Source organism: Tachyglossus aculeatus, chromosome 13 (assembly GCF_015852505.1).
Source record: "Tachyglossus aculeatus isolate mTacAcu1 chromosome 13, mTacAcu1.pri, whole genome shotgun sequence".
Lineage (NCBI taxonomy): Eukaryota > Metazoa > Chordata > Mammalia > Monotremata > Tachyglossidae > Tachyglossus > Tachyglossus aculeatus.
This window is the reverse complement of record NC_052078.1, coordinates 8029203-8268265: the sequence shown is the minus strand read 5'-3', so window position 1 is coordinate 8268265 and position 239063 is coordinate 8029203. Positions and strand designations below refer to the sequence as shown.

The 239063-nt window shown below is 42.5% G+C and overlaps 2 protein-coding genes and 1 non-coding gene across 3 annotated transcripts; 1 reads left to right on the top strand and 2 right to left on the bottom strand.

Moving 5' to 3' along the window:
• Positions 1–19951: 19951 nt before the first annotated feature.
• On the bottom strand, positions 19952–137145 carry UBE3C (ubiquitin protein ligase E3C). The gene is made up of 23 exons (XM_038755613.1): positions 136727–137145; positions 124955–125008; positions 116677–116751; positions 115935–116081; positions 113469–113584; positions 111249–111406; positions 109826–109979; positions 109152–109372; positions 107276–107430; positions 106159–106346; positions 94991–95077; positions 90619–90776; positions 90238–90470; positions 83637–83741; positions 82223–82310; positions 74707–74804; positions 73127–73259; positions 66386–66633; positions 50983–51195; positions 39779–39967; positions 39626–39692; positions 32917–33047; positions 19952–21684 (listed from the first exon to the last, which is right to left on the bottom strand). Exons 1-23 carry the CDS (start codon positions 136790–136792, stop codon positions 21514–21516), a joined length of 3255 nt encoding a protein of 1084 aa, XP_038611541.1. The 5' UTR covers positions 136793–137145; the 3' UTR covers positions 19952–21513.
• Positions 137146–156199: 19054 nt separating this feature from the next.
• Positions 156200–156337, bottom strand: LOC119936434. The gene has a single exon (XR_005453761.1). It is a non-coding gene; the product is annotated as a small nucleolar RNA SNORA7 (small nucleolar RNA).
• A 61599-nt stretch (positions 156338–217936) lies between these two features.
• Positions 217937–228611, top strand: MNX1 (motor neuron and pancreas homeobox 1). The gene is made up of 3 exons (XM_038755974.1): positions 217937–218570; positions 226029–226189; positions 228225–228611. Exons 1-3 carry the CDS (start codon positions 217937–217939, stop codon positions 228609–228611), a joined length of 1182 nt encoding a protein of 393 aa, XP_038611902.1.
• Positions 228612–239063: the final 10452 nt, after the last annotated feature.

Below are 239063 nucleotides of genomic sequence, written 5' to 3'. Positions count from 1 at the left end.
GGCTGTTGGAGCAGCCTCGAGGCTGGTAGAATAATAACAATAATGATAGCATTTATTAAGCGCTTACTATGTGCAAAGCACTGTTCTAAGTGCTGGGGAAGTTAACAAGGTGATCAGGTTGTCCCACGGGGGGCTAACAGTTTTCATCCCCGTTTTACAGATGAGGTAACTGAGGCCCAGAGAAGTTAAGTTACTTGCCCAAAGTCACACAGCTGACAAGTGGTGGAGCTGGGATTTGAACCCACGACCTCTGACTCCAAAGCCCGGGCTCTTTCCACTGAGCCAAGTGTAGGCCGTGAAATGGTGGTCAAAATTCAGCTCACAGTGCCCAGACCAGACCCTAGGAAGCCACTCTAGGGTCTGCAACATGGTACTGCCCTTGAGCTACAGGATCCAAGAAAGGACCCAAACATTTTACTACATTTTGCATCCCAGAGTATTTGTAAAGTGCTTACTATATGTCAAGGCCCCCCTCCTTCCTCTCTTCATCCCTCCAACCATACCTCCTTTCCTTCCCCACAGCAGCTGTATATATGTATATATGTCTGTACGTATTTATTACTCTACCTATTTATTTATTTTACTTGTACATATTTATTCTACTTATTTTATTTTGTTAATATGTTTTGTTTTGTTCTCTGTCTCCCCCTTCTAGACTGTGAGCCCACTGTTGGGTAGGGACCGTCTCTATATGTTGCCAACTTATACTTCCCAAGCGCTTGGTACAGTGCTCTGCACACAGTAAGCGCTCAATAAATACGATTGAATGAATGAATGAATGAAGCACTGTTCTAGGCGCTGGGGTAGATACAAGTTAATCAGATTGGATAGAGTCCCTGTTCCACATGGAGTTCCCAATCTAAATAGGAGGGAGAACAGGCACTGAATCTCTATTTTACAGATGAGGAAACTGAGGCACAGGGAAGTTAGGGGACTTGCCCAAGGTCCCACAGAGAGCAACTGACAGAGACAGGATTCGAACCCAGGTCCTCTGACTCCCAGGTCCTTGCCCTTTAATAATAATTATGATGGTATTTATTAAGCGCTTACTATGTGCAAAGCCCTGTTCTAAGCACTGGGGAGGTTACAAGGTGATCAGGTTGTCCCACGGGGGGCTCTCAGTCTTAATCCTCATTTTACAGATGAGGTAACTGAGGCCCAGAGAAGTTAAGTGACTTGCCCAAAGTCACACAGCTGACAAATGGCGCAGCCGGGATTTGAACCCAAGACCTCTGACTCCAAAGCCTGTGCTCTTTCCACTGAGCCACGCTGCTACAGGTCAATTTATTGCCTTGTTCCACAGCCTCAACTTAGTGTTGAATTTACACAAGGAGTGAGTCCTGACAACTCAACATTTTAATGATTTCCAACTGTTTTACTCTATGTATTTATTTTACTTGTACATATCTATTCTATTTATTTTATTTTGTTAGTATGTTTGGTTTTGTTCTCTGTCTCCCCCCTTTTAGACTGTGAGCCCACTGTTGGGTAGGGACTGTCTCTATATGTTGCCAACTTGTACTTCCCAAGCGCTTAGTACAGTGCTCTGCACACAGTAAGCGCTCAATAAATACGACTGATTGATTGATTGTATGATAGGGTTCTCTTCGCTCAAGTAGAATCCGAAGATTCAAAAACTAGAAGGGACTTTAAGTGATCATCTGGTCCAGTCCCCTGCCTCCTGACAGCTGAACAATGAAATCAGCCAAGCCAGACTGGTGGTGACTATTACAAAGTTAACAGTGAATGTGTGAACCCATTCAATTCAGGCCTCTCTGGTGAAATGATAGTGTAATAAATTCTGTTCCATACCTGCAAAAAACATAATTGCCACAAATTGGCAGCATAAAAACCTGATACTTCTTAAGACAGAGTTGGAAAAAAAATCACCTGATTATAGTAAGCAGGCCAGCTAATAGGAACTAATGTCTGAATTCTTCCTGGCCCTTGCAAAGTACTGTGGTTCAAAATTGGCATTTCTATATATTCAGTTGCCAATTTTCCTGATCTAATTGTTTTTGATAAGCTATTCACAAAGTTCATTTATAATGCTTAGATTTAATTAAAAGGTCCTTTCCAGAACTGCCTTACGGGTGGTGCTGTATTTAATCTAACTGATGAACTAATCTAACTTCAAGGCCCTGCTCTCCCTTCAAGGCCCTGCTGAGAGCTTACCTCCTCCAGGAGGCCTTCCCAGACTGAGCCCCTTCCTTCCTCTCCCCCTTGTCCCCCTCTCCATCCCCCCATCTTACCTCCTTCCCTTCCCCGCAGCACCTGTATATATGTATATATGTTTGTACATATTTATTACTCTACTTATTTTACTTCTACATACCTATTCTATTTATTTTATTTTGTTAGTATGTTTGGTTTTGTTCTCTGTCTCCCCCTTTTACACTGTGAGCCCACTGTTGGGTAGGGACTGTCTCTATATGTTGCCAATTTGTACTTCCCAAGTGCTTAGTACAGTGCTCTGCACATAGTAAGCGCTCAATAAATACGATTGATGAAAGAGCAATCCTTAATGGGTACTTTTCAAATATGCTGCTAATTCCAAAAATAACTAAACTGCCCAAAATACCAAGTTTGTATACATTAAGCAAATAAAGTGAGCAAAAATGGGGCCCAGTCAAATTTCCAGCCAAGATCATATATGATATATATCATATATGTTTAGTTCCAGTACAAGGGAGTCTGAGTACTTGGATAATCATGAGCAGATGTAGGGACTGTGCTAAAGCAAGGGAGAAAACTTGCAGGATTACCCGGCTCGCAGGTCAAAATTAAGCAGGTCGAAATGGCAGCAGGCCCTCGGAAGCTTCAAACACAAGGTCTTTGGTTAACAAGGCCAGTTCTCTAACACCACAACGGGGTTTCCCGAACAACTTCATCAGAATCTACATAACATCGAGAGGAAAAAGAGAAGTGCCAATTTCAAGGTCCTGAAACACAGTCTACTCCTGCGGTGCCCTTTCGGTTCACAGGTGAGGAAACTCAGTCTGCCATAGCAATGCCCTCACCATTCATGGGTGGGAAACTTGGTGCCTCTTCCCAGCAAAGCATTACGGTCACTGCATGTTTTTATAAAACAATAAATAGCCTATTTATAGGAATAACCTAATTACAAATCTGTCTCAAATCTGACTCTCAAGCCCCTTAGTGTCCCACCAACTAGTCCAGATTTTTAACACCCTCCTGAAAACCCCAGTGTTTTCACCTCTACCTTCTCTCACTCTGGAGGCATCTAATTTGGGGTGCTATCTAATTTTCAGCTGCCCTGACTTCCATCCAGCACCAATATGGCACAAGATGCCTTATTCTGGCATTGTTATTTTAAATGCTCACCTCCCCCAGCTTCTGTTCCTGCTGCCAAGACTGGTGACTCAGAAGGATCATCCGTGATTACAGGGACCTGGTAAAAGACTGAGATTCCTCTGGAGCAGGGCAGGGGTTAGTACTTTCCCCTACTCAGCGACATGTTCTAGGTTCTGCGTCTTTCCACAAGAAGTTCAGTTTGGCAGCATGGTTATGTTGTTACAACCTTCGAAACACACTTAACGTAACCTACGTCTGTTACTTGCAAGTTCGTAATGTGTCTGATAGCCACAAGTGGCCAAATCCTACTTCTGGGCACCCATCTTATTTCTGAATGGTTTCTAGGTCATCTGCATAAACCTAACTTTATCTTCACTTAGCAGGTTAATCATCTCAGTAGTTATATTTCGAAAATCTTATTTCATCCTAGTGTCTGCTGCCTGTTCAGAGTAAGCTGCAAAAGAATCTTTACATAGAGCCCGGTTTTCATTAGAACTACAGTCGACAAATCTGGTTATGGCACAATCATACGCTTCCCCAGACATCCAGTTTTTTATCCTTTGAGAACTTGATGTCAGTGAGCCAATCCATGGGCAGATAGAGCATGAGGCAGGAATACTTTGTGTTATAAAAGCCTTCCCTCAAGTCTCCCGGGTAAGATTGACTTCTAATACAAATTAACATCTTTTCCCAAAAGCCAAATCTGCAGCACTCTCTTCATTTTCCATAATCTTCCCCTCCATCAATCAGCCATATTTATTGAGTGCTTACTGTGGGCAGAGCACTCTATTAAGCCCTTGGGAGCGTAAAATATATCAGAATTGGTAGATACAATCCCTGTCTACAATGAGATAACCATGACTATAGGCAGCTGGTTTCCCAAACTTCTCAAGCACAGGTGAAGAACCCCAATTCTCCATCTCCCTAAAATTTATACAGTAATTCTTAAGTTTGGGGTAACTAACTCTGGACGGTTTCTGCTTACCTCTGTGTGAAGGCCTAGGACTCAGAAGACCTGGGCTTTAATCCCAGTTCTGCTATCTACCTGCTTTGCAGCCTTGGGTTAGTCACTGCTCTGTGCCTCAGTTTCCTCATCTGTAAAAATGGGGATGAAATACCTGTTCTTCCACCCCTTAAGACTGTGAGCCCCAGGTGGGACAGGGACTGAATCCAATTTACTTACATTGTTTCTACTTTTTTAAAAAATGGTATTTGTCAAGCTCTATGTATCAAGCACTGTTTTAAGCATGGGGGTAGCTACAAGTTTAACCAGGTGGGATGCAGTCCTGCCCTACATGGAGCTCATTGTAAAACAGGAGAAAGAAAATCCCCATTTTACAGATGAGAAAACTGAGGCACAGAGAAGTTAGATGACTTTCCCAAGGTCACACAGCAGGACAGTGATGGAATCGAGATTAGAACCCAAGTCCTCTGGCTCCCAGGCTCATGCTTCATCCAGTAGGCCATGCTGCTTTCCAGCTCTTAGTATAGTTGTTGGCACGGAGTAAGAGTTTAGCAGATGCCACAATTATCATTACCTTTCTTGAACTGCAGTATCCAGAGGAAATGTTGCTGTCAAGACCCCGGATCTTTCAGGAGACAATTTAAGAAATTCAACATTCCATGTTGGAGAGGTGGGTAGTTCATGTGATTCTGGGCTGAAAAGTCTAGAAAAGAGTTTGATAAATCCACCTTGCAATTAAATCCCATAACAGTGAGTCATTCTCCAACCTTTCCGTCTGCACCATCACAGTCTTGCGCTTGGTGGCATTGTTAGATTTGCAGTTGAGAGCTTAGAAATCATAACTAGCTCGGCTCTCGCCTTCAGACATGCTTAAGTCTCCTCAAAGCTACAGATTTCTCCTCTAGCAGTCTTCAGATGATCAACAAATCTTACAATTAATGGGAGCTGCTCCTTATTACTCGCGTCCAGAGCTTCATCAGCAATTATGCTGAGCGTTCCACTTTCATTAACTTGATCTATGATTGGCTTGTTAAAAAAAAATTCTTTTCCATAAACCCAGGCACCATATTACTTAATTCCATACAGCCTGTGATCGATAGGTAGCACTACATGATACATTTGTAAAATGTCTTTGCCGCACTCTGCCTTCCAAATCGATCCCGAGTTTCAACATTTACCCGACATTCCGGGGATCCCTCCAGGGGAAGGAGGTCGTCATCTCTTCCAGAACAACCCCCAACTATTTTTTGGTTCCCCTCAGAACAGGATTATTTAAATTTAGTGCCTTGCTCTGCTTTCAGCTATTTAAGTCACAGCAAATGAACTTCAGTTGACAAGGACCAGGACATCAGTGATGAGCCATTAGTGCCAAAGGAGGCAGCATGGCACTGGGATGCAGGTCTCAGCTCTGCCTCTGACCTGCTGGGGCAAGTCACTTACTCTCCCTGGACCTCTGTTTCCTTATCTGTAAAATGGGGATAAGATACCTGCTCACCTTCCCACTTTGAATGTGTGTTGCTTATGGAACAAGGGCTCTGTGTATTCTGATTATTTTCTATCTGCTTCAGCACTTGACACACAGGCCTCCTCCAGGAGGCCTTCCCAGACTGAGCCCCTTCTTTCCTCTCCCCCTCGTCCCCCTCTCCATCCCCCCGTCTTACCTCCTTCCCTTCCCCACAGCACCTGTATATATGTATATATGGTTGTACATATTTATTACTCTATTTATTTATTTATTTATTTTACTTGTACATTTCTATCCTACTTATTTTATTTTGTTGGTATGTTTGGTTCTGTTCTCTGTCTCCCCCTTTTAGACTGTGAGCCCACTGTTGGGTAGGGACTGTCTCTATGTGATGCCAATTTGTACTTCCCAAGCGCTTAGTACAGTGCTCTGCACATAGTAAGTGCTCAATAAATATGATTGATTGATTGATTGATTGATTGATTTACCTGCAGTGTGACCTTGGGTAAGCCACCTAATTTCTTTATGTCTCAGTTTCCTTATCTGTAAAATAGGGATTCAATACCTATTCTCCCTCCCTTCTAGACTGTGAGCCCTGTGTGAGTTAGGGATTGTGAATGATCTGATTGTACTGAATCTACCATAGCGCTTAATACAGTGTTTGGCACATAGTTAGAATTTAAATCCCACTACTATCATTACTAGAGGTACAATCAAGGGAGACTGCTTTTCCTCTTTCCTTGAAGGGGGTGATCCACAGAGAAGCTTTACCTTCCTTCCTCCCCAACTCTCCATCCCGAAAATCCCTCAACAACAGCAGTAATAATAATAATAATTGCGGTATTTTTTAAGTGCTTACGATATGCCCAATACGAAACCCTGGGGTAGATACAAGATAATCAGGTCCCACTTGGGGCTCACAGTCTAAGTAGAGAGAGAGCAGGTATTGAATCCTCATTCTGCAGATGAGGGAACTGAGGGACAGAGAAGTTAAGTGACTTGTCCAAGGTCACACGGCAGGTTAGTGATGGAGCCGGGATTAGAATACAGGGCTTCTGACTTCCAGGCTGGTGTTCTGAATGCTAGGCAAAGCCACTTTCTAGTATTCTCCACAGAACTTGCTTAGACACATCATCTCTGGAGTTTGCTTTGGCTGCTTCCTGCCTTCTACTGCAAGCTCGTGGGCAGGAAACGTGTCTACCAGCTATGTTATACTGTACTCCTCCCCACCCCCAAGTACTTAGTACAGTGCTCTGCACATGGTAAAAGCTCAATAAATACGATTGACTGTTAAAACTCCTCAGTCCCTGTTGTCCTGCCCATCTCACACCCCCGAAACCTTGGTGTTACCTTCAACTCGTCTCTGTCGTTCAATCCACACATTCAATCTGTCACCAAATCCTGTCAGTTCAACCCTCACAATACCACTAAAATGATGATGATGACGACTGGGAAGGAAAGGAAAGGGGAGTTTCTAGTGGAACTTGTTACACTGCTCCTTCTTGATTCTTCCCCCAGAGCTGGTTGAGGGGCTATTTTCAGAGCACCGACCAACTAGTGTTTAAGTCCAACAGGTGTTGAGGCAATTGGGATGAGGATGGAACTCCATTTTTCAAGTTGGCTTTTTGGAGGATTTCATTTTGCAAAAGAAGAGAAAAAAAATTACTTTCCCTCCTTCCTGGTAATTTGCTTTTGCAGCTGATTTGGTTTGCTTTAAATTCTTAAATTTTTAGGCCGTAGGGGTCTGCAGCATCGCTGCAAGGTGCGAAACACTTTAAAAACTACTGAAAAACCAAAACAAGGGCCAACCTCTCCTCCACCTCTAAGTCCCCACCAAACTTTCCCTCATACCACTTTAACCTCTGAACTTCCCAAATCTCCCATCTCGGGATTCTCCTATTTCCCAAGTTAGAGGTTATTTGATCCCATTTCCGGTTTGCTGGCAGGTCAAAAGCTAAACCTGCCAGGATTGATGGCTTTCCAGCTTTACAGATAATGAGTCATACAAAAGAGGAAACAACTGGTGAGGGTCTACTCTCATTTGGGTTGGCAATGACATAAATGGTTTGTGGCAGCGGCCATGAAACAGGGCTTGGCAACCATCCAGCCTCGCCTGGCAAGTCTGCATCCCAGAAGAACACTTGGCCCTGTAAATAAGTTCTCTTCCTTTGTGATCCATTAAAACCCAAAAGACTCCTCAAGGTATGTCACTGCTTCCCCTCTACCTGCAGGTGTGGGCAACTAACAACGCATCTGTTTCAGGCCCAAATGAAACAATCTCCCTCCACCTGAACAAATACAGCCAATGACCAATATTTCAGATAACATCAGAGAACTCCTCAGTTTGTTAATGATGGAAAGAAAGTTAAAGGCCCTTTCCTAAGAGCTTCCGCTCTCTCTGAAGCTCCGAGCTTCACCTGGTGAACGCTTTATAGTTTCCAAGCTTCCACCTCCTTACTGCTACCGCTGAGACCAAGGTGCTCTCCCCTCGACAAAAAAAAAAAAAAAAAGACACCAATACTGGGACCTAAAAGGAGAAGCCACTTCTGATTTTATAGGAGAAAAATCTGGTGAGAAATAGGAAGGAAAAAAACTTTTCCCACCAGCATCTGTGACTTTGAAATTTTAGCTGCTCTGTGTCATCAAGGCTGTACTGGGCTTTGCTTCTTCTTGGGGCGAGATAGACCAACGGGCTCTCCCTCCTACTTACACTGTAAGCCCCATGTGGAACCTGATTAACTTGTATCTACCCCAGTAAGTGCTTAAACACCATTATTATTATTATTACAAATACAGGCAGAATGTCTTCTTTCCCACAACCTGGGGAAACCCTAAGCCAAGCCAGAACCCCACCCCACACAGGATTTTCATCATATTTCACTGCAGATCAGAAATTTTTCTGCATGAATCCATACTTTCCCAGGGCAGAAAGTAGGTTTACCTGAAGGTATGTACAGACACACCCACCATCCTAGCTAGAATTCTGATTCAGAAGCCTTGACTGTAAGGGGAGAGGCCAGCAGTAACCCATGGGTTGTGAATTCCCCCCTTATGCAAGTCACTGAGGGGAATTTACCTTCCTCAGGCAGGCAAGTGAAATATTTCCTCATCCTTTGAGTGAAATTCATCCTCCTGCCAGGAAGGCACTTTTGAGCACAGAGATCCCAGAGAAATGCACAGAAGGGAGAGAGACAGGTAGAGAAAGCCAGTTTGATTCCTGCCACCATAATTCTAGCTCATTTCTTCCCTTAAGTCAGGAAGCCATGGAGTTGTAGTGTTTACGAGGAGGGGGGGGGCCGGGGGGAAGGATATTGAGCAGGCCCTGAACCAAGGTAAACACAGCTGTTCTCTTCCAAAACCACATGACAAGGATTGCGGCTCTCCAGCCCAGCCTAACTAAGCCTTCAGGGAAAGTCAGTCAAGGTCCTGGGGATCTGCTGCCAGAGGACATAAAATGCTACGTTCAGGACGACACTACCCAGCACTGAGGAGGGGAAGATTGTGTTCACTCGCAACAACTGCAAGGGTAAATGGAGGCCAGCAGAACAGGAGCGTCTCCTCCTCCTCCTTACACCACCTTTACGGCCTTAGCTTCCGTGGGATCCTGGTGTCTGAGATGCAGTAACATCAAATTGCCCAATTCCAACCATTTCCTGTAGCACCCGAGCTGCATTCCTAGGCACAAGGACAATCCCACGCTAGCTCAGGAGGTGATGACCATTCCCTGCCTCACCCCCTGCCTCCTAAACACCCGCTGGACCAGCAGTCCTCACCACCCCTAGGAAGCTGTAGTTCCAGGTATTCTGGCCACAGAGCTCCATTCATTCATTCAATCAATCGTATTTATTGAGTGCTTACTGTGTGCAAAGCACTGTACTAAGCGCTTGGGAAGTCCAAGTTGGCAACATATAGAGACGGTCCCTACCCAACAGCGGGCTCACAGTCTAGAAGGGGGAGACAGACAACAAAACAAAACATATTAATAAAATAAATAGAATACGTACAAGTAAAATAGGTAATAAATATGTACAAACATATATACATATATACAGGTGCTGTGGGGAGGGGAAGGAGGTAAGGTGGGGGGATGGGGAGGGGGAGAGGAAGGAGGGGGCTCAGTCTGGGAAGGCCTCCTGGAGGAGGTGAGCTCTCAGTAGGGCTTTGAAGGGAGGAAGAGAGCTAGCTTGGCGGATGTGCGGCCAGAATGGCATAGACAGTCTCCCACAGCTGCTTAAAACCCCCATGCCTGGAACCTCTTGGGGAAAGATACCTCCCAGTCCCCTCTTTCTCTGTTGTTCACCTTGGGGCCTGGCAAGCTGTAAACATAAATCAGTAATAATAATAGTATTTGTTAAGTGCTTACTATGTACCAAGTAATGTTCTAAGCACTGGGGTAGATACAAGGTAATCAGGTTGGACACACTCCTTTAACCCATATGGGGCTCACAGTCTTAATCCCCATTTTACACAAGAGGTAACCAAGGCCCAAAGAAGTTTAAGTAACTTGCCCAAGGTCACATAGCAGACAAGTGGGGGAGCTGGGATTAGAACCCATGTCCTCTGCCTCCCAAGCCTGTGCTCCTGCCACTAGGCCATGCTGCTTTTCATGCTGAATAGTATTTGAAAACCTACTGCCTACAGGGTATGGTACTAAGCACTTGGGACAGTACAACAGAGTTGACCGACATGATCCCAGTCCTGGAGGAGTTTACAATCTATATAAATGGACAATCTAAAATAAATGACAGGCAAGTGGCAGCATGGCCTAAGGAAAAGAGCATTGGCCTGGAAGCAGAGGATCTGGATTCTAATCCTGGCTCTGCCCGGTGCCTGCTATGAGATCTTGGACAAGTCACTTAACTTCTCTGTGCCTCACCTGTAATATGGAGATTGAATGCCAACCATCCCTACCCAAGACTATGAACCCCCCTTCTAGACTATGAGCCCGCTGTTGGGTAGGGACCGTCTCTATATGTTGCCAACTTATACTTCCCAAGCGCTTAGTACAGTGCTCTGCACACAGTAAGCACTCAATAAATACGATTGAATGAATGAACCCCTGTTGGGACAGGGGCTGTTTTGATCCAACTATCTTGTCTCCACTCCAGTGATTAGCACTATACTTGGAACATAGTATGCACTTAATAAATACTGTAATTAACTAAATATCATAATGACCATGCCCTGCTTGCTTCAGCTGCTGCAGTGTTTTCTCTCAGGCAGTTCCTAAGGGTCCTACTGCCCTGCATATGCTTCTTCACGTGACTCAGTGCATTGATCTGGGAGAGTGACGGATCAAAGCGTCCGCTGGTTATGGTGGTTCGCAGTAGCAGGAAGAAGTTGGGAATCGTCCCTATTGGGGAGCTCTGAACTTCGCCTCATGGGAGGTGGCTTCCAGACGACTATCACCACGTGGGTACCTTTACAAGGGCGGAAAAAAAAGCCTTTTCAAAAACCACGAGCACCAGGGGTGAATGAACTTACCGGCTGTGACTTTCAGATGCATTTTGACTTTGCTCCTGGCCAGGGTTCTCACCCTTCTGACCCACTGTTAAATTAGGAACTCTGCATTAGAGCAGTGCTAAAGGCAGGCACCGAAGGAAGCATCATATTTCTCCCATGATTGAGGATTATTGATTATTCATTGTAACCTGAAAGCAATTTATACAGTCTGAGTAAATCAATTCAGGCAAATCCCCTACATCCAGGCCATCTGGAGAACAGCCACCCTTCTGTGGGGATTTATTTCATATGGTAATTTTAGTAATGTTATTATGCAGGAGGGCATATTTATGGGGTATCTTTCCTGAATCTTTCTCTAGCCTAATTACATAGGGACCCAATTCTCAGCTAGTTTGAGCCTCTAAACTCCCATTCAATTTTTGAAAGCAAAATAGCGATAATGGTGATGACAGCACAGGCCTGGAAATCGGAGGACCTTGGTTCTAATCCTGGTTCTACCAATTGCCTGCTGTGTGACCTTGAGTAATAATAATAATGGCATTTATTAAGCGCTTACTACGTGCAAAGCACTGTTCTAAGCGCTGACTAAATTAGTTAACTATCTGTGCCTCAGTTTCCTTTATCGATAATACGGAGATTCTCTCCTACTTAGATCTCACCTGATTATCTTGTACTTTCCCCAGTAATAATAATAATAATAGTAATGATGGTATCTGTTAAGTGCTTACTATGTGCCAAGCACTGTACTAAGCGCTGGGGTCGATACAAGCAAATGGGGTTGGATACAGTCCCTGTCCCACGTGGGGCTCAATCTCAATCCCCATTTTACAGATGAGGTAACAGGCACAGAGAAGTGAAGTGACTTCCCCAAGGTCACACAGCAGAAAAGTGGTAGAGCTGGGATTAGAACCCCGGTCCTTTTGATTCCCGGGCCCGTGCTCTACCCATCAGACCCCGCTGCTTCTCAGTACTTAGCACGGTGCTTGGCAAAGAGTAAGTGCTTAACAAATCTCTTGATTATTAGTACTACAAATCTGGAAATGATATAGCACTCTGCTCCCAAAGAGTTCAAAGCTCTTTCTTATGTACTCATTTACGTACCATCACAGGTTCCCGTTGAGAGGTAGGTCCTATATTTCCATTTGTAGCCTGAGAAATTGAGGCAGAAGTCTCCACAGGAAGTCAGTGGCAGTCGACAGGGCCAGATTTAGAAACCAGATTTCCTGTACTCCTGAACCAACTGTCTTTCTTTCAGAAGATACCACCTCCTAAATGCTTGTTGACATGAAAATAAAACGACAGTTTTCCAATATCAGAAAATGTCTAAAATGCACACAAATGCTGAAGAGGCTTCTGGGTATAAGTCCTTGCACATACAGTGATGTGTACAGTCTGAGCAGCAATGAAAATTCAAAGTCCCTTGAGCAACAAGGAAGCCACACTACTTGATTTTGGCCATCAAGGGAGGCTGGTTTGAAAAAAATTCACATGCTCAACAGAGCTGTTTTTCAGGCTGCTAAGGGGACAGTGAGCTGTACTAGTGAGTGGGTCAATGGGGCTGAGAAGACCCATGCGTGACAGGCAATCCCTTCCATGGGTTAAAACGCATTTATTTGTTACCAGTGTTAACTCTCTCAAATGATTCTCCACCATTGTGGGTCAGAGGGCATTTGGGAATGTGCTCCCACTTTTTTTCTTAATAGTATTTGTTAAACGCCTACTATGGCTATACTAAGCACCGGGGGAGATAGAAGATAATCAGGTTGGAGACGGTCCACATGGGGCTCAGTGTCTTAATCCCCATTATACAGATGATCTAAGTGAAGCACAGAGAAGTGAAGTGACTGGGGCAAGGTCACAAAGCAGACAAGTGGCAGAGCTGGAATTAGAACCCAGGTCCTTCTGACTCCCAGGGCCATGCTCGATCCACTAGGTCACACTGCTTCTCCTCACTTTGGCAGGGTAAAGAGCACAGTGGTAGCTTCCAAACAAGCTTCACTTTCACCCTTGGTCCCACCTGCAGCGTCAATAATCCCTGGAAGCCCTAGCCCCAGAGCACCCTCATCAGTTTTGCGGATCAACCATTCTTCGCAATCTCCCCTTTCATCCCAGCCCATCTGGGTTTTCCGTACGTCCTCTCACAAGCAGCCGTTCAGCATGTGAACTGGGGGCTTGGAAAGAAGAGAGAAACTCCCTCAGCTCCCTAGGTTCCTGTTGGGTAGCCTGCTTTTGCCATAAAACTGCCAGGTAGAGAGCTTCAGGAATCTTCCCCAGAGGGGAGAAATCAACGTTCGAAATGCAGCTGCGGTTCAGAGATGTTTGTGCCAAATGTTGGTGGGGAGGGAGAGGGGGATGATTTTGGTGACTCAGGTTTGTGTGGGTGAGGGATTATTTCATCTCCCTCCTGGCAAGGGACTCTGTGTCCTGTCCACCATTTACAGACCCAACTCTCCAGCTCCGCAATTCTCCTTTACCTGGAATTTTTTTTGTCCAAGTGGGGTAGCACGATACTCAAAGGGGCGGTGGGTTTTCTAACGGTGGTGCTGTACAGCAGTGTGGAAATCCAACAATTCTGCAAACCCAGAAGGAACCTGGGGGTGGTAGTAGAGAAGAATAAATAATAATAATAATAATAATAATAGGCATTTGTTAAGCACTTACTATGTGCAAAGCACTGTTCTAAGCGCTGGGGAGGATACAGGGTGATCAGATTGTCCCATGTGGGGCTCACAGTCTTAATCCCCATTTTACAGATGAGGTAACTGAGGCCCAGAGAAGTTAAGTGACTGGCCCAAAGTCACACAGCTGACAAGTGGCAGAGCTGGGATTCGAACCCATGACCTCTGACTCCAAAGCCCGTGCTCTTTCCACTGAGCCACGCTGCTCCACATTGACTCTCTTTCAATCAATCAATCAATCAATCGTATTTATTGAGCGCTTACTATGTGCAGAGCACTGTACTAAGCACTTGGGAAGTACAAATTGGCAACACATAGGGACAGTCCCTACCCAACAGTGGGCTCACAGTCTAAAAGGGGGAGACAGAGAACAGAACCAAACATACCAACAAAATAAAATAGGATAGAAATGTACAAGTAAAATAAATAAATAGAGTAATAAATATGTACAACCATATATATATATATATATATATATATATATATATATATATATATACACACATATCTTTCCAGAGAAGCACTGTGGCCTAGTGGAAAGAACACAAGTCTGGGAGTCGTAAGACTTGGGTTCTAATCTCACCTCCACCACTTGTCTGCTGTGTGATCTTGGGCAAGCCAGTTAACTTCTTTGTGCCTCAGTTACCTCACCTGTAAAATGGGGATTAAGGCTGTGAGCCCTATATGGAACAAGACTGTACCCAACCTGATTATCTTGCATCTACCCCAATGCTTAGTTCAGTGTCTGGCCAATAGTAATCTCTCAGCAAATACCATTTAAAAAAAAGCAGCAAGAAAGGAGCTGTTAGCTTAGGAAAAAATGATGAGGAGCACTTATTAAGCATTCACTATATGCTAAACTCTGGGATCTATACGAGACAATCAGATCAAGCCGACACTGTCCCACATAGGATTCGCAGTCTAAAGCAGGGGAATGGATATTTTATCCCGACTTCACAGATGAAAAAATTGAGGCACAGGGAGGTTAAGTGATTTGCCCAAGTTGACACAGCAGGCAAGTAGCAGAACCTCAAATAAAACCCCAGTCCCTTGATTCCCAGTAAGAAATGGTCTGGAAGGAAGGGAAGCAGAGAAGCAGTGTGGCTCCGTGGAAAGAGCACAGGCTTTGGAGTCAGAGGTCATGGGTTCAAATCCCGGCTCCACCAATTGCCAGCTGTGTGACTTTGGGCAAGTCACTTAACTTCTCTGGGCCTCGGTTACCTCATCTGTAAAACGGGGATTAAAACTGCCGTGGGACAACCTGATCACCTTGTAACCTCCCCAGCGCTTAGAACCGTGCTTTGCACATAGTAAGTGCTTAATAAATGCCATTATCAAGGGGAAAGGGTGGGAAATCACACAGTGGCTCCTGATCTCACATGGGGAAAAACAGAAGCCAGGAGTGACTGCCCCTCCCCAACCACAGGGTTTGGGGCAGTTACCCCAAGTCACCTTCAGTTCACAGTGTGGGCCCCTAAAAAAAAGACCTGTGATTGGGAGCTCCCCAACTGAAAAGAGAATGGAGAACTTCAAGTCGATCCGGGCACAAAAAATCTAAAATAAAGGGTTAGAAAGCAAGACTGTGTAGGTCCCAAGAGTGAAGGCTGACAGAACCGAGCTTATTAGTCTATAGACGAGAGGGACTGAAAGTTGATTCAATAATGGTCTTTGCTTCCCCAGAGAGCTTTATAAATGTTTTACCCATCCACTGAAATGGCTCAGGTAAAGCTGTGTGGATTTATTTGAGATTTATTCAGGAGGCTTTCCAAAATTCTGGAGGCTTTCCACCGTTCTGGAGGCTCTCCAGCCCTATAAGTCAATGGTTCTGGACACACTAACTGCCCAGAAGGATAGGGTGAAGGCAAGTAATGACGTCTGGAAAACACTTTTGAGCTCTTTAGTTGACAGTTCCTGCATATACACAACACATCACTATTTTAATCACCATTTTAAAATGATATAGCCTAGGACTCACTAGACTATGAATGATGTTTATTCACTTCTTTTTTTTCACCCTCCAACAGTCAAGGGTCCCAAAGGGGAGAACGGAGCTCATATAAATTTCCTTCTTGTGCCAGTGGCTAATCAATTATTATATGAACCTTCAACGCATTTAAAATGTATCACTTAAAATGATTATGCGATTCGGCAGCCCACACAGTTAGTTGAAGGGTTTCCAGATTACCACATTGTCAGGCCAATTTACAGTCAATCTCTGACACCAAACCTTGGGGAAGTGGTTGAGATCAGAGAAACAATGAATTCCCCAAGGAAGCTTATTTACAGATGGCGTTTCAACGAATCCACCTATCAGGTCTCAGTCTGCCAGCCCTGCTTGGGCCAGGGGATGCGTTGGCCAAAGTGGCAAAGATATTTCCGCTCCAATGGGGTAGCAATGGCGAGCCAGGCAGGGTAGAAATTCGATAATAATAATAATGATGGCATTTGTTAAGCGCTTACTATGTGCAAAGCACTGTTCTAAGCGCTGGGGGGGATACAAACTGATCAGGTTGTCCCACATGGGGCTCACGGTTTTAATCTCCAGTTAACAGATGAGGTAACTGAGGCCCAGAGAAGTGAAGTGACTTGCCCAAAGTCACACAGGAGGCATGTGGCAGAGTCGGGATTAGAACCCATGACCTCTGGTGCCCAAGCCCGGGCTCTTTCCACTGAGCCACGCTGCTTCTCTGGTATTCAATATCATCATCATCCTCATCAATCGTATTTATTGAGCGCTTACTGTGTGCAGAGCACTGTACTAAGCGCTTGGGAAGTACAAGTTGGAAACATATAGAGACAGTCCCTACCCAACAGTGGGCTCACAGTCTAAAAGGGGGAGACAGAGAACAAAATCAAACATACTAACAAAATAAAATAAATAGAATAGATATCATCATCATCATCAATCGTATTTATTGAGCGCTTACTATGTGCAGAGCACTGTACTAAGCGCTTGGGAAGTACAAGTTGGAAACATATAGAGACAGTCCCTACCCAAGACTGGGCTCACAGTCTAAAAGGGGGAGACAGAGAACAAAATCAAACATACTAACAAAATAAAATAAATAGAATAGATATGTACAAGTACAATAAATAGAGTAACAAATATGTACAAACATATATACATATATACAGGTGCTGTGGGGAAGGGAAGGAGGTAAGACGGGGGGATGGAGAGGGGGACGAGGGGGAGAGGAAGGAAGGGGCTCAGTCTGGGAAGGCCTCCTGGAGGAGGTAATATGATACCAGCGTGACAACTAGTCCCCAGGGGTCACATCAGTCAATGGTATTTACTGAGCACTTAGTGCAGAGCACCATACTAAGCGCTTGGGAGAGTACAATAGAGTTAACAGACACGATCCTTGCTCTGAAAGAGCTTATGTTCTAGCAGGGGTGATTAAATTACAGGTAGGGGAAGCAACAGATTTATGTGCGTTAAGTGCTGTGCATTTATGGGGTGAGTACCTAAATGCATAGAAGGTGAGGACTGACTGCACAGGTGATGCTCTGCACACAGTAAGCGCTCAATAAATACGATTGATGATGCAGTAAGGAGGGAAATAGGGTGGGGGTGGATGGCATTAGTTAACTAAACATTCAGTCAGCTTCTTGTAGTCAAGAAACCTGGGCTCTACTTCTGTTGTACTTTCCCAAACGCACACTACAGTGCTTTGCATTCAGCAGGCAGTCAATAATCGACTGATTTACTTGGATGGAGAGACCTCAAGGAAAGAGCAGTAGAGGGAAACAGGAAAGACTCGAGTCCTAAAGACGCGACAGACATTTGAGGGAAGTCTAAAAAGGCTTGGCTAGAAAGGGAGAAGTTTCAGGTAGAGGCAACCAAAACATAAAGGCTGTTTGGGGGGGTCGGAGTGGTGTGGAGAGAATAGATGATGTTCTCGGGGGCCCTGGGTAAAGGGTAGGATTTGATGAATGTCCCAGTGAGCAGACATCAAAAAATCCAGTTGGCTGATCTGCTTGGCAACTATATGCCATGAAATGTACAGTGAGAAGAGAGACCCGCCACCTTTTCCAAGAGACAGCCCCCCATGGTATATCAGGCAAAGAAGCCTTCTCCTTAGAGTCAGGGATGGAAAGAGAAAAGGAAACTAAACGGCCGACATTACTGAACGAGCAGCTTTCTGGGAGAGGCAGAATTTTTTTTTCTCAAGATTGAGATCAGCTTTATGCATTCCCAGCCCAGTTGAGGCTTTCTTGCCCAAGGCAACCTACACTTCCACACCTCAATGATGGGACTAGGAGAGGAAGGCCTTAGAAAAGTAACTTGGTGAAGCAGTTCTCATTTTTGTTTTGGTAAGACAGGAGGGAAATACAGAACTGGAGGACATGGAGGAAAATACAGACATGGAGGAAAATACAGAACTGTTGCCCACTATTGAAGCTAGGTCCAGCCCCAATCTCCCCGCCATCAAGGAAAGATAAAGGAAAATACAAAGGGACATTTCTACACTCCTCAAAAACCTCCAATGCGGACCATTCCCCTAGAATCAAGCAGAAACTCTTTCCTGTTGGCTTCAACAGGAGTTGGGAGGAGCGATGAGAGTGAGCTGGGGAACATTTGGTGAAGAAAACATTGCACATCAGTTTTCTTCACCAGATGTTTCCCAGCTCACTCTCTTCATTCCTCCCAAACTCCCAACTCTCTGACCTTTGCCTAGCACTGCCTTTCCTTCCAGATGCACCAGTCCACACGCTTCCATATTCAAAGTCCTCTCAAAAGCTCACCTCCTCCAAGAAGCCTTCCTTGACACCGGTCGTGTTAACCCACTAAACACATAAAGTTCTATATTTATTCCCATCTTCAGAACCGAAGTATGTATGTCTACTCAACTATACATTCAATTATTTAATTCAGTTATTCCATCCTTGACCAATGAAACCAATGAAAACTACTACTTACAAATGAAAACTACTACTTATAAATGAAAACTACTTACAAATCCCAGGGTTAGGAGGGACAAGATGTTATATTGGTTTTCCCCCCATTAGACTTGAATCCTCTTGAAGGCACGGCCCCAGATCTATTGCTTCTAGTGTACTTTCCCACACACTCACTGCAATGCTTTGCACAGAGTAGAAGCTCAATAACATACCATTGACTGATGAAATCTGATTTTGCTCCAACTGTATTTATCACTCTAGTAAAATGTGGGGAGGCAGATGAAACTATTAGCTAATATGAAGTTTGGATTTTTCAAAACATCTCAGTCCTTCATAGTCTCCTTGCCCCTCATTTGCATGGAAAATTAAGCATTAACTAATTGAACTGCGACTCAAGCTGAATAGCAGGAGACAAGTTCTACCATTGAATTTGAGACCAATTTCCCAAGGGAGGTACAGGAAGCCACATGTCTGCGACATTCTCCAGGCAGAAATCCTGTAGCAAAAAGGATAAAGAGTAAAATGGCTCATTAGATATTCTTCAAATTGATTATACATTATTATTCAAACTTCACGGTGGCAACGGGAGGAATATGGTGCAGCCTCCATTTCACAAGGAGGAAACAAGTGAATGAGAAGAAGGGTCTGGAATTAAGCCCCGTTCCCTGTGGGCAGGCATGCAAGGAGGGTGAAATGACGATAGTTAAGTCTTGGTCAGAGCCAGGACTAACATCAAGGAATTCTTGGGCCTAGAACTGTGGCCCAAATACAGTCATTCCTAACCTTGGTTTGGTTGCTCAGACTTCAAAGTCTCTGAGACATCAGAGGTTACTGGAGACAAAGCCTTGAACCATGGATTGGAAGCTGCCATGCCCGGCAGGTTGAAAGAAAGAGTTCATGAGCCACTGGCCACATAAAACAGGGCCCTGGAATTAGAGCAAATGAATGCAATTTCAAAGTCATTTACAGGTATACAAAAATAAAGTTATAAAAGAAATAGGAGCGGCATAAAAGAAAAAAAGACAACAGCAACCATCAATCCCTCATCAATTCTAACTACTCATCACCTAAGCTTGAAAGCAAAATATTATTCCCCTGACACTATCATCAAGGAGTATGTGAAGCACATAACATTCAACATAAATAAAGCAGCCTAAAGCAAAATCAAAAAGAAAATCCATTATTTTATTTCTGTATATCAAGACTACAAATAGCATTTGAACACTTCATTTATTACCCAAAGAAATTATACATTTTTATCATGATACTAGTAAATATCTTAAAAGTATCAGAGTCTTCTCGCGTTTAAAAGCATATTGCTGGTTACTGTCAATTAAAAATGATGTCCCACAGAGCCTCCAATGACAGTAAAATACCTTCAGCATAAGAGATGAATAGAGACTGGACTGTAAATTCTGGTGATCTTTTCTGTCTGTAACATTAAAGAGGGTGTGCTTTCTTTTCACATCTGATGTTTTGAGTTGTTTACTGTTTTTAATCAGTTAAATTAAATGTGAACACAAATCCTGACCCAATAAAGTGCCTATTATTAGAGACCGTTTCCTCTCGCCAAGGTACTCGAGTTTTCTTCCCTGGCCGTCGAACTACATTCGGCAACCTGCTTCCACCGTCTTTCCTAAGCAAAACCACGCAAGGCAGCAGATGGCCACAGAAGCTGCTTGGCCCCCAAAATAACCAATTCGATTGGTTTCTACAGCACAGATGTGGTGAGGGAGGAGAGCGAAGCCATAACAAGGCTATGAATCCAGCAGGCTTCAGAGCGAAAAGAAAAAGCCTGATACTTTGGTTCAGATGGTTTTTAATAGATGTTACAATATACTTTCTTCCAAAGTCATTACTACTGTACGGACTGTGTATGCCATGGGGAATTGATACATACGAGAGGAAAATCTGTAAAGGTACAGGAGGAGACCGACGGAAACTGAACAGAGAAGCAGGTATATTTTACATCTGGTTAAGGTGATGTCCACCTCATCATGATGCAGCCCAATGCAGCACTTTAAAATAAGCATGCGAATCCAATCTCTTGAAATTCCCTTAGAAAGCACAAATAAAATATGATAAATGCTACTTTTCTTAAGCCTATTATTTCGGGAGCAGGTGGCAGCCTGAAACAAATGTGATTTTGTTTTAGTTGCCGTGGCTAAGGTTTGTAAACAATTTTACCACAGGAGGATCGATGTGGCGTTTCGATAGTACACATCTTGTCCCCCACTCCCTATCCCCAAGCCCTTCCCCACCTTCCAGGACGTCTGCAAACATCCCTTTCTCACTTAGAAGATTTACAACAGGACAGTCACCCTGTCGTATCCCACTGAGCAACGCGCTGCATTTTACACAACTTTATTGCCAGCTCGTGAAGTTATTTATATTCAAACAGCAAAAAGCCAAAGCTTCATCTTTGGTTAATTTCACTGAGTTGCCACTGTTCTGAAAATGTGCTCTTCTCGGCATAAACACTAATCCAGCCACACCACGCCCAGCATTCGTTATTTCTGAGTCGGAATAAAGCAGGGTCGACGTGAGATGAGTGACGGTTACGGAACAAGTCGTAAGTTAACCAAGAAAACGAGAGAAAAATGAAGTCTAAGGGGGGCATTTGAGAAGGCAGGAGAGCTGCGGAAACCTAGCCCGATGCCCTGGGTTGGTGGGTCGGGGCTGTTTAGGGGGTAGGCACTGGTTCGTTCCTCGGCAGAGGGTTCGGCTCAGCTCAGCTCAAACCCAGCGGCGCACTCAATGGCGTACAGGAGCTTGCTCCGAAGCAGGTTTTCATCATAAAACTCGGGAAGCTTCAGTAAGTTCATGCAGGTACTGGCAGTGGGGAGCCTGTCCAGATCCGACCCTCCATTGTGAATGCAGAACGCCGGATACAGTTCCTGTGAGAGAGCACAGGACAAACAACGTGGCTTTCTGAGCGTGGGCACGCGCCCGCACACACACGCACACACAAAGAGTTCCCAAAAAGTCTTCACCATCGACCCCGATAAGTCCCCAGAGAATGAGCAACTCACGTGGGTCAAAACGTTGGGCTCCTACTCGCTCTCCTCTTCTTGCTATGCATTCATTCAATCGTTATTTCCTGAGCACTTACTGTGTGCAGAGCACTGTACTAAGCGCTTGGGAAAGTACAATACAACAATAAACAGGGACATTCACTGCCCCAACGAGCTTATAGTCCGGTGGGGGTGGGGAATGGGACAGACAACAGAGGATCTTTTCCCGTGTACAGCCAGAAGATGGGGAACAAACTACACTTTGGGGTCAGAGCCCCAGGGTGTGGGGCTAAAATCCACCCTTTCCCGTCCATCCAAACTGCTACCACATTAATACAGTCACTCAACCTATCCTGCCTGGATTGCTGCATCAATCTCAGAAATCCTCAGAAATCTCCAGTGGCTACCAATCAATCTGCGCATCAAGCAGAAACTCCTCACCCTGGGCTTCAAGGCTGTCCATCACCTCGCCCCCTCCTACCTCACCTCCCTTCTCTCCTTCTACAGCCCACCCCGCACCCTCCGCTCCTCTGCCGCTAATCTCCTCACCGTACCTTGTTCTTGCCTGTCCTGCCATCGACCGCCAGTCCACGTACTCCCCTGGGCCTGGAATGCCCTCCCTCTGCCCATCCGCCAAGCTAGCTCTCTTCCTCCCTTCAAGGCCCTACTGAGAGCTCACCTCCTCCAGGAGGCCTTCCCAGACTGAACCCCTTCCTTCCTCTCCCCCTTATCCCCCTCTCCATCCCCCCATCTTACCTCCTTCCCTTCCCCACAGCACCTGTATAAATGTACATCTGTTTGTACATATTTATTACTCTATTTATTTAATTTATTTGTCCATATCTATTCTATTTATTTTATTTTGTTAGTATGCTTGGTTTTATTCTCTGTCTCCCCCTTTTAGACTGTTGAGCCCACCGTTGGGTAGGGACTGTCTCTATATGTTGCCAACTTGTACTTCCCAAGCGCTTAGTACAGTGCTCTGCACACAGTAAGTGCTCAATAAATATGATTGATGATGATGATCAGCCTCCTTGCTGACCTCCCAGCCTCCTGTCTCTTCTCACTCCAGCCCATACTTCACTGTCCCCTGGATCATTTTTTTTTTTACAAAAATGGTCAGGACATGTCACCCCACTCCTCAAAAAACTCCAATCGTTGCCCATCCACCTCCACATCAAATAAAAACTCACTACTGGCTTTAAAGGACTCCATCACCTTGCCCCCCTCCTACCTCACCTCGCTACTCTTCTTCTACAGCCCAGTGCACACACTTCGCTCCTCTACTGCTAATCTTCTCACTGTGCCTCAAACTCCCTTATCTTACTACCGACTTCTTGTCCACATCCTGCATCTGGCCTGGAATGCCCTCCCTCCTCAAATCCGACAGGCAGTTACTCTTCCGGCCTTTTAAGTCTTATTGAAGGCACATCTCCTCCAGGAGGCCTTCCCTGACTAAGACCACCCCATTCTCTTCTCCCACTCCCTTCTGCATCATTTTGACTTGCTCCCTCTAATTCTTCCCCTTTTCCAGCCTCAGAGCACTCATATACATATCAGTAATTTTTTTTATATTAATGTCTGTCTCCCCCATCTAGAGTGCAAGCTCATTCTAGGCAGGGAATGTGTCTGTTTATTCTTGTATTGCACTATCCCAAGAACTTAGTACAGTGCTCTGTACACAATAAGTGCTCAATAAATATGACAATGAATGAATGAATGATTGGAAGGCTGAGCCTCGTGGGGTAGGGGTAGGGTCTCAGCTGTCAGGAATTCTACAGCCTAAAAAGTTCCCACTGCATTCGGCATCTAAAGTGAAGTTGGGTTTACTCGGTCTTGGGAGGGAGAATTTGCAAGCGTGAATATGACTCAGAAACAGATAATTCCTCCCAAATCCCCGAGAATATGATCATGAAACCCGTACTGTCTCTGGGAAACTCCTGCTTTCTGTTGCTGGGCTTGGAGCATGTCTGAGCTGTGCCCCACAAGGGCTAGGGTTTTGACCCTGAAATGGCAGCAATGGACAGAATCAGAGATACCTTCTGAGAGAGAAATATTTTGGGATTTCCCACTTGCCCACAGCCAAAATCCCCCTCTTGCTCCCTCCCCTCCAAATCCCTCTCTCCATAACAGCAGTCAGAGAAACACTGGCAGCAGGACCTGAGTAGGCCCTGCAGGGCAAGCCCAAGTCGTTCTGTGGAAACGGCCTGGATGGCGTTTTCCGGCCTCTGGAATGGGATTCGGTCGGTCTAGCTGTGATGCTGATATGCAGCAGAAGTGGCAGACCCGAGGGCACAGCCCATCGGTGTGTGTATAATGTATAAAAATGTATAAATGTATATACATGTATATATAAACATATATATAAATATATATATATGCATATATAAATGTATAAATGTATAATGTATAAAAATGTATAAGAATGTATAAAAGTGCACAAGGTTCCTTTTCTTGAGTCATGGAGAATGACTGTGGATTTTCTCTGCAACCCTAAGCCATGCCAGATACTATGCCCCTGTCCTCCCAAATGGTTGTCCAGTGATGGTTAGGCCCTGTTCTTTAACAGCCAGCCAACAGAGTCCCCGCTGGCATCAAGCACTGCAGAGAACCTGAGAAGAGCTTCAAAGGGACAACAATACATGGGCCTTGCCTCCAAGCAGCTAGAAGTCGAATGACTGCAAAGATCTATCATCTTCATTTCCTCCCTATCCTGGTGGGAATGAGGAGAAGCTGATGCATTCCAAACAAACACTTGTAAGTGACGGGAAGGTTGTAAATGTTGTGACCACTGGATTCTGCATGGATCTGCTGCAGTGACAGAAAGCGCCTTCCTCATCTGTAAATTTATATAAGCTCATTGTTCTTACTGTTGTCCTAGTATCCTTATGTTATTTGCTTGTTTCAATCTTTCACTGTGTGTCCCTCACCCACTTTTTATACTGTGGGGACCAGGGACCATGTCTAATTTTCCTCCATCACAATCTTCCTTAACGCTTAGCACAGTGCTCTGCACACGGGAGGTACCAAATAAATGAACGAAGATCACTGCCAGGAGAAGTATTTTCCCAGGTAAGACAAGCAGTATCATATTTATCATATTTTTATCATATTTATATTATCATATTTATATTAAAAGCTAAGAAATCACTCTTTTCCTTCCCCAAGTCTTGAAACACGCAACTTGCTCCTCGGACAGTCTTGTCTTGGCTGAAGGAGAAAGCTTACTCAGTCTATCATTCCCCAGTCAAGGAAGAACTGCTGTGCTCTCAAATATTCCTAGCTGGAGCGTGACTTAATCCAGTTTGCCGAGTTCCTGGAATGGAGACTACAAATCCCTGGGGAGACGATTCCAGTCAGAAAGATGGGACTGTGGATGTTTAGCTTAACATTTTTAGAATGCTTGTTCACCCATTCGTTCCACAGCATTTATCTCATCCCATTTCCCCGCACCCCTGAGCCTGGTCTGGCCTTGTACATATCTATTCTATTTATTTTACTTTGTTAGTATGTTTGGTTTTGTTCTCTGTCTCCCCATTTTTGACTGTGAGCCCACTGTTGGGTAGGGACTGTCTCTATATGTTGCCAATTTGTACTTCCCAAGCGCTTAGTACAGTGCTCTGCACCCAGTAAGCGCTCAATAAATACGATTGATGATGATGATGATGGTCATTTATTTCAAAGTCTCCAACTGTGGAAGCGGCCTGTGCAGCTCAGGTCAGATCCTGGGGGACAGAAGCTCAAACAAGTCCCCGAAGCAGACAAAAAGTCCACATTTCTGCCGAGGTGATCCCTGGATAGATATCTCCTTGCCCTCTGGGCCCACCTGCCTTTCACTTATCTCAGCCTGTTTCCTCTTTCTTGGTAAGTTCCTCCCCCTGTGAAGCGGGAAGAGGTGACATGAAGTCCAACCTGGTTATCTTCTATCTACACTCCAGTACTTAAAGTGCTTGGCACATAGTAAGCACTTAAACACAACTATTATTATTATCATTGCTACTTCGTGGCATTAAGCAGAATAAAACCTAAGGACTCTCAGTGGCCTCCCTTCTGCCTTTACAAAGTACAAGCTGATAACTGCAAGAGGAGAGGAGGGTGTGCATCTGTTCTGCTCACCCTGGATCCAAGCCCTACAAGAAATAGGGATTTTTTAAAGGGCCAAAAAGACACAGGCAGGTAGCAAATGGAGAGCAATTCTTTGCTTTAACGATACTGGATAGTCAGGTTAGGAAACTGCCATAAATTCCTTCTGCTCTTCTCCCCACCATCTGAAGAAAACTGGCACTCTTTCTCCTCTCCCTTTACCCCTCCATCTGTTTATCTTCTGCCATGCTCTTTGGCTGCTTCAGTCCAGACTCTATTTCATCAGCATTATGCTGCTAGGGACTGTTAAATGCATCCTTAATGCACACGATATGTGAAAAGGTTGATACTACGATGGCTTCGAATAACCAGGGACTATAAATATCTTCATATATCAAAATCAATAGGGTTTTGCATATTATACGCATGATATACAGAATGTGATTTATAAGTGGATGTCTCCACTCCAACCCGTAAACAGGGATCTTCCTTAACCCCGAAGCATTCTTAATCTGCTAATGGCTCTATCTTGCTCTGTTTTCAGCACTCTGAAGGGTTGTAAGGAGCAGGGGGCTGTGTCGTTAAATATGCAGCTGGTGATATTTACCTAGGGCTTCCCTCCTTCTGCAGGGTAGGGGGGAGGTCAGTTTGACCAGCTATACTGATCACTCACTCAGTCAAAATGCAAGGCCCCAAGTGTATTGGTGGATTGTAGTGTGGAAATGTTATCCTTTGTTAGGGCTTCAACCCAGAATATCCCGCTAAGACCCAAAGAGAGCCATTGACCTTTTTCCTATCCACAACCAGCCTTTGGGAACCCCAGCATCGCAGGCTGGGCTGCAATGACGGTAGCCCCCAAGACCGAATCCCTCTACTAAATTTAGGGAAAGCTGCTGTTCCTGGTTGATTCCTCTTGGATCAAAACTGAAGAGTAGAGTGTCAAGGTGAGTCAAAATCAGCTGGTCAGTTACCAGTTGGCATGGAGAACCCATTGTTAGGTGTTGTGACCTCTCAAAAAACCAAAAAAAAATCAAACATGTTTCCCCTGCCTTCCTGCCAGATTTAGAGGTGCCCTTGGGGAGTTTACAATTTATTCAGCTGACAGGCAAGAAATAATTCTATAAACAGAGAAGGATGCATAAAATATGAGAAGCAGCATGGTCTAGCGGTTAGAGCACAGGCCTGGATTCTAATTCCAGCTCTACCACTTGTCTCCTGGATGACCTTGGGCAAGTCACTTCACTTCTCTGTGCCTCAGTTATCTCCTCTATAAAATAGGGACTCTGCCCAACCTAATTACATTATATCTACCCCAGTGCTTAGAACAGTGTCTGGCAAATAGTAAACACTTAAATACCATCAAAAAAGGGGGATGTAACAAATATTAAGCCTCAAGTGGAGAACCAACCCTTCACCAAGCCCCAGTGGTTTTCCCTGTGCCTCTCCCTAGGCCTGGGTGCATGCCTGCTAGCGTGTCTACCTCTTTGGCCTGTATGTGTCTGTGCCTTGAAAGAGCTTGGACCCAAAAAGAAAAAAGTCAGCATTCTTGCACCTAAGGCTGGGTAACTGAGCTGGATAACTGACCAGCTATCTGTAGACTCTGTAATCGTTTTTTATGAGCTGTTCTAATTTCCTCAGGAACCCTCAGCTGAAACAGGCCCCAAAGGGGCATAAAAAGAACATTGATTTAATTCAGCTACATTTGGCTGAACTAAAACAAGCATATTTGATTTTTTAAATGGCATAAACCCCTTAGAGTCAGGAGGTCAATGAGATTTGGTTAAGTAATTGTGTAAGTGGAAAGTTTAAAATGTATTTCACAGCTAAATGCTGCATTTTTTTACTGTTCCTTTCACAATGCTAATTGAATTTTCCTACTCTGAGCTTTAAAAGTATAAAAAATGAAGTTCTACACTGCAATGCCAAGCCAAGGGCCCCATTTCTTGCATAATCTCTTGCATAATTCAGTAGAGTACAATGGGAATCTGCAATAGTTCAAAAGAGAGAATCACCATCAATTTATTATGTGACCTGATGGTAACTTAACAATTTTCTCCTGTACTGTAATGATTTTTTTTGTCTGTAACAATCACATTTATTAAACTTATTAAACTTTAATTAGCTTTAGCAAATGTTATTTTTCTCCGCTAATCTGGCACTAAGAGTTCTCATAATTTTTAAATGGTACAGCCCTGGCTGTGCTATCTCTGCCCTATGAATCGTAAAACATTTAGACAGTCTCTTCTCTTAAACAAATACTTACTAATTTTAGCAAAGGGAAGGTCCTTCAGTCAAGTGGACCCGGCTCAAACTTGGAAAGTTTAGATTTTAAGACAGGGCTTCAAAATGGAAATGTCCAACTTTATTCGATTACTGAGTGACAACTGATTTAAGCGACTGATATTGATTTCTCTCTTTAACATACTGCAAACCACTTTGAAACCAGTACTTTGCAATTTGTGTTTTTGAACATAAAATCAACTCCCACTGGCGAAATTACCCAGTTTTATTCACAGTTCCAGAGCCAGGGTGAGCACTGGGGTCGTTTTTCCCATCCTATTACTCACCCACTCTCCTCAAGCCCCACCTCTCCTCCACACTCATCCCCCTCTACACATTTATCCTTTACTTAGCCATCCTTCCTTCACCCGGCCACAGTGTTACACAGATACTCAACAGAGTTGACCTGTTTTGCAGCACCAGTGGTGGGTAGAGAGAGAGAGAAGTGGCATGGTTTAGTGGAAAGAGCCCAGGGCTTGCGGGTCATAGGACCTGGGTTCTAGTCTCGGCTGTGCCGCTTGTCTGCTATGTGACCTTGGACAAGTCACTTAACTGCTCTATGCCTCAGTTTCCTCATCTGTAAAATGGGGACTAAGTCCTTCGCCTTCCGACAGACCGTTAGCGCCATGTGGGGCTGGGACTGTGTCCAACCTGATTATCGCGAATCCATCCCAGTGCTTAAAATACAGTGCCTAGTGGAGAGTAAGCACCTAACAAATACAATAAAGAAAGAAGGCGGCTTGGGTCATCGGACTTCCCTCCCCAAGGAGTGAGATTCACTGTGGTGGTGGCAGGACAGACAGGCCTGGTCACTGACACTGCTTATCCAGGGAAAAAGGCAGCCATACCAATGATGAGATTCGGGGGGGTGGGGGAGAAAGGGAGAGGAGAAAAGGGTCAATGAGGCCTTTTGAAGCCTGCTCTCCAGACAGCAGTGGCTGGACAGGAAGACAAAGAATGACTGAACTCCAGGCTGGTCCCCTGGGAGCCGGCTGGAGAGGAGGATTAGGCCTGCCAGGAGGTCAATCTCTGGGAAATAGCTTTCCCCGGGGGAAGGCAGAAACACTGTTCCTTGCCAAATCCGCCACAGTGAAGGTGTGGCACAACTGTTGCAACCCCCTCCGTTCTTCAAAACACAGATACTACCAAATTGTACCCAGACTGATGAGTTATTTTCAGAAATCTAAAAGACAGAAGTGTGCATTGGTTTTTTTGCCTTTGTCCTCATTCGCCAATATCACTGCCGCTGCCTTTTGCTCAACTGCATTTCCTTTGACTCCTCAGATCATTTGGCTAAGGGAATCCATACATTTTCTTGAACCAAACACATTTACTATTCCTTCACAATCAGAATCCCATGGAAATGAACCAAAGATGAACAGAATGGCAGCAGGGTAAATTAAACTACTTTTAGGCTTGTGTCCCAATTTCCATTATACCCATCCTGATTCCTTTCAGGCCCTGGGTATGTATGCCAGTCTTATTATCACACTGATTTATTCTCTACCTTCTTTGGGGGATTATTCTTTTATGATTTGGGGTTTATGGGGGGAATAGCTTTTTCACACAGGAAGGCATTCCTCAAGCACACATGTGATTTTAAAGAAGCAGTGTCATAAAATACACCCGGTTCTATAATGTGGGGGTTGTATTTTCACAGAACCTCTATTAGGGAAAATTGTGTCAAGCAGTATCCAACACGTGCACAACTGTTTCTACTAAAACTAATCTGCACTGCATCCAGATAGGCTGCATTATCAGATGAGCATTCCCTAATTTCACTGTCGCATTCTACCCAAAACCTGCAGAAAAAACATGCGTTCTGGCAGAACTGACTGTATAATAGACGCTTTAACAACTTACTCTTTTGACTCATTTTCACCTTATTAGACAACAAATTCAGAGTGATATTTGTCGATTCATTTTAGTTTGGTTATAAATCTGTAATATTGAGGAGATGGGATCTGTGAGTTCTAATCTGTGGTGGGATTATTTCCAAGTGCATGGAAGGAAGAGGTAATCTGAACTGGCAGTGAGAAGTCTATTTGAAATATCTGTCCTTTCTGACACAAGGCCACAAAAGCTTTACTCAGTGACATCGCACTAGACTGCTTCACTGTACCATGCCTAGGGTAACCTCAAAAAAGCATTAATAAGAATGAGAATATAATGATAAACTAGTTATGGATTACTTACATGGCTACAAAATGATGCTCAAAACTATATTTAAAACTAGGCACTAAGATTACATTAATAAACATCTGTTTCTCTGAAGTTCAAAGTTCACTGCCATGTGACTTCACTGAAGAAATGATCTGGGCCTGTAAACCCATTTTGATATTAAAGCAGAAAATCAACACAATCAATCAATCAAATTTACTGAGCGCTTACTCTGTGCAGAGCACTGTACTAAGCACTTGGGAAGTACAAGTTGGCAACATATAGAGACAGTCCCTACCCAACAGTGGGAACACAACAAAGGACTCATCCTCTTCTTGATTTTTCTCCCAGTACTACAGCTCAAATCACAAACTTGGGTCCCTAAAAAAATTAGTAGTCCACACGTCCTTCTGCTCCATCTCATCCCTCTTTTCCCATTAGTAAAAGGCCTTTGATGTTGGAAAGCTGGGGATACTGTTCAAAAAGGTTTTCAGGGGAAACATTAGGCAAAAATGCCAGTTTCAACTGCCAGGCAATGGGATGCCAGGCTAAGGGATGCTTTGACCAGCTCTGTAGGTCCTGTGGGAGGTGTTCTAGGGTATCCTGGAGGGAAAAGGAGTCTCCTTTGGAAATGGACTAAACCACCATTGTCCCCTGGACCAAAAGGCCAGAACTCAGATACCCAGAAGGCTTCAAGTCCAGAGTGGCCACAGGATATGAGTTGGAGGTGGGCTGTTTGATGGCTTTCTATTGCAACTAGTTACAGGTAGGCAGGAGGTCTTTCTGGCATTTCAGAAGAAGCATGGCATAGTGAAGAGTGTCAGAGGACCTGGGTTCTAATCCCGGCTCCGCCACTTGCCTGCTGTGTGTCCATGGACAGGTCCCTTAACGTCTCAGTGCCTCAGTTTCCTCATTTGTAAGATGGGGATTCATTACCCAACCCACCTCCTACTTAGTCTGGAAGCCCCAATCTTAGTATGGTCCTTGGCACAAAGTAAGGGCTTAATAAATACTACAATTATTACTGGTAGTTCATGCCACATGTGGACTCTAAAAATGGAAGGAACACATTTTTCCACCTACACCTCCTCCTATTCAGGGCTTTAAACAGTTTTAACAGGTAATAAAAGAATCCACAGCAACCAAGATGACCCAAACCCACCCCAAGGTAACTGCAACAACAGAGAATAGCTGTGGAGATTAGGCAGCAGCCATGGATGGAAGAATGGTTCTGGTGGGACAAAGGGGTAACTCTGTTATTTGATTTGTGGCAGTTCATTTTTTTAAAAACTAAAGGGGCTGCTCTTAGTGGTATTCCCTTCTAGATATCTTACCCCATCATCGAGCTTTCTCCCATCTGCCCAACTCAAAAAAAATCAATAGGACTTAGTGAGCACCTACTATGAACCTAGTAGTCTAATAAGAGCTTGTTACAGAACAATTCATTTTCAATGAAAAAGAGAAAAACCTATGAGCTGAAACTAAACATCAGCATTTTTATAAGATATTTCATAATAAATGAGTTAGAAGTGATTCAAATATTTATTCTGATAGTAATTACTCTTGTAAAATCAGGGAAGAATTGGGAATTCTCTAGAATTCAGAATTATGACATTTTCCAACTTCTGCATTCATATGTTTGGTTTTGTTCTCTGTCTCCTCCTTTTAGACTGTGAGCCCATTGTTGGGTAGGGACTGTCTCTATATGTTGCCAATCTGTACTTCCCAAGCACTTAGTACAGTGCTCTGCACATAGTAAGCGCTCAATAAATATGATTGATGATGATGATGATGATGATATTATCAATCGCCAAGCTTCCATTATGTTGACTTTTTGCATTAATTTCTTGTAAAATGTGAAGACATGTCTGAAGGATTGAAATGTAATGGAAAAAACTCAACATCCCCCCAAGTAATTTAGGAAAAAAATCTCCACTTTCTGCCCTCAAATAACTGAAAAGTAATTTGGAGTCCAATACTAAAAAAGAAACTCTTCCCAAACCAGTGGTCTCAACCTGTCCTAGATGCCTTTGCTTCACACTGGCCTATATTTATCCAGGAGAATAAGCAAACTGCTTACCACCTCTCTGCTAGCTTTACAATCTCAAATTGCCTTATTGTGTGAAAGGTCAAGAACTGCAAAGGTTAAGAATAACTTCCTTCAGCAATACCCAGGAGATAAAAAAAGTTCACAAAAGTCATTCATCAAAGGTTATCTGAAAGTGAATGGTTGTGTACATGCTACCCATAAGTACAGGTTGGTTTTCAGTGGGTTACTGGATTATAGTGACATTTGTTACTAGTGGAGAGGCCCAGGTTAAGAAGGAGCAGCATGTAAGAAATAGTCCTAGCATAATTTAAATAATGGTTCAGAAAATGCACCAAGGAAATTAATTTCTTTAAAATTAACATTTTCTGTTCCTTGCAATGGATAAACTGCCATGAATTTTCCTGTATGATAGCATTATCTTGGGATACTCGAAAGCTTCATGAAACTGGTGCCTTACATTAAAACAATAAACAAACCACTACCTCACAAATACTGTTTTCTCAGTTATAAACCATTTCATTTAATTTCTTCACAGTTCATACCTTAAAGCCCAAAAGTGGAGGCCGGGAACAACTCGTTACAAACTTCAGCAGTTTGCGTTTTTCTTCATCAGTGAAGCTTTCGACAACTCTCCAAAATATTTTAATTACAGGGTGATCGGCTGCATAGCCACCTACAAATAAAATCAATGGTTTTAGTCGCAAAGTAAAAACAGGATCACATGATGACAGTGCCATTTTAAAGTGAAAAACTGACACCTGACTTGTTCAAGAATTGCACAGCACTAAAAAAGAAACTTATAGCCAACAAATAGGAAAAATCAGCAGTCTGAGAATCATTGTGATCTAGTGGAAAAAGCATGGGCCCGGGAATCACAGAACCCGGGTTCTAATCCCAGTTCCGCTACTTGCCTGCTGCCTGACCTTAGACAAGTCACTTCATTTCTCTGGGTCTCAGTTTCCTCAGCTGTACAATGGCATTATATGTTTGTACATATTTATTACTCTATTTATTTATTTTACTTGTACATATCTATTCTATTTATTTTATTTTGTTAGTATGTTTGGTTTTGTTCTCTGTCTCCCCCTTTTAGACTGTGAGCCCACTGTTGGGTAGGGACTGTCTCTGTATGTTGCCAACTTGGACTTCCCAAGCGCTTAGTACAGTGTTCTGCACACAGTAAGCGCTCAATAAATACGATTGATTGATTGATTAAATATTTGTTCTCCCACCATTTTAGACAGTGAGCCCTCAGTGGAATAGGGGCTGTTTCTGATCTGCTTATACTGTATCCACCACATAGAACAATGCTGGTCACACAGTCTGCTCTTAACCAATGCTACTACTACTACTATTGTTATACCTCCCATTTCTGACTCCAAATGATGCTGGCCAGAAGTTGGAAAAACAGATTGTAAAATACGAAGTTACCACAAGAGGGACTAAGAAGCTGAAGAGGGATAAAGTGTAGCAAGAGGTGAAGTCGAAACTACAAATGTCAATTTTGTTGAATTTTATCAAAATGCTGAATTTTTGCAAGGAAGACAGCACTCTAGAAATGATGAGGTGAATGCTTACAGAAGCTGCCTTGGGACAAAACCTTATCAAAATGCTGAATTTTTGCAAGGAAGACAGCACCCTAGAAATGATGAGGTGAATGCTTACAGAAGCTGCCCTGGGATAAAACCTCACTTTATCCAGAAATATGCCACCAATGATGGGCCAAGTCTCTCAGGGTCTTGAACATGGAATTAATATTTACTGAAACTTATGATTTCACGTTAAAAACTGTTAGGCTTTTAATGGGAATTCAGTGTCACTGCCACAGAGCAGATGATCTTAGTTTCTCTTTTTAAAATGTCAATGATTGTAGGCTCGATCACTAATTCATCGGGTCGTCACCAGTGTTAGTTTTATTGGCAAACAGCACGGTGGCTTCTGATGATGTGAACTAAACAGGTTGGTGAGCAGACCCCAATCCAAAATAATTTATAGTTTTTAATGCACCTAAGTACTTACTAAGACTAAAATAATTGTTCAACATTGTTCCCACCATAGTTAATGCACCCTGGAACAACACCAATAAAGAGAAGACTAAAGTGCACTAATTGGCACCTCAATGAAAGTGATAATACTAAAACCTATTTACTGGAATTGGGAGGCTAGTCAAAGGTGTAAGCTTTTAATCTAGAGAGGGTAATGCAAACAGCTGAGGACAATTTCTTGGCAGAGGAGAGATAAGACTGATTGTATTTTGTCACTTCTGGCTTGATAGTAGAGAGAATTGCTGTGCAAGATCAGGTGCTGTTTGCCTTTTCACAAAGCCCGCAGGTTTGGTGGCCCAAAGTTCATCTGAGAAGCTGTGCAAATCCCTGCAAGCCCGTGGGAATTAACCATAGGGCAGATCCTATGTAGAGAAGCAGCGTGGCTTAGTGGAAAGAAAATGGTCTTGGGAGTCAGAGGTCGGGGGTTCTAATCCCGGCTCCGCCACTTGTCAGCTGTATGACTTTGGGCAAGTCACTTAACTCCTCTGTGCCCTCAGTTACCTCATCTGTAAAATGGGGATGAAGACTGTGAGCCCCACATGGGACAAACTGATAACCTTGTGTCTACCCCAGCACTTAAAACAGTGCTTGGCACATAGTAATCACTTAACAAATACCGTAATTTTTCGTTATTATCATCCTGCCCGTGACCATCACGTAAGATGGTGGTGCTGAACTAATTTCAGGACTTGGGAGACTTTAGTACAGGGAGGTTACAGGAGCAGTTGAGGGGCTGAAGGCAGGCCCCAAGCTTTTCTCTACTCAAACTCCACACGAGCTCCCTGACTACACACTGGAGGTCAAAGGGGGAAATGATATGGGCATCTTTATTTCAAACTTCCCTTAGATGTAATTAGTTCAGGCCAATAACCTCTCAAGGCTAGGAAAACTTGGGATCCAACATGGTGGAATTACAAAATCTGGTTATTTGGTTCCTGTGGAATTTTGAGCCAGGCTTTTAACAGGTCAACGTGGCCCACTATTAGCATGACCTGTGGCCTAAGAGAGACCAGACAGCTGTGGCAGGAAGTGGGAGAGCAGGAGAGAGCCTGGTGGGGTGGGATCATCATCATCATCAATCGTATTTATTGAGCACTTACTGTGTGCAGAGCACTGTACTAAGCGCTTGGGAAGTACAAATTGGCAACATATAGAGACAGTCCCTACCCATCAGTGGGCTCACAGTCTAAAAGGGGGAGACAGAGAACAAAACCAAACATACTAACAAAATAAAATAAATAGAATAGATATGTACAAGTAAAATAAATAAATAAATAAATAGAGTAATAAATATGTACAAACATATATACATATCTACAGGTGCTGTGGGGAAGGGAAGGAGGTAAGATGGGGGGATGGAGAGGGGGACGAGGGGGAGAGGAAGGAAGGGGCTCAGTCTGGGAAGGCCTCCTGGAGGAGGTGAGCTCTCAGAAGGGCCTTGAAGGGAGGAAGGAATGGGGTGGGGTGGGTCTCTACACCCATCCTGCTGGCAACCCAGATCTTTGCTCCCTGCCTCTGCTCCAGGCTGAGGTGGGGCTGCGCTAGAGTGCTGTGGCATTTTCTGGTATCCACCCCAGCACATAGTAAGCACTTAACAAATACCACGGTTATTATTATTATTCAGCCCAGAACAATGACCTAGGCAGAAGGGATAGGGCAGGTTTGACCGTGTTCTCTGCCACTGCTGTCCTCGGTGGGCAATATCATCTGCTTGAGCCTGTGTATATATGTGTGAGGGAGGAGGTGTGTGAGAGAGGTATCTATCTCTCTGTCCCCTTCTCTCATTATCTGTCTCTTCCCTTTACCCTAAACTTTGAAGCACTCTCCCTGCCTGCCTCCAGAAGAATCCCATCCATGAACACTTTAATCTGCAAGAAATGACTATGGAGAGTTCTATGCTTCGCCTTCATTTCCTCTTGTTCTCTTTGATGTAACAGACTGCTGATAATTTTAGAAATGATTATATTAGGATGCAGCTTTTAAAAACTGCAGCCCACATCAGAATGTATGACGCAAGTGGCCCACCCACAAGAAAGAGTCTGACATGCCAGCTCGACAGACACCCGCTGAGTTGGGTTTTCGGAGAAAAATTATCATCTTAGGAGAACCTGCTGTTTCTCTTCCTTCGGAATGAGTCGACATGCAGTTCACAATGGGGAGAAAAATGATTTCTGATAGACCAGCTGTGCCAAGACTCTTCATGTAGATCTCTTACAACAAGCATTCTAATCTGTTATTCCTCTACGTGATGAAAGAATGCACTTACTGTCAGGGGCAACAGGAATATAAACCCTAGCAATAAAACACTTAAAACATACAATTCATTTTAATGTATAAAGATACCCTTTTATGTCCTCTAGTCATGTTTTGCTTATCTAAACATAAATAGTCCTCTGTGTTACAGTTAAGAAATACTACTGCCCTGGATTTTGGCAGCTTCTCTTTTTCAGACATCCAAGAATTCTCTCGATACTAATTCAGGCTCACAACATCCTAATGCTATAGGAAATGTCAGGTTCAACCCCCCAATTATACATGTGCAGGGACTGAGGCCCAGAGAGGGAGAACTTGTAAGGCAGTGAAGTCACCGGTGAAGCAATGTGCTCTAATGGAGCCTGGCATGACATGACTTGGAGTTTCAGTTAAAAATCTTTTCCAAAACCCTCCTTTCCTTAGGCCATCAAGGGGACCTGGCACTTGTAAAGTAGCTTTTGAAATCAGGCAATCAAGTTTTGCATTTACAGCTTTAACTACCCCTCCGTAAATCTCCGTCTTTCCATCTCTGTCCCTTTCTTTCCAGTTTGTGATTTCCAATTTTAATTTTGGCCATTATTCTGTTTGGGGAATCTGGTTCAGCTATGATTACTATGGCATTTGCAGTGATAACAATTGATTACAGACAACATCTATGTAAACTTTTTTCCTCTGTAATCAACTAATCAATGGTATTTACTGAGGACTTACTGTGAGCAAAGCACTCTACTACTTGGGAGAACACAGTAAAATAATTATGTATAACTGATCCCTGCGCATAAGGACCTTACAGAATAGAAGGAAGATAATCCATTTGGACAAGAGTGGAGTAAAGTTTAGGGGAGAGAGAGAATAGACATTGAATCCTTATTTTTTAGATAAGGAAACTGAGGCACAGAGAAGTTAAATGACAAAGTAGGCAAGTGGAAGAACTGGGATTAGAGTCCAGGTCTCCTGACTCCCATCCCTGTGCTCTTTCCACTTTGCCATGCTGCTTCTCTGTATTATTCTGAATACAGGATGGTCATTTTTCTTCCTGGATTCGAGTTTTTCAGCTGAGCAGTTGTATCAATTTCTTAAAGCAAAAATTTCAGAATAGGGTAAGCATTTCGAGCTCCCAAAACCGAAACTTTCAAATACTGAAGGATTTTTGTGATTATATGAATACAAATCATTTTCTAGGAATCAATGGTATTACAGTGCTTACTGTGTGCACAGAACTGTACTACGTGCTTGGGAGAGTACAATACAGAATAGTTAGTAGATAGACTCCCTGTCCACAAAGAGCTTACAGCCTAGCAGAGGAGACAGACATTAATATAAATAAATATATATAAATGCTGTGGGGGCGAATATCAAGTGCTTCAAGGGTACAGATCTAAATGCACAGGCAACACGGAAGGGAGGAATAGGGGAAAGGGGAACATTCAGCGAGGCCTCTTTGTGAATATTATTAAGTATCTGAAGGTGGGGAGGATGGTGGTCTGTTGTATATGGATGGGAAGGGAGTTCCAGATTACAGGGAGAATGTGGGAAAGGGGTTGGTGGTGAGATAGGCAAGATCGAGGCATAGTGATCAATAATAATAATGATGATGATGATGGCATTTGTTAAGCGCTTACTATGTGCAGAGCACTGTTCTAAGCACTGGGGGGGATTCAAGGTGATCAAGCTGTCCCACATGGGGTTCACAGTCTTAATCACCATTTTACAGATAAGGTAACTGAGGCTCAGAGAAGTTAAATGACTTACCCAAAGTCACAGCAGCTGGTGCTACAGGAGCAGCATGGCCTAGTGGACAAGGTACGGATCTGGGAGTGAGAAGGACCTGGGTTCTAATCCCACTGCCCAATGTCTGCTGTGTGACCTTAGGCAAGTCACTTCACTTCTCTGGGCCTCAGTTACCTCATCCGAAAATGAGGATTAAGACTGTGAGCCCCATGTTAGACAGGGACTTTGCCCAACCTGATTAACTTGTATCTACCCCAGCACTCAGAACAGTGCTTGGCACATAATAAGCGCTTAACAAGTACCATAATTATTAATTAATTATCATTATTAGAGGAGCAAAGTGTGGAGGGCTGGGCTTGCAGGAAATCAGCGAGGTAAGGTAGGAGGGGGCAAGCTGCTGGAAGTCAAAAAAGATGAAATACCTTTAGTTTGTTTTTTTTGGGGGGGGGTGGAGAATGTGTTTTGTGATTCATGCTATTTATTCAATCATTGTGTCTACTCCTATGCAGAAGACTTGAAAACAGAATATTACAAGCCTAAACACTGTCCTCCTGAACATGAGAAACCTGCATCGATAACATGAGGAGAACATGGGCTACCCCAGAGTCCTAAGCAGAATCAATCAATCAGTATTTATTGACCTATTCTTCTCTAAATGCAATTTGATAAAGGGTCTAGCCAACCACCTCCAACCCAAAGACTTTGCATTTCTATGGTGAAGCCGCCCCAGCCTGAAATCATCTACCAATCAATCAATCAATCAATCGTATTTATTGAGCGCTTACTATGTGCAGAGCACTGTACTAAGCGCTTGGGAAGTACAAATTGGCATCACATAGAGACAGTCCCTACCCAACAGTGGGCTCACAGTCTAAAAGGGGGAGACAGAGAACTGAACCAAACATACCAACAAAATAAAATAAGTAGGATAGAAATGTACAAGCAAAATAAATAAATAAATAAATAAATAGAGTAATAAATATGTACAACCATATATACATATATACAGGTGCTGTGGGGAAGGGAAGGAGGTAAGACGGGGGGATGGAGAGGGGGACGAGGGGGAGAGGAAAGAAGGGGCTCAGTCTGGGAAGGCCTCCTGGAGGAGGTGAGCTCTCAGCAGGGCCTTGAAGGGAGGAATGCCAATGCCTTGGAATCCGAGGGACAGAAATTGTTACCCAGGAATCAATGCTGAGCCAAGTAAAAGCGGGAAAGTACATACCAGAGTAGTTCGTGAAGGATTTCAGGTCATCGAGGCTGATGGGAACTTGAGCACCGGAAATTAAAACCTGAAAAGAGAAATTTGAATCCTGAAGACTGGAAGGATTATTTCCACCCCAGAAAAACAACTGGTTTGGAACAGTGAACACTCTACCTGGATTTCCTGCTGGTCAAACATTCTGAGCCATTCGAGATTCACAACATTGGCCAGGCCCTGCCTGAAGGCCAGGCAGTGCTGACGGATCTGCTTGTTTAGTCTATAGTCTGCTACAAGGTGGATGTATGCAATTCGGTTAGCGCTGGTGACGGGAATATCTTTTCCACCCGGCTTCAGTTCAACAACCTGTCGGTACAAAAATGAGTATTTTCTTAAGCGTGAAGGTACAGGAAAAGACTGTGAGTGGAGTGGCTCAAGAAAACAAGTACACCATAAAAATCTCAAAAACATGCACGTTAAAATTAAATACTACCATGAATTTGTAGAGCAGTTATTACTTTATTTTACCAAAACCATGTCATATCAATTACCTTATTTTGTCCTCACAACATCCCCATGAGGGAGGAGAAAAAAATATCATCCCCATTTTAAAGATGAAGGAACTGAGACACAGTGAGGACTACTTGCCCAAAGTCACATAGCGAGAGAGGGGAGAATTAGGGCTGGAATTTAGGACTTCTGACTCCTAGAAGCCTGCTTTTTTTTTAAACCACCCTATTCTAAAACCTCTCCTTCTAAGGCTAACAGATGGATGATTGAAAACAAACAAAAGAGTGAACAGCAGCATGCAGAACAGTCGATTCTTCTATAATGTGGGTGCTCTAGGTACGTGCTTTGGAAAGATTGTTATTGAGAAAGTAGAAAAGGTTCTCCAGCAAAGTGCTTCTGTTTGGACGCAATCTGGTGTTGGTCAAGGCTTTCTTAAGCGCGCATTTCGCCCCCAAGTTACCTAAGAACTGACTGTATCCATTTTTAGGTACTACCTTTTTAAGTCCTGAAAGATCTGGAATTAAATTTTTGCCTTTCAAAAACAATACTTTTTTTCCAGCCGCCTGCTACATAATACAACTTATTTTTGTCCTGACCTAAGGAAGAAGCTCCTAATGTGAATTCAATCTATGTATCAATCAATCGTATTTATTGAGTGCTTACTGTGTGCAAAGCACTGTACTAAGCGCTTAGTATGTATGGCGGGATGGCTCAAAACTTTGTGGCGCCAATCAACCACAAGATGTGTTGAAGCCTGATCCTTCCTTGGAACAAAGCTGAGCAAAGGGTCTTGGCAAAAAATCAGCACCAGAGCCAAAGGCCTGAGAAATCCCAGAAAGCATCAAAGGTCATAGAGAAAACTGCTGACACTGCCTCCTCAGGAAGCATAACACTTAGATAGGATCAAGTATATCACATTAGGTGGAAGGATCAAGAAAGTGACAAAACAAAAAGTGTGGGAATTTTTTGTCTGCAAGGGGAATCAAGGAAGATACCCCAAGCATGGGGGGAAAATACTGGACAACCTTCTGAAACCTAGCAGAGGCCCCTCTTGAGGAATATAGCAATAACTGACAACCACAATTTATATAAAATAACAATCACCGAAACAAATGACACCAGAACACAATTTATCTAAAATGCCATCATCATATACGGCTAGACCATTTTTGCCTGTGATTGGCAGTAAGGACCAAGAGTCTGATCTAGACATCTTTTAGGGAATAAAAATAAGAAGGACCATGACTAGACCAACTTGGGAGAATGATTGCAAAATATTCAGGGGGAGATACAGGAGAGAAAATAATGGTCTTAATGCTATCATATAAGCCAAAGCTATCAGACCAGGCTAATAACATGGTATGCCCATATTGTAAGTAAAAAAGAATTTGTGTGACCAACTGTTTTACTGTGGAGCAAAATAACATCTAGATATCTAGGTTAAATAACGTATACATTACATATCTCCTAAAAGGCTTTACTCTGCTTCCTCTTGCTGTACCCATAAATATGGGACAGGAAGCAGCATGGACTAGTGGAAAGAGCGCGGGCCTGGGAATCAAAGGACTTGGGTTCTAACCCCAACTCCACCACCTGTCTGCTTTGTGACCTTGGGCAACTCACTTGACTTTTCTGTGCCTTCATTTCTTCATTTGAAAAATGTGTGATTGAGACTGTGAGCCCTTGGTGGAATGTGGACCGAATCCAACCTGATTATCTTTTCTCTACCCCGGTGATGAATACAGTGCCTGGCACATAGTATTTATATATTGTATGCATTTATTTTATTCTTTCATTATCATTATTTTTGTCCACTTCTAGATCATATTCCTTTTTTGTTATTAAAAGTACCCCAGCACTTCATACAGTGCTTGGCACACAGTAAATGCCTAAATACCACAATTAATATCATTACTATTTCACAAATAAACCCGAGTACACCCCAGGCTACATCCACCCTGCGTACACACACACCAGAGAGAAGGCTTGTACTGTTAGAGAACTTATTCCAGGATACAAACATGCCATGATATTCACAGCCCAGAATACAGTCTGTACCATTTCATACTTTATTCCATGCCAAGGCCCAACTCCCCTGACATTCCAGCCGAGCATTCCCAGGCTCCACCCCTCCTGGTTAGAGATTACACCACCCGCAATGAATGGCTCTTGGGAGAAGCTCGGCCCACAGTTTATGTCTGACTTTTCAAGGCGAGGAAGTGACCCCTGTGCAAATAACCAAAGAAGGCATTGAACTGAACTAAATTTCTAAATTTAAGTTAGAAATGGATGGGGGAGGTGCCGATGAGTGGGTTCCATTTCATTCACAGGAATCACTGTCCAATGATTTTTCCCTCCTTCGCTCAAGAGAAGCTGCTGCTCGACGGGCAGTGTAGTTCACTCAATTGATCAGTGGTATTTATTGAGTGCCTACTTTGTGCACAGTACTGTGTTAAGTGCCTGGGAGAGTACAGTACACTTGGCAGACATGATCTATATGCCCTGTTAGGACCTACAGGTCCTCCTCTGCCTCATGGATTGCTCTAATTATAATAATAATGATGGCACTTATTAAGCGCTTACTATGTGCAAAGCACTGTTCTAAGCACTGGGGTAGATACAAGGTAATCAAGTTGTCCCACGTGGGGCTCACAGACTTAATCCCCATTTTACAGATGAGGTAACAGGCACAGAGAAGTTAAGTGACTTGCCCAAAGTCACACAGCTGACGTGGCAGAGCCGAGATTTGAACCCATGACCTCTGACTCCAAGGTCCGGACACTTTCCACTGAGCCACGCTGCTTCTCTAATGCCTTCAATTCAAAATGCCCTCCAAGACTGCCCATCAACTCCTGCCGTTTCCCACCCTCAACTCCTGTCGTTTCCCAGCTTTCTTCACCATGGATCATTTGAAACTGAGCTTTAATGGGTCCTGGGAGCTGTTTTTGGTTGCTTTTAAGTGACTTCATGGGAAAGTACCTTTTTCCATGATCTATCACCATGCCCAAGAAAAACACCATCGTACAGACTTTCGGATTATTCCTTGTTGGTCCATCTCCTTTTTGGACCCATCAGGGCTCAGATACTTCAAATCCATTTTCTTGATTCATTCTGCTTAAAGATGGTGTTCATTATCTTAATTCCTCTACTCGTTCTGCATTGACACTCCATCTATTAACTAAGCCTCTTGAGGCTAGCTACTATATTACGATGTATAAAAGATCGCACATGCTATGATACCCAGGCAAAATGGTGTGGATTCAGCACATCAAGCCGACTACTTGTTTTGTTTGTTTCCATGGATTTCGACAGGCAATAGACGATGACGTACTTTTGGATTTAGAATCAATCAATCAATCAATCGTATTTATTGAGCGCTTACTATGTGCAGAGCACTGTACTAACCGCTTGGGAAGTACAAATTGGCATCACATAGAGACAGTCCCTACCCGATAGTGGGCTCACAGTCTAAAAGGGGGAGACAGAGAACAGAACCAAACATACCAACAAAATAAAATAAGTAGGATAGAAATGTACAAGTAAAATAAATAAATAAATAAATAAACAGAGTAATAAATATGTACAACCATATATACATATATACAGGTGCTGTGGGGAGGGGAAGGCGGTAAGGCGGGGGGATGGAGAGGGGGACGAGGGGGAGAGGAAAGAAGGGGCTCAGTCTGGGAAGGCCTCCTGGAGGAGGTGAGCTCTCAGCAGGGCCTTGAAGGAAGGAAGAGAGCTAGCTTGGCGGATGGGCAGAGGGAGGGCATTCCAGGCCCGGGGGATGACGTGGGCCGGGGGTCGATGGCGGGACAGGCGAGAGCGAGGTACAGTGAGGAGATTAGTGGTGGAGGAGCGGAGGGTGCGGGCTTGAGAGTGATTGCTCTTTAAAGGAAAGAAGTACTGAAAAAACACACCATCTTCCCAAAAGAGGTCAATTACTTATATTTCTAACACCTTGAAAGTGGTCACTACCTACTAAACTATTAAGTTGATTTAATTTTTAGCCAAAGCAACTTATATTAAGCACTAGTATGTGTTATTTCAATTTAATTCACACCACTAGATATCTCTAGCACTAATGTATTTGATCTCCAACACATATTTATTCAATTGCACATTAAATTATTTTGATTATTCCATAAATATTTTTATGTCTGTCCCCCCATTAGAATGTAGTAAGTGCCTTGTGTGCGTAGGGAAGTGTCACTTGGCTGTTTTGAGTTTGCCAGTCCCTTAGAGGAGTGCACTGCACCCAGTAAATGCTCAATAGATGCTTTTGCTACTAAGGCAAGATAGATAAGACAAAAACATTTGTTTAGGATTTCAAAGTGGTGCACTTGCAAGTTTATTACAACAGTCTAGGCAATACAATTATCAATATATTGTAGATCTGACAGTGTATAACCTACCCTAGCATATCTGAAAAGTCAAGTATTTTCCTTAAGAAAAATCATGACGATATGCAGCTGCATTTTTGAGGCTTCCTAATTTCCAATATTAAAAGAATAATAACTCTAAAAATAAAATATTCTCGTATTTTTTGTACTCTTGTGCAGGATGAAAACTAAATAATATAGATTACATTTGAGGGAAGCATAAAACAAAAGTACTCATTTTTTAAGAAGGGAACCCTAACATCACAACATTTGATGAAAAAATTAAGAATTATTTCATTTGGCATTTATAAAAGAGATGGGCATATACTGAACACTAAAGAAATGAAGTAAATGTGTTTACTTTCAGAAAGCACAAATAGTTCCCATGACAAAGTGATGAGAGCTTTAATGATGAATTTCTTCAGAGTGATTCTGTTTAATTAATTAGAAGCTTTAATATAATTATCATGCTGCATTATCATCATTACCTTTTTATTCATACAGTGATTTCTAAGAGTAATTAGAACAGCGGAACTTCACAATTTCCCTTTTAAATGATTCCAATATTTTCCATTCAGCTTTAATGGAACTACTGCATAACTGACATTCAGCTATTACCATCTATTCCAAATGGAAGAATATGAAACACTCCCATTAGCCACGGCCTTGGACAGCTCATTATAAAATTGGCTACTTTACGGACTTATCTTTGTTGAAATAGTCCACCCCAGATGGTGAAAAGCCACACTGCTAGTAGCTTTGGACACAGGAAACCCCCAAATCTAGTGCTCTCTCATTCCTTCTATTTTGAACACTCCTTCAGATCAACCAAATTCCAACGACTTACTTAACAAACGGACTTCTGGACTGACGTTTCGGTGGTTTATGGCACAGTTTATCATCCCATCTCCAAAATATATTGCAACAGAGTACCTTATTTTGATCACTCTTTGGTATAAGAGATGATGGGGGAATCTGTTTTAAGTCTGTTTTAAGTTAGAGAAGCAGCCTGGCTCAGTGGAAAGAGCATGGGCTTGGGAGTCTAATCCCAGCTCCACCACATGTCTGAGGTGTGACCGTGGGCAAGTCCCTTAACTTCTCTGAGCCTCAGTTACCTCATCTGTAAAATGGGGATTAAGAGTGTGAGCCTGACGTGGGACAACCTGATCACCTCGTATCCCCACCAGTGCTTAAAACAGTGCTTTGCACATAGTAAGCGCTTAACAAATGCTATCATTATTAAGTCTTAGATCCTGAAAAAACATAAATATGCCTTAATTTTTGAGGATAGATCTTAGCATTTAAGATGCCATAAAAAGGACCATCATCAAAAAAAGACTAAATTCACTAATTTACTTTTTTTAAAGAGTCCAATGATGATGATGACGACATTTATTAAGTGCTTACTATGTGCAAAGCACTGTTCTAAGTGCTGGGGAGGCTATAAGGTGATCAGGTTGTCCCATGGGGGGCTCACAGTCTTCATCTCCATTTTACAGATGAGGTAACTGAGGCACAGAGAAAGTAGTGTGGCTTAATGGAAGGGGCAAAGGACTGGGAGTCAGGAGAACTGGGTTCTTGTCCCAGGTCTGCCACTTGCTTGCAGTGCAACCTTGGGAAAATCACAACTTTTCTGTGCCTCAGTTTCATCAACTGTAAAAGAGGAATAAAATACCTATTCTCCCTCAAACTGTGATCCCCATATAGGACAGGAACTTGATCTGATCTTGGCAAAAAGTGATTGCTTAGTAATAATAACAATAATAATAGTATTCGTTAAGCACTTACTGCGTGCCAGGCACCGTACTAATTGTTGGGGTGGGTATAAGCAAATCAGCTTGGACAGTCCCTGTCCCACATGGGGCTCAAAGTCTCAATCCTCATTTTACAGATGAGTAAACTGAGGCACAGAGAAGTGACTTGCCCAAGGTCACACAGCAGACAAGTGGCAGAGCCAGGATTAGAACCCATGACCATCTGACTCCCAAGCCCGTGCTCTATCCATTAGGCCATGCTGCCTTTTGTGTTACTAAATTAGGAAAATGGGATAAAGAAACAGTAGGAAGTTGAAAAGGTGCCATTGATACTTCACACATAGGATCTGTAATCTGCCCACAGGACATAATTACAATCAAAGTGATTAAAGAAAGAATTTCTATTACGTTGGATCTATAATTCTAATGGATTTTCTGATGGCTACAATGTATTTAGTACTTATATTTAGGATTTCTTTGCTGGGTGGCTGCATTTGCTATTTGTGGTGCCTGCCACTGTTTTTGATACCCACTGGACAATGCTGGTGGGACGAATGGTAAATGCAATCCAGAATAGCATAAGAAATTAGGAGATAAGAAAAAGAGACATGGGTCTAACACAGGCATTCAATTAGAAAAGTTCATAAAATAAACACATTAAAAATAAGACATATGTTGCTCCATTTCCCACTCCTTTCTCCTAATATAGTGGTGAGGTCAGCTCTGAGCACTTTCAAGGGATTAATGACAAGTAGAGAGGAGCTGATGGCCTAAAAGCACCATCATTTATCACCAGAATTTGCCCCACACCTTGGTAGTTGCTGCTTAATTAGCAAATGGACATGTGGACTAAGGTTTGGGTGATTTCTGAGGCATGACCTATTACTGACAGTGATTTGGGTGGCTTTGAAGGCTCAATTTGGGACTATGGATTTAAGAGCCCAACCTAGGTCTACCCGACTGTTCACACTGCTGTCTCGGGCTCTGTTTACTCCATTTCTCCCCTGTAAATCGGGGAGCATTCTACTGATGTTCCAGGAAGGTTGGCAAAAATACTAGCTAATAGAATTTGATTGCAAAAATATGCTAAGAAAATTTCATGTGTTAATACACTGATAAAATATAAATAAAAAATAACACCCTTTCAATATCTACAAAGTCAATACGGGGTCAAGACCAGTGCTTACTTCAAGACTGTAAATGACCATCTATATTTAAGGGTGATTCTAGAAAATTTATTTTGAACATGGAAAAATATTATATAGGGATAGGATCATCAACACTCCAGTTAAAAAACCTTGGAATGAACGGGATACTGAGTAACAACTGGTAAGACACTTTAAAGAACCAGTGACAGTCTCTTTCGAGGGCTCCTCCACTGTCTCCCATCCCCTCACTCTGGGTGTCCCTCAGTTCTGGGTCTCCTGTTCTCCATCAACATCCCACTCCTTTGAGAACTCATTCACTCCCATAGTTTCAACTATCATCTCTATGCGGATAATTCCCAAATCTACATCTCCAGTGCCGATCTCTCTCCCTAACTGCAGTCTCATATTTCCTCCTGCCTTCAAGACATTTCTACTTGGATGCCTTGCCATTACTTCAAACTGACCATGTCCATAACAGAATTCCTTATCTTCTCACTGAAACCCTGTGTTTTCCCTGACTTTCCCATCACTGTAGATAGCACCACCATCCTTCCTGTCACAAGCCCATAACCTTGGTGTTATCCCTGACTCCTCTCTCACTCAACCCACACATTCAATCACCAAATCCTGTCAGTTCAACCTTCACGTCACTAAAGTTGCCCTTTCCTCTCCATCCAAACTGCATCAGTCTCCTTGCTGACCTTCCTGCCTCCTGTCTTTCCCCACTCAAGTTCATATTTCACTCTGCTGCCCAAATCATTTTTCTACAGAAACATTCAGTCCACGTTTCCCCAGTCCTCAAGAACTTCCAATGGTTGCCCATCCACCTCCACATCTAACAGAAACTCCTTACCACTGGCTTTAAAGCACTCTACCATCTTGCCCTTTCCAAACTCACCTCATGGCTCTCCAACTACAACCCAAACTGCTTGCTGAACCTCTATCTCACCTATCTTGCTGCTGACCTCTCACCCATGTCCTGCCTCTGGCCTGAAACACCCTTCCTCTTCACACTCAACAGACAATTACTCTCTCCACCTTCAGAGCCTTACTGAAGGCACATCTCCTCCAAGAGGCCTTCCCTCACTAAGCCCTCATATCCATTTTTCCCCACTCCCTTCTGCACCACCCTGATTTGCTCCTTTTACTCACTCGCCCCCTCAGCCCCACAGCACTTAAGTACATATCTGTTGTTTATTTACTTATTAAAGCCTGTCTTCCCCTCTAGACTGTAACATCATTGTGCACAGAGAATGTGTCTGTTATACTGTAGTCTCCCAAGTGCTCAGTATCGTGCTCTGCACACAGTAAGCTCAATAAATATGATTGATTCATTGACTGAACCCATACTGCCAGATAAACTCAACCTCTACCGCAAAAACAGACCCGACAATGAGAGGAGCTAATGTAATCTACCCTGAATTTAACAAAGCTTTTTTTCCCTCTGGTTCTAAGAGCCATTATAATCATGATTTTCAAATGTATCAAAGGTTCTTAAAAGAGGATGGTACCAGCTGAAAGAGTGGAAATGGGTTTTATGACCATTTTAGTGTCTATCTCCCCAACTAGATTATAAATTACTTGAGGGCAGGTACAGAAGGTACAGAAGAGTTACCTTCCCAGGGGCTCTGCACACAGAGGCAATCAAATACTTCTAAGGGAAAATAATGTATTGGCAGTGACAGTTGTTAAATATTGGACTGGGTAATTAAGAGAAGTTGGGAACTTGCTTCTAGGGGGCAGAGGGGAGTCTCTCAAATAAGGATGTGTCTGATGGCTAAATGTGATCATTCACAAAGGCAAGGAGTAGACTAGATGCATTTTTAATGGTTTTCTAAATCCAAGATTCTATTCTTATTTAGAGGCTGGAATCAGCATTTAAAACTATGCAAAATAAAAAGTAGGTCACCTTAGGAGGGAGGATTATATCATGGATAGATTACATCCTCAGATAACCCCCAAGATCCAACAAAATTTTTACAGAGCTACTGAGAGAGAAGCAAATTGACTGACTTGGGTTTCACCTTCTCTCAACCATTCTCTGGTAGAGGTGTTACTGAGGAGAAAAACTTAAGCCAAAAGGTAACTATATGAGGGAGGGAAGGAGGAAGGAAGAGAGGAAGACAGACGGAGGAAGGAGGGAGAGAAAAAGGCAGGGGGAGAAAGGAGGGAAAAGGAGGGATGGAGGTTAAGCAGCCTTTAAAGTGGATGACCAGCCCCATGAATTGATTGTATAAGACATTTTCCCCCCTAAGGCTAGCAATATCATTAGCAAGAATAAATGTACATTTAGAGGAAGTGACTAAGAATAAAGAATACATGCTTCTTAATCATGGATTGCGTGCCTTTTAGGGTAATAAAACACCCTGGAACTGGATTCTAAGTCACAAAAATTGTTTTACACATAAATCCAGAATTGCCAGTACAAACTGATCATAATGACGTGATTATTCTCTAATAAACAGTCGCATGACATTTTTCGATAGGTTGGTAGCAAAATTGAAAGCAACACTATTCAACCTTAAATCAGTAGCAGATACTTTGAAAAACTAGACTGAGTACTCCCCCTCTGGACTGTAAACTCGTTCAGGGAATCTGCCTGATAATTTTGTTGTATTATACTCTCCCAAGCACTGCACACAGTAAGTGCTCAATAAAAACCACTGACTGATCTTTTGTGAGTACTGCATATGAAGCATGAAAATATCATCCTTGGTATTTCTTCTAGAGATAAGAATCTTTATTTTAGAGAAATCCATTTTGAGTAGTCCATTCTAGGTTACTAGGGTGAAAGTTAGGGGTATTAGAGGTGCATCCGTAACCATTAGGATGGAAGTCACAGAGGGCAACCAGCCCAAAGTTCCTTGTAAGCATCCTGTTGCCATTGATGGAGACAGAATACTAAGATGGAAGGATTATTGATTGATCTGACCTAGTAAAGACAGTTCTTATATTAAGAGCAGAAAAACTCTTAGCAAGCCGCACTAGTGGCACAAGTAATTTAATATTGTAACCTAAATACTTAAAGGATTTCAAAAATAGACTTTCCTGACCCTGTAACTGTAAGAAGTTTTTACAAATTCATAAATATTTGGAGAAAGCCCACGGGGACAAAAAAAAAAAATCAGACTCAAAAAGATGAGAAAAAAAGCTACCATATCCTTACTGTTTATAGCCCACTTTAGTACCTAAACATTTTATGTTTTTATGCTATGTTATAGTGAACTCCCACAGTTGATATTTTTTGAGTGCACTATAATTTACTTGCCTTTGCAATTACAATAGCAAGATTATTTCTTAATATGCAAAGGGGAGGTAATGTGTTGGCCACTAAACATAAAAAACCCCCAAATCAGTGCTCCCAGAAAGGGAAGTGTTTCTTTGCTTAAATTTACAACTATAGTATCAATTACCATTTATTGCAAATACAAAGAAGTCAGTAAAGAGGCGGCAAGTTTGGAGTCACACAACCATTTGTTATCCTGTATCTTATCACTTTTACTGCCTAATAGGGATGTAGGATGCAAAGTAATGATTAACTTTTCAGTTTAGAGAAAGAAAAGACCCTAAAAAAAATCGACTCTTACCTGTGCCTCTCCCAGGTCGTTATTCACCACCGTAAAGTTTAATCCGAGTTCCTCCACATCATCTTCGTAGCTCTTCAGGAAAAGCAAATTCTTGTACATTTCTGGATCTAATGAAGCCAGATGATGAATGTCAACATCAGCACTCGTCCCAAGCAACTTTGAAAGGAAAAAGCTAGCGAAAGGCAACTCCACCAGCATATTTTCATACAGAGCCTGTAAACAGGAAAAATGACATTCATTAAAAATTTACATTATGAACCCCCTACAGAATTCCCACCCCTCCCTAGAGTTCTATTAGGGATGTTGAAGCATGGTGACATTGTATTTATTTCTCTCCCAATGTCTGCAGTCTCAGGTGATTACAACAGTTCCGATGTCATTTATAAAAAGGTAAATCCACAATTAAGAGTTAAGTATAATAATAATAATAAAAATAATAACAGCGGTATTTGTTAAGTGCCTACTATGTGCTAAGCATTGAGGTAGATAATATTTACGGTATTTGTTAAGTGCTTTCTGTCCCAAAAACTGTTCTAAGCACTGAAGTAGATACAAATTAATCAGGTTAGAAACAGTCTCTGTCCCACTTGGGGCTCACGAACTAAGTAGAAGGGAGAATGGGCATTTAATGCCCCATTTTACAGACAAGGAAACTAAGATACAGAGAAGTTAAGTGACTTGCCATGGTCACAGTGCAGCAACTGGAGGAGGCAGGATTAGAAACCATACTCTCTGCCGCCCAGGCCGATGCTCTTTCCATTAGGCCACGCTGCTTCCTACTTGTAAATCCACAATCCTAATGCAACAGCATAATGAAGTGGATGAGCTTTCTAACCAACAGCTGAATGTCAAAATCCAACTTGTACTATATTGGCAGACATACTCGTTCCTGAGTTGGGTACAGAGAATATTCCTTCTCCCTTTCCCCTACGATCAAATCCAGTTAATTTATATCTTGAATAAAGAATCATCATTTTATCAACTAAGATAGATAAGAGGAAAGTTTAAGGAGCTACACAAACTGCTTCCTAGTTCCTATATCTTCCCCCTGCTGTTCTGTTTAATTGAAATGCTGCAACTATAGTAAAAATGTCCTTGCTATCCAATACTGAGGACTGAAATACCAACTTAATAACAGTTCTTGAATTCCCGCAAAGATAACAAACCACAAGAGGGGAGGGGTATAGGAGAAGGATAGTCTGGATAAAGTGTGCCAATACTGGACTGACCACCACTTAGGGAATGAATAATTCACCCCAACATTAAAAACAAAAAAGACCCCTTTAAAATATCAATAAAGATCAATGTAACAACAGACAAGCTTCCAGTAAGAATGTGATTTCTCTGGAATAATGCCAAACAGTGGTAGAAAAGTTTGCTATGGAATTTGTACAACACAGAGATAACGTTAACAACGTTCTTGTAGAGTCAAAGTCCTTAAACAGTTTAAGGGGAACAATGGTTTTTGATGGAAATGGGAATGCAGAAAGTATGACTAAATTACATAACCATTCTATAAGAACAGTCAATCAATCAGTGGCATTTATTAAGGGCAGTGTGCAGAGCACTGTAAAATACATATCCATTCTATAAAGGCATCAATCAATGATATTTTTGAGTGCTTACTGTGTGCAGAGCACTGTACTAAGTGCTTGGGAGAGTACAACGCCACTTGCATCTTTGTCTCACTATCCCTTTTAAATCTCTGCTTGAAAAAGGGCTGCTCCTTTGACTGAAATAATAATAATAATAATTACTGTATTTATTAAGCCCTTCCTGTGTGCCAGGCACTGTTCTACGGGCTGGAATATATACAAGGTAGTTGGATTGGACACAGTCTCTGTCCCACACAGGGCTCACAGTTTTTTAATCCCCATTTTACAGCTAGGGGAACTGAGGCCCAGAGAAGTGAAGTGACTTGCCCGAAGTCACACAGCAGACAAGTGTCGAGGAACCAGGATTAGAACCCATGACCTTCTGATCCCCAGACCCACTATCCTATGGTTTGACTTCCTATTTTCAGTTGAGATGTAACATTATGTGAGACTTTTAACTGCATCCTTAATACATTTCTCCTGTTCCATTTCAACTCACCATACAGCAGCTGTTTAGGTATCCTACTATTATCCGTTCTCCTCACATGTACCATCCAGCTATGTTGAGATGAGCAAAGGAGACTGACTTCATTCTAAGACCTTGTTGTTTGTTATCCTCTCATCATCTAAATTTGAGTATAGTCGGATAAATGACACTAATGGAACTGCTCAAGGAGTCCAGGAGTGAGAGCCTGAGAGAAGTCTGCAGGCTAATACCATACTGCCACCACACTGTCTGACAATCTCCCAAGATATGCTGATTTTCTTGATTTGATTTTCTATTTACTTTTCTAATAATGTATCATTGGTCAGTGTGTTCCCTAGGTAACAGAATTCCAATGTTACCAATATAGAATTTTGGTTATGTGTCTCCTTTCCCTGGTGCAAGCTGATTTACTGCTTTCGTTTTCTTTAGACTTACCATTCCATAACATCTGCCTGATGTGACCAAGCGATTTACAATAATCATTATTAATAATACCAACTATTATATTGTTATACATAATATATAACTCCCATGTGTATATTATTAATCCATATTATATATTACGTTATTAATAATAATTGTGGTATTAAGCACTTACTATGTGGCAAACACTCTTCTAAACTCTGGAGTGGATACAAAGTAATCAGGTTGCCCCAAGTGGGGCACAAGCTTAATCCCCATTTTACAGATAAGGTAACTGAGGCACAGAGAGGTTAGTAGCTTGCCCAAGGTCACAGAGCAGAAAAGTGGCAGAGCCAGTATTAGAACCCACATCCTCTGACTCCCAAGCCCGTGCTAATTCCACTAAGCCATTCTGTTTTCTTGGGTGTATCATCATCATCAATCGTATTTATTGAGCGCTTACTATGTGCAGAGCACTGTACTAAGCGCTTGGGAAGTACAAATTGGCAACATATAGAGACAGTCCCTACCCAACAGTGGGCTCACAGTCTAAAAGGGGGAGACAGAGAACAAAACCAAACATACTAACAAAATAAAATAAATAGAATAGATATGTACAAATAAAATAAATAAATAAATAGAGTAATAAATATGTACAAACATATATACATATATATATATACATATAAATACCACTGATGATTAAATCAGGACCGAAGGGGAGGGTAGGGAGGCCACAGTCATCATCCCCCTAGCCCCTACTGTGCTTCAGCCTTCGCCCAGCAAATCCCAGGACCCAAAAGTTTGATCCAAACCAGAGTGCTCAGTAACACCAGACACCCTTCCAACTACATAATTATGGTATTTGTTAAGTGCTTACTATGTGCCAAGCACTGTTCTAAACACTGCCTCTAGAACTTTGGACGATTTTGGAAGACTAATTTGGAAGGGAAGCAGTATAGCCTAGTGTACAGGGTACAGGCTGGGAGTCAGAAGGACCTGGGTTCTAATCCTGGCTCTGCCACTTGTCTACTGTGTGATCTTGGGTAAATCATTTAACTTCTCTGTGCCTCAGTTTCCTCATCTGTCGAATGAAGATTAAGAATGTGAGCCCATGTGGGACAGGGACTATGTCCAACCTGATCCCCCTCGTCCCCCTCTCCATCCCCCCCCATCTTACCTCCTTCCCTTCCCCACAGCACCTGTATATATGTTTGTACATATTTATTACTCTATTTATTTATTTATTTTACTTGTACATATCTATTCTATTTATTTTGTTAGTATGTTTGGTTTTGTTCTCTGTCTCCCCCTTTTAGACTGTGAGCGCACTGCTGGGTAGGGACTGTCTCTATATGTTACCAATTTGTACTTCCCAAGCGCTTAGTACAGTGCTCTGCACATAGTAAGCGCTCAATAAATACGATTGATGATGATGATGATTACTCTATTTATTTATTTATTTTACTTGTACATATCTATTCTATTTATTTTATTTTGTTAGTATGTTTGGTTTTGTTCTCTGTCTCCCCCTTTTAGACTGTGAGCGCACTGCTGGGTAGGGACTGTCTCTATATGTTGCCAATTTGTACTTCCCAAGCGCTTAGTACAGTGCTCTGCACATAGTAAGCGCTCAATAAATACGATTGATGATGATGATGATGATTTGTATCTACCCCTGTATTTAGAACAGTGCTTGACATACAGCAAGGGCTTAACGAATACCATAAAAACACGAGTTTCCCAGAGGAGTAGAAACATATTTCTAACACCTGCATCTGGTCTCTTCCAACACCAGGAATCCTTGTTTGTTATTTACCTCATGGGGATGGAGAATGGATGAGAAAGGATACCACTAGCACTGACACAGCCAGCCATGCTGTCATGAAGAGAATTTTAGGGCAGCCAAATTTAATGAGGAATTACCAGTGCTGAAGAGGTCAACACTTCCCTAAGGTCTATGAAAACCTTAGAACTATAGGTACCGTTGGCTCCCTGTACTTTTCCGGTATCTGGAGTGGTGCAAGTGAATACCGAAAGCCCAAATCTAATTATTTCCTCTGGCAAAAATCCAAAAAACCTCATACACGATCAGGTAGAGGTAGAATTGAGGCAATCCTGCATACTTTACCCTTTCTCCTGTTTGAGGGCTGTATCACTAGGGAGTGGGATACTAAAAAAAAAAAATTTAAAGAAGCAAAATGAGCCCCAAAATGCTGAGTAGCACTTAATGATAGTCTAACAAAGAGCAGTGTCAAAAAAAAAACCCTCCAGTTGCTTAAACTTTAGAATGGTTAGCACTTTCACACTTCCACTGAGTGCACTTAATTCCACCATTAAAGCTACATGAAAAATGAGTTCAGAGTCAAAGTGAGCGTTTTGCATAGAACTACATGATTTATTCAAGGTGTGGAATGCAAGCCCCTCTCATGTGCTGTTGACTCTAAAAGTAAACTAGAGGTGTAAATCATTGCTATTCAATGTATAAGGTCACTGTTTGCCATTCCTGCATTACTAACAATAAAGCCATTGTAATTCCTTAAATATATCAAGCTACCTGAATTTAAAATGGAAATTCCATCTATGACTCATAAAATGTAAATGCAGAGGTATAATTTTTTACATAAGGCAGGTTTAAACCTTTAAAGCATTTAATATACAAGCACTAATAAATGATAGCACTAAAAACTATGATCACATCAGCTAAATGGATTATAAATTAAATTTCCATAATGTATGCAACTTAGATACAAATGTAGGCATAAATCAAGGTATTTTCTAAACACAGGTTAATTACACAACTTCAAAAATGGTCTATTTTTTATGCAAAATAATCCACTTAGCATTTTTCATTTAGGTCTTAATTCTTAGGCACTTGCAACATTTGCACCTAGAAGCCTATCAATCTCTCCATGCCATGAAAAAATACCAATAGGTATATTGAAGAAACTTGTAAGTTATTTTTCAAGTGTCTGTCTTTTATGAGTGTTTATTGCTAGAAATTGTGCCAAAATGATTGGGAATAAAAAGGATTAATTATAGTAGAAGCCTTTTAATATAAGTGAGTGCAGTCGCAATGCAATTAATGCAAATTGTGGCGCTATCAGGAGAATAAATGTGAACAACATCACAGGCCATTTTTGTTTGCTGCCAAATAACTTTAGTAATTTACTACATTAAGAATCAATAAAAATATAATGCTTTTCAAATGCATCACTATCAATCTTCAGGTAGTTCTAAAGTGAACATTTATAACAATCTAAAAACTATATAAGCTTTGATGTCTCATTTTAAAGCCACCTTAATTGTGAAGTTAGATAATAATTTTAATTAGTTCAAGTAATGTTAGCCAAGAATCTTGAATTGTGAAAATGACAAAAATGATAGGAGGAAGATGCTAATACTGAAGGCTAAAAAAAATTAAGTCAGCAATTGCCAATGGCTACTAAAATATTTTACAGTGCTCTAGATTTAAAGCTCCTTAAAGAAAGGAATCATATCTAACCTTAACTAGATACTTCTAGTATAGTGTTACGCATTAGTCAGTTAACAGGAGGATTTGTTATTGTTTGATGCATTTCAGCCCAAGAGCAGGATTTAAAAGGGTTAAAGTTGACCTATATGAGATGAGATGGCTTCATCACACATGGATCCTTCTTTCTTTTATTCACTAGTATTTACTGAGTGCCTGTGTACTGAGCACTGCACTAAACTTCTAAAAGAGTAAAACAAAAATAAAAAACACAGGTTCTTGCTCCCGAGGAGCTTTCCATCTTCGAACGGGGAGAAAGACAGGCATAAACTATACACATGTAGCAGGAGCAGGAAAGAAATGATACGTACAATAGCATAAATATATTGTATATATACAATAGAAGCAGCATGGCCTAGTGGAGTCAGAAGCCCCAGGTACTAATCCCAGCTCCACAATTTTTCTGCTGTGTGACCTCGGGCAAGTCACTTCCCTGTGCCTCGGGTTCCCTCATCTGCAAAATGCATGGAAGTCCACCTGATTGACAGCTGTTGTCCATGGCTAATAATAATAATGATGGTATTTGTTAAGTGCTTGCTATGTGAACGGCACTATACTAAGCGATGGGGTAGACACAAGCAAATCAGGTGAGACACAGTCCCTGTCCCAAGTGGGGCTCACAGTCTCAATCCCCATTTTACCGATGAGATAACTGAGGCACAGAGTAGTTAAGTGACTTGCCCAAGGTCACGCAGCAGACAAGTGGCAGAGTCAGGATTAGAACCCATGACCTTCTGACTCCCAGGACAATGCTCTATCCACTATTATGCCCTGCACTGCTCCCCATCAGTCCAACAGTTCTGGGGAATCCCTTGATAACCCCCAGGGCAGCAGGAGGGAGGGGGAACACTGCTAACCTCTTAAGAGCGCTTAAATCACTCAATGAGAGAGTGGATAAAAGAGGGAAGAAAACGGCACGCCCACAAAAGCTGGTGGAACTGTGCCCAAGTATAAGGTAGTCTGAAATTGGACAGAAGTCTTCACCTTTTCACTTTGATACTGACTTTCTCTCTCCTCCACACTTGATACCAAGAATGGTAAAAACTTGGCCCTGGATATCATTTGGTCTAAAACACACTGGAAATCAGATACTCTGTTAAGTTGTTTTCTGGCAGAAAACCCTAACCCCACCTACCAGCCCAGAACAATCATTCTGGGACTCTTTCTTGCGCGGGAACGGAGGCCCTCACAATCCAGACTGCTTCCACCACTGATTATAGCTGAGAAATGGAATTCACCTGGGGATTCAATATTAGTTCTCCTTCCTACATATGACTGGGATTCCATGAGGGACACACTGTGTCCAAATGATTATCTTGCGTCTACCCCAGTGCGTAGTAATAATAACAGTGGCATTTATTAAGTGCTTACTACGTGCAACGCACTGTTCTAAGCACTGGGGAGGTTACAAGGTGATCAGGTTGTCCCACAGGAGGCTCACAGTCTTAATCCTCATTTTACAGATGAGGGAACTGAGGCCCAGAGAAGTGAAGTGACTTGCCCAAAGTCACACAGCTGACAATTGGCAGAGCCGGGATCTGAACCCATGACCTCTGACTCCAAAGCCCGGGCTCCTTCCATAAGCATTTACAAGTTACTATTATTATTATTATTACAACAGCTCTATTACCCTGTACATGACACAAACCCATTATTTACATTTATGATTAAAAAACCCTGAGTAGCAGTAAAATTTATTTGAGATAATTTCACTTCATAAGTAGAAAACACTGAAGAATTATGTTCAAATCTTGCTAAAACCAAAGAAAATATTTTTCAAATATCTTTCATAAGAATTGCTGAATTCTTAACAGATGTTTATTAATGACATGAAACAACCACAGATGAGCATAGTTCTCAGGAGGGGTAAATTTCTCAGATAAGGCAAAGGCATTTGCAAACTGGGCATGATCTTTGATTTCTTGCCCGCTGGAAAGGCTGAAGGTCAGCCAGAACAAGTTCTTGCCTTTTTGGATAATTAAGTGCTTCAGATGAGGAGAGCTTGCCTGTGAAATTTGCTGAAGTCAATGTAAAAATCTAAAATTGATTGGGAGATTGTGATAAGTGGAAACTGAACTAGTGATTGATAATTGAAAATTACCTTCAAAATCTAAAGGAGGAGGTCTCTTTAAATCTATACCACCACATTCAAATCCATTGGCACTAGTCAGGTCAAAGATTTAAGCCACAGTGACCCTGAGTGAGTTTTTGGATTCAAAATGAAGAATCATTTTACAGGGTAATTAAAAGAACCAAAAACATTTGCACTACTAAGACCCTTCACATCTGTTTAAATTACTAGCATTTACTGCAATCTCATTTTACAACCTCAGCAGATTCAGTGAGGTTCTGCTAGGAGCGAACTGAAACAGAAATCTAACTTATGATACAGCAGAATTTATCTTCTTTATTCTCTTAGGTATGCAGATTCCCTGTATTTGAAAAATTTGCAATAAATAGTTGCCAACGTCCATTAAGTACCCAGCAAGTACAAAAACAAAATTCTATCAAAACACAAAATTAGAAATGACACTGCAGCATCACAGGCTGTGTGAATTAATCTAGTTTATAGACACACTGCTCAAATGAAATCAATATGTTTAAAGCAGAAAACTATACAATTTCAAATAGAATTCAAATATGATAAAGGATTTACTTCAATAAATACTCTGAACTTAATCGACTTAAATGGATCTAGGTGCTTCTAACTGTGAAAAAAGATCAAGATGCCATTACCACATACTTTAACTGTTTATTTATTCCCTGTCTTGAAGCCTGATTTAGAGGCAATAAAATGCAATCACTACACAAACCAGAAGCAGGAATCATCTGCTAATGGAACTTTTAATTGAGAAGTGACCACTGACATGAGGTAATTCTTCCCATATAGGATTGCTTGTGAAGACCTCTGTACACTTTATCACGGTAAACAATCACTAACATATGCATTAAAGAAAATTTAAATACATTATGACCTAATAAATATCACAATCAATCAATAACCTCTTTCCTCCACTTAAAGATTTAGTGTAAAAATACCACACTATTAGTGTTATAACACCACACTGTTTTAGTTATGGACATATATTTACAAGGTTGATTTTAAGTTTAACCATTTATAATCAAAATATAATTGGGTATAGTAAGCAAACCAGTCACAAAGGCAATACTGACAGGAATAATCATTCACACCTGAAAACATTCCTCAGGACAAGGGGTAAAAGCTTTCCAAGCCATTATCTATTTATCTCACCCCTTGTGCTAACTTGTCCCTGTGGATGAATCATCTTGGCTTGGGGAGGTTATAATTTTCATGAAGATTCCACCTCAACCTACCAAGTGATCTGGTGAAATAAAGCATTACAAAATGGAGATAAACCAGGTAAACCAAAAGTCCTTCTGCAGAAGGGTCCATAACCTACAGGACAATCTCTACCTCATGTCTCAAAATGGCTTAATCAAATACAGCCAAAAAGTAATCACTGAACCACATGCCCAGGGCATGTTAGGTCAGGTGGGCCTAATGAAAATCGCCTACTTGGATTTAGGCCTAAATCAAGAATTTGGAGCATAAAGTGTCTATCTAGAATAATCTATATGGATCCTTTTGCTACAAAGATAGCTATAATCAGTAGAAAGCAAAAGCCACACGTCAAGTTGGGCTTTCCAATATTTCTGTCCCAACTTCCTCAACACAACTACTTTTCACAGAACTCCAAACAAGGTGCCTGAGGTTTATGTTTCAAGCTGGCAACCCTTAAGGGATGGCTTTACTAAAAGCTATTAATACTGTTTAATCACTACAGGCCATGTCGGCAGTCTCTGAACCTGATTTCTAAAGAGCAAATATTCAAAAGGGTGAATTAACCAACAAAGGGTCATGTGTGTCACCTCCTCCCTCAGTTTGGAAGGAGAGCAATTTTTGTAGAAGCTACTATTATGATAAAAATCTGGACATGCTTCCCCAGGAAAATTCTACATTTGGGGCAAAAGGGTTTCTTTCTTGGGGGTCTGTTAAAGCTACAGGTGTGAGCATCCTCCAGTAAATTTTCAAAGGTGTCAACTCTGTTCTAACCAGTGGTTGAATTCCACCTCTTGAATTTCCCATCAGACCTAATCTAGACAATGTTACAGCGATGCTGTTGTTATGGTCAAGAGACTTACTTTAGGGCTTTTCATCGCTTTACGCTTGTAAATCAAGGAACTTCTATCTTTGAAAAACACACAGATTATTCTCTCAAGTATTTGCTAGTCTGGCCAGAAAAACGGCAGAAAGCATGTGAGACTCATTATTATTTTTCTGTAAAAGTTTCTGCCCTGAGGTCAGAACTGTGAACAGTGTCAGCTCTTGACTACGTCAGTATCTATCATAGAGCCTTTCACAGACTCATGGCAGCCTGCACGTCTCAGGGACCACAGCAGACAGGGTTCAACGTAACTGGCACAAAGTGAAGCCTCGTCAAGTTTAAGACAGGATCCAACTGTTCTCTAGCATCCCCTACCCCTTTTTCAAAATAAGGGAGCATTTCCAACACTTCCAGTTTGGCACATCTGCTGCAACTGCTACTGGGTCATGCCTGGTGCAAGCCAGGCAGGGCCAGGCCCCAGAATTCCTGCTCTACGGAAGAGTCAAAGCTACCAACTGTCACTGTTGTTATATTGTACTTTCCCAAGGCAGCTAATACACTGTTCTGCACACAGTAAGCGCTTAATAAATAGGATTGAATGAATGAATGGAGGATTTACAGGAACCCCAATATGTGAACATTCTGGCTGCCCTCCTGTCAGAAACAAAAATTAAGTTAAACAGGGAACTTTCCATTTGACTATTTTTATCATTCTCTATTCTACATCAAGCTCCTTAAAACTGTTATGTGAAGCACTGGGCACAATTATAAGTAAACTCCCCCATCGTACACTACCTATTTTAAATATATTAGATATTTCTCATGGATTATAGTCCTAATATCATTACTAAAAACCATATGACTTGTAATCATTTGGGGAATATTAACCACATTTATTGAGAGCTTACTATGTGCAGAGCACTGTACTAAGCACTTGGGACAGTACAATATAACAGAGTTGGTGGGCAGGGAACCTGTAGTCAAAGCTATAGTCTAGAGGACAAGATTAACATTTTGAAGCAAAATCCAAACTATTACAAGTAAGAAAAGGGAAAGTATTTTAATAGAAGACTAAACAATTCACTATTCCAAGGAGGAGCTTACTTAGTAGAGTGCTGTATACACAGCAAGCATTTAATAAATACCACTGATGAAGAATTGGTCATGCAAGTAGTCTGCCAATACGGGACTCCAAAATACTAACTTTTCCATAAGTGTACTTCATTGGTTCCTGCAAAAAGCATAAGTGCCTCCATTTCAAGCAGCATGATCCAATGGAAAGAGCTCAGGGCTAGGAGTTCTAATCCTGGACCTGGCTTCTAATCCCCACTCCACCACTCACCTGCTGGGTGACCTTAGGTAAGTTAAGTCACTTAACTTCTCTGTGCTTCAGTTTCCTATGTAAAAATGGGGATAATTTACCTGTTCACTCCCCCCTCTAGTCTGTGAACCCCAGACTATCTATTTTATTTGGTTTATATGTTTTGTTTTGTTGTCTGTCTCCCGCTTCTAGACCGTGAGCCCGCTGTTGGGTAGGGACCGTCTCTATACGTTGCAAACTTGTACTTCCCAAGCGCTTAGTACAGTGCTCTGCACACAGTAAGCACTCAATAAATACGACTGAATGAGTGAATGAATGAACCCCATGGGGGACAGAGACTGTGCCTGATCTGACTGTACTGATCTACCCCATGATTTAGTAGTGATTGGCCAACACTAAAAGCTTAATTTATTTATGCCACAAATCACTATTGTTCTGCCTCCTTGTAGAATGAATGAGCCTCTCCTTTCACTCTCCATAACAGTCTTAAAAAGGCCTACTCCTGGTAGGTAGGCTTCAGCCTGGGATTTAGCAACACCCCCATTTCATTCTTCCTTGGGCTGTTGGAGAGGGAGGCATTCCCCACTGCTCCTGGTAAGCAGTCAGGATAACTGTGCAAGTACCACACTCTGTACCTATGAAAGGCTACTCTCAGGAAGAGGGAGACTTTGTGTTTGACTCATATTTGTTGACCTGACTTAAGTCAGACTCTACATATTTTGTCCATTCTACTCTGCTGCACTTTTTTTGTTTACATAGATGTTTTTCACTGACTTCCCTTACGTGATTCCTCATTAATTATCAAGGTGTCTATGCCATTTTTCTGTCCACAATCATGCTGTCTGCCTTCAAATACATATAACCTAATAAAGTCCAAGCCCAGTATGTGTTTAACTCACACATTAAGCCCCTACTACAAAGCCATGCATAGAAAGGTGCTCTAATACATGAATGATAATTGTTATAACATGCAGCTGTTCAAACTGCTGTTCATTTTATATGGTATTTGTTTAGCGCTACATGCCAGGCATTGTACTAGGCTCTGTGGTAGATACAAGCTGATTAGGATGGACACAGTCCATGCCCCAAATAGTGCTCACAATCTTAATCCCCATTTTACAGATGGGAAAACTGAGGCACAGAGAAGTTAAGAGACTTGTCTAAGATCACAGAGCAGGCAAGAGACAGAGCTGGGATTAGAACCCACGCCCATCTTCCTTTTATATGAATATTTATGCAGAGCTGAGGCTTTTGGAGGAGAAAAATTCAAGAACACATTCTCTGGTCCAACTAACTCTCTGAGGCAATCCTCAATTAATGGCAACTCATCTCTAGTTCTAAAAGGGGAAAAAAATCCTCAAAATTCTACAATATCTGAAATCATGCAAGGAAATACAATCAATATTATTTTTTTCTGAAGGAATCAGGAATCAACTAAAGTTTGGCTCCTATGACTATAAACTATATAACTTTAACCTTTTTCAAGAAAGTTTCAGGTACATCTTTAAATGTTACTGACTCCATATATTCTTAAATGGAAAAAGATTATGACATCATAACCACCCTTGGCCCCCAGAAGAGGGAACAGGAAAGAAACTATCAATGAAACCTCCCTTTCTTCCTTTGAAGCACTATTTAAAAAGATTCCAATCTTTCAAATTAGATTCATTTGTAAAGTAATCCACAATGACTCTAAATGTAAATATAAAACCAAGAAAGCTAAATAAATTCAGTTAATTAGAACAGAAAAAATATTTATCATTAAGACAGCTGTTCCAACATAAAACGATTACTTTTTCATCCAAAAATTTCATAAGATCATTCAAGATAACTGAGTCAATTAAAAGGAATCACGGCTAAAGAATACATTAAGTCTTAGGAGGAAGATGGAGGAAAATTTGGTTTATACACTAAATGAATGCCTAGGGTATTGAAAATACCTTTATTTGGATAGGAGCTGTTATCTTCATGCACAGAATTTATGTAAATTATAAAAAATTTAATGTATTTGTTTTCTGATAATGGAAACTTTAAGACAGTTTTCAACGGCCACACTGTTTACATTTTACTTTCATACAAATAAGAAATCGCTGTGGATGCTTGATTGCTTCCTCTGCAGTACATGTAATTTATTTACAAAAAGGCTTTTAATAATGTCCTGCAGCTTTTGAATAATACTTTGCAAATGGATAAATGGATGCATTCTTTGGAAATGGATGAATGAGTATTCAATAAGGTCTTTAACTTCCACCACAAAGCTGGCAGTTATTGAATAGCAAGGCCGTGCCTTATCTTCCTGGTCAATTCATCAGCTCACCAAACATGCCCCAAAAGAAGTGCCTCCGCACCTGGGGAAAGCTAGTTATTTAATAACACTGTCATCTCATACCTCAGGCAAATGTACAGTAAACGCAAGACCCGTGCTTTCAAATGAAACATTTTTGCTGACTTCAAACACGAAAGCAGAAAGTAAACCTGTTGAGATACGTTCTCATTTACTCAAGTTGGGTGTCCATTTCTTTCTGAAAGCAAAACCCTGAATGGGTCAGGGGAGTCCATGCTCTCCAGGAATAGTTGTTCAGGAGAAAAAAAAAAAATACCTCTAAGGACCTGCCTGCTCTGGCTTCCCAACCTAATGAGGCTTGTTGGGTTCAGACTCCATTCTCACTAGACAAGGTTCTTTTTACTCTCTAAAGTTATAAGGTAAGGAATGAGTAGGGTAAATATGCTAATGTCAACTAAACTGAAAATGGCATTTTGATCAAAGACTCAACAAACCCACAAAGAATAGAGGGTGTGACATTACCCCAAATGGATACAACACTTACCTCTGCCTAATCAAAGCTCAGCTGCCAAAGCAAGCTGATAAAACATAAAATGAAAGCTTTGGTTGTGGTATTTTGTGTATTTTGGGGAGGTTCACCATTAAATGACTGCCAAGGTTCTAAACAGGCACATAGTCTCCTCCAGGCACACGGTAGGAGGAGTGAAAAGGGTAAACAGCCTAGAGGAATCAGAATTCTGAATTTCAACATCCTTTACACATTTTGAATGTCAGCTGCAGTCATTTTTTGTTTAAGGCTATCCTAACAATTCTAAAATGACTAAGTACGCTGCAACTATGCAAATCATGATTTTTGTCATTATACTTCACTGTTCTAATGCAGCATTTTTCAAACTGGGGTACAGTGGCCTGGGGAATGGATCGTTTTCCTCTTCCTGATTCCAGGAACAATTAGGACAAGATCCTTTCAATGTAGATGTCAACAACATTGACAGTTTAACTTCACTAGAAGAAAACAGCCATATGGTGCTTTGGGGACTCTTCAAATTGATTTTCAATCAGTCACATTTGGCAGATTTTTGGCTATTTTTGAGACCTGATTATACTAAGCTGTCAACCAAAGTGCTGAAACACTTTGTGCCACAATATAGTTATAAGAATGGGCCTTACAGGCAATTCTCTTCATAAGAGCAAAATTCAATCACTGAGCCTTTTGTGATCTGACTTCAGAAAATCACTCCTTTCTGACCTAGTAAATTAACTGTTTTATTACAACAGTGTTTTCTTCATTTTTAGTAATTTTGTAGGTTTGTAAATTTAGTAAAAATAAAAATGCAGAGTAGTTCTGTAACAGTCACATATACTGACTTAGAAATAAACAATTGGTAATTATTTTCCTAATAAATAGTACTGCATTTTAACATTCCTGAAAAAAAATTTTAAAAAGAAAAAACACCATGAATATTTGCTCAGGATTTCAATGGAACTTAAGTAGCCAGTAATATTAAAATACAATATATCAACAGGTTCAGACAAAAGCTACCCTAACAAGCTAAATGAAATCAATTTTCACTTACTCAAATCTCAAAATATTTTCTGCTCAAAAAAAATATTCAGTTTAATTCATATACATATAATATAATGGATAAATTTACCTTTCCCAGCATTCTTCCTAAGAAGTAGTAGTGTCTGGCAAAAGAGTCTCCAACAAGCATCTGAGCAGCAGGATTTGGATAAAGGAGCCCTTCATTAGTGGTTTTAAAAAATCCCTGGTTGGGGTTAAACCCTGATTTCAGCAGCTCATTCAAAAACTCTCTGAATATCCCACCACCATCTATGCCGGCTTCATCCAGGCCGTGAGCATTAAGCAAATGTACACGAATGCGCTTTTTCAAGTCCGGCTCTGAGCAGGGGAAAAAGGAAAAAAAAAAAAAATCACATTTAAGCCCCAGGACACTTTAGCTTACACCTCGCTTAATTAATTTTCAATTTGTACAAATATTTCAAAGCGCGCCCAAACAGATTCCACATAAAAGGAGAAAGAGTGCAAGACTTCTGAGATGTTTCCTGATTAGAGTGGTACATTTTCACTAATACTAAAAAAAAGGTGAGAGAAAAGACATTTTGGAGTAAAGGTATTTCCCTTTTTTAAATAGTTTTCTTAAATTAAAATAATTGAAATATTCCAACAATTGTTATTAATGTCTTCAGTGAGTGAAAGACTGGGGAGCAGTGGGAAACTCTTTTGTTTTAAGATGATAGAGAGGGGGTTCAAAAATATAGTTGCTGATCAACTAGAATCATCCAGAGGAACCAAGTTGGAGAATAAAACCCAGTGAGGCCTATTCAATTACATAATGACCTGAAACAGAAGAAATGTAGCCCTTAAAACAACCCCAAAAAAGAATAACATTTATGGATGCAATGAGGCAAGTATCTCAAGGTTAACTTGGCCTCTTATTCTTCCAAGTACCATAACTGATGGAAATTTAAAGTTCCATTGAGAGGTAGCCTCTGCTTTAGAATCTTGTAAATTATAAATACACTTCTGTGATAATTTGTTTCATCAGTTGTCTAGTATTAACTGTAACCTTCTTCTGTTTTATTTATTCCACAGATTATTTGGAAACTCTGAAATGAAGCTGTTCATTTCCTCTCAATTTCCTCATCCTTGTTTATGTCAAGTAGTTGACAGTACTCAGGTTGTCTGGTTTCTTCCTAGGCCAAAGCCATTCAACTTTACAGCTAAAGTACCATAACAGGGTATCAAATGTATTTTATGATATGATTCATGAACTTGTATGGGTGCTATAAATGTCATCATCTTTTACCTTTTTGAAGGCAGAGTGCAGCACTCGCAACTTTTAGATCCACTCATCTTTATAGTGTACTCTACTGCTATGAGCATACTAAAATCCTGACCGATTAGAAATCATGTCAGAGAAGAGATACTTGAAAGCAAAAAAGAAACAGAGTTATGGTGCTTGAAAAATATAAGCTCTTTATATTACTCCTTATTACTAATAGTTCTTCCCTTTTGCTGACCAATCAGAAGAAAGGTTTCACATTTGTCCTCTAGTGTCATTTATTAGGACCTCTACAGGTGGAATTTATCACAGAGGCAGAAGTTGGTTCATCTTCCTCTGAAAAGTCTATTTCCCAAAGCTCTAGAGAACAACTGGAACAATAATGGAATGCTGTCCAGCTATCCATTCTTCAATCTGCAAATTTTTAATGACCAGGTCTTGATGTAGTGCGGTAAACCAGCAGCTAGGCAACAATAAAAATAATTTGGGAGAAACCAATCAGAGCAAATCTGCTTAAAATCTCTTGAACATTTTTATTTGGAACAGGCACAAAGAGTTTTAGGTGATCAAGTTACACTGCCCTAGGAACTATGCTATTATTATTATTATTATTATTATTGGGACCGAGGTCTCTTGCTACAGAACCCATAACATATTAAAGTCCTTTAAATAATTAGTTTAATTTTCTAATCAGAAAGAGAAGTTCCACATAAACCAGTCTAAAAACACTGGTGATATATTTTTAATAGTGACTAATGTAAAAGTACAATGACAGTACCTTATAAACCCCAAAAGACTAGCTTTCTTTTCACTAGTGTTAGAGTTTTTTTTCCTTTTGAAGTGCCTTCATTATGACAATTCAATAAAACATACAGGTCATGTTGTCACAACCAACATGTTTAAAGAAGATCTTTCGATTAACAATTCCCATTTTAGTTTAAACATGCAAAGGGCAAATCTAACAGGCAAGCAACGGCAGAACCAGCATTTCATAAACCACGCCTGTGAAGTTGCCTTCAGAGCCTTATGGGCAGTGTTTTTCAGGCTTTTCCACTCCCTGTCCCCATTTCCCCAGATGCCGACGCCATGAGAGTAGGCTTAGAAAATTCCCCAAAGTCCCAGTGGGTTGAGTGGGAGAAGGCAGAGCCAGCCACAGTACCACCGGCTTCTAAAAAAAAAAAGCAGCAACCGATCCAATGAACTCTCAGGCCAATTAAGAGGCTTTAGCAAAAGCATGCCCTCAACCTAAACTTTTAAATTCTTCCGTACTTGTAACATAAAAGTACTGACAGCCGAGTCTCATTAGCTTGCTACATAAAATATTGTTAGCACTGGGAAAATGCCAGTGGATTCCATACATTTTTTTCAACCATTAGGTTTGCCCCCCTAGCACTATAGCCAGTGTTTAAGACCTTATCACCACTATTTATTCCTTAAAGCACTCCAGGAGTAGAAATTCCCATAGTCATCATCTATTCAAGTTGTAGAATTAGTCACCCAGTACAGTGACTTAAGTGACTTCTGAGAAAAAAATATATATATACATATATATATCTACAATTTTGTCTAGTTTACTCAGCACTTGGAAGCGCACTTTTTCATGAACATTACTTCTTAAAGAATATTAAAATAAGTTTTCAGTACAATCTTGGAGTTCACAGATACTTCTGTAATGTTGACCATAATACACTAACAGCCTTAAGAGACAAGGTGCAAAGGATTCAAAGGCGATCTTTGACTTGAATCCTATTAGTTGTGAATTGCTAAAAGGGTTCAAAAGTTTTAGTGTGTTCCACGTTATATTGCTAAACCCAAATGAGGCGGTGGGGGGGGGGGGGGGGGGGGGAGGTGATAGAGGGTCCAACACAAAATTAAAACCTAAATCATATGGTATGCTTTCCTTTGATTAAATTGAAATACCACTCAATAATAAAGTTCCATGTTAAATGTATTGGCTGCATTTTTTAAGCTACCTACTGAAATATTCTGGCATTTTTGTTGGCAGTGAAGGTGTGCTCCACTTAAGAGAAGAGAACTTGCAAATTTTAGTTGGAGATATGTCTGTGGAGAGCTGAATCGGAAGTCAGGATGTCACAGTAAGGGTGTGGAGCACTTGAGCAGCTGCCCTAGACCTTAGCAGGGAATCAGCCATGGCCTTTGGCTATTCTGATCTAGTGGTGTGGGGTAGTGATTTTTACCTTCCATGCCATTTGTTCTAAAGCAGGGTTTTCAACCGATTTTTGAAACTGAAACCGTGCTACCTCACGGTTCCACAGAACTCCACTGATCAGCCCTCCTCCCCACATTCATCCCTCTCCTCAGTGACTTAAATTAGATGCTGAGAGAGGGAGTGAAAAGTTACTGCTAGAACAAACGCTCCTGTTGCCATCACTGGCTCCCTGGATTTGGAGCTTCTGGTGCTACTTTTTGTTGCACTCTTTTCTTACCTGGCCTTGTTCCTGCTGTAATGGGTGTACCAATTACAGTGCTCTGACGTATCATTGCAGGCACTCACACCACTAACTAAACACTAAGAAGAAGCAAGTGATATTTAAAGGTCAATGTTTTAATGGAGTGATGCTGGGAGTGATGCTCAATGCTCTAAATGGCATACATATCTGTGAGAAAATCCTGAAACACCTCAGTGAAATGAAAAAGGGGATATACCCTGCCAGGTGAGTAAACTATTGTTTGGGAGGCAATTGAGCAGGTTTGGGAGAGTATTTAGCTTTCAGGTCACTGCGGAGTCACTTCATGCAGTGCAGTAAGCAGGATCTGGTTTCTTACACTTGCTAACTGCATTTAGTATTCAACAGCTGCTTTTCTCCTGATCTTTGGTAGGAGAGGAAGCTCTTGAAAAAAGGGTTCTGCTTTTTTATAAATGGTAAGAGTGCATGTTTAGTAAGAAAGCAAATAGATATTTGCCTTTTTTTAAAGAATAGCAAAGCATAGTACTGTGCACACTTCTCAACATTTCAGCAGCAGTGATAATTAAACATGTGACTACTATAAAAAGGCACCTACTAGGAAGAACATAAGCGATCTTATCGGAGAGTTCACAGGATGTGTACACTGGAGGCAACACTTTCCAGTGTCTAGATTAAAAACGACCAGCTTTTAAGCTCTGGATGTATTGATGCACTTTCAATGCTAATGTTAGATGCCCTCTAAAGGCTAAAAGACTAAAGTTATTACACAGAGAAAATAAATCACTAGTCACAAGGATCTTTTTCTTCTATACAAAAATCCTACTTGGTTAACACTTGCACGAGCTTTTTATTCCCCCTGAAAAAATCCAGATGTTTCTGAAAACTTTTGACACCTGTTCAGTCTCTTGCATAAAGCACTCAGCTTTGAACATTTGACAGATAAGGCCCATTCTTCCAGTCAAAGTAATAATCCAAAAGTTATCGTCTATGGCATCTTCTTGCACTAAGAACCATATATACACACACACTGTGTGTAAATATAGCAGAGCAGTCATGGTGTAACAGTCATAGGATGGATGCTAATTACCTACTGCTTCCTGATTCTGAATTTTGTCTTACACTCAAACCTTCCAACCTAAAAAAGTTGGAGTAGCAGTGAAATAAAATAAAGCATATGTGCACGAGCCACAAGTGAAGAGGAGCTGCTGTTTGACCACCCTTTTTCTAGTCCTTCACTGCTTGCACTCAATCAATTGTACTGATTGAGCGTTTACTGTATGCAGAGCACTGAACTAAGCACTTGGGAGAGTACAATATAACAGAGTTGGTAGACATGTTCCCTGTCCACAACCAACTTACAGTTTAGAGGGGGAGATCCTTCCCTGGTGACTCTGCCTGGTGATGAGGTAACCCTGCCACCTCCTCTCACTCCACCACCCCTTCTGTCTTTAAACCATTGCCTTATTTTATCCCTACCAAGAGTTTTAATATTGCTTCCATTTCCCAACTATTCCCTTGTACGGCTGCCAACCACTTTAGGCCCTGTTGTTAGCTCTATAAAGAAGACTAGCATTGTAAAGTTGAAACGTGGACACTGTATGTAAAATCAGAAACATTAAAGTGCCATTCAATGGGACTTATTATTACTGCTAATAACAATAAGCACCACACAACTCCCAGATGTCTATAGTATTATAGTATAATTATAATAATAATAATAATAATGATAATAATGTGGTATTTGTTAAGTGCTTATTATGTGCCAAGCACTGTAAATACAGGGTAAATACAGGATAATGAGATTGAATACTGTCCATGACCTATATAGAGCTCCCACTTAAAGGGATTTAAAAGTCTTAAGTCAAGGGCTTAACACTTGAGTCTTAAGTCTTTAATGACTTTTGGATGACACTTCAAGTCTGCTGATTTGGACATTTTCCAGGGGATCTGAATCAAAGGTATTTACTGAGTGCTTACTATGTGCAGAGCAATGCACTAACAGTGCAGGCGCATAGAACACAACAGAGTTGAAGGACATGATTCCTGCCCATAACAAGCCTGCAGTCGAGAAAAGTGAATTTTACCACCTGCACCCAGGTCTCTCATGGCATCTTTCAGAATGACTGTGAGAACAGATTTAACAGAATCGGGTCCAGCCCTGCTTTATCCCACTGGGAATGGACGGAATCAGGAACTCCCAGATCTTACATTATGAATCTGAAACTTTTCAGAACAAATTCAACGAAGGATTTCCAGGGTTCAGATTTACCGTGTCTTATGCTCTGGTACAGTCTATGAAAAGTGCATGGAGGGCTTGGTGCTGCTTTCTGCACTTTTCTGCAGAGACCATGTCTTTTGTGCCGCACTATGATACAGGAGCAATCAGTTAACAATATTTTTCAGGAGCACTCTGGCTAGGACTTTGCCAGCAAGAGAGTGTAATGAAATGCCGCAATAACTGTCACTATCTGATCGTTCATCTTTTTGCTAAAGAGGGTAATGATTGTGGTATCTTTGAGATCCACGGCATCCCAAACCCTATAAGCTCTGGATTCATTTTGTCAGCATGAGCTAAATGCTTCAATTCACAGTCAAATTAATAATCTCTTCTTTCCCTAGAAAAAGCTGTTTAATGACTTCAAATCTACAAAAGTCAAACTGAATGACATCCAATTCCTTAAAAGGAGGTGGCAAATAACATTTTTCTGAGACCTTGAGAGCATTTCAGACTGAACTAAAATACCAATTATTTGGGGGACAATCTCTGCTTCCTGATATTGAGATCACTTGGTGGGGTTACCTGGAACCCTGAAATGCTGCTGATTTGTTTAAAAACACATGTGAATTATTGGAAATTTTGAAATTTCAGTAATTTTGACATTTTCAGTTTTGCCTTGTCAGTCTTAGCAATGCAATGGATAAAATTTGGCTTTCAAACTTAATTAGACCGGTACTATTATTTTCTTTTAGAATATACAAACATTTGCACTTTCCACTCAGTAAGTACCATTACTACTATTAATATCATTACTACAAGAGGGTAAATCACTACTTTTTGCCACACTAATCAAATACAGATGCAAATATTTTCACGGGTGAGACATATTACTTTTCTATCCTTCTACTTTCTTTTTTTAAAAAAAAAATCACTAAAACATACCATTTTCTGGAGAAAGTTTGTCATAGGCATCTTCATAAATATAATTTCTTCTAATAGTGACATTAATCCCATCCATAAATGGCCCATCTCCTTGCACATCTTGTTTATCTGCATAGATCAATCTCTGAAAAATCTGACAAAAATAAATTACACTTATGTTTAATACCACAAAACGCAACAGAGAAAATAGGGCTAAAATATTTTCTAACAGAACCAGAATTGTACCCAATTTCATCGTTATGTATTATTGGTAGATGAAATTTTTAAGAGGGAATGATGCATTAAATTTTGGATAAACTTTATCAATACACAGTTAATTAATTAATTAAGTGCTTAACAAATACCATCACTATCATTATTATTATTATTATTGTCGTCAAAGGTATTTATTGAGCACTTGAGTGCTACACCACGGAGTTGGTAGAGAGGTTATATTGTTATCTTGGGGCTTATGTCCAAATACATCTGTTAATTCTTCAGGCCATCTATAATTAGTTCCATAGGGCACAACATATTACATTTTTTATTTAACAAGCCTTTTGATAAATGCCTGCACTATGCAGACCTCCAGGGCTTAGCAAAGTGCTTGACACAAGGTAATCTCTTAAATACCATAATTATTATGTCTTGAATAAACATTGTTTCCTTACCTATATAACAAAATAATTTTGCTCTGGACCACAAGTACTTTTTCTACAGTCCCTGACAGAGTTATAGAAGACTGTCAATGAGGTAAGAGACATCGGCATGTTAAAATGCCGAATTGAGTGATGTGGAAAATCCAGCAGAGGGAGCTCAGAAATTGTTTTTCTTCTCCACACAAGCAATATAAATAGCTTCTTTAACACACACACACACACACACACACACACACACACACACACACACACACACACACACACACACACACACACACACACACACACACACACACACACACACACACACACACACACCCCCCCCCCCCCCCCCCCCCCCCCTTATAAAGAACAGGAATTTTTAACAAATCATGTGGTAATCATTCCCCATCGAATTTCACTTTAAAAAGTACAGTAAATCAAGTTTGGGATGCCTGAAGGGAAAGTTCTCATTCAAGAGTTTTAAAAATTCACAAATGAAATCTACTTCTAGGCATTCATTTCATGACACGACTCACCAAATCCATATTTTTGTTTCAGAGGAATCAGTTCCTAAAAACAAGTTATTATGGTGCTTGTCCATTTCTTAATATTTGCATTATCTATTAAGGTGATATCAGCATGTTTCATGCTCCTTGCAAACAGAGAGCAGTTCAAAAACCGTTTCATTCAAAATTGGGGTAAACAAATACAAACTATGCTAAAAATCACCTTCAACATACTACAACACTGTTACAGTAAAGCCTGGATACACCTGTACACCAAGCGCTTAGTACAGTGCTCTGCACACAGTAAGCGCTCAATAAATACAATTGATTGATTGATTGGATATGACATACTGAGAGCATTATGAACATTTTGTTAAAATATACTTTCAAATATTCATAAATGTATTTGCAGAAATATTATAATTAAATATTAAAAAGAAATTTGATTACTTACCTTTACTCTTTCCTCAAACGGAACTACAAACGGCAATTCAGTCAAAATTGCAAGTTGCCGTTCCTCAGAAACAGAGAGAGGTGCTGGCTCCAGACCCACTTTAAAAGCAAATTTTAGAAGTTTGATCATTTTTACTGAACCAGACTTTCTATTTCCTGGGAACTGCAAGAAGTCAACATATATTATACAAAAGCCAAAGCTCTCCACTCAAAAATTTCCTCTAGCTTCCTTTTACTCTCCACAACAAGCAAAAACTCTTCAAAATCTGCTTCCAGGCTCTCCATCAACTCCCTTTATATTACATTTAATAATTTTAAATTGTGGTGTTTGTTAAAGGCGTACAATGTGCCAAGGACTATACTACATGCTGGGGAAGACACAAGGTAATCAGGTCAGACGCAGTCCTTGTCCTACATAGAGCTCACAGTCTAAGTAGGAGGGGGAATAGGTCTTGAATCCCCATTTTACAGATGAGGAAACTGAGGCACAGTGACTTGTCCAAGGTCACACAGCAAGCAAGCGGCAAAGCCAGAATTAGAACACAAGTCCTCTGTCTTCCCGGCCTGTTCTCCTTCCACTAGGCCAAGATGCCTTCCTTCTCTTCACCCTACACCTCACTGCACTCTCTTCATTTCTCCCAAGCTAACCTTCTAATTGTTCCTTGCTCTCAATTATCCTGCCCCATTGTCTTAGCTTATGTTAAACTCTCTCTCTCCCAAATCCAAAAGACCACAGCTCTGCAGATAATCAAAGCCCTCTTAAAATCCAAACTTCTCTAACAAATCTTCCCTATTTAACTCCCAACACCTCAAGTTGCACCAATCCACCCGTTATCTCAAGCACTTGTGCATTTATTTATAGGCATCCTCAGCAGTTGCATGCATATGTTCATTCAACAGTATGTTCTATTATTTATTCAGATTATTTACACATGCTTGTCTGTTTTGTCTGCTGGAGTGAAAGCGTCTAGTGAGCAGGGAATGTATCATTTCTGTCTGCTGCCCTTTCCCAACTATATAATGCACTGCATCAAAATTATTATGGCATTTATTAAGCGCTTACTATGTGCAAAGCACTGTTCTAAGCGCTGGGGAGGTTACAAGGTGATCAGGTTGTCCCACGGGGGGCTCACAGTCTTAATCCCCATTTTACAGATGAGGTAACTGAGGCACAGAGAAGTTAAATGACTTGCCCAAAGTCACACAGCTGACAACTGGCGGAGCCAAAGTGGTCATTCAATAAATATCACTGCTACACTATGGGCATTTTAAAAAGCTACTATTCTGGGCACTTTATTTTTTGACAAAGCATGTGTTTCCTTTGGTTTACTACCATTCTAAAAATTAGAATCAGTTCTCCCACAAATTCCTTTAGGGCAGGAATTATGTCTCTTACCTGTAACATACTTTCTCTAGCACTTAATACAGTGCTCTGCATACAGCGGGCCCTCAAAAAATACAGGGATCAACTCACTCAACTCTGTTTCAGATACAACACTATTGCAAAATTAGGGAACATTCTTCCAACAACATGCAGCAACACTGTGGCTTACTGGAAAGCGCACAGGCCTGCGAGTCAGAGGCTCTGGGCTCTAATCCCGGCTCTGTTACTTGTCTGGCTGTGTGACAATGTCTGTCGATGTTTCAAGTGGAAATATAAAATCTCTTCTTATGGTGCTTATTGAATATAATCTAAACTACTAAAGCTTAAAAGTTTTTGTTATACTCGCACCCTCTATTTCTTCACTGATTTCACTTTTCTAAACAGGGGAGATGGGTTTAAAAATACTGTTTCAAAGACCATATTATAAGAGGGTTTTAATTGCTTTGCCCACTTTTCCTCCTTATCTCTTCTTACAGCCCCTTCTGATTTTCTTCCATTTGGACATTTTACTACCAATGTCTTAAGAAGTGCACACTTCATTATATGGATGTTTTCTGTATAACACCTGGAGCTCTGTCACTAGAAAGATGCTATAGAAAACTGATAAATATAATTTTCTGATAGGCACTAACAAAATGACTGAATGAATAAATACTCTTTGTGGGTTCCTGTGGCAATTAATTTAAGGTTTTCTGAGACCCATTAAGAAATAAGTGATTTGGACGAACTATTAGGTGGATTAGCTGAATCTCCATCCAGAAGTCACACCCAAAGGCTTACTTGGTCTTCCGATACACTTGAGCGCTAAGTGGGACAGGGACTGTGTCCAACTTGATTAACTTCATTCATTCATCCAATCATATTTATTACTCATTTACTGTGTGCAGAGCACTGTAATAAGTGTTTAGGAATCTTCTACCGGTCCCGGTGTTTAGTACCCTTTTTGGCACATAGGAAGCACTTAAATACCACAAGGTAAATCCAATTTACAATGCATTCTTGATTAAGAAAAACTGGATGAGGTGAGGTGATTTTTCTTAGTAAATATGATTTAAACTGAGACAATAATTCCAAAGTACTATGACCTACCATACATGTAAAGTTTAGTAAGAGAAAAGGCTACTGAACTCACAGCTTCCAATGCCAACCAAGGGGCAGAACCTAATCTCTACTACCCCAAAGAAAAGATGCTGGATCTGGGTTTCTCCTAAACTTAAAAACTGCTTCCGGCTTACAAAGTTACAAGTTATTCAGGTTCTCCCTGAATGGAAGATTATAACGACAAGTTCACCGGCTAAAATTTGCAACAAGATTCATATTTAACAAAATTTTAGCAACTGAGGCACTCCTTTAGCAATAGTTTTGTAACTGCAAAAATCCATAGGGTTTCTCAAGGGAATTGTAGCAGTACTCAAGGGAACCACCCACACAACCTGTTGACAAAGCCTTTGAATTCTCTCTACCCTGACCTCACAGACCAACACAACTAACAAAAGAAAGGAGTCATAAATGAAAATTAGAGTGTAAAGGGGGCAGTCAGGAAAAAGAGAAGAGAAATCAATACAGCTAAGGAAAAGACTGGGCTGACAATTGGCCAAGGCTGAGAAAACTGAAAAAATGATTTAATGGCACAAAGCAATATGCAGCCTTTGGAGGTTCTCTGTAATTAGGCATTCCTAATTCTTGAGATCTACTCTGTTTAGAAATCAATTTAAAAGTGCATTGCTCTTATTTTAGGGCTGATTCAATACATTCAGAAGATTAACAAGTATCCATTTTTGACAAAACATATATCTTATGTCTTTAGAATTTTCAGTGAGATACATCTTTGAGTTTACTTTACTTTACAAATACTTTTAAAGTCAATCTAGTCTGCCATTAAAACCAAGAGTTAAAAACGTTTTAGACCAGAAGTGCATGTACAGCAAAGGTAAGCCACTATCCAACTTCTACAGTTCAATTATTCTGGTCAATTAGTCAATTTTATCTACATTTCACCATCAAGGTTTCCATCTTTAACGAGAAATATGGGACAGAGTCATCAATACACAGGGCATTTAGAACTTTAGGATGTGCCATTTAAGTAAATGAAAAAGCACAAATAAATACAGCCATATGTGCTTCAGCAGGACTTTCACACTAATTGGCTTTATCCCATTGAGTCAAGTGGGATTAAAGAAATCATACACACATTGTTAACTGCTTGTTTTCACCCCATCACGTTGATCATATTTTTTTTTTAACTGAATTCACTGAACCTGAAAAGGTGCCAGAATAACATCCCTGGAGATTGAAATACTTTAGCATTTGGCTATATTCATTCATTCAATCAATCGTATTTATTGAGTGCTTACTGTGTGCAGAGCACTATACTAAGCACTTGGGAAGTACAAGTTGGCAACATATAGAGATGGTCCCTACCCAACAGTGGGCTCACAGTCTAGAAGGGGGAGACAGACAACAAAACAAAACATATTAACAAAATAAAATAAATAGAATATGCACAAATAAAATAAATAGAATAATAAATACGTACAAATATATACACATATATACAGGTGCTGTGGGGAGGGGAAGGAGGTAAGGCGGGGGGATGGGGAGGGGGAAGAAGGGGAGAGGAAGGATGGGACTCAGTCTGGGAAGGCATCCTGGAGGAGGTGAGCTTTCAGTAGGGCTTTGAAGGGAGGAAGAGAGCTAGCTTGGCGGATGTGCGGAGGGAGGGCATTCCAGGCCAGGGGGATGACGTGGGCCAGGGGTCGACGGCGGGACAGGCAAGAACGAGGCACACTTAGTGGCAGAGGAGCGGAGGGTGCGGTCTGGGCTGTGGAAGGAGAGAAGGGAGGTGAGGTAGGAGGGGGCGAGGGGATGGACAGCCTTGAAGCCCAGGGTGAGGAGTTTTTGCTTGATATAAAAGGCTATATAAAGCCTTTCCCTCACTGCCCCTCAAATAAAGTGACCACACTGACGGAACACAATGCACTCAGTTCTTCCCCAGCACGTGTTTTTACAATACATCTGGAATAAAATGTTGTTAGGGAAGGCTTTTTTTTTCCAATTAAAAAAGCACACATATCTAGAGAGAATGTAATGCAATACACAATCAACTTACAGTTTAGACGGGGAGATCCTTCCCTGGTGACTCTGCCTGGTGATGAGGTAACCCTGCCACCTCCTCTCACTCCACCACCCCTTCTGTCTTTAAACCATTGCCTTATTTTATCCCTACCAAGAGTTTTAATATTGCTTCCATTTCCCAACTATTCCCTTGTACGGCTGCCACCACTTTAGGCCCTATTGTTAGCTCCATAAAGAAGACTAGCACTGTAAAGTTGAAACGTGGACACTGTATGTAAAATCAGAAACATTAAAGTGCCATTCAATGGGACTTATTATTACTGCTAATAACAATAAGCACCACACAACTCCCAGATGTCTATAGTATTATAGTATAATTATAATAATAATGATAATAATGTGGTATTTGTTAAGTGCTTATTATGTGCCAAGCACTGTAAATACAGGGTAAATACAGGATAATTAGATTGAATACTGTCCCTGACAGTAAGGGGGCAGGTACTATAACACAAATTTTCCTTAGCATGAGGTTCATTGGGAACATTAACCCTTGCATTTTAAAAGAAGTGATTGTATCTTCAGCAGAGACTGCCAAGGTGGAATCTATCTTTCTTCTAATGTGGGAGAGAAAGGCGGCAAAATATGCCTTCAGCTCAAGCATGAGAAAGGGGAATGGGATATTTTTATAGCCCTGTACTCTATACAACGGTCATGTTCGAAACAGTAGTATATAAAATCTTAAGGCCCATCCTGGTATTATATAATTTTTTTGTAATTAAAAAAATGTATATTACTGTCAAAGGAAAAATGGCTCAAAATTAATTTACTCTAATTGTAAACCAAGCTCCAATGAAAGATTAATATGTAATTTAAAATCCACTCTGGATTTCTTAGAAAATATTATAGCACTGGAAATATTAATGCATTTTTAAATCAAAAATTACTTTGCAAAAATTCTTAATATAATTTTGATATTACAATTCAGGACCCCTTACATTTAATGACAAAGACTGTGACTTTTTTAAGTAACAGAAAAAAGCCCTTTCATTTTCAAATATGGAAAAATAATATTAATCAAGGAAGACAAGTATGTCCTTTTGTGGAAAATGACCAACTTTTTAAGTTATTTTTTTCCAGATACATTTGTTTTAATATATTTGTTGTTGTTTTTTAATTGAAACAGGTAAGTCTTGCAGTATAAATATTACTGACCAAATTCAAAATGGAACCATAGCTTACTGCTTAAGTATTCTGAGAGCATCTGATATGGCTTTGGACAGCATTCTGGGAAGAAAAACTATAACCACATGGTGGTGATTAATTTTCTCTCTTCTGTACTACCTTCAATTGCTTGTGACCCTAACCTATCCTGTTGAAATTGCTGAATTACTTGAGGCAAAGATTACCTACTGAGTTAAAATTCTCTACTTTTGAGGAATTTTTCATATACTTTTAAGTCCTTTCTTGCTTTTAAAAAGTTTTAAAGCTGAAAATGTTCATTTAAATAAACAACCATAAACATGTTAACACAGAAGAGGAATTTTGATTTCCACTCTGTATAACACTTAATGTGCCCAGAATATGGAGAGGATAATGTTGGAAATTGGAAGAGAACATCTAAGGCAAACAAAATCATGATTCACTGAATATGCAGTACATGAATAATAATGCCCTTAGTGCTCCTATAAAATAGGCATGTATACTTAAAGAACCTCACCTTTCAGGGAAAATCATATTATAGCAACTACTGACTCCAGGGAGAGTGGACTAGAGCATAAATGATCCAACAGTAAGTACCACACTCATTTTTTTCAATACAAATTCCTAATTATTATACTTGACTCTGGCAAAATGCCTCATACCCTTGCCTGTGTATTTCACAAAAAAAATGCAAAAACACAAAGAATCACAAAGTATTGAACAGTGCACTACATTGAGGCAGAAACTAGGAAGGTCAGCAACATTACTTCTTGAGAGTCCTTAATTCTTCCATGACGTTATATCTAGATTTATAATGAAAACATATGGATATAGCAGAACCTACTGCATGTCCAAAGGCTGCTGAACTACAGGAGTCAAAACAGTTCCTTGAACATAAGATCCTAGACAGTTTATTAGTCATTTTGTGGATACTGCTTGTGTGCAAACAAAAGGTACGTAATATATTCTTAAAAATAATTTTTATGGAGAAAGAGCAATTGCATTAAAAGTTTTCATTCAATAATTTTCTTATCTAAGCCCAGTGTATGAACTACACTGGCTGATGTACAAATAATACAATTGTGAAAGTGTGATTCCAACTTGAGCTGGTTTGGGAGAATACAAAAATGTCTGTCTTGGCATCACATATGTGAAGTGTCTACAAATGCAATTTTAAAAATTATTATTAAAAAACTCCATAAAAGTGCTTAACAATTACTATTTAAGGGTGGCAACAGAAAAAAAAAAACAGACTGATGTCTGAAATAATCCTAAGGAAATGGAGAGAAAAAGAACTCAAGCATGAAAACTAAATGTGCCAGGAACCATTATCACTGGAACGGCTCACTGGCTCCACAAAAAGTAGGCAACCAAAAAAAACCCTAAATACTTGAAATACCTTATATTAGATTCCAAAATTGGATTTAATCATTATAAACTAGCAATTAGCCCACCCATAATGCTCATGTAAAATCCTTGAGGGCAGGTATCATGTCTTTTACCTCTACTAGACTTGCCCAAGCACTTAGAAGAGTGCTTTGCACAGGTGCTCAACAACTAGGATTGAGCAACTCAACGTGTCTACAACTGAAGACATTTTGCAGCACATTGTTGCAGTCCTGGTGTGAATTTTGAGTCTGCGCCTGTTCCTTGAGGGGATCCAAAAGCAGACCTGGGAACACTGGACTTGTCACCTCCCCATATACTATGGATCCTCTGATTTGCTAGGTAAGAACAGGAAGGCAATGGATACAAAGAACCATTTCAAATTTGCAGAGGAGTTGGTAAATCACTTGACTCACTGGCATCTACTACTACTGGCCACTTATGAAAATAAAAATCAACCCACACAACTTACCATCCAGGGTAGACTGCAATGGTCCTATTCTCCCCATTCTTCGGACTCTCCACACATGTCTGGCTGACGGCACATAAAGCTGTGTTACCTTGCAATGAACGGTCGTTCGTTAGTATTTATTATTATACGGACTATAATACAAACCAAAGCCCCAACCAGACACAGAGTTCATGCATTTATGCTTCCTCCCCCAATTTCTTTGTTTCCCATCTCTCCGACTGCTCAATTTATCTTCTGATCTTCTCCCTGCCATTTTCTACCTTTATCATGTCAGACTATTTTTAAATATGCACAAACCTAAACTCAGCAATTTTGCTGAACAGTAAAACCTCAACAGTTAAACAGGTGAATGTTGATGACCCCCTTCACTACAGTACACCAGATGGATGTAAACGTAGCAGCTGTGAAACTGCTTTAGAGGACAAATGGAGAATTCTGTCAATGGCCTAGTCTACAAACAATCTCAGCAAACGCACTCTGTCACAGGTCAAGGGATCACAGTAAAGAAATTGTCAATTGTGTGACTAAGCCAATATCATTGAAATTAAGTGCAAGAAATCAAAAGCAACAAATTTTCTAATACAAAGAACAATTCACGGTACCCTTTTTTCTCCTCCTTTTCCATGTACATAAAAAAACTCCATCCAGACCATACTACGTGAGCTTGTTGAATTATCTTTGATATAATTAGGCTCCCAAAGGTCACACTGAACAATAATTTTCTAATGCTTTTAAATCCAAGTGCTCAATTTGGCAGATGATTTCTTAAAGAATAGATCCTGCTTTGGAAAGAAACAATGGCAAATAGGAAAAGAGGCTGAGTGGGTAATGCGCCTGGCCAGTGGTGTTACCATTTTTTCCACCTAAAGAACTCACAAGGGATTTCTTATATCCCTATTATCATGTCTTCATGTCTTCAGTAAAGAACGACACAGAGGTTTGCATAAGTTTTTATCCCACTACCCAATATTCTCTTGAAAGTCTGAGATCAGGCCTACCTCTAGAGCATCTTTTAAGCACTGAATACATGTTTAAAATGCTTATGCCCCAATTACAGGCTAAGCCTTCAGTTTTCTAGGAAGATCATTTATATTCCACCATCTAATCATTAATTTCCAAATGGAATTGGAAATTCAGATTCAATTCCATTTTAATGCCGTATCAGGTTTTACTAAGCTGAAATCCTCCTGGTTCAGGGTACAAATTTATATGTGTATTACACTCCGCTATATATTTTCCCACATGGAAGCAGGAAGAAAGGGTGGGTTTTTTTGTCAATATTAAGACTTGGAAGAGTCAAAACCCCCAATTCTTGGATTTGATATACTAAAAATTATTTTTAAAATTTCAAGGAAAGTAAGACAACACTGAGGGGAGGTTTCTAGAAGAGATGATAAAGAAAATTCAATATTACCTTATCTGCTTTAATGTTTTCTTGTTCTGAAAGCCAGTGGTTTGGTGGACAAAAATTTCTTCTCGTGTCTCTGGACTTCAACATTTTCACTAGATTGGTGATAACCTAGAGTAGGAAGAAGCTTACTTAATATAAACAAGTACTGCAACGTAAATTGTGCAAAGGTAAGCAATACCACTAATTAGAAATCAAAGGAGCACAATTCAAAACACCACTACACAATTCTTTCATCTAAATAACTTAAGCAGATGTGATTAAGTAATTGAGATTTGGCCATAAATCACCACCATAACCAGTTTACTGAAAAGTGCTTCCTTCTGCAGATCACAGGACTGTATCATACATACAAAGCAGTTATTTACCAGGAGCCAAAGGAGCCAAAATCAAAGTAAGTAGCAGCAAATGACATGCTGAATGTGATAATTTAGAAAAACCATAAATGACCCCTTTAAAAATTGCTATAAAAGTATTGTTGGCCACACCATCTCAGTTGCATTATTTTGCTTGCTTCCACAGTAGCCACTTTATATTACATGGCTTTTTTCCTGATAAATCTTAAATCATTTTGTTTTGGTTTTTTTCCTGATAAAGAACTGTAGAACCCCAACTTTTCACCTTAGGTTCCAATCTCTGCCCCCAAAATCCTACACTACCACTGGAAGTGAGATTTCTTGGAGCCCTTTTCTCTCCATCCATACTACCACCATGTTGATCTAAAGACGTATTTCCCACCTTCACTACCGCAATAGCATCCTCACTGACCTCCTTGCCTCCTGTCTCTCTCCTTTCCAGTCCATACTTCACTCTGCTGCCCGGCTCATCATTCCACAAAACTATTCATTACAGACCTCCCCACTTCTCAAAAACTTCCAATGGTTACCCATCCACCTCCACAAACATTCATTCATTCAGTCGCATTTACTGAGCACTTACTGTGTGCACAGCACTGTACTAAGCCGTTGGGAAGTATAATTCAGCAACAGATAGAGACAATTCCTGCTCAACAACGGGCTCACAGTCTAGAAAGGGGACACAGACAACAAAACAAGTAGACAGGCAAAAATGCCTTTACTCTCACCTTTAAAAGCAATTCAGTCAGCTTGCTCCCTCCTAGCTTACCAGGCTGATTTCCTATTGCATGATATCCAATACACACTCTCCAGTCCTCTAACTCCAACCTACTCTCTGTACCTCGATCTCATCTATCCCTCCGCTAACCCCTTGCCCACGCCGTCTCTCTGACCTGGAGGCTGTCTCACCCTCTTCATATCTGACAGCCCACTACTCTCCCACCTTCAAAACCCTCTTAAAATCACATCCCCCCCCCCCCCAAGAGGCCTCCCTTGACTAACCCCTCATCTCCCCTAGCCACCCTTCCTCATTGTCAACAATGAACTTGGCTGTGTACTCCTTAAGCACTTTGATATTCACCTCAGTTCCACAGCACTTTGCAAATATCCTTTGACCCTATTTCCCTATTGATAATTAATTTTATTATGTCTCCTCTTGTGGACTGTGTGCTATTTGTGGAAGGAATCATGCCTACCAACTCTATTATACTGCCCTTTCCCAAGTCCTCAGAACAGCGCTCAACACACAGCCAACACTCAATACCACTGACTGATTGATCATAGTCCCCCAAAAGCAAATATTTTGAAGAACATGATGAACCTAGAATTGAGAACTGAAAGAAAACTTTACATTTTTCCTTAGATTATCTATGCCACAAATAACTGTCCAACATAAAATCAGAAAATTAAAAGTTTAAGCCGATTACTTCTGAAGTCGCATTCTGCCAAATGAAGTACAGCAAAGCTGAAATGAAAAATGCGAAAAAGACCTGGATCCTATAAAGCCTCTGATTTGATGAATTCTCATTTATTTGAATGCTTTATGTTCTCATTAGCACTGTGACTGGCAGCCTTGCAACGTATTTGGGAAAATATGAACAGTAAACTTAAAAACAAAAGTTAGGCAGAACTGGAATTCAGCTAATGGAAAGGAGAACTTTCATGGAAAGAGTCTCCAACTGAAAGAATACACTCACTTACATTACTATATGTTTTTTTTGAGCACAAGCTTATGGGAGGCAGGAAATGTCTCTACCACCTCTTGTTCTGTGCTTTCCCAAGTGCACAGTACAGTGTTTTGCACACAATAAGAGCTTATTAATACTACTGATTTTTAACTGGTGGCTATAAGGTTAAAAAATATGCTTGGTTGAATGTTGAAATCCTAATAGTAACATGCTTCCCTCCCTCATTTTAACCAATCATGACTGCACTTTAAAAATTCAGAGTACAAATCTCCAGGACAGATTTTCTACAGATTAAACTGTCCATTCAGCATGTGGCATCTGGTTAGTCTCCGGATGCTATACAATGCATATGTACATATACTGTTCAAGCTCTGATTGCTTTTTGTTTAAAAAGATATTTTATGGCTTCCAATTGAAAGAAATATCAGATTACTGCTCCACCCACACTATACCAGGTGATTACAAATGCCCATAACTAAAATTTTAAGGGGATAAATTGGTCTAGATATTTGGGGATTTTTCCCATTAATCATGAAAGATGAAGTTTAAGGGTCCCATCAAAAGACATGCTGTAAAAGTTGGAGTTGGGCAGAATTAAAGAGTGGCAGGAGAGATGGTCAGAGAAAACAAATCTAGAGATTCTGGGAGGAGACGTAAAAGAACCAAGGAAAAGCTATATTGCGGGGAACATGATTCTGCCCACCTCTGACAAGGACAATATTTGAGCACTTGATGCTTAGCACTATCAGGCTTACAGCAATCTTTCTAGCCACACTCCATACTCCTAAGCAACTTCACGAATAGGAACGTCATCTTCAAGTATGGTGGTCAACTACACCACATGAAAGTGAATGTGTGTGTGTGCACAAATATGCACGTACACACACATATGTGTCTTTGCTGGCTAATACATTACTGAATTATCAGCAAGGCGATATTAAAATATATTTCTGAAAACCAGCTTAAATACCTTCAACTATTGAAATATAATTTAAATTGGTTTGTAAATGTAAAATGTACACAGAGAAATTAACAATTTATATTTTTCAAAAATATTAAAATGCCCATTAAAGTGGAGCCTTATACAACAAGAATGAGAAAAGAAAAAAACACTCAGAAAGAGACAGAATTTCTAAAACACTCAGAAAGAGACAGAATTTCTAAGAGCAATATTAGCAGCCGTGTGGCTTAGTGGAAAGAAGGCAGGCCTGGCTGGAAGTCAGAGGACCTGGTTTCCAATCCCAACTCCACCTGTTGCTTGCTATGTGACCATGGGCAAATCACTTCATTTCCCTGGGCCTCAGTTCCCTCATCCGTAAAAGGGAAATTCAATATCTGTTCTCCCTCCTACTTAGATTGGGAGCCTCATGGGGGACCTGATTATCTTGTACACAGCCCGAAGCTTTACAGAGCTCAGCACACAGTAAGCGCTTAACACATATCACAATTACTAGTATCTAACAACAAAAACTCATTTAAATGTTTAGACTGTGACTTAGGCTCCATTCAGTGTCTAGCCTATTGTGGGTGCTTACTTAATAAAGTACAATATTTTAGGGAGACCTGGAGTCCCTGAACAGCTTTAACACTGTTAATGGCTTTAACTCTAAGAAAACTTGAGAGTCTACTGAAAAGATTGACCTAACCCACCCAGATTCAAGTCTGATTTGATGCTTAAGAACTACATTTTAAAGAGTGGTGAAAAGAAACACCCTTTTCGAGTGCTCTGCACACAGTAAGCGCTCAATAAATACAACTGAATGAATGAACGATAGAGGTCTTTTCTTACAATGCTCTCCAAGCTCACTCACGCCAACAATCACAAGATGTGTAAGGCAATTTATAAAAGGCTAGGGCTTTAGTTTCCAAACAAAAGGCCTTTCAAGATGCTGTTTGTAGCCAAGTACCTCGTAAAGTTGAGGGAAAGGTGGGCAGCTCTATTAGGATAATTTTTTATTGTTAGGGTCTGTGCTTTATCACCTAGCAAAATCCAGTTGTTCAGGTTAGATAAGTCACAAAGCCCTAAGATTCCCTTTGTTCTGCCCTCCCACATTACAGCTACAAGGAAAAATCCTAGCACAGAAGCAGCTATCTTAAAAGTTTTAACTTACGTGACTGGCTTTCTAAAAGTTGAGACAGTAAAATGCCAAGACTCTCGATTTTGCCCTCAAAGGGCACATCAAAAAATAAGATTGCCTTTCCCACACAGCAAAAGCAATTACGGCTGTAAATTAAACTTCAGAAGAAGGAGTTTATAAATTTGATAAATGTATAAACTGTTTTAGCAGTGTCAATGGTGGGCTTAGTAAAATGACCTCAATTCTCGTCTTGACAAAGAAAGATGACTGGATCCACTTAAAAGTCTATGTTCAACTATCAGCAAGCAAAACCTCTCACACAAATTATTTCAGGACAACCAACAAAATGCTGGAAGACAAGAATAGTTGGTGGTTTAAAGAATCAGGGCTTGTCACTTTCAAATCTGACATTCAATTTCATAAAAGTGGAAAAATAATTTTGAGCAAAATTCTCATTTAATCTCTGATTTACTTTTTGTTAGAGACTGCCATTCAAACTGCATATGAATAAGCTATGAAATAATTAGATAGACAGAAACTTGCTCAGGTCTAGCACTGTTCCATTTCAAATGTGAATGTAAGTGAAACGCTGGTTTTCTTCAGAAATTTGCTCAATTCTAGCAACACTTTTTCACTTCATATGTAAATGTAAATGAAACACCCTGGTTTTCTTCGGAAACTTGCTCAATTCTGGCAACACTGTTTCATTTCATATGTGAATGTAAACGAAACACTCTGGTTTCTGAAACTTTCCTCTTCTTAAAAACTTATACATTAATAAGTTTCTCTTTCTAAAATTGAATTTATAACCAAAAGGTAAGTTAAAAGAAAATCTTGATTTTTTTTCAATTAAAAAAGATGAGTCTGACAGCGAGATTAGCTTTAATATATATTTTCCACTGTGAATTGGCAATTAACAATTGCTTTGCCTTTGAAACAGCCAATACAATATCCAAAAGGCCTTTCAAAGGCCACAATTCCAAATCAGAAACCTAACAAAGAAGATGAACTTTCACCCTAATTGTTCCTTTTCCTAATAGTGGATCCATTGTTGAGGACTACATGTCTAAACTAAACAAGAACCTCTAGTTAACAATTTGTTTCTTGGATAAAACACTATGTTTCTGGGAAGAAAATGGGCTTTCTTGAATTATATGACTCCAACAGGTACCCCAATGATACGACTTTTTTAGATGTCCCAAGAGCTGAAGTTAAGCAATGAATTTTTTGAACACCGTATAGAAAATTTGATATTCTCCATTATGTAATACCTTAGCTCTCAAGATTCTGAAGTCCTTATAAGAGGAGAAACTTACATTAACACAACTGTAGTGGATAAATATGTCACAAATGGAGAAAATACATTATTTTCACTTGAAAAAGCCTTAATGCAGTGACATTCCTGGAAAAAGAGACATATTAAGGGGCTCAATTTGTGACCTTTAAATTGAAAGTTTATTTGGTCATATAAAGACAGGTAATTAAATTAAATTGTGCAAACATATATTACATCAATCTGCCCAAATTATAAATTCAGTGATGCATTAGTACTGTATTCAGTGCAATCAAAACATTATCAGTTACTCTCACTGCTACTAATGCTCATGCTCATAAGTGAAATGTGTTGTAAAATCAGGCAGAATGGGCTGGATAGAGGCTATCGCAGACTTGTAGAATGAATAAGCATTCCTTAATTAGCCCATCAGGTTAAGTGCAAGCATTAATGGGCCTTTCCTAAAGTCTAGCATGACATCTTTCTCCAAACATGGCCAAGAAGAAAGTTCCATTAGCAATATTAATACAAGCTTAGTTGATCATTTTCATTCAATTAACTTCTTTCAATTAAATAGATAGCTTGACAAAAGCAGTGATAAAAGACCTAAAGGGACAGCTGATGACTCGAACTGAACATTAGTGTGCGAGAGGTCGCTAGTATTAAACGGACTGTAAATCTAGCTTTCAATTTGGAAAATGCATTTCTTCTGCTTCCACTCCTTTAATGAGCAATTTTAGCTGACTAGATGTGTTTGCTGCAGAAATTTCATGGCAAGCCAAGCACCCTTTTTTTCTTTTTTGCAGCAGTTACATTCTTGGTGGGAGGTGGGAGACGCTGGGGGTTGGCGGGGGGGACGCGCCTAGGGAGGGGTTGCCACCAACATTCTGCGGCTACTAACGGTAAAGTGAGTATAATAATAAGGTAATACCCTTCGGGGGAATTTACATTAAGTCTGCATTAAACCTGTGCCCTTATTTCCACATACGAAAATCAATTAAAATACACAGCAGAAGATAAGACTGGAAAAACGGAGAGTCTTCAAGTGACTTTGCAGTAATAGGAACAGCAGAAAAACAGATCATTCAACTGCTGGCATAATTTCTCAAATCCAGAATGTCTAATAAAACAGCACTGTAGTTTTCATTATTAGTCAAGCTAAGCCAATGTAAAACTGTACCTGACCTACATTAAAAAAATTATACTTCATACCTTAAACAACTGAATCCACCGTTTTTGTTCTGTTTGTATGCACTGCTGCATTTCACTGTTGGTTGTTACTCCAACACTTCTAAATGCTGCAATATATTCTTCACGGACTTCTGGCTTTGTTTCAGGGTAAGCCAACTTGATGATTCCCAAGCATGCATCTCGAAGGCAGCGGGATAATATTATCAGCTCTTCTAGTGTAAAAGGCATCATTGATGATTGTCTTTGCCCTACGACTACAACATTACATTTTGCTAAATTAGTACATTTAAAACTTAAGGAAAAGCTTAACGCATGCTACTTGATGAAACCTTACAGTCTGTTCAAGTTTACAAAAAATAAACGTACATACTTCCTCTTCGTCTGCTTCCTCAAAACTCTTACCTTCTATGGGGTCACCAAAGAATTCATTATCGTGTATTGAAATTAGTGAATGACTAAACAAGGAACTAAAAAGATAGAAGAGTGGTATGATCCGGCTGGAATCTTCTAAAGACATCGGAGATCCTCTGGATATCACTTGAAGCAGTGGTACCATAGACCTTAAATAAAAAAAGAAAAAAGGAATGCCCTCTTCAATTTTTATACAAATTTCAGATTAATCTAGCAATCAAGATACCTTTTTCTCCTTGGGAATTCACTGGAATTCCAATAAAAATGAGCAAAAAAATATGCTTCCAGATATGCAATGGAATTTATCTTGGGACCAAGCACCTCCTCTCTGGCCAGTAATTCTGGACTCTCGGAATGAGGGTGGATTATAAATAAATTCCCAGGTCCAACGTTCCAAGTCCAAAGCTGCTAGTGGGAAAATTTGTGAGGTCTCTGCCAGGGTGGTGGTCCCAAAAATGTTCTGAATCCTTTCCCTGGGACACTTACACTAACTACTCAAGTGTTTCCCACCTCCTTGTTCAATTTCCTCAAACAGAGGCAATCATAAGCCTTTGAGATGCCCAAGAGTTTGCTGAACCTCCATGCTTTTTTGAATAACGAATACAACAGTGTAGCAGGGGGAAAAATCTATACATGTGTATGATCCGGCCATACGGTGGTCTTATCGGCCACACTCACAAACCCTGAAAAACCTCTATCAGCCAGATTATCTTCAAACCTGAAAGAGAGCAATCTTTCACTCTGATGCATGTGTTCTCTCTCTCTCTCTCTCTCATAAAAATAAAAGCATAAAAATAGACAGAGGAGAGAAGACAAAAAAGCATTTCTGTTCAAGTTCAGAAACTATAAAAATCAGTTTAAACAAAAAATAAACATCCCCTACATTTACCTTAACTCTGTCCATTATCTTAAAATACAGAGAGGCTGTTCCAAAATGCAGACAAACAATAATTGAGGTAATCACCCTACTTTGTGATAGGACCTATTTCTACATCTGGCCTTTGGGTGAGGTGATAGATAACATTTTAATATCTAGCTGCAATGAGTGAGGTGCCATCCCTCATCAAATCTTTTAAAATTTTATTCAAACTATGTAACTTAGCAAGTTTAGAATTTGTCCCTCCAAATGTGAATTGCAAGGCTCTCCATCAATAGTTGTTGGCCTTTTCCTTAATACTTTCCTGGCTATGATCTTTTCTCTAATCAAGTATACTCTTTGTGGCCCTTAAATCCACTTCTCCCTCTTCCACTCCTCAACCACTTTTCCCCTAACTTATCCTCCCTACTCCTTTCTACTTATAGTTCACCTCCTCAAAGTTTTCCCAAACTGCTCTCAGTCTACTCTACTCAAGGCCCTTTGTTGCCTAGCTTTCGTCTCGCCTTCACATATCACTGAGATTCAAGCTTAAAATGGTGCACTTTTACAGAGAGTAAGTATAAGTTTTTGGTTCTTTTTAGGTTATTAATTCATTTGAGGCAACTCCCCACAGTGCCTTTAACAAGTTCTTACATAGGGTGGGTGTTTGGAAAATGACTGTTCACTAGATGGAATAAAGGCAGGGGACAGAGGGCCTTTGGCTCATTTGGTCACCGCCACCAATAAGTGGAATGCCAGAAAATGGCAGCCTTGTTGAAAATCAAGGATGCAGGAGTAGTCACATACCACAGCTGAGTCTAAGTTACTGGCATACTAACTCCTGCATTTCCCACCTGACCACCCCTCCTTCTCCCTTCCCACTGCCCCACAAACTGTAGCTCTCTGGAGGTCCAACTCTCCTGGAGGTGTAGGATCCTCTGTGGGGGGAGGAGGGAGGGCATGGAAGGGGGAGACGGGAGACCCACTGCCTCTTCATAACATCGAAATGAGGGAGGGAGTAGACTCAGAAGCACTCTTTCTACCTCTCCTGCATTGGGTTAGCGGTCTTGCACCCACCTAGGGATGGCCCTGTGAGTGGCAGAAGTGTAAAAGTCACATGTACCTACCTCTAGATTTATGCTATTTTAGGCAAAACTTTCTGATGCATGTCACAGATGCTACAGCATTGGAGCCGTCAGGGATTATAGGACTGCTAGGAGTTCTCATGTGTTGCCAGCCAGCACTTCCCTCACATTTTTAAACAAAGAGTTAAGCCTCAAAAGCAAAATCAATCATTCACTGGTATGCACAGAGTGCTTAACTGAGACTGAAACCTTGTAATATACACTTAGAAGACAACATCAGAAGCAAAACACCTACTCCCTGCCCACAGGGAGAATACATGCTAATGTTTTAAGATTCTGAGTCCTCCCCAGGAACTCGGACCATTTCTATTTCTCAGTACTTAGTACAGTGCTCTGTACTCAGCACTTAATAAATACCATTACTATTAAGGGAGAGAAAAACAAAATGAATTTAATAACAATAATAATAATAATTTGTTAAGCGCTTACTATGTGCCAAGCACTGCTGTAAGCACTGGGGTAGATACAAGGTAATCAGGTTGTCCCACGTGGGGCTCACAGTCTTAATCTCTACTTTACAGATGAGGTAACAGGCACAGAGAAGTGAAGTGGCTTGCCCAAGGTCACACAGCAGACAAGTGGCGGAGCCGGGATTAGAAACCACATCCTCTGACTCCCAACATGGTGCTCTTTCCACTAGGCCACGCTAAAAGAACATGGAAGCCATATAACTATAGCAGGACGAAATAGCCAAATAATTGAATAAATTATTGAATATATCCATGCTGAGTGGGCAGATTTGTAGCTTGTCAGAATCAATTAAGGGACCACCCCATGAATACGGAAATGAACTAAATGACCTAAAATGATCTACAGTGGAGCAGTCTATGATGAATTTCTTATTTTGATATTTTAATTTATTTTTATACCAAAGGACATCTTCACATTGTATAAATTTTCTTTATGAGATCTCTTATACACACACACACACACACCCCTCCCCCCCACCATGGAGAAAGGAACTGGCAAAAAATGGATACTGACCTATTAAACACTTCTTAAGTTCACATAAGTATGAGCAGCCTCGTTTTGTCTATATGTGTTCACTCAGGTCAAGTTATTGAGTTTAACAACTGTCAAATTGTTTACTGGGATGTAAAATGAAATACTCTCATAAAATACACAACTCAATTTTCCAAACCTTCTAAGAAGCAAAGAATTACTTTTAAGCCTTCATGCCTTACCCGCTCCAATGTTTTCCAACTTTTTAATGTCACTTATGAATGCTTGATATGTTAACATCTTATTTTTCTTTTAATTCATGCCTCCATTTCCTGGCCAAAGGGCCAGTTGTTATCAACTAAGGAAGAACCGAGTAGACCCACAAGTAATAACTCGGTTGCTAAGGTGAGACTCTGCTATAGACAAGTGAAAATTTCCTGTCTTTGTGCTTCCCAATCTCTTTTTCCACTTATCTAACCACCCAGCCAGGGAAACTGAGTTGCACTGTAACTACTATCCAGAGCCTATTACCTCAACAACTACTAGAAAAACAGGAGAGGTGGCTAGAACCAGTTTGCACCTTAGCACAGACAGAGAAGTAAGCTGGCCATGAGACAGGTCCAATAGGCTATTCATTCTCTGTAAAATAAAAAAAATTACTATCTTCAGAAAACCAAAATCCTCCAATTGGTTCCTTTCGTGTCAAAGGCTCCCAATGATGTAGGGTTTGGCTCCTACCAATGGTCTGATCTAGAAGTCACTCAAGGCTGAAGTTTCTTCCCATATTTGGATCTTGAAAAGCAGACAACTCCTGTGAGTTTGCCTAAAGGTTTTTCTGCTTGGGCCCCAATTTGGGTATTACCAGAAAGTTGGTGGGATTCCTTCTTACCTCACTCCTAGTAGAAGGAGAATTTTATACATTACCCTAACAGACTAATACTATTTGTAGGATTAATGTTCCACATTTGGATGATAAAAGCAGCAACCTTTTATTTTCTGTAAGAACTCCATGTAACAAGTTTCATCACAATGCTTAGGGTCAAAACAATAAGAACATGGTAGAAGCTCAATGAGGGTCAACTGTCAACAACAAAAGAAGCAAACACACTAGGAAAATATAAGTGGAGGAATGAAGCTTTTTTTTTTCTTTTTTTACAACTGCATAAGATCTCCACTCCTTATACTCCTTCCCAGCTCTGGTCTAGGGGAACTAGTTATTGAGAAATCCTAACCCTCTCCACAAGCCTGAGACAGGTGTACACTCAGAAGTAAATGGTTCCAATACCTTTTCTCACTAGGAAAAATAATGGCAATAAATAATGAAAATAACTTAATATGTCCATTTTGATCCACTCGGTCAAGCACATTTGACTTCTTCATACTTATTTGAGCTCAATTTGCAAAGCAATGTGATACATACCCTGTTATCATCCGGGTTGTCATTGAAGATATTAGATACCAGAGATGCCTCAGGAACCTGGCATTAAAGGCTAAACTGTAGAGGAGCCTAAAAGAAGAAGCACCGGAGATTAAGAGCAGCCACAATTCACAACCTAATATTCTTCGACTTTTTTCAGTTACCTCAAACTACATCTATAACAAATAATAGAATACTTCCACAAATGATCTATTTACAGTAAGTATCATATTACTTTGCCTTTAATGTGGTTTTTATTCCCTATAATACTTTACCGGTTCGAATGGGAAGCAGTTGGTTGAGGTAACTGTTCTCTGGGAAAAGAGCTTCTTTGTGGGCATAAAATTCAGGACAATACAATTCAAATGAGCCTTAGTATTAACATTTACTTGTAAGGCTGTAAGAAATGTTTCTCATTTACCCTAATAAAACTGGTAACTAATTTCTCAAAATCTACTTTTAATCTGAAGATCTTAAAGAGTCTTACAAATTTCCTCCAATATGATTTACCACTCAGGGTGACTGAACGGTCTAAAAAAGATAACCATTTAACAATTTACAAATTCAAAATGACAGTCAAAACCCCATAGCTAGTGCAGGGTTTGTCTTTTCCCCTGAATCCATTTTTGCCTTTATTTTTTCTATTGTGCCCGAATTATAAAAAAGTTACTTTATCCTATAAAGGTTTCTATTTATGCTCAGCAAACACCCTAAAATAGGATATCTACAGGAAGGCATGCTAAACATCACATCATGACAAGCTTTCAGGCCTGTTAATAATATTGAGCATCTACTGGTTGCAGAACACAAATCTGCTGGTCCTGCTCTCCACAGAGGGAAAGGTCCTTTGTCCAGTTCTTGAATCCACTACTTGGAGGTTTTTCGTTTTGGGGAGGATTGACAGATAGGGTCTGAGTAGAAGTCACTCCAAGTTTGGGAAGTCACTCCATAGACTCAAGCATCTCCAGCACTCTCAATTGTCTGAACCGACTTCTGGGGCAGCAGGAAAAGTGATAGGGAAAGTGTAGGGCCAAGGGCAAGGGGTTTCTCAGATTGGCAATATGGCCCCCCCAGTTTGCCTGCTGCCTTTCCTCACCCTGGTCTCCAATACACCACCTGCAGCTGCTACCTGAAAATAAGCTAGAAGCTTTGCCTTGGGAATTCCAGGGAGCTTTGCTGTTGGAATGCTTCCCTGTCCATGTCACTTCCACTGACAGTGCGGATGCTGTCATGAGCACTGGGGATCCCTAAAGTTCCTCTTGAGCCTCCTCCAGTCTTTCTGGATACCCAAGGTGTACCTACTATACTCCTCCAAAGCACTGTGGGGACCCCTCCCAAACCTCTCCCTATCCTTGCCATATCCAGTTTCCATGTCACTTCCAGACCCCAGATGGAGACTTTAGCTCTCCTGCATCCCCAAGGACATGAAAATGAACCAAAAACAGTGCCACGAATGCTTCAAAGAGTCTCCGCTCTTTCAAGGCGCACGGTCACCTACATTGTATCCTATACCACGTTTAACGAACAGCATCATATAAGCAGTACGTTCTTACCTGTGTATGAAGGGGCAGAATTGTTCCCAAATCCAAGACTAGAAATCAGAACCTAACTGAAGTCCACATCATGCAGTCCACTCAACTAAACAAAAAGCAGTCTTGGTAATACAATCTCAAAGGCATGAAGAAATTAACTGATGCAAGACTAAGGAAAAGCTTCAACCTTCTCAGCAAATCACTGACAGGGAACATGCACTCATCAGTCTCCTGACATCTTGTGCATATAAACATGCTAAATCAATGATTCTCAAACTTCAACCCTCTCCTTATGTCCCACAGTGTTCCTCCCCTCCAAAAAAGAAATGGAGAAACACAAAGATAATCACATCTTTCTGTCGTTTCACTCTGAAACAGGTGGGGAATAAGGCAAAGGGAATGGAAAAAGAGGTGAGAATGGGGACGACAGCTAAGAAAGGGAAGGAGAGGGCAGGTGCTGTGGTTAGTATGACAGACACCCCAATTTGCCTGTACCCACCCCAGTGCTTAGAACACTGCCTAGCACACAGTAAATGCTTAACAAATACCACAATTATTATTATCAATGTAATAAAGAGGAGATGGGCTAAGAAGCCACACTGGTGGGATGCCACCATTTCATCTTCATACATTCTGGAGAATGTCCTTAAGTTCCCAGTTTGCTCTAAGACCAATGTAACTAGCTCCCTTACCACCTGGGTTTCTCTAAAAAATATTGCAGTGCGGGATTGCAAGGTTTTAGAAATAAGGACCACTCTCCTAAAATGCTTAGTACAGTGCTCTACACGTTAAAGCATTAAATAAATACCAATGATGAAAGAAGGAATGTGTTCCTTTAGGCAAGAGTACAATCCGAAATGAACCCAGGAAATCACTGCTTGATTCTGGAGTGCTTTGGCCCTCTGTATTTACACTGCTTTTTTATTTTAAAGGATGACAATGGCTTTTCAATTCAGGAGCCAATGTCAGGAAGCCCAATGAAAGTATAAAATTAACCAAACCTTTCAAGAACTATATAAAACAACATGGGCAAAATATCAACTTAATCCTAAATTTAAGACACTAAACTATCATTACTAGACCCTTGGAGTTCTGGGTCTCAACTCCCCCAAAATATCCTACCCTACCAAGGAACTATACCTAGACATAACTAGACAGACCACATTCTAGGCCCTTTCCCTTAAAACACGTTAAGTACTTTTTACACACACTATTTCAAAGTTTCAAATAACTGCAGTTTTCCATGTCTATAGAAAACAGTTTCTAACAAATACAAACTTTTCTATCATTATCATTTATTCACTAGCATTGCAAATGAAGTTTATAGTAACTGCTTAAAGTTCAGCATACTTTCAGGCCCTGAAACTAGGGGTTGACCTGCAAACCCTGTAACAACAGAGAAAAGCCCCATTAAGATTTAAACCATCTAGTACAACTCCAGGTAACAATGAAGGGACACTTCAGGATGTTTAGGATGTTTTCTGGTGATTAAGTCAATTCAGATTTTGAGAAATCCAACAACTACAGCGATTATTAGCTCCACATTCCTTGGAAAGCTTAATCTAGGAGCACATTTCCTCTGTAAGTTATTTTTAAAATCTGTTTCATCACCTAAGAATTACAAGCATGGTGAGTACCCAAAGAATCCAGGGCCAAACATTTCTAATCAGTTCTCCACTTAATAATCCATAGCCTTTTGGTACCCAGAAATTTGGGGGTATTTAATTTTGTTTTAGAAAGATATCAGAATTAAGAATTATTACAGTTTGGGGCTTTTGTTTTTCCACCAATACTACTTTATATACTACATAAAATGACAAAATTCAGTCATAGTTTTTACATGTTTTCTTTTACTGAGTTACAATGAAAACTTAACAAGCAATTATGGGTGAAATTTTCATATAATAAGCATAGTTTGAGTGAGAACCACACTACACTAAGACGAAACAGAGGCACTGTTGTAGTAGTATGTGATTAAATCAAGGTTTCACTTGGATTAAAACTACTGTTCCCCTTTCTTACGCATTTCTTTTTCCTATAAGGCTAACAAGCGTGCTTATGGCCTCTCTGCCTTGAAACATGTTTCCAAGCACGGAGATAGTAAGAATTCAACATTGACCTTATATTAAAAATTTCTCACTTTGCAGCCTATGAAATGAATCTGGGATGTTTATTAAACTGCTCGATGATCATCTGGGGGAATATTTTACAGCTTCCATAAGTCCTGAATGAGAAACTCTCTAAACCACTATTTATGACTACCTATATTTATAAAATTCTTATAAAATCTTGGTAGCATTAACTTGTGCAATGAGCAAAGATGCAGACTTTCCTACAAGAATACAACTGTTCTCAAACTGGTAATGCATTAAATTCTGAAAATCAGCTGATTCTGGAATTTTTCATTTTACAGTTATTTTTGATTTCTATTTAAGGAGGGAGGTGTCAAATTCCTTCTCTTGAATGGAATGGATTAAAAATGATCCATTAAGCTTTATTTAGCTGAGGCACCACTATAAGTTAATTAGTTAGAGCCAAGACTTTCAGCCTAGGTCATAAATTGGGACCAGTTCCCCCCTTGAGGCCATTTAAGTTAATGAAGAGAATACAATACAATGAGACAGACTCATTCAGCCTGGCAAAGGTCACCAGGATCTAGGGAGCATATTTTGACACTTGCTAAGAATGGCAAGGTGTTACAGGTAAAAGATAAAAGACAGCTGCCACTCAATGATCCAGTCAACTACTCTGCTTACAACTTATCACTGTTACTTGTACAGTCTTGCTGACTTTGTCACTAATGAAAATTTCCATTATAGTATCCCACCTTGGCCTACAGTTGTGCCTACTGCTTCTTTAACATCCCTAGAACATCGTGTTCTATCCAGACAGACCAGCATTGTTCCTTAATTTCCTAACAGGTTCCAGAGAACATAGTGAAAATCCGTGTTATGGAAGAACCCCTAAAATTGGACACCCACTTTCATAGATGGGATACTTTAGAGGGACAAAATGTACTGAGTGATACTTGTTGGATTGCACTGATTTTTGAAGACTTTTCATCTTTTACTCAAGGTTTTTTTTTTAAGAAAAAAGGTAAAAATCCATATTTTACCTAGATCAATCACTTCAACCCCAGGAGGGCTCCTCTCTCCACCAACGTTCAAGGATCAAGAGACAAAATTACAACTGAGTAGGAAACACACTATATGTTATGTAAACTTGCACATATTAAAAGTAGATGGCTGCTAAATTTTGGGTTCTCAAAAACTTCTAGTACATTTTTGAAATTTATAAATGGGATGGGGGTGTGTGTATATGTACCGGTGGCAGCCCTGATTTTAAACAAAGAAACAGATCAACTCTGTAATAAACTTACAAGGAAAAATATCCCTAATCCTACTGCAAAGAATAGCTTGTCTGTAAAAGGGGAAGCTTGCAAAAGAAATCCTAAACGAAATGTTTGTGAAAGATTCTCCTAATCACAATGGCATTTCTTAACACACTGTCTTCCTATGTGAAGAGATTAGCAGGGCTCCAAAATGCAAGTAATAATATAGCACTTGCAGCTGAACAAACCAAACAGAAAACTGTCAAAACTGTAGTCCATTTGAACATTTAATACATACATTAACTTCATTAATATTTTAAAATTAGTTTCTGGAAGTTATTCTTTCTAAATAAGGGTTTCTTTTCACAATTACTTTAAGTAGACTGTAAAAACACACTTTCTCTGATATGGCTACACTGGTTTAAATACACAACTAGGCAAATAGTTCAGTTTCTACCTCAAGGCACATGAACAGTCTGTTCACAGTTTTTAATATATTTCTAAATATGCTTTGTTTCTTCTAAACGAATTTTCATAGCAGATAAAAACTATTTCTCATTACAACTCATGCTCAGCGAGATGAAAATGAACAACTGTTTTAAAATTGGATTTATTGGTTCTGTGAATTATTGAGATAGAATTAGCAAGACTAAGAAATGAGTGACATTATAGAAAATTACTAATTTAAAGTCATTTGTTAGCCTCTGATCTGAGCCCCCCCTTCACACTATCTCTTAAGTAAAATTTAATGAAAACGACAGTCAATACAGTGCAATATTTCACACAAAAGCCTCAACTTGAATTTAATTTCTCCATCAATGTTATTTAAATAATCACTCCTTGCAATTTTGATGTGGGTAGGAGAAGAAGTCTGAACTTCTGAACCCAGTGTTAAAGATTATTCATCAGCAGGACATTCTTACTAGATACTGTAGTACTTAAGAGCCACTGGGGAACACCAACACATTTCAAAGGCTTTGCTCTTAATACACTTCTCCAAGTTACACTATTTAACAAGGTAGGGTAAGGCAGCGCATCCTTGCCACAAAAAATTAAGTACTCTGACAAAGATAAGGACCCCTGTGTGATGTTCCTTAATTTAAACAAAGCACTTAATTAAGGAATGCTGTGTGATGTTCCTTAATATTTCTTATTTCACCAGTGCATTTTGTTTTTGCCCTCTCTTACAATTCACACCAACTCTGGTTAATAGAATACTGGTCACTTAAACATCAACTTCCAGTTTCAGAACTCAAAAGGCTTACCGAACTTCTATTACAATATTCCCCCTAAAGTGGATTACCTAAAATGGCAAAGTTGAAGTTCTTTCAAGGCATTAGAGTGTCAGCTGCAGTAGTATAACGAAGTGCAGTAGGGTAACCCAAGAAAAGAACTGAATTTATTTCTAACCCCAGAGAAATATTCAAACACAGCAATTTCCAATACAAACAAATCTGAACAGAAATATTTGTAAGATACATATATTCCACCAGCTGGTCTCATGGAAGAATCTCCTGTTTAGGAGCACATCCTGAAAAAATGCATTTCCACTTATAAATTTCCATTGAATTATTAAGCAATCTAGCAACATGACCTCACCACCCCCAAGTTTACTAAGGGATTAGAAACATAATCAATAAAATGAAGTAAATAGTTTGAGAACCAATAAAACTAGCATTAAATGCTACCTTTAACAAGGAAAAGTGATAAAAGGCTCATGTTCTCATAGTCTTCTCTAAAAGAATGTAGCATTCTAGAACAGGAAGACCAAACTCATTCAAAAATTCATTAAAGATTAACCAAGGACTTTCTATGCCAACCTTTATTCCTTAGCTAGACTTCAATGGTTATCTCTTCCTCTGGTAGTTTAAGTCTGCCCAATTAAAATACACTCAGCACTTTGCTATTTTGCTTTAGTCCTGAATCTTGGCAACACAAACGTTGGTTATTGAGGGCCTACCTACTTAGGAAAGAGCTCTACCCAGTCACCTAACCAGAAAATACTTTCATCTTTAATGGACATATTTCCAGCACTGACTCTGATCTTTGGGGTAAGTCCCTAGCTTTTTACACCTCAAGTTTCCTCATCTGTAAAATAGAAATAATGCAGCTATCTGTTCCTCCCTCCTGGCAACAATGAGATAACATATGAGAATGAACTTTGAGCTCTTCAGAAAATATAAAAGTGCTATTATTGACATAGGTGGCCCTTCAGCTTTGTAGACAGGCTCTCCAAAGATGCAAAGCATGGATAAAAGTAGTGATTTCATCTCATTTTGCTGAAATAGATTCCTTTAAGAATTTTCTGACACCAAGAATCTAATAACTAACTTAAAACACCACCTCGAAGAAAAGCATTTTAGATACTCTTGAGAAAACTTGTCAGAGAAAAATTCATGTCCACATAAACCTACCACAGCTTACTCAATTAATCAATGGTATTTATTGGGCACTTACTGTAATTGTGCAGAGTACAGTAACAAGCACTTGGGAAAGTACAGAACAATGGAATTGGAAAATGCAATCCCTGCCCATGAGGAGTTTACCATCTACAGGAGACAGATACTAAATAAATTACACATAAGGGAAATAATAGAGCATAAGGTTATTTACATAACTGCTGTGAGGCTTATGATACTGCACTTGACAATGCAAAAAAATTATTGAGTTGCTAAAATTTCAACTCACCAAACTAATTTCCCTTTGGGAAATCCTTTAGGAACAGTGATCACCAACTGGCCCAGATATGAAATTTACATCCCGAACTATCTAGACGTTCAAAAAGTAAAAACAGTATGCTTACAAAGGAGGAGATTTTGGGCTGGTAAAACTGAGAGCCATTTTACACTTTTCATTTTAAGAGACAATGCACTGGGCACTCATTTATTTTCATGGTTAAACAGGAGATAAAATCATGACCAGTGATGAACCTCTAACAAGAGTTGCTGGAACAATGGACAGGCAATGTTATATTGGTGTGTTGTACTTTCCCAAACACTTGGTACAGTGCCTGCACACAGTAACTGCTCAATAAACTTGATTGATAAAAAGGCAATAATACTGCACACACAAGCACTCAATAAATACGATTGATTGATGGATAATTGGAAACAAACTGGAAAAGTTTTAAGTGACCAAAGCAGAACAAAACTTGGAAAGGAAAAGATTTTACACAAATACTTCAAAACAAAGGTAGCCGCTTGGCATACTATATGTTTTGATATGCTAAAATTAAAAGTATATTATAAAATGGTGAATATGAAATTGAGTAGAATCATTGGCTAATAGTTAATGTGGGAAGAAAAAATACTTTGAGTGGTCATTGGAAAAAAACAAATTGGAAGAAAGTTGTTACCAATTTCCCAAAAAACTGAAATGTTTTACCACTGCCAGGAACTATGAAGACAGCTTAAATATTTAATTTAAAATAGAATTGCATTTAAAATTACAAAATTTCAGGAGAAGCTTCTTAGAGGAAATAGATGTTGTACTCACATAAGTACAGCTATAGACAGCTTCTTTACTCATTATACATCTTTAGGAAACAGTTCACTACCAAACCTCAAGTCTGAGCAGCAAATGCATTTAAATCTAGTAATTACTAACCAAGGCAATGGACTCTGCAACAATAAAGACAGGCCTCCTAAAATTCAGGTGCTATGATCTACAGATTTCACATCCTGCTCTAATGCAATTAGTCTACAAAGTGCTAATTACCCTAATCAAGGATCACAGTTTCAGTAACATCTTACTTCCTCTAATAGCAATAAACACCAGTGAGCTAAGATAGCACCTAATTAGTTTGCTGTATTTACAGGGCAATTTCAGCAGATCACGGGTTCCAAACTTACATTTGGTTCAACTTAAACTTTTCTTTGGTACCCAAAGAAATAGCTCACTGTTTACTACAATAAATCCCACTACATAAACATAGATGCATATGGCAGAGAGAATATTTTAAATCTTCCATTTAGCAGTACTGCTATATGGGGCTAGCACTCTCTATTCCATGAAAAGAGTGCTTAACCTAAAGAGTACTTAATGATGTGTCATTTCCCATAGAAAATAATGTAACGTGAATTTAAAAACTGATAAAACACAGTAATGTTACATGACCAAATAGCAAAGGAAATATATACCCCCGCCAAAATTTTGAATTTGATGCTTTTGTGTACATATGTAAATACAGTACTTAATTTTCCAAGTGCTATTTTTCATATCCATTGAAAAAAAGCAATTTGGTATTAAAAGGTCTTCCATTATCTATGCTAAGTAGGTGCTGTCATTACCTAATGCTAACTTGAAATAGGTTTTAATTACTCTATCCACTCAGTTAAAATACTTCAAAGGGATGGGAAGGGAAGTGCTTAAACCAAGGTAAACTTTGTCTTGGTGAGAAAGCCAATGCTTTTTATAAAGGGGGGTGGCTGTACTGGGCTATTTCATTGTTTAGCTAGAGCATTTTCATTGGTACCTGGCTGCAATTTTCTTCTGAAAACCACACATCTGACAAATCTATTTTAAGAAACTGTCCAATTTTTTTTTCCAGTTCTCTCCTGTTATTTGTCTTTGTGTTACATTGACAAATAGTGATTTGGATTATTTTCCTAAACAAAGGTCCTACTATGGGTTATTTGACTACAGTCGGGCTGCCAGCCTGGCAACAAAGGCAATCTCTAGATTGGTATCAGAAATCCTATTTCACATTACTCTACCAAGTCACTGAAAAGGTGACTGGAGCTACAGCACAGAAGCAGAATAGCCTAATGGACATATTACAGACCTACTACATAACCTCAGGCAAATCATGACTTCTCTGTGCCTCAGTTTCTATAGCTGTAAAATGGGGGTTAAATACCTGTTTACCCCGCTACTTAGTCTGTGAGCATCACATGGAACAGGGGCTGTGCAAGATACCTGTTAAGCACATTGCATGCAACAAATACCACATTATTATTCTAGGTGGGTGAAACGAGCTGTTGGCCATACAGAGATGCAAAACTTAATTCTGAGCATGAAGGCCAATATGGAAGCAGGGGTTGTTTAGGGGGAGGAGGGTGCTCAAAAGGGTGCATTGGGGGCATACCAGAGCAGAGGCTTCATCTGACCCTGATCCCAGATGATTCCAGTGAGGGAGAGAAAATCCTCCGTCTGGAATCCAGAGACCAGCCCCCTAGTCTGCAGGCCCAGCAAAGGGGAGGAATGCTTAATTTATCCCTAGAGCTTGTCAATACCCAATGCCCTACTGGGCTCTCTAGCTAGCTGAGGGAACAGAGGCTAACTCACCTTCACTGCCTCTGCCAGGCTCTGCCAAGCTGGCAAAAGAGGAGCTTCTGGTTCAGTCTCAACAGGGGCATGGTTTGCCCCTCACTCTGAAGCCAGGTTGGAAGCTACAGTTGCCCACCCTCCTTCCTGTTGGCAGAGCGGGGTGGCTGTTTCTAAAACTTTACTCTCAACCAACCCCCTGCAGCTTTAAGGAACAGGGCAACTAGATCAGTCCTAGACCAACTGATTCACCCCATGTGTTGGGGAAGAACGGGGCAAACATCAGAGATGTCGGGGAGAAAGATATAGTTCTCATCACCCTCTCCCCTTCACCAAGTTGGCACCTCTGGTCATAAAAACAAAACACGTAGCATGGCTTTCTTCCAAGCTCATTCCAACCCATTTTGAAAACCACAGAACAACTAGAAATTAAGCAATAAATTCTCCAGGACAGTCAAGTCAGGGAAAAGGAAACTTATTTTTAAAAAGTTTCAAAGCTCTGTCAGCAACAGGTGTCAAATACATTAAGTTAATAGTAATAATAATTATGGTACTTGTTAACTTCCACAGTGTATGAAAAAAATCTATTGCAAAGATCACTGAGTCTGTTCCACACCTCCACCAGTGCAGGAAAAAGCATAAGGCAAACTTTGATTTTTTGCTGTTGCTTATACTTTACCTTCAAGTGGTTAGATAATACTTCTAAGATGCCATTTTCTAACAAGAGCAGATCAGATAACTATTGATTTACTTGTTTTGTTGTGTATTTATAATTCTATTTATTTATACTGATGCCTGTTTACTTATTTTGATGTCCGTCTTCCCCCTTCTAGACTGTAAACCCGGTATGGGCAGGGATTGTCTGTCTTTATGGCTGAATTGTACTTTCCAAGTGCATAGTACAGTGCTCTGCACACAGTAAGCGCTCAATAAATAACTGAATGAATGAATGAATAACATAAGCCTAGAGTACACAATTGAGATCTAATATTTGCTTTTCCAAAACTAAAATTGCTTATTAAATGCAATGGTGGTGTACTTGCCTGACTTTTGGCACCACCATTCGGTGCTGTACCATCAGGGTGTGGCAGATTGATGCCATCAGTGTAAAGACTTCTTCACTGGCAGAATCCCTCCAGACCATGTTCAGAAGAGTGTTTGTCTGCTGTTTTGTATCCAACTTCTTTAAGCATTCCTCTGTTATGTACTGCATTGATATTCTACCATCCCCCTAAAAAAAAGTACCAAGAAGTTGCTCAATTAATGACACTGGATTAGAACAACTCAAAAACCTGAGATGTAGTTTCTCCCTTTATCTAAAATCTCACTACAATCCCACATGCACAGCTATATTGCTTTCCACTCTGAAGGGAAGCTCTTCTTAGGTATTTTTACTTCCTATAGTGGGTTTTGTCTTTAAAAGTACTCTATCGCAAAAAGGGTTTTTTCTGGTCTGCATTTCATAAAAATTTTCAAACCAAGCAGCTAACTCCTGATATTTAAAATGTCCAAATTTTAGATACCCTTATTCTTGGATTTCTGAGCAAGAACTCGGAGGATTCCTGGTTTCTGATCCAAGGATGATTCAGGGAGTTTGCCCGGACTCCATCCCTTGGTCAGAAGAAAAACATAGGAAGCAGCATCACCTAGTAGATAGAGCATAGGCCTAGGAGTCAGAAGGACCTGGGTTCTAATCACAGATCCACTACTTATCTGCTGCATGTCCTTGGGCAAGTCACTTCATTTCTCTGTGTCTCAGTTATCTCATCTGGAAAATTCATTAATTCATTCAATCATATTTATTGAGCACTTACTATGTGCAGAGCACTGTACTAAGCGCTTGGGAAGTACAAATTGGCAACATATAGAGACGGTCCCTACCCAACAACGGGCTCACAGTCTAGAGGGGGGGATTAAGCCTGTGAGCCCATGTGGGACATGGTCTTTGTCCAGTCTGGTTAGTTTATATCTATCTCAATGTTTAGTACAGTGCCTAATACATAGTAAGCACTTAATACCATTAAAAAAACCCAAAAGAATATCTTCTTCACCAGCAGCTCTGGACTCAAGAGTAACACAGGCTAAAAAGCCATTATCTAGGTCACTGAGCAGGTTTACCCACACATACAATCTAGTTTTGAGCATCTTTAAACTCCTTACAGGTGTGGTCATCGTTCTATCAATCTCTTCATCCTCCTCTTCAGAGTCACTGGCTGCATCCTGACAGTTTGCTCCCATAGTTGAAACAGGCAATTGAGAAAGAAAAGTCTGGAGGACTTTTAAATACACAAGTAGTCCTTCCTCTGAAAGAGTTCCTTTAAAAGACAATGTGAATACATCTTCATTTAAAATTGCATACACCTATGTCACATTGAAGAGGAATTTCAAAGAGAGGGAGGGAGAGAAAGGAGAAATCCCAGGGACACCATTATATCCCACTCTCAGACTCTCCATCCTAGGACAGCTCCTCACACTCTGTTAAGGGCACATACACATCTGTCTGTCTCTCTCTCTCTCCAGACAATCCCCATTCTTTATTCAGAAATTTTCCTTTATCCTTACGTGGACCCACTTGTGGGATACTACGCACTTCTGCTATAGGGAAAATTTCATTTACATTAGATCCATCTAAATCCTACTCAGGCAAGAAAGTCACAATTCAAGACGAAATTAAAATATAAAAGCTCATTCTTCTTGATTCAACCTAAGCACACATGATTTCCAAATTAGAGATAATTGTAGGTTTTGTTTTTTTGAGGCATCATAAGGTAGCAAGGATTTTTTTGCTGTCATTTCAGATAATTTATTTAGCTACATCAAAAACAAATAATTTTGGCAATTTATATATAAAGTAGATTTGAAATAGCAATTTAGAAACACTTTGATTCATCACATGGATATTTGAGGACACTTGCTTCACATGGGGAGGGCAAACACCTGTTTCCAAAAACAAGAGACACTTAAATGGTTTTATCTTACTGTAAAAACATGCTTATGAATTTCATAAATTTTTCCCAACACCATACATTTGCAAAATTATTGTGAGTTTCTCTGGCTCTATTCCCTTACTATGGCAAGCTTTTGTATTTTTTAAAGGGTTTGCCTGGGGAACAAAAATCTACATAAACACAATGGGACAGAAAAACAATAGGATAATAAAATTGTATTCTCTAGTCTGTTAACTTTCATCCCCATATACATTGTTAACAAGGATGTTATCTCTGGAGATAACGTGCTTAATGGGATTATCCATACGGGCTACTGAGCCAGGCATCTGGGAGTATGGGCAGTTTTCTTTCATCTACTAACCTCCTGACTAGACCTCAGTTGCCTCTGGAAACTTCCCGATTTGAATACCTGTTTCTTTAGCATCAAAACTACATTTATATACATTTTTTAATTTGACTTTAATTTGAATTTGAATAAAAAGGACTGGATCTTAAAATATTTTTAATCGTCCCAAAAATTTAATCAGGAATACGTGTTTTTAAAACACATTTGAATAAAAAGAAATTTTTTAAAAATTATTTAATATCACCTCCAAATACTTTTAAAAAATTCCTCCCAAGGCCCAAATTCAAACTCCTGAGTTACTGCCCGAGTTCTAATCCCGGCTCCACCATTTGTCTGCTGTGTGGCCTTGGGCAAATCATTTCACTTCTCGGTACCTCAGTTCCCTCATCTGTAAAATGGGGCTGAAGACTGTGACACCCACGAGGGACAGGGACTTGTGTCCAACCTGATTTGCTTATATCTACCCCAGCATTTAGTACAGTGCCTGGCACATGCTAAGTATTTAAATGTCATTATTATTATTATTGCTAATAGTAGTAATAATAAAACCCAAACTTTTGAAATCTCCACTCATCAACATTACTATTTTGCATTATTTTGGGTAAAGCACTACAGCACTTTATAGGAGAGGCATCACTTCCTGGATCACTTATAGACTCCCTTCTACACTATGACTAATAAAGCAGATTTAAACTATATGCTATTTATATAGATTCTAATTTTAAAAAAACATTTTCCATACCCAAGTGTGTTTCGCCAACAGTTAAAACAAAATAGAAGAGCCATGGTGCTCTGTCATTTTTTCTTGAACGTCTGCTCTCTGTTAACAATAGTGCATTCAGAAAGAGTTCATAAGGGAATAAGGTCTGTACATCTGCTAATGCTGGAATGATAAAATGAAATATTTGATCTGTAAAAGGTGCTGCGAGAAAGTCCTCTGTGAAGGCCGCAAAAATCTGTTGTCTGAAAAAGAAAAGTTGTTTCTTTTTACCAATGTATTAGTTACTTTATGATGATCATGAAAATTTACATATAAAAAACTTTCTATGAAACAATATAGTCTAATATCGATAAATTCAGTTAGGTGATGATTAAAATGATTAGCCTAATAATGAAATTCTTCCTTTGACTAATTTTATTTTCTAAGGAAAGTTAAATAACTATGTCCGGACTGTCAGAATTAAGGCAGCTATTTCAAAACCACACAGTAAAAAATATTTTCTGAATTAGTCACAAAGGACACAGTGACATTCAAAACAGAAATGAATGTTTTTCCCCAAACAAATGAGGTTGCAAAAGCATAAATTCCCATAAATAATCTGTAAGTAGCATCTTAGAGAAGCTGTTTGTACTGAATAGATGGTATAAAATGGCAATAGAGAAATATGTCCATTCTCCAATTTGTTTCATTCTTACCTTGCACCTTCTGGACAGGAGCTATAAGTAAAGTGCAATGGTTTCAGAACATTCTCCAGCAGAATTTTTGCAATAGGAACTCGAGATACATCAGAATACTCAATACTTGATGGAAGCTTGCTATTAATTAACAAGTAAAGGGACCTGTAGTATCCTAAAAGAAGCAAAAATGCATACAATGTATGTTTTAACCTGTTAAAACATGATTAGAATTTAAGCACTTTGTGAAGAAGGGGCCTGTTTAAATCAGAGTAAGACAGTCAGCAAAAAGACTAGAAGTATGATTAATGTAAATGCTTCAGGAGGAATAGCTAATGTTTTACAATTCATAGAGTCCTTTAATTAAATTCCCAAATTAATTTATAAAAGGGCACACTAATTTCTCTAAAGCTTCAGTTTCTGTAAGAATTGAGTTAGTGCTCAAGGCCTAGAACGGTGCTTGGCACACAGTAAGTGGGAAGCAGCGCGGCTCAGTGGAAAAGAGCCCGGGCTTTGGAGTCCGAGGTCATGTGTTCAAATTCCGGCTCCGCCACTTGTCAGCTGGGTGACTTTGGGCAAGTCACTTCACCTCCTTGTGCCTCATTCCCTCATCTGTAAAATGGGGATGAAGACCGTGAGCCCCTCGTGGGACAACCTGATCACCTTGTATGCCCCCCCCAGCACTTAGAACAGTGCTTTGCACATAGTAAGCGCTTAATAAATGCCACCATTATTATTATTATTAACAAATACCATAATTATTATTATTAAGCACCAATTTTTCCATTCAAATTAAACAAGTAGTCGAATTTTCAGAGTTCAACAAATCCCAGAATCTGGAGCCCAGAAATCCCTCCTTATTTAGGTAGAAAGGCTATATACATCTTTCTTTAATCATTGTTTACAATGACACGCATAGTTGTCCTTAGTGCCTGAAGATATCTCTGTGCCTGAAAAGGCCAATGCAGATCCCACAGTCCTAAATGCACTGCGCACACCCAAAGAATGCCCCTTGCTGTGCTGCCATGGTTGCTGTTTGCAGTGTCTGGAGCTGTTTTCATCTTAGCCTTCTGTTTCACAGCAATGACTAATTTAAAGTTACAAGAATCTGTGGTGAGAAAGTACAGACTTCATTTATTTAGGTTTTACATTGACTATGGAAGTTCTCACAAAAGAGCTTGGGCCTCGGAGTCAGAAGATCTGGGTTCCAATGCCTGCTCCGCCACTTCCCGCTGTGTAACCTTGGGCAAGTCACAACTCCTCAGTGCCTCGGTTTTCTCATCTATCAAATGAGGATGAAATGCCTACTCTCCCTCCTACTCAGACTGTGAACTCTGCAAGGAACAAGAATTGGTCCAATCTGAACAAACTGTTTCTACCTCCATGCTTAGCTCCATGTGTGGCACAGAGTAAGCACTGAACAAATACACTTATTATTACTAACCTTTTTGAATCACGTAGTGCAAAATTTGTTCAATTAATGATGCTACATAGGTAGCATCTTGTAAAACAGGAAAGTAAGTATTCTCAGAAGAAAATACCTCAAGCATTCTCATAGGCAGTGCAACATTCAAACTGTCATCGTTGCAGTTTTGCAGCAACCTGCAAATAAAAAACAATTTACATCCTTAATACCACGTTGTCCACTCCACCTAATGATGTATTCACTTTCAAAAGCTCACATTATTATCATTCACAAGCCCACAGATCAGAGCTGTTTTCACAAAGGGTCTGACTGAATTGCCTTGAATCATCACTGAATGCAGCAAAACCCTGAATAAGTCAGCTTGGAAAATAGCTCAAATTGACATCTGTGACAGGGACCAAGTACGTCCCTTTTTGACACTTTTTAGTCAGTGCATCACATATTAACCTTCCCTGCTTACTGGTCTCCTGCATCTGGGGGAAATCTACACAATGGAATGTCTCCCAATGTGCATGCATAATCTGGAACTGTAATTCCCAGAGAGCACTATGCCTTTAGTTTGCCCCATTTCCTCTTCCCTCACCACCCCCATTTAACTGATTGAACGAAAATAGAGAACCTGACCCAATACCTTGACCCAAGGCCTAGAATGGACATTTCCTCCTCCGTAACCTTTCTTTCCATGGGACTATACACCTTTCATGGACAGATCTGTAATTTATTTGTGTGTATTAATGGCCAGCTCGCCCTCTAGACTGTAAGCTCATTGTGGTCAGGGAATGTGCCAATTATACTGTAATAGAGTATCTCCCAAGTGCTTAGTACAGTGCTCTGCACACAGTAAGCACTAAATAAATACAACTGAATGAATGAACTGAGAAACATTCCTTATTTTCTCTTCTAGAATTCCCCACAATCACCTTTAACAGCATTTATTAAACATCTACTCTGTGAAGAGCACTGCACTAGGCAGTTGGGATCACACTGGAGAAGCAGCATGACGTAGTGGATTGAGCACAGGCCTGGGAGTCGGAAGGTAATGGGTTCTAATCCCACCTCTGCCACTTGTCTGAGGTGTGACCTTGGGCAAGTCATTTTACTTCTCTGGTCCTCAGTACCCTCATCTGTAAAATGGGGATTGAGACTGTGAGCCCCACGTGGGACAGGGACTGTGTCCAACCCAATTTGCCTGTATCTACCCCAGTGCTTAGTACAGTGCCTGGCACAGAGTAAGCACTTAAATTATGAAAGAAAAGCCATGCTTGCTGCCTTCAGAGGGCTTACCACCCAACCAAGTGCTCTACATCCAATGGATGCTTAGTAAAAACTCTTGCACAAAATGAAGGAATGTCACCTCCTAGAAATTTAAATACCTATTTGCCAACAATAAACACAGCTGTAGTCCACCATGTTGTATTAATCCTTGGTCCATGCTCACAATCCTTGTCAAAAGGAAACTAGTGAGGAATCTGAGAAGGTAGAAGCAGTTGGCTCTGAGACCAAATTCTGAAAACACTTCCCTTGTCAGATTAGTCCATCTACCAATTATTTTGATAATTAGTTGCCATTTGATACTCCCACATTCAGTTGGTATGGTTCCCATTTTTCCCGACACTACAATGTACCAGTTTTTATTTAAATGGCTATATTTTTTCAATGTTAGACCTTTTAAGAACTCAGTGCTTTCCTAACTTCACATCTTCACATTATCCTTGGTGAGCAAATCCTATTATCAAGAAGTATTAGTGAAACAATTAGAATAAAAAGTTTTGTAAAAAAAAATCAAATATTTCATATCAATCTCACAAAATCTGAACATTTCCATTGGAAATTTAAAGATGATTAAAAGTTTCAGTTCAAGAACATCATTTAATATTTTGAGCAAAAAGACTGGGTGGTTTCCTTATTCTTACGTAATTTAGGCACACCTTCACATGACAACAGCAACTACACTGCCTACATGCAATATTTAAAATCTTGTGCATGTATGACTTTGAAATTGATACAGATTCAAGAAATTTCTAAAGAGCACAGAATGCTGCATTAGTCTGGAATGCAGACATTTCTAGCAACACAATCAACAGCTTTCATTCCAATATGTTTCGTTGCTAAATTCAAAAGCCATAAAAAAATTGCAACAAGCCTTGGAAATAAGGGACGAAAGCCCCTCCAGGTTAGTCAAAAAATATCAATTAATATTTGGCAAACTTAGTTCTGCAATAAGTAAAGGAGCTTTACCTGCAACATAGGCCTAACAGCCTTTTTATTTGGAATAAGCATGTAAGTCTGTCAGGACCATCCAGCTGTTTAACGAACTGAGAATTGTGTTTAATTAAATTCTGACACATCCATATCTGTAAGAGCAAAATTACAGAAATTATGATTTTAGAATTAGAAAAATATACAGAATTATTTCAGTCATTCAAGATGCAATCTGTGTTTAAAAGTTAAACTGACCCAATCTAGGTACAAAATTAATTTTGAAATATTAACCAGTTTTTACCTTCAATTTCATTTTTTCAGGGCAAAAATAACATTTTTCCAGATTTTACTAGAAAAAACTATCCTTGGCCTATGTCTGTACAGTAGGCAAAACTGCACTTAAAAAAAATATGTATTCTACAATGAGGATGTGTCTACACTGAGTGCAAAGATGAGCATTTTAAAATGTAGCTGTAATAGTGACTATGGAAATGCCTGTAAATATAATAAACACTACCAAAATGTCAGCACACCCTTTGTTCACTAGAGTCTCTTGATATGAAGAGCTGAAATCTATCATTCAGATGCTGTTACTTGAATCACTTCACAAATGACATCCCACTCTTCTGAATCTCCCATAAATAAAAAAAATCCCCATTTTTGTACGAGTCTATTAATTGATTTTTAGTTCAAATGAGGCCTTTCCTTAATTCTCAGGGACACAACCTTCTGAGAAGCACGAGATACATTTACTATAAAATCTAAAAAGGAAGTTGCTTATGGAAAGAACTACAAATTTTGCCCTCTGACAAGACGATTCCTTATTTCTACTTTCTCCCCCTTGGTCTTTTCTTGCAAGAAATTCGACTACTATTTCAAGGTTCCACACACCCTTTTAAAACTGGCTTTGTTAATAATAATAATAATAATAATAATAATAATAATAATGGTATTTGTTAAGTGCTTACTATGTGCCAAGCATTGTTCTAAGCACTGGGGTAGACACAGGGTAATCAGGTTGTCCCATGTGGGGCCTGCGCATTTAATCCCCATTTTGCAGATGAGGTAACTGAGGCACAGAAGTTAAGTGACTTGCCCAAGGTCACAAAGCAGACAAATGGCAGAGGCAGGATTAGCACCCATGTTCTCTGACTCCCAAGCCCGTGCTCTTTCCACTAAACCATGCTGCTTCTCTAATAATCTCTTAATATTGTGTGGCTCTAAATACTGCCAGTTTTAAATGGGCTACTCAGCATTTTCTGTGGTCTTTATATTACGATTTCCTTTGATCAAAATGTTGTGATCACAAAACCTATAAAAACAATAGCACAATAGAATACTGGTTTACTTAATATATTAAAAAGAATATGTTTTAAGCAGGGTGGAAATAATTCGAGTCCCACCACTGAGATTAGTTTATTTTGCCTACCAACAAGAGCTTTCAGTTCAAAAGGTCTCTCCTTGAACTACTTGTCCACATTCTCTCATGAATATGGGTACAAACACTTTTTGCATCATTTGACATGTACTCCACCCTAAAATCTGTTATATCTATTAACAGATAAAGGTAGGATGTACAATAAACACACTGTGAAAGAAGCCAAAGGGGTATTGTAGGAGCGGCAAATACAGTGTTCTAAAATGTATTTAAATGTAGACATACTTGAAGTGGGAATATGATGAAACACTACAACATGGAGGTTTTGGGGTTTTTTTTCGAACAACTTCTATTCTTAAGATGGTGTAACATGAGAAAATATTTAAGGACTGATTCCATCTATTCCCTTCAAGTTAGAGCTCTAGGAGGAAAAAAAAATGGGAGACTCAAAATACCAACAGTGTATCCTAAAACATGAAAGATATGAACAGCAGAGCACACAGTTTTATAGTATGGACGATATATATGCTTAACATTTGGGAAGACAACGCAAATAGTAACAACCCCACATCCAAAGTTCTTTTTTTATTTTTTTGCTAAAGGTGCTTCAGTTATATGCTCGCTAAAGATGGAGATCTTTAAGAACAAATACATGTTTCTCCTGAAAAGGACCACATTAATACTTAAGTCTTACTTGGCAACTGGGTGTGCTCGAATACATGTTGCATTTGAAAGGATGATCAATTGTGGGTAAGGAACATGATTACCAACTCTGCTGTATTGTACTCTCCCAGCTTTTCGTACCGTGCACTGTATATAGTCAGCGTTTATTGAGCGCTTTTGATTGATATGCTTTCAAAATTTTGATACAGTTCATGCACCTGAAGAAGGGTATTAGAACTTCCACAACAGTGACAGAGTCAAAAGTCAACTACAATTACATTTTTGTTTTAGTAGGGGGCTGGTTTTTACCATAGTAGCACCCTGCTACCAGTCCTTGGATATATTTGCAACCAGCTAAGAAATAGCCAAATAGTTTCTGCTTTGCTTTTAGCTGGAAGGTGTGAATTAACTTGACTGGTCACCTAACAGTTCACCTAGTAAAGGTATATTTTCGTACTCACCAAACGCTTTGAATCTTCAGTCTGTCTGTAAAAAAAAAGAAGCTGCCGTGCTAAAAGGGTCAAGTTAGATCCACTAGCAATGGAAAAAGTTCCACCAGACTGTGCCAAATTAGCACAGCGATCAAATTCGCTTCTTTGGATGGAATACTAAAAACAGAAAAAAAACAGAAAAACTTTTATGGTCTGAGTACATTTTAAACTGTTTTTCATTAAGAGCTGAAATGAATATTATTGACAATTAAACTGCTGACAGACCATATAGTTGCTATCTAATCTCTGAAAGGCAAATAAAACTTGATGTAATATACGGCTCTTAAATACCTACTAAAATATAATCTTCCACAGCTTCCTTCTATTGAATCTTTGATATTAGTTTCTGCCCTATGTTTATACTTTGTTATCTAGTTTCACAAGTAGTTGCTAGGTAATTAAGAAAAACATACTGCCCCATAAAACCTTGGAAAAATATTCATTTCATTTTCTTTACTTAGTGCAAAAATAACATGTTCAAATGTTTTATGTTAACATTAAAATACACCTTACAAATAAACCCCCCATGCACCCACATCTCCTTTAGTAACACATTTTAATAACGTTATAACTAAGAGACACTCAGAGACAAAGGGAGAAATCAATCCTCTCACATTAAGTTCATTTCCTAGTAGTAATAAAATTATTTCCCATTAAGCTAGTTAACAAACATTTGCCTGGCAAATCATTCTTTAGTAAAGAAAATACTCACTTGCTGTTTTCTGTCCCTATAACCCCGTACAAAGGACTGGATGATTATTGCATTTTTCAGCCTTCGCCTTTCTTCCTGAGAGAACAAAGATCATTCAAAACGAGATGTAGAAATGACAAATATGCTGAGTCAAACTTTTTCCTTGCCCCAGATACAGATATTTACCCATGAACTAGGCAATACTAATGTGAAAAATGAATGAAGCGTCAAAAGAACTTTAAAAAACTTTCAAAATTACCATCTCAAATTTCTGAACAGGGAAAACATTTCTTCTTTAACCTTCCTAACCTCCAAAGAAACAAGACATGACAATAAAGGCTGCAACTGAGGTAACTGACATTTCAATCAAGATTTTGGATTTATTTCTAAGGAACAGGATTGCAAAAGCATTGAGGACTGATCTATTCCCTGTGGGAGTTAAGTAACTATTAATAGAGTATTATAATAAACGTTTGAAAAGATACTGTCACTAGGCATGATGAATATACTATCGGGCAGATGCTTATCTTGTAGTCTCATGGGACCTATGAACTGAGAAGGTTCAAGGGATCCCAAGGCTACAGAGTACAAAACAAGTTCAACTCCCTTCCCAAGTCTGGGTCTGCTTAAATCTCTTTGGGTTTATTTCAGGACCTGTTTGACCATGGGCTCTGAGGACAGAGGGTGGGATGGTCCACCCAAAAGTAGTGGTAATAATAATTATATATTTGTTAATCACTTTGTGTCAGGCACTGTATAAAATGCTGGGGTGGATGCCATCAAATCAGGTTGGACCCAATCCCTGTCCCACATGGGGCTCACAGTCTCAATCCCCATTTTACAGAAGAGGTCCAGAGAGGTGAGTGACTTGCTCAAGGTCACAAAGCAATCAATCAATCGTATTTATTGAGCGCTTACTATGTGCAGAGCACTGTACTAAGCGCTTGGGAAGTACAAGTTGGCAACATATAGAGACGGTCCCTACCCAACAGTGGGCTCACAGTCTAGAAGGGGGAGACAGAGAACAAAACCAAACATACTAACAAAATAAAATAAATAGAATAGATATGCACAAGTAAAATAGAGTAATAAATATGTACATATATACATATATACAGGTGCTGTGGGGAAGGGAAGGAGGTAAGATGGGGGGGATGGAGAGGGGGACAAGGGGGAGAGGAAGGAAGGGGCTCAGTCTGGGAAGGCCTCCTGGAGGACTATGCCATGATGCTTCCCAGAGGATTAGGCCCAGCCTTGGAAGACTGTAGGGAAATAAACCTATTTAAGGGGTCTTCTCCTTGGACTCTAGGCTGTAGTTCAGAGGGCTTGGGAGTCCTGTTCAGGCCAAAGCTTTGGAGCTACACAGCTGCAACAAACAGCCATCTGGACCCTCAGGAGGCTCCAGACCTGGCGGTCCTGAGTTCACCAGATCCTGGAGATACGGAAAAACCTGAGACGCACAGAGGGAGCCCTCTGTCAGACTGATTCCCCACTCAAATTTTTGAAATTTTAATTTATCACTTTACGCTTTTTAAAATGGTCACGATAATTCAAATAATGTCTTCAAGGCTCGGATGCCCAATCTGTTAGCATAATTACCTCCCTGAATGGTGTTTTTGTCATTTTTGCTAATTACCTAGAATGAAAATCAAGCCTCAGTAAAAACAGCCAAGTAAAAAATGATCAGCACACTTAATTTTCTGTGAAATGCTAACAAACTTAAAAAGGCAGGTTAAAAATGTTTAATAACTAATGCCAAAAAAGGCTTTAATTGATTTATACCATAGTGTACTTACTATTACTCAGATTAGCTAAGCCATGTGGCTTTTAGTTTAGTGCACTGTTGTGTGCAGTATCTTGGGGGTGAGTTGTCTCATAAAAACTTCCACTTCCTAGCATTTCAGAAATGTATAAGCGGGCCTAAAGCCGATGTCCAATCCCCAATTCTAGGACATCTTCGCTCCCTGACCATGTATTGTCCCCCCTAAAATGAATTTTCCTTATGTGAAAAAATTCACTAGGGCTATTGAACAAAACTAGAGAAAGATGTTCAAAGCAAAGCAAGGTAGGCCAAAGCTTCATTACATCAAGGATAAACAAAGTTTAAATACAAAGCAATTCTGTGAAAACCAGCACTAGTTCCTGAAAAGAAAACTTCAAATGGACATAAATTTTCTGTTCTTGGAAAAATGACTAATAGCTTTCCAATTATTACAATTTTGAAGATACTGAAACTTTTCTCTAGCCCCATGTTTCATTTTTCAGGTTTGTGAAAAGTAGAGGAACTGGACAGGAAGTCCTGAATTATAATCATGAGTCTCTAATGGCAGTGACCCTTCAAAATAAAATAGAACACAACTGGAAATGGCTATTTAATGAACTACAAATATTGGAGGTAATGAGCTTGTTTGTCTACGAACAATGCCAATGATACTGCCAACCCTCCAATGTTATGGCTTAAGTGGCTCAGGCAAAAAGCAGTTGATTATTCTGTAAATGTACTGAAAGTTAAAATGGTGAATCTAAAATCCAATGAATCCTGATGTGATGGTATCAGATGAGCATTAATTAATAACACTTACTATGTTTCACTGCCTGCATTACATTCCGTTGCTAGCTTCTCATTTAAAACGACTGCATAAAGTTATGAAGTGCACATCCGAAGGTTAAACTACACGGCAAGACAGATAGGCACTCTTTCTGAAGATACAAGTTTCATTCTAAAATGCATAATTATCAATTAGTGCCCCATAATTGCCAGAGTTGCAAACCTGAGGTCAGTGCTGAGATTTCACTGCATGCATTTATCTTGTTAACTGTAATTTTGTTTTTAAGGCCTTGAGACTGAAGGAAGAGCAATTATCTGGGATTTCTCCAATTTAGTATTTTTTCATCTTGGAGCCAAATGCACTCAAAAATGTAGGAGGAAAATCAGAATAGTAAGGGACCCTTGGAAATAAGAATTTCAGAAACAAGAGTTGCATAGCATTGAAGGCAGAAAAGTCAAGATCATTAAAACAATGAAGAGACCAGTGAGTTTGTTTAAAAAAAAAAAAAAAAGGCCAGAAACCTAATGAGAGGGGGCCTTAGAAAGAGTGAACAGGACAAAACCCACACTGTTCGGAGTTGAGAACGGATTCCACAGAGCGGAGAGAAAGTGGATATAACAGGTAGATGTAGGCTGCTCAGCCAGTGAGAATGGGTATGGACGCTGTATGAAAAGCAACCAATTCATCCATACAACAAGAGGGCAATATAGAAATTACCAAAGAGACCGTGACACTCAGCAAAGCCTCAATTACACCGGAAAGAATGACAGTCAGCCAAGAATACTTTGGAAGGAACCCCTTCAACAGAATAGTAACAAGGAGGAGCTGGGAGTCATCGGGAAGCCAATGGCCCCAGCACTTCCCTAAAAGGCTGCTGCAGTTTGTCCTAATCTACCTCCCCTTGAAACATGGAGCAGAAAGCTCTTTCAGGACAACGGGATTTTGGCTGGGGTCCCTGAGGTATGACAAAGTGCAGACTGGAGATGACAGCCTTCTGTGAGTGAGCTGAGCCAATTTGTGGGGTTTCACAGACTGCATCTTGGGGGTCCTACAAGCTTCCTCAAAAATTCCTGTTACGTAGAAATTAAACTTCACTTTATTAAATCAGCACGTAGATTGGGTTTTGTAAAATCATCAATCATCATCATCAATCGTATTTATTGAGCGCTTACTATGTGCAGAGCACTGTACTAAGCGCTTGGGAAGTACAAATTGGCAACATATAGAGAGAGTCCCTACCCAACAGTGGGCTCACAGTCTAAAAGGGGAAGATCTCTTAATCCTTCCCCGCCTATCTCTGTCAGCCTCTCATCTCTCTGCCTCCACCCCAAGCCCCATCCTCTTCTTCCTTCTGGTATGAGTGTCAGTGACCAGCACATCTAAGAAATTTAAGACATGAAAGTAAGAGGTGACAGACCCTCATAAAATCAGAAAACTAAAGGATTAAAGGCAGGAGTGTGTTTAAAAAAAGGCCTACTTTGCATTTTGCCTGAACCATTACCTTAATCCATCATAGAAAAGTATTAGTTTCCTTCATAGAAGTTGGAACCTTGAGCAGAAACCTTATTTAAAAAACAGGGTGGGGTGATTAAGGGAAGGCATATAATAAGGCTAGAAAAAGGGGGAGCAGAAGGAAAAAAGAAAGAAAAAGGAATAAGGAAGAGAAGAAGGAAAAGAAAGCTGAGGCCACTCGGGACTGTACCTCAACCTCTAGTGCACTCTCCCAAGTATTGCCTAAAATAGACAGTCAAATAAATACATTAACTCTCACACTCTTCTCTTCCTAGCCCAGAGAAGAAACTCCTCACTCCCAGGCTTGAACCTGTTTCTGCTGTGTTACTGAGTTGCAACCAATCTAATTGTGATATTTGTTAAGCCTTTACTAAGGGTGTTCGGATTTGTTAAGCCTTTACTACCTGTGTTCAGGAGTAGAATCAAGAAAATCACCCCACACAGGGCTCAGAGCTTAAGTGGAAGGGAAAACAGGCATTAAATCCCCATTTTACAAATGAGGAAACTGAGGCAAGATATTTTGTGAGAAGCAGTGTGGCCCAATGGAAAGAGAAAGAGTCTGTGAGTTAAAAGCTTGGGTTCTACTTCTAGCTCTGCCACTTTCTTCTCTCTTTTTTTGAATAGTACTTGTTAAGTGCCTACTACATATCAAGCATAATACTAAGCACTGGAATAGATAAAAGACAGATTGGGCACAGTCCCTGTCCCACATGGAGCTCACAGTCTAAATGGGAGGGAGTCGATTTAATCCTCATTTTACAGATGAGGTAAATGAGGCACAGAGAAATTAAGTGACTTGGCCAAGTTCAATCAATCAATAGTATTTACTAGGTATTTTCTGTGTGCAGAGCACTATGGTAAGCTCTTAAGAGGGTACAATACAACAGAGTTGGTAGACACATTCCCTGCCCACAAGGAGGTTACGTTTAGAGGGGGAGAAAGACATTAAAATAAATTACAGATATGTACATATGTGCCGTGGGGCTGAGAGCAGGGTGCCTATCAAGTGCTTAAAGGGTACAGATCTAATACTTAGGTGATGCAGAAGGGGAGATGAGGTCACAAAGGTCCCTGGACTTCCAGGACTGTGCTATTTACACTAGGCCATGCTGCTTTCCTGCTGTGTGACCTTGGTCAAGTCACTTAACTTCTCTTTGCCTGAATTTCCTAACCTGTAAAATGGGGGTTAAAACCTTTTATTTCTCCTACTTAGGCTGTGAGTTCCATGTGGAATAAGACTTGTCTGATTCAACAATGCTGTTTCTACCCCAGTGCTTAGTAAAGTGCTTGGCACAAAGTGAGTACTTAAATACCATAATAATAATAATATTTGTATTGCTGTTATTAAGTTGCTGGCGCTGGAATCTACTGAAACCACTGAACAGAGAACAAGGCTACCAAAACTGGACAGTCCAGTAATGCTTGCCTAATTGTGGTCTCAGAAGAAAATTAAAGTAGGCTTGGAAAAGGCCAATGAAAGGCCTGTAGAAAAGGGCATCATCATTGATATTTTCCAAAGGCCTCTATGGGCAGGGCCCTGTTCAGACAGTTAGCCAGTTAACAAAAGACACTTTAAGATAAAGTGTACAAAGTCTGAATTTTATATATTCCAGAGAAAGAACATTGTACAACTGGTCTATACTACTTGACTAATTCCCATTATTAAATCATGTTGGTCTCTACTACTTGCAAGTAGGATAATTACTATGTCAACCATTTCAAATAAAATAGAGGAAGAGTATTCCCTTTCGAAGGGCCTTATTTGTGTCAAAGGAGGGAAATTTGGAGGATTTGGATGTAGCAAAACCTCCAGATAGTACAATTAAAGATAAATGAAAATAATGCAGTCTTCAGGGCAGATCAACAAGCTACTCTGTCCAGTTACACATCCCCAAAACTGGCCAGTAGATGCTTTGAAAACCAGTGCAATGACTGCTTTGGTAGAATTATTATTACAGGCTGGAAAATCAACTCCGTTCTAACAAGTTGTCCTTCAAGAGGAAAACAGAGAGGGAAATGGGGCACCTTGCAACAAGAACTCCCTGGTATTTATAGAGCACTTAACTGTGTCCAGAGCAGAGCTCTCAGTTATGACTTTCTTCTCTTATCTCCCTTGGACAGCTGGGGAGGTTGTATCTCTAACTGGTGTAAATGCCCATTCTTTGCCCTAATTAGAAATACCCAGGATTCTACTCCTAGTTCCAGTGCCCTATTTCTTTCCTCTCTTTCAGCAAATTTTTCTATTAACTCAAGGGACCAGTGACTGTCCCCACCTCCCCTCACCTCTCCATCACCTTCTGGGCTCATTTCAGCCTCGGTCACAATCCTGTGGCTGGCACAACTGGACTTCAAGTGCTTAGTACAGTGCTTTGCACATAGTAGTAAGTGCCTAGTCATTTCCGATTCATAGCGACTCCATGGATATACTTTCTCCAAAATGTCCTGTCCCCTTCCATAATCTGCAACCTTCCTAATAGTTCTTCCATTTTCATTGTTATGGTCTCTAGCCATCTGGCTGCTGGTCTGCCTCTCCCATGTTTTCCCTGAACTTTTCCTAGCATTAGTGTCTTCTCCAGAGAATTAGTCTTCCTGATTATATGTCCAAAATATGTTACTCTAAGGCGGGTCATTTGGCCTTCCAAAGACCACTTTGGTTTAATTTGCTCCAAAATCAATTTGTTTGTTTTTCGGGCAGTACATGGTATTCGCAAGTGCCTTCTCCAACACCACCTTCACATAGCTAAGTGTTCAATAAATACCACTGATTATAAAATTAGGACCAAAGGGGAGGGTAGAGAGGCCACAGTCATCGTCCCCCTAGCCCCTGCTGTGCTTCAGCCTTCACCCAGCAAATCCCAGGACCCAAAAGTTTGATCCAAACCAGAGTGCTCAGTAACACCAGACACCCTTCCAACTACTTAATTATGGTATTTGTTAAGTGCTTACTATGTGCCAAGCACTGTTCTAAACACTGCATTATATGGACTATATATGAAGCTAGTTCAATTTTAAATGAAATTCACTTGGTAAACACATGAAAAACAGACCACCATTATTGACTGATTAGCCTAACAATTAAAATAACAACAACTGTGCTATTTGTTAAGTCCTTACCATGTGCCAAGCACTGGGGAAGATATGAGATAATGAGGTTGGACACAGTTCAACAATTAAGAGCTCATCATCTTTAGAAAGAAGTCTTCAAGCAATAGCAGATTGTCCAGTAGCTCCTATTCTAGGCCCTGACCTAGAGAGTAAATAAATATGTAGGCATCCTTCTGCTTTAGGCTGCAAACCCCGTGTAGGGCAGAGACTGTAATTGTATCTACCCCAGAGCTTAGTACAGCACTTGGCATATAGTAAACTCCTCTAAAAAAACAAAAAGGAAGCAAATTTAAGGGGAAAGTAGAAATTTTTAGGAGAAATGAGGATAGGAAGTTCAGTATATAAACAAGGTCACTGAACATACTGTTTTCAATTGCAGTTTGCCCCCTCCAAATTGAGCATATTACAATGCAATTGCAGTAGGATTATTTATATGACTACGGCAGGATGAAAATAAACTCAACTCAGGGGCTGCACTGTAGAATACTAGAGAGAATGATTTTTATTTGTGGTTTAAAGTAGGGGTGGCACAATGACAAATCTGTTCCAGTCTACAAGCCAGCCAACATTTTTTTTTACCCCCATATGTATATACTGTAAAGAAGAACAATTCCTCTTAACTACTGTAAAACAATCCTAGAAAAATTTCTTCGTATTGGGGCGCTTGATCCAAAATTGGTTACGGTGCAAAATTCTTCCTTTAAAATCCAGCAAATTCAATAATTCTTCAAAATGCTTGGTAGCAATTAAACTACTATGATTTTAATGAAAATGTCATTTAGAATTGTCAGCTATTTTAGAACCCTGACCCTAACTTGAATGAACCTTCACAAATCTTATGCCTATGCAGTGTGGCTCACTGGAAAGAGTATGGGTTTAGGAGTCAGAGGTCATGGGTTCTAATCCCAGCTCCACCACTTGTCTGCTGTGTGACTTTAGGCAAGTCACTTCACTTCTCTGTGCCTCAGTTACCTCACTTGTAAAATGGGAATTAAGACTGTTAGCCCCAGGTGTGACAACCTGATTACCCTGTATCCACCCCCCCCACCCCCCCAGCACTTAGAACAGTGCTTGGCACATAGTAAGCTATTAACAAATGTCAATATTATTATTACTATTAATTTCTGTCTTACCTCTCTTTTCCTTCTTTCTTCTTGTGTCCGATGTAAAAGAGAAGCCTTTTCTTCCTAAAATAAATAAGACATGCACACTTTTTAGCTTTTATGAATACATCATTATTTTAAAGAAGGGCCTATTTTGTTATTTCTACAGGGAAAGGGGGTTCTTGAGAAAGAGTTCCATGAGTTACCAGACTAGCATAAAATGATTTTCATCCCAATCACTTTGGTAGTATCATATTATGCTTAATAAAGTAAAAACAACAAATCATTCAAAATTCTATAAAATAATGCCCCAATTCAAGGTAGTTTGCTCTAAACTACTGCAGAAGAAACTAAAAATAGTGAGAAAGCAGTAAATTATTCCAGTGTGGGCCTCAAGTGGGGATACTGACTTTTAAAAAAATGATTAATTTAACATGAAGGCTAGCTAAAATCAAATTAGGGAAGTGGGAAGGTAATAAGTCCCTTAGGAAGCATGAGACACAAATATTGTTTGATGTAAATTTTACACACACTTTCACCAGCTAAAAGGAGTTGGCTGGAAATTGACCAATTAGACTAAAGAGAAACAGTAACTGGTGAAGACAACTTACTAATGGATTATTTTAATGTGCAAAATCCAGGTTGTAAAAAAATTCTGGATTCTTCCATTTTTGGAAATATTTATTATCTGCATTTTAAACTCTGAATTTGTATTTACACATATGCTCAAAGAGTAAAGAATATGAGGTTTTCTTAGAGTAGTCAGAACAAACCAGATAATTGAATTTTTGTGTAAAATCTGAATAAAATTTGCAGTTCCAAAAGTGTACAGGTATTTTCCTTTGATGGTGCAGGAGAATTACTTTATCTACTTCCTATTCTGACCTTTTAATCTGGAATAGAAATATTTTATAGCAGCATTCAAGAAACAGTTTAATAAGTCTGATTTGGCAAAAATCAGACAAAAATCAGTTGCCGTATCTACAATAATCTGGAAGCAAAATAACACTATGGGAATAACATGTACAAACAGCTCCTGGGCACTTTTTAAGTGTTATTATCCAACAATTTTTGAAAATTATTGGATAATAACACATTTTTGCCATCTGAAAACACCAAACACAAGCTAGCAACTTAACTACATAAATGAAAATCCAAAACAAAGTCTAAGTACAGTTGTCACAGAAATGACCAAGACTCAGAAACTGCAGCTGAAATGATTGTGATTTGGGGGTGGGAGTGGCAGAATGACAAGAGGCATGTTAGGTCAAGGGTTAATGCTCTTAACCTTTGGCAATTTAAAGATTAAAACCCTAGATGAAAGGTGTTGTATAAATGCAAAAGCCATAATGGCTGTTCTCAAGGGCAGTAAAATATTACCCAATAGACAATTTAATTTGGAAAATAATCAGATATATTAATCTTAATTAGCTATTGTTAATAGAGCAAAAATTGTTATCAGGCAATCATCTTATTCAAAGAGAAACCATGAATAATCTAACCAGATTTTCAACCATCTTGTCATTTACATGGAGCCTTTCATTCAAGGGGTTCTCCTGTGCAAAACTGTCCTAAGTTTCCATGGGAAAGGAAGCAAAAGGCCTAAGATAAAATAAGTCTGTATAAATAAAAAGACCTTGCAAACCCCTGAAGCCCAATAGTTTTGCTACAGGAATCATTTTGGCATATAATTGAAAAGTTACCCAGTCCCCAGAGAACAACAAAATAAATGCCAGGGCAACTGATGGGGAAAGAAGTACTTTTTTTATTCTTTTAATGGCATTTGTTAGGCACTTACTATGTGCCAGGCACCATTTGAAGCACTGGGCTAGATTCGAGCTAATCCGGTTGGATACAGTCCGTGTCCCACATGGGGTTCACAGTCTTAATCCCCAGTTTCCAGATGAGGTTACTCAGTCACAAGTTAAGTGACTTGCTCAAGGCCACACAGCAGATAAGTAGCAGAGCCTGAATTTAGAACCAGGGCCCGTGCTCTATCCACTAGACCACCCTGCTTGGTTGCATTCCTACAACTGACAAACTGCTCAACTTCCCAGCTAATTATCTGTAAAGGTAATGTCCTTCAAGGAACTGAGGACAGTCCTCAATTTAAGTCCAAGTTACGACAGAGAGCACTTCCAAACTGACACCATTTTGGGTTTCCCACATTGATTTGGCTTGACGACACCAGGCTTGTGCAGTCGGTAAGTCCACCTAGCGCGTCTTGGTTCATGGCCCTTGGCTTTCCAGTCTCTGTTTCCCAGAAATGCCTGTCTCCCTGAAGCCCTCCTGATTACTGTTCTTTTGATTGTCCTATTGTTATTTGGCAGTTGCCACTTCTCCTAAAAACACTGCAATGGTCACCAGCTCCCTACACAGCCTAAGCTGTCTGGGGCCACAATGCCAGAAATTCAGGAATGGACCTGGGCAATGGGGAAAAACAGAATCACTCAGCAGCAGAGGAGGAGAAGGAAGCTACCACCTCAGGCCTTCTCCCTTACTTACCTCCTCCTCAGCTGCTGGGTGCCCTCCCCCATCCCTCCCTGGCCTGGCCCTGGTCCCCTAGGGTCAGTAGCAGCAGTAGCTCCCAAGTTCAGGACAGGAACAGGGCAGGAAAGGACTGGGAGCTATGACAGGCTGGGGTATCAAACCTAGGTTCAGGAACTAATCTCTCATCATTATCATCATCACTGGTATTTATCAAGCGCTTATTCATTCACTCATTCAATCGTATTTACTGAGTGCTTACTGTGTGCAGAGCACTGTACTAAGCGCTTGGGAAGTACAAGTTGGCAACATACAGAGACAGTCCCTACCCAACAGCGTGCTCACAGTCTAGAAGGGAGAGACAGACAACAAAACAAAACATATTAACAAAATAAAATAAATGGAATAAATATGTACAAGTAAAATAGAGTAATAAACATGTACAAACATATATACATATATACAGGTGCTGTGGGGAGAGAAAAGGGGTAAGGTGGGGGATGAGGCGGGGGGAGAAGAAGGAGGGGGCTCAGTCTGGGAAGGCCTCCTGGAGGAGGTGAGCTCTCAGTAGAGCCTTGAAGGGAGGAAGAGAGCTAGCTTGGCGGATGTGCGGAGGGAGGGCATTCCAGGCCGGGGGAGGACGTGGGCCGGGGGTCGATGACAGGACAGGCGAGAACGAGGCACAGTGAGGAGGTGAGCGGCAGAGGAGAGGAGGGTGCGAGCTGGGCTGTAGAAGGAAAGAAGGGAGGTGAGGTAGGAGGGGGCGAGGTGATGGACAGCCTTGAAGCCGAGAGTGATGAGTTTTTGTCTGATGCGTAGGTTGACTGGTAGCCACTGGAGATTTTTGAGGAGGGAAGTAACATGCCCAGAGCGTTTCTGCACAAAGACGATCCAGGCAGCGGCGTGAAGTATAGACAGAAATGGGGAGAGACAGGAGGATGGGAGATCAGAGAGGAGGCTGATGCAGTAATCCAGTTGGGATAGGAGAGACTGAACGTGCTTATTGTGTGCCGAGCACTGTAGTAAGCACTTGGGAGAGTACAATACAACAGAGTTGGCAGACACATTCCCTGCACACATTCATAACATTGCTCCTAGGTGAAAAGTGACTCTAACTGACATTTTCGACAAAGATATAATTTCCAAGAAGCAACTGTATCCTAAGGCTGAAGGCTGATGGTATCTGGAACTTTAAAAAGTTCAAGAACTGTGTGGCTTTGACAAACTTTATTAAATACCCCCATGCTGCCAGGCACCTGGGCAGATATTTGAGGGTGTGATCCTACTGGTGAGGAGAAGAAGGGGAAGAAGATAGGGATGGGGAAAGTACACTGCCAAAGTACATTTTGATACTGTAGGTACTTTTGGAGAAATTAACTTTCCCAGGCACTAAATAGTTCCCTAATGCCTTGAAATCATTAATGATATAAGAACTCAAGTTTTATATCAATGTAATAGTTTATTGACTAAACCATGCTAACTCAAAATAACCAAGGCTCACCTCAATGTGGTTCCCCCTGCCCTCCCCAAAACAACCCTGGATCCGCCATTTAATTTCTGGGCTTTCCCTCTCTCTGCAGATCCTGCATTCGCCCCCACCACCTCCCTGAAAAATAACACCTATCAGCAGTTATTCACATACTTTTTTTTTAGAACATACTAATTAAACGATTTTTGCAATGACTAACCCTTTTGTCCCTTCAGTAGACATATATTCCTTTCATGACTAATCTTTCCTGCTTTCAGGTGTGACACTAGACCTATTCATCAATATGTAAACAATAGTAAATTACAGCAATCTTCTCTATTTGATCTTTGAACTTTAGATTCATTATCTTATCTTCTGTGAAAATTAAGTATAACTAGGCCAAACTTCATAGCTACCATTTACACAGTTCACAAAACAGGATAAGATGGCTTTCCCCCATAAATTCAACAAGAAATGAAATGAAGGTGAAAACAAGAGAATATATCTGGAAAACATTATTATTGTATTTGGTATGTGCTTACTATGTGTCAAGCACTGTATTAAGCACTGGACAGATACATATAAATCAGGTCAGACACACCCCTGTTCTACATGGGATTCACAGTCTAAGTAGGAAAGAAGATCATGCATCGCATTCCCATTTTACAAATGAGGGAACTGAGGCAAAGAGAAATTAAGTGACTTGCCCAAGGTCAAACAGCAGGCAACTGACAGGAGCGGGATTACAACCTAGGCCTGTTATCTTTCCACTAGGTCACCCTGCTCCTACTGTTCCCTTGTCCACCAAAAAACATGGAAAAATCCTCAGCCAGGGGCTGAAGGAGAATTAGGATGGAAGGAGTTAATACTCCTTGAAGGAGATAAAAGTCACAGGGAAAATAAAAGCAAGGAGGAAGACTTCCCCCAAAAACTCACTTTTTCCAAAAATAAGTAAATAAATTTGTGGTTTAGTAATAAAATATGAAAAGTACCCCTAACATGGTACATAACATTTCACAGTATTTCTACAATTTTCCTTAGTCTGTTAATTTCTTCATGTATTCATCCCTTAAATTACTGGAAAGAACTGTGAGATCAGGTTCACTTTCCTCCTTGTTGGCTGCCTGCACTTTACTCAGGTTGATCAAAGTAAATAGATTAATCAGTTTCACATCTGTTTTAAGTCAGTTTCACTTTCTGGTTCTCATGCCCTAACACAATACTTGTAACTACACAGACTTCAGGGAAATATTTGAGAGGTACAACAAAAACCTTTTTATGGACCTAAAGAAGCCAGAGGTGTGTTTTCTGTTCCTGTGGGTTGTTCTTCTGTTTTGTTTGTTTTTTGCTTTTATATGAAATGCTACCAAAAAGAATGCACATTCCCAAGTCACCAGGGAAATTCTGATATTTGCTTCTCGGTTCAGGTTTTGTTCCATAAAAAGAAGTTTCCAAGAGTGATGCCAAGTGTCCAACTGGCCACGGCTTAAAACATTCCAAATACTTGCTAGAGATTCAACCAGTCATGACAAGGAAATATTTAATTGGCTCAACTCAAAGATGCTTTGTGCTCAGCATTATGTATATGCTCAAAAAAAAACCCCTGCTTTCACAGTTTTCTGGTGTAGCACACCGGTATCAGATGGTTGCTCACCACCAACCTTTGAAGAAATACTGTCACAGTCCTAAAAGATGAGGGAAACTAGAAATAGTTGTGACTGAGTCACTGGCATCCACATGGGGAAGACAGACCAGATCCTACTGTACACGTGAGGTGCAAATACCCCAATGAACACCAAGTGGAAGCTTCTCCCTAGCCAAGACATCTGGGTACAAATTAATATGGGCTCAGAAATCTTAGGGCTCCTGGCTGGGTAACCTATTTCCAACCTCGTCCAGTTCATTTCATTCTCTCAAAAGGAAAGCTGAATGACACCTGCCCGATTAACTATTTTTAAGAGTGATGGGATGCTAAGGCTAAAGAAATCCAGGGTCATCCAGAAGGCCAAACTAAAATCATCTAGACAACTTTGAGGTCTTTATACAGTTATACACTCTTTATTCAACTCAAAACCCCTTCCACCATTAAGGCTAAAGGTTAACCAATCGTATTTATTAAACACTTACTATGTGCAGAGCACTATACTAAGAACTTGGGCGAGTACTATAACAGAGTAAACACATTACCTTCCCACAACAAACTTACAGTCTAGATGAAGACTGGGAAACAAATGAAGATGCAAAAATGTGAATTTTTCTCCAATTTGTAAATTATAATCCTATCAGAACCATGGAAATAGGTACTCCTATAACAGAGAGTATAACTGCTAGATTATCAAGGTAGGAGGTGTAAAGTTTAAATGTTTACCAAGAACATAAGGAGCAATGAAAAAGTGCCCAAGGACTTAAGAAGTTATCACCTAGCTAGGCTTCTGGGAAGCATAGTCAACCTTAGGACCACTGGGGCTTTATGCCACACTGGAACAGAAACATGACCTTTGAGACAGAGCAAGTACAGGAGGTGTTCAATTAACAACACCAAGAACTCAACGCTGTTTTTACGCTATTTTTACAGACATGGTTACCTCAACTGTCAAAGGCCCGAATTTAATAAGCAGGTTTGGCTGTCCTGAGAAGTTCCCATGACAGTTCCAAAGTGCTCGGTGATTATGTCAGATCCATTCCTCATCACCAATACAGTAAATGGGGTTAACACATCCAAATTCACTAAATCAATTTCATTCTCGCATTTAAGAATGTATTCTGAAAATTAGGATTAGTCCTAGCTTCCTTTCCTCTGGGAAACTCACCCAACTCAAAATCCTAAAAGGACTATCCAGACTTCTTCAGCCACCCAGGTTTCATACTGCAAGAAAATTCTTAAGAGGCAATGTACTGTCATGCAAAATATGCAGCTATGGACCTGCGTGAGCTTATATCAATATTCCTAGTGAAACCCTATTATCAACCAAAGAATATACCAGTCATTCAGAACTGAAAGTTGGCTTCTCATTCTGCTCCTTAGGTGATGGGAGTACATGACCAAAAATTAGAAACTGATCTATAAAGCCATCAAATTTTAGGGGAGATGATCAGACAAAATATGGCTTCAAGCAACATGGCCTAATGGATAGAGCATGGGCCTCGGAGTCAGAAGAAACTGGTTCTGCTACTTCATTCATTCATTCAATTGTATTTATTGAGTACTTACTGTGTGCAAGGCACTGTACTAAGCGCTTGGGAGAGTAATATAACAATAAACAGACATTCCCTACCCACAATGAGCTTACAGTCTAGAGGAGGAGACAGACATTAATATAAATAAATTAGAGGCTTGACTGCTGTGACCTTGGACAAGCCACTTAACTTCTCTGTGCCTCAGTTACCTCATCTAGAAAATGGGAATGAATACTGTGAGCCTCTTGTGGGACAAAGACCGTGTCCAATCTGATTAGCTTGTATGTACCCCGGTGCTTAGTACAGTGGCTGGTATGTAGTAGATGCTTAACAAATATCATTAAAAAAATTAAAAAACCCAAAACTCTTGCCCATACTAACAATCTACAGACCACAGGTTGTATCCAAAATTCTGAACAGATCAGAGACTGAGGCCTGCTATGGACATCACTTCTGGCTTCTTAAACTGTTTCCACTAAGCAACATCTTTAAATTGCACTCAATACTAATTGAAAAAAGGGAAAATTAATTTTATTCAAGAACCCAAATTCTACAACAACCCAAAAGAGATGTTGGTTGTAAGAGCTTCCCTCATATAAACACGTGGAGGTAGTGGTGGATGTAGGGCATTAGGATATCTAAGCAACAACTGGGTGACAGGTTAGCATGAAACAACCACAAAGATGTGCATAAGAAATTGCAGTGCCACAAAAAACACAACTTCAAACATTACCAGTTTGAATGACCAACAGAGACAAGGTGGCTCTTTTTGAATCAAGATAACAAAAACTGCCACCAAGCAAGGAAGGTCTTATTGTCCCAATCCAAAATAGAAGAGACAGAGAGAAGGGACATGAGATGGGACAGTGCTTTGTACATAATAAGCGCTTAACAAATGCCATCATTATTATTATATGTGGTATATAACTGTATGATCCTTGTGGGCAGGGAACATGTCTACTCTCCCAAGCACTTAATGTAATGCTCTGCACACAGCAAGCAATCAATAAATACGATTGATTAATCAATTATGAGGCTAAGGAAAGAAGGGAAAGAGTAGTACTAATAATTGTATTTGTTAAGCACTTTCTATGTGCCAACCACTGTTCTATACACGGGGAAAGATATATTTGAGCACCAATCTACTGGAATGACGTTTTGGGGTTTTTTTTTGCTTTAGGTTTTTTTTTTTTTAATAGTATTTAAGTGTTCACTATGTGCCAAGCACTGTACTAAGTGCTGGGGTAGACACAAGCTATTCAGGTAGGACACAGTTCAAGTTCCACAGGGGGCATAATCTTAATCCCCATTTTACAGATGAGGTAACAGGCAGAGAAAAAGTTCAGTTAGTTGCCCAAGGTCACAGAGCAGACAAATGGTGGAACTGGAATTAGAAGCCAGATCCTACTGTCTCCCAGGCCCGTGCTCTTTCCACTAGGCCATGATGCTTCTCTTCTTCGACTGAGTTTGATTTTATATGGTCTAATTTTACTTTACTGAAGCCTGAGAGAAAGAGAGAGAGGGAGAAATGGCCAAGAGGACTTTAAGACAGGTAAAATTGGTCTTGATTTACAAATGGTGGAGTGCCTATTCTAAATATCCTATTGGGAACAAGGCAAGAGAGAGCAGGCTTAAATTGCAAAAGAAATTTAGGTTAGCCATTATAAAAAAGGCCTTCTGGGTCTAAGGATTGTGAGACACAAACGGCAGATTGGGTATACCCTTCTCAGGAGATTTTTAAGAATAAAGTAGATAACTATCCTTCTGGATAACTATCCTCCTTAAGCGCTTAGTACAGTGCTCTGCACACAGTAAGCGCTTAATAAATACGATTGATTGATTGATTCTGGGGTGGAAGGTCTTGCCTTAGGGCAGTTGGACGGAGCGGCCTTCTTAAACTCCCCTCCAATCTTTGACAGCAACTACCCAGAGATAAGGAAAAATATTTTAACAAATCCAGAGTGCTAGATTCCAAGTTGTTATAATTACATTGCCCACACTTTTATTCTTGGTACAGTTAACTTTCATTCACTCATTCATTCAATCGTATTTATTGAGTGCTTACTGTGTGCGGAGCACTGTACTAAGCACTTGGGAAGTACAAGTCAGCAACATATAGAGACGGTCCCTACCCAACAACGGGCTCACAATCTAGAAGGGGCAGACAGACAACAAAACAAAACTTTCCAAAATGAGGAGAAAGAGTATGGGTGTGAAGGGGAAAGATACTAATATTGGCCTATCAACCACAGGCCAGGCCTCACTTCTACCATCTGTGGAGTTCGGGGTGAAGCAAAATGGCCTCAAAGGCAGGATTTGGTCCACAAGCTCTACTTTCCTGTTATTTTACTAAACACTTACCTCTAGGGCCAAAAAAGAATCAACCATAAATGGAATGAATTCCATCTCTGCAAATACTTTTCCTTTGCATAGTTATGGCTGTGAAATCTTTGAACACAGAGCGACCATTTCTCCCCTGAGGAAAAAGTGTTTAACAGTAAAATGGGACAGCTTAAAAATATAGGGATGTTTTATCAACAGCAAAAATTGGTGAATGCTATTTCATTTCAAAAGAGGTAAAAGGGGTAAAATCCATTCCTGAGGAGCAAAGCATGCTCTGTCGGTTGCCACTTGATCATACTACATTAAGATGGACTTCACCTTTGGAAAATGCAAATCCGGGCTGTGCATGTGTTTCGGAGTGACTAAATAGCCCTGGGATATCGCAAGTGTCAGTCAAATAAAACTGCTCTCCCACTACTGAATGTGCATAACAACTTTATTTTGTGTACATGCACAGGATGAGAAATATAGAAGGAAGATCTTATTTGTCCCATCTCTTGGCTCCAAAATGTGAATTTAAATTCTGGTTTTGAGCCTAGGATCTCTACGTGGCTCAGTGGAAAAGAGCACGGGCTTTGGAGTCAGAGTTCATGGGTTCAAATCCCGGCTCCGCCAACTGTCGGCTGTGTGACTTTGGGCAAGTCACTTCACTTCTCTGGGCCTCAGTTACCTCATCTGTAAAATGGGGATTAAGGCTGTGAGCACCCCCCGTGGAACAACCTGATCACCTTGTAACCTCCCCAGCACTTAGAACAGTGCTTTGCACATAGTAACTGCTTAATAAATTCCATCATTATTCTAATCCAGATGATCACATTATCCATACATACCACGTTCTGCGCACGGTTAGCGCTCACCAAATACAACTGATTGACTACATAGCTTTGCATCACTGCTGATGTATACGGCTCGTTACCTGTGATGGCAGAGAAACCATTATCTGCCATTTTCAGGAAATGACTCCTTACCAATCAGGCTGCTGATGGAGTTGTTGGGAGGTTATTTGCCCTCCTATCAGGAGGTTTATAAGGCCTGAGAGCCTCTCCCCCCGGTCACCTACAGCTAAATGATTGGGGGTTTTTTACCCTTCCAGAAACAATTTACAGGACAAAATGCCAGGAGACTGTTTTCCATTCCTGACCTGCAGTTAGTTTTTTCCAACTAATTGCCAACTTGGGAGACTGAAGCAAGCATTCAAACCGCACGTACGACCCAACAACAAAGAGGGATCCATCCCTTTGGGTGGGGGCGTAAATCCGGCCAAGGTCGAAGGCCCCAACAAATTTAGGCGAGGGGGGGGGGGTCTTGCCCCTCGGTCGTGTGTCTACAGGGAAACCTCTTTGGTCTGGGCTTCCTTAAACCCTTTCACCTACCGAAGCCCACCACTCAGCGGGGCAAAAAGGGGGGAAAACAAAAATCACCTAATAATAATAATAATGGCATTTATTAAGCGCTTACTACGCGCAAACCACTGTTCTTAGAGAAGCAGCGCGGCTCAGTGCAAAGAGCCCGGGCTTTGGAGTCAGAGGTCGCGGGTTCAAATCCTGCCCCCGCCAGTTGCCAGCTGTGTGACCGTGGGCAAGTCACTTCACTGGGCCTCAGTTCCCTCATCTGTAAAATGGGGGTGAAGACTGTGAGACCCCCGGGGGGGCAACCTGATCTCCTCGTAACCTCCCCAGCGCTTAGCACATGGTAAGCGCTTAACAAATCCCCTCATTATGATTATTATTATTCTAAGCGCTGGGAAGGTAACAAGGGGGATCGGGTTGTCCCCACGGGGGGGCTCGCGGTCTTAACCCCCATTTTACAGATGAGGGAACTGAGGCCCAGTGAAGTGACTTGCCCACGATCACACAGCTGGCAACTGGCGGGGGCAGGATTTGAACCCACGCCCTCTGACTCCAAAGCCCGGGCTCTTTCCACTGAGCCGCGCTGCTTCTCTAAGAACAGTGGTTTGCGCGTAGCAAGCGCTTAATCAATGCCATTATTATTATTATTAGGTGATTTTTGTTTTCCCCCCTTTTTGCCCCGCTGAGTGGTGGGCATCGGTAGGTGAAAGGGTTTAAGGAAGCCCGGACCAAAGAGGCCTCCCTGTAGACACAAGGCCGAGGGGCAAGACCCCCCCCTCGCCTCTTAACCCCCATTTTACAGATGAGGGAACTGAGGCCCGGGGAAGTTAAAGCGACACACAGCTGACAACTGGCGGGGGCAGGATTCGAACCCACGACCTCTGACTCCCAAGCCGGGGCCCTCTGGCACCGAGCCACGCTGAGAGACAAAACCGGGGTCACAAAGGAAACGCCGCACAGAGGATGCTTCTCTCTTACCTTCCTACTGGCTCCTCCAAGGGACACCTTGGGCCTTGTTTTGAAATCCCCTTCAAAGCTAAACATCTTTACAGCTTATCCCATCTAGGAGGAAGGTCCTGACTGGCGCTGCCGGGAGGGCAGCCAGGAGGAGGCGCGGGGGAACTGAGGGGAGAAAGAGGCTGCTGCTGCTGCCAACCCCCCCCCCCCCAAACTGAGGGTGCCCTCCGTGCCCCTGCCCCAAGCTGAGGGAGCCTGGGCGAGGGCACAGCAGGATTGGTGGGCACGGGGTTGGTGGTTTTCCTTTCCTCCCGGGTCCTGCCCCCCCTTCACTTCCTACTCTGCCCAACGAGGAGTTGCCCCCGGCGGTCGGGCACCTCAGAACGAAAAAGAAGCCCCCCCAAACCGGTTGTGCCCCTCTTGTACTAGGAAGCAGCCACAGCGGGGAGAAGATGGCCGCCGACTGCAGGCCCCCGACATCGATGACAGCGGCGAGGGCCGCCGTGCGTGCGTGCGTGCGCGCCCCCGACCTCGATGACGGCGGCGAGGGCCGCCGGGCGTGCGTGCGCGCCCCCGACATCGATGACGGCGGGGAGGGCCGCGGCGCGTGCGTGCGCGCCCCCGACATCGAGGACAGCGGCGGGGGCCGCGGTGCGTGCGTGCGTGCGTGCGCGCCCCCGAGGCGGGGCCGGGCCGGGCCCTCCCCTGCCGTCCGGCCCTCAGCCCCGCCCACTGTCTCCTCACGCCTCTCGTCATTCAATCAATCAATCAATCAATCAATCGCATTTATTGAGCGCCTACTGTGCGCAGAGCGCTGTACTAGTCAATCAATCGTATTTATTGAGCGCCTACTGTGTGCACAGCACTGTGCTAAGCGCTTGGGAAGTCCAAGTTGGCAACATATAGAGACAGTCCCTACCCACAGTGGGCTCACAGTAAATTCAATCGTATTTCTTTATAGCATTTATTAATCAATCAATCAATCAATCGTATTTATTGAGCACCTACTGTGTGCACAGCACTGTGCTAAGCACTTGGGAAGTCCAAGTTGGCAACATATAGAGACAGTCCCTACCCAACAGTGGGCTCACAGTAAATTCAATCGTATTTTTTATAGCATTTATTAATCAATCAATCAATTAATCGTATTTATTGAGCGCCTACTGTGTGCAGAGCACTGTACTAAGCGCTTGGGAAGTCCAAGTTGGCAACATCTAGAGACAGTCCCTACCCAACAGTGGGCTCACAGTAAATTCAATCGTATTTCTTTATAGCATTTATTAATCAATCAATCAATCAATCAATCGTATTTATTGAGCACCTACTGTGTGCAGAGCACTGTACTAAGCGCTTGGGAAGTCCAAGTTGGCAACATCTAGAGACAGTCCCTACCCAACGGTGGGCTCACAGTCTAGAAGGGGGAGACAGAGAACAAAACCAAACATACTAACAAAATAAAATAAATAGAATAGATATGTACAATGAATAGATTGATCAATCAATCGTATTTATTGAGCGCCTACTGTGTGCACAGCACTGTACTAAGCGCTTGGGAAGTCCAAGTTGGCAACGTCTAGAGACAGTCCCTACCCAACAGTGGGCTCACAGTAAATTCAATCGTATTTTTTAATAGCATTTATTAAACCAATCAATCAATCAATCAATCGTATTTATTGAGCACTTACTGTGTGCAGAGCACTGTACTAAGTCCTTGGGAACTACAAGTTGGCAACATATAGAGACAGTCCCTACCCAACAGTGGGCTCACAGTAAATTCAATCGTATTTTTCTAATAGCATTTATTAATCAATCAATATCAATCGTATTTATTGAGCGACTACTGTGTGCAGAGCACTGGACTAAGCGCTTGGGAAGCACAAGTCGGCAACATATAGAGACAGTCCCTACCCAACAGTGGGCTCACAGTAAATTCAATCGTATTTTTTATAGCATTTATTAATCAATCAATCAATCAATCGTATTTATTGAGCGCCTACTGTGTGCAGAGCACTGTACTAAGTGCTTGGGAAGCACAAGTTGGCAACATCTAGAGACGGTCCCTACCCGACGGTGGGCTCACAGCCTAGAAGGGGGAGACAGAGAACAAAACCAAACATACTAACAAAATAAAATAAATAGAATAGATATGTACAATGAATTGATTGATCAATCAATCGTATTTATTGAGTGCCTACTGTGTGCAGAGCACTGTACTAAGTGCTTGGGAAGCACAAGTCGGCAACATATAGAGACAGTCCCTACCCAACAGTGGGCTCACAGTAAATTCAATCGTATTTTTTATAGCATTTATTAATCAATCAATCAATCAATCGTATTTATTGAGTGCTTACTGTGTGCAGAGCACTGTACTAAGCGCTTGGGAAGTACAAGTTGGCAACATCTAGAGACAGTCCCTACCCAACAGTGGGCTCACAGTCTAAAAGGGGAAGACAGAGAACGAAACCAAACATACTAACAAAATAAAATAAATAGAATAGATATGTACAAGTACAATAAATAAATAAATAGAATAATAAATATGTACAAACATATATACATATATACAGGTGCTGTGGGGAAGGGAAGGCCCTCCCTCCTCAAATTTGACAGGCAATGACTCTCCCCGCCTTCAAAGTCTTATTGAAGGCCCAATTCCTCCCTAAAGCATTGGGGCCTCCTGGCTAGAACTCAGGCCTGAGAGTCGGAAGGTTGTGGGTTCTAATCCTGGCTCTGCCGGGATTAGATGTGCATATAGCTATATATAATGCACAACATATAATGATGTGCATATAGCTATAATTCTATTTATTCTGATGGTTCTGACACCTGTCTACATGTTGTGTTTTGTTGTCTGTCTCCCCCTTCTAGACTGTGAGCCCGTTGGTGGGTAGGGACCCTCTCTATATGTTGCCGACTTGTACTTCCCAAGCGCTTAGTACAGTGCTCTGCACACAGTAAGCGCTCAGTAAATACGATTGAATGAATGAAGTACAGATACGTACTTTGTTGGGTTTAGCAAATATGATGTACTTTACCCACAGCCCAAATCTACCAGACTGGCTTCCCAACTGACTCTGCTTGAAGCTCTATTGTGGAGAATCAGCATGGCATAGTGGATAGAGCACGGGTACTTTCCAAGCGCTTAGTACAGCGGTCTGCGCACAGTAAGCACTCAAAATACGATTGAATGAATGAATGAATTGAGAGTCAGGAGATCATGGGCTCTAATTCCGGCTCTGCCACTTATCTGCTGTGTGACTTTGGACAAGTCACTTCTCTACGCCTCAGTTACCTCAACGGTAAAATGGGGATTGAGACTGTGAGCCCCACATGGGACGGAGACTGTGTCCAGCCTGATTTGGTTGTATCTACCCAACATATCTATTCTATTTATTTTATTTTGTTAGTATGTTTGGTTTTTTCTCTGTCTCCCCCTTTTAGACTGTGAGCCCACTGTTGGGTAGGGACTGTCTCTATATGTTGCCAATTTGTACTTCCCAAGCGCTTAGTACAGTGCTCTGCACATAGTAAGCGCTCAATAAATACGATTGATGATGATGATCTACCCCATCACTTAGTACAGTGCCTCAGACATAGTAAGCACTTAACAAATATCATAATCACTATTATTATTCCCAAGTATAGAACACACAGATCAGTGTTGCTCTAAACAGTAAACGTTCAATAAATACCATTGATAGACTGATAGATACTGACCCCCTCTATCACCTTGCACCTGAAGTTGTGGTTTTAGAATAATAATTATAGTATTGGCTAAAAGCTGGAGTTGTGGTTTAAGAATAATAATTATAGTATTTGCTAAAAGCTGGAGTAGATACAGTACTGTAATACTATACTACTAATAATACTATAATATCAGGAAAGCTGAGTGACCTAGTGGAAATTAGCGTTGGCCTGGAAGTCAGAGGACCTGGATTATAATCCAAACTCTGCCACTTGTTTGCTGTGGGACACTGGGCAGATCATTTAACTTCTCTGAGCCTTAATTACCTCATCTGTAAAATGGGGATTCACTCAAATGGGGGAGCCCTTAAAGTGTGAGCCCAATGTAGGACAGGGATTGTGTCCGAACTATTTATCTTTTATCTACCCCAGTGCTTAATACAGAAGCAGCGTGGCTTAGTGGAAAGAGCACGGGCTTGGGAGTCAGAGGATGTTGTTTCTAATCCCATCTCCACCACTTGTCTGCTGTGTGACCTTGAGCAAGCCACTTAACTTTTCTGTGCTTCAGTTACCTCATCTGTAAAATGGGAATTAAGACTGTGAGTCCCACGTGGGACAACCTGACTACCTTGTATCTACCCAGGACTTAGAACAATGCTTGGCACATGGTAAGCACTTAACAAATACCATTATTATTATTATTATTACAGTGTCTGACACACAGTAAACACTTAACAAGTATCCTAAAAAAAAAAAAAAGACCAGACATTGTGACTGTCACACTGGGGACTCACAGTCTAAGAGAAGAGGGAAAGGGTATTTGGCTCCCTTGTAGACTGTGGACAGGAGGCAGGACTACCAACTTGGTTGTATTGTACTCTCCCAAGCACTTAGTACAGTGCTCCGCACACAGTAAGTGCTCAATAAATACTACTGATGATCAATTTTACAGATGAGGAAACTGAGGCAGAGAGAAATCAAGTGATTTGCCCAGGGTCACAAAACAGGCAAGTGGCAGAGCGGGATTTAGAACCCAGGTCTTGACCTCCAGTCCTGGCACTTTCCACAAAGCTGCAGTTTTCTTCTATATGAGGGTTTTTGTAAGGAGGATGATGACCACTTGTTTCCCAAAAGCCTTGCTTGGTTTGAAGAACCTACTTTGTTAAGAGTCTATTATCTTATTTCAATAATAATAATTATAACAATATTTGTTAAATACTTACCTCATGCCAATCCCCGTACTAAGATTTGGGTAGAAAGAATTTAAGTGGATTGGATACAGTCCTTGTCCCACATGGGACTCACAGTCTAAGGAGGAAGAAGAGCAGGTATTCAATCCCCATTTTAGAGATAAGGAAATCGTGGCACAGAAAAGTGACTTGCCCAAGTCGAATTCCCATTATGACTCTGGTGGCTCTCAGCAACAATAACAACAAAAAAACCCCCAAATCTTATCATAGAATTCTAGTGTGCCAGAGATGAGATGCAAGTTAGCAGTATTGTGGTTTAGTGAATTTAAAGTTGGAAACATGGGTCAAAGTTTCTGTCTGATGTTCCACTGACTCACTCTAAGGGACATACTGACTCATTCACAGTGGCTGGTCACCTGATTCCTGACCCTGTGAAGTAATAGAAATGATTCTTCCCATGGATTTTCCTAACTTGGCTATTATGAGGGCTGACTGTACTTACAGTCTTGTTAGCAACAAGAATTCACTTTTTTTTATAAAGACCAATGAATGAGGGATGAGAGAAATGAAAAATACAGTACAGCCCCAGATGAAATGGTGAGGTGAGGGAGCCAGGATTTTATTTTAATCATTAAAATCCTTCCCATAAAACTTCTGATCTCTATCAGATTTTCACCCTTTAATACCTGACCACAGCCCCTTGGAGGCTGCAAAGGGCTCACAACCGAAATAATAATACTAACGCTTCCTTGGGTGTATGTGGTGTTTTTCTTTTCTAGACAGCTTTCATATCACAACCTTCCCGCACTTTAGTGCACAGTGAATATTACTTCCCCCACTTTATAGATGAGAAAACAGAACTTGAGAAAGATTAAGGGACTTGCCCATAGTCACACAGGTCAGTAAATGGTTAAGGCAGGCCTCAAAACCAGGGCTGTTGACTACAAGTCTTTCACTTTTTCTTCTACAGTAGGTGCCAATGGAGGAAACAATATGCCAATTACATGTTTGGAGGAAAGGTGTACACTCCTCTCTTGCAGAACCTTACACTGTCTCTGGCCTTGGCTTGTGGACCTTAGGCTGGGCTAAGGCAAGGCAGGCTGGGATGGACTGGGCCTTCTCTCCAATTCCAGGGCTCCTCAAGCCTGACTAGAACACAATCCCCAGTCTGCATGCATATGGGGATACCCCTTTGGTCCCAACAAAAGTAAAATCTAACTCCGTAAGACGTAGCCTGAGCATCTCTTCAGGCATGGAGGGACCTCCCTGTGTCTCTCCACCCCACTCCTCCTCATAGTAGCCATCTGCTAAGATGGGAGTCTGTAAAGGGGAGAGGTGAAGAGGGGAAGGGGATTGTCAGAAGAGCAGATTTCAATCCTCTGAGTTGTTCCATTCCCTGAAACCCTCCTTTCCCTCTTGGAGGCTCTGGCCCTCTTTGTTTTAAGCTCTGGGTAGCCACCCCTCTAATGGCCCTGCTCCTTTCCACCTTCCATCACTGCTCACCACTTCCCTGGTCATCCTCTGCCTGTCCCTTTTCATCACTCCTCATTCCCCTCAGCTTTCTCTGTTGTCTCTCATTCCCTGGGTATTCACCTTCAAGTCCAGACTCTTTCACTAGTTCAAGGGGGGAACTGTTCAAAGCTCTTCCCCTCTAAGAGTTCTGAGGCCATTTTACTTGTACATATTTATTCTATTTATTTTATTTTGTTAATATGTTTGGTTTTGTTCTCCGTCTCCCCCTTCTAGACTGTGAGCCCACTGTTGGGTAGGGACCGTCTCTATATGTTGCCAACTTGTCCTTTCCAAGCGCTTAGTACAGTGCTCTGCACACAGTAAGCGCTCAATAAATACGATTGAATGAATGAATGAATGAATGAATGAACCATAAGCTGGTGCAGACCAATCATTCACTCAGTGGTATTTATTGAGTGCTTTCTGTGTGTAAGCACACAGCCTACAATGTAATAGAGTTGGAAGACCCAATCCCTGCCCTAGAGGAGTTTAAAGTTTAGTGGAGGATCTTACAGTCTAGCGGTGCAGTTGGACCACGCTGATGGTATCAGGTTGAGTAGCCCATGGAATTTCCCTTCCCTCTACCAGTCTTCAAGCCAGAGCAGCCTTGCAGAAATCAAGGAATTTCCATTCCTCAACCACCACTCCTCTGCTTTCACAATCAGTCCAGGCCTGAGGGCCCCCCCAAAATATCTGCTCTATAATAATAATAATAATAATAATAATAGTAATGGCATTTGTTAAATGTTTACTATGTGCAAAGTGCTGTTCTAAATGCTGGGGAGGATACAAGGTGATCAGGTTGTCCCAAGTAGGGCTCACAGTCTTAATCCCCATTTTCCAGCTGAGGTAACTGAGACACAGAAAAGTTAAGTGACTTGCCCAAGGTCACACAGCTGACAACTGGCAGAGCTGGGATCCAGCCCTGCCCAAGTCCCCTCATAACCTGCTACCACTGCTTCATTCTTCTTCCTTTTCTGCCCACAAACAAGCAAAAGCAAATTAATTTAAGATGTGAAACAGAATAGCAAAACTAACAAAATACCTTATTTAATTTTAAGATGGCAGTCCTCTGAACCTGCCCATATCTATATCACCTTCTTTATACAGTAAACTACTTGAAGGTAGAGCCCATGTTTCTAGACTGTAGGTTTTTTCCTCTAGAATATAAGCTCCTTGTGGGCAGGGGACATGTCTACCAATTCTAATGTATTGTACTCTTCCTAAGAGCTGAGTGCATTCAATTTATACAACTGATTGATTGTTTGACTCAAGCTGTTAATGATAAATAATGCTAAAAAACAAAACACTACAGAAGTTGGTCATTTTAAAATGACTATATGTTGGGACTCACAATAAAAAAAATACATAAATCAAAGCTAGTGTTGAAGATCCAAGATTTGAGGTTTGCTATTGACATTGTGCTGATACCGTTTTGGTACATTATCATCAACAACATTTTCATTATTTAAAAAGGACAGACAATTACGAGTCTGTTTGGCAGATTTTCAGTGAAGGAGAAGCTGGAGGACAAATTGCAAATGACCTGTGAACTGGCCAGAATGACTAAGGAGACCCTCTGAAATCAAATCCAGAAGAGGTTATGCTGCTTATGAGAAGAAGCATGGCACAGCAGATAGAGCACAGGCCTGAAAATCAGAAGGACCTGGGTTCTAATCCCAGCTCCACCACTTGTCTGCTGTGTGGACCTTGGGCAAGTCACTTAACGTCTCTGTACCTCAATTACCTCATCTGTAAAATGGGGATTAAGACTATGAGCCCCATGTGGGACATGGACTGTGTCCAACCTGATTAACTTGTATCTACCCCATGCTTAGTACAGTGTTTGGCACTTAGTAAATGCTTAACAAATACCACTAAAAAAAAAATAGTGGGAGCAAGTAACACTCGCCATACCTTTGTTTTGCTGAGCTGTATTAAAACTTATAAAAGACCACTTAAAAATGATATGGTTCAGCCCCAGCTCATAAAACACAGGGTTTGAAACCAGTCCAGATGTTATATTCATCTACATTTTGATTTCTACCAAGGCAGAATGATTACAAGTATTTTTCCCCCCTTTGGGTCTTTATTTACTCAGAGTAATATGCTGAAAATTGGGTGTCTTCTATAAGAAGAGACACTGGCAAGACAATAATGTACCAAGCACTTCACTTAAGTACTTTTCTATAGTTAAACATCAAGCCAGCACATGTTGCCAAAGGATGAAGACATTTTATTTAAAATTACACTGGCAAGAGACCATCAAATTATCCTTAACATTTTCATTAAATTGAGATACAGATATAGTTAGGGTAGTAAATCTCTCCTGATACAAGGAGTTTATTCCAGAGCCAAAGTCTAAAGCAGCTTTAATCCTAAAGAAATCATTGATTCTAACTTTAAAAAAAAAACACATCTCCCACAGACCTTTCTTGAGCTTCTAGGATATATTCAAAGTACACTGGTGTGGGTTCTATACCAGTCTTCTCAGAGAGAACTAGGATAGGCCCTATACAGGTTCTCACAAATGTTCAATGAAGGTTATTTAAACTACAAAAATAGCAAGGACCTCCAACTCCCCCAGTTCTCACCCAAGGGCCTAGTACAACGCTCAGCACAGAGTAAGTGCTTAATAAGTACTATTGATCAACTGATTTGAAGTTACTAAAAAAACCTACCATTTAACAATGGTCTTTACACTTTTTCCGCCTGCAACATCCCTCAGTTCTACAGTCAAACGTATTTATTGAGCACGTACTTTGTGTAAAGTACTAAACATCCTTTCCACCCCCCTAGTTCCAAAGTCTGCAGTTTGACTTGCAGGTGACAGTCAATAAACTTGATCTCTACCACCCTCTCAAAAATCCTTTGCATCCCCAGTTTGAGAAACACTTTTCCTCTAATTTCCAGGTACTCCCGCAAATGTATCTTTCATATAAATCCCCATCATGAATTTTCTTTATATTCTTTCCTCTAGCCTCCGTTTCTCCATTCCTCCACCTACAACTCTGACATCATAAATGCTTTTATTAGTAAACTTTTAAAGGGCAGTGTCTTCTTGGTTCACATCACTCCACTTCTCAAAAACCTCTAATGGCTCCTTCTCATGCAGAAATTTCTTTCCTTTGGATTCAAGGCTCTTCCCCAGCTTTTTCCATCTTATATACTGGTGTTGTTCACCTGCTACACCACAACTCCTTACATGCTGTTCCCCTGGCTTGGATCTCCCACCCCGACCAAATCTGCCCAACCGGAGCTCTCCCCATCTAAAAAGCCCTCCTAAAATGCCCATCTACTCCAATCAATCGATCAATCAACTAATCAATAATATTTATTGAGCACTTATTCTGTGCAGAGCACTGAACTAAGTGCTTGGGAAAGCACAATAGAGTTAGTAGCCAGGATCCCTGTCCTAAAGGATTTGCAATCACGTCTTTCTTGATTAACTCCCAATATCTCTGTCCAACACACACCTTAGCATTTATGAATTTTATTCTTATTCTCAGCACTCATATACATATGTACATTTTAATTAATTTATACATTTATTTCTATATTTGGTTATTTATTCAGCTATTTCATTTTGATATATTTGGCCTACTTCTTGCTTTAACATTATTCTTCCTCCTGCTTTCACTATTTGTAAATATTTTTTGTCCGTCTCCCCTATTAAGCAGTAAACTCCTTGAGGGCAGGGAATGTGTGTCTTGCGCCATTACTGTAGAAAGTCTTTAGAAAGATGCTTAGCGTTCAGCAGGCACTCAATAAATATTGTTGATTGCTTGCTTGATTGATTTATTATATCCTTCCTTTATAATTCTCCACAGGGCCTAGTATAGTATTCACGTTGTTGACAGACAGACAAATTTGTTGGGCTCTAACCACTTTTAGTTGAGCAAATGCAAAATAAATACTCTTAAAAAGCAGTGTGGCTCAGTGGAAAGAGCCCGGGCTTTGGAGTCAGAGCTCATGGGTTCGAATCCCGGCTCCGCCACAGGTCTGCTGTGTGACCTTGGACAAGTCACTTGACTTCTCTGAGGCCCAGTTACCTCATCTGTAAAATGGGGATTAAGACTGTGAGCCCCCTGTGGGATAACTTGATCACCTTGTATCCCCCTGTATCCCCCCCAGCGCTTAGAACAGTGCTTTGCACATAGTAAGCGCTTAACAAATGCAATCATTATTATTATTATTATTAAAATGTTAAATGAAGCAAGATTCTCCCTTAAAACAGTGTGTTCAGTGGGCTTTTTCTGCTATTTTGAAAATATAGCCTTGCTGGTAATATTCGATGATGAGTCATTTTGAAATCAACTAAATTTACTTGAGAATGCATGAAATATCGACACGACCTTCTCTTCCCTTTTATGTTCCTCTGGCTTTTCTCTTGCTCTTTTCTCCCCTTAACCACATCGAGAGATTATTTTAATGCAGGAGACAATTTCCCCCTTAGCTGGCTGGCCCCTTATGATATGGCTAAGCAGGTGACCTCTTGCTAGCCAATAGGTTTCTTCCACTTTCCACTGCCAGAATTTTAAATATTACATTTTACATTTGACAACTGCCTCCATGAAGCGGAAAAAAGTGAGTGGCTGTAAACTAGCACTTGAGCACATTTTCCATAATCAACTTTATAAGGAATAGAAGGGAAGGCTTACATCTGCTCGGCCACGTGCAGTCCTGTTTCCAGTCCAATTTGCCTTGTTGTAATAATCCCCTGATCGAGAACCCGAGAGTTTAAAACTCAATCATCTAAAACACAGCTGGTGTCTTCTTTGATTTCTAATGCAAGGGGCTAAACAAGGCTTACGCTCCTATGAACACCTTCTCCTTTCAGCTCGCTGAAGCTGAGGCATTATTCTTCCACGCACAGCTTTGTCGAGGCATGGAAAAACATTTTCCAGAGAACCATGAAAGAAAAAAATATTAACTGATGTCAGCTGTGGCTTTGCATTTTATGAATTACTTGCTGGAAACCTCATTAATGGGCTGGTATTTTCCTGCTTACCTGCTCTTTGAATCATAAAATCATAGAAAATAGAGACGGAAAAGGCCTTTAGGGACATTGAGGGTTGGATTTATACTCAATAACTTTCTAATGCTTTTCTCCAGCTTCACTTTAAATATCTGACCAGGAAATGGCAGCCTCGGCAAATGACAGGGAGTGGTGGTAGGGAGGAGGCGAGGGAGAGACCCAGCAGCAGAGGCAATGAAGGAGACTGCAGAAGAGGGTGGAAGAAACAGCAGCATGACCTAGTGGAAAGAGCCTGGGTGCCAGAGGACCTGGGTTCAAGTCCTGGCTCTGCCTCTTATCTACTGTATAACCTTGTGCAAGTCATTTAATTTCCCTGTGCCTGAGTTTCCTCATCTGTAAAATGGAGATTCAAAACCTGTTCTTGCTCCTAAACACAGAACTTCATGCGAGACAGGGACTGTGTCCGAACTGATCTACCTTGTATCTATCCCTGTGTTTAGTACAGTGCTTAGTAAGTGCCTAACGAATACCACAATTATTATTATCGTTATTATTATTGCTAGAAGGGATAGAAGAGGCAGCCTGGGAAGGTGGACAGATGAGGGAGGAGAGATTCGTCCCAAGGCAGGGGAAGGTGGAGAGAGTGAGATAGGGGATCAGAGAAGGTGGTGGAGATGTCCTGGAGGTGGGAACTGTGGCTGGAGAAAAACGATAATAAGAATAGTGATATTCGTAAACACTTACGATGTGCCAATCACTAAACTAAATACTGGGTTAGATACAAAAAAATCAGGTCAAACACAGTCCTTGTCCCATTTGAGGCTCACAATCTAAAGAGAAAGGGTAACAGGCATCTTATCCCCATTTTACAGATGAGGAAACTGAGGTACAGAGAAGTTAAGTGACTGTCCGAGGTCACACAACAGATAAGTGGCTCAACCAGAATTAGACCCAAATACTCTGAATCCCAGGCCTGTATTCTTTCCACTAGATAAACATGGCAGTAATAAGAGCTGCAGCAAGGTAGCTGGCAAAAATCGTCAAAGACCTTGGAGTAGGAGAAGCAATTAGCCTACAGAGAGAACCAGCCTCTCCCTGGTTTCCTGCTCAGCCAGAGAGGCCTTGGACAAGTCACTTAACCTCTCTAGGCCAAAGTTTCCTCAACTATAAAGTAGAGATAAAATAGATTTTGATCCCCTTGAAGAAGAGAGACGTGTTGACTAATGGGTAGAGCACAGGCCTGGCTATCCTGGATATCCTGGAAAGACCTGGGTCCTAATCCTGGCTCTGCTGAGTGATCTTGGGCAAACCACTTAACTTCTTTGTGCCTCAGTTACCTCATCTGTAAAATGGGGATTAAAACTGGGAGCTCCATGTGGGACATGGTCTGTGTCAACCCCATTACCTTGCATCTACCCCAGTACTTAGAAGAGTGCCTGGCTCATAGTAAATGCTTAACAAATACCATAAAAAAGAGAGATTATGTTCAGTTTAATAAAATATAGTAAGCACTCAATAAATGCCATAGATATTATGAGGACCAGTGTTCAGTAAACATGATTGATTGAACACCTGCCTTGGCTTTTTAAACATTTTGGAGGTGTCATGGACCATATTATGGACCGATATCTTATAGCCACCACTTCAGATTCTGGTCCAAAAACAAAATTCTTTAGGCTTAAACTCCTTGTGGTTAGGGAATGTGTCTACCAACTCTGTTGTATTCTCCCAAGTGCTTAGAACTGTGTTCTAGACAGAGTAAGCACCCAGTAAAATCTGTCCTACTTTTAGTGACAACTTATCTACAAGTTCATTTATATAACAACCGATTATAGGGATTAAAGTTAGTCCTTGTCAGTTCGCTACTAAACTGTTGCATCAGTCTCCTTGCTGGTTGTCCTGACTCCAACTCTCCCCACTCCAATCTGTACTCTACAAGCTTGTCTTTGGATCATCTTCTAAAAAATACCACTCATCTCACACTCCCTTCTCCTCAAACCCTCCAGTGGCTTCCCATTTTCCACTACACCAAGCATAACCTCTTCGTGATGGGTTTTAAAACTCTCCACCAATTCTCCCCATCCTCCATATCAGCCTTCTTCATCCCCTCCTCTCCCGCTTGCTCTCTTCATTCTTCCAAAGCCAACCCTCTAGCTATCCCTTGCTCTCCCCTCTTTCTACCTCTCTGCCAACTGTCAGCTGTGTGAGTTTGGGCAAGTCACTTAACTTTTCTGTGCCTCAGTTACCTCATCTGTAAAATGGGGATTAAAACTGTGAGCCCCCCCCGGGACAACCTGATCACCTTGTAACCTCCCCAGCGCTTAGAACAGTGTTTTGCACATAGTAAGTGCTTAGTAAATGCCATCATTATTATTAGTGAGTGCCTGCTTAGCACATAGTAAGCGCTTAATAAATGCCATTATTATTAATATTAGCTCTGGGCCTGTTCCCTCATCCGTAAAATGGGGATTGATTGTGAGCCCCCCGTGGGACAACCTGATCACCTTGTAACCTCCCCAGTGCTTAGAACAGTGCTTTGCACATAGTAAGCACTTAACAAATACCAGTATTATTGTTATTATTATTATTATTATTGTTATTATTATTATTCCCTCACTCCCTCTGTTCTACCAACCTGGAACTCCTTCCCCCAACCCACTCTTGCTCTACCCACTTTCAAAACCCTCCTAAAATCCCATCTTCCCCAAGAAGCATTTCCTGATAAACTCCCCACACCCTAACTCTCATCATCATCATCATCCAGTGCTTAAAACAGTGCTTTGCACATAGTAAGCGCTTAATAAATGCCATCATTATTACTATTATTATCATTTCACCAGGCACTTCTGCACTTACTTAGTTTATACTTATTTATAACCTCCCTCACAACTTATGTAATGTTACATATATATAATAAATATAATATGTATATATAATATAGGTAATCAATTGTTTAGTCAATGCATTTATTCTTTTTGTCCCACTGTAAATATTGATAAATCTGTCTACCCCACTAGAATGTAAGTTTGTGGACAGGGAATATGTCTCATGCATCCGTTATACTTTTTCAAGTGCTTAGTGCAGTGCTTTGGACTCACTAGGTGGTCAATAAACACTTTACTACTCTGGCTCAAAACAAAAATTTTTTTAAAAATGCATTTTTTCCCCCAAGAAATTCACTAATTGCTTTCAGCCAAGGCAGTGAATTATGGTGCCTGTCACTAGACTACTAAAGGCTAAAGAGCACATTTATGGGGCAAATGACCACATGCTTATGATTAGAATGAGAACCATAAGGTCACACATCTTTAAATCACTGCTGTTTGACTCCAGAGAGTCATCTGAACTTAAAGAGGCCTTTTGATACTCAGAAAAAAACATTCACATCTATCTGAGTTCAACATAAATCCATTCACCTTTTTCTGGTTTTACATCATTTCTCTCATCTTGTTTGCTAATTTTCAAGGCCACAGGGTTCTCACACTTCCAGTCTTCCCATCACTGAGCTGGAATCCTTCACAAGCAGGGCTGGACTTGAGCGCTCAATTTGTTTGCAGATACAAAGTTTGATTCTGAATGGATTCATTCATTCACTCATTCGTATTTATTTAGCGCTTACTGTGTGCAGAGCACTGTACTAAGCACCTGGGAAGTACAAGTTGGCAACATATAGAGACAGTCCCTACCCAACAGCGGGCTCACAGTCTAGAAGAGGGAGACAGACAACAAAACAAAACATATAAACCAAATAAAATAAATAGAATATGTACAAGTAAAACAAATAGAGTAATAAATATGTACAAACATATACACATATATGCAGGATTGTATATATGTATACATATATACAGGATTATATATCCATATATACAATCGCATTTATTGAGCGCTTACTGTGTGCAGAGCACTGGACTCACCCCATCAACCCCCGACCCCCTTTCAGCCACCCCATCATTCATTCATTCATTCAATTGTATTTTTTGAGCGCTTACTATGTGCAGAGCACTGTACTATGCGCTTGGGAAGTACAAGTTGGCAACATATAGAGACGGTTCCTACCCAACAGTGGGCTCACAGTCTAGAAGGGGGGACACAGAACAAAACATATTAACAAAATAAAATAAATAGAATAAATATGTACAAATCAAATAAATGGATAGAGTAATAAATACATACAAACATATATACGTATATACAGAATGGATACAAACATTTTCTCGAGGTCCAGAATCCTTTCCTCAAATAGAAATAAAAAAGGAGAAAACAGTTGAGGTGGGGGAGAGAGACTGAGCTAGTTTGATCTGCCCTCCTCCATTTCTCTCTGCCTCACTTCTGCCTCAAACCTGTTTTATGTCCCCTTCCTTCTATCTTGTGCTCTCTCTTGCACTCTCTGTCTCCTTCCTTTTCGTCTTCCTCTCTCTCACCTTCCCTACACTCCCTCTGCTTCTCCCCATCTTCTCTCACACTTTTGCTGCCGTCTTTCTTCAGGACAATTAGTAATCCTGTCCCAGCTTCCAGGACGTAAAATGTTTGGAAATCCATGTTTCTACTCAGAAGGACATGTAGGCACACTCAAATTTTGATGCCATAGAAACAATTTTGCCACCTTCTTCAGGGCACAATTGGATGAGTACAATTTTAAAACAAAAGGAAACAGATATAATTCTCTCACGGGTCAAAACGGAGCCTTATTGTAAAGTTCCATATTAATGTCACTACCAGTGAAAATAAATTCATTTTTTAAAATTACTTTAAAGAGTCATGCTCTTTTCCAGAGGGGTCTAAAATCATAAATCATGCCTTGCACAAAAACCCATAAAACATGTGCACCGTGTAGATGAAATGAAATCAGGACAAGCCTAACCTTTTCACTTACCAATGTCATTCACTGGTATAGCTTGAAGGCTGCTGACCAAATTTCCAATTTCTAGACAAGAAATTCATAAACCAAAATAACAACCTAACATAGTTGCTCTTGGCATCTGTCATTAATAGAAGTTTTCATCTCTGGCAAATTTCAACATGTTAGTACTATTCTGACAATGACGCATTTCCTATCAGAGAATGTACATGTAGTTGCTGTTAAGCCAAGTTCCATTCATTTCTTACCACATTTAAATATGGTTGGGAATTTATTACAGACTCTCTCTTTTGCTACCATTTGAATGAAGACTATCACTTAGAATATTTCTGAGATTTTGGGGGAATCCAAATCAAAAGTTGTAGATTAAGATAAAAACCCTGTAGAGCAAAAGCTTTGCAGGTCATATTCAATTTTATCTGATCCCTATCAGAATAATTTGCAGACATTTGGATTAATGTATTTTTAAAAAATTCACACAAATTTTAAATTAAAAAATGCATCAATATTTTTATGAATGCAAGTGAAAAACCAAAGAAAACTGTTGGGGTGGGGGGGGTGGATAGACACGGAACTTGAAAATGTAATTATTATCAGTTTTTTAAATGGTATGTGCCAGGCACTGTACTCAGTGCTGGGGTAAATACAAGATAATCAGGTTGGACACGGTCCCTATCCCACATGAGGCTTATAGTCTTAAATCCCCACTTTACAGATGAGGTACCTGAGGTGCAGAGAAGTTAAGTGACTTGCCCAAGACCTCAAAGCAGACAAATAACAAATCTGAGATTAGAACCCAGATCCTCTGACTCCCAGACTCATGATCTTTCTACTAGGCCATGCTACGTCTCTAATGTCCAGCAATAAATGGGTTAATATCCAATGTCATTTTGTATCTCCTATCACAGAAATGGACAATTTTCTGTTGCCACTAAGTCTCATTCATTCACCTTGACCTAACCAAGAGTTTCAAGATTTCTGTTCCCATTGGATTCATTGCAGAGAGTTTGGAGTCTTGATATTCCCGCCTGATCCTCTTGAGAAGCTATTATTGTGTTGTTCCTGTTCCCAGTTCTGTTTCTTAATTTAATGGGGCTAATTTTGTCCATGTTTGGGTTTAGGCCCCAAATTTAGTTGGTCATTTCCCAAGATCCAGAGACACAGGACAACACCTTATTCCAGTATCACCTGAGCTCACCTGAGATGGACTGATTCTTCAAGTCTGACATGATGGGTCCAAAGGTTAATCATTTTTTCTTGAACTTTCAGAACTTTGCTTTCTGACTCATGAAATGTTTCAAATTCGTTGATTACATCTGCAGTTGGTCCCTCAAATCGAACAAACCACACCCCACGTTACACACAAAGCCCTGCTCAAACATCACCTCCTCCAAAAGATATTTTCTAATTCAATGTCTTGATATCCCCATCAGCCACCTTGACCTCCATGGGTTTATGTAACTCTACTTCTTATCATTTAGTTACTTGCTTTTATTTTTATCATTTGTACCTATGCACTTTCCTTTTACCTGTTGTATATTTGTCAATTTCCCAGAGCAAGCTCTCAGTTGTGAGGTCTCAGGACCAATGCTCATCTGTCATCCCCAATGGGAGACTCCGGCATCATCTTCATCATCATTTAGCAATTTATGTCTGCCTGTCTCTCCCTCACAGGCTGGGATCTATGGCATGTACCTAAGCACCTCATATAATGCTCAACCCACAGTAGGTGTCTCACAGTGTTGTTGGTGCTGTTGTTGTTATGATCTGGGGGATCCACTTAAACCACAGGGCATAAAAGGGCAGCTGCCAATGCTCTTAGAGTGGCCTTCTATGGTCAACTCTTGATAGACTTTGGAGGGTAAATGCCCAGGACCTCATACGTGAAAGAGGCTGCTGTTTTGCTCACCCAGGGCCACCAATTTTCAGGGGACTCCAACTGGGTTAAAAACCCTCTGCGGGACCCTTGACAGTAAGCTCTCCTGGCTGAGGCAGTGTAAGAAGGGTACAAAGAAGTGGCAGGGAGTCTTCCTTCTCCTTCTTCTCCTCCCTATTGTCTGTCACCTAAACTGTCATGTTCCCTCCTGCCAAATGGGCCCAAAGGGGGACCCAAATAGCCCCTGCCCTTGGCCTATGGGGTACCATGACATAACTTGCCCAAAATGTGACCTTCCCACCTAATGTAGGATGTCCGGTCACTTTAAAGTGAAGGGCCCACTGAGCTTTCCCTGTCTGGGCTGCTAGAATCTTATTTTGGCTCTGGTTGTGGTTCTTATTAGGGCCAGACATAGGGGCAGGCAGCCCCAGATTAGGGCAGCAGTCATAGGGTGTGTTGTTATGGGAAGGGTTGGGACATATGACAGGAGCTGGGAATGTAAATCACTGCTTCGGTATCCCTCCACACTGTATTGCTGCTGAGCAAAAAAAAAAAAACTTAAGGGTTGGGGGGTGGTCACAAAACAGGAATTATGCCACAAAATCACTTTCACCTCAGCTCAGTGAGTGGGACACTAAAATCATTCCTTGCCATTGTCCAAAGGACTATAAGGTCCTTGACAGTAGAGATCGGGTCTTCTAACTCTATAGTACTCTCCCAAATCCTTAGCACAGTGCTCTGCAAAGAATAGGTGCTCAATAAATATTATTGATTGATGTTTCTTGCCAGACAACTTTACCCTAGGTTATATGCAAAGTGACATAAAAATATAGCCCTGACCAGTAAACTGAAAGATACTCAACTCCTCTGGAAAAAAAAATATATCGAGTTGAGTTGACCTTAACAAAAAGTTCCAGTATATAGTATTATGTATGTAACTTGACTTTTGTACCATTTCAAGGGGAATTGGTTTTAACAGGCACATTCAGAAAGTCAGATAAAACCCCATTGTCAGTTTCATCATCTTCAGATGCAAAGGACTGTTCACTGTCTCTCTCTCTCCACATACATGTAACATGCATATATATTTGACCTTTGAGTAAAATATATACATACATAAATATGTATATGGAATTACATGTACATGCATATGCATTGTTGTTGTCTTATTCTGTCGAGTCGTGTCCAACCCAAAGCAACATCATGGACACATCTCTTCCAGAACGCCCGTGCCCCCAGCCCTTCATCTGCATTCGTTCTGGTAGTGTAGTCATAGAGTTTTCTTGGTAAAAAATATGGAAGCAGTTGACCATTGCCTCTTCCGTACAGTAAACCTGAGTCTTCACCCTCGACTCCCTCCCATGCCGCTGCTGCCCAGCACAGGTGAATTTGGACTTGTAGCAGATCACCTTCCACTCACTAGCCACTGCCCAAGCTAGGAATGGAATGGCTATGCCTCTGCTTGACTCTACCTATCATAGTGGAGACTGGTAGAGCGTTGGACACTCTCCAGATGTGACCCTGACAGGATATGCATATGTGTGTGTTAATCAATGAATAAGCAGAGTGCTCACATTCACATACATTTGCCAATTCCCACTTCTACAAACTGACTGCAAAACAACAGAATTCCTCATAAGTAATGATGGATATAGTTAATGCAAGCTCACCATCATGAAGATCGCTTAAAGATAGGCAAATGATTGAACAGGAATACTATCAGTGTCTCTAAAGTGATTTTCATTACTATCACTAAGCAGCGAAGAAAATGCATCTGATAGTGTAATGGGAGGTTGGATATTATCCAGTGATAAATGTAATTACTTTGTGGTGGATCATGTAGTAGCCTCTCTGGATCACTCGGGCCAAAAAATTCAAGTATTTGGGAAGAAAATAGACAATCATTGTCCTGGGTCGGTTTTACGATTTCCTAGATGGCCTACAGGGACTGGGCCCAGACTTCTGTACATATCAACTTTCCCAGTCTACTATTAAAGCCCTTACTCATCCACAAGGCCAGCTTTCCATTCTCTTTTTCCCATTTGTAATTTATGTCTGTCTGTATCCCTTGCAAGACCATAAGTGCCTTGAAGGCAGGAATTGTATCTGGCAATGCTAGTCTACTCTCCCAGGTGTTTAGCAGGACACAATGGGTGCTCAAAGACCCTTCTAGTCTAGGAACCCAAGAAATACCTGGAAAACTTGGACTGTCAGCCCCATGTGTGATAAGGACTGTGTCCAACCTGATTATAGGGTATCTACTAGACTGTAAGCTCTTCCTTTAGACTTTCAGCTTTTTGGGACACAAACTGCCCCAAGAAGCTTAAAGAAGGAGATGAGATAGACTCTGAAATCTGGGGATTGTCCTGCTAAATCGGTACAACTGATCTCCTTAACAGGGCAAGTCCCTGATCGTACTAAGCATTTCTCCATGCACTGAGGATGCAGGGTATGACAACAGCCAGGAGCCCTGCAACGGAGCCCAACCTAATCTCTTTCATTGGACTCCCACACTGCCAATGTCAAAATTGATTATTCAAAATGGCTGCCATCTATAATGTTCCCCACTCCACAGAATGCCAAATGCAATTAAAAAACTTTTATTTTCAAATATATTTCACTGATCAGTCGTGAAGGATAGGCATTCTTCCTACCTTATGAACTTTCAGGCAGCTTTACTGGGCAGAGCACAAACTTATCCTTTAAACCATTAAAGCACGGTTCTCAAATCAATTTTGATCGAGATTCTGGAAACATAATTCACCATCAGTTTCCAGACTGTCTTGAACAGTATGATCTAATGACCCTTTATCAGTCTGATTTTGGGCACGCTTGTCCAACCCTCCCTGACTTAAATAAATCAAGTTCTTTAATTAACAAAGACTGGCATGATTGCCAAAGCAATGAATTAGTTTGTGCTCTACCTGAGGGATCACAAAAGTACAGTAGTTACAATTAATGGATTTAATTTTAAATGCAAAGGCCTCTGGATCAAAGTGCCTAGGAAGTTCATTCTGACATTCTTATTACTCTTTAATTATAATTGATGTACCTGGGAAAGATGTCAGCGGTGTCCATTTCACACAGGTGATATGCTCCTTGCTGGAATTAGTCAACGACAAGCAACTTGATTTTGATGAAATCTAAATTTATTAAGGTTATTAAAAATCATTAATTATTTGGCACCGCACAGATTTAATTTGCTTCATCTTTAATGAAAATTGACAGTTTTTATATATTTAGGTTGGAAAAGTGAAATTTATTTTAAAATGCTTCCTGTGGTTTTCCTATGGCTGTTTGATCTAATATCTCTTCCCCATTCCTGTTCCTTGACCTCTGGCCCTCCCTCCCCCCATATTGATTTTAAGTTCTTTTCTTTCAAATAACCCTTTTCTTTATTTTGGTGGGGGGGTTTTCACTGACAGAAAGAATTCCTAAAGAAATCCTTCTAAACCAAGTAGAATTATTTCATGCTACCAAGGGGGCTGTGATGGGTGAAAACATCTCTCATGGGAAAAGCTGAATTAGGGGCTTTTGGGGATGTTTCTGTTTCTTGGATTTTAACCATTTTGAGAGGACAACATGTCCCATGACCTTTTATCTAAAACTTTTTCTCCTGTCTCTTGTGATGAATCCCCCTCCCAGTTAAGCAGCCAAAAGTTGGAAAAAAGAGCCCTTTGTGGCCTCCCCATAACAGACTCAAGGCTGAACCAGCAAGCCATCTGTCCACTAAAGTCTGGCAGAGGGTGTAAATATTGTCAGCTGGGTCCTCGCTATATGATGCTGTAATTTCTGGGCACGCAATTTAATCAAGGAAATCCACTTGAGGATTTCTACGACTGAAGTCCATGTTAATTCCTTGCTTTCCTAAAAAAAAAAAGCAGTAAAGCAGTAGTTGGTTTATGCACTTCATATTGCTCCTGATTGCCTTTCTCTCTTTCCCTTCCTCACTTCAATATGAGATAGATATGTAAATGCTTTAGTCCCTGCCTCTTGAAACTTACATTTAAAGTGCCTTTGATGCATGGGAGTCTTAACAGCAGATCTTAAATTGGTCTCCAAATGACTGAATTTAGGATAAAAACAAGTTTTGAGCCCCAGAGTGGGTTAGTGCTGTAAGTACTAGGGATGTTCAGTTTACAACAGCATCAATCCTCAGTGCCAATTATTCTTTCATTTTGCCCGAACAACTAACTTTGTATATTTTCTTATTTGGGTCAGGCAAGCAATCAGTCAATGATATGTACTGAGCACTTACTGTGTGCAGAGCACTGTACTAAGCACTTGAGAGAGTTCAGTACAACAGAATTGGTAGAGGTGTTGCTTGTCCTCAAGGAACAGCGTGGTCTAATGGAAAGAGCAGAGGTTTGGGAGCCAGAAGACCTGGGTTCTAATCCTAGCACCACCACTTGCCTGCTGTGTGACTTTGGGTGAGTCACTGAACTTCTTTGTGCTTCAGTTCCTCAACTGCAAATTGGGGATTCAATACTTGTTCTCCCTCCTATTTAGACTGTGAGCCCCATGTGGGACAGGGACTGTATCCAACTTGATTAACTTGTATCTACCCCAGTGCTTAGTGCACTGCTTGACACATAGGCACTTAACAAGTACTATTTTAAAAAAAAAAAAGATTATGCTGTATTTACCCCAGTGCTTAGTACACTGTCTGGCACATTGTAGGTACTTAACAAATACCATTAAAATAAAAGGAGCTTACTGTGGTATTTATTGAGCACTTGCTGTTGATAGAGCACTCAGAACTCAGGAGATTCTAACAGGAGAAGGCATGATTCCTTGCTCAAGTGTAACAAGAACTTAAGTGCAGAGGAGTCTAATTTTCTGCTTCTCTTTTTTATGGTATTTGCTAAGCGCTTACTATGTGCCAGGTACTGTACTAAGCACTGGGGTAAATACAAGCTAATCAGGTTGGACACAGTCCCACAGCCCCACATAGGACTCAAAATCTTAATCCCTTTTACAGATGAGGTAACTGCAGCACAGAGAAGTTAAGTGGCTTGCCCAAGGTCACATAGCATACGAGTGGCAGAGCTGGGATCAGAACCCAGGTCCTTCTGATTCTCAGGCCCATGTTCCATCCACTTGGCCACCTTACTTCCCCAACCTTCTCAGGGGGGATCGAATAGAATTAAATTATGCAAGAATGACACCTCCATTTAGCGAGCCTTTATAAGAGGGATGCATACTCCTTGCGCTTCTCTAGGGATCCAGCCCGCCATTCATTAATTCATTCAATCGTATTTATTGAGCGCTTACTGTGTGCAGAGCACTGTACTAAGCACTTGGGAAGTACAAGTTGGCAACATATAGTTGAGGGGGCATGGGACAGAGTGGTTCATTCAGTCGCATTTATTAAGTGCTTATTGTGTGCAAAGCATTGTACGTAAGGGGCTGGCAAGCCTATCTGGGAAGTGATTCATTGATTTGGTCTCGGCTCCAGAGGCCTGGACTACACTCGCTTTTGAAATGGGGGTTGCTGTGTCACGAGGCCCTTCTCCCCAGCCCAGTTTTTGCTTTGGAGATAAGAAAATGAAAAACTGTAGTGACAAAACCACTCAACAACTGTCACTTTTAAAGCCTAAACAAGAAAGAGTATAATTCAGGCTGAACAATTTCAGGGTGCTGTGCGGACCATTTCTAATAATAATTGTAGTAATTGTCATGTGCCTTCTATATGCCAAGAGCTGGGGTAGATGCAATACAATTAGATCGGATATATTGTTTGTCCTATATGCGGCCCCCAGTCTAAAGGGGATCAAGAACAGGTATTTAATCCCCATTTTACAGATGAGGAAACTGGTGCGTGGAAAATAACTGTGATATTCGGTAAGAGCTTACTGTGTGCCAGGCACTGTACTAAATGCTGTGGTAGTTTTGGGATAATTGGGTTGGACACAATCCCTATCCTACACAGGGCTCATAGTCTTAATCCCCATTTTATAGATGAGGTAACTGAGAGAAGTGAAGTGTGACTTGTCCAAGGTCACACAGCAGACAAATGGCAGAGCCAGGATTAGAACCCAGGCCCTTTGACTCCCAGGCCTGTGCTCTTAATGATGGCATTTATTAAGCGCTTACTATGTGCCAAGCACTGTTCTAAGCGCTGGGGAGGTTACAAGGTGATCAGGTTCTCTCCCACAGGGGGCTGACAGTCTTAATCCCCATTTTACAGGTGAGGTAACTGAGGCCCAGAGAAGTTATGTGACTTGCCCAAAGTCACACAGCTGACAATTGGCGGAGCTGGAATTTGAACCCATGACTTCCGACTCCAAAGCCCGTGCTCTTTCCATTGAGCCACGCTGCTTCTCTACTACTCTTTCCACTACTTGTCCAAGATCATAAAGCAGACAGGTTTCAGAATCAGGTTAAGAATCAGGTTAAGAACCCAAGTCTTCTGACTGTCAGTCCTGTGCTCTTTTTATTATGGCATGATCCTTCTCAGTTATGGTATCATTTTTAAAAAAAACAATTCTTTTCTAGAAAAAAAAAAACAAACCTTTTTATCAAAATCACCTTTTCATGTCATTTCTTTCCTGAGCTTTCTCTCCACACTTCGACTGAAGTTTGTATTCTCAGTTGATACTGTTTTCAGTCTAGCCTCAGATACATTCATTACCAAATGCAAGGTTAAATATATTATATAGACATTTAGCCATAAGACTTGCAAGGTTAATGCAAGAACAGTCATAATTGCTCTTTGAATGTAAGTTGGCTTTTCCTGATTTTGCTTTGCTGTGACTTTTTTTTCAAGTCAATTGGCATGCTCTGGATAAAGTGAAATTTTCAAACTGGCCAAAGTACTGCCTCTTCAGGTTGGCCTGAATCACATGAGTGTACCAAAATGAAAATAAGAAATAACAAAAAAGGTTATTTTCCCTTTCCTTCCTGCTCTGCAGTTTTCAGATGAATTTTCTGATTCTGGGTGGAAGGGGTACTGTGTGGTTTATCCCCGGAAAAGGGAGGAAACAGACAGAGTTAAGGGAAAGATTTTCAGTCATCCACCAGACAGACCAATTAGCACAAGGACCTGAAAGGAAACAAGCTGGGGCTCAAATAAATCAGGGCTATGGACAGGAGACACTTTTAATAAAAATGGAAAAGACAGCCCACTGGACTCTATTTATTCAGATTACTGATGCACTGTGTTTCAGAGGCATCATTGCTATGACCTTGATAAGTGTGGGATGGGCTGGTGAAAATATTATGGGTAGGCAAGAAATAGCTGAAGCTTAGCTTCAAGGTGGGATAACCTGGGGCCTCATCCTTTATTATAATAATAATAGTAGTAATAATAATAATAATAATAGCATTTATTAAGTGCTTACTATGTGCAAAGCACTGTTCTAAGCACTGGGGAGGTTACAAGGTGATCAGGTTGTCCCCCAGGGGACTCACAGTCTTCATCCCCATTTTACAGATGAGGTAACTGAGGCACAGAGAAGTGAAGTGACTTGCCCAAAGTCACACAGCTGACAATTGGCAGAGCCGGGATTTGAACCCATGACCGCTGACTCCAAAGCCCGGGCTCTTTCCATTGAGCCACGCTGCTTCTCTGAAAGCAGCTTTATTTGAAAAGACCAGTTCTGTGGGGTGGGGTCGGGTGGGGTGAAGGATGGAAAGATCACCAAATGTGGTGGAAATGTGGAGATGTGGAAATACCGCTACTAAGAGTTGGGCAGAAATCACCTTCCCATCCCAAGCAGATCTCTGGTAGCCATCAAATACCTAGATTGTAATCTCACTGTGTGGAGGGAGTGTGTCTACCAACTCTTTTTATTTTATGACATTTGTTAAGCACTTACTATGTGCCAGGCACTGTACTAAGCCCTGGGGTAGATACAAGCTTATCATATAGGGGGCAGTTCTTGTCCCATGTGGGGTTCATAGTCTTCATCCCCATTTTACAGACGAGGGAACTGAGGCACAGAGAAGTTAAGTGATGTGCACAAGGTCACATGGCCGACAAGTGGCAGATCGGGATTAGAACCCAGAGCCTTCTGCCAGTCCCCTGCTCTATCCACTTGATCTCTCTGCTTCTGTTATAATTCTGTCCATTCATTCAATCATATTTATTGAGCGCTTACTGTGCGCAGAGCACTGTACTAAGCGCTTGGGAAGTACAAGCTGGCAACATATACTGTTATACTGTACTCTCCCAAGCTCTTAATACAGCACTCTGCACAAAGTAAGCGCTCAATAAATATGATCAATTGATTGGTAAATATCACCTAATGGAGCACTTTATGTCTGTGAATGGTTGAGACAAAAAGTTCTGGGCTCTTTTTGTTTTCCTAAATCCTCTAAGCCCAAATAATTGATAAAAATTTCGATGATGTACTATGCAAATAAAAATGCCACAGTTATGTCTAGGAATACTAATACTATGTCATTACTTCAGCGTAAAACCCCACTGTGATAAATTAACTAAATTTAATCCACAAAGGATTGATAAATTGAGCATAGGATCATCTTTATTGTGCTGCCTTTGTGACTCCACTGTAATTACACTTCCAGATTAGGTCACATTCTCTCATCATCATCAGAAATATTCATTGGGTCCCTAAGGTTTATGTAACGTTGTTCTAAACTACTGGGGCCGTACTCAACAAAGTAACGCTGAATTTAAAGACAGAACCTGCTCACAAGGAGGAAGAGCGATGTAGGGACAATAAATAATTCAACAGTAAAGGAAACATGCCAACGTTTAAAGAAATAAGCAGCAGCAAGGCCTAGAGGATAGAACACAGGCCTAGGAGTCAAAAGGACATGGGTTCTAATCCTGGTTCTGCCACTTGTCTGCCATGTGACCTTGGGCAAGTCACTTAGCTTCTCTGCATCTCAGTTACCTCATCTGTAAAATGGGGGTGAAGACTGTGAGCCCCTTGTGGGACAAGGACTGTGTCCAACCTGATTACTTTGTATCTACTCCAACGCTTAGTACAGTGCCTGACACATAATAGGCACGTAACAAATACCATAAGTAAATAAAATAAATAAGTGCGCTCCCTGGTCCAAGGAGAGGAGCTGAGAGGTGGGTAGGAAGAGGGGTTTCTTCTCTCTTCTCCGGTGAGAGTGAGCTGCCTATGCCTTCCCAGATAAGAAGGGGAGAATCTGGCTGAATGCAGCATGGCTTAGTGGGAAAAGCATAAAACAGGATAGGACAAGAAATCAGGAGACCTGGGTTCTACTCCCAGTTCCACCACTAGTCTGTTGTGTGACCTTGGGCAAGTCATTTAACTCCTCTCTGCCTCAGTTTCCCTATCTGTAAAATGGGGATTAAATGCCTGTTCTTCCCTCTTAGATGCTGGGCCTACCACAGCACCTAATGAATATCAACCAATATTACTATGATGAATGAACTTTCTAAAAAAAACAAAATGTAATTTGCACCCTAGTTGAGTCTGGATTGTTCCTTATTGATAATAAAGACAGCTAGCTTGTTGAGGGCAGGGAATATGTCTACCAATTTTGTTATACTGTCATACTGTACTCTCCCAAACACTTAGTTCAGTAGTTTGCACATAGTAAGCTCAGCACGAATGATTGACTGATAAAGTTTTGGTTAACCTAAAAGAGTCTCTCAAGACAGTCAATGCTAGTATGTAAATACTTCAATTTGACACCCTACAGCTCCCCAAATCCTCTTGGCTCGTAAGATCCTGACCATAACCCACCTGTTCATGGCTTCTGCAGTAAAAGAGTGGAAAACACCAACAGGGCCTGACAATACTTTCAATGCAAGTGGGGAAAATTACACGAATGCAAAACGGAGTCTAAGGATTAGATAATTCACAAGAAGTCTCCTTCCCCTTCGGTACCAAGGCAAAGGATCCCAAAACTCAGCCTCACTTTACCCTGAATTCTGCCCCTTTGACAGAAGAGGAGAGAAGTTTTTTCAAGCATTTTAGCTATAAATTTCTTTCTAAATAGGGCACCTATTAAATTAATTCTGTGTGATATTGAAGTGATTAGGTCTGCAAAAAAAATCACCAAATGAAATGAGCTTTAACGCTTGGAATAGGGCACTATCCCAGTTTCCCATCAATTTTGTCCTGATGAATGGGTAATAATGGTAGCACTCCTTCCCCAAGTTGGCTTCAAGTCACTACTGTGAGTCTCAATTAGGGAGAAACTTTAGGAGCAACAAAAATTATAGAAGGAAAGCAGCTTCATCTGTCTTTTTCCAGAAGGAACAGCAACGATTTAAAGAGCTTTAACACTCTGAAGGTCAAGATTAAAAACTAAGAATTTATTACCCCTGATTTAGAGATTAACATTGTGCCAATTAATCAATTACTCAAAGTGAAGAATTGACAATTAATTGACATTTCTCTTCTAATCTTGTAAAGCTTTTTCATTCTCTTAGTTAATAACATGAAGTTTCTAAAAAGTATTAATTTTTTAGTTAAAAATGAAGAGGGCATGAAATGAAAAGAGGTCTCGAAATTTCCGGGTGGGAAATACTTGCACCAATGTTTGTCTGGAGAATTAACTAAGGTAAAGATTTCCCAAAAAAGTTGGCCTTAAATGTAGGAAAAATTGAAAACCAAACCACCGGATGTTCACTCCTGAACACAAAGGCCTTTTGAAAAGTGTTATCAACTACTGTCTTTTCAACCTTCAGATTACAGCAGATATTTCGACTAAACATTTCAGTCCGATTTTAATATACATGAGCTATTTTTCAGGTATAGGATACTCCAGACATGAAATGTGATTGAGAATATTCCATAAAGTATTTTGAGCGGGGGGTGGATGTGTGTGTCGGGGGGTGGATGTTTATGAAGTGTAGGGATCTGGAAGTAAAAGACAGTGAATTGTCTATCTTTCTCAGAAAGAGAATGGTAGTTGAACTGAAAAAAGGAAATCAGTTCATTTTCTCTATTACCCCTCCCTTTTCCATTGCTTATGAACTTGTATCTCTACTGCTACCTTGCTGGTTCAATCTCTCATCCTATCCCGACTGGATTACTGCATCAGCCTTCTCTCTGATCTCCCATCCTCCTGTCTCTCCTCACTTCAGTCTATACTTCAAGCTGCTGCCCGGATCATCTTTGTGCAGAAATGCTCTGGGCATGTTACTCCCCTCCTCAAAAATCTCCAGTGGCTACCAGTCAACCTACGCATCAGGCAAAAACTCCTCACTCTTGGCTTCAGGGCTCTCCATCACTTCGCCCCCTCCTACCTCCCCTCCCTTCTTTCCTTCTACAGCCCAGCCCGCACCCTCCTCTCCTCTGCCGCTAACCTCCTCACTGTGCCTTGTTCTCGCCTGTCCTGCTGTCGGCCCACGTCCTCCCCCTGGCCTGGAATGCCCTCCCTCTGCACATCCGCCAAGCTAGCTCTCTTCCTCCCTTCAAAGTCATACTGAGAGCTCACCTCCTCCAGGAGGCCTTCCCAGACTGAGCCCCCTCCTTCCTCTCCTCCTCCCCAGCCCTACCTCCTTACCCTCCTCATAGCACCTATATATATGTTTGTACAGATTTATTACTCTATTTATTGTACTTGTACATATTTACTATTCTGTATATTTTGTTAATGATGTGCATCTAGCTTTATTTTTATTTATTCTGGTGACTTGACACCTGCCCACATATTTTGTTTTGTTTTCTGTCTCCCCCTTCTAGACTGAGCCCATTGTTGGGTAGGGACCATCTCTAAGTGTTGCCAACTTGTACTTCCCAAGCGCTTAGTACAGTGCTCTGCACACAGTAAGTGCTCAATAAATACGATTGATTGAATGAATGAATGAATCTCTACTCCTTAAGCACTTGATATTCATGTCACCACTAGCCCCACTGCACTGATGTACAGATCCTTATACTCTCCCATTTACCCTACCTGTAATTTCTTTTAATGTCTGTCTACCCCTGTAGACTGTATGCATCTTGGAATTATACTCTCCCAAATGCTTAGTACTGTGCTCTGCACACAGTAAATGCTCAATTAATACCAGTGATTGGTTGATCGTTTTCAGTCTACTTCATTACATTACATTAGGGAAGCAGCATGGCTCAGTGGAAAGAGCACAGGCTTTGGAGTCAGAAGTCATTGGTTCAAATCCTGGCTCCACCACTTGTCAGCTGTGTGACTTTGGGAAAGTCACTTCACTTCTCTGGGCCTCAGTTACTTCATCTGTAAAATGGAGATTAAGGCTGTGAGCCCCACATGGGACAACCTGATCACCTTGTAAACTCCCCAGCACTTAGAACAGTGCTTTGCACATAATAAGCACTTAATAAATTCCATTATTATTATTATTACTACATCCAAATCTGACTAATGAGGGTTTTTTCCAACAGCTCCTCCAGGCTTTCTCCAATTTTTCAGGGAGTTGAGTGACCACTTCTACTCTTCAGATAATAATAATAATGATGGCATTTGTTAAGCGCTTACTATGTGCCAAGCACTGTTCTAAGCACTGGATGTTCAGTTAAAGAGAGGAACTGATATTTCCTGACCTCCCAAGTGCTTGAATCTCAACCTACAACTACAGCACATACCTCTGGGAGCCATTATGTTAGCAGTTCCCAGTTTGCTTTGTTCTGAGGAGAAATCTAGCCAGTCCTTCACACTCTGGTATTACAGGCTGCAAACCGACACAGAATTAGCCAGGGCCTTGTCATTCACGCTGCCTGGATTTGGCTCATTTACCTGAACCTAAGCCCTTATGCCACCACCAAAATACAGAGCAGGCTGTCATGTTATAAATATGTACTTTCACTACAATATTGTGACATAAAACAATGGAAGAATTGGAAAATATTCTTCCCACAATGTAAGTCTATTCTACTTTTGGAGGAAACACATTCATTCAAGGACTGTTGTTACTTTACTTTAGGAAAATGTGTAAGGAATTTCTGACCCATAATGGAGTTAAAAGATTAAGGCCACCAAGCAGATTTCCAGTTTTTAAGACTGGAGCTGTAGTTGTCAACTCACTTCCATTGACCTGGTGAAGAATCATTAAAGGATTTGAAAATGCAATATTTGGAAACATAAGAGTCTGAGGAATCCTAAATAAAACAATCAGTAGTCTTTATTGTTCGCCTATTCTGTGCAGAGCACTGTACTCAGAGCTTGGGCGAGGACGAAAGAGCTAGTGTATGTGATTTCTGCTCTCAGGGAGCTTACATTCTAAAGGAGAAGTAAGGAGTTGCAACTAACACTGGTCTTGCTCTATTCTTGTAACCCATTAAAAGTAAACCAATTTATACTTAAGAGGCTATAGAATCTCCGGAGAAAATGATTCAATGTTTAAAATACATTTTCGAAGGGAATGAAAAGATTTTAAAAAGAATCACTTTAGAGTTACCTGCTTTTCCCCAGTGGATTCTGGGCTAGTGAGTAAGGTATTAAGTTACCATTAGATTTCAGATTCCTCAGGGGAAGAGATTACATTTCATATTACTTCTTTGTAACTAGGTCTGTTAGTGTGCATTCATTCATACAATAATATTTATTGAGCACTTACTGTGTGTGGAGCACCTTACTAAGCACTTGGGAGAGTACAACAGTAAACATAGTCCCTGCCCACAACAACAAGCTTATAGTCTAGAGAGGAGATAGACAGTAATATAAATTAACAAAAGACATATAATAATAATAATAATAATAATAATAATAATGGCATTTGTTAAGCACTTACTAAGCACTGGGGGAGATACAAGGTGATCAAGTTGTCCCACGTGGGACTCACAGTCTTAATCCCCATTTTACAGATGAGGTAACTGAGAGGTGAAGTGACTTGCCCAAGGTCACACAGCAGACACGTGGCAGAACCAGGATTCAAACCCATGACCTCTGACTCCAAAGTCCGGGCTCTTTCCACTGAGCCATGCTGCTTTTCTACTGAGCCACGCTGACATATGTACATAGGTGCTGTAGAGCTCGGAGGGGGGATGAATAAAGGGAGCAGGTCAGGGCTTCACAGAAGGGAATGGAAGAAGAGTAAAGGAAGGTTTAGTCAGGAAAGGCCTCTTGGGGATGTGCCTTCAATAAGGCTTTGAAGGCGGGGGGAGAGTAATTGTCTGTCAGATCTGAGGAGGGAGGGTATTCTAGGCCAGAGGCAGGTCGTGAGCAAGAAGGCGGCAGCAAGACAGATGAGACTGAGGTACAGTGAGAAGTTTAGCATTAGCGGAGAGAAGTGTGCGGGCTGGGATGTAATAGGAGAGTAGCGAAGTCAGGTAGGTGTTCTGCCCACATCCAGTGGAGGAAGATGAATGGATGGGTGAATGGATGGAGATAGTGATGGTGATGATAATGGTCATGTCAGCAACAAGGAAATTCTCAGGAATTGGTCATTGAAACAGAGTTGAATTCAAAGTGAGTCTGTGCAATGAGGCAACACACTCTAGAATCTTCTGGTTTGAATTAAAAAGCAGTGCTTGAACTCAGGACTACAAATTTAGGAGTGAGTTTATTTTCATTGTGGTGCTTGACAGATATGCTTTCCTTCAATAATGGGCAGTAAACTAGAACTGCAGGGTTAAAAAAAACTTTCACTAGGACATCTTTCAGCCCCAAACTGGAAGCTATTTTGAGATATAAACAAGTTCCAGCTTTTCTTAACTGTCTTCTTTCAATATCTGAATCCAAAAGATAATGTCAAGACTCCAACGTCTCCTTCAGTTCAGTATTCACAGAAAACAATATAAATGTAATGTACCCAAAACTGAGCATTTGCGTCAAATCCACCATGAGAAAATGGAAGACCAAAAGAGAACATTAGCATTGAAGTAGCCTGTTAATGTCTGGAAACCAAAACAGTCACAGAACAGCAATAAAGTAGCTCTTCAAATGTTGCTGGAGGATGTCCATAAAGAGGATATAATGAAAAGGACTGCCCAAATGTGCAAGGATAATATAGTTAATGTATTACTTCTTTTATTATTTTATCATCTTTCATTAATTGCTGGCATTGTTCCTATAGAAGTTGGTTCCACGGAAAGGGCTTTTAGTCAAATGTCCTAAATGAAACGACCACTTAGAACCCGAGAACAAGGTTGAACCAAGGTTCACTTGACTTCGTTAAATCATGGGGGCGGGGGGATGCCAGGGAAGCTGGGGAAAAGGAGTCCCCCCCTCTGGATTAGCCTTTTGGTGGTGCCAGATTCTACAGGTACTGTTTAGAAGGAATTGCAAGTCAGAGATACAAGTCAGAGCCTCCCCAGTGCCCTGGTTCATAGTTTAATTGGGAATTTTGGGAACTGTATCCCAAGCCACGCTAGAGTATTTTTGTGTCTCCAACTCTACCATTTATTTTGAGAACCATGTGCCTCCTCTAGACAAATGTTCACCCCTCAAGGTGGGGAGAGCCTTGGCTCACCCCAACAGGCTGTGTCAACCACCACACTTTGTTTCATTCAATCGTATTTATTGAACGCTTACTGTGTGCAAAGAACACTTGCCCCATTGTCAGGATACAGAAGAATCAGATCAGACATAGTCCCTGGGTCTCAGAGGTAGGTAGAGCCAACATTTAATCCCCTTTTTACAAATGAGGAAACTGAGATACAGAGATGTCAAGTGACACAAGATCACACAGCAAGTCAGTGGCAAAGCTGGGACTGGAATCCAGGTCTCCCAACCCCCAGTTGCCTCACTTTGGGTTCCCTGTGCATCTAATAAGCCAGGGAAGTTAGTTAAGTACTAGAAAGACTAAAACCCAAAAAGGAATCCACAAACTAGGGACTGGGCAGTGGAATTTAGCCATGTTGCCCAAAAGGCTTCCTGCAGGGATTTATGAGCAGGTACGGCCCAGAGGAGGGGGAGGTGAAATGTCAGGCTCAAGAGAGGTAAGAGGGCAGCAGTGAGAGTGATATTCAACTCAGAGGAGTTCGAAGCTCTTCATGGTGGTTTCCAATGGCAGTGCAAACCCTACAGAGACCAGAGCTGTGAGCACTGCCCAGTTGTTTGATGGTGACAGACAGAAACATTATCAGCACCTGTGCAAGATAGTGAGATGCCACAGCCAGACTAGGACTAGGTCAACTCCTGAGAAAGATCTTAACTGCCTGGGTTTGGAGGCAGTTCCTGTGGAGATTTTTCCATGTGGGGCATAGATGTCAACTGGATGATCCTGGTTCAATCCCAAACTGGGATGAGGAGATGTGTTTCAATCTCCCTGAATGTCTACCCTCCTCTTTCTCCTCTTCCTGTCCAGTTCCTCTTTAGCCTGGAGGCTCGGGGTTTCCTTATCTTACCATGTAGCTAAAACAGTCATGTGCTATTTCAGAGAGCAGAACTCCCAGGAAGTGTCCAAGGGTCAGGGCCTAGAGAAGTGATTTATGGGAAAGACAGGGGTAGGATAGGGTTTGGGTGGGAAGATGAGGAGTTCTGTTTCGGACATGCTTAGTTTGAGGTGTCAGTGGGACATCCAAATAGATATGTACTGAAGGAAGGAGGAAATGTGAGGCTTCGGAAAAGGAGAGAGGTCAGGGCTGGAGATGCAGATTTGGAGATGGTAGCCATGGGAATTAATGGCTTCTACAAGGGAGTGGGTGTAGACAGATATGCTCCCTATCTCACAGTCCTATAACCTTGGCATTCTTCTCGACTCATCTCTCTCATTCACCCTACATGTTCAATCTGTCACCAAATCCTGTCAGTTCTACCTTCACAACGACAGTAAAATCTGCCCCTTCCTCTTCAGCCAAACTGCTAATATGTTGTTCCAAGCACTGATCATATCCTGCCTTGATTACTGCATTAGCATCCTCACTGACCTCCCTGCCTCCTGTCTCTCCCCTCTCTAGTCCTTACATCACTCTGCTCTGTGGTCATTTTTCTAAAAAAATACAGGCCATGTCTCTCCAATCCTCAACAACCTCCAGTGGTTGCCCATCAACCTCCACAAACAGAAACTCCTTACCATCGGCTTTAAAGCACTCAATCAGCTCTCCCCATCCTACCTTACCTCACTGATTTCCTACTACAACTCAGACAGCATACTTGATTTCTCCAACATCTACTAATTCATTGTACCTCAATCTCATCTATCTCTCTATCGATCCCTTGAACACATCCTCCCTCTGTCCTGGAACTCCCCCACTACATATATGCCAAACCACCACTCCCAGCCCCTTCAAAGAATTAAAATCACATCTTCTCCAAGAGGTCTTCCCTAATTAAGCCCTTGTTTCTCCTACTCTTTCTCCCTTCTACATCGCCTATGCACTTGGGCCTACCAGTTCCTCACAACACTGCTACAGAATATTATTAGGAGGTGCAGACCCCACTAAAACTTGGGGGACCATTCCCTTTCAGCACTGCAGCTGCTTCAGAGATCATTCCAGCACAGTGGCAGGGGAAACAGGTTACATAGGCTGGGAATAGGGTAAGGGGCTGGTAAAAAAAAAAAAAAAAAGTTTAGTGATAAATCTGGGATTTTATCTATTGTAATGGATTTTTTTGAGACCTTCCTGAAGACCTTGGCCAAGTATAATCAGTTCTGCTCAAAGGCAGGAGTTGTGTCATTAAAGATATTCATGGAGGAAAAAACTTGTGTTATGGTACTCATACCTCATTTGTCAGCATGTCCATTGCTTCTGACACCACATCTACCTGCATCAGCTCGTGAATCGTGCTGTATTCAGAGGCATGCTGTGTTAAGATGTCCCCTAATAATTGTGGTATTGTTAAGGGCTTATTATAATGCTCCAAGCATTGTACTGAGCTCTGGGGTCGATACAAGATAACCAGGTTGGACACAGTCCCACATGTATCCCACATGGGTCTCATAGCCTAACGGAGTGGGAGAACAGGTATTTAGTCCCCATTTTACATATGAAGGAACTGAGGCACAGAGAAACTAAGTGACTTGCCCAAGGGCAAACAGCGAGTAATGAAAGGGCCAGAATTAGAACCCAGATCCCCTGACTCCCAAGCCCGGGCTCTTCCCTTAGACTCTTGATTTTCACTCCACCCCAGCCCAGCAACACTAATGTCCATATCCTTATACTCTCCCATTCCCCTAAGAGTAATTTATTTTCATGTCTGTCTTCCTCTCTAGACTGTGAGCTCCTTGTGAATGTGAAACATGTCTACCTACTCTATTGTACTGTTCTCTCCCAAGCACCTAGTACAGTGCTCAGCACAAGTTAAGCACTCAGTAAATACCATTGATTAATTTCTACTAGGCGATACTTCCCTAACTCCTCAATAGGGTTCTGTCCAAATCACAGAATAAAAACACTCATTACTGAAGAATTTGCTGTAATTCCAACAGGAAATGGGGAACAGTTCACATCTGCCACCAGTGTCACAATTACTTATTAAGCCCCCTACCAAAAACCAAGCACTGGGAAAATACAGTGGATAGTATGTGACATACCTGTCTTCTCAGAGCTAACAATCTAAAATTGGGAGAGACAAGACACCTAGGACACCAACTCTCCAAATGGCCACTCAGTTTTACTGTAATGCACGGTTTCCCTACATGTTTTGACTAGAATTGTTTAGGAATTAGGGAACATCCATCAGATGGGGCGAACTTGTTTGGAAAAAAGCAAACCACAATATTGGAAGTTTTGCGCACTTACCTGCAGGGTAAGAAGAGGTGAGATTTTCTTAACATCGAGTTTTGTTTTAGGAGAACTGGGTCTACTGAAAACATCCATAATAACTAATAAAGAGCACTGAAAGCATTCAGCTCAAATGATCCACTGGCCCTCTAGGATGACTACTCACCTAGGGAGCAAAACTTGAATTTCCCCAAGCTGCAAATATACTGAAGGCTGCCCAATTGTCCCCCACCACAGTCTGGCCCCAAGTTTCACTCACCAAGGTGATTGCACTCCTGCCTACTCAGAAACCAGATCTTTAGGGGCATTTTGAGGCTTTGGCCCATTTTAAAAGTATAATATCAGACTGAAGCTAAAGGGAGCAAAGAGACTATGGAATGCCAGACTGTTTGGGCAAAGAGCCCAAGAAAAAGATGTTTCTTGACTATCAATGCTTGTTCACTGTTACCCAATCAGACAGAAATCTTTTTTCTCTAGAAGTAGTTTACAATTTGTGAAATTAGAAGCAAGGGGCAAGGTTCATTTGCTTATAAGCCCTTTTTTTGCCAAGAGTTTTGATGGAGGTTAATCACTGAGAAACTGAAAACAAATCATTTGTGTTCATTTGCAAATGGAAATAAAATGGGGTTTCAGTTAAAATATATCAACCTTTTCACTTAAAGCATTCAGGAAAAATGGCTGACCTTGAATTGTTTGGAGTGCAGACTGGCCTAGTGGATGAAGCACAGAGCTGGGAGTCCCACAGACCTGGAAGCTCTTCCACCTGGGCTTCAGTTACCTCATCTGTAAAATGGGGATTAAGACTATGAGCCCCAAGTGGGACAGGGACTGTGTCCAACGTGATTATCTTATATCTACTGCAAAGGTTTATACCATGCCTAGCACATAGTAAGCACTTAATAAAAGCCATAAAAAATGCACATTTCCATCTTTAAAAAAATGCATGTTTTGAAAACCACATTAATTCTCATAAAACTAAAGGCATTCTAGTGGTTTAGTTATTCCTGACTGGCCCTAAAGTCAGATATTTTTGGTGCAGGGGTCTAAAGCAGGGATGTTATAAGGGTGCATATGCTAATACAAACAGACACTGCCATGTACTTATTACACTATGAAGGCTGTAGATGAATTTCACCTCACTTACCAGCCATCGAAATATTATGTTTATAAATTCTCCTTTTCAAACTGTTGGCCCTAAGTAACTTTATTATAATAAAACATTTAGTTGTGTTTTTTTTTAAATATTATGAAATGTTTTCTATTTACAGGGAAAGAAGTGGTGGCCAATCATAATTCCACATCTACATGCTGAATTTTAAGCCTCCAAACAAGCATACATCAAATAATGAAATAACAGCTGGGTGTATCAGCTATGTAATGAATTTCTCTAGATGCTGTTGGATTCATTATGGTGATTTATGGCGGTTTTAATGTATACAGCCTTCTTAAACAACTTAGGGTTGATTGTTCTGGAACTAGACTATGGCCCAAGATAACATCCTGGATCACTGCCATCATTCAGGAAAGTTATCGGTGTCCCTGAGGAGGTAAACAACCTTGGATCAAAGGGTTTAGGTTATTCAACAAAAGGACAATCAGTCTATCGATTTAAATTGGAAGCATCTTATAATGTGGGCAGAGACAGCCGTAACAACCTGCCTAATGCTGCCCAAACAATCAAGTGTATATCAGTATAGGAGTAAATCTTATATATTGTCAGTTTTGCATTATCTCTATAAATACTGGCTAACAAAAATATGATTCCAAAGAACAAGTAACAAGCTTAAAAAAGAACTTTAGAGCTGAAATCTGGCTTCCCCAGTCTATTTCATGGTGGGTCTATGCAGGAAAAGTGAGGGGAAAAGTTGTTCAGAGTAGATGAGCAATATTCTCCACAAATTATTCACTTAATGGTGTATCAATTATTTTCCATGTTATTTTGCATATAGAGCCTTGCTCTCTTCCTATCTCCAAGGGAAATAGGTTCAAAACCCCTACTTTCCCAGAGAAGCAATGTGACCTTGTAGAAAGAGCACAGGTTTGGGAGTCAGAGGACCAGGATTCTAATGCTGGCTCTGCCACTTGTCTGCTGTGTGACCTTGGGCAAGGCACTTTCTTTGTACCTCAGTTGCCTCATCTGTAAAATGGGGATTAAGACTGTGAGCCCCATATGGGACAGGGACTATGTCCAACCTGATTGTCTTGTATCTACCCCAGTACTTAGAACAGTGCCCGGCAGAAAGTAAGAGCTTAACATATACCATTACAAAGAAAGAGGCTCTAAGACATACCCAATGATTATGTCAAATATAATTTGGGAGGTTTGGTTACAGTGGGTGCTCACTGGGACAGGTCTAGATGTTTTCCGCAGTTATCACATCCCCAAGTTTTGCTAGGGAAATAAGTGACCTTATAAAAGACAGGTGGAACCCCAGAATACCATAAGCCTTTCCCTCCATCTCCGCCTTGCCACCCCTTTTCCTGGCACTGTTGGTGGGAAGGGAAGGCAAAGCGGTTACTCCCACACCCCACCACTGACCCATCTGAAGTTACTGCCACAGCTGCTTCACCAATCATTGGTACCTACTGAGCACTTACTGTGTGCAGAGCACTGTACTAAGTGTTTGGGAAAGTACAGTCTACTAGTATAGGCAGGCGTGATCCCTGCCCACCTTGCAGTCATCGGGGGGAGACAGACAATAAGAAATTACAGATAGGGGAAATAGTGGAAAATAAGGATACTTGCATAAATGCAGTGGGTCTGGGCTGAGTACCAAAGAGATTAAGGGGGACACGGCCAAATGTCCAGGCAGTGCAGAGGGGAGGGTAGATCGATCAATCAATAATATTAATAGAGCACTAACTGTGTGCAGATCACTGTACTAAGCAGTTGGAAGAGTACAATATAATAGAGTTGGTAGACATGTTCCCTGCCCACAGTAGGAGAAATGAAGTCAAGGAAGGCCCCTTGAGGGAGATGAGGTTTTAGGAGGGTTTTGAAGGTGGAGAGTGCGGTGGACTACTGGATATGAAAGGGAGGGAGGGAGGGAGGGAAAGTGGGCTGCCAGGCCAGAGGGAGGATGTGGGTAAGGGGTCAGCAGTAGGATAGATAAGATGGAAGCATAGAGATTAGGTTGGTGTTAGATGAGCAGAATGAGCAGGCTGAGTTGTAATAAGTGATCGGCACGGTAAGGCAGTAGGGAAGAGCTGAAAGACCCATCAGAGTTGCCAAAGCAGGGCCAACTGGCCCCAAATCAGAGACGTAAATGACTCAGTGCACATTTTTCCCCAACCAATGCGGCCCCATGCGGACCTGGGCCACAGGCAAGCTGTCCCCAGTGGTAATTCTGTCCCAGCTAAGTAGGTTAAAGTATACTGACATTGGCCCTGTGACCTCATCAACTTCTCAAATACTGCAGAACCTTGGCTGCAGGACCGCAGCTAGGAGAGTGAGCGTGGGACAGTGACCCAAGTTACAGGGCCAAGTGGGGGTGAAAAATTACTTCGAAAAAGCATTTGTAGGAATAGACAACCTGTAATATATAGATATGATAGTTACAGCATTTAATAAGTGCTTATTATGCATCAAATACTCTGCTAAGTGCCGGGGTAAATGCAAAACAATCAGTTTGGATGCACCTCCATCCCACGCAGGGCTCATATCCATGAAGGAGACAGAGCATTTGTTTTTTCTAGTAAATCAGTAGTCAAGCTGGGATTAGAATTAAGGTTAACTTTTCCTACTTCCAAGTTTCAATATTGTCACTTATCGTTAGCAACTATGCTCATTTTATGCTCAGTAAAATTAATATAAAAATAACCATAAAGCGTTCAAGTTTTCTTTCTTGCCTTAAGTGCTAAAATGCCAAGTTCCATGCAGCCCAGCTGTATTGATGCCAAATCTCAATTTGGGTGGGGGAGAGACAATTGCCTTCTGGACGGGGAATGTACTACCAACTATGTTTTCTGTAGTCTCCCAAATGCTTAGTACAGTGCTCTGGACACAGTAAGTGCTCAATAAATATGATTGATTGATTGATTGATTTGATGATCGATCGATCTCATCCCCCTTCCCCAGAGCTCTCTGGATCAGCTTTAAGTCCAGAAGCCCAGACCAAGGTTGTGAGACCGGATGGATATTTATGGAAATGTGATCATGATAATCATCACTGAGCCAGATTCTTTTGGAACAAGTTAGAAACTCCTTTTACTCTTTCAGACTTTTTGGTCTTAGTCTCTCATTTTCTCTCTCTCTCTCTCTCTCTCTCTCTCTCTGTATATATATATATAAATGTACATATTTATATATATATATATGTGTATATATATATATATATATATATATATATATAATACAGTATAATATTATCTGTTGAGTAGAAGTTGTGTCCCTCTGGGTTGCTGTGAAGGACCCTGGCAGCTATTGGCTGGGGGGCTGAGTCCAGGAGGTGTAGGAGCAGAACCCAAGACAGGGACAAAGGGAAGGGGGAAAAGGAGGAAGAGCAGCAGGAAAGACAAGGTGAAGCGGGGTGGCCTAAGTGGAAAGAGCACAGGCTTGGGAGTCAAAGGACCTGGGTTCTAATCCCCACTCCCCAGCTTGCCTACTGTGAGACCTTGCTCAAGTCAACTTCTCTGTGCCTCAGTTCTTTCATCTGCAGAATGGGGATTTAATGACTGCTCTGCCTCCTACTTAGACTGTGAACCCCACATGGGACCTGATTATCTTGTATCTACCCCAGGGCTTAGTATAGGGTTTTGCACATAATAAGCACTTAAAAAATATTACAGTTTTCATAGTTATTATTATGTGGGGAAGTAGGAAGACTGGTCTGTTGAGCCATTCCATCTCTAGGTATCCCAAAGGTGGACCAGTTTGACTTAGAGCCCCACACAAGGCCAGTTCTTCCTGCCTCATCTTATATAGTCTTATGGGGCATAAGAGAAGGAGCATGATCTAGTGGAAAATCAATCAATCAACATATTTACTCCTGCACACAGTAAGCACTCAATAAATATGATTGATTGATTAATGGACTGATGATTGATCGATCTCATCCCCCCTCCCCAGAGCTCTCTGGATCAGCTTTAAGTCCAGGAGCCCAGACCATATTTACTGAGCACTTACTATATGCAGAGCACTGTACTAAGCCCTTGGGAGAGTACAATACAACCCAGCTGGTAGACACGTTTCCCGTCCACAAGGAGTTTACAGTCTATAGGAGAATGCAGGACTTGGAGTCAAGAGACCTGGGTTCTTATCCTGGCTCAGCCACCAGCCTGCTGTGTGACCTTGGGCAAATCATTTAATTTCTCTGTGCCTCAGTTTCCTCATCTGTAAAATGGAGATTAAACACCTTGTCTCCCTTTCCTGAGTCTGTTAACCCATGTGGGAGAGAGACTGTGCTTGATCTGATTGCACTGCATCTACCCCAGAGTTTGGCAGATGGTTAGCACAAATACCACAGTTATTATTCTGAGTGTCAGACCTCAAGCCCTAGCCTGGTTTAAACCACAGAAGGGGAGCCAACTCTGCCCTTTACCTGCTGTGTAACTTTGAACAAGTCACTTAACATTTCTGTGCGTCAGTTTCCTCATCTGTAAAATGGGGATTAAGTAACTGTTCTCTCTCTCTCTTTAGACTATGAACCCCATGTGGGACAGTGACTGTGTCCGACCTGATTAGCTTGTATTTACCCCAGTGCCTAGCGCAGAGCTTGGCACATAGTAAATGCTTAATACAACAATTATTATTATTATCATTATTAAAGAATAATTTAGGCAAAATCAGATTGGTTCGGGCAAGAGTCAATGAGGTCAGAGCCAGCGGCCATTCAAGGGTGATATGCAAGAAGAGCTACTGGACAACCAAGTTGGAGTGTCCGAGTGGGGCAGATTAGGGAGAGATCCAGGTAATGATGTCACAGTCAGTGACGAATCAGGGCTGTCTGCCCAAAGTTAGTGATCAAGGAAATTGCAGAGGCCTGGAAGGGCAGATTGGAGAAGGCCCAAGACAGGGAGGTCAGTTTCTCAGTCAGCAATCAGTTGGAGAGAAGACTAGGGAGAATGTGAGGAAAGGTTAGAGACTGAGCAGGCTCTGAATAAGGTCGAGAGCCCATAAGGTTCCATGCTTTGTTCATGTTATACAGATAAGGTTCTGCTATGGGGGGGAGTGATTTTATAATAGGGATCATTCTTATGGTATTTGTTAAGTGCTATCTATGTGCCAGGCACTGTAGCTTGTATCTACCCCAGCACTTAGTAATCAGATTGGACATAGTTCAACTCCCACAATGGGCTCACAGTCTTCATCCCCATTTTACAGATGAGGTCTTGGGACTTGGGTAAAGCAAGCTAAACTGTAATAAAGCATTCCTGTTGGTGTTGCATCCAATTAGCTAAGTAAGGATCTGCTCATTAGCAACCTCAGATGCAGGACCACTGCTTGACTGAATGGGCTACATAGCCTCAAGGGTTTGACTGGTCTGTAACAACCTGTTATATTACACCCACTGTTCAATCAGTCGGTTGATGAAAGACTTGGGTCACCGAGGTCTAATTAACCCTTGTCTTGGGCTCTTAAGAACTCAGGATTAGTACAGCTCTGCGCACAGCAAGTGCTCAATAAACACCATTTACTGATTGATTGATTAGGATTTTATCACCAAAACTCATTAAGGGTCCAGTTGCCTGATGCTGGAGGATCTGTTACCACAGAACTCTGTTCTTTTGTTCTGTCCCCTCACTGAGAAGCAGCATAACCTAGTGGAAAGAATATGGGACTGGGAGTGAGGTGACCTGGGTCATCTTGGCTCTGTACCTGTGGATAAGTCGCTTAATTTCTCTGTGCCTCAATTTCCCCATCTGTAAAATGGGGATTAAATACCTGTTCTCCCTCCCTCTGACTGAGTTCCTTGTGGGACAGAGACTGACTCATCTGACTGTACTGTATCTATCCCAGTTCTTGGTTCATGTTAAGCATTCAACAAACACCACTATTTATTATTATTATTATTCCCCAGATATAGCATGAGTATCTGAAGTTACCACCAGGTCTTGCATGAAGCAACTCATTTGAAATCAAACCTTTTAAAGCCATTCTGCTGTTCCTATCTTCTGCCTTCCTTAAGACTGTATTCAAGGCAGCGATGGGGAGAATAGGAGAGTGAGAGGGTAGGGGAGAGATGGGACACTACTTGAATGACCCTCTCTGACTAATGCCAGTTCCCACCTGCATTACCTGACTGGTCAGCTGCCAGTTAAAGAAAACCATAAGAAGCCCTTTGTTTCTACTTTCTGTTTGTGATCGGTAGCCTTTGTTATGCCAATCCGCCATTGCAACACACATTTCAGGGCTAGCTGACTAATATTAATCAACTGAAAGTGGTGATAAACAGCTTGGGCTGACAGACATATCATCAGTTTTGACACCGATGGTTTATGGCTCTCCAGAAGCCCTGTTTTCACTTCAAGGTCCCAGCAAGATTGGGACAGAATTTCCAAGTCAGGAAGAAAAGCATTCCCACCCAATATCCCACACAGAAAGGACATTTTTCAGGATAAACAGTGCAATATTCTCTGACCTTGACTCTGCAGGTCTTTCTCAGGTAGATTTCAGGAGATGCTTGACCTTCAATAGGACTAGTAGACTGAGGAAGGCTGAGAAAGTTCAATCACACTGAATATCTGATTAAAGACCCCAATAAATGCTAAGGAGCAAACTCCCATCCCAATGACCTAATTCAGAATACTGGAAAGGCCAAAGACATGACTCCATTAGGACAGAAGGTCATGTGCCCTAAGACTGACTAATGGTTCATCTTTGTCCAGAAGCCTGTCCTTGGCAGAGAAATATATTATTCTATAATTTCATTAAAATATTAAATGCAGTGAAATCAGGGCTCTGGAAAAAAAGAAGCAGTCTTCTTGGAAGGCTTCTGAAGTTAAACTTAGCTGTCTAACTGGAACAAAAAGTTATGTAGAAGATGTCTCATGGTTGTACAGATTTCCATGGTAGAACCTTAGCTATCTGCGCAGCTCATTCTACCCGAAACTCCAGTGAAGTCAGGAGGCTTTCCCCTTCTCTTGATCTGCAGCCAGAATTGGGACAAGAGAGCAATACCTTCTTATGAGCAAAATCAGGGAGTTCCTAGAAGAAAGTATCTTGTGGAAAGAGCACCCTAATTCAAGAGACAGGGGACTTGGATTCTAATTCACCTTGTACAAGTCAATTAACTTCTCTGTTCCTCAGTTTCCTCATCTGTGAATTGGGTTTAAATACTTTTCTCCCTCCCGTTTAGGCTGTGACCCCTGTCAGAGATTGTCTGATCCGTTTCTATTTTAACTACTGCTGAGGTTGGTAGAGTGCTTGGCACAAAGTAAGTGCTTAATAATAATAATAATAATGATAGCATTTATTAAGCACGTACTATGTGCAAAGCACTGTTCTAAGCGCTGGGGAGGTTACAAGGTGATCAGGTTGTCCCACAGGGGGCTCACAGTCTTAATCCCCATTTTACAGATGAGGTAACTGAGGCACAGAGAAGTTAAGTGACTTGCCCAAAGTCACACAGCTGACAATTGGCAGAGCCAGGATTTGAACCCACGACCTCTGACTCCAAAGCCAGTGCTCTTTCCACTGAGCCACAATACTGCTATTAAGGGGACAGCACCCTTAGAAATGCTGAAGGGTCCGTGATTGGAGAAATGCAATCACTCAATTAATCAGTAATATAATAATAATAATAATGGCATTTATTAAGCACTTACTATGTGCAAAGCGCTGTTCTAAGCGCTGAATAATGATGGCATTTATTAAGCGCTTACTATGTGCAAAGCACTGTTCTAAGTGCTGGGGAGGTTACAAGACGATCAGGTTGTCCCACGGGGGGCTCACAGTCTTAATCCCCATTTTACAGATGAGGTAACTAAGGCCCAGAGAAGTTAAGTGACTTGCCCAAAGTCACACAGCTGACAATTGGCAGAGCCGGGATTTGAACCGTGACCTCTGACTCCAAAGCCCGGGCTCTTTCCACTGAACCACACTGCTTCTCTATACTGAGCTCCTGCTGGGTGCAAAGCACTGTACTAAGTGCTTGAGTTGGGCATAAAAAACACTTTTCCTGTCCTCAAGTCAGTTACAATCTAATCTCTAAAATAATCTAAAACTTTCCACACCAGCCTCAGTGATTACAAATTATTTCAGGATGGGAATTATATTTGGTCAAGGCCTTGAGGAGCCTTTAGCACCTTGTGCCATTAGAATGCTTAACAAATGACTGACGATTACGATGATAAAGATGACGACTCTAACAACTGCAGATTTGTACTGATCTGCTGGCCACAGGAGGTGAGAGTTGCTTTATGAGGAAGACGCAGCTAATCATAACAGTCATATTTATGTATTTGGAACGACTCCTGGCACCAGACTACAAATGTGTTCTCTCATTTCCCTTTTCTTCTCTCTTATCAAATCAATAATAACAGGCCATGCCCAGGGCACAGGCACTACACTGAGTGAGAAGCAATGGAATAATAAAAAACTTGTATTGATCTATTAAAAAGCAAGTCAGGTTGCCTTTGAGAATACAATAAATACTGGTGCTACTGTCCCCGTATGAGGAGTTAAAACAATCACTTGCTTATTAAAAGTTGGCACCACAAGTAGGTGTAGAATTAATGAAATCCCTTTAATCATTTCTATTTTATAAGCTGGCAGGCTACCTTTGCAGTTGATTGGAAGTATTGTAGTTATAATAATTACAATTCCATTAGTACTGTAGATAACTTTTATCACCTAATATTATGAGGCTGCAGTTTTATAAAATGTCAATATTTTCTTTTGCTTCATAATGATGATGGTATGCTAATCTCCCAATAATGTGGGGTCCTTAAAGGAATCCAAGGTATTTATATTTTGGTAATATTTACCTGAGCACCTCTTGGGCTATGTAACAAACTTTATACATGCATGCATACACAAGGGAAAGGCAGGCAGGCTGAACTGAGTTAATCTGCCAGGTCCATTAATCTGAAGAGTGTGTGTGCCTAATCCTCACTTGTATACTTTTTCCCAGGGGTTAGTATAGTGCTTTAAACAGAATAAGAGCTTAATAGATACCATTATTACTACTACTATTAACATCTGTTGGAAATGTCTAGAAAACTGGAAAGTTGTGTGGCTTAGTGGATAGAGCACAGGCCTCGGAGTCAGAAGGACCTGGGTTCTAATCCCGCCTCCACCTTTTATCTGCTATGTGACCTTGGGCAAGTCACACAACTTGTCAGGACCTTGGTTACCTTATCTGTAAAATGGAGATTAAGAGTGTGAGCCCCACGTGGGACAGGGAATGTGTCTAACCTGATTAACTTGTATTTATCCCAGTGTACAGTACATGCTTAACAAATACAATCATGATTATTATTACTACTTTATCACTTATGCTAGACTGCGGAGCTCACAATCTGTGTTTTAATTGTATATTTGAACTAGAACATTGTTAATTAATTACGGAAATATGTCTGACAACACGAGCCTGTTTGGTCATGGGGTATCTGCTACCATAAGAAAAAGCTCACATGCAAGTTGGCACATGTACAAATGCACACCTTGTCAGAGGAGAGAACTACTAAAGAACAAATTTTCTGTAACACAAGATTTTCTGAGATCACAACCCTTGTGTTACAGGAGAACTGGGTGATTTTCCTTAGGAGAAAAGCAGGTCGCTTCCCTTGGCAGAAGACTCTCCATATACTTAAATGCAGCTCATTAAAGGGGTGGTATCCAAGCCCACCATTTCTGAGACAAGAGCCCAAGGCCTTATTGATTGCTACTCAATGCTGTTATCTGTTCATATTAATGCCTATTTCCTCCTCTAGACTGTTAGCTAGGGTCAAGGGTTCAAATCCCGGCTCCTGCAATTGTCAGCTGTGTGACTTTGGACAAGTCACTTAACTTCTCTGTGCCTCAGTTACCTCATCTGTAAAATGGGGATTAAGACTTTGAGCCCCCCGTGGGACAACCTGATCACCTTGTACCCTCCCCAGAGCTTAGAACATTGTTTTGCACATAGTAAGTGCTTAACAAATGCCATCATTATTATTATTACTACGGCACAGCCAAATAACCTCTAAGTAAATTAATTCCCAATACCCCAAGAGCCATCCTTACTCTCACGTATCTATACCCGTGCTCGGAACTTAATAATATATGTAGATTTAGATTGTAAGTGCCTTGCGGATAGGAAAGGGCTGTTTTCATTCAATCGTATTCATTGAGCACTTAATGTTTTGCTTCTGTTGTTCTTTCCCAAGTGGTCAGTACAGTGCTGCACCATCATTAAACATCACATTGATTGACTGATTGATCGATTGGTAGTAAGAGCTGGCTAGCCAAGCTGATAACCAGAGTTACTAGAGGAAGAACTGAAAAAAGGTCATGGAACTTCCAGACATTTCCCAAACACTCAGAACAGAAACACTTTAACACAGGAACAGGGAGAGAGCTAAGCTGGGTTCAAATACTTACACATCTTTTAATGAACCAGTTTTGAAATGCCCACAGACTATTTTAAACGTGCAAGAAACCCTCCTTAGATGCATAAACCAAGTTCATGTGAGACTTCACATTTAGCATGACTACCAGGTAACCCAAGAGGGAAGAAGAAGAGAGCCACCTAAGGCTCCCTCTCCTATATTTCAAAGGCCCTGCCTAGCTCGCAGTTTAACTCTCATTCCCATTAAGATGATTTCTGGGAAGTGTAGTTCCCAGGCAAGCATAAGTTTTTTTTACTTCCTGTTAGGATCTCTGATCTCCAGACCAGATTCTGCTAACACTATCCCTCCCATTACAACTACCCTCCCTCCCCTACAGTCATCTCCCTCTGTACAACTGGTAGTAATTATTTTACAATACCATCAGCTCTAGGAATGATTCCAACCAGAGCCCAGGCATGAGAGGCTAAGGATGACTCAGGGCAATTCTGGGTGCTTATGGAGAAAACTAATAAGGAAAATGTGAAGGAAAGTGAGAGGGAATATTGGACTTGCTGAAAAGCTCAAAATAAGACCTTGGCTATCTAAAGCTAAAGTTAAGAAACAGAATAGTCCAGATGAAAATAAAAAGCATGAGATTATGGCCACTTTTAGTACACTTAAAATCAAATATGTACCAGCTGAAAAATGCTTCTGATAGAGAATGTTCCACTTTAAATGTATTGAACATAAAAAGACAGTGAATGGAAATGCACGCTAATTAAGAGAGATGGAGTGTTATTAACAAGTTTTTAATTTGGTAAAAATAATTGTGGTATTTATTAGGTGCTGTGTGCTTTTCAGGTAGCCAGAGTGAAGAGAAGGAAGAGGAAGGGGCCTAGAAAATCCTCAACATGCACAAACGGTCTTTGCTTATCCAAGAGTTTCTCTATGGTGACCGAGTCTTCCTTCAAGAATACTGGGTGAGCTTCAGTCCTGAGATTTCAGGACCAAGCATCTGCTCAAAGGGTATGAGCATTGTCTGCCTCCCCCTCTACACTGTATGCTCAATGTGGGCAGGGAATGTGTCTGCTTATTATTATATTATACTCTCCCAAGCACTTAGTACAGTGCCGTGTACACAGTAAGTGCCCAGTAAATACGATTGACTGACTGCCATCACACAGTTTCGCTCCTGCCAGTTGTCTTCCCGCTGGTACACATAGTGAGAAGGAAGGTAGGGGTGCAGAAAATTGTGATTGAATGATAAGACTCCGACACGCAGAGCCTCTTTAAGGCCAAAGTGGCCTCAGCACAGGTCTGATGCTAGCCTACCAAGCCATAGCTGCTGCAGTTTTCACCACTCACAATAGCCAGCTATTTTTAAATTCTTAGTATGGTACTCAGCACATAGTAAAGGCTCAATACAATTAATTGATTGATTGATTCAGGATTCTTGCTAGGCCCATCCATCTCACAGAATGCCCTAGGCGATACTTTGATCAGAAACTTTCACTCCTGGCGACAGACCCAGCAGCCAAAGCCTGGACTAAAATCCATGTCTCCCGATTCCCAGAACTCCATTTTTTCCACTGGACCAACAGCATAGTAATAGCACAGCAGTAGGTATAATAATAAATACTTAGGTGGCTCTGTTGATAGATGTACATGGCACAGGACAGCCGGTGAAACTGCACCAAATAACGATTGCCATTCATTCCAAGACCTCTCTGCTGATATTGCCAATTAAGATAGTGCTTTAAGAGGGATGTGGACCCCCATCTGCTTAGGAAATGGCCTGAAACCAACGGACGGTGCCAAACTGCTCTCAGATAGCTTCTGCTAAATGGTAACTGCCAAATATGACCTTGACTCATCCTGGGGATCTTAAGGAAGAAGGCATGATTCCATCCTCAGTAAATGATTGTGAATGACTAATCAATCCATCAGTGGTGCTTGGCACATAGTGAGCGCTTAACAAATACCATCATTATGATTATTATAGAGCCTAGGAGTCAGAAGCTCATGGGTTCTCATCTCAGCTCCACCACATGTCTGCTGTGTGACCTTAGGCAAGTCACTTCACTTCTCTGGACCTTAGTCAACATCTGTAAAATGGGGATTAAGAGTATGAGCCCTGTGTGGGACAGGGACTGTGTGCGACCTGGCTACCCTGTATCTACCCCAGGAATTTGAACAGTCCTCAGCACATAGTAAGTGCTTAACAAACATTATTATTATTATTATTATTATTGCTATTATACATGCTATTATTATTGCTAATAATAATAGTAATAATAATAATAATAATAACAACATTAATTTACTAATTCAGGTGCCATTCTTTCTGACCTTGGCTGGTAACTTTGATCTTGCCTCCTCATCTCAAAAGACATCCCCAAGCATCTCCTTAGCCTCGCTGGAATCTGAGACATCATCTGTTGTATTTAGACATGAATCAGAATATTGTGCTACAGAAAGGCGATGTCCAAATGTGCCTTTGTAAAGGTGATGCTGTGATCATCATTATCTGTGATAGTTATTGAGCACTTACTGAGTACAGAGCACCGTAGTAAGAGTTCAGGAAAGTATAATACAACAAAGTTGGTAGACATGTTCCTAATGAGACTCCGGAGTCCTTAATGTATCATTCTGCCTTCCTCCAGACATTTCCATGGGACTGATTTTTTTAATAGTTCTAAAAGGCAGGAGGAGATATGGAAACTGAGGCCCAGAGAAGTTAAGTGACTTGCTCAAGGTCACACAACAGGCCAGTGGTAGAACTGGAAGTAGAACCTGGGTGCCCTGTCCTTTCCACTAGGCCAAGCGCTAGTGAAGCGCTTAGTACAGTGCTCTGCACACAGTAAGTGCTCAATAAATACGATTGATGATGATGATGATGAAGTGGCCTCCTTAACTTGTGGAGAAAAACCAGGCTTAGCCAGCATAGACACGCTGGTCCAGGCACGGCTGGGTTGGAGCCCTAGAGGTCTCCAGGAATGGAGGATCAGTGGGAAGGACAAATAAATTACCATTAATCTTGTTTCTGCATAAGCAGCAACACCACCATCTGGTAATCACTGCACTTCCCTACAGTATGGCCCATATTCCAGGCCCCAGGAGATCACTTTAAAGTCATGCTGACTTTGGGGTGGACGGTCTTGAAAGACCATGTGCAATAAGCTCCTCTCTAAACTCTCAGCTCCTTGAGGTCAGGGAATGAATCCACCAACTCTGTTATACTGTCCTCTTCCAAGCATTTAGTACAGTGCTCTGCACCCAGTAAGCACTCCATAATTATGATTAACCAGTTGACTGATTGATACCAGAGGAATCAGGGCTCTCTGCAGGAAACCCAAATTGGTCTTTTCTCTCACAGATGTCACCAGAGTGTCTCACTGTCCTCCCGTTACTAATAAAATTTGTGGTGAAAATAGGACCAATTTACCTAGTTTGCTCTCAAGCCGGTTAGCTAACTGAATCAAGCTGATCGATTAGCTATAAAGTCTTAGGAAGGCTCAGTATTAAACTGTCATTTTGTCAATAAAATGTCATTTCATCAATAAAACTCTGAATGTTTCTGCATAATTAATTTCACTGATGCATTAGGGAATGTTATACACAATATTAATCAAAAAGTAGTGTCAATAGCAGGGTGATTTATAAACCCAGATAGGAATATTACAAACCTCCATGAAAGCTCTATTCCCACTGAGGCAATTTAATCTAGAAATATTTGTATTTTTACCATAAAACTGCAATTTAAAAAATTAGCCAAGGAGTGGCAGAAAGGTAATTATAGAAATACTAAAGAGCCCACTTAGGGGAAAATTAATTTTTTCACCACTGCAGTTAATACATATAAAGTAATCTGAAGATTCAGTCATTCATTCATTCAATCATATTTACTGAGCGCTAACTGTGTGCAGAGCACTGTACTAAGCTCTTGGGAAGTACAAGTTGGCAATGTATAGAGACAGTCCCTACCCAACAACAGGCTCACAGTCTAGAGGATGAAAAAGTATCCTGCCTAGCATGCTCTCATACATACAAAATGTATCTACTTCTTAAACAAGAAAACTGTTTGCACAGTGAGCTTCTGTAAAATTATTTAGGCTTCACCTAGTTATTTTGGCATTTTCTTAGACCCAAATTTTGTCTAAGGGAGCTCTGTGGTAGATGAAGCAAACCATGAGAAGGAACTCTCTTCCCCTCTGGCTCTCCTAAAACCCCCAAGTCACTCATAATGCAGTGTTGCATTACAGGAAAAAAAGATAGTCCACATTTAGATCAATTTAGAGGGATGGCAATGTTGTGGCTTGAATTTCTGCGTAAGCTATGAATTGGGACATCAATGTAAAATACATACAACCTTCTTGAATTAATGTGAATACTAAATTTATACCAAGTGTGGCTGGGGTGTGTGTATAGTTCATTAAATCTGCCTATGAAAATCCTACTTTCAAAAACTTCCTCAGAAATTCAATCAACTTACATTATCTCTTGCCGTTCATTTCTGAAGAAAAGCAATTCTGAAGCCAAAAAAAAAAAAGAATATCCTTGCTAGCCTAAAAGCTACATTTTTTTCAGAAAGATTTGAAGTTCCCCAAAACAAAATGAAGCTTTCCAGCTAAGCTAGAAAAACAGAGAAAACATCTTAAATGACTTTATTTGTGTTGTATATTATCAGTGGGCATGTTTTAAATTCATTTTAATGTAAATGTTAATGTAGCATTAATAAAGGACAGATAAGTACTTTAATTGCATATCAGCCCAATTTACTGTTTTAAAATCTCCTTAGCTGGTTAGATAGATATTATTAGCACTGTACATCATTAAAAAGGCACATGTTTGAATAAAATAATTCTTAAGAATGTAATTATTAAACCAAAGTTGCAATCATTACATTCATTTTCAAAAGAAAAATTGCATTATCAATATTTTTCCCATCAAGTGTTCCCAGGAACTTACTATTATCTATGAATATATTTATAGACCAAATGAGGACCTACATATTAAACATTTTCTTATTAATTTGACATCCTGTATTAGTAAAAATGTTGGGCTAGAATTGCACAGGACAATCGAGTTGACGAAAGAGTCATTTTTTGAATGGGTGAATTTTATTTCTCAATCTCCATTGCAATCTATATCTATGTGTGCGGGGAAGAGACTGGTCTGTCATTAAGGCAGCATTAAATAAATTTAATTTTATTGTTTTTTTTATGAAATTATCATTATCATCTATCCAAAATTAGTGATTCTTTCATGAAAATGAGAAGAATGAATAAAAGAAATACCATTCAAATTTTGCCAAAGAATGTGGCAAAGGACACCATCCACACTCCAAAGTGGAAGCAAAGATGTCCATCGTGTTAATATCCCATTCGATTTAATATTCCATTATTTCATCCTACCGCATACCCTTGTTCCAATTATTTGTAAATAGATTTTTATCAGTCCCCTCCATTATATTGTAAACTTGTAGCTTAGTGGGCTGGGTGTCAGAAAACCTGGGTTCTAGCACCAACTTTGACACTTGCCCATTGTGTGACTTTAAACAAGTATCAACTTCTCTTCTGTAAAATGAGTATAAAATATCTGTTTGCCCTCCCTATTAGGCTGTGAGCACCATGTGGGACACAGGGATTATGACTTATGATTATCTTGTAGCTACCCCAGCATTTAGCTCACTGCTTGGCAAATAATGAATACTTGAGTAAATACCGTCATTATTGTTATCAGAGGGCAACAATTATAGGTTTTTCCTTTCTGTTGTACTCTCCCAAGTACAGCGCTTCACACTCAGTAGGCACATAATTAATACAATTGGTGATGATGATGACTGTCCCCATGCCTTTCAGGTTATAGGCCTTGTTGGTGAGACAATTTGAGACTAAAAGTCACCTTGTCTAACTGAATGCAGAAAAATCACAGAGAATACCTGTTCTTAGAGTGATGATGGCTGATTTAAGGATTAACAAGTACTAGTGATTCCTCTTAAATTTCGAATCACATAAATTTTAGGATGAATGAAACTAAAACTCCTTAAAGACCCCTAGGCTCCATTCACCATTTTATCCTCTGTAATCTGCTTCCCAGTGCTTTGCCTGCTTTATCTGGATTCCACTTCTAAGACAAAACTCCGGATTTTTAGGGATCAGTGGCTTTAGGTGAAATGCAAGATCAGACTGGGTTGATTTAGTGCATTATTAGCTGTTTATACAGTACCAAGGCTGCACGTGACGTAGTGAAAAATGGCTTTCCGATCCTGGGGTATAAATCAGGGCGAGCAACTGATTCCACTTAATACTTAACTTTAGCAAGTAAAATATTACACCTGTTATTATTCAGGGCAAACAGGGCCCCCTCCATTTGTTTATTGAGGAAACAATTTATTTGAGGATATTTAATTGCAATACTGAAGCCCAAGTTGGGGGTTAATCCCGGTTTATGGATGTAATTAAAAACAGTGTGTGCCTTTCTCATATTTATTATCTAGCAGGAGAGTGTTGACACAAGTTAGATACTGGGTGTTGAGATCTGCGGGCTTAAATGGGTCTATGTGTGTACGAGATGAAGGGTGGAAAATGTGGACATGCATGAAAGGTGGATGTGTGTATTTGCTTTAGGGTGGATGAAGGAGTCCATACTTAGAAAGAGAAGGAGATTCTTAATTCCATTCATTTTAAACACTTCTGGTTCAAATCATTACATAAATCTAAGGCACTATTTGATTTCTTCTACATGATGTATGGTGTTTTAATGCCCAAAAGGCAGGTATTGGCATCCTTCATCACCTATTTGGCAGCACTTCTTAATCAGGTTGGCCCAAGTCCCACCCATCCACCCCAATTCCTGCCTCCTAACCCAGCTACTTAAAAAACACCAGCTCCTGATAGTTTTCACTCCAGTCCACCCCCAACATGCTTTCTAAGTGAAGCTCTCTCTTGAGTTTACATCCCTCTGTTATTTCAAAGGGAATCTCACCTGTAAAAGAACTGCAAGTCTAGACTCCTTTGATGAGTAGGAAGGAAGAGACCTCCACCTAATTAAAAAGCAGAGTGGGGAACAGAAGCAATGATGAACTGGTCAGAGAAGACAACTTCAAAGAATCTGAAAAAAAATGATTTATCTCTCATTAGTTGATCCTTTTACTTGCCTCTCTCTTATTTTTAATATTTAAATACTAGGATTTTAAAACTTTCTATTTTTTTATTTTTGCACCAAAAAAACTTAATATCTGACATTCACAGAGGGCCAGCAAAGTACAAGAAGTTAATAGAGGAATAAGTTAAGGATGTTTGACGGTTCTATATCCTTAACCCAGACTATAAATCTCATGAGGGAAGGGATCATGTCTACCAACACTATTGTATTCTCCAAAGTGCTTAGCACAATGCTCTGCACAGAGTAAGAATTCAATAAATACCACTGATTGATGAGGCAACAATAGCACTGTTCTTCCCAGCACTCCCTGGTACCATTCTCAGAAACAAATTTAGGTCTCAATTGATCATTGATTGGTCTGATCTGATAATGGTATTTCTGTTCTTTGCCAATTTGTATTCTCACACAGGACTGCCTGCAATTTCATTTTAGAATACTGTACGGCTCTGCCGCTTGTCTGCTGTGTGACCTCTGGCAAGTCGCTTACCTTCTCTGTGCCTCAGCTACCTCATCTGTAAAATGGGGATTGAGATTGTGAGTCCCTCATGGGACAAGGGATTATGTCCAACCCCATTTGCTTGCATCCATTCCAGTGCTAAGTACAGTGCCTGGTACATAATAAGTGCTTAACAAATACTATAATTATTATTATTAGAAAACTGATTACTCTATACAAACTAACTGGGACCAAGACTATTTCAGAGCCTTGAAAGTTTAGATAACTCAACATAACTGGATCTGCCTCTTTTGTACAGGGATGTGAATTTCCAGTTTAGTTCAATGACCTAAATGCTTTCTTTTTGACTGTCCAGACTGATTGACTAAAAAATGCATCTTTCGTGTGTATTTGGGAGGGAGAGGGCAGAGGAAGTCAGTGTCCTTTTTAGCATGGGAGACCTAGAAAATATGCAGTGAATAGGTCTTTCCTTTAAAGATAGTGTATACAGCAATAACCTCAAATGATACAGTATAGCTGGGAATTTCTGATACAACAGTGGCAGACAGACCATGCATTGGGAACTCGCATATACTGGCCAAGGGTGGAAAAGGCTACATATTAGTCATGGATCATGGATCACTTTTTCAGCTTCATCAGCCCAAGTGGACTTAGTTGTGTAATTAGTAACATCATCTTCAAGCACAAAGGAGAGCTCAATTAGAACAGAACCCTGAATTCCCACACACAGTGGCGTCAGAGGGAAACAGAGTTGGTTTTCAGGTTCCATTTAAAATTACTCGCAAGTTGATTTTTCCAAACAGTGCTTCTCCTTCACCTTCTGATTGGGTGACCTTTTCACTTCTCATGAGTGTTTCCACAAGAGAATAGGCAGAGAAAAAAATTAAAGGAGAAGAAATGTCAATTGGTCCATTCTGCTACTTGTAAACAATAAAATAAGAAGAGGGACTGGTTGACAAATATCTTAAAGAGAAAATTTGCCTTGGTTAAATATTAGTTATGAGCCACTGCAAAATACAATTCTGTCCACGGCAGACCCTGTCTGCCCTCCAGACCCTGCCCTCCTAGCTGATGGGTCAGTTGGTGTAGTAGCCATAGTAATGGTATTTGTTGAGCACCCACCAAATGAGTTGCACTGTACTAATTTAGCTTTTTTGGGTTTGGATCCTTACCTAAGGCCTTCTCCCCATCTCCTGCTGCCCACAGATAATAATAACATTAATAGTAGCAACAAACATATTTGTTAAAAAACTAATTATGTACTGGGCTGGTAGACACAGTCTCTGCCCACATGGGGTTCACAGTCTAGAGAGGAGGGAGAACAGGTGTTTTAATCCCCATTTTACAGATGAGAAAACTGAGGCACCAAGAAGTCAAGTTAGGTTCACACAGCAAGTGGCGGAGCCATGATTAGAACCCAGGTTTCCTGACTCCCAGTCCTGTGCTCTTTTCACTAGATTACCCTTGAGTCTCTGGTACTCAGAAAGAGGGATTAATCAATCAATCGTATTTATTGAGCGCTTACTGTGTGCAGAGCATCATCATCATCATCAATCTTATTTATTGAGCGCTTACTATGTGCAGAGCACTGTACTAAGCACTTGGGAAGTCCAAATTGGCAACATATAGAGACAGTCCCTACCCAACAGTGGGCTCACAGTCTAGAAGGGTGGGGGAGTCTATAAGGGGGGAGTCTATAAGGGGGGATTAGCTACCCTTCCTTTTTCCAGGATATAATTATAATAATTATATAATATAATTATATTATATAATATAATTATATTATATATTATTGTTATATATGTATAGATAATTATAATAATTATAATTATAATAATGATGGTATTTGTTAAGCATTTACTATATGCCAAGCGCTGTTCTGAGCACTGGGGTGGATACAAGTTAATCAGGTTGCCCCACTTGGGGCTCACAGTCTTAATCCCCATTTTACAGATGAGGTTACTGAGGCACAGAGAAGTTAAGTGGCTTGCCCGAAGTCACACAGCTGACAAGTGGCAGAGCTAGGATTAGACCCCATGACCTCTGACTCCCAAGCCCATTCTCGTTCCACTGAGCCACGCTGCTTCTCTATCAAACCAATATATCAACGTACCTATATCAAACCAAGGCTGCCTTGGGGCATTATTATGAAAAGAAGGGAGTTACAGGCCAAGGGCATGACTATTGGGAGGTTCAGGAAGGTAGCTTAATTCCCAAAGGGTGCTGCATTATTGGGTGGAGGGAGTCCTGACCTGGGGTGAGGGAATGGAGGGGAGTTGGAGAGGCACACCCGGGTACAGGTAGGATTCCAAAACTTCCCAATTTCTTGCAATCCCCTTTCTCCTCGACCTTCTTGTTTGGGAAGAAAGGAGCTCGGAAGAGGGGTCTGGGTTTGTTTGCCCTCCATCGAGGGGTGGGGAAAGGGGCTACGATCGAAGACGCTCGGGCTACTGCAAGCCAGAAAGGGGGCCCTGGCCCAGCTGTCTGCTTCCCGGGAGAAACAGGACCGCGCTTAAACGAAGAGGGTGAATGCAGCATAGTTAGAGATGGTTATGTCCTCAGTAAACTTTTAATTAACACACCCCTATCGTGTCCTGGGCGTGGGGACGGGCGGGAGAAAAGTCAGTCGTATTTATTGAGCACCTTACTGTGTGCAGAACACTGTACTAAACGCTTGGGAGAACACAGTGTAACAATAAGTAGACACATTCCCTGCCCACAACGAGCTTACAGTCTAGAGGGGGAGGCAGCCATTAATATAAATAAATGAATTACAAATAGAGACATCAGTGCTGTGGTTGGGAGTGGGGATGGTGTAAGCCGGGTTTCTCCTGCAGTTTTTCCCTCCTACCCCCGCCCCATCTCCGGGCTAGACCACCCTTCCATAGGGATCGGGCCTGACTGCTGATTCCGACCAGAGAAGTGAGTCTCCCTCTCCTTTCGGCCGGAATAGTGAATTCGGCCGGGAATGGACGGACAGGACCAGAAATCCATCGTCCACATGCGTGGCTTAGTGGAAAGAGCACGAGTTTGGGAGTCAGAGGACATGGGTTCTAATCCCGGCTCCGCCACTCACTTAATTTCTCGGTGCCTCAGTTACCTCGTCTGCAAAACTGGGATGAAGACTGTGAGCCCCATGTGGGACAACCCGACTACGTTGCATCTACCCTAGTGCTTAGAACAGTGCTTGGCTCATAGTAAGCGCTTAACAATCAATCAATCGTATTTATTGAGCGCTTACTGTGTGCAGAGCACTGTACTAAGCGCTTGGGAAGTACAAGTTGGCAACATCTAGAGACAGTCCCTACCCAACAGTGGGCTCACAGTCTAAAAGGGGGATAACAAATACCATTATTATTATAAGAGAAGTAGCGTGGCTCAGTGGAAAGAGCACGGCTTGGGAGTCGGAGGTCATGGGTTCGAATCCCAGCTCCACCACTTGTCAGCTATGTGACCTTGGGCAAGCCACTTAACTTCTCTGTGCCTCAGTTACCTCACCTGTAAAGTGAGGATTAAGACTATGAGCCCCACGTGGGACAACCTGGTCACCTTGTTTCCCCCCCAGAGCTTAGAACAGTGCTTCGCACATAGTAAGCGCTTAACAAATACCATCATTATTACAGGGCCCAGATCCAAATGGCTGAGAATCCGAATCCCCTGGCCTAAAACAAAAAAACAAATCAAATCAGGGGTCTTGGACTGAAATGGCTTAGGCACTGGGGGGGTCCTGGAGCCCCGGGCCCATCCTAATCCAACTGGGGGGAAGAGGGGGGAGGCTACCCCGGCCCCTTACCACCTCGGAGACCGGAACGCCTTTCCAGATGAGACTTTTCAGCCAGATGTTCAAGACGTATGAGGGAAGAGTAGTTAAAACCCACATTATATAGTTCTGTCGGGTATAAAATTGCATGTGCCGACCCATATATTTTAACTGTAAACGGACTCGAGTCACTTAAAATATTGCAACGTCGATAGGACTAATTAATTGGAAATAAGAAACGAAAGAATACAATTAAACGAGAAGAGAATCATTTTCTAATTTAATAGAGGGACATTTATAAAGATCACAAGCTAAAAGGCATCGAATGATTCTATCGATATTGTATTAAATCAGACCCTGCTGCAGTCCTAAGTTAGGAGGGGAGAGAGACGGAGGTCAGGGAGCCCCCCTGCTCCCCCAAAACCCCTGTCCCCTCCCCCAGGCATTATTATTATTATTATCATCACCACTATTATTCCTCTCTCCTGGAACCAGGGAGACACCATTCCTGCGGGTTCTGGAGGGCTGTGCAAGCAGATGTATTACAACCAAATTACTAATCGGAAAATGAAATTGTCAATAAAGCACCCCCCCACCCCCGCGTATACAATATCCTTAAATATTAAGATATTTTATTAGACCCATTTCCTAACAATAATTTATTGCAATAAAACAGACACAGGTCCCCTTAAATTGTCTTTTCATAATGAATAAATTTAAACGGGCTAATTAATATATAAACTAGCCCAATTTGTCAAGGTGATTTGTATTTTAGTTAATTGTGAAAGTAATTACCACATGGGCAAATTAACAGCTTTCTGGAAATGACCAAGCCTGGGGTTTTATTTCCTTCCTGGGTGAAGAAAATTCATTTTTCCAAGCTCTTGATGTGATGAATAAAAGTCATAAATCTGGGTGATTGGTGCAGGCAGAGTCTAAATGGCTTCATATTTCATTTTAGGTTTAATAGAAATATTCATGCTCTGTTTTAATGAAATTAAATTGAAGGGGGATGGGTCGGGGAAGCGGCCGCAGGGACGGGCTTAAAGGTACAGGGTCCGCGCTTTAGTTTCAGTCTTTCCGCCTAAGGTCTTTGGAAGCAGCGTGGCTCAGTGGAAAGAGCCCGGGCTTTGGAGTCAGAGGTCATGGGTTCAAATCCCAGCTCCCCCAATTGTCAGATGTGTGACTTTGGGCAAGCCACTTAACTTCTCTGTGCCTCAGTTCCCTCATCTGTAAAATGGGGATTAATAATAATGGTATTTGTTAAGCGCGTACTATGTGCAAAGCACTGTTCTAAGCGCTGGGGAGGTTACAAGGTGATCAGGTTGTCCCACCGGGGGCTCACAGTCTTCATCCCCATTTTCCAGAGGAGGTAACTGAGGCACTGAGATAAATTAAGTGACTTGCCCAAACTCACACAGTTGGCGGAGGCGGGATTTGAACCCATGACCTCTGACTCCAAAGCCCGGGCTCTTTCCACTGAGCCACGCTGCTTCTCCGATTTCTCCGACCGGGATTAAGACTGTGAGCCCCCCGTGGGACCACCTAATCACCTTGTAACCTCCCCAGCGCTTAGAACGGTGTTTTGCACATAGTGAGCGCTTAACAGATGCCATAATTATTATTATTATTGTTATATGTTGCCGACTTGTACTTCCCAAGCGCTTAGTACAGTGCTCTGCACACAGTAATCGCTCAATACGGTTGAATGAATGAATTATTATTATTATTTGGAGAGTCACAGAGTCGAGGTGACCTGGAGCCTGCATATAACGTGGACGCTAGGCAGAGGCAACAGGAAAGCCAAGAGTGCTGAGGGGGAAACAAACCTTAGACCCCCCCCCCCAAAAAAAAAGGCATTTCGCCCCTCTCCGCTAAGATTAACTGCCGTTTTCCTGCTAAAGAGAGGATCCCCTGGACTTTGTCCTGGTTGGGCAGGGAGGGGAGGGATAAGGAGCTAGAGCCAATCTGGCTTTTTCTGCCTTAAATTTCCTGCCTTAAAATTGGCTCGTCTCCTCGTATAATGATAACAATAATAACTACTATTATTCACTAATTCATTCAATCGTATTTATTGAGCGCTTACTGTGTGCAGAGCACTGGACTAAGCTCTTGGGAAGTACAAGTTGGCAACATATAGAGACGGTCCCTACCCAACAGCGGGCTCACAGTCTAGAAGGGGGAGAGTGACAACAAAGCAAAACATATTAACAAATTAAAATAAATAGAATAAATATGTGCAAATAAAATAGAGTAATAAATACGTACAAACATATACAAATATACAGGTGCTGTGGGGAGGGGAAGGAGGTAAGGCAGGGGGGATGGGGAGGGGGGGTGGTACTATTATGGTACTTGTTAAATGCCAGTGACTGTACTAAGCGCTGGGGTGGATACAAGACAATTGGGTTGGACACACTCCCCGTCTCACCTGGGGCTCCCAGTCTCAATCCCCGTTTTACAGATGAGGTAACTGAGGCCCAGAGAAGTGAACTGCCCAAGGTCACAGAGCAGACAAGCAGCGTGGCTCAGTGGAAAAGAGTCCGGGCTTTGGAGTCAGAGGTCATGTTTTCAAATCCCTGCTCTGCCAATTGTCAGCTGTGTGACTTTGGGCAAGTCACTTAACTTCTCTGGGCCTCAGTTCCTTCATTTGTAAAATGGGGATTAAGAGTGTCAGCCCCCCGTGGGACACCCGGATCACCTTGTAACCTCCCCAGCGCTTAGAACAGTGCTTTGCACATAGTAAGTGCTTAATAAATGCCATTATTATTATTATTAGACAAGTGGCAGAGCCACGGCTTTAGAACCCACGGCTTTCGGGCTCCTAGGCAGGGCTCTAACCCCTACCCTTAGCTGCTTCTTCCACCCTGGGCTCCCCCCCGCCCTTCCACTCTTGTTCCAAGGGGTCCCTCTCCTCCCGCGGCCGTGGCTAGAGACATTCACTCTAATCTTCCCCAGCGCTCAGTACAGTGCTTGGCATATAGTAAGCGCTTAATACCTTTTTTCGTTTGTTTCCCGGCCCCTTGCGGGGAAGCGGCATGGCATAGTGGATAGAGTACGAGCCTGCGAGTCCGAAACTCGCGACTTCTAACCCCGCCTCCACCACTTGCCTGCTGTGTGGCCTTGGGTAAGTCATTTCACTTCTCTAGGCCTCAGTTACCCCAACTGTAAAATGGCATTAAGACGGTGAGCCTCAAAAAGGACAGGGACTCTGTCCAACCCGATTTGCTTGCACTCACTCCAGCGCTTAGTACAGTACTTGGCAACACAGTTAGCGCTTAACAAAATACCGAAATTATTATTGCACGCCCCGACCCCTCGCTCGGCCCCTGTTGTTCGGCCCGGCCCGAGGGGGCAGATCGCTACTCTGACACCGCCCAGGTCAAGCCCCTTCACCCGCAAGTGACCCCCACCCTCCCGGTTGCCCTAGGGCTGGCATGCGTCTTGGAGGGGGCAAAGGGTGTCCTGCGAGCATCACGTAATCGAGAAGTGTAAAAAAAAAAAAGTAAAGGCTGCACACGGAGTTGGAGGCTTTTCTCGTTTCTCTGCTTTGCCCCCTTATCAGATCTTCTTCCTATCTGTCTCCTTCTCCACCATCTCCTGCCTGCCTGTTTCCCCCTCCACCATCTCCTGCCCGTCTGTCTGTCTCCCTCCCCACCATCTCCTGCCCGTCTCTGTCTCCCTCCCCACCATCTCCTGCCCGTCTCTGTCTCCCCCTCCACCATCTCCTGCCCGTCTCTGTCTCCCCCTCCACCATCTCCTGCCCGTCTCTGTCTCCCTCCCCACCATCTCCTGCCCGTCTGTCTGTCTCCCTCCCCACCATCTCCTGCCCGTCTCTGTCTCCCTCCCCACCATCTCCTGCCCGTCTCTGTCTCCCTCCCCACCATCTCCTGCCCGTCTCTGTCTCCCTCCCCACCATCTCCTGCCCGTCTCTGTCTCCCTCCCCACCATCTCCTGCCCGTCTCTGTCTCCCTCCCCACCATCTCCTGCCCGTCTCTGTCTCCCTCCCCCCCATCTCCTGCCCGTCTCTGTCTCCCTCCCCCCCATCTCCTGCCCGTCTCTGTCTCCCCCCCATCTCCTGCCCGTCTCTGTCTCCCCCCCATCTCCTCCCCGTCTCTGTCGCCCTCCCCACCATCTCCTGCCCGTCTCTGTTTCCCCCACCACCATCTCCTGCCCGTCTCCGTCTCCCTCCCCACCATCTCCTGCCCGTCTGTTTCCCCCACCACCATCTCCTGCCTGCCTGTTTCCCTCTCCACCATCTCCTGCCCGTCTCTGTCTCCCCCTCCACCATCTCCTGCCCGTCTCTCTCTCCCCCTACCATGTCCTACCTTTCTCTGTCCCCCACCTCCACCCTCTCTTGCCTGCCCGTCTCTGTCCCCCCTCCACCATCTCCTGCCCATCTCTGTCTCCCCCTCCACCATCTCTGTCTCCCCCTCCACGATCTCCTGCCCGTCTGTGTCCCCCTCCACGATCTCCTGCCCGTCTGTCTCCCCGTCCACCATCTGCTGCCCGTCTGTCTCCCCCTACTATCTCCTACCTGTCTCTGTCCACTCCACCATCTCCTGCCCGTCTCTGTCTCCCCCTCCATCATCTCCTGCCCGTCTCTGTCTCCCTCCCCACCATCTCCTGCCCGTCTCTGTCTCCCCCTCCACCATCTCCTGCCCGTCTCTGTCTCCCCCTCCACCATCTCCTGCCCGTCTCTGTCTCCCCCTCCATCATCTCCTGCCCGTCTCTGTCTCCCCCTCCACCATCTCCTGCCCGTCTCTGTCTCCCCCTCCCATCTCCTGCCCGTCTCTGTCTCCCCCTCCCATCTCCTGCCCGTCTCTGTCTCCCCCTACCATCTCCTGCCTTTCTCTGTCCCCCCACCTACACCATCTCTTGCCTGCCTGTCTCTCCCTCCACCATCTCCTGCCCGTCTCTGTCCCCCCTCCACCATCCCCTGCCCATCTCTGTCCCCTCCTCCACCATCTCCTGCCCATCTCTGTCTCCCCCTCCACCATCTCCTGCCCGTCTCTGTCTCCTCCTCCACGATCTCCTGCCCGTCTGTCTCCCCGTCCACCATCTGCTGCCCATCTGTCTCCCCCTACTATCTCCTACCTGTCTCTGTCCACTCCACCATCTCCTGCCCGTCTCTGTCTCCCCCTCCATCATCTCCTGCCCATCTCTGTCTCCCCCTCCAACATCTCCTGCCCGTCTCTGTCTCCCTCTCCAACATCTCCTGCCCGTCTCTGTCTCCCCCTCCATCATCTCCTGCCCGTCTCTGTCTCCCCCTCCATCATCTCCTGCCCGTCTCTGTCTCCCCCTCCACCATCTCCTGCCCGTCTCTGTCTCCCCCTCCACCATCTCCTGCCCGTCTCTGTCTCCCCCTCCCATCTCCTGCCCGTCTCTGTCTCCCCCTACCATCTCCTGCCTTTCTCTGTCCCCCCACCTCCACCATCTCTTGCCTGCCTGTCTCCCCCTCCACCATCTCCTGCCCGTCTCTGTCCCCCCCTCCACCATCTCCTTTCTGTCTCTGTCCCCCCCACCATCTCCTACCTGTCTCTGTCTCCCCCCCCTTCTTTTCCCTCTCTTAGCCAGGTCAGCCCTCCCCCTGACCGGTTCAGTCAATCAGGGACTCTCTTTGACACGAGGACCGTCCCCAACGGGAGCCTCTCCTTAATGGATCTGATCTGAGACTTGTTGATTTCCCCTGAGCAAATAAGGCTTTGATGCAGTTCCAGGGAGAGTGGTTAGCTGATGAATTGACGAAAACCAATCAGCTTTATTGGGAAACAGGTTAAGGGCACCGGCGTGTCAATAATTCTCCGCCTGACCCCCCTATCCATTAACCGAGGCCAGCTGATTAGAGTAAGAAGACCCTCTTGCATTCTGCACCGAAATTGCTTTCATAAACTCACCATTATTAGCAGTCGATGTGAGCAGCTAATTCAGCGAAGACACCCCGGGGATGTCACATCTATCATCCGGGTTTATGTATCATTATCTCATTTACAGAATGTCGCAGTGTAATATGTGTTTTTGGCGACGGGCTGGGCCCGAGCCTCCGCTCCCGCTTACTCACACCTTGGGGCACCCTGGGTTGCCCCAGAAGGGGAAGGAAAGGAGAGGGGAGGAAGAAGCAACCTGGCCTAGCAGATAAAGCTCGGGCCTGGAAATCAGAAGGACCTGGGCTCTAGTCCCAGCTCTGCCACTTGTCTGCTGTGTGACCTTGGGCAAATCACTTCACTTCTCTGTGCCTCGTCTGTAAAATGGGGATCAGGACCGTTGAGCCCTATGTGGGTTAGAGACTGTGTCCAACCCGATTATCTTGTACCTACCCCAGAGCTTAGAACAGTGCCTGGCACACAGGAAGTGCTTAAATACCATTATTATTATTATTATTACTTCACTTCTCTCTGCCTCACTTCCCTCACCTGTAAAATGGGGTGAGCCCCTTGTGGGACATGGACTGTATCCAACCTGATTAGCTTGTATCTACCCCAGCGCTTAGAACAGTGCCTGGCACCTAGTAAGTGCTTTACAAATACTATAAAATGCATTTCAAAAGGAGGGGTAGAAGGAAGAAGGGGGAAAAAAAGACAGGAAACTTTTACCGACCTTGATTCCGGGGCCAGACGCTCCTGGTCCGAGCTGAGCGCTGCTTCAGGATAGAAGCTGATTACCTATGTACGTTGTATCTACCCCAGCGCTTAGAACAGTGTTTGGGACATAGGAAGCGCTTAAAAAATACCATAAAAAAAGAAAACAGGGAGATGTGAACAGTGCTTGGCACATAGTAAGTGCTTAAAAAATACCATTTAAAAAAAGTCAGGAGATATGAACAGTGTTTGGCTCATAGTAAGCGCTTAATACCATTATTATTATTATTATTATTATTATTATTATTATATGAGACCTATGGGGTGCTCCTGGGCTCCTTGTAGTCTTCCCCCCGTCTTCTGGGAGGACAGAGGGGTCAGCCTACCCGCGGAAGAGGGAGTCCCGTTACCCCAGGCTGCTCCTCCCTTCTCGGCCACTGAACACTTTCATTCAGTCGTATTTATTGAGCGCTTACTGTGTGCAGAGCACTGTACTAAGCACTTAGGAAAGTACACTACAGCAATAGAGACGGTCCCTGCCCCCAGCGAGTTCACCGTCTGAACATCCTGCTGGTGAAGTGGGTGGGGAGCACCGTCCCTGTGCCCCTCTAGAGACACCAAATTTGAGAAGCATCGTGGCTTCGTGGAAAGAGCACGGCTGTGGGAGTCGGAGGACATGCGTTCATTCATTCAATCGTATTTATTGAGCGCTCACTGTGCAGAGCACTGTACTAAGCGCTTGGGAAGTACAATTTGGCAACATATAGAGACGGTCCCTACCCAACAACGGGCTCACAGTCTAGAAGGGGGAGACAGACAACAAAACAAAATATATTAAAATAAAATAGAATAGTAAATATGTACAAGTAAAATAGAGCAATAAATCTGTACAAACATATATACAGGTGCTGTGGGGGGGGGGATTGCGTTCTAATACCGACTCTTGTCTGTTGTGTAACCTTGGGCAAGCCACTTACCTTCTCTGTGCCTCAGTGACCTTATCTGTAAAAATGGGGATTAATAATAATAATGATGGTATTTGTTAAGGGCTTACTATGTACAAAGCACTGTTCTAAGAGCTGGGGGGATACAAGGTGATCAGGTTGTCCCACGCGGGGCTCACAATCTTAATCCCCACTTTACAGATGAGGTAACTGAGGCACAGAGAAGCAAAGTGAGTTGCCCAAAGTCACACAGCCGATAAGTGGCAGAGCCGGGATTAGAACCCATGACCTCTGACTCAATCAATCATATTTATTGAGCGCTTACTGTGTGCAGAGCACTGTACTAAGCGCTTGGGAAGTACAAGTTGGCAACATATGACTCCCAATCCTGGGCTCTTTCCACTGAACTACGCTGCTTCTGTAATCAATCAATCGTATTTATTGAGCGCTTACTGTGTGCAGAACACTGTACTAAGCGCTCAATCAATCGTATTTATTGAGCACTTACTGTGTGCACAGCACTGTACTAAGCGCTTGGGAAGTACAAGTTGGCAACAGATAGAGCCAGTCCCTACCCAACAGTGGGCTCACAGTCTAAAAGGGGGAGACAGAGAACAAAACCAAACATACTAACAAAATAAAATAAATAGAATAGATATGTACAAGTAAAATAAATAGAGTAATAAATATGTACAAACATGTATGCATATATACAGGTGCTGTGGGGAAGGGGAAGGCTGTAAGCTCCACGTGGGACAACCTGATGACCCCGTATCTACCCCAGCGCTTGGGACAGTGCTTGGCACGTAGTAAGCGCTTAACAAATACCATTATTATTAGAATGTCGGGTTCCCCAAGGCGAAAGCTGTCTCTCCGACTCTGGGAAAAGCTGAGAGGCCCGAGCAGGGGAGGGGAGGAGAGGGCGGGCTGGCCCTGACCCGAGTTTGGCCTTCCGCCCTTCCCCGCGGCCTGGATGCCCACAGACCGGGCAGGGGCTGGGGGCGGGCGCCCACCTGTTCCCAACTGGTAATTATTTTAATGCAGAAGGGACCGCGGGTCACCCCGCCCCTAGGACCCCCGTCCCCCCCCCTTCCCGGTCCCGGTGACAGACGGCGGCGCCTGCAACAGCCGCGGATTTTGGGGCCTTTCAAGCGAATTTCCCAGATGGGCTGCGCCGAGCCCCGGCTGCGGGTCACAAGGGTCCCTTTAACGAGTTCATTAGCCAAATTATCCAGTGCCGGGCCTCTGGAGAGGAGGGAAGGAGGCGGAGAGAGCAGGGTAGGAGAAATGCGGAGGGAGCGTAGTGGCCTGCTGACTCTAACCCGGGTCCAGGTGGCTTCTCGGTACGGTCTCTCTCTGCGCTTGGTTTAGGTGGTCAGCGGGCCTGACGATCCAGGCTTATCCAGCCATAATCAGAATAATCAGAGACCTCGATCGAGATAATCAATCAATCGTATTTATTGAGCGCTTACTGTACTAAGCGCTTGGGAAGTACAAGTTGGCAAAATATAGAGACAGTACCTACCCAACAGTGGGCTCACAGGGGAAGAGTTAACCCCTGGTTTCCACTACCTAAACCTTTAGAGTCATAATAATAATAATAATAATAGCATTTATTAAGCGCTTACTATGTGCAAAGCACTGTTCTAAGCGCTGGAGAGATTACAAGGTGATCAGGTTGTCCCACGGGGGGCTCACAGTCTTAACCCCCGTTTTACAGATGAGGTAACTGAGGCTCAAAGAAGTTAAGTGACTTGCCCAAAGTCACACAGCTAATTGGCGGAGGCAACATTTGAACCCATGACCTCTGACTCCAACGCCCGTGCTCTTTCCACTGAGCCACGTTGCTTTGCACTCTGAAGTGATTTTGCTTTACATCCTACCAAAATAAATTCAAAGTAATGACAAGCAGCCACTTGCCCCTACTGGACGGGGATGGGAGGCTAGTGGGAGAAGACCACGGGACAGAAATAGATTCCACCGATGATGATGAAACAACAGCCAGAAAGCACGTTTTAAAAAATCCCTTCATTTAGGATGATTGTTTGGCCTGTCCTGCCCAGAGTTAATCCGTCCGGGAGGGGCAGACATCTTTGCAGTTCTGAATATATGTTTATTAGGTTATGGGATAGTCTCAAGGAGAAGGGGCTTATTTAGGTGTCAATGCATATGACTATCACAGCAAATATACTTTTAAAGATACATAAAACACCCACCCACACGGTCTTTTCTCTCTGCCCCTCTGCCCACGAGCAGGTGAACTGGAGTTATTCTTGTTCTCTGCTTTGGAAGCTTAAGAACTTTAAATCGTCCCATCAGCCAAATGCTGGGGCTGGAGTTCAGTAGAACCTCTTCTCCTTTTTCTTTCTCCTTCTCTTCCCTTCCCTTCCTTTCCCTTCCTTTCCCTCTCGCCCCCGAGTCTGCCAGGCAGCCGCCGCTTCTGCCGCATCAGCACCTCTAAATATACCAATTAACTGAGACTTCCTGCCATTATCTAGCCTGGATTCGAACATTTACAGCGCTGCTATTCATCCATAATTTCGAGTTGGAATGCACCTGAAAAGTTCATGAACTGGAGCCTTCGACGGTGAACGCGAATGCGAATATCTTTGGGAACCACGGATGCGTTTTCTCGTGTATAGTTGTGGATGGACGGTACATAATCATGTCTTTTTTTGACTCTGGGTGTTTGGCATGCCTGCTACATATACACGTGGTATCTATTGATAAGTGGGCAAGCGGTTGCTATAAAGTGCATGAATGACTTTCTGGTCATCAGCATGCATTTGTCACGTGGACTGTATGTATTTTGGATTTTCATATTATGCTTCCTGTGCTTTCCATGTGGTAAAACTGAGTGGGTATGTTCTATATATATGTAATATGCGACAGTGGGTAGTGATAAGGAAGATGGTTATATATTTTTATAGAGATGTATTTGGTAAATTTTATGTCTTCTACTCCCACCTATAAGTAGGGAATATGAATGCATATTATATGTGTGCATGTGTATGCATGCCTGTCTTAAATGTGTATGTAAAGTAGGCTTATTTTAAATGTGCGTGGCAATTCTATACAGAGTTGGATAACCATCTCTAGCAATTGTAGGCATGTGTTTGCATGTTATGTTTATTGCACACTTGATGTGTGTTTGTACTACACATATCTTTCTTTGGAAAACGTGCGTTTGTAATAGGCTATTTCATATTTTACATTATATACATACAGCCGTAGTCCGTATCCATTTACAGTAGACAGAGGTTTCATGCTGTCACTCCCAGACATAAATAGAAAGGACCTAACCAGCTGGATTTGGTAACCTCTAGAACATATTCACCAGGAATATGAGTGGATCACTGAAGCCCGTTTTGGGGAGCCACATAATGGGACCCAAATTTCACATCGCTTCTGGGGTGACCCGGGCCGTGGGTCTGTCCAGCCCAGCTACCCCCCACCCCCACATCCCAACCCCTAACTCTCCGCTGCTGCTCTGGGGTCCTGGGAAAAAGCCTCGCTGCAATGGTGGGGAGGTTGTCGTTTGGGGTGAAAATCGCTAAAAGACAAATTCCTTAGACCGAACGCTAAGGCCCGGAATGGTAGATTTATTAGCGTTTGAGACCCAGAAGGTTCCCGTCCATCTTATTTGCCGCTAAGTAGCAATAAACAGCTCAGAAGCCTCCGGACTCGGCAGTTTATTCTTTGGCCTTAGACCAGCTCTGAGGGTGGAATTAGGAGAGCGGGGAGACGGAGGAGAAAAGGAGGATGAGGAGCCGGTGTGTTATATTGTTATACTGTTTATTGTTACATTGTACTCTCCCAAGCGCACAGTACACAGTAACCGCTCAATAAATACGACTGATTGACTGACTGACGGTGTGAACGAGTCCAATTTCCCGGGATTAAGAAAGGCGAATGCCTTAACTCCCTTGTGCACAAGAAGAAGCGTCCAGACCACAAACACAATTCGAACTCAGGTCTCGGGAATCGGTCCCAGAGAAGGCTCCTGGAGTCTTTTCCCTCTCGGTGGGGGGAAGAGGAGAATAGCGGAGAGGGGCACTCGAGTAAATCTGAAGTGTCACTCTGTTCCTCCCCCACAAGTGAAATTAAAAAAAAAAAAAAGGTGGAAAAAGCAAAAATAAGGAAGGGAAAAGGGAAAGTCAGGGCGGGCTGTCTGATCTTCATTTACGACTTTCCTTAGCCTCATCCTGAGGGATGGGGTAAAAGAGGGATGAATCATCATCAATCGTATTTATTGAGCGCTTACTGTGTGCAGAGCACTGTACTAAGCGCTTAGTATCCCCGGGTAGGTTCTCCCTTCCAGAATTTCTCCCTGGCCCCTTCGCCGGGGTCAGTGCTATAAGGAGAAGCAGCGTGGTTTAGTGCTTGGGAGTCAACGGTCGTGGGTTCTAATCCCCGCTCCGCCATTTATCAGCTGTGTGACTTTGGGCAGATCACTTACCTTCTCTGTGCCTCAGTTACCTCATCTGTAAAATGGGGATTAAGACTGTGGGCCCCACGTGGGACAACCTGATTAGCTTTTATCTACCCCAGTGCTTAGAACAGTGCTTGGCACGTACTAAGTGCTTAACAAATACTATTATTATTGTTATTATTATTATTATTATTATTATTATTATTATTATAAAGGCCCAGTCTTCAGAGGGCAGCGATCAGGCCCAAGCCGAGGGACAGGCCATGGAGGTGATTCCCCAGGAGCTGCTGCTTTGGTTCATCCTCAGCCCTGCCTCTCTGCTCCCTCTCCCCTTGTGCCCCCACAGCCCGCTCCTCCCCTGCACCCAATCATCATCAATCATATTTATTGAGCGCTTACTATGTGCAGAGCACTGTACTAAGCGCTTGGGAAGTACAAATTGGCAATTCCTTCCCCCGACCTTCTGTCGCGCCCCCACCCCATGTTCCATAGAGAACACCCCTTAGAGAACACCCCATAGAGAAGCAGCGTGGCTCAGTGGAAAGAGCCCGGGCTTTGGAGTCAGAGGGCTGAGTTCGAATCCCGGCTCCGCCACATGTCTGCTGTGTGACGTTGGGCAAGTCACTTAACTTCTCTGGGCCTCAGTAACCTCATCTGTAAAATGGGGAGGATGACTGTGAGCCCCATGCGGGACAAACTGATCAACTTGCATTCCCCAGCGCTTAGAACAGTGCTTTGCACATAGTAAGCGCTTAACAAATGCCATCATTATTATTATTATGTTCCCCGCACTTCCAAACCCGCACGGCCCGGGTCCTCCCCCGACATCTGCCCAGTTTAGACAAGGGGGCGGAGTTGACTGTAGCTCAGTGGAAAGATCCCGGGCTTGGGAGGCGGAGGTCACAGGTTCTAATCCCGGCTCCACCACTTGTCAGCCGTATGACTTTGGGCAAGTCACTTAACTTCTCTGGGCCTCAGTTACCCCTCTGTAAAATGGGGGTTAAGACTGTGAGGCCCACATGGGACAACCTGATCACTTTGTATCTACCCCAGCGCTTAGAACAGTGCTTTGCACATAGTAGACAGTTCCTTCTAGACTGTGAGCCCACTGTTGGGTAGGGACTGTCTCTATATGTTGCCAACTTGTACTTCCCAAGCGCTCAATACAGTGCTCTGCACACAGTAAGCGCTCAATAAATACGATTGATTGATAGTAAGAAATACCATTGTTATTATTATTATCTCCTGCCTGACATTTCCCGCTCCCAGTCCAGGCTCCCCGGGGGCTGCAGCAGGGCTGTCGGGGAGCAGGTCCAGCCCTGGCTCCCCTCGTCCATCTCATAGCCCCTGCCTGACAGAGCCGTGGATGGACGCCTCCTGAAGTTGTTTCTCGCGTCCCCCACCCCCACCACCCAGAGGGGTCTGGAGAGGCCGGGTCAGGGGTGACAGGCTTCGCCCTCCCTTGGAGAGGAAGCTACTGGTCTCTAGATCTGTCCCAGGGTTTAGTACAGTGCTGGCACATAGTAACCGCTTAGAAAGCCTCGCAGTGGAAAAAAGAAGAGGTTCGTGGCCGGGTATTCCAGCCACACAGGCCGGGAATTTGGCAGGGACCAGGGACTTTTAAGGGTGTTCATCCCCTCTCTGCCCTACCTCCTTCCCCTCCCCACAGCCCTTGTATATATTTGTACAGATTTATTACTCTTACTTGTACACATTTACTATTCTATTTGTTAATGATGTACATATAGCTTTAATTCTATTTGTTCTGACTATGGCGGACACCTGTCTACATGTTTTGTTTTGTTGTCCGTCTCCCCCTTCTAGACCGTGAGCCCGTTGTTGGGTAGGGACCGTCTCTCTGTGTTGCCGACTTGGACTTCCCAACAGCTTAGTACAGTGCTCTGCACACGGTAAGCGCTCAAGAAATTTATTTATTTTACTTGTACATATTTATTCTATTTAGTTTATTCTGTTAATACGTTTTGTTTTGTTCTCTGTCTCCCCCTTCTAAACTGTGAGCCCACTGGTGGGTAGGGACTGTCTCTATATGTTGCCAACTTGTACTTCCCAAGCGCTTAGTACAGTGCTCTGCACCCAGTAAACGCTCAATAAATACGATTGAATGAATGAATATGTATATATGTTTGTACATATTTATTACTCTATTTATTTATGTATTTATTTTACTTGCACATATTTATTCTATTTAGTTTATTCTGTTAATACGTTTTGTTTTGTTCTCTGTCTCCCCCTTCTAGACTGTGAGCCCACTGGTGGGTAGGGACTGTCTCTATATGTTGCCAACTTGTACTTCCCAAGCGCTTAGTACAGTGCTCTGCACCCAGTAAACGCTCAATAAATACGATTGAATGAATGAATGAATATGTATATATGTTTGTACATATTTATTACTCTATTTATTTATGTATTTATTTTACTTGTACATAATAATGATGGCATTTATTAAGCACTTACTATGTGCAAAGCACTGTTCTAAGCGCTGGGGGGGGGAATACAAAGTGATCAGGTTGTCCCACGTGGGGCTCACAGCCGTCATCTCCATTTTACAGATGAGGTAACTGAGGCTCCGAGAAGTTAAGTGACTTGCCCAAGGTCACACAGCAGACATGTGGTAGAGCCGGGATTCAAACCCATGACCTCTGACTCCGAAGCCCGTGCTCTTTCCACTGAGCCACGCTGCTTCTCATGTACATATTCTACATATTTATGCTATTTAGTTTATTCTGTTAATATGTTTTGTTTTGTTCTCTGTCTCCCCCTTCTAGACTGCGAGCTCGCTGTTGGGTAGGGACCGTCTCTGTATGCTGCCGACTTGTCCTTCCCAAGAGCTTAGTCCAGTGCTCTGCACACGGTAAGCGCTCAATAAATACGATTGAATGAATGTATAAATTCGATTGAATGAATGACTATTCACATGCACACACACACACACACACACAAAACACAGACACACCCTCTCCGCGCTAGTCCCGAGCCCCGGTTCCCCTTTCCCCCCAGCCCTCGGCCCACCGGCCCACACAGCTCCAAACGGTGCAAACCTCGAGGCCCGGGGCTCCTCAGGCCCTTTAGGCCTGCACCCCACCTTCCGCACTCTCCCCAGGGCCGCCTAGGAGACCCCACCTTGAGAAGAATTCCGTTTTGCCTGCCGACAGAAGAGCCAGCTAGCAGCCCAGAGCTCGGAGCTCCAACGGATCCTGCCCAGCCGGTTGTTGGAAAGGAAGAGAATCAATCAATCAATCGTATTTATTGAGCGCTTACTGTGTGCAGAGCACCGTACTAAGCGCTTGGAAAGTACAAGTTGGCAACATATAGAGACAGTAGTGTGGAAAGAGCACGGGCTTGGGAGTCAGAGGTCACGGGCACTTATCGGCTGTGTGACTTTGGGCAAGTCACTTCACTTCTCTGGGCCTCAGTTACCACATATGTAAAATGAGGATTAAGATTGTGAGCCCCACATGGGACAACCTGGTCACCTTATATCCCCCCAGAGCTTAGAACAGTGCTTTGCGCATAGTAAGCGCTTAACAAATACCATCATTATTATTAACTCTATTGCTGTATTGTACTTCCCACTGTATTGTACAGTGCTCTGCACACAGTAAGCAATCAATAAATACGATTGAATGAATGAACTTCTTTCTCGGGAACTTCGCCCCCTCCTCATCCCGCTTAGCTCCCGAGGCAGGACGAGTCTGGGCAGTGCAGGACCCAGGTATCCAGGGGGCTGGACGGGGGTAGTATAATTCTGAGGTGGGGGGGGGGGCTTGGAAGGGAGCAGGCCTCAAGAGAGAGAGCTCTCATCTTTCTTCAGGGCCTTACCTTATCCCTCTCCACTCTCCAGTCTGCCCCTCTGCCTCCAGTGGCAGCTAAGTACAGGTCAACATCCCCTGGGATATTCACACACAGACACACAGACACACAAAGACTCATACATCGCTTAATCATAGCACACACGCTTTCATCTATTCGCACTCATAACTCGGACAGATACCCCCTCTCAGGCGGCTCAAACACACACACTCGCACGTGTCCACACGTGATCCCACCTTCTGTGAGCCGGTCGATTCGCTCACCAAACACCATCTCCCATCCCACCCCCACACTCAATCGCCCACGCCTAGGATACACACCCAAATCTGCCAGCACGAATACCCACGTTCACGCACAGCCTCTCACCGATCAGGAAAACCTTACACAGAATCAAACTCGATGTCCGGAGGTCGAGGGGATTTAGGGGAGGTAGCGGGAGGGTCCCTTCCCTGGAGAGGAAAAAAATTAAAAAAAAAATCCAAAGGATCAGAGCGGTTGCCTGGAGGGTGCGATTCTCAAGATCTCTCTCCCTCCGGGCAACAGACTGTCAGGATGCCCCCATGGTCAGTTTGCAGCTAGGAGAGACAGGGAGAAGTGAGATTTCCTCCGGGGAGAGTTTCTAGGAATTTGTTTCTAGGAATAGGAGCCCCTCTCGTCCCCCCTCCCCACTCATCTTCATCCCAGGAAGCTCCAGGAGTTGGGGTGACTGGAGGAGCCGCACAAAGGGGGTTGGAGGGGGACGGGCCCGAGGAGATGGGGTCTCTCTCACTCCCCGTACCGATTCCCGCACCGGAGCTCAGGGCAGGCAGCGCATTCCCCGCCCAGGATGCGCGGAGTAAGGGGCTGGAGGAAACTGAGGCAGGATCACCGGGACATCGGGCATGTCACTCAGCCGCGGGAGAAATCCCGCCCTCCCGGGCCATCCTCCCGACACGGGGGCGGGGGGACGGGGAGACACCTCAACGAAATGAATCAGTAAGAAGGAAACACCGAGAAGAATTATGGCTAGATCAGTCGATACCGGAGGAAAAAATGATGGGGCCAGAAAGGATCTTCAGGAGTCACAGCCAGTCCATTCTGCTGACTCCAATCAGGACTTCATCTACATGGTTCCACTCTGGTACTTCGCATGATATCTGTGCTGTACAGAACATACAAAACGTATGTCTCCATCTAGGCCTATCAATGCTGGATTCAGGGTTTTTAGTGGGTGGATACAGACGTTCGGCCATGCAGTATTTTTCTCTCTGAAAAAAGAGTAGGATTTCTCCTTACAGATACAACCTTTCCTGTAATTAAAAGAATTATCTCACTCTAGCAAAGAGGATGCATTGTCACCAGCTCTTTCCCAGCTAAAGCCTTTGAAGAGGGAATATATTTACTTTTCAATCCTGTCATGTATCAACCTGACTCTCTGCTAACACTAGCGTTTGCCCGGTACCTATTTCCCTCCTCCCTGACACCTTCACTGCTTCCCCCGCCTATCTTCTCCTTTCAACTCTCACCCGCATAGGAAATGGCGATTTTGTAAAGCTCTGGAAATCTTTCTCTCGATTCTTTGTGTACCTGTTTGGGTAAGATAAGTGGGGGCTAATAATTCTATTGACCGTGCCTCATTTTTGGTGGTCGACTTGACTTCAATGACCTACAGGTGTTTATTCTTCCAAGCTCGTTAAAAAGCGCTTGGCAATGCATTTACTGTAAATATTTGAAGTGTCCAGGAATAGCTGAAAATTGGAATCTCACCCAAGGCTTACCCAATCCTGATTCAACTTTCAACACGGACTCTGCGGGCAGCTGGGGAAGAGAGAGTCGTAGCCATCCTCATTTCCTGAGCTTTACAATGAGTTTCTGGCGGGGAAAGGCTTTTTTATTTGGAGGGGTGGGGGGTGGGGGGGTTGTTTTTTGGTGTGTGTTAAACAATCTGTGTTCCACACTTATCGGGCAGGACTGGGCTCTCTTGAAGAGAGGGCTTCAGCTGGAAGATCTGCCCCCGCCCTCATCTTTAAGTACCTTTCCAAGTACTAAGAATGAAGTTTGTAGACCTGAAATGTTTTGGGCTTTACAGGGTGCAAGATTCACTCTCGGGACAAGCAGAAAACCCACTCTGAACTATGGCTGGGAGCCTGCAAAGTGACCGGCAGGCCAACGGGGCTGGGCACAACCAAGGGGGCCAAGCCAAGATGAGGGGAGACTCGAGGGTGTCCCCTCGGAAGGAGAAGGGTCCAAGTCCTGGGGGCTGGGGATTTCATCCTCACCCTGACCCAGCTTCTCAAGGTGGACACGAATGACATGGCTCGGGGACTAACTTTGTCGTGACAGCTGTTGACGCCTGGCAGGGCAGTGGCAATTTACCCTGGCCCTTGTTCTGTAGCTCCATCACATCCATCTGGACTCCGGGACAAGTTCTGAGGAGCCCTGGTCCTGGGAAGAAGAACTGTCATGCCTTCCTAAATTAACACCCGTCTCTTGACCCCTACGACATCCCTCACAGCGATTTCCGAAAGGGGATCTGAAATTCAATTCAGGAAATAATTAAAAGAACAAAAGATAAAACTGTTATCTTTCACAACAGGACATTTCAGCGGTGTGCGCGGGCGCGTGTGTGTGTTCGTGGGGTAAAATTCAGCTTTCATATAAAATCCCTTTCAACTCATTGACCACTTCTCCCGACCTCCTACGTAGATATCTCTAACAAAACGGTTCTAAAACGCGCGTCTGGTATTCGATGAGGACAGACCCGACCCCTAAGCTGTCTCCCGGTTCAACAACTACTATGCACTTTTTTCCCTATTATGTGTGACCAACACACACACACACACGTATCTATTCACTAAGGATGAACATTTCTAATTATATACACATATGCTATACAGTGTATAACCAGAAAAAAAAAATCTCCACGGGCCGAGAAAAGCGTCTCCGGGAAGCGGGAGGAGAGAGGGAGGTGAAAGGGGGCCGGGGGAGCTGCATTTGGAGGCCTTTTCCTTTCTTCAGTTTCTTCCCCACATTACGTGTGACCACACACACGTAAACATACAGGCAAACACACACACATGATGGCCGAAGAGAATGAAATCTATTCGATTCTACGTGGACACACACACACACAATGGCCCTGGAGAAAGAGATCCATTAGATCGTGCGTGGACACACACACACACACAATGGCCCTGGAGAAAGAGATCCATTAGATCGTGCGCGGACACACACACGATGGCTTAAGAGAAAAAAATCTATTAGAGCTTGCCTGGACATACACCCCCCCACACACACACACAAACACACTGGCCCTGCAGAAGGAAACCGGCTTCCCTATTTGTCTGCTGTGTGACCTTGGGCAATCCATTTCACTTCTCTGTGCCTCCAGTTACCGCATCTGTAAAACGGAGATTAAGACAGCCCCATTTGGGACAACCCGATTACCTCGTATCTATCCCAGCGCTTTGAACAGTTCTTGACACAGTAAGCGCTGAACAAATTCCATCATTATTATTATTATTATTATTGTTTTGACGTCTGTCTCCTCCCCCCGCCCCCGCACCTAGACTGTAAGGCCGTTGTGGGCCGGAATTGTCTCTCTTTATTGCTGAACTGTACCATGCAAGCGCTTAGGACGGTGCTCTGGATACAGTAGGCGGTCGATAAACACGATTGAATGAATGAATGCAATCTGTCAGAGCGTGCGCGGACACACACACTCACACACACACACTATGACCCAGGAGAAGACAGTCTGCGGCGGGCACTTTTCCTTTAATGATAATAATAATAGTGGTATTTATTAGGCGCTTACTATGTGCAAAGCACTGTTTTAAGCGCTGGGAAGGGTACAAGGGTACGAGAAGCAGAGTGGCTCCATGGAAAGAGCACAGGCTTTGGAGTCAGAGGTCATAGGTTCAAATCCCAGCTCCGCCACTTGTCAGCTGTGTGACCTTGGGCAAGTCACTTAGCTTCTCTGCGCCTCAGTTACCTCATCTGTAAAATGAGGATTAAGACCGTGAGTCCCACACGGGACAATCTGATCACCTTGTATCCTCCCCAGCGCTTAGAACAGTGCTTTGCCCCTAGTAAGCGCTGAACAAATGCTATCATCATCATTATTACAAGGTGATCAGGTTGTCCCACTGGGGGCTCACACTGTTCATCTCCATTTTACAGATGAGGGAACTGAGGCACAAAGAAGTGAAGCGACTGGCCCAAAGTCACCCAGCTGACAATGAGCGGAGCCGGGATTTGAACCCACGACCTCTGGCTCCCAAACCCGGGCTCTTTCCCCTCCCCGCCCCTGCAGGTTAAAGAAGGTTGAGAAGCAGCGTGGCTCAGTGGAAAGAGCCCGGTCTTTGGAGTCGGAGGTCATGGGTTCAAATCCCGGCTCCGCCACTTGTCAGCTGTGTGACTTTGGGCAAGTCACTTAACTTCTCTGGGCCTCAGTTCCCTCCTCTGCAAAATGGGGATGAAGACTGGGAGTCCCCCGTGGGACAACGCGATCACCTTGTAACCTCCCCAGCGCTTAGAACGGCGCTTTGCACATAGTAAGCGGTTAATAAATGCCATCATCATTATTATTATTTCCTCTGGAAAGAGCATGGGCTTTGGAGTCAGAGGCCATGGGTTCAAATCCCGGCTCCGCCACTTGTCAGCTGTGTGACTTTGGGCGAGTCACTTTAACTTCTCTGGGCCTCAGTCCCCTCCTCCGTCAAATGGGGATGAAGTCTGGGGGCCCCCCGTGGGACAACGCGATCACCTTGTAACCTCCCCAGCGCTTAGAACGGCGCTTTGCACATAGTAAGCGGTTAATAAATGCCATCATCATTATTATTATTTCCTCTGGAAAGAGCATGGGCTTTGGAGTCAGAGGCCATGGGTTCAAATCCCGGCTCCGCCACTTGTCAGCTGTGTGACTTTGGGCGAGTCACTTTAACTTCTCTGGGCCTCAGTCCCCTCCTCCGTCAAATGGGGATGAAGTCTGGGGGCCCCCCGTGGGACAACCCGATCACCTTGCAACCTCCCCGGCGCTTTGCACATCGTAAGCGCTTAATAAATGCCATCATCATTATTATTATTTCCTCTGGAAGGAGGATGGGCTTTGGAGTCGGAGGTCATGGGTTCAAATCCCGGCTCCGCCACTTGTCAGCTGTGTGACTTTGGGCGAGTCACTTAACTTCTCTGGGCCTCAGTCCCCTCCTCTGTAAAATGGGGATAAAGTCTGGGAGCCCCCCGTGGGACAACCCGATCACCTTGCAACCTCCCCGGCGCTTTGCACATCGTAAGAGCTTAATAAATGCCATCATCATTATTATTATTTCTTCCTCTGGAAGGAGCATGGGCTTTGGAGTCGGAGGTCATGGGTTCAAATCCCGGCTCCGCCACTTAGCTGTGTGACTTTGGGCGAGTCACCTTAACTTCTCTGGGCCTCAGTCCCCTCCTCCGTCAAATGGGGATGAAGTCTGGGAGCCCCCCGTGGGACAACGCGATCACCTTGTAACCTCCCCAGCGCTGAATAAACGCCACCGAGCCACGCCGCTCCTCCACCTTCTCTAACCTGCAGGGGCGGGGCGGGGGAAAGGGGGCGTGGCCTGTCCGGGATCGGCTGTGGCCCCGCCCCGAACTGGTAACAGGGGCGCCTCTCGACCAATCACAGCGGCCCCCTGCGGTTTCCCCGCCCCTCCGAGGCCCCGCCCCCTCCCGGGCCGCCAATGGGCGCCCGCGCCGCGCCTTCAAGTGAGAAGAGTAGCGCGGCGGGGCGCAGTTACTATCGCTCCATCGACATTTGGCGGCGGCGGCGGCGGCGGCGTCTCCCCCCGGGGATCGGGTGCCGGGCGCTCCGGAGTCCTCGGCCCCGGCCGGTCCATGGTGGTCGGTCCGGATTGATTTCCCGGCCGTGCAGACGCCCACAGGGACCGCCCCCCCCCCACCCTGGAGGCGGCCACCGTCCCCGCAGGAGCCGATGGAAAAATCTAAAAATTTCCGGATCGACGCTCTGCTGGCGGTCGACCCGCCGAAAGCGGCGGCGGCGGCGGCGGCGCAGACCTCGCCGCTGGCGCTGGTCACCTCCCTGTCGGCGGCCGCCGCCAATGCTGCCGGTGGGGGTGGCGGTGGCAGCCCGCAGCCGTCGGAGCGGGTCCCCGGGGGGCCGGACTGCCCCCGCCCCGACAGCCCGTCCCCGCCGCGGATCGTCGCGGCGCACTGCGGGCTGGTGCCCAAGCAGGGCTTCCCTCCCGCGCCCAGCCACCATCCGCACCATCACCCGGGCAACGCTGCAGCCGCCGCCGCTGCAGCCGCTGCAGCCGCCGCCGCGGCCGCGGCGGGAGGGATGATCCTGGGGCTGCACCCGAGCCAGGGCGGCGGGGGCCTCCCCGCCCAGGCGGCCCTGTACGGGCCCCCCATGTACAGCTACTCGGCGGCGGCCGCCCTGGCCGGCCAGCACCCGGCCCTGTCTTACTCCTACTCCCAAGTGCAGGGAGCCCACCCCGCTCACCCCGCCGACCCCATCAAGCTGGGCGCCGGCACCTTCCAGCTGGACCAGTGGCTCAGGGCGTCCACCGCGGGCATGATCCTGCCCAAAATGCCCGACTTCAACTGTGAGTAGCCCGGCCCGGGGAGGGAGGAGGCCTGCCCAAACTGAACCCCTTCCTTCCTCTCCCCCTCGCCCCCCTCTCCATCCCCCCATCTTACCTCCTTCCCTTCCCCACAGCACCTGTATATATGTTTGTACGTATTTGTTACTCTATTTTACTTGTACCTATCTATTCTATTTATTTTATTTTGTTAGTATGTTTGGTTTTGTTCTCTGTCTCCCCCTTTTAGACTGTGAGCCCGCTGTTGGGTAGGGACTGTCTCTATGTGTTGCCAGTTTGTACTTCCCAAGCGCTTAGATGATGATTACTCTATTTATTTATTTTACTTATACATATCTATTCTATTCATTTTATTTTGTTAGTATGTTTGGTTTTGTTCTCTGTCTCCCCCTTTTAGACTGTGAGCCCGCTGTTGGGTAGGGACTGTCTCTAGATGTTGCCAATTTGTACTTCCCAAGCGCTTAGTACAGTGCTCTGCACATAGTAAGCGCTCAATAAATACGATTGATGATGATGATGATATCTATTCTATTTATTTTATTTTGTTAGTATGTTTGGTTTTGTTCTCTGTCTCCCCCTTTTAGGCTGTGAGCCCGCTGTTGGGTAGGGACTGTCTCTATGTGTTGCCAGTTTGTACTTCCCAAGAGCTTAGATGATGATAATTACTCTGTTTATTTATTTTACTTGTATTTATCTATTCTATTTATTTTATTTTGTTAGTATGTTTGGTTTTGTCCTCTGTCTCCCCCTTTTAGACTGTGAGCCCGCTGTTGGGTAGGGACTGTTTCTATGTGTTGCCAGTTTGTACTTCCCAAGCGCTTAGTACAGTGCTTTGCACATAGTAAGCGCTCAATAAATACGATTGATGATGATGATGATTACTCTATTTTACTTGTACATATCTATTCTATTCATTTTATTTTGTTGGTATGTTTGGTTTTGTTCTCTGTCTCCCCCTTTTAGACTGTGAGCCCGCTGTTGGGTAGGGACTGTCTCTATGTGTTGCCAGTTTGTACTTCCCAAGCGCTTAGATGATGGTGATGATTACTCTATTTATTTATTTTACTTATACATATCTATTCTATTCATTTTATTTTGTTAGTATGTTTGGTTTTGTCCTCTGTCTCCCCCTTTTAGACTGTGAGCCCGCTGTTGGGTAGGGACTGTCTCTAGCTGTTGCCAATTTGCACTTCCCAAGCGCTTAGTACAGTGCTCTGCACATAGTAAGCGCTCAATAAATACGATTGATGATGATGATGATTACTCTATTTATTTTACTTGTACATATCTATTCTATTCATTTTATTTTGTTGGTATGTTTGGTTTCGTTCTCTGTCTCCCCCTTTTAGACTGTGAGCCCGCTGTTGGGTAGGGACTGTCTCTATGTGTTGCCAGTTTGTACTTCCCAAGCGCTTAGATGATGGTGATGATTACTCTATTTATTTATTTTACTTGTACATATCTATTCTATTTATTTTATTTTGTTGGTATGTTTGGTTCTGTTCTCTGTCTCCCCCTTTTAGACTGTGAGCCCGCTGTTGGGTAGGGACTGTCTCTGTGTGTTGCCAATTTGTACTTCCCGAGCGCTTAGTACAGTGCTCTGCACATAGTAAGCGTTCAATAAATACGATTGATGATGATGATGATGATTATTTATTTATTTTACTTGTGCATATCTATTCTATTTACTTTATTCTGTTAGTATGTTTGGTTTTGTTCTCTGTCTCCCCCTTTTAAACTGTGAGCCCGCTTTTGGGTAGGGACTGTCTCTAGATGTTGCCAATTTGCACTTCTCAAGCGCTTAGTACAGTGCTCTGCACATAGTAAGCGCTCAATAAATACGACTGATGATGATGATGATGATTACTCTATTTTACTTGTACATATTCTATTTATTTTATTTGTTCGGTTTTGTTCTCTGTCTCCCCTTTTTAGACTGTGAGCCCGCTGTTGGGTAGGGACTATCTCTATGTGTTGCCAATTTGTACTTCCCAAGCGCTTAGTACAGTGCTCTGCACATAGTAAGCGCTCAATAAATACGATTGATGATGAGTAGCCCGGCCCGGGGAGGGAGGGACAACTGTCTGACAACTGCGGCCTGGCTCAGTGGAAAGAGCGCGGGGTCTTTGGAGTCAGAGATCGTAATGATAATAATGATAGCATTTATTAAGCGCTTACTCGGTGCAGATCAATCATCATCATCATCAATCGTATTTATTGAGCGCTTACCGTGGGCAGATCACTGGACTAAGCGCTTGGGAAGTCCAAGTTGGCAACATATGCAGTCCCTACCCAACAGTGGGCTCACAGTCTAAAAGGGGGAGACAGAGAACAAAACCAAACATACGAACAAAATAAAATAATCAAATAAAAAAATCAATCGTATTTATTGAGCGCTTACTGTGTGCAGAGCACCGGACTAAGCGCTTGGGAAGTACAAGTTGGCAACATATAGAGACTGGTATATAGAGAGTTCTAAGCGCTGGGGAGATTACAAGGTGATCGGGTTGTCCCCCGGGGGGCTCACAGTCTTCATCCCCGTTTTACAGGTCCTGGGTTCCAATCAATCAATCGTATTTATTGAGTGCTTACTGTGTGCAGAGCACTGTACTAAGCGATTGGGAAGTACAAGTTGGCAACATATAGAGACAGTCCCTACCCAACAGTGGGCTCACAGTCTAGAAGGGGGAGACAGAGGACAAGACCAAATATATTAACAACAAAATAAAATAAATAGAATAGATATGTACAAGTAAAATAAGTAGAGTAATAAATACGTACAAACATATATACATATATACAGGTGCTGTGGGGAAGGGAAGGAGGTCCTGGCTCTGCCAATTCTCAGCTGGGTGACTTTGGGCAAGTTACTTCTCGGTGCCTCAGTTACCTCCTCTGTCAAATGGGGATTAAGACTGTGAACCCCCCGTGGAACCACCCGATCACCTTGTAACCTCCCCAGCGCTTAGAACTGTGCTTTGCACATAGTAAGCACTTACTAAAATGCCATCATTATTATTATTATTAACTGGCTCATTCATTCATTCAATCGTATTTATTGAGCGCTTACCGTGTGCAGAGCACTGTACTAAGCGCTTGGGAAGTACAAGTTGACAACATTTATCCATTCAATCGTATTTATTGAGCGCTTACTGTGTGCAGAGCACTGTACTAAGCGCTTGGGAAGTCCAAGTTGGCAACATATAGAGACAGTCCTTACCCAACAGCGGGCTCACGGTCCAGAAGACTCGTGCCCCCCTTCGTGCTCCCCTTCCAGACTGTGAGCCCGTTGTTGTAGGTACGGACCGTCTCTATAGGTTGCACTTAATAATAACGATGATGGCATTTGTTAAGCGCTTTCTACGTGCAAAGCACTGTTCTGAGCTCTGGGGAGGATACAAGGTGATCAGGTTGTCCCACGTGGGGCTCACAGTCTTCACCCCCATTTTACAGAGGAGGTCACTGAGGCACAGAGAAGTTAAGTAACTTGCCCAAGGTCCCACAGCTGACAAGTGGCAGAGCCGGGATTCATTCATTCATTCAATCGTATTTATTGAGCGCTTACTGTGTGCAGAGCACTGTACTAAGCGCTTGGAAAGTACAAGTTGGCAACATATAGAGACGGACCCTACCGAACAGCAGGCTCACAATCTAGAAGGGGGAGACAGACAACAAAACAAAACATATTAACAAAATAAAATAGGATAAATATGTACAAGTAAAATCAATAGAGTAGTAAATATGTACAAACATATATACATATATACAGGTGCTGTGGGGTGGGAAAGGAGGTAAGGCGGGGGATGGGGAGGAGGGGGAGAGGAAAGAGGGGGCTTAGTCTGGGATTTGAACCCATGACCTCTGACTCCCAAGCCCGTGCCCTTTCCACCGAGCCACGCTGCTTCTCTTACTCCCAAGCGCTTAGTCCAGTGCTCTGCACACAGTAAGCGCTCAATAAATACGGTTAAATGAATGAATCAGCCTTCCAAGCCCTGGCGCCCAGAGGAAAAGGCCGCAGGTGGGGGAGATTGGGTGGGGAGAAGGAGGGGAAGGGATGTATCATTCACTCAGTCGTATTTATTGAGTGCTTACTACTGTGTGTGCAGAGCACTGGACTAAGCGCTTGGGAAGTCCAAGTCGGCAACATAGAGAGACGCTCCCTACCTAACAACGGGCTCACAGTCTAGAAGGGGGAAGACAATCAATCAATCGTATTTATTGAGCGCTTACTGTGTGCAGAGCACTGTACTAAGCGCTTGGGAAGTACAAGTTGGCAACATATAGAGAGGGTTCCTACCCAACAGTGGGCTCACAGTCTAAAAACAAAACAAAAGATCGAATTATTAGCCACCTTCCCCTTCACCATCTTTTTTATTTCTCCTAATGGGAAGGGGAGAGTAGATGGAGAAAGATAAAGGCACCACTAATCAAAATCTCACCCACCTCAATTGCATCCATCCGGGTGATAGTATTTCGGGGAAAAGGAGGTGTCAGCCATGGTGCAGGATCCAGTGTGCGTCCCCTGTGGCCCCCACCCTTTGGGCAGAGGGAGGGACCCTGCAGAGGCGGCAGTGTCGGGGGGATGTGGGAGACGCGGGGTCCCTAAACCTCTTCCTCCCTGCCGGACGATACCGTGCGGATCTGCACGGATGGAGACGGGGTGTAGCGTTTGGCCTGGTCGGGGCCGATGCGTCTTTTGTCACGAGATGGAAACGGCGTTTCCCCGTGACCCATCTCCGCAATAACTGGACCCGCGGCCTGCCCTGGGCTTGTGGTTGGGCGGGGGGAAACCCCTACAAGATCGCATTTCTCTAGCCACGTTTTCTTACCAAAACGCTCCAGATACAGGCAGGCCTGAGCCCGCAAGAAAAAAAAAAACCAAAAACATGCCTTCCCGGGCTGCTAGGCCGGCCCCTCCCCCGGGAATTGCGCCGGGGCCTGGTTTTTCAGTGATGGTCAAGGGCTTAGGGACTGCTACTACTCTGGGGACGATTACAGAGCCCTCTGGATCCCCATCGCCCTGGATGTAGGTGTAGATTTCCCAGCATCAGGCCAGCAGAGAATTCAGGGATGTCTGTCCTTCTCTCTCTCTGCCTCTCTCTCTTTCTGTAAAACATATATATATTTGTAATTATATATATATATATATATATATATATATATATATTAGTATCTGCTGACCCAAACAAAACGGGTATATTGTTTTCCTTCTCAGTGGTTTCGTAGGCAGGGGAGGAAGCGTGAACAATTAAAGAAAGACCTGTCAGAATTGTGAGTCTTTGACAGCGAGTCGCAGTGACCAGGGCAGTGGTAATAGGAGGGTTGGAAAATCACAGCCCAGTGAGAAAATACCAGGCGGGTTTCTGTTTGTTCACCGGACACTGGTCTCTCTTTTTTTCTTCCTTTTTTTACCCCTTCTGGCTATTTTAGCAGGTTAGTTCCAAACTAGGTAGTAATTGCATTCTCCTCTTCCTCTCCTTCCATTCCCCCTCCCCTTTCCGCATCCCAGTTGGGGTTGAGAGGGAGTTGGGGGTGGTGGTGGTGGTGGTGGTGTGTGTGTGTGTGTGTGTGTGTGTTTGCATGTGCATTTTCGGAAGCAAAAGAAAGATGCAGAAATGACTCTAGAACTGGTTCTGCATGTTTCAGCAGCCTGCAAACTCGTTAGTGACTGCAATTTCCCCGATCAGTTAGGGCCAAAATCCCAGCTCAACTGATCGACCTGGTCAAATGATCAAGGCAAAACCTTTTTATTTATGTCATAAAAAGGGGAGGAAAAAAGCAACCCCCGTCCAGAGTTGTGGGAGCCCATGTTTCCCCCCAGACGGGGATATTTATCCCTTTAGATTTTTAATTTTACGAACCATCTGCCCGAATGGGAGGCTTTTGCTACCGCAGCTGGGCAGATTCTAGTCTTCCTCGAAATCCAGGTAGATTTCGGTGTGAAACCGTGGTGCGAGGGCCCCCCGTCGCTCTCCACCTGCCCTGCAGTTTTCTGGCCATTTCTCATCCCTCCGGCCGCCCTTCTCTCTCATTATGCCCGGATGACTCCCTAAAATCAACAAGTAACTTTTCCCCCAAAATCAAGTCATCGGCGTGGTTCGCCCCTATTTCGAAGGGCGTCTAAAAACAGATCCGGGGAGTCACGGGAGCTCCTCCCCAGAGGTCAATCCACCGGATGGTGATGGGGATTGGTGTCTCTGCCCCGAGCGAGCCTGCCCTTCCAATTACCGGAGGCTCCAACTCAACGAATAACGATGATAAATAATCGTCAGGACCTGAATATGATGGAACGGGTGTCTTCTGCGGGACGGGCCCTAGTTCGTTTACCTTGAGTAGCTTCTCCGCCTCGGCCCCCCTCCGCCCTGCTGGGCTGCAATTCCCGGAGGGGTCGCGTCGTGGCCTCTATTTTAATTAAAGTTTCTTAATGGACGGCCGGGCTGGGAATTCCGAGCCTTGTTTCCCTAAAGCGGGGGGCGGGGACTTGTAGCTAAAGCAAATTGCCCTTCCCCCGGGAGGCTGAGCTCATCCATCCAGGAGCCCGGTGCTTTTCCTTTTCTCTGCTTCTCTTCCTTTCTTTCTCTCTCGCTCTTTCTCCGTCTTCATTGTCTGGCACTCGTTAGACGCCCGGGAAATCAAGGGGAGTCTCATTTTTGAGGTCATAAAACTCCCTGTGATGCAACTGTTTGAAATTATGCAGATAGGGCCGCGGCCACCATCTCGGATTGCACATTAGCCAGATGAAGCCAGCGCGCCCAGTCTCTAATTTGCGTAATGAGTCGTTGGCCTAAAGGGGCCTTCGGATACCTCCGAGGGGCAGGGAGAACGACTGAAACGCTTTTATTTTCCCCTCCCCACGTTACCCTCCAAACGCGGAGGTAGGAGGACGGGGTGGGGGGGATTTTGTTTCTTCTGTGGGAGAGAGGTGGGTGATCTGACCCCCGTGACCCCGGGACTCGGGCCTGGTTGGGTTAGTAGAAGTGATGGTATTTATTAAGTGCTTACTGGGTGCAGAGTGGTGTATTAAGTGCGGGGGAAGAAAACACAGTTTGGAATTAGACTCGGGAGGCTCGCAATCTAAAAGGGAAGCGGTCTGGGATCCAAAACTTCCGTGGCCACCGGGACGTGTATTGCGGGTCTATGCGGACATTGTAGGGGTCGAGACCCTTCAGAGATTGGGGCGGGGGGCAGGTGACTCCAAACTGGCCCCCTCCCGGTCTTTTCTATCGCCCACTGTGGCCCACCAGCCCGGCTCTGTCGGGCCTCGCCTCCTCCTGCGGTTCACGCCCGGGTCAGGTGGCCCCGCGCAGAGATACTGAGGCTTCGGGAGAGATACTGACCCTTGCATGCAAACCGCTTTTCACTTTATCCGGTGGCTGGGGAGGTAGACTGAGGCTAGAGTAGGAGGCTACTATTTCCAGCGGGCCCCCGGCCCACCGCCTGTCTCCCCTCGTGTCTCCGCAGCCCAGGCGCAGTCCAACCTGCTGGGGAAATGCCGGCGGCCCCGCACCGCCTTCACCAGCCAGCAGCTGCTGGAGCTCGAACACCAGTTCAAACTCAACAAATACCTGTCCCGGCCCAAGCGCTTCGAAGTAGCGACTTCGCTCATGCTCACCGAGACCCAGGTATTTCTGCTTTAACGCTTTTTTTCCTCCTCTCCCCTGACTCTCCGCCCCCTTCATTCCTATCCTCTAGAAGGAAACCCCTCGCCCCCCCTCCCCACCCCCAATTGCTCCGAGCCCTCCCTCCTGAAACACACACACACACACACAATCAATCAATCGTATTAATTGAGTGCTTACTGTGTGCAGAGCACTGTACTAAGCGCTTGGGAAGTACAAGTTGGCAACGTATAGAGACAGTCCCTACCCAACAGTGGGCTCACAGTCTAAAAGCGGGAGGCAGAGAACAAAACTAAACATACTATCAGAATAAAATAAATAGAATAGATATGTACAAGTTAAATAAATAGAGTAATAAATATGTACAAACATATATACAGCTGCCGTGGGGAAGGGAAGGAGGTTAGATGAGGGGGATGGAGAGGGGGATGAGGGGGAGAGGAAGGAAGGGGCTCAGTCTGGGAAGGCCTCCTGGAGGAGGTGAGCTCTCAGTAGGGCCTTGAAGGGAGGAAGAGAGCTAGCTTGGTGGATGGGCAGGGGGAGGGAATCTACACAGTCTACAAGGAGAGGAAGGTTTCTCTGCTTCATAGCCTCCCACCCTTTGTAAACCTCCCACCTCCAACTGGCCGAAACTCACCCTCATACAACCCCTGTGCAGGTGCAGCTGCACACACACAAATATCTGGAATTGCCCAGTGATCTAGGGAAGAAGAAAAATTATTTGACTCCCTGTCCCTTCTCCCTGCAAAGCAGATTAACCGTGCATGGCTCCCCACTGTGGCCCAGAGGGTTTGCCCAGCTCCCCAGGGATTCCCCTGGGGATTCCTGAGGATGGGGCAATGAGGGAAGGAGGAGCCCGTTGTTAGGGAGGGATTGTCTCTATCTGTTGCCGAATTAGTACAGTGCTCTGCACACAGTAAGCGCTCAATAAGTACGGTTGAACCAATGAAAGGAGAAGGTGGTGGCCGCTCTTAAGAACCTTGGAGTGGTTAGTTCTTCAGCATCTGTGCCTGCCTTGGTTCCTGGCAGGTGGCAAGAGAGAATTGAAGTCACTTGAGGTCAGGGGAGTCTGGAGGCCGGGGAGGACCAGAGACAACGCTGCAGAGGGCTGCAGTGGGCTGCAGCCAGGGTTAGGCACGGTTGCAATCCCTATCCCTATGTACTAAGTGCTTAGTACAGTGCTCTGCACACAGTAAGTGCTCAATAAATACGCAGAGGGCTGCAGCCAGGGTTAGGCCTGGTTGCAATCCCTATCAATCGCGGACTGGGGGCGGGGGGGGGCGGGGTTAGGGAGATCTGAATTGCGGTACCAGCGTGACTTAGTGGAAAGAGCCCGGATTTGGGAGTCTGAGGACATGCGTGCTAATCCCGGCTCTGCCACTTGTCTGCTGTGTGACCTTGGGCAAGCCACTTAACTTCTCTGTGCTTCAATAAATCAATCAATCATATTTATTGAATGCTTACTGTGTGCAGAGCACTGTATTAAGCGCTTGGGAAGTACAAGTTGGCAACATATAGAGACAATCCCTACCCAACAGTGGGCTCACAGTCTAAAAGGGGGAGACAGAGAACAAAACCAAACATACTAACCAAATTAAATAAATAGAACAGATATGCACAAGTAAAATAGAGTAGTAAATATGTACAAATAAATATGTGCTTCAGTTACCTCATCTGTAAAATGGGGATTAAAACTCTGAGCCCCAAGTGGGATGAACTGATTACCTTGTATCTACCCCAGTGCTTAGAACAGTGCTTAGCACATAGTAAGCGCTTAACAAATACCATAATAATAATAAGGAGCAAGCACGGACTCCAGTGGAGTCTGGCATGCAGGAGAAGCGTGTGTGTGTGTGTCTCGGGGGTGGGGGCGACGGACGGGAATGTGGGCCTGGATTACACTAGTGGAGGTCTGGAAGGGAGGAAGAGGGGCAGAGTCATTCCAGATCCTACTGGAGTGGCAGATTGCCGAAGGGCACTAAAAAGCACGGTTGGGGCGTGAGTCTCTAACGCCGATTTTTCCCCGTGAACCCCGCAGGTGAAAATCTGGTTCCAGAATCGTCGGATGAAATGGAAGCGGAGCAAAAAGGCCAAGGAGCAGGCGGCGCAGGAAGCCGAGAAGCAAAAGAGCGGGGGGAAAGGCGGCGGCGGCGCGGGGGAGGAGAAGGAGGACCTCCAGGAGGAGGAGGAGGAAGAGGAGGAAATGCTGCTGCCTCCCGAGAAGAGCGGCAGCCGACGCTTGCGGGACTTGAGGGACAGTGACAGGGAGGAAGAAGAGGACGACGACGAGGAGGACGAGGAAGGGCATTTCTCCTACAACAACAACAGCAATGCTCATTCATCCGACTGCTCCTCGGAGGAAGAGACGCCCCACACGAGAGCGGGAGGCCCCGGGGGTCCCGGGCACCAGCCCCCTCCTCAGTGAGCACCCCTCTTAGCCTGCTGGGGGGGGGGCTCGGGGCGGGGGGCGTCCTCCACGCTCTGCCCTGGCCACCTGCTGAGCTCCAGGCCGCACTCCGCCCCTGTCAGGTCCTGAGCACAGTAGGCGGTAGAAGCCCCTCTTATATGGCCCCTTCCCTGCTCCCCCAAGCCAGTTAAGGGTTTCACATCAGGGGTCTCATCGAGACCCCAAAAGAGGGTCTCCCTGGCGTAGGGGCCGCAGCCTTCGACTGACCATCCGCTGGGTTCCGGCCACCCAAAAAGCCCTGGCCGCTTCGCCTCTGTGGATTTCTCAGCATCCTACCGGCCGGGGAAAGGAAAGATGGGAGGAAGGAAGCCTGTTTAAACCCGAGCCTGTTTTCTTTTTGATTGTTATTCGGTTTAAAATTTTCATTTAATTTTCTCGGTGGGGGAGGGGAGGATGTTGGGATTCCGGAAACAACGGGAAATCCCTTCCCCCTTTCCGCCCCATGAAGATTTACCACGAACACAGTGTTAAGTGACATTTTAAACTTGAAACTTCCTCTGGAAACACTGTTCTTTCGCTGAGTATGGGGGAGAAATGTTTCATGCTTCTTATATATCTCCAAAAACTGTTTATGTCATGAACGTTCGAACTGCTGGAAATTTCAAGACTGTACTGTCTTTATTTTTGTATATTGTATTTATAAAAAGATACCTCTACTTATGCATGCTAAATTATTATTTAGCTTCTCCCATCACCGTGATGGAATGTAAAATAAATTGGTTTTGTACTGGATTACAGTGAAGATCTCTTTGGCTTTTTTTTTTTTGCCGGGGTTGTGGGTGTTGGCTGGTTTTGTTTTTGTTTGGAAGTAACAGATGAGGGACCTTTATTCAGGTGTGTTTTCTTCCCCTATGCCGCCCCATTTTGCGATCTGTTGGTGTAGTGGAGATGGGGGACAGAAATTAACAGGACAGCAGAAGGGGTCCGGATCGCAGCTCTTACCTGGGCCACAAGGACTCTCGGAGGAAACTTCAAAGCTCGGGTGGGGCTTGAATTTTCCAGGCGCAAAAGTCATTCGAAAGGGGCACAAGAAACTTGAGATCGGGTTGCCAAATTCGAAGCTTTTCTGCTACGATCTCAGAGGCTCGAGCCAGGGGTTAAATCCGCTTGGTCGCCTCGTCCATGCTAAGCCTATTTCTTATCCGAGGTTTTAAACGAGTTCTTGTTTCCTCCAGCTACCTGGTTCTACAAGCATTCAGGTGTTAGCTCCTTGTGGGTAGGGTAGCGTCTCCTAACTCTATTATATTTTTCCTAAGCTCTTGGCACAATGCTCTACACACAGTAAACTCTCAATAAATACCATTGATCTATAAATGAGCAGTGCCTGACTAGCAGTTGAGGGCGGATTCATTTCCTGATTTCTTCAGCTACTGCCAAACTCTTGGCCCATAACGCTTCTATTAGGGATGTATCTTGACTGGACTTTGGATCCCAATGAAACTTGTCCTTTTCACCCCCACTTTCCTCCCCCTCGCCTTTGTCTTCCCGCAGAGCGGCTCCTCCGGCTCGGGTGAGGCTGATGGTGGGACGGGAATAAATGACTCTCTCGCATCTGTGCAAATGTGCAGGCGAGTCAACAAGAGCAGAAAGAGAGAAACTGCAGAAACATTTCACACTGGAGCTGCAATGGCTTTGGATTAATAAACCACCGCAGTGGTCTCATCAATCACGCGGCTGCTGAAGAAGGGCTGCGGACCGTTGCTCTGCACATGGAGGAGGAAAGGGGGAATTTAAAAATAAAAATAAATAAATGAAAAAGAGACCAAACAAGCCTGCTCTTTCGCCACTCTCGCAGGCCATAAAACAGCCGGGGCGGCCCGAGAGTTTTGGGGGCAGGAGAGGGTCGCCACCGGGAGAAGGGGTATGGGGGGAATGGGTAAGCGGAGGGCACAGGGTTCACAGAATTGGGAGAAGCAGCATGGCTCAGTGGAAAAAGCACGGGCTTGGGAGTCAGAAGTAATGGGTTCTAATCCCGACTCCGCCGCCTGTCAGCTGTGTGACTTTGGGCAAGTCACAACTTCTCTGTGCCTGTTCCCTCATCTGTAAAATGGGGATTAAGACTGTGAGCCCCACGTGGACAACCTTGATTACCTTGCATTCCCCCCCAGCGCTCAGAACAGTGCTTGGCACATAGTAAGTGCTTAAAAAATGCCAACATTATTATTATTAATGACAGCTGAGGCGTCAAGCAGCGTGGCTCAGTGAAAAGAGCGCGGGCTTGGGAGTCAGAGGTCATGGGTTCGAATCCCCGCTCAGTCACTTGTCAGCTGTGTGACCTCGGGCAAGCCACTTAACTTCTCTGTGCCTCAGTTACCTCATCTGTAAAATGGGGATCAAGATTGTGAGCCCCACGTGGGACAACCTGATCACCTTGTATCCTCCCCAGCGCTTAGAACAGTGCTTTGCACATAGTAAGCGCTTAATAAATACCAATATTATCATTATTATTATTCCTTCTGCTTTCTGGCAAGGAAGGAAAGAGGCAAAGCCGGGTCTGGATTTTTTTTTCCCGAGCCCTGGGGGTGCCCGAGATTACCCCCCGCCCCAGGTTCTGCTTCTCCCAGTTGATAAACGAGCTGAGAAAGGTCTGGCATTTCATTACGGTGATTGCAGCTCCGGCGAGCCAGCCGCTCTCTAGCTGTAGGACGGGGGCGAGATTAATACGCTCCCTGTCAACTCATTATCACTCCGGCCTCCGTCCATAAAACCCAACCGCCCCGGGACCCGGAGGGAAAAGAGAGGGGAAAGGGGAGGAGAAGGGGCCAGGCTCCAAAGGTGCTTGGGGAGAAATTGGCTATCAGAGAGGCAGGGGGCTCAGCCCCCCGGGGAGTGACGGGCTTCATCATCATCCATCGTATTTATTGAGCGCTTACTGTGTGCAGAGCACTGTACTAAGCGCTTGGGCAGTACAAGTTTTCAGCACATAGAGACAGTCCCTACCCAACAGTGGGCTCACAGTCTAAAAGGGGGAGACAGAGAACAAAACCAAACGTACTAACAAAATAAAATAGAATAGATATGTACAAGTAAAATGAATAAATGAATAGAGTAATAAATATGTACAAACATATATACATATATACAGGTATATATATATATACGGGCAGAAACACAGGCACAGAGACAGGCGTAATAATAAAAATGATGGCATTTATTAAGTGCTTACTATGTGCAAAGCACTGTTCTAAGCGCTGAGGAGGTTACAAGGTGATCAGGTTGTCCCACGTAGAGACGGACAGGGGAAGAGACACCGACAGAAAGGAGAAACACACACAGTCTCTTTCTCTCTTCCCTCCTGGACAGTAGAACAGACCATTCCCTAACCACACGGCCTAACTTCTAACCGAATTGCCCCCGCCCCTGCCACCTTCTCGACCGTCGGAGACTGGGGGGAAAGGGGTGGCCAGGGGCAGCGGGAAGTGAGGGGGGGGGCCGGGGGAAATCCCCAGCGGGGGCGACCGAGCCTCAGGCCCCGGACAAACGCCAACCACCAGCTCCCTTAATCGCCATGAATTTATCTCGCTAATAAATTTAATGATCAATTCGTTCCTGTCACAGGCGGCTCTTCCTCAAATCAATTATAGCAAATTTAAATATAATCATTGGCTCATCCTCACCCACTCGAGGCCACGGCGAACAATTCATCGCAGCTAATGAGTGACGGCGAGGCCCGGCTCTCCTCGCCCCCCGGCTCCTTTCCTGGCCTGATCCCCCAGGAGAGGGGGGGGATGGGCCTAAGCCTGGACCACCCTCTCGCCCCCCACCCGGGGGTCCCTTGGGGAGAGCCAGCCCAGCAGGCCCAGGCCTACATAGTCAATTGCTACTGTGGAATTCATGAGATTACCTTTCTTTCTTTTAATGGTATTGAGAAGCAGCGTGGCTCAGTGGAAAGAGCCCGGGCTTTGGAGTCAGCGGTCACAGGTTCAAATCCCGGCTCTGCCAATTGTCAGCTGTGTGACTTTGGGCAAGTCACTTCAATCAATCAATCAATCGTATTTATTGAGCGTTTACTGTGTGCAGAGTACTGTACCAAGCGCTTGGGAAGTACAAGTCGGCAACACATAGAGACAGTCCCTACCCAACCGCGGGCTCACAGTCTAGAAGGGGGAGACAGAGAACAAAACCAAACATACTAAAAAAATAAAATAAATAGAATAGATATGTACAAGATAAATAAATAGAATAATATTCAAGTTACCTCATCTGTAAAATGGGGATTAAGACTGTGAGCCCCCCATGGGACAACTGGATCACTTTGTAACCTCCCCAGCGCTTAGAACAGTGCTGTGCACATAGTAAGTGTTTAATAAATGCCACTATTGTTATTATTATTGAGCACTTACTGTGTGCCAGGCACTGTACTTAAGCCCTGGGGCAAGTACAAGCTAATCAGGTTGGACACAATCCCTGTCCCACATGGGCACCATCAATCCTCATTTTGTAGATGAGGTAACTGAGGCACAGAGAAGCTAAGTGACTTGCCCAAGGCCACACAGCAGACAGGTGACGGAGTCAGGATTAGAACCGACTCCCAGGTCTGTGCTCTATCCACTAGGTCAAGCTGCTCTTTTTACCTGGACAATGCATGCACTGCACCAAAAATAAATAAAGAAGCCGGCTTCCAGAATTCATTTGGGGGGAGTTTTGGCACTACTTACCTAGCAATTGTGACCATGAAGATTCGGTTTCCTACCAGGCTGAAATGGTGGTCCAAGATCCCACCTGTCCACTGTGGGCCCCCTCCTCTGCTGTCAGTGCCCAGCCCTTAGGCCCAGGGATTCCCAGCACCTAGAGAGGTGCTAGAGGGGATGGAGTCCTTGCCTCCTTGCCAGCTTTCCTGCCTAGCTCCTTGCCCACCTCCCTGGGTTCTACCTCCTCCCTGCCTTCCATTGCCTGTCTGCCACCAGCCTTCCTACCTCCTTGTCTTCAATCAATCAATTAATCAATAGTATTTATTGAGCGCTTGCTGGGTGCAGAACACTGTACCAAGTGCTTGGGAAGTACAAGTTGGCAACATATAGAGACGGTCCCTACCCAACAGTGGGCTCTTCTTGCCTTTCTCTCTCCCTGCCCCCTATCCTAGAGAGAAGCAGCGTGGCTCAGTGGAAAAAGCCCAGGCTTTGGAGTCAGAGGTCATGGGTTCAAATCCCGGCTTGTCAGTGGGGTGACTTTGGGCAAGTCACTTCACTTCCCTGGGCCTCAGTTCCCTCATCTGTAAAATGGGGATGAAGACTGTGAGCCCCCCGTGGGACAACCTGATCTCCTTGTATCCTTCCCAGGGCTTAGAACAGTGCTTTGCACATAGTAAGTGCCTAACAAATGCCATTATTATTAGGAGAAGCAGCATGGCTCAGTGGAAAGAGCATGGGTTTTGGAGTCAGAGGTCATGGGTTCAAATCCCAGCTCTGCCAATTGTCAGCTGGGTGACTTTGGGCAAGTCACTTAACTTCTCTGTGCCTCAGTCCCCTCATCTGTAAAATGGGGATTAAGACTGTGAGCCCCCCGTGGGACAACCTGATCACCTTGTAACCTCCCCAGCACTTAGAACAGTGCTTTGCACATAGTAAGCGCTTAATAAATGCCATTATTATTATTAATATTATTATTATTATTATCCCCCTGTCTGACTCCTTGCCAGCCATTCCCAGATGAACCCTGGGAATGAGTCCTGGCCAAGGTAACCTAGGACAGTGGTCAGAACAACAACCATTCCCTCCCACCAGCTTTCTCCATGGCTGCCACCTCCAAGGGACAAAGGACAGCTGAGATCTTTTGTGGGTGTTCTCTTTCAGAATGTACAGTGCTCTGCACACAGTAAGTGCTCAATAAATACGATTGATTGATTGATAAGTAGGTCACTTTCACAAGCATCACACATGCTCTTCTCTGGAAGGCGGTGTGTGAACACGGTGTGTGTCTACGGGTATTTATGTAAGCGCTTAGTACAGTACTCTGCACACAGTACGTGCTCAATAAATACGATTAAATGAATGAATGAATATGTGTATGCATGGATGTTCCTGTGGTAAGCAGCATGGCTCAGTGGAAAGAGCACGGACTTGGGAGTCAGAGGTCATGGGTTCTAATCCTGACCCCACCACTTGTCAGCTGGGTGACTTTGGGCAAGTCAGTTAACTTCTCTGTGCCTCAGTTACCTCATCTGTATAATGGGGGTGAAGACTGTGAGCCCCATGTGAGACAAACTGATTACCTTGTATCCCCCCTTCAGTGCTTAGAACAGTGCTTGGCACATAGTAAGCGCTTAACAAATACCATCATCATCATATACTGAATATGCATATCTATAGTCAATACAAATACATGCTATACAAACTTGTGGAAATGTATAGATGTGTGCGGATATGGATTAGTAGTAGAATGTGGGTTTGTATATGTGGGAGTGGCCGTGTTTGTGTATGTATGTATCTACGTGTATGTATGTATGTATGTATCATCATCATCATCATCAATCGTATTTATTGAGCGCTTACTATGTGCAGAGCACTGTACTAAGCGCTTGGGAAGTACAAATTGGCAACATATAGAGACAGTCCCTACCCAACAGTGGGCTCACAGTCTAAAAGGGTGAGGCAGAGAACAAAACCAAACATACTAACAAAATAAAATAAATAGAATAGATATGTACAAATAAAATAAATAGAGTAAAAAAAATGTACAAACATATGTATGTGTGGAGTCTATGTGTTTTCAGGTGTGCACGTGGTGGAAGTGCGGGTATGTGTTGGTGCAGCGCAGGGTACACGTTTTCGGAAGCATCTAAAACGAAAGCCCATTATGTCGAGTAGAAGCCAATCTGCAGCCTCCACCCAAATGGAAACAATACAGTCCATTAAAACAACAATACACACACAAAACCCGCTCCTCTATACAGATTTGGACCCAGACGATACATGGAACTTAGTCCTAGGCAGGGAGAGGAGAGTTATTACTGATAATAGAGAAAACATTCGCCAGCCACGGAGAGCATCAGGTGTTGCTAATCCGAAATGTAATCTGTGAAGTATAAAAACTTTTACAAGGCGAAGGCATATTAGTTCCACCACTTGGAAATGCCAGTGGGCCGGGTCCCTCCCCCGGGCAGGCACGCCTCAACTTAAAAGGATCGGTTGGAAAAAAAATCAACAGAGTTCGCGTCACGGGTTTTCAGCAACCTACCTCCCGGCTGAGTCCCTCCTTCTCCTTGCACCGAAGTGATTTGTGTCTTTCCGTTTGTAATTCGATCCTCAAAGCCGGTGGTTGCTCCCTGGGGTTACCACATCGCCCGCAAAGGCTCGGCCGGCGGGCTGGGGCCTATTAAACCATTCGAGCCTGGGAATCCGGTTCCGTCCCCAGGTGCGTTCGCGAGGAACGTGCAGGCCCATTCTGCTGCATCATCATCATCAATCGTATTTATTGAGCGCTTACTATGTGCAGAGCACTGTACTAAGCGCTTAGGAAGTACAAATTGGCAACGTATAGAGACAGTCCCTACCCAACAGTGGGCTCACAGTCTAAAAGGGGGAGACAGAGAACAAAACCAAACATACTGACAAAATAAAATAAATAGAATAGATATGTACAAATAAAATAAATAAATAAATAGAGTAAAAAAATATGTACAAACATATATACATATATACAGGTGCTGTGGGGAAGGGAAGGAGGTAAGATGGGGGGGATGGAGAGGGGGACGAGGGGGAGAGGAAGGAAGGGGCTCAGTCTGGGAAGGCCTCCTGGAGGAGGTGAGCTCTCAGCGGGGCCTTGAAGGGAGGAAGAGAGCTAGCTTGGCGGATGGGCAGAGGGAGGGCATTCCAGGCCCGGGGGATGACGTGGGCCGGGGGTCGATGGCGGGACAGGCGAGAGCGAGGTATGGCCCTCTCCCAAGCGCTTAGTACAGTGCTCTGCCTTATGGGAAACGCTCAGTAACAATAATGACGATGGCATTTGTTAAGCGCTTACTATGTGCGAAGCACTGTTCTAAGCGCTGGCGGGGGAAAACAAGGTGATCAGGTTGTCGATCAATCATTAATCGTATTTATTGAGCGCTTACTGTGTGCGAAGCACTGTTCTAAGCGCTGGCGGGGGGAAACAAGCTGATCAGGTTGTCAATCAATCAATCAATCGTATTTATTGAGCGCTTACTGTGTGCAGAGCACTGTACTAAGCGCTTGGGAAGTACAAGTTGGCAACACATAGAGACGGTCCCTACCCAACAGTGGGCTCACAGTCTAGAAGGGGGAGACAGACAACAAAGCCAAACATATTAACAAAATAAAATAAATAGAATAGATCATCATCATCAGTCGTATTTACTGAGCGCTTACTATGTGCAGAGCACTGTACTAAGCGCTTGGGAAGTACAAATTGGCAACATATAGAGACAGTCCCTACCCAACAGTGGGCTCACAGTCTAAATAGACGTGTACAAGTAAAATAAATAGAGTAATAAATATGTACAAACATATATACAGGTGCTGTGGGGAAGGGAAGGAGGTAAGATGGGGGGATGGAGAGGGGGACGAGGAGGAGAGGAAGGAAGGGGCTCAGTCTGGGAAGGCCTCCTGGAGGAGGTGAGCTCTCAGTAGGGCTCTCAGTTGTCCCATGTGGGGCTCACAGTCTTAATCCCCATTTTACAGATGAGGTAACTGAGGCCCAGTGAAGTGACTTGTCCACAGTCACACAGCTGACTAGTGGCGGAGGCAGGATTAGAACCCATGGCCTCTGACTCCCAAGCCAGGGCTCTTTCTGCTGAGCCACGCTGCTTCTCAGTAAATATCATTGATGGATGGAGCCCCGCAACGACCCACTTCCCTCGCCACCACTGTTCTAGATGGTGTAGATGGGTTGGTAATAATAATAATGGCATTTATTAAGCGCTTACTATGTGCAAAGCACTGTTCTAAGCGCTGGTGGGATACAAGGCGATCAGGTTGTCCCACATGGGGCTCACAGTCTTAATCCCCATTTTACAGATGAGGTAACTGAGGCTTAGAGAAGTTAAGTGACTTGCCTAAGGTCACACAGCAGACATGTGGCAGAGCCGGGATTTGAACCCATGACCTCTGACTCCAAAGCCCGTGTTCTTTCCACCGAGCCACGCTGTAGACCGGTTGCTAGAGGAAGAGACGGGGTGGGTGTGACTGTATCTAATAATAATAATGATGCTATGTGTTATGTGAGCCACACTGCTTCTCAGTAAATATCATTGATGGATGGAGCCCTGCAACAACCCGCTTCCCTCACCACCACTGTTATAGATGGTGTAGATGGGTTGGTAATAATAATAATAATAATGGCATTTATTAAGTGCTTACTATGTGCAAAGCACTGTTCTAAGCGCTGGGGTAAATACAAAGTAATCGGGTTGTCCCACGTGGGGCTCACAGTCTTCATCCGTATTTTACAGATGAGGTAACAGAGGCACAGAGAAGTTAAGTGGCTTGCCCAAGGTCATAAAGCAGACAGGTGGCGGAGGCAGGATTAGAACCCATGTCCTTTGACTCCCAAGCCCGGGTTCTTTCCATTGAGCCACGCTGCTTCCCATAAAGCAGCATGAAGTGTCTATGTGTGAGCCCTTGTGGTGAGTGTGTGTGTGTGTGTGTGTGTGTGTGTGTATGGAGGACTGTGTGCTTTGTGTGTGTGTGTGTGTGTGTGTTGATTGTGTATGGGGCCCTTTGTGGGCAAGTGCAGATGGAAACGTCTGTGCGAGTGCGTGTACGTGTGCGATTACATATGGAGTGTGTTGTTCTGTGAGTGTGTTTGTGTGAATGTTGTGTGTGTGTGTTCGCGGCAGGGGGGAATTCATTGAGCGGGATATAGGCGAACTATTCATGGGGTCCGTATCAAAGTCCTGCTGGTGTATTGTGTCTCTCTCAATAAAACTAATCCCTTTAAAGGTGTAACCTCTAACAAGAATGCTGCAGTGTTTCAGACTACAAGGGCAAATATGTTTTTCAGATTTCGTTTTTATGGTCGGATTAAAGTTTATTTTCCATAATAGGGCACCTAATAAAACTCATAAGGCTCTGTCAGTCCTCCAGCTGGTGGCCTCATTTAACACTTTCACTTCGTAAATCATTTTACAACTTGCCAGGTGTTTCCAAAACTGGAAGCAACCAAAAAAAAAAAAATTAAACCTATTGGAAATGTGTCCATGGACCGGTTTTTTTTTTTGTTTTGTTTTGTTTTTGTTTTGAGGCAGTGGGATTTGGGGTGAGCCCCACCACGAGACAGGCCCGGAAAGGTTCCGTTGCGATGACCATGTTGGAGTCCTTGAGGGCGGGGGGCACAATCAATCAATCAATCAATCAATCAATTGTATTTATTGAGCGCTTACTGTGTGCAGAGCACTGTACTAAGCGCTTGGGAAGTCCAAGTTGACAACATATAGAGACAGTTCCTACCCAACAG

Bases quoted from the DNA above. Each gene is read 5' to 3' on its own strand.
- UBE3C (XM_038755613.1), bottom strand. From the start codon at position 136,792: ATGTTTAGCTTTGAAGGGGATTTCAAAACAAGGCCCAAGGTGTCCCTT. The intron at 116,082-116,676 runs GTGAGTATTTTC...TTCTGTTTTTAG, and splicing joins ATAGGGACAGAAAACAGCAA to TATTCCATCCAAAGAAGCGA. The intron at 90,471-90,618 runs GTAAGAGTTTTG...GTAATGTTGTAG, and splicing joins CTTTGGTGACCCCATAGAAG to TCGTAGGGCAAAGACAATCA.
- MNX1 (XM_038755974.1), top strand. From the start codon at position 217,937: ATGGAAAAATCTAAAAATTTCCGGATCGACGCTCTGCTGGCGGTCGAC. The intron at 218,571-226,028 runs GTGAGTAGCCCG...GTGTCTCCGCAG, and splicing joins CAAAATGCCCGACTTCAACT to CCCAGGCGCAGTCCAACCTG. The intron at 226,190-228,224 runs GTATTTCTGCTT...TGAACCCCGCAG, and splicing joins TCATGCTCACCGAGACCCAG to GTGAAAATCTGGTTCCAGAA.